At 42.9% G+C, this 288,358-nt stretch overlaps 2 protein-coding genes across 5 annotated transcripts; both read right to left on the reverse strand.

Moving 5' to 3' along the window:
- Positions 1-78,974: 78,974 nt before the first annotated feature.
- Positions 78,975-220,907, reverse strand: PRDM5 (PR/SET domain 5). 4 transcript variants are annotated; one of them, XM_084860257.1, is made up of 17 exons: positions 220,610-220,907; positions 218,662-218,745; positions 199,659-199,781; positions 188,506-188,698; positions 187,659-187,833; positions 185,478-185,570; positions 185,072-185,193; positions 183,309-183,388; positions 173,361-173,445; positions 171,591-171,748; positions 156,269-156,358; positions 149,308-149,401; positions 145,744-145,904; positions 141,758-141,851; positions 114,302-114,387; positions 97,411-97,515; positions 78,975-81,032 (listed from the first exon to the last, which is right to left on the reverse strand). In XM_084860257.1, exons 1-17 carry the CDS (start codon positions 220,700-220,702, stop codon positions 80,868-80,870), a joined length of 2,001 nt encoding a protein of 666 aa, XP_084716383.1. In that variant the 5' UTR covers positions 220,703-220,907; the 3' UTR covers positions 78,975-80,867. The 4 variants fall into 4 exon arrangements, with proteins under 4 accessions (XP_084716383.1, XP_084716380.1, XP_084716382.1 ...); XM_084860254.1 differs by lacking the exon at positions 156,269-156,358; XM_084860256.1 differs by lacking the exons at positions 171,591-171,748; positions 185,478-185,570 and having other exon boundaries at positions 156,269-156,363.
- Positions 220,908-252,706: 31,799 nt separating this feature from the next.
- NDNF (neuron derived neurotrophic factor) lies at positions 252,707-264,750 on the reverse strand. The gene is made up of 3 exons (XM_084860258.1): positions 264,545-264,750; positions 258,890-259,014; positions 252,707-255,151 (listed from the first exon to the last, which is right to left on the reverse strand). The coding sequence occupies exons 1-3, from the start codon at positions 264,748-264,750 to the stop codon at positions 253,758-253,760; spliced, it is 1,725 nt and encodes a 574-aa protein (XP_084716384.1). The 3' UTR covers positions 252,707-253,757.
- Positions 264,751-288,358: the final 23,608 nt, after the last annotated feature.

The following is a 288,358-nucleotide window of genomic DNA, read 5'->3' on the forward strand; positions in this document are numbered from 1 at the left end:
AAGAATGCAAGTAGCTGATACCTTGGACTCTGGTGCCCAAGGCTTATCAAGAAAGATAAGCCATGGGCACCAGAGAAATATCATTTCATTCCTATCTAGCTAATCTTCAAGCATTGAATCCTCACCTCAGCACATTCACACATCGGTGTGCTGGAAGGGTATCAGATATACCCTTCCCTGATCTATTGCTTTGTAACTATGATCAGAAAAAGGAAAGATACGAAGATAGAATCTTGAGGAAAAAAGGTATACAGGAATGGTATTGACTGCAGTTGACTCCTATGACTTCCACCAGTAAAGGCTGTGGAACATTAGTTTCACAAGAGGCTACTAAACACTCAGCCATGTGAGCTTCAGAACATGGGTCCCTCCCAGGCCATGGCTGCATATAATATTTAAACTGTAGATCTTATTTGGCATAGAGTGAACTAAAAAAAGTTTAACTTGGCATAGTTTACCATAGATGGCTGGACGTTAAAAAGGACAGATAAGTTATTTTCTTTCCCTTGATTTGCATGTATCCCTTTTGGCAAATAGAATGTATTTATTATGACATAAATGAGGAAAGAAAGAGGCTATACTGTGAAGTTTCAGTACGTCCAACTGAGTATCCATAACACTCAGCAACACTTTCAATATTCTTGCCAACATTCATGTAGTGCAACTGATGCATACAAAATCCAACATTCCCTCAAATTTGGAGAAGGTAGTCTATTATTTTAGTTATGGGGTTAGGGTGGGGGAAGGCTTCCATTACAGCCCTTATTACCAAATACCAAAGCAGTTGAAGCTTGAGTGATGAAACTGGGTCACAGAAATAAAACCACTGAAGTCAAAGTAACACATCTTTCACTTATCTGAGAAATTGGATTTGGACTGCAATCTGCAACCTGATTCTGGACCAGTCCCTCTTGACTTTGTCAGGATTTTCCTGGAATAAACTGACCATGGATTTGAGCCATACATAACGATGTACACAATTCTAGACAGTAATTTCTGAAAAATAGAAACTCTAGGACTCAGGTTTTCCTGGAAAGCAGTCAACACCCTAACCTTAGAAGCATGGAGACTGGTTGTGGTTAGTTACTTGGTAAGGTAAGGAAACACACTGCGCATGCTCAGAAGCACTTTTTATATTAGGATTCCTTCCCATGTCCCAGTGTTTACCTTTGTAGATTAAACTAATTTCCAAGGCTAAGACTAACTCTGCACAACAACTGCCTTTCAATCAGGGGTGGAGGAACATGTGGCCCCAGATGTTGTTGGACTGCAGTTCTCAACAGCCCTAGCCAGTGTAGCCAGTAGTGAGGGATGATGGGAACTGCAATCCAACAACATCTGGAGGGCCACCCGTTCCCATCCCTGACTTAGTTCATGATATTTAATCCTTAGGTAGAATGTCTAGAAACATTTGCTATGACAATATGTCTGTGTTATCTTATCAGGTCCTAACAGTCCAGTCGGATTAAGAAGATGCAGCTGTTATGTGTTGGCAGTTTAATCTGCGGAAACTGAAGTGGCGTCCTTGTCCTTAGCAAAGGAAGAAAAGATGCCCAGCTATGCACCACTTGCCTTAAATGACTCTCATGATTCAAGGGCAGCAGTGCAGGATAATATACTTATTCTAAAACAACAGAGACTGTGGGCACTTTAAAGGGGGCACCTTAAGGACCAACACACAAATTTATTGTAGCATGAGCGTTTATGTATCTGATGAAACTAGGAAAGCTCTTGCCATAATAAATGAGTTAGTCTTTAAAGTGACTCAGTGGGTGGAACAAGATGAGTTCTTGTTTTGGCTGCAACAGACCGACACAGATAACCCTCCGAACCATCTCTATTCTGGGCACAGAGGCTGATAACTGGTCCACAGGATGCTAAATAAAGAGCTGTTGCAATCCCCACCCTTTCTGCACAAGAACAACCTCCATCAATCTCCCCCATGACACCATTATTTTATTAGACACACCAGCAGTAGTCTCAGCCACTGGATGCTACTGGATTAATTTTGAAACAACCGAAACTGGGTAACTGAAAGGACTTAGTTGGGTGGGACAAGATTGTGGCAATAAGCCTCACCCCAACCTGTGCACATTCAGTAGACTATGAGACAAGAGTCTACACCAGCCTTCTCCAAGCTGGTGCCCGCAAGCTGTTTTTGACTTCAACTTTGGTCAGGAATGCTGGCAGTTGTAGTCCAAAACATCTGGTGGGCATCAGGCTGGGGAGGGCTGGTTTACACTAATACACAACCTTGCAGGGTTCCCAGTCACACATACAGAGATTACAATCTTACATTTTGGACATGTATAAGACTATAAACAGAGTCTAAGTGCTTTTCTACATGAGGTATTTATCATGCACTCATCATTCCCTACTCATGGATGTTTTCAGGTTCTTTAGATGACATCATGACTCTCCAGTTTAGCTTCTGTGTTGAATGAGCACTTTCAGTGAGTTTTTTTAGAGCAGGGAAAATGTGGCATTTAATTATGAAAGTGAAAGAAAGTGCTGTTTTCACTTGTGTATTTGTGCTATTCCACTATAACACAGCGCCACCTAGAGGTTATGTAGTGGCAAAGCAGGAAAGGAAATGTTCTTCATGTAGTGCACAGATCTCAATTCTGCAATGAAACCAAAAGTAGATACAGCGGATTAACAGTGGATTAACAGCCTCGTATACAAAAGCTCTAAGTACAGTCTACTGAACACATGCATATTAGAGATAGGTCGTGCTCCCACAATCCTGCTCCCCCACACCTACTATATGCATTCACATATCCAATGTATATGAAAAGCACTCTGTGCCTATCCAAGGAATGGGTTCTCCTTTTGCATCTTCAGCATCCTCCCATTTTAGGACCTTTACACTGGCATCTATGCATTACTCCATCACAAACCATGGTATTGCCTGATAGATTGTTACAGTATGCTATCCTTGCAGACAGGCTCATCAGGGAAGTGGTAGTCTCTTTCTTTTTAATATGCTCACAGAAGTGTTTTGTTTTCTGCAAGCTTCTATCTTTGCTTGTATTTTGAATGTATTATGTAAGGAGAAAGAGTTCTGTGAAGCCTGTCAGCTTGCACACTCTTACACTATTCTAAATTGACCCACTGAAATGTTGGAAAGTCTGGTGTGACTTACTGCAGAGTTACTTTATACAGACAAATGTGGCAACACAGTATTTAGTATTGGAGGCAATAGACACAGGCTACAGCCAGTTTAAAAGAAGTTCAAATCAGCTTACTTTATTAGTGCTTTTATATACATTGTCAGAGAAGGCTATCTAACTACATGCACCCCCTAAAGCTGGGTGCATCAGTGTAAGTAAGTGGATGCATGTGATACAGTTACTTGCTTCCTTCAGGGAGAAACAGGGCGTTCCTTGCAGAAACAGAAGGAGAAGAAGGAAGAGGAAGAGGAAGGGGAAGGGGAGGGAGGAGGAAATAGGAACTGATCAAGCTACAGGACATTCTCTATCACCCCCTAGTGTCTGGAAGCATGCGGAGTTGTTTCTATTATCCAACATAAAAGATAGCATTTGATTGAACCTACTTTGTACCACTCTGGGACCATCACAACAGCCAACATTGCACTTTTCTCATGTCTTTTGTGATCCTGATTCTAATCCTGAAGCCCACATTCAGGCTTTGAAGATGCTTTTCTAACATGTTTTATTTTTGTGAACCAACCGCCCAGAGGGTTTCGGCTATTGGGCGGTATAGAAATGAAATAAATAAGTGTTTTAGTGCCTGCCTTGAATTTTCCTTACTTCCACCAGGCACAGTTCCTCATCCATTTCTGCTGCACAGCTCCATTCATTTAAATACTCAGCAAAATGAATGGACACAGCACAGCAGCAAGTTTTGAAGGTTGCGCCCATGTTATTAAAAGGCAGTGACATGGAGTAACATCATGCACTGAAAGCTTTATGATTTACTGTTTATTTTAAATTATTATTTTATTTTATTTTGTGAAAAAGTCACTTTTTCCAAAGAGCACTGGCAAGGTTTTATAAACTACCTATAAAATGAGTTTATTACTATTTTGGCAGGTCTGTGCTACCCCTGTTAATTAACACAGGTCACAATGAACTATGGTGGAAATACAAGTATGAAACCTTTGGCTCCAGCCGCATATATAATTTCCATTTCTCTGCTGTTGGTTTTAGGCACCAGATTTCCCTAGAATAACCCTCTTTTTTAATGCCAGTGTTTTTATTGGACCGGGGATGAAATTCCATGCCCCATTTTCACCTGTTATTTCTTCCAGCATCTATGGCATTATCCACCTGCTCCAAGTAAGCAGCTAAGTCAAAGTAGGGCTCCTACAGCATAGTTAACCACACACAGATACATTAAATCAGTGAAAGATTTACAGGTTCATTCTTTCATAAAAGCAAGTTTTGTTAGATAGTGTCATAATTTTCCAAGGGAAATGGAGTACAGTTTAAACCAGCTGCATGTACAGTACACTAAACAGATGAGGTTAATGAAAACCAAATGGAAAGTTGACTGGCACTGGTGTATTTCTTTGCTATCTCACTTAAAAATGCTTTGGAACCTGCGTGCTCCTTAGCTGTGCAAGCTACAGTGCTTACACAACAGTGCTTACCCCTTACTCCTTCGGGGGCGCCTCCTCCCTATGTCCCAGTCTGCCACCTAAGGTCCTCTGAGGGTTATTTGCTGCAGCTGCCTAATGTGAGATTGGCAGCCACATGCAAGAGGACCTTTTCCTTTGCCGCCCCTCAGTTGTGGAATAACGTGCTGGTTGAAATGCGCCTGCTGACCTCTTCGAAAGTTGTTAAGACTCTATTATTAGAGTCTTAACAGGCATTAAAGACTCTATTATTCCGGCAGGCCTTCCCTTTTTAGAACTTTTGTCCTTTTTGCTGACTTTCATGTACTGTTTTTAAGCTGTGTTGTTTTTATTGTTGGATTATTATTATTTTGCTATTTTGTTTTAACTTTGTACACCGCCTAGAGTATTCAAATATAGGTGGGTTATAAACTGAATGCATAACAACAACAACGTTTTAAAAAGGGAGGTGTCAGAGCCTACCTTCCTTCAGACTCGTGCATCGCTAATTCACAGTTACCCAAATCCAGTGGCTCCCGTGTGCACACTGGGAAGACCATTAGCATACCTGCAGAACTCCTTTAGAGCAAGCTGTCCAATGAACATCAATGTTGAGGACCTGCGCAATCCCAGATCTCCATATGTAAATCAGAGGTGCCTGCGGCTTTGATGATGCCTCTTTGCTCATGTACCATCAGAGGCCCAGTTGACCTCAGCAGCTGAATAACAAACTGAATATGAGCCAACAATGTGATGTGGCTGCAAAAAAGGCAAATGCTCTTTTGGGCTGCATTAATAGAAGCATAGCTTCCAAATCCCGGGAAGTACTGGTTCCCCTCTACTCAGCACTGGTTAGGCCTCATCTGGAGTACTGTGTCCAGTTCTGGGCACCACACTTTAAGAAGGATGCAGACAAACTGGAGAGGGTTCAGAGGAGGGCAACAAAGATGATCAGGGAACTGGAAACAAAGCCCTATGAAGAGAGACTGAAAGAACTGGGCATGTTTAGCCTTGAGAAGAGAAGACAGAGGGGAGATATGATAGCGCTCTTCAAGGACTTGAAAGGTTGTCCCAGAGAGGAAGGCCAGGATCTCTTCTTGATCATCCCAGAGTGCAGGACACGGAATAATGGGCTCAAGTTACAGGAAGCCAGATTCCGGCTGAACATCAGGAAAAACTTCCTGACTGTTAGAGCAATACGACAATGGAACCAATTACCTGGGGAGGTGGTGGGCTCTCCCACACCGGAGGCCTTCAAGACGAGGCTGGACAGCCATCTGTCAGGGATGCTCTGACTTGGATTCCTGCATTGAGCAGGGGGTTGGACTCGATGGCCTTGTAGGCCCCTTCCAACCCTACTATTCTATGATTCTATGCCTTTTATCAGCTTCAGCTGGTACACAAGCTATGTCCATTCCTGGGTAAGATAACCTGGCCACAGCAGCCTATGCGTCGGTAACCTCAAGTTTGGATTACTGTAACATGCGCTATGTGGGGCTGCCTTGAGGTTGGTCTGGAAGCTGCAGCTGGTGCAAAATGCAGAGGCTTGGCTGCTGTGTGGAGCAATCTGTATTACCAATAGATAACTCCTCTGCTGAAAGAGTTGCACTGGTTGCCTCTGTGCTGCCAAGTCAAGTTTAAGGTGCTGGTGCTAGTGTGCATGGCCCTAAGCAACTTAGGACCAAGTCATTTGACAGAACACCTTGTCTGTTAGACTCCTGCCCACTGTGGCCCTTTGGTCATTAGAGGAGGCCCTGTTGGTAGTTCGACATGCTCCCTGGATTCATCTGGCAGCCACTCAAAACAACGTGCCTAGCCCCTGCCCTCTGGAAACAAAACATGCACCAAGGATTGTGAGCTTTAAAGCAACTGCTTCTGGATGTTTTCCAAGCTTTTGTTTTATCTTTCCATCGCTTTTCATGCTGCTTCAGAGGCAGTTCTTGAAATCCCCCAGAATTTCAGGAATGGCTTTTTGTGTGTCTCAGGGATTTATGGAAAATGAGAGGGCTCAGAAACTCCATGGGACATGGGGTGGTCACAATCACATCGTCAGAGCCTGTAACGATGTAGTGGATCCTAAGCTTTTTGACGCACCTGCTACACTGGCCACCACCACCAACATCGGATGCCAGCTAAAGGCGTCATCTGAAGCTTTGATGGCACAGAGGGACATCTGGGCCATGGTGGAGTCTGCTATATTGCATAACACTCCCTACACGTGTTATGAAAGTGTTTAAATAGGATTAAAACTGATAAGTAACGTAGTGAGCTGGATCTGCTCTACTGGCCTTACATAGGATGTTAATGCATCCCATTTTGCACCCTGTCACAGTTTTAATTATCCATAGCAGCAGAGAACACGATGATGGTGAAATGGAGAGAGAAAAACACCCTTCAGCCAAAGATATCAGGGCAGCTTACAAAACAAAAGGATAGCATCATTTACTATCAGCATTGTCAACAATCTTATCCTTAATTCTCCTTGCTGGAACAGACTGTGCCTCTAAAAACAACAGTGATGCCACATAGCAGAGTGGGCAACTTATGGTCCTTTAGAAGTTTTGGCTTACAACTCCCATAAGCCCTAGCCAACACAGCCAAAGTTGAGGGATGATGGGAGTGGTAGGCCAAAACATCTGGAGGGCCAAAAGCTGTCCATCCCTGCCCTACAGTGTGTCCACAAAGGGCCTTTTCCTTGAGTAGGTGCACATAAAATGCTGTCATCGAAAACAATAGGGAGTCAATAAAGGTGCCACAAGACTCCTTGTTGTTTTGGCTGCAACAGACTAACTCAGCTACCCCACTGAAAGTTGTCTCAAGCTAAAACCACAATGGGCTGCACTATGTATACAACGTAAGGGCAATTTTGGTCCGGATTCTCATATATGCCACTGCTTAGTAACTTTTTTAGACCTTCTCCTCTGAACATTCAATTATGCGTGTCAAAGGGGTGAACCAAAAGCGGAAGCAATTCCAAGGAGACGGACTCCCAAACTACTCTGGGTGGATTGACTTTGATACTATTCAGTAGGCTTAAGCATCCTCCACTGATGTAAAATCAATCTCCCACATTCTGTATTAGACACTACTCTTAATGGGAATTACTTGGGCACATGATACAGCCCTGAATTTATCCTTTGGGGCTGCCCACAAATATAGGCTGTTATGATAAAGTGAGGTCCCATACCCTTCCTCAAACTCAAGAACCATATAAAGAGACACAGTTCTTCAATTAATAGGGAATGCACTGTAGGCTGTTATAAATCTAAAGGGTTCCTATGTGTCCATGAATGGGTTTATGACCCTAACCATGTAACCTGCTATCTCCTATATAACATGAGCAATTTCTTTTAGGAGTCCCCGGTCCTCTGTGAATTTTCTCAGTGGATTGGCACAAAGCTATTTAACCCAGATGTTTCTGTAATTCGTGTGCATTAGGAGATTCATGGTGCATTGGCCAAGTGTTAACATTGTGAGCTTTAATGTAAAACATGTTAGGATTGGAGACTGGCTGTGAATATGATTAGAAGGTCTTTCTTATATTAACTAAATGTCCACATAGATTTCTATAGGACCTGCATTTATATTGCAACAGAGATCACTTTATCTTTGAAAGTGCTATTGAATATTTTTGGACACTCAGAGGACTCTCTGTAAAAGGCAGAATGAGGGAAAGTACCTTCCTGAGCATCAAGGCGAGTGTTCAGTTGGATGACCTTGCAGTGCGGTGCCAGCAAACTACAGGTGGATGCCACATGAGCAGGTGAAAAATGTGCCTGTGAAATGTTTGCTGACAATAGTGTGTGCCTAATATAGTTCTTTCAGCAGCAGGGCTAACCTGGGCATCTGTTATGCATTTTACCAATTTAATGGTAGTTTTAAGGATATTTAAGCAGGTGCAATATCTTACATTTTAAAGATCTAATAAAAGCAAAAGATAGGTAAAGGATGGCAAGACCAACATGTTCCCTAAACATTTTATTTTAAATTTTTTATTGCCTTCAAATCACATCAACCAGTCTTCTTTTGCTAGTGTTTATTTATTTTCACCTGTTTATTTATTTGGTCCATTGGTCACCTGTTTTGTTTCTTGGGTGCCATTTATTTGGTCCATTGGTCACCTGTTTTGACCACGACAATGACAGCAACGAGAATATCTTTCAGTGTTGCCTGCTGCAACTTCATTTTTTTCACCTTTTAGCGGATGTTGCACATTATAGTTTGAAATCTGAACCATCTTTTCCATTTTCCTATTTCTATAAAGTATGTCCAGCAAGCTTTTATATGGTTTATATTCTTTCTTATCCCTTATGCATCTTTAAAGTATCTAGTCTGCATTCTACTGCACAGCTTCACATCAATAGATAATCTATGTAAGATATTGTGTACTTGACTTAAAAAAATTCTTTTTGTCTTTTAACAAATTTTCCTCTTAACAAATGCATATTCTTTGAGTACATCAGTGATTTATCCAGATGCATCCCATATCCCCTTGATTTTTGTGTTTCTTCCCATTAAAATATGTATTGGGAAAATGCAGCTGCAACATCACATCCTTTAGAGGTAATCATTAATACAGAACAAGATTAACACTGGTTGCTGTGTAAAGGTCCATTGGTCTCTGATACACAAAGAGTTTTGTATGAGCTGGGGAATGATGCTGAGGAATGCTCGGCAGCTGCATTCCTCTCGAATGCACACTGAGCATTTCCCAGGGCTGAAGACTCAAGAGAACGGGACAGCGTCTTTTCATGCAAAATATGAACCTGAGAAGCCCTACCTATCACTGTAGAGAATGTCACCATCAGAATCTCCAGTCAATCCAAAGCCCTACCGGCATAAGCCTGGCTGGGCAGAAGAGAGGAAGGATGCCTCTTTGGGGCCATTTTTAAAATGTTTACAAATTCCCTCCCACTGAAGCCAAGGATAGCGTAGATCAGCAGCCAGGTTGGGTATTTGCCTTGGGGCCAGGAGGTCTTTGAATCTTGTGGATCTACAACCTCTCCTGGCAGGACCTCTCATCCACCCCGGCATGCCTTGTTTTCCCCATTCCTGACGTTGGAGTTCTGACATTGGAAAAGAACCACTATGGAAGATTCCACAATGGCTGAGTGGGGGCATCCAAGGTCAGATCTTCCCCTCCAAGTGCAGACCTCTCCCTCCACCATTGGAGGAAGGATCTGAAAATTCCTATGGCCCCTGGGGCACCCTCCCAGGGGCCATAGGATTTCAGCCCAAGAGTCTTCCATATGCACACCAGAATGCTGGATTGGAGGTAAATATCAGTATTATTAGTGGTTATTTTTTCCATTATGCATGCTTTTTGCACATCAGTTTCAGCAAAGGGCTGGATGTGCCTGATCTCGTCTGATCTTGGAAGCTAAGCAGGGTCAGCCCTGGTTAGTACTTGGATGGGACACTGCCTGGGAATCAGGCTTCCTGCACTGAGAAGGGGGTTGGACTCAATGGTCTTGTAGGCCCCATCCAACCCTATGATTCTATCATCTTTTTTTGCTTTAAACCAGTCTTCCCCAACCTGGTGCTCTCCAGATGTTTTGGACTTCAACTCCCATCAGCTGTAGCCAGCATGGCCAATAGTCAGGAATGCTGGGACCTGTAATCCAAAACATCACCAGGTTGGGGAAGGCCACTGTGAACTCTCCTTTATATTATCAATATTTTATTAAGTATTAACTGGAGGCTAACAAACATTTTCATAATAGAAACAGAGACTGTAAAAGAGAACAATTTTGCTATCTGCCAGGTAAGCAAATCCCTGGGGACAGCAAATCAGTATACCCAATGAAAAATTGCGGGGTGGAGTATTACAAAGTTTAATTCTGTTTTTAATTCTAATCAGTTAATATGTTTCTGGCAACTAATTTCTACCTTATAGCAAGCAGAATATTGTACTTTTTCTGATGTACTGTCATTTTTCATATTTATTTAGTTTAAACTGATATTTCTAAATATTATTTCCATGTAAGGGATAAGATTTAAATGAGAGGCAAGAGGAAATAATGATTTACAAAATTTTAAGCTCTGTCACGCAGCAAGCCTTTCTCACTGGTATGTTCTGTCCTAAAGCTAAACCAACACATTATTCATACATAATTTAAAACATTTTGTGCCGTTCTGAGTTGAATACAGTCCTCAGTAACTGTTAGACAAACGCTGATGACATTTGTAACTGCTGGATAGCCTATTTGTCTTTCTAAAATTACACAATAAAAAAAGAAATCTATTTCTCAAAACACAACCTAATTGCCCTCCATATTTTGCATCTCACATTTCTACTTCCTTCATTATTTTTTGGTCAGCTGTATCGTTAAGCAGAGGCCTGATTTACAAAAGGATTTTGATATAGTAAATTATTCATGCAATAATATTGCCCTATGATTTTCAAGTATTTTGTCAGGCATGATAATACTTGATTTTTCCCACCCACCTGGAGAAGGGGGGCAGGATTTTATTCTAATGCCTCCCCATGTTTTAATGACTTGAAAAGGTCACCATATGCAAAGTTCACAATGATTTTACTAGGGTGTACTTTGTACATAGTGCCTAATTCATAAAGACAATAAGAAGCTGCCGTATACCAGGACATACTATTTGTCCATCTAATCCAGTATAGCCCATTCTCATTGGACTGGGGCTGGGGGAGTAATACAAACATACCTAATGTCACACTTTCAAACCACTATGTGAACCCAAACTCAAGCATCTTTCAACATTTGCAGTTCTCTGAATACCACAATGACTGAATGGTATTCTCTGAATACCACAAATTTTTCATAATTCATGGACGAACCAAACTTAAGACTGGAGAACTTCTCAAAGTTTTAGATGAACTTTGAAAAGGTTGCAAATATGAGAAACTGAGAGAAACTGAAACTGACAGATTTGTCCAACCCTAACAAGGACTGAACAAGGTTTGAAGAGGAGTTCTACTTCCATTTGCTTGAACACGAATAGAACTCTCTGCATAATTGTAGAAGGAGTCCTATTTACGTTCAAGCAAACATGAGTAGAACTCCTCTTCAGACCTCCCTGCTCAACATGGGGAGGTCAGGACAGAGGAAGAGCATCCCTGCATGCTGTCCCTCCACATACTTTTAGCCCTCACTAGTTCAGGCGAACACCTGAACAAGACTAAACTCAAATGAATATTAGATCAACGACAAATAAACACACACTTGAAAGATCTTTCCATTAATCTCATTCATGTCATGGTCCTTTTAAAAACAGATTTGTTTTAGATGGAATGCAAGTATCGCTATCCATTCATTGTATTAAATTAACAATGTGAAAAATGACCTAGAATGAATAAACAAACAGCACATGAATAAGAAAGGGCTTGCAAAAGCTGATGGATTCTGCTGGCATTTTTTCCCTACAAAATTCTCTATCAATCCCAGAATAACCTGCAATTTTTCCACCTCTGAGAAGCGATTCAGCCTGGCACTTGTTAGTATTTCTACTGCCATCAGCCATTTTTTATAGAGAGGCCAAGATTATTTTTTGATGGATTAGCTGTAATATTAAATTATCACTGGAATAAGTAAAGTTTACAAAACCGCTGTTCCACTGTGGTTCCATGACAGAGTAGTTACAATTATTGCTTTCAATCCCATTAGGGAGCTAAAATTATGATATACTACTGATTAGAAGTGGAAATAAATGTCGGAATGCCAGCATCTGACCAATTTATTTTTCCCACATGCACTTGCTGACAGAGCAAGTGTGATAAAGTAACTTTTTTGTTTAACAAATCTATAATGTGTTTTCAAAAGTGTCTGAATGTAAAATATGTGCCTCTGCATTAAATATTAGGAAAACTGTGAAATACGTAAGAGTTTTCTCCATCACATTCTCTCTTTCCTACTCCAGAAAGGCCCTGTTGGACCAGAGAAAAGACCTATCTAGCCCACCATTTTGTTTCTCACAGAGTCCAGCCAGATGTGTCTGGGAAGCCTACAAGCAGGACATGAGGGCTATAGCCTGCTCCTGCTGTTGCTCCCCAGCAACTGGCACTCAGAGGCACGTTGCTTTGCAAGATCTCCTGCTCCAAGGGTCAACATTTTTGTATACGGATATTGTTGTTGTTCGGGTGGGGAACATGTGCAAGGTATGAATTCCATTATAGGTGAATGAAGAATGTATAAAATGTTTACTTTCAGTAAATAGCCTTATTTTCTACATATACTTGCCTATTTTTGCGTGGACAGAAAAATGCATTCCATTGATTTTTATGGAACTGACTTTTAAACATGTATCCACACCAGCATTTCCTAGTTCATTTCATTTCAGTATTTGTATTTCATAAATCTGCATATTACACCCTCTTGTTCTGTTAATATTCATGTATTACTTACATGAATGGGTATTCTCCTTTCTGAACTATTCGATGCAGTTTCTAACGATTTGGGAAGTAATGCTGGATTTCTGGTACTGCACTTATGCCTATATTTGTAAAAGCAAGTAACTATCATTTATTTTGAATTTTATACTGGGACAGAGGTTCTTGTGCTTTAGATGGCAATAGATTAAAATAGGAAAAAACAGATGAAAGAAAGAAAGAAAGAAAGAAAGAAAGAAAGAAGTGAAACCTCTTGACAAATTCTATCCTGAAATTTGATAAATTATTCCTGCTGGGACAATTTGAGTTTGTAAAATTGCTAGTATGTAACATCTGCCTCTAAAAGATGTGTACCTTTTTATGGCAGATTACATTTTTAAATGCTAATGACATAAAACAAATCCTATTTCAATAACAAATAAAATAAGAATCTGGATGCCGGCGGGCATCCTAAGGATGTAGACAGGAGGCCAAATGATCAAATGCATAATCTCTGTGTGGCACTTATTTAAATGAATATTCATTCAGCATTGTTCTATTTAAACATAGATAACCCCTGTAGTTGGTCATGCAATGAAGCTCATGCCACTTTCAAAAAACAACAAGCAGCAAAGTACATGTTTGTATGTGTGGTTTGCATTCAGTAGAACCATGTCCTAGCCTAAGGGTCCTTTCTTTTCTTTATGGCTTGTACTTCCTGAACCTTGACTGCAATTTCCAGTTAACTTGCTAAACAGATTGCATACACATTTCTGCACTATGTGGGAAAAGTCAGAACACGGGTTTATTGCTGTTGGTTGCAATGCAATTCCATTAGCCATTACATCAGCAATGGCAGTTTATCGTTAAAGGTTTACTGAGCCTAAAATGTCACCATCATTGTATGCCCTTTAAAGATAGCTGTTTCTTGGTAAAGTAACATAATTATGGGTTAACAAAATGTCCTGAAATTTCAGGACAAACGCAAGCTTCTGTGTCCGACAGTGGCTCACCTGTGCATTATCCAGGCCATTGAACCACCAAGGCATCCACCTTTTGTTAGACAGCCATGCTCCAGAAACTAAAGCTGAGATCCTGTGCACATTTACTTTGGAGGAAGACCAACTGAACTCAGTGGAACTTACTTCTGAGTAAACATCCAGTGGCTTGGGCTGCATCTATCCATTTATTTAATATTTGTGGCTAATGGATATAGTCATCACCGTCATGAAATAGGTGAACAAAAGACATTCTAAGAACTGGGGCTCTACATGTCCTTCCAGCCAGCCACTGGCCAACCTGCAGTGATGTGATGGAACATTCACAAAATTCTGCCCAGACAAGGAGAATATACAAGAAAACGGACACTCTGCAGAGGGGAAATAAAAGGTCATTTTCATTGGGATTAAACCCTCTCACAGATCCTAGGAATAAGAGGTGTTGTGTAGGAAGATAAAGATGGTGTGAGGGTAACACTGAGTTGTATTCAACAGTGTCCTTCAGTCAGCAGAACAGACCCTGCAGGCAGATCAAATCCTCCCTCCCCCCTGCAGGCCACCACGTGCCCCCTAAACCTGTTCTGGAGGGTCCAGGGACCATCGAGAGCAGATTTAGGGGGCATGTCGGGGGGGGGGGGAGAAAGGAAAGGAAAACTCAAGTTGCGTGAGCAGATGTTTACTTGCACAGTGTTGGATTTAGTCCACTGAGTTTGATGGGGTATAAAAAAGTTAGGGGGTTATAGGAAAGGGGCTCAGCAGCAGAGTAGCTGAAGGAAGTGGACAGAGTTGGTAATATGTTTAGAGGCAGGTACTGAAGTTCTTGCCTCTAAAGATAGGGAGGGTATGCATGAAGTTGAGGGGAGAAAAGAATCAATGGGAGATTGGACCTCTGGAAAAAACTTCCTGGGGCTAAGGGAGGAGCCCTGTGTGTTACTAACAAGGGCAAGTTGGACAACATTAGAAACTGGGGAAATGTGGGCTGAAGATTAAAAGAGAACACCAAAACCAGAAAAGCAGCCAGTGAGATGTATGAGCTTGCTATGGATCTGGGCTCGCATATCTCTAGTGATGTTACTGAGAATCTTGGTAATACACATTTCGGGGACCCACAATGCTCCCTTCAGATATGAGGGGAACATTACATTACAACCGCACATTCTTCTCTGGCTCAGATTTTATTCCAAACTTGATGATGATAATAATAATAATGATGATTTCCCTCCCACCCATGCAGCATCCCCTCTCTTTTCCTCACAGAGCTCTGTTTCCCCAACCCCTCCTGCCTGCCCCACTTACCCGTCAGGTGTTCTGCCAGTAGTGACACTGGTGTACGAGCAGCAAGTGGGGAGACAAAAAGCAAGAAACAGCTGTTCCCTCTCCTCCCGGGTGCAGCACCCCATCCCCAGGCCAGGCTATAAGTAGCCCTTGGGGACAGATGCATTTCTCACTGACATGATGTTGAAAAACTGTCACTGGGAGGAATGGGGCAGGACGGCTTGGAGGGGGATTGGTGGATGAAGGTGGGAGAGGAGGGTGGGCTTGATCAAAACTTGGCTTGGTATAAAAATAGGCCAAGCTATTTCCCAATTTTGGGGGGAAGCAGCTCAGCTTATTTCCAAGCCAATCCTACACAAGCCATGGAGAGTTCATCCATTACTGCATAGATCATTGACTGGGTTTGCACCTCATGATAAGCCATGGTGGTTGATAAGCCATGGTAGTCAGCGTGGCTTACCATGAGGTCTGAACTCAGCACAGGCAATCCAACAAGCCATCCTGAGAACCCATGGCTTCTAGTAGGGTTGTTGAGGATAGCTTGTTCTCAGGGTGGCTTGTCACGATACCCAGACCTGACATTGTAACTTGTGCCAAGCAGCTGCAGAGCTGCCCAGCAAAAGTGGCAAAAAAGCCCATGCTGCTCTTTGCCATCTCACCAGCACCGCCTCCAGCCTCCCTGGCCAGTACTTCCCCTCCACTGATGCCAAAATGGCACTTTGGAAGGGCCATCACTTGTTCACCATCTTTTAAAATTTATTTTTGGGGTGCCCCAAATGACGCAAAAGGAGTTGTAATTTATCATCATCATCATTATTGTGTGGTCTTTTGGTAGTGCGCTAGAGCTCAGATTCAGCTGTCTGATATGTGCAGTCTTGCCTTGCATACTTCAGCGGTCAAAGGGAACGGAAGTGGAGTAGGTAACATACAAGGAAATCGATGAGCCAAGGCGGCATATAATTTGCACACCGTTGTGAAGGACTGGGGGAGAAGTGGAGAAAGAGAAAGGAAGAACCCGGTAGCACAATTCAGAAGCACCAGAATGCAGGGAGAAAGGAGAATGGAATAAGTGCACCAAAGCACGCGGGGGGGGGGGATGACAATATCTCCCCCTTGGCAATGTAATCATCTCACTTTTAAGTGTTTCACTGACACTTCTCAGTGTCCTCCATCTTTTCAACACTTCCCTGAGTCTCCATCTAGTCCAGAAATGGGACTTATTAACTCCCCCCACTTCTTGCAGTTCCTTTTTGGAGCAGATAACTGCTTCGGTTACTGCGCTTCAGTGGATGTGCACAAATCTCTCTTGACCATTAAAAAAAAAAAAAACCTTAGAAGGCAGCTGCATGGGATGGAGTGAATGGGGCCCCAGTGTGTGGGGGGGGCAGGTATAAGTGCTGCTAGTGCTGGTGCCCCATTTGCTCCATCTTATTCAGCCCCCTCTAAAGATTTTTTTTTTTTAAACTGCCAGGAATATTTGTGCAAATTTAAGGGCTGGGAAGTAAGTGATGGTGGTGGTGGTGAATTTGTGCAACTATGCACAATCCGAAAAGGAGCCATGAAAAGTGGGGGAGTAAATAACTCCCATTTCTGGAGTAGCTGGAGACTCCAGGAAGTTTTGAAAAGGTGGAGGACACTGAGAAGTGTCAGGTCAACATTAAAAAGTGAGAGGATTACATTGTCAAGGGGGAGATATTGTCTCCAGTAGCACTTATTCCGGTAGCCTTTCCCTCCCATTTTCAGTGCTTCTGAACTGGGTTCCTTCTTTCTTGTACTACTACTTCTCCCCTGGTCCTTTGAACTGTGCACAAATTAGCCTATATGCAGTCTTGCCTTGTCAATTTCCTTGCAAGTTACCTACTCCACTTTCATGTTCCCCTGGACAGCTGAAACATACAAAGAAATTGACCAGGCAAGACTACACATAGCAGACAGGCAAATAAACATTTTGGTTTATCCAGGCAATGATGGGGTTCTCACGATCACGGAGGCAGAAAGAAGCCACAGTGGCTTATTTACCCCCCCACACACACACACACACACAGTACATGCCCGTCACATGCCAGTGGGATTACTCTCAGCCATGTGGCTTGTCGTGTCATGCAAACCTGGGTTGTGATGGGTAACAACCCACCTAGAACCCATGGGCTATTGTACGGTTCTGAGTAGCTTCTTACCTCCTGCAACAAGCCACTCTGACTGGGCTCACACAACGCAACAAGCTGCTGAGGTAATTATGCACATCCCACCAGCACACAACCAGCGCATGGGGGGGGGGAGAATTAACCACTGTGGCTTATTTCCCCTTCCGTGATCATGCAAAACAGGCCATTGTAGGATACACTTTTTTTTTTGATGGAGGGCATACCAAAGGTCAAAGCACATTAAAGACGAATACTCCAATCTTCACAAAACATTTAGAATTGCTGGTGACAAAACTATGAATGTTGTAACAAATGTTATTCATGGCAAGCGTAGGCATGGTCCAAACTTTTTAAAACATTCTCAGTTTAAATGTTTAAATGTTCTTGAGATGTTTGGCATAGGAACTTTTTCTGTTCCAATTTATATTGTGTTGGAAACCCTGCCATTGTTTTAATCTTGCTGTCTTTGTGGCTGGCTGGATCTTCAAGGGCCAATCTCACATCCAATTCCATTAGCCATTGCAGCATATGTGGCTCGAAAGTGCTCTCTTCTGTGGCCAAACTGAAGCTGTTGTCTTAAATTCCTTCAAGTCTTCATTTTGGTTTTGCTGCCAAACCTTCTGTCTCTCAGCTGCAAGGTATCCTGTTTCTTGGTTGCCAGACCTTCTCCCTCTATCCAAAGGTCCTCTCCCTCCCACTCCTTTATAAAAGGATAAAGAGTGCACTTTTCTTCTTAATTTGTATTAAAATGTGTCTATATTATTGTCTACAGTTATGTGCGGCAACTCTTAACTCCTCATGAAAAGCTTTACGCAATTACCTTATTATTCAGAAGACCATGTGCACCAGATATGCACATGGACAATCCTATTCTCAAAGTGTCCCATGACACTGATGGGAACTTCATTGACAAAGATGATACCATTTTGCTCAGGTGAGCAAGTGGAACAAAGAGACATTTTACTGTGCCACAAATCAGAGAGGCTTCCATATTTGATGCAGAAAACTGAAGTAAGGCCCTTTACATTGTTAAACAACCACCACTCTTACTTAATGGCCACAAGAAAAGCTATTTTACAGTACAATCCTATACATGTCTACTCAGAGGTAAGTTCAATTGAGTTCAATGGGACTCACTTCCCAGGTAAGTGTGCATAGCATTGCAGCTTTACTCTGTCTCTCTCTCTCTCTCCACATACACACACACAGACACACACACTGTTCTCCCTCAACGCCATATTAGTTCCTCAAGGCAGCTAACAGCTCAGTTTAAAGCACTGTAAAATGCCACACCAAAGAGACTTAAAACAATGCAGCATAAAAACCTAAGGATGTACAATACCAGAGATTAGCAGCCATTAACAATCAGAAGCCGTTCAAAATTATTTATCACCCAAAGCCTGGGAGAACAGGACAGTTTTGTTTTGGTGTCCAAAGGACAGCAGTGTTGTCACTGAACAAATCTGTGCAGGAGTAAGGTTTCATAATCTATGTGGCTTTTCCAAAGATACAGCCATCTATCCTACCCGTTTATTATTTATTTATTGCATTTAAATCCCACCTTTCCTCCAAAAAGCTCAAGGTGGCATACATGGTTTCCTCCTCCCATTTTATCCTCACAACAACCCTCTCAGGTAAGTTTGACTAAGAGAAGTTGACTAGTCCAACATCATCCAGTGAGCTTTATGGCTGAGACAGGATTTGAACATGGGTCTCCCCATTCCTATTCTGACACCCTAACCACTATGCCACATGGTCCAACCTGAGCACGACCCTTCAAAATTCACCACAAACTTAGCTGAAACTAGGTGAAATAGGGTAGCAAGGAAGAGGAAGAGGAAGAAGAGGAGGAGGAGGAGGGGAGGATTTCTCTGTACAGTAACTCCTAAAATCCTGTCTCTTTCCTTATTTCTCCTACATATGTTATGTGAGTATTCCTCATGAAGAGTTTAAACTCCCCGAGCATATGTATCCATGTCCACCAAACATTAAAGCAGATTGAAGTACTTGGTATATTTTTCTCCAGACAGACATTCTTTAAATAATTGATGGCTGCAAAGTTATTGCCCCATAGATCTCTATCTGGAGGCATTCATGTTCCAAAATAAAAAGTGTTGTACAAGTTGCAAACCAGCAGAACATGGGTAAGGGTTTTTTTTTAATTAATGTGATCTACTTGCAGATTCTCCCCTGGCAAATTTCTCCCCAATATGCCTCTTTGTACTTACTTCATCAGCATGAAAAATCTATGTGTAAAGTTCAGCCAATGTTCCAAAGTTTTCAGTGAGGTGTTAACAGCATGAGACTGAATTTAAAAAAAACAAGTGTATCTTTAGAATATGTCTTCAATGTATTACAATAATAGATACCAATCAACTGAACATGTTTCATGTGGGTGAATTCGTATGAAATACAAATCTGTACATGACATGGTGTACAGGAGGCGGAGTCGCAGTGGTCTATCGTGATTCTGTCCCCCAGTCCAGGTGCCCCACTCACAGTCTTCTGGTTTTGAAGGTGGGTGTTTGAGACAGAATAGAGAATCTGTTGAGAATCACCCTGCTGCTCAAGAGTCTCCCTTCCTGAGCTAGCTGAGGTGGTCTTGGGGTTGGTGCTGGAATCTCCATGGCTTGTTGTGCTGGGGGACTTCAACATGTCAGGAGTGGCTCAGGACTTCATGGCCTCCATGCAACCATGGGTCAGTGCCAATTAGTATCTGGCCCTACTCATTCAGCAGGGCACACTTGGGATCTGGTTTTCTGTGTAGGGTAAGATTATGGTTTTTGGGGTGTGGAGGAACTTCCTATAGTTCCATCATCATGGACAGACCTGGTGGATTTAGACTTGCTGGACTCAGATCTAGGGATGGACGAAAGTCCCTTACCTGATCCCGACGCTTGCTTCGTGGTGGGGGGAGGCGCTCTGTCCCTCCCGCCGAAATTCTGGCCGGGGGGGAGGCGCCCCGTCCCTCCCGCTGAAATTCTGGCTGGGGGGGAGGCGCCCCGTCCCTCCGGTTGCGAAACCTCGTCTCCTGCTGGGACGCAAATGTTGAGAATCACCCTGCTGCTCAAGAGTCTCCAAGAGGAATCGTTTGCATTCCTGCAGTCAGCTGTGATAGGCTACGTAAATATTTACATAGCCTATCACGGCTGACTTGAAAAAAAAAAGCGCGTTCACAAATGGCGGCGCCCATGGGCGCCGCCATTTGCGTACATGCTTCCCCCCCCCAAAGTCAGCCATGATAGGCTACGTAAACATTTACGTAGCCTATCACGGTGTTTTTTAAAAATCTAGCCGTGATAGGCTGCGTAAATCTTTACGTAGCCTATCACGTTTGTTTGTTTGTTGTTGTTTTTTACTTAGAAATGGCGGTGGCGGCAGCCGGTCGGAAGACCGGCCACCGCCGTTGCTGCATCGCCGCCGTACTGCTGCCGGAGCTGCCGCCGCCAGGGACATTCGAGCAAGGTAAGTTCCGTCCTGGGGGGGGCAGACCATTTCTCCACCAATTTTGGGGGGCCGAATGCGCTGGCATTCAGCCTCCCCGAGATTCGTGGAGAAATTCTTTGACATCCCTACTCAGATCCCCTGCAGGGGTGGAGGGCTGATTAAGATGGTCTGCCCCAGGGGACTGATGGATCTGGATGGTTTTCTGATGAAGATTTTCCTGTCACCTCAGTAGGTAATTCTGTTGAAGCCCTGGTTGATCTCCAGAATGGAGAAATGGCCCGGGTGGTTGAAATGATCACTACTGAGCATCCTCTCCCACAGAGTGGAGCCAAATGAGCCCCTGGTTTTCCAGGATGCTGCAGGAGATGAAACAAGTGAGATGTCAACTAGAGCGATGTTGGCAGAAAACTTAGAACAAATCTGATCAAACACAAGCTAAAGCTCATTTGAAAGCCTATTCCACAGCCTATTCCAATGAGGGTGGTGAAGAAACTGTACTTGTGTACCACCATTGCATCTGCTCAGAGTCGCCCAGCAGAGCATTTTTTGGGTGGTCAAAGGTCTGTTACGCTCTGGCCCACAAGAAGAGGTGGATCACTCGATAACCCATTGCAACCAATTTGTTCGACACTTTGCAGATAAAATTGATCATTCTAACTTGGCTGCCATACAAGGCTAGGCTTGTTCCCTCTCTGATATCCTTCCACTGGGAGGAAAAGACTTCTTTATTTAAGAAGGCCTTTAACCTGTAAGTGAGTCTGGTGGGGTTGGGTGCTGTTTTTAATAATATTTTTTTCTGTAATAGTTATGTTTTTATTGCATTTTAATGTATTGTTTTAATCAATTTGATTTCATTCTGTAACCTGCCTCGAGTGTCATTTTTTGTAGAAAGGTGGGGTAGAAATAAAATAAAAGAACATATTCCGGAGGGCAGGGATGGCTACAAAGTGGTAAATGGCACCAAAAAGAATGGTAAATTCTTGCCGTTATAGATAACACTGGTATTTACAGTGTGTCCCAACAGTTGTAACAGTCTACTAATGAGTAGCCAGTCAGGGAATCTATCAAAGTGAAGCTTTTATTTGCTTATTTACAAAAATGTATTACCTTGCACTTTGGGATTAGGAAGGACCTCTGAGGCAGCTTACAGAAGAACATTAAGAACAGTAAATGTTAAAAGCAATAAGAACATAAAACCACAGAAAAATTGGGAGTCCAGCTACATGAACAAAACAGAGAGAAAAAACAGTAACACAACAGCACCGAATGGCTACATTCCATCACTGACCCCAAATACATTAACATTATATATTATATAGTAACAAAAAATAATTAATACATGACCCAGCCAAAACCCTTAACATTCTTCTTTTAAACAATTTCTTACTTTTCTCATTTATTCTGCTGTTATAGTTTTAATTAAGAACACTTGAAAATACATTATTCTAGATGATGAAGATGATCATTACTCTCAAATCATCCAAAGTCTACAATTTAAATCACTGTTACCAATCAGGGGGATGATCATGTTGCATTATGGAAACACACAATCTCAAACAACAATGAGACAATGACAAGCCCACTGACAGATGAAAATGCTTTCAAAAACGCTTGATTAATATTTAGAGATTATTGTCAAATAGCAGAAGGTTTCTAAGGTAAAGGTTCAGAATAATTGCAAAGCAGCCTGATTCTTTTAACACCGTACATCTGCTTTTGTAAAAACTCCTATTTTGTTTCCAATAGTAAAATGAGTGAACAATTCTTCCCTCCATCAAAAATGCAAAAAGGAGCACCCCCACCCACGCACAGGAAAATGACAATCCATCTACATTCCCCCCTGGCTGGGCCACACACCTGGTTCCAGTCCAGTTGGATTGACAGCCAGCTCCATCACCTGGTGCTGGAGCCTGACCCTTGGACTTACACTTAGGACCAACACCTCCACCTCCAAGATGTGTGTGGCAAGCATTCTGAATCGCAAGAAAGCCTGTGCGCCAACAGCTGCGCACATGAAGGCCTCCCTGCCCCAGGCATTCCTGCTGTACACGGGGATGCCTTTGATGACACTGCATGATGATGTGATGTCGGGACGTGGGGCTACTTGGCGCAGCCCGCTCTCGCTCGTGTGGTGAGTAATACCAGGCCTGTGCAGGGACCCCCCAGTCCGACTCGGAAGCTGCTTCATGGCTTTGGAGGCAGGCAGCAACGGAGGCGGCGGTGGAGGTGGCAGTGGGCAGGTCTCAGGTAAGGACCTGGAGGCGCCAGTATGGCTGGACCAGAGGTGCCGAAGCTCCAAAGCACACTGAAGTGGTTTGGAGAGCCCCCGACCCGCTCCGAGTTGCTTCGTGCCCCCTCCGCTTCACCTCAGAAGGAGCTTGAAGTGGCCTGAAGCAGCCCACTCCGATTCAGGATTCAGGCCGAAGCAGTACGTAGTCCTAAGTAATACTGTTTAAATATCACCTACATCAGGCGAGTGTAGCGGCCAGCTGTGTTTCTATTATTGTGTCTCTAATAAACTGGGAGCCTGAATCTGATTAGAAGTGTACTTCGTTATCCTTAACAATTACACTAACCACATGATTTTCCTGGAAATCTTCAGGGCACAGAGGGTTATTTTGGTTTGTTTTTTTAATCACCGGGCTGCATCCGATAGTGTATCCAGAGCAGATTTGATGGGGCAGGGTGGCATGTGGGGTGCTGCACAGCAGAGGAGGCAAACTGTTGTGAAAGTGGAAGTCCACTCACATAACATTGCACTGAACTCACTGGTCCCAGTTCTAGAAACGTGTAGTTAGAAATACATACCAATGAAATTGTTGGCCTCACATCCATGTATGTGTTTGTTTCTGGAGAAGCAGGGAGTGATCTGGAAGTCAGGGGCATATCCAGCACCCTCTTGACATGGTCAGATCACTATCTGGTGACGTTGGACTTCTTGGTCCCACAACCCCTCCGCAGGGGTGGAGGACCAATTAAAATGGTCCGCCCCAGGCGTCTTATGGATCCAAATGGATTCCTGAACGCGCTTGGGGATTCCCTGGAACACGCCAACGGCCACTCGGTCGAGACCCTGGTGGGTGGCTGGAATGCCGCAATCACTGGGGCATTAGATTGGGTGCCCCCAAAACGCCCTCTCCCCCTCAACAGGGCTCGGAATGCACCATGGTTCAATCCGCAGTTATGAGCTCTGAAACAGGAGGTGAGACGGCTAGAGCGCCGGTGGTGGAAGTCTCGCTCCAAAGACGATCAGACACGGGCTAGAGCTGTATCTTTCTTCAGCCTATCACGTGGCAGTGAAGGCAGCAAAAAAGGAATATTATGCTGCCTCTATCGCGTCTGCAGAGTACTATCCCAGGAGGCTGTTCCAAGTGTTCCGGAGCCTGGTTGGTCCTGTGGCTCCGGAACTACTGGAGCATTCTAAGGCCTCCTGTGAGGCCTTGGCAAGGCACTTGGCAGATAAAATTGATTGGATTAGGAGTGTTATTCCATGCGCCGTGGATACAGTTAGTGAGCAATAGGTGGCCTCTGGCAAACCAGTTTTGTGGGATCGGTTCCAGCTTCTTCCTTCTGATGGAGTGGACAAGGTGCTCTCATCTATAAAGCCGGCCACCTGCTCACTTGCTCCTTGCCCATCTTGGCTCATTATGAGCTGCAGAGAAAGGCTGGGTGAGGGGATAAAGGTGGTGGTGAACGCCTCCCTTGAGGAGGGAGTGATGCCATCAGCTCTAGGGATGTATGAAAGGCACTTACCTTTCGCGGATTATGCTGATGGTGGGGGGGAGAGGTGCTCCGTCCCTCCCCCCGGAATCCTGGACGGGGGGGAGGTGCTCCGTTCCTCCCCCCCGGAATCCTGGCCAGCTGGCTGTGCTCCGCAGGGATTCTGCGGAGCCGCCGGCCGGCTCTGCCAGCAGCCGGACATCCGGCTGCTGGCTCGCAGGGACACAAATGGTGGCGGCCATAGCCGCCGCTGTTTGCGTCCCTGCAGTCAGCCGTGATAGGCTACGTAAATGTTTACGTAGCCTATCACGGCTGACTTAAAAAAACAACAACGCAAGTACGTAAATGGCGGCGGCCACTGCCGCCACCATTTGCATTCCTTATTTTGGCATGTTTTAGTCTACGTCAAGATTTACGTAGACTAAGACGGCGAAAATAAGGGGAACGTAAATAGCGTAGCGGTGATAAGACCACTTTTTAAAAAGCCCTCCTTGGATCCCCAAGTTTTGAACAACTTTTGCCCAGTTTCGAATTTGCCATTTGGGGGCAAGGTGATTGAGTGGGTGGTGGTGATGCAGTTGAAGGCACACTTGGAAGAAGCGGATTATCTAGATCCATTTCAATAGGGCTTCAGGCCTGGGCATTGGTCGCCTTGGTGGATGATGTGTGGAGGGCTTTGGATAGGGGCAAATGCTCCTTCCTTGTTCTCCTCGACCTCTCAGCGGCTTTTGATACCGTTGACCACTGTATCCTCCTGGACCACCTGGAGAGGATGGACATTGGATACACAGTATTACAGTGGTTCCAGTCCTTCTTCTCCGGCAGGTACCACTGGGAGAAGAGGTTTCGGACCCATGGCTGCTCACTTGTGGGGTGCCACAGGGTTCCATCCTCTCTCCAATGCTATTTAACATCTATGTGAAGCCGCTGGGGGCTATCATCAGGAGGTTTGGGGTGCAGTGCCATCAATATGAAGATGACTCGCAGCTCTCATTCAAATCTTCACCAAGGTTGGCTGTGGAATCCCTGTCCAAATGTCTGGAGATGGCGAGTGGCTGGATGGGGAGGAATAAGCTTAAGCTGAACCCTGACAAGACCAAGGTACTTTTGGTGGGAGACAAGAAGAGGTTGGGGGGTGTTGACGTGGTGTTGAATGGGGTACAGTTACCTTTGAAAGACCAGGTCCACAGCCTGGGGGTCATTTTAGACTCCCAGCTCTCCATGGAGGCTGTGAGCCGGACAGCGTTGTACCAACTCCATCTGATACGGCAGCTGAGCCCCTATGTTCCCAACCATCTGCTCCCATCGGTAGTACTATGCCCTGGTCTCCTCTCATCTAGACTACTGTAATGTGCTCTACATGGTGTTACCCTTGAAGACAGTTCGGAATCTGCAGCTGGTGCAGAACGTGGCAGTTCACTTGATTAAAGGCAGCTGTCAGCATGATCACATCACTCCGGTGCTGAAGGAGTTGCACTGGTTACCAGTTGTTTTCCGAGCGAAATTCAAGGTGTTGGTTTTGACCTTTAAAACCCTATATGGTTCCAGCCCAGCCTATCTCAAGGAGCGCCTCCAGCAACACCAGACAGGCTGCTTAACAAGATCAGCCTCGGATGGCCTTCTCTCTGTCCCGTCAGCCAGGACAGCTAGGTTGGTGAGGACGAGGGAGAGGGTCTTCTCTGTGGTGGCCCCTACTCTGGAACTCCCTCCCTAGGGAACTCCACCATGCCCCCTCTTTTATGAGCTTCCACCACGCATTGAAAATATGATTGTTCAGGCAGGCATTTGGGGTGGGTTAGGGTATTTCTAGAAAAATGATGTTTTAAAGTAGAATTTTATTGTTTTAAAATTGTATTGCTGTACATCGCCCAGGGTGGCCGGGTGACTGGCCAGATGGGCAATTAAGAAATTTGATAGATAAATAAATAAATAAATAAATAAATAAATCTCTCCCTCGCACCACCACCCTCCACTGTGCCATCACACGTGTGAGGCTATATAAAATGCTCCTACAATTCAATTGCCAGAATACTTTTTTTTTTCTTTTTGCAGGTGTGAAATACTTTGCACCTATAAAACTCAGCCAACACACAATAAAAAAGAAGAACATATATTACCTAAGGCTGGCCAAAGAGTTTGAATAAATATTATTTACACCAACTGTTTCTGGTTAATGGAAATCCAGGCTTTATATACAATCTTTTTAAATGTTTGGTGCTTCAATTTTACTGGAAGTAAGGGAAAGATAATTGATGCCTCATGCGCTTTTATTGTCTCCCACATGGCAGAATCAAGCTATTCAGTGGATCATTGAAGTGTGCTCAGGCATCATGCCAGATCATCAGGAAGCAAGGTCATATGTGATGAACACACAGTACTTGAAATAGGAATAGCATGTATCAGGTCTTTGAAAGGAGCTTTCATTCCAGTTCCATCAGATTAAATCCAGAAACTGGATTTTCAGAGTGAAGGGTGGGGGTAGCCAAACCTCCAAAATATATACAAATCTCTCCAACCTTGCAAAGAACTTAAATGAGATTTGTGAATATGAATCACTAGATAACATGATTACAGGCTGGTATCATTTCAAAGAGCCTCCCAGCCTCATATAAACCAAAGATTATCGCAAGCACCAACTCAGCTGTTTGGTTCCCTGTGGAGCACTGATGCCATTTATATAAGTCAGTTTCCAGTGAGTTGTTGTTGTTGTTGTTGTTGAGTTGTTCAGTCGTGTCCGACTCTTCGTGACCCCATGGACTGTAGCACGCCAGGCCTTCCTGTCCTGCGCTCTCTCCCGGAGTGTGCTCAAGTTCATATTCATTGCATCGGTGATGCTATCTAGCCATCTCATCCTCTGCCGTCCCCTTCTCCTTTTGCCTTCAGTCTTTCCCAGCATCAGGGTCTTTTCCAGGGAGTTTTCTCTTCGCATTAGGTGGCCAAAATATTGGAGCTTCAGCTTCAGTATCTGTCTTTCCAATGAGCAGTCAGGGTTGATTTCCTTTAGGATTGACTGATTTGATCTCCTTGCAGTCCAGTTCCAGTGAGTTCCTAGGCACTATAGAAGAAACCTTATCTTTTGCACTTTAACTACTACTACTCTGTAGTATTATTTGGTAAGTAATTCCTGACTATTAGCATGTTACCCAGCTTTCACAAACATCTGCTTTACAAAGCTAATGCTGAAAGAAAGTTTTAAGAAGGAAAGAAAATGCAACAGTCTAAGGCCTTCATCACATAGAGCTTTTATCCTGCGATTGAGACTGCTCCTTCATGGAAGTTCGTGGGCTCTTTACATGATGTCCTGACCCTGCCCTGACCCTTCTGCAGTAAATGTGAGAAAATTACCCCATCATGTTTCGCTTCACTTTCCTCCGTCAAAAGAGTTAAAGCGGGAAGAAGAGGAGCGAGATCATTGAAAGATAATGGAAAACTCAGATATGGGGAGAAGGAGGGGGGAAGGGGGAAAGGGAATATGTGTAAAGGGAGTCAGTTGTGATCCTGCATTTAAAATGGAAGCAGAAAGGTCCGTTTTAAATGCAGGATTTGAGGCTGGTGTAGAGATGCCCTAAGCACAGGACATGTTTGTTTGAATACATCTGCACAAGATTGAGAATTTGAAACCACTTATTAGGTTCTGACACTTTTGTGATGTTGTTATTTTACTCTTAGGCATTCTGTGATGGGACGTGAACTTATTCCTTGGAACATGTTTTTGAATTATGACGGAGGTGTTAGATGGAGGTGATTACATTTTATGCCACTGATTATAATTCTATTCTTCCCATCAAAACACTTACATAGGACGTTCACAAGCTTCGGACCTATGCTCGTGCCATGATGTTCCATTTGCAAATCTTTAAAATAATTGTTCCAAATAATTTATGGATGAGTCCATTTCTCAAATCAACAAAATCATTTGTCATAACCATCTCACCTGTATAATTGCAATACATTTTTCTGTTCCCTACATTTCAGGGATTGGGGTCTGAATATTTGAGTGCTCACCTGGAGGGAAAAAATGTCCATGTACATAGAATCTAGCATGTCTAGGATAACAGTTCCATGCTAGCCTACATAGATTGTAAGGCTGGGCACCACTTTGGCCCAAATCCCTAAGTGGATCGGGTGATTCGGGCTGAAGTGGTCCAGTTCCAGAGTGGGTTGGGAGTGGTCCAAAATGGATTGGACCGCTTCTGAAGTGCTTTATTTATTTATTTATTTATTGCATTTATATCCTGCCTTTTTCCCTCTTGCAAGGAACCCAAGGCGGTTTACATTCTCCTCCTCTCCAATTTATCCTCACAACAACAACCCTGTGAGGTAGGTTGGGATGAGAGTCTGTGACTGGCCCAAAGTCACCCAGTGAGCTTCCGTGGCTGAGTGGGGACTAGAACCCGGATCTCCCGGCTCCCAGTCCAGCACTCTCACCACTACACCACACTTGCTCTGTGTGGGCCACTCCACACTTGCTCTTTGGGCCACTTCGTCCCAATCTGGGCAGCTGACTCCCTAGCCACATGAACCCCCTGCTCTTTACCTAGACCCTTGGGAAGCACGTGCAGCTGTCGCCATCTTGGAGGGAATCGCCATGCAACTCTTCTTCTTCCAGTAGTTAAATGGTGCATAGATCGCAGCCGTAAAGGGGCCATCTACACAGTATTACAGGTGTAAATGGGCCATTTATGCCTGTAATATTGCGTAGATGGTCCCTTTAGAGCCACAATCTATGAACCATTTACTTACCAGAAGAAGAAGAGTTGCCATTTTAAAAGAAAATGCAATCACCTCCAAGATGGCAGCTGCAGGTACTCCCCATGGGTCCAGGATCAGGGGTCTCGCATAGCTGGGCGGGGGGGGGGTGCTTCAGCTGTCTGGATCATGCTTCAGATCCAGAGGCCAAAGCGGGTTGGTCCAGCTCTGGATTTGCCTGAGGCGGGTCAGAGTCGATTCAGAAGCTCTGAATCAGCCTCCGGAGTGGGTTGGGGCGGGGGGGGGGCTTGTACTGCACTAGTAGATTGTTGTATGCAGGGAGGTTTCCCCCACTGGGAGGTTTTCCCTGATGTAATTCCTCCACCTGCAGTCTGAATTGGCACAAACCAGTTGACACTATTTTGTCTCCAATGTTGTTTAACATTTATATGAAGCTCTTGGGAGAGGTCATTGAGAGATTTAGGGCAAGGTGTCACCATGTGCTGATGATGCTCTAATTCTCTGTGACATCTGAATAAGCAGAGAGCGTGCACATTCTGAATCAGTCCCTGGATGCGGTTGCGGCTGGTATGAAGGCTAAGAAAATTGATGCGGAATCCTGATAAGACAGAGACCCTATGGACGGGTGGCTGTCAGGTCTGGGAACTGGGATGTTTATGTGTTCTGGATGAGGTTGCACTCCCTCTGAAGGAGCAGGTGCACAGTTTGGGGGTGCTACAAGATCCATCTTTGTCACTGGAAGCTCAGGTAACCTCAGTGCCCCAAAGTACCCATTACCAATGTCAGTTGGTGTGCCAACTATGGCTGTTCCTGGCTAGGGATAGCCTAGCCACTGTGATCCATGCATTGGTAGCCTCATTATTAGACTACTATAATGTATTTGATGTGGGACTGCCCTTGCAATTCAGAAGTGGCAACTAGTGCAGAATATAGCAGTCAGAATGCTCAGTGAAACACTGAGCTATACTCATAGTACAGTACAGTACAGTCACATATTTGTATATACATAAATTCATACATCCAACAGAATCATCCCTAGTAGGCTGTTTGGGCTTTGGCACGTATTTTCTTTGCTGCCAAGACAAATTTTGCTACCTGGGCAGTGGTAAATGCGTCAGTGCCAGAAAGAAGGATGCATATCTGTTCTAAAGGTGTTCTATTGAGGAGGCTCTGGGAAATAATGGCAAGAAATTTATGCCTAGGATGGCCATAGAGAGGACATCCTAGTAAGTAATGAGAGACATCCTCAACCTCCCCAGACCTGCAGATACAGAGTCTCTGATGGACTGGGGTATTGTCAAATCTTCCCTCCAAGAAGGCAGAGGGCATGCATTGTAGACGCAATGCTGTAAATGATTTCCATAAGTGAGGCACAGTCAGAGTTGTAAAGTAAATCTCCAGACCAAATGACGTCTTATATAATGGGTACCAGCAAGAATAAGGCATCTGTGAGATTGTAACCAAATCTATCCACTTAGAATAAAGATTGTTTTTTTCTTTATGCCTCTGCTTTACTCTATCAGAAGCAAAAGAAGGAAAGGACTCAGTATCAATTCCATAAGCTTGCAATATAGGTCTGGTCAGGTTTACCCAAGACTTTTGGGATGGGGTCTGAAGTTGCTCTTGAAAGCATTTCTTTGGAAGGCGGGAATCACTCATATGGGTCAGCTTGAGCCAATACAAAGTGAGAGCAGCGTGAATAGATGTTTTAACTGAAATCAATCCCACTTCTACCCTTAAAAGGGCCCCAGGTGTACTCCAGGGGACAGTTAAGAGAGATCTCATAAAAGAATTCTGAACCACCTCAAAAATAGAGGTATTCATGTATCCCCATACCTGCCCCACACGTCAGTTGCGAAACTACCTTCTTCTGAAATATCTCAACTGCAGGGGCAACCAAGCTTCCCCCTTGTGATCGAGAGCACTGAAGGAGAGATTGAGTAGACTGGGATGATTTCAGCTTAATTACATCTAGATGTTGTCTCCACGAAAGTTGGGCATTGAAATTAAGGCCCAAATATATAAAGTTGTTCATTTGTTCAATGGATTCATTGTCCAACTTCCACATATGCATTTTCCTTTCCTTCGCAAATACTACAATTTTAGTCTTAGCATAGTTAATAGACAAATGCTCTCCTGTGCAAAATGTAACTGTGCAACTTTCTCAAGAGCCTTCACATACCAATTAATGTAGTGACAATCATTGCAATGTCATCCACGTATAGGAGGACTGAGAGTTTAACATCCTGAATAGAAGCTGGGAAGCATTCCACATCATTCAGTTCTTGTACAATGCTATTAATATAATAATTAAAGAGAAAAGGGGCCAATAGACATCCCTGACACACTCCTTTATCAGTTGGGATGCTTTCTGATAACAATCCATTCACCCCAAGCCTAACTCTAAGAGTAGTGTCAGAGTGGAGCATTTGGATTAAAAGAAACAGCCTTCTGTCAAGGTTTGTGGCAGATAACTTTTGCCACAAACGATCTCTATCTACAAGGCGAAAGGCTGAACTAAAATCCACAAAAGTAACAAATAACTCTTTTTTATCATGCTGAGAATATTTCTGTATTAGGTGATGGAGAACAAAACACTGGTCTACTGTAGATAAGATTTCCCCTTTGCAAACCTGGCCTGTTCTTCAGCTAAAATCAAGTTTTCGACTGCCCGTGACTCTAATTTGTGTAAAAGATATTTACACAAATATAATTTTGAAACAACATTAAACAGACTGATTATTTAGTCTGCTTGAGTCTAAATTATTTGGGTCTGCTTTAGAGCCTCTCTTGTGAAAAGGAACAACAATGCTCACTTCCCAGCCCTGGGGGATTTTTCCATGCTGGTTTATATAAGTAAACATTTTAGCAAGAATTGGGCACCACCAACTAGAATTAGATCTAAACAATTCACCAGGAAGAATATCCTCTCCAGGGGCCTTTTTAGGAGGCAGGGATGCAATCAAGTCACGCACTTCATCCCAGGTTACTGGTTCCCAATCAGGGCAGGAAGAGAAAGACAAAGAATCCCTGCTGTCAAGGAGATCAGATGAGGTCCAAACAAAAAATTGACTAAACAAGGCTGAAAAGTGAGCTTGCCACTGTGAGGAAGTAATTTGATTATCAATACAGCCATGATGTCTCCTTGTCCCTTTTGTCACTAACATCCAGAATCTGGTTGAATCTCTTTCTAGAATTGCCAGCCCTAGCTCCATCCAGGATCATCGTACATACTCGTTCTTTTTCTAGCGCAGGAGATTTTTATACTCTTGGTGCAAACTGATGTAGACAGACAGTAAAATTTTCTAAGGAGTCTTCTTGCCTCAATCTCCTGATTGCTCCTGCCAACCTACATTTCTGGGCAGTGCACCATTTATCAAACCAGCCTTGACTACTGTGCAGGCCTGGAAAAGGAACTTTAGTAGTGACCACAAATGGTCTAAGTTCTTTTACTATTTTCCCATAAGTTCCCAGGGGGTCCAAGGAGGTAAAAAATTCCTCTCTCAAATATAACATCTTGGGGGTCACTAGAAATAAGTTTCTTTCTTCTTGCAGCTTCCCATTCCAACACAGTCTTTTTTCTCCCTGGGTTATTAAATTATTTGCAGAAGCAAAAACAGGGAACTTTTCCAGTTGGTAATGAAAGAGACATCTGAATTGGCATGTGATTACTCTCTGGTCTAGTAAGGACTTTGAAATTGTTGAAAAAGAATAGAGCCGATTGTGAGAGGATCATAAAATCTATCACACTCCTGCCCCTTGGGCCAATATATGTATATAAGTTCGAGTCTGGCTCTATAACTGTCCCATTACATATATGTAAGTGAAACTTAACAACAAGAGCAAAGATGAATTGACCAGCTTTATTAAGCTCCAAATCCTTAGAATTTCTAGTAGGGAGAGAAGCCAGATCTTCTGGAGTAAGTCCCATTTTCTCACCCATTTTACAGTTGCTTTGTCCTATTCTAGCATTCATATCACCTGCTATCAAGATTTTTGGGTCAGCCTGTATTTCAAATAAGGTGGAGAGGGCCTGATCAAGTTCATTCCATATGGAGGTACCTTCATACTTTGAATTCTGCGGGGGAGAATATACATTTACTAAAAAAAAAAAAGTTAGACTTGGAGGCCAATCCACCTGAAGAATTAAGATGTTACTGCTGTCGCTTACATCAAGCTGTAAAATATTTGAGTTACTATCCACTGAAACCATAGATGCTAGACTGCCCCGGGCACAGCCTCTACTATCTGCTTTGCTAGCTGGTTGGGTATACACAAGGTATCCTGGAAAGGTGGGAACAGTCGTAATGGTAACCCAGGTTTCTTGAATAAAAAGAACTTCAAATTGAGTGCAATTTTTTTTAAAATTCTCATCTACCAGCTTAGAGGCCCATCCTGCAACATTCCAGGAAAGTAATCTAATAGAAATAGCAGTGCCAACCTGTGAAGAGGAAGATAGTCAGCATGGACCAGCCCTCTTAATGCTAACAGTGGCTTGTTTATGGAGTCCTGTTCCTTCAGATGTAATTCTGCTATCCCTATCTCCACATGGCCTGTCTTTTGCTGGAGTCTGAGAGGGTGAAGTTGACCACCGTTCACATGCGGATTTTAGCCCTATGAAGTGTCCATCAGCTATACAGTTCTGTGCTGCATGGTGCATAGTTTGAAGGTGGGGAGGGACAGTGGCCCTATTTTTTGGAGGATGCGCAGGAAGACGGGGTAGTAAATTTATTTCTGCTGTAACTTTTTGAAGTTTGGCTTGAAAGAATCCCAGCTCAGTTAAATTTGATATTCCTAAAGACGTGAACTTGAGAGACTCAATAGCAGAAAGTGGCAAGGAGGATAGTGTCAGGCAGTGCTGCGGCTGTATTGCGATTTGCTCATCTGCAGCCTTTTTCTCCAAGGAGTTTAAATTAGATGGTTTCAGTGATCCTGTGTGGCTGATGTCATCTGATTGTAGAAGTGGAACCTGAAGAGGCTTTTGCAAAGGGTCCAAAGCAGGGTGGCCTTCGGCTAATCTTTTCAACAGTGCACGGAGCCTGGTAGTGATTGACTGTTGTTCCATTACTGGCAGGTCATAGAATGTATCAATTAAAGCTTCTTCTTTGGGTATCACATGAGTAAATGGTTGTTCAATTGGAGGAAATTCTTCACCAGAGTCTATATCATATTGGCTCTCAGTCCAGTGGTTCATACAGAGAGGGTTCTTATTCATATGCCTGGTAAAATCTAACTCTTTGACTCTAATCTCATTATCATCATGGTCTAGATTATTAAGTTATTAGAGTCAAAGTTTATCAGAGTTGACCTTTTTTTGACAAAGGGGGTCAGAGTCTGGAGGGTCTCTTGTCTATGGGTGTCAGTATCCTGACATTTCACAGACAATCCTTCAATCAAAAGTTGGGTCCAGGTGTTTAAAAAATGTATTTTCACCTGTATCCCAACATTGGCAAAAGCCCCCCCTATATGTGAGGATAGAGCGCACAGTGGAGGTTTTAGTGAAGGTTGTTTTTATCCCAAAATTAGGGTAGTCAAAGGACAGATCTTCAACATCCTCTATGTCAATAACTGACAGAAAACCTACCCCTGTATCACTAAGGGTTTGTAAAAAATGGTACTTCTTTTCAGTTTGAGACAATTGGCTGCTTGGCCTTGGAAAATTACAAAGGACCAGCTGGTATTTTAGAATTATTATAGATGGATTTGCTGCCAAAGGCAATTTAGTCATGCAGATAATTCCATCTATACCTAGGCCTCCAGGCAGGGGATTCATTAGGTAGTAATTTTACATCTGCTGGGTTGAGTGACAAAAGGTCAGTAATTGCTGCCTGTGGATCAGGGTCCTCAACTACTGGGGGTAGAGCAGGAAGATGCAACAAAGAGTTTTTCTTCCTTCAAGAGGTCTGAGCGATCTTTACCTTGTTAGGACTATCATTTTTTCCCTGAACTTTGTTGTCCATGAATCTAAACAATCTCTTAAAATTAAAATGACTATCAGAAGTACTGTAGCAGGATGTTAGCGTCTTTTTTCCCTTGTTAAGCTAACCACCCCTGCAGGAATTTTTCTGAGTCAGGGCTTCTTTCTTGGGTCTTCTCCCAATTTTTCTCTTGGCATTGCTAGAAGGACTAGGAATTGTTTCTTTAGCTCCCAGTACCGTGGGCTCCCTAGTTATATCAGTCCTCGCTTGGCTCCCTGTTGGAGCTTCTAGGGGAACAGTTTGTGTGCTGGCTTGAACACAACTTTTCCTACCAATATCACACTTTTGTGGGGCAGAACCCGTAGCCCAGAGTAACTTAAGAGGAGGATCTAAACCCAGACCCATCAGGTCTCTCAGAATTTGCTTAGATTCTATATTTGATTGTTTAATATCTGAAATACCTCGTAGGAGGAACTGCAGCGTATTTGCAAATAGCATATTTTGTGTCCCCATGACATCAAGGCAAATTGAGTCCAGGGAAGGTTTTAAAAGTGCCTGGGAGCTTAAATATTCCTCATAAGCAGGAGTAAAAGTAGCCCCTCCCTCCTGCGGCACATCTGAGTCCTGGTCAGATTTTTCTAAGGAATTCTCCTGTTCTGCAGTCCTAAATTCAGGGGAGGTATTGAGCCAATCAGAGTTTGGTGATGGGATTCTGAGCTCTGTGGCATATTTGCCTGTTGAACTGTTGAAGGCTCCAGCTTAGAGAAAAAATGTGTAATTTTAGCCTGTGCTTTTACTCGTTGTTTAACTGGGGCCTGCAAGAATGCAGGCGAAAGGCCCAGCTCTTTATAATTCCTCCTTGTATATACCATTTCTAAGCTATTTAAAACTATACACTACCCTATTAGTATCTTATAACATTTGGCACCGTAACCCATTTAGGCGAACTCAGCAGCAGCGACAGTAGCAGCAACAATAACTTCCAAACTTAAAAATTAAAACATCTAAAACAACTAAAAGCAATAGAATAAAACATTAAAAGATAATTTAAGATAGGTGCAAGAGGCTGCTAAAATAAATTGAGCTAATTAAAATAATTAAAATGAGCATACTAATTTGAGATTGTTTCTGTGAGCTTTGGAGAACTTAAAAATGATATTTTGAGCTTATCAGCTTTAAAACTCTAAAACACAAACATACAATTTGAATCAAATAAGTAAAATATGTTATAAACATATATTAAAATAGGTTGGATGTATAGTCCATATATAGTGGCTCCACAGTCCTCAGTAGAATATCAGCATATCTGACAACAGTAAATTTTTAGGCCTTTTGTGTAGCACTACTTCCTTTCATCTTTTCGTCCCAAATCCTGCTGTTAGTCAATTTTATTCAGCGAGGCAAATTAAAGAGGGCTCCAAGCAGAAAGCAGGGCCTACAGGCAGGATAGCAGGCTTCGGGATGCGATGTAATCATCGGAGTACTTTACACATATTCCACTTGTGTTAAAAGAACTGTCTTGCCCTATATACACCCAGACAACCCCAGAAGACTTCGAGGAGAACTTATTGGTTGTTCCATAACCGTTAGAGTGTCAGCAAGTAACAGCACATAAGCGGGCCTTCTTGATTCTGGCACCCATCTCTGGAATACCATCCCATATGTTGTTCGAGAGGCAGAAAGTGTGTCACGATTTAAAGGCCCGTTGAAGACGTATTTGTTTACCCAGGGGTTCCCTGACTTGTAATGGATTATGACACTGCTCCATCTTATAGCTGTCTTGTTGTAATGTTGTTATGTTTTTCTTATTCTTTCACTGTTTGCATGTTGGTTTTAGACTGTATTTTACATATGTGTGCATTGTATGTATGAATGTATGTATGAATAAATATGTAAATAAATAAATACCAGGGAATCTTTTACTTCTTTAGTCTGCTGACTGTATAAAGATAAGTGTATACAGTCCAGAGAATGACCAGGAACTGTATTCTACTGTTGGTGATGGACAGGAAGCGACGGCAAGTGCAAACTGTTTCATTGCAATCAACAGGGAAGCACCAGTGGGCCGCAGTCAAGAGCAGCAATTTAAACACAGGCTCTACAAACAAATGCAACTCCGCCTTCCCCTATCAGCCTAAGGATTCCCGCTAATTAGATATCTTATCAGTGGAGAATGGTGGCTCTGATGTCAGTGGGGCGGTGAGTCTGCTCCAGGTTTCAGTCAGAGCCAGTCACTCTGAAGGAGTTATCTAAGGTGCTTCGCTCACTAGGCGACTGTCAGCCTAACTTCCCTTCCACGGTTGTTGTGAGGATAAAACGTAGAGGAGGAGGATCATGTAAGCTGCCTTGGGTTCCTTACAAGAGGAAAAAAAAGTGGGATATAAATGTAGTAAATAAATAAAAACACAGTCTGTACCCCGGTAAAATTCTGTGTTTGAGGCAGGAATTTGAGGCAGATTGCAGGATCCCAGGCAGGACTCCCTTGTCTGGAAGCACTCTTAGTCAAAAAAGGCACTATATCAGTATAAGTAACTATATAACAGCCTCCTCAACTGGTGACCTCAAAATGTGTTGGACTATAACTCCCAGCATCCCCAAGCCAGGGATGATGGAAGTTGCACTGCAACACATCTGGAGGTCACCAGGTGGAGGAAGGCTGATATACAGTGTGCATGTGTGTGTGTGTGTGTGTGTGAGAGAGAGAGAGAGAGAGAGGGAAAGAAAGTTACAATTTCTTCTATTTAACTCTCTTTGCGCAATGATAGACGCTCCTGATAATATATGATTGTATTTTACTTTGATGGAGTTTCTTTTTCTCAGTCATAATAGTTGTCAAATGTGTGTCCCTTCTCATTAAAGCAGCACAGAACATTTACAGCACATCTTGAATCCGCTCAACTTTCGTTGCTGAAAAGTTCTGCACACATGGACACAGGATATTTATACAGGTGCAAATTTTACAAATGTGTGGCTTCCTCGCCCAGAAGGAAATCATTAAGCTGAAGAGTAAAAAGGAGGCCAGTCCGCCAGACTAATTCCTGCACACATAAGTATTTCGGGGGGTGGGGGGTTAAGGAAAAGCGGGGGGAAGTCAGTGGGCATAGTTCAGACAAAGCAAAGCACATTTAAGCCCCACTGACTTCAAATGTGAAAGTTAAGCACATGATTCGCTTTCTCCCACTGAACTCTACATTCCTACTTTTGCTGGGTCTTGCTCAATATCTTTAAGTTTACAGGTTATGACAAAATGAGAATCTAAAACCCGGATAAGTTGTCTTTTTGTTCTGCGTAATGTAAAATAAATTTGAACTTTTATTATAGCAACAACAACAACAACATGGTTGCAAAACATTTCTCTCTTACAGAAAAAGGAGCAATGCCATTTGTGGCACCTTTTACATAATATATGAGCATGTTATGAATAACATTTTAAAATGAAGCCTGTAAGGGGTTTTTTAATTGCTCAAATCTAGCAAAAACTAACTTCATTAACGTCACTGACTAATGTCACAGAGTTCTGTGCAGCAGGACTGTGGCCTGTTTAACAATGATGTATTCATTGTGTGTGTTCTTGATAACAGTCTGCATTTTTCCCATCAAAGCTTCTGAGGGCATTTTGTCCGTTTGGGCTAGACATTTTTAAACATTCAGATATATAGTTGGTCACCACTTTTCTCAGGCAAGAAATTTATTTACATGATTTATTTCTGCTTTATATTTTTCTGTTTATCTATCAAAGTCTGAATGTTTAAGTAGGCAAAACATTAGGCATTTGTCAGTGCTAGAAAGAAAGAAAGGTTTATATTTTCAAGCAAGACATTTTGCTATGGAACAAGCAGGTTTTGTAGGCCTCCAGAACAGCTAAGCCCATTTAAATTCATTTCCATGATGTCAGATTAGCAGCTGCTTACAGACACTGATCCAGTTATATCCTGCCTTTTGGTGATATTTGCATGTGTGTAAAACACCATGAAAAGTATAAGGTGCCATCCTAGAAATGTAAAGCTATTAAATGAAACAGGTTTTTACATAAAGCTTAGTGAATGCACAGGTTGGAAGAAGTTGCTCAGGTACTCCATCTAATTTTCAGAATTAAATTTTTTTTAATAGTATTAGTTTAAACACATTTTTCTTTTTAAAAAAACTTAGGGCCACAAGTAATACTGGTGTGGGGGGAAAAAACATGTGCAATATATAGATATGAAGGCACGGATGTTACAAAATCCCCTCCAGGAAGTTTGTGGAGCCAACGTATCAGGGATTTCTTTTGAAGCCAGCAATGTTCAATAATACCCTTTGTCTGGGGCTTCTAGCTCTAAATACCTAAGATTTAAGTGAAGAAAAAAGAGAGAGATCATCCATCCTAAAGAACTCTTTGTAATTTGGAAAGTCGTGATGCCTGTTGTTTTCTCTGTTATCACTCCAAGAAGGCTGGATGGAACAATGATGGTAGCAAATATATCTGAGATCGGTAGAACTGCTGAACATATGGAATGTAATCCCACTTTTGCCCCACAATAGATTTTGCTTATCCAGCAAAGGTTCTTCTCCCAAATACTTGCACTACAATAGGGAACAATCTGAGTGGGGCTCCATGCTATTAGCATAAATGCTCCATTCTTGCATCTCTTGCATCCTCATCAAGGTTAGCAGTGCTATGTAACAGCTTCCCTTTGTATGCTTTAATCTGGGTGCGTTTCAGAATATGTTTAAAAACTGCAAGTAAACATTTCCACTCCACATACGGTCAATTATTTCAGGGGAAAACAGATCATGAGACCTCAAGGGTAAGTAAGACGCTTTGCCAACAAACCCCTATCGTAACAACCTGCCCATAGTCCAGCTGATACCCAAACTCCTTTTCTTGACACTCCCTCCTATAAAGCCCGATGGTGAAAATTTCCACAGTCTATTCTGCAGGAATGTGCTAAAGCAATACCAAGGGAAGCAGCTATAGCTCAGTGTTTCAGACACTACAGAATAACAAACCTATTTCATGAAGCATCCAGGCCATAGCAGCCCTCATCCAAGCTGTACAGCTCTATTTTTCCATGGTGCTGAGGAAAGTACTTATTATTTATTATTTATTTAAAATATTTCTACTTTATATCACCTTTCATTATCAAAGCACAGGGTGGTGTACAAAATGCATTAAAACACTGAAAAGAAAATGCAAAGATTAAAAAACAGCAAAGAAAATCTACCAAGCTAGGTATTTAAATCAGCAATTGCCTGATTTTCAGCCAGCACCTAACCACTGTCAAGAATGCGCCTGTCACACTGCAAGGGGGAGAGAATTCCAAAGGCAGCACACCACAGCAGAAAAGACCCTGCTCCTGGGTGTCATCAGATGTACCTGTGCAGGCAATGGGACAACCAAAAGATCCTGATCTGTGTATCTCAGTGAATAGGCAGGTTGATATGGGATAAGGCAGTCTCTCAAGTAATCTACTTTAAGGCCTGCCTCTGGAAGTGTACCTTGGGGATTATGGGTACTCAGCACCAGTCACTGTTTGGGATCTCAGCATCGCCACAATCCATCATGGAGTTTGCTGTGCTTTAGTCTGTTGAAAGCAATGGCCTTAAGTATGCATTTGATTATGGTCCTTAAGTTTGAGGGTGAGAGGAGGAGACTCCAAAAAGGGGCAAAAAGATTTGCCTTGTCAGCAAGGGCAAGAGACATGGTCCTCACTCTTATTTGGTTTTATGATGTCATGACATAGCCAAACCTGGTTGATTACATGGCATCATCAGGAAGTCTATTTAGAGTAAGGACAATGTTTCCTACTCTTACTCTGATTTTGCTGTGTGATGTTATCACATAAATGGCTTTTAATCTCTGTATATTGTATTTTTAATGTTTTTTTTTTTTTAATTAAACCACCCAGAGAGCTTTGGCTACTGGGCGGTATAGAAATGTAATAAATAAATAACCAAATCTAAATGGCTGCATAATAATCTGATGATATTACATTTGCTGGAATCACTTGAGGAAGAAGACTGTTCTATTATTATTGTTATTATTATTATTATTGTTAATATTATTATTATTATTATTATTTAAAAAAGCACCCAAGCTCTATATAAGGTAAATAAGTAACTCTAAACAGATGGCAAGCAGTATACAAAACATGTAAGGGTATATGCATGTATGGAATTTCTGCCCCAGTGCCATCTCTCCTGGTCCAAAATTGGTGAAAATTCAATGAAGCCTTAAATATTTTATGCTATTTTACTTTTTTGTTTAGCAGCCAAATACAAACTGTATTTTCTTGAGTTTTGTGATATTATATAAAATTTTATCATTGTTGTATTTACAAAATACATTAAGCCCCCACTTTAATTACCCATCTTTCCCTCCTGATATTCAGTTTCTGTTTCTGTGCTTTTCTATTTATTTTACTGATAGCAAATATTCTATTATTAGACATCTTGTGCAACCTGCATCATTCCATACAAGTGACTCCATTAACTTACTCTCGCTCTTCAGGAGTTCCAGAGGATTAGCAACATTTGCTGTACATTTCTTTGAACTTTCTTTGAATAGAGGATGGGCTGCTAAACAGAAGTTAGTATTCTAGTAAAAATAATGAAAAAGGTGGGTCAGGGATTTGTTAAAACTATGTGAAACCAGGTGGCAGCCTTCTGTTGCAATGGGGAATTAATTATAATGATGCCCAGGATTTTGATCTTTTTGGTATGCTTTGTCCAAGTATATTCGTCCCAATTGTCTTCTTCATTTCCAGTGGGCAAAGCTCCTTCAAATTCAATTATTGTTGCCTCACCCTGATAGATTGCAGAATAAAGCCGTTGTACAATTATTGTGCGTCTGCTTCCAAAATATACAGGGAAAAGTACAGTGTTTTGCTACAGACTGATGCTGGACCCAAACTGGTGTGCTAATGCAGCTATGTTTTATCCAGATATGACCAGAAAATTGAAGGTTTTCCTTTCCTTTCGATATATTATGTTCTATTGCAATTAAATATTTCTCATCTTTGCAGTTCCATATGATAAAGCCACTTGATCAAGAACATATGAAGCTGCTTTCTGCCAAGTCAGAATGCTGGTCCATCTAGCTCAATATCATCTATATCAAGTAGGAACAGCTCTCCATGGTTTCAGGCAGGAGTCTTTCCCAGCCCTATGTGGAGATGCCAAGAACTGAACCTGGTACCCTTTGCATGCGAAACATGTGCTCTTCCACTGAGCCAATGCATAAAAGAATTCCCATCACTCTGAATTAGCTTTGTTTAATGACATCATCCCATAACCAAATGGCATTGCCTACATGTGGACTTCACTGTTTTCCAGAAACAAAAAATCAATGTAAAAAATACGAAAGGTACTAATGCAGCAGCTGATTGGGCTGCAAAGAAGCTCTTGTGGGGGATGCTTCCAGTTTGTCAGGGGTGCCTCTGAGCATAGGCGGTGGCAGAGTAGCTCAGGTTCTGAAGAGGAACCGCAAAACGTGGGGGAGGAACTTTCCCAGACTCTTCCAGACAGGGAGAGACAGATTCCTCAGGTTTCAATAGTCCAGCTGGACAGAGAGGGTTTCTCTTCACACACCCCTGTGAGAGATAGCAAACAGGGAGAGGGGCGCGAGCACAGAGCCTGAATTCTTAGACACCAGGCACAGATGCAGAGCCAAGAGAAAGATGGCAGGGGTGGAGCTTAGGCTCTGGGGTTGGACTTGATGGTCTTGTAGGACCCTTCCAATCCTACTATTCTATGATTCTATGATCTGCCCGATTGGCCCGGCAGGAACAGCTACATGTAGAGACCCCACAAGATAGAAGGAGATCCCTCCCTTAAGTTAGGGTAACCGCCTGCCCACCTATTCTCAAACGGTGGGCAACTTTCAACCTGGGTAGCTTCCCCTTGAACTCCCTGAAGGCGTTTCCTTTGTAGACTGTGAGTTACTGACAATTTGCATCTGTATGACCCACTGAAGTAAAGGATTAAAGAGCCATGGAGAGAAGCCTCTTGTCTGTGTTTTTGATTTGGCTTGTGAAGTTCAGCAGGGGCAAAAAGGAATTCTGACACAGTTGAGGGGATGAGATTTCTACCACTACTACTACCTATATGTTGGGAGAGGCTACTTTTCTTCTGGGGGAAACTGATGCTGGTGGAGGGAATGCAGTTCCCAGTGTTAAGTGTCTTTGCGAACACATTTTCCATCTTTAGAATCCCCATATGATTGTTAAAAGGGGGCTGCACTTCACTGGGAGACAAAGATGTTCATGAAATGTGTCCCTCCCCAGAACAGTCCTAATCAGATTTCTTCAGATCAGTTCTAATTAGCTGTATATAGTACTATTTCTGATATTAATATGAATACTTGGGGAAAGTGTCCCCAATTTAGAGTCCCGTGTGTGTGCTCCATTGTTTACATGGAGCTCCTCTGTGAATGAATTTCCCCTTTCACTTCAATGGAAGGAGCAGTTTCACATGTGAATCCCTTTGGCCATGCAAGATTGTTTTCTTAAACTGAGAAAGGCTTTATGCTGGGTGAATTCTATGTGTTCAATGAAGCTCCTTGCACCTATTAGAAATCACTAGGTGGTGAGGTGGGGGGGATAGAATCTAAGCAAAACAGTATCTAGAAGTAGCCAAATAGTTTGTCATTGGATATGGCAGCAGAATACATTTATTTTAACATAGTGAAAATATTGCTGTACCATAAATCTGCAACACCTTGAAAACATTCTAGTACTGGATTACCTATAAAATATTTTTGTCTCATCACATTAAATATATATATATATATATGTATGTATGTATGTATGTATAATGGCTTTTACTGAATCCATTTTTTTCATGTTGGTAAATGAAAAGATTTTATTTCACCTCCCCCATGTCAAATTCTGCACTCCAGATTAAGCAGCAGAGAAATATGAGTCATATAGTCTCCTCATCTGTCCTGAAAGTCATTCCTGCACCTGGATTTGGGAGAGGTTATATTGAACAAATACACCATGGTACATAGCAGTATCTAGTTTGTACTGCCAGTCTAAAAAGATACACGGGCATGGACATGTTATTTCAAATGTATGTTATGTGCTCATTGTGCAACTCTTCTTCTTACACACATTTGGACATCCAAAACCACAGCTTAACTGAGAGGAGGTTCAGATTGACTAATATGCTAAACTTATTATCTGAAGGGGTGCCCCTGTCTATACTGGCATGCCCGTGCTTTTAAGATAATTAAGGGAAGCTTTTCTCCAAGTATTACACATTGTGTGACAACTGAGAGCCTTCTCTGTTGTGGCACCCTGATCTTGGAATACCCTTCCCATGGAGGTTCTGCTGACACTGACATATTCTCTTTGGAGCCAGGACAAAACCTGTTTGCCCAGACAAATGATTTATTTAAATAGTTGTTGTCTATTTTATTGACTTCCTGCTGTTTACTGCTGTAGTTGCTGCTGCTGTTTTATTTAATATCATATTGGGATTTTCAAATTGGATTTTGTATACGACCTGTCAGGAGTGCCCTAGCTGCCTCTTGCAGTCCCCTCCAATAGACAACTCAGGACACAGACGACGAGGATTCTTTCCAAAGCTTTATTCCTTTATCACTTTATGACTCTTACAGATACTAATCACTAGCGACTAAGCAAGGAACTCCACTGGGGAAAGATAGCAGAGTAGCCTAAGCTCCAGGTAAGGCAGTTGGTCCCCATTTGAAGGAGAACCGCGGGAAGACTCTGAACTTATGGGCTAGGGAGAGATCCTCCCTCTTTCCCTTGGGTCCTCGGGACATGACTGTTGTTTGAGCGCCAAATGAGCGGAGCGCCTCCTCTCTGCGCCCTCCATCTGTCGCCGCTCCCTGCGTCTGCGCCAAGCATCCAGCAAGCCCCCCTCCAGTGCTCTCTCACTGCCAGGGTCACTATCTATCCCAGGAATGCTGGCAGGAGGAATCTCTGCCAGCTGCTGTGCTTGTGAGAGATGAGCAAGCTCCTCTCCCACGGATTGCTGTTCCTCCTCAGAATCAGAACTGCTCTGGGGCTCTATGGGATCAGTTTCCACCCTGACACCACCCTGGTATCGCAAGATGGACAGTGAAAACTATTCTTAACCAATAGTAATAATTATAGTTCATGAGCCTGAGCAAACCGAGGCATTTGCTATAACTACCTGAAACCTATACTATAGATTCATTTTTACACAAAATGGCAGCTCACTGAGGAGTCAGGCAGCCACATGCTGCCCACCGGCACCTGCGAACTGCCCACTGGCTCAACCAGGGAGCTGAACAGGGGTGGGTATATGGTCGCTCATCCCTAATTGTTCAATGGTCATACAGCGGAGGAGGTACAGCCATATTCACAACATACAGAAAACTGAAATTGCCACTAGCCTGGTCATCCTACTCCTGAGGTTCCTGCTCATGGAAGCAGAGGAGGCCATTTTTGCTAACTCCCCCTGCAGACTGCTGCACCACCCAAAATCTGCTCTAGAGGATTGGGGGATCCTCCACAGCAGCATGGAAAGTATTGTGGGGCACTGAAGGGGGGGAGAGAAATGAGTGAAAACCACGTCCTCCCTTCCATTAAGAAGGACCGTAATCTGGATCCAAGCCCTTCGATGAACAGAAAGAGCCAAACTACACATTACACTAATGATGTAGCATGTAGCTGAGGGTTAGTTTTTTCTTTATTCTCATGTGAGCACACGTGGCCCCAATTTGGATCAGGACCACCACACACCAGGAGGGGAGGATTAAACCTTCCCCCTTGCAACCTGAAATTCTCTCTCACACACACACACACACTGGGCGGGCAGTCGGGGGGAGGGGGGTAACAACAACAACAAAGCCTCCATTGCCTCCTTTCATTTACTAGCGTTGGCAGAGAATTTCTCCCCGAAACTTCGGGGGGCCGAGCGCCAACGTGTTCGGCCCCCCGAACAAGTTTCGGGGAGAAATCCTCCGAACTCCCCCCGCCCCCCGCACCCCCCCCGGGACGGGACTTACCTTCGCCGAATGTCCCTCCCGGTGGCGGGTCCAGCCTGCGGTTCGGCGGGTGTTCGAGCGGGGCGGGAGCGGCAGCCGGTCTTTCGACCGGCTGCCGCCGCCGCCGCCATTGCAATAAAAGAAGAAAAAAAACGCCCCCTGATAGGCTACGTGACGATTCACGTAGCCTATCACGGCTAGATTTGCAAAGTCAGCCGTGATAGGCTACGTCAATCGTCACGTAGCCTATCACGGGTGACTTTAAAAAAAAAAAAAGTGTGTACGGATAATGGCGGCCCCCATAGGGAGCCGCCATTCCCGTTCCTTATTTGGTCGCTGTAGTCTACGTAAACGTTTACGTAGACTACAGCGACTAAATAAGGAACGCGAATGGCGGCTCCCTATGGGGGCCTCCATTAGCATACGCGCTTTTTTTCTTTTTTTTTTAAAGTCACCCGTGATAGGCTACGTGACGATTCTGTGATAGGCTATGTCAATCGTCACGTAGCCTATCAGGGGGCGTTGTTGTTTTTTTTTTAACTTTCGCATTCGCGGCCGGGCGAGGCGGGAAGCCTCCTCCCCGGCCTGAATTTCGGCCGGGCCGAGGCGGGAAGCCTCCCCCCCCGGCCGGAACTTTGCGGGGGGACCAGCGAAGCACCTCCCCCCCACCGCGAACGTCCTTCGAGGACAGGTAAGGGACTTTCGTCCACCCCTATCATTTACACAAGGACACCATTGGATCCAACTAAGCCACATTTCTAGGAATGGCTTGTTATGTTCTAGAGAAGTTTTATAATGGAAGCAACATATGGAAGCACTCCTGTTCTGTGAAGCATAAAGATAGCATTAGAAGAGCACCCAATAATTAGAACTTTTACCTGTGTGGATGTGGTGTGGGGAGCCAGTTCATCTCAGTATGTGTTTCCACAGAGAACCTCCATAACCTTTAATTTAGCTCCACCTGGTAGACTTAGGCCTCAAGGAATTTGTGGTGTGACGTGCAAGTTTACTAGACTTTCTAGGTATATGCTGAAATCAAGCCAATCTAGCTGATCATGTGAAATGGAGTAAGGCTGCACTTAACCCCTTGACCCCTTGGAGACAGCACATCCCAAGTCTACCTATATGTATAAGATCCAATTTTTGTAAGTGTGATCAAGGCCCATATATGTTGGATTTTAAGCCCTTAGGCCAACTTCAGACATAAGAACATAAGAAGAGCCATACTGGATCAGACCAAAAGTCCACCTAGCCCATAATTCCATTCACACAGTGGCCAACCAACTGTCCATGGGAAACCCACAAGCAGGACATTAGTGCAACGGCACCCTCCCGCCCATGTTCCCCAGCAACTGGTAGCAACTGGTGTACATAGGCATACTGCCTCCGATACCGGAGGTAGCATATAGTCTTCAGGACTAGTGGCCATTGAAAGCCTTATCCTCCAGGAATGTGTCCAATCTGCCTTTAAAACCATCCAAATTGGTGGCCATCGCTACATTTGGCGACCTTGTGAGGATGCGCTGGGCCAGAGGTAAGGCTGGAGCACTAGCTGGGCAAGGAAGACAGGTGAACCCTAGCTCCATTCCATGAAATGGCCCTAAGTAGCCCAAAGACTGGTGTGCTAATGCAGCTATGTTTTATCCAGATATGACCAGAAAATGGAAGGTTTTCCTTTCTCAATTGGCTCACCATCTTTTTTCCAAGGAAGGTGTAGCTTGGAACACACTAGTAATAACAATGGTGACTTCTTGTTTCGTCGATACTGGAAATGTCTTTTTTTCCTGTACTGTCCAAAGTATGAAACTGTAGTGAGCAATATGTTGTGCTATTCCACATCTTTGGATGGACCCATCTTTGTCACTGAAGTTCTGTGTCAATCCTGAACATCTTGGAATTTATATGAGCTTCATGATAAGTCTGGATCAACTTACCATATTCTCACGCAACACACTTCCTTAAGCCTTGCGACATATTAACTTGTGGTTTGTTCACAGCTGAAGTCAAGTGCCTGAATGCTTCATCATGACCACCAAATAGCAATGGAAGTTGCTTCAGGTCATTTTGTGACATGCTGAAATTGTCATGTGAACCAAACATCCTTTCTCCACTTTTGTTTGATGTTAATCAGGTGCAAATAGATCACTCCAGGCAAAAGCTCTTTCCACCTACAGAGAGACTATATTGTATTACAAGTGAGTCATAACTGCTCACTCCAATTGCTCTGGTCAAAACCTTTGCAAAACCTTGAGTAAATAAAATAAAAGAAAGACATTTCAAGGATAAATTCTCAAGGTCCAGTCTTTGCTCTTCTGGTAGCTTTGTAGAAAGCTTTTATTTTCTTGTATCATGTCAGTACAACTCACTTTTACATAATGATTTTCTCTATCATTATAGCTTTCAATGACTGACAACTAATTAATTGTAATAACTGTGCTTTAATAGTTTTGATCACTTGGTATTATACTGTTTTCGTATTTTACACAAAATTGTATAAATAAATGCTGTGATCCTGCCCACAGTTACCTGTGAGATGAGTCCCCTTCTTGTCCCCCCAACAGATGACCTGCACCATCAGAAAAGGCAATACTGATGATGATTTGTTCACAGTGGAAGCTGGTGGCTCCAGTGTCAGTGGGGTGGTGAACCCACTCCAGGTTTCAGTCAGAACTCTAAAGGAGCTATCCAAGGTGCGAAAGCTACCCAAGCACCATGGAAGCACCTTGAATAGCTCCTTTAGAGTTCTGACTGAAACCCGGAGTGGATTCACCACCCCACTGACATCGGAGCCATCAGCCTCCACTGCTTGTTCAGCTGTTGGCTTAAGACTTTCCTTTAAAAGGGAAACCCCTCTTAAGTATGTTCATATAATAGTAACGCGTGCACACATGCACACACACACTCCCTGTTCCAACTTGATTTATGCTTATATGTTGCAGGTCACTATTTCCTTATTTAATCCATGTTATGATAGATTACATGGAAGATCAGTAGTATTTTCTTTCTAGACTTTGCCTTTTAGCTTTTAAATATGAGGGGATGGTGTGTGTGTGTGTGTGTGTGTGTGTGTGTGTGTGTTGATGATCAGCACAACAGTGACCAATTTATGCACAGTTTTAAAAAAGCATTTTATGTGGAGTTTGGTGCTACTACTATCTGATTCAGTAGAATTATATAATACAACATGGAACTTGAATATATATTTTTAGATTAGGGGAACAGATTTAATATTTCACAAACAGATATTTGTCAGACTAATTGTGATCATCAAAAATGAATAATTCACGTTCCTGTCTCAGATATTCCAAAAGAAAAAAACAGAATTCTTCAGTGAAGTTCTCATTGAGAGTTTATTAATTCAGCTGTATTTGGGGGTGGGGGGTGGAATGTGTTAAACATTTAAGCAGGGTTCTGTCGCAGTTTGTTACATAGCACACTCAAGTTACACAGGAGTGTTTTCCCTGCTGTTTTGGTATGGGATAGCACTTAAAGGCCAGTGCTGAGGTCTCATCAATAATCTCTTTAAGAACAGTTTATTTAATGTTCTGTGTTAATTTTTCATTTCCATAAAAATGTTGGTCTGAACTGCATTCCAATCTAATCTTCAATTAATTAATAAATAAATAAATTAGTTAATACCACTCTCATATACAGTAGGTGAACATTGTTAAAAGTGCTGGTGGAGGACTACGATCCATGTGAATTCTCCAAGGAAGATAACTCATCTGGTCCAGATTCTGAACTTAAGAACATAACAAAAGCCCATCAGCGATCCATCTAGCCCAGCATCCTGTTTCCTGCAATGGTCAACCAGATGCTTCTGGAAAGCCTACAAACAGAATATGAAGGCAATAGCCATCACCTATTATTGTTGCTCCCAGCATCTGCTATCCAGAGGTATATTGCATCTGAACCTGGCGTGATCACTGCAGAAAATTAAGAAGTACCCACATCAAGGGCAGGGTTAGCCAGGGATCCATACCCCAGCAGAAGTCCACTGACAAGAACCCGCTGGACTTGCTCCTTCTCTTTGGATACCTGCGTTGAGTGGGGGGTTGGACTCGATGGCCTTATAGGCCCCTTCCAACCCTACTATTCTATGATTCTATGATTCTACCACTGAAACCGGCTTATTCACCTGTTTCCGGCTCTGGCCCAAACAATGGTGATGATGAGAAGGAGCAGCAGCAGATGCCCCTACCTACTTGCTCACTGGCTCTCCGCCTGTCAAGCAAGCAAGTGGAAGCCAGACCAAAAAGAGGATGAAGCAGCTGGTGTCAATCGTAGCTGGTGACAATGGTAGTGAGGAGGTGGACTCAGTGAAGGGAGGATCCCATTGAGAGTGCCTTCCCAAGGGCCCTCAGAAACCTGGAGCCAGCACTGAGTACCCAGTACCTTTCAGTGGGTAGTTCAACGGTTGGTGTGACAAGAAAGCAAGTTTGGTGTGACAAGAAATTTGGGTATTACCCAAATAGATAAAGTTAATTCAGTTGTAAACTTGAAACTGACAGTTTGCTCTAATATAGTATTGCTGAGAATCAGTTAAGCAAGGCAACCATTCTCGAGAGGCGCATCAGTTACTGCCACTTGTTTGTCAGCAGTCTCACATGATAAATGGGCATGATCCACATTTCTGTGGATCTTACATCGCACCCAGGCCTGTTTCTTCCATCTGTTTTTATTGGCGCTACAAACCAAACTGTTCCACTTCATGTACCTTGACAGGGGGTTATATTAATGTCTCGCAACATGCTTCAGTTAGAACAATAACCAAACCCTTCAGTCTACCTAAATGTGATGAAAATGAAGATGTAAAAAGAAGCAGCTGAAAGAATGATTTAGTGGAATTGCAATGCGAGACACATGGGGAGGTTGGTGTAGTGAAGTATACTGCAATTATGGAAGACTCTTTGCTTTAATGACTCGTCCACAGAGAAATCTGCCATGCTGTCTTTGTACATAGTGAACACAAAGTGTTCAGTGGGGTAGGAATGCAAAATGAACTTGAGGAACACAGGGGATTTTCTCTCCCCAGCACTGCCACCACCTATCGGGAAACTGCTCCTTCACTAGGCAGTCCCACCTATGGGGTTTCTTATTTTTAGAAAATGGTTATATTTCAAGGCATGAGGCCATTAAATTGCAACTCAGAGTTCCACGAGTTGATCCACTTCCATCAATTATCTTAGAATATTTTTAAACCTCCTCGTAGCTGGTATAAGAGGTTTAGGCATGAGATGGGCCTAACTAGAGACAAGATGATGATGATTTATTACATTTCTATACCACCCCATAGCCAAAGCTCTCTGGGCAGTGTACAAAAATTAAAACTTTAAAATACAATATATGAAGTTTCAAAACCATTACATAAAAACATACGGACAATATATACCAACAACATATAACTAAAAACGACTTTGAACTGAAAACAATTCTTTAAAAATCCAATATTAAAACAACAAAGCTTAAAAACAGTGTACAAAAGTCAGCAAAAGGAACAAGAGTTCTAAAGAAGGGAAGGCCTGCTGGAATAATAGAGTCTTTAATGCCTGCTTAAAAACCTTCAAAGAGGTCAGCAGGTGCATTTCAACCAGCAGGTTATTCCACAACTGAGCAGCGGCAAAGGAAAAGGTCCTCTTGAGTGTGGCTGCCTATCTCACATTAGGCAGCCTCAGCAGATAGCCCTCAGAGAGCCTTAGGTGGAGGACTAGGACGTAGGGAAGAAGGCGCTCCCTAAGGAACGTTGGAGCTAGACCATGTAAGGCTTTAAAGGTGAGAACCAGCACTTTATATTTTGCTTGGAAACATACTGACAGCCAGTGAAAAGATTTTAAAACTGGTGTAATATGGTCTCCACGGGATGTCCCAGAGACCAACCTGGATGTAGGGATGTACGAAAGTCACTTACCTTGCCCGAAATTTGATTTGCGGTGGGGGGGAGGTGTTCCATCCCTCCCCCTGAAATTCTGGCGGGGGGGAGGCGCTCCATCCCTCCCCCCCGAAATTCTGGTTGGGGGGGAGGTGCCCCCCCCAAATTCTGGCTGGGGGGGGAGGCGCCCCGTCCCTCCCGCCACGAATCCTGGCCGGCCGGGTTTGCAAATGGCGGCGGCTGTAGCCGTCGCCGTTTGCGTCCCTGCAGTCAGCCATGATAGGCTACTTAAATGTTTATGTAGCCTATCACGGCTGAGTTAAAACAAAACAAAACAAAACCGCGTGTAAGCAAATGGCGGCGCCCATGGGCGCCGCCATTTGCGTTCCTTATTTTGGCACGTCTAGTCTACGCAAACATTTACGTAAACATAACGTCTACGCTATTTGCGTTCCCCTTATTTTTGCCGTAGTCTACGTAAATGTTTACGTAGACTAGACGTGCCAAAATAAGAAACGCGCGGTTTTTGTTTTTTGTTTTAACTCAGCCGTGATAGGCTACATAAACATTTACGTAACCTAGCACGGTATTTTTTTAAAATCTAGCCGTGATAGGCTACGTAAACCTTTACGTAGCCTATCACGTGTTTTTTTTTTTTTTTTACTGGAAATGGTGGTGGCGGCAGCCGGTCGGAAAACCGGCTGCCGCAGCCGCCACCGCCACCGCCACCGCCGAACCGCCGCTGAACCACCGCCGGAGCCCGCCGCCGCCAGGGAGATTCGCCCAAGGTAAGTCCCGTCCCGGGTGGGCGGGGGGGGCAGACCGTTTCACCACCGATTTCGGGGGGCCGAATGCGCTGGCATTCGGCCTCCCTGAGATTCGTGGCGAAATTCTCTGACATCCCTACCTGGATGCCATATTTTGTTCTAGTTGAAGTATCTGAACTAAATATAAAGGCAGCCCCAAGTACAGTTAGGGGTGCACGAAAGCCACTTACCTGGTCTCGCAGCTTGCTTCGGGGTGGGGGGGAGGCGCTTCGCTGCTCCCCCCGAAGTTCAAGCCGGGGGGGGGAGGCTTCCCTCCACGCCCGGCCGAAATTCAGGCCGGGGGGAGGCTTCCCGCCTCGCCCGGCCGCGAAATAAAAAGTAAAAAAACAACAACAATGCCCCCGTGATAGGCTACGTGACGATTAACGTAGCCTATCATGGCTAGATCTGCAAAGTCAGCCGTGATAGGCTACGTAAATCGTCACATAGCCTATCACAGGTGACTTTAAAAAAAAAAAAGTAGTCTACGGCGACCAAATAAGGAACGTGAATGGCGGCTCCCTATGGGGGCCGCCATTAGCCGTACGCGCTTTTTTTTTAAGTCACCCGTGATAGGCTACGTGACGATTTACGTAGCCTATCACGGCTGACTTTGCAGATCTAGCCATGATAGGCTACGTTAATCGTCACGTAGCCTATCACGAGGGCATTTTTTTTTTTAACTTTTATTGGAATGGCAGCAGCGGCAGCCGGTCGAAAGACCGGCTGCCGCCTCTGCCCCTGTCGAAGACCTGCCTACCCACCGCTGGGACCCGCCGCCGGGAGGGACATTCAGGAAAGGTAAGTCCCATCCCGGGGGGAGGGAGAATTTCTCCCCGAAACTACTTCGGGGGGCCGAATACGTTGGCACTCGGCCCCCCGAAGTTTCAGGGAGAAATTCTCCCCAATCCCTAAGTACAGTGCATTGCAGAAATCAAGGCTAGAGGTTACCAGCATGTGCACCACCATTACCAGGGCCACGTATTCCAGGAATGGGTGTAGCTGGCATATCAGCCAAAGTTGATAACAGGCGCTTCTCACCGTTGCCTCCATCTGGGGTGCCAGGAGCAGGGTTGGGTCAAGAAGCACCCCCAAGCTACGAACTTGATCCTTCAGGGGGAGTGCAACCCCATGCAGAACTGGCTGACATATCTCAATGCCTGAATTTGGACCCTTCACAATGAGCACCTCTGTCTTGCCTGGATTCAACTTCAGCTTGTTCTCCCTCATCCAGCCCATTACCGACTTCAGGAAGTCATTCAGAGGAGTCATACCTTGCTTGGATAAAGATGACCTATTAAACAAGTTCATTTATTCAAGGGATATTTTGTATGTAAGGAAATACTAATATTTACTTTGGGGGTTTCAAAAGAATGCTTGCTGACACTTCTTAAGGACTCAAGGGATACTGTTGCTAATACAAGCCTCTTTTTACCTCAGGCCAAATTCCCAAACCTTCCACCCCAGCCAAATACACTACAACCAGGTCCAGCTTTTGGATACAGCCTTCCTCTGATGCTAAAGCTCCTCCTGTTGTGCTGCAGTCTATATGGGTTTTTGCTGCCTCCTTGAGTAACCTCCTTCTGGCAAGATCTTACTGGAGCTTCCTGGCACAACGCAGCCACCTGCTCCCTACTCCTGATCTTGTACGCTTATCCCACAGAGAAGGAATAGCTTAATATTCAGGCTTCAGCTATTCACTTTCTCCTCAGCTTTCTCCTAGTCCTTCTATAACAACCCCCACCAACCAACAAACCTTCTCTCTCACTCTCTATCCCTAACTGTCAACTGTCATTTCCTAACTGCACTTTTCCACTTAGTTGGAATCGCTAGCCAATCAAAACTGAATTTACCTGAACCAGGCCCTATCCATAAATATTCAAAGCAATCGTCTCTCTCCCCCTTCAGAATGTCACTAAGCAACTACTATACAGGCCTTTGACAGTAACAAAGCAAGGCCTTAGGCCTATTCAGATACATTATAGTCTCTCAGAGCCCACACAAAATAAACATTACAGAACCACAACAGTTACAGCATATACATGACATTTCTTCACAAGGAACCATTGGGAAACTCTAGTAATTTTGACCTTCTGTAAGACTTTTTGAAGCGCATGGAATTTTTTACCACAATTAAATCAAAATGGCTGGGAAATGTGTAACTTGAGCAACATGCTCAATTCCTGTCATATTTAAAACCAGATTGCCAACTAGTCACAGGCATTCAATAGCCACCAAGCACCTACATACTGCCTCTTCTCTCATGCCACTTTGATACAACTGCTGCTAGTCTCTCTTCACCTTTCTTCTACATGATGGGTGCAGAACCTCAGGTCTGAGGTCCAAATCAGACCCTCCGAGGATCCAAATCTGGCCCTCCAGGGTTCCCCAGATGGCTATGCCCCTTCCTTTCCCCCAGCTACCAATCCATTGATGGTTTACCAACTTTTGTACAGTTTTGTTCCCATTCTAAAAAGCTGATATGCCTCTACTAAGGCTTAATCACTGGCAGTAAAAGCATTAAACTACAATACGCTGGTATTTTTTTTTAATATTTTGGTTCCATCCCTTTTGGCTTGGGCCCTGCTCATGACCGGAGGCCCCCAAAAGCTTCGCAACGGAATTTGGATCTTCAGGCTGAAAGAGCACCCCTGCTCTACACCATCATCAGTCTGCACTCTCATCTGTTGGTTAGCCCATTTTCTCTCCCTTAATTCTTTCTGCAGCCCATTTGTCAGCTAAAACCTCTTGTCCTTCCTATACCCCATGTAACTCTCTCTGCAACACCACAGGGCTCTTGGCAATACCATCTTTGTTACCCCCCCCCTTTTCATTATGTTCTCCACACCACCAATTTATCTGAACCCCTCAGAACCACTCTTTCTCTTTTCCCACCCCTTAGCTCTCTACCCCATGCTACACTGCTTTGCTCTTTCCACCCCAAAACACTCACCTCTGCATTGCTACAGGTCCCTCTGAATCCCTTTCTTTAGTAGGCCTCCCTCCTTTTTGCTCTTCACTCCATAGCATGCTCTTTTTTCTCCATGTGTGCCTTATAATGCATGGTCCTTTGTCTCTCTGCACCCATATTTCTTGGTTGCCTTTTCTTTCGTTTCCCCACCCACATATTTATTTGAACCACCGCAGGTATCTCTGCACCATTTGTTCTCTCCCTTTATCTCCTCAGTCTCTCTGCCCTTCCATTTTTCAGTTCTTCCTCTTGTTCTTCCTTCAGACCTCAGTTCTAAGCAGACTTTACTGGAAATAAGCCCCACTGTACTTAATGGGACTTACCTCACACTCCCAGCAATTCCACACACTGAGTGGTGTAGGTGGGCTGTGTGGTGTGGCCAGCTGGCTAGATAAATTGATAGACTAGTGCCAAGCCACTAAATGCACCACTAAATCTGGAGAGAGGTCCAAGACATTCATAGTGATGTGGGCATCCTCCAATCTCCATTCCCACTTTGATAGGCTTATTTAGGTCTTTGATATTCCTACAAATGGAAGAAAGTGCCGCAAAAAAATGTATATTTGGAATTCACCCAGAAGTACACAGATAGACAGGGAGTAGAGGCACAATTGGACTGCAGGCCTTAGGTTGTGCAGGTCTGACATAGTGCACTGCGAGTCTGGTAGAAAGGTACAATACACGGTAGTGGAATAGAGGTGAGAGGCAGGGGAGAACTCAGAGAACATACTGGATTAGAAGACAGGGTTCACTGCATCATATAACTGTGGCTATACACCAGTGTGGATTGGTAGATTAGAGGATATGGATTAAGAGGGTAGTCTGAATCTCGGGGCGGGGCGGGGGGGGGGATTGGGAATTCTTTCAATGAACTGGTGGAGACACATGTCGGAAACAGCAAAGCAGAACAGTGATACTAGTAATAATATATTACATCACCAAAATAATTACACAGCTATTTTCAGCAAAGGCCTTTTGAATGGAAAATCAGTAGTTTAAAAACATTTTTAATTAGGGAAGTAAAGAATTCTTGTTCCAGTCTACAAAGTAGCTTAGTAGATGAATAAAAAATCAAACCACATAATTCGTTTTATTCAACTGGATTTCCTAGAAGATACATATTCAGATCTTAAATAGTTTGGGGCTTACTTTGGGGAGCAAGGGAACTCTCCTTTATATATAAAAATAAAATCTATGTAGATATGTGTAAATATTTTCTGGCTTCTTGAATGAAGGCTGGGTAGTGGTTATCAATTTAGTCACAAAATCAACAGCAGCTGTGGGTTCACCTACAGCAAAACAGAAAGAGAACATGCAAGGAGCCATCTGTGATCCATTTTATTTGGCTTCAGGAAAAAAAAAGTGTATTTTTGTGGTTCTGTTTCTTCTCAAAATAATATAAAGGGGGGATACTGGGTGGAGAAAGAGTCACTAAAGCCAGTTGAACTATCTAGCAAGGAACTGCTTTGCTTTTTGCAACAAGCAAAGCCAGTTACTGCAGCCGCTTGAGGAGCAAGCACGGGAGCTGTATGGCTCCAGCCTGGCCTTGTTCCAAATTTGTCAGAAAGAAAATGCCTGACTGTAGAGGTTACTTTTATTTTGTGGCAGAAAAGCTTTTGAAGTGAGACACGCCCTTTGATGGAGAGATGAGTGACATCCTGATAGGCCCGATGCTAGCCTCATCCTGACAAGCTATAACCAACACCTATTCCAAAACTTTAAATAAGTGAATAAATATTGAGGGCCTTTGCTTTGGTGTTCCTGAAAAAGACTAGAAAGGACTATTGCACCAACCCACATATAAACAAGTGGAGTTGGGAAGGCATTCTTGTTGTCAAAAACATTGCCCTTGTGGGCGGGGGGAAGAAGGGGAATGTGTGTTCTCACTTTTCCTTGCCCTGCAATCCAGCAAGCTGCTTGTTCAAAAACATGTTGTCCTGGTCTTTCAGCTCACTTTCACACACCTCAGTCTACCACAAGCTGGTTTTGTTTGACACTTGGCTCTGGCTTCACTCTGATATTCAGAAGCTCCTTGGAGGACAGTGCACATTCAAACCAATTCCTCCCACTGACTGAGGTGGGGAAGGTCCCTTTATTTATTTTTTTGCAAAGGAGAATAAGGTTGCCTGAACCTAGCCCTGGTGGGTAAGGGGAATCACTAACATAGATCAGCTTTAACAGAAAATGGAGAAGAATTGTTTTTCCACAAGGCCCAGTTGCCCTGCAGACCTTTCCCTCAACCACTGAGCTCAGCAAAGAACCACTCGATTTCAGGGAAGAGTGAAATATCAACAACCTTATTTTCTAACATTCTTTTCTCTCTCTCTCTCTCTCTCTCTCAATATTACAATGCTGATATTCTAGCAAAACCGTTTTCTCTTTAGTATTTTTCCTCCCCACCCTCTGGTCTTTTCAGATCCCAGTTCTGTCTGCAGTGTCTACTCTGAAACTTAACTATTGGCTATGACATGATAAGAGAGTCTCCTGTTGTATCCAGAGATATGCAAGTGCAGGAGACCCTCACCACGTTCCTTCCCACCACCAAAGAGATTATGGGAAGGAGGGAGGAAGAGAGTGTCTATGCTGCATTTCGTTTGAACAGAGAAGAAAGTGGGTGGGTTGTGGGCAATACAAGTTCTCAATGCTGCCTTCCTACATATGGAAAAGGCCATAGTCTCAGTGGTGGAGAACATATTTTGCATGTGGCGACCATCATTCCATGGCACTTTCAAAAGGAGGAGAGCTCTTCGCTTGGGGTCAAAATGAACACGGCCAACTTGGAGTGGGAACAAAGGTCAGCTCTATTAAGGAACCACAGCTGGTGCTGGCACTTGTAGGCTTTCCTTTGGCTATGATTGCAGCTGGATCAGCTCACAGCCTGGCCCTCTCTGTGTTGGGACTGTCTGTTCTTGGGGAAAGAATGCTTTTGGACAGCTGGGCCTCGGAGACACAGAAGACAGATACTCCCCTACATATGTGAAGGCCTTACAGCATAAGAAGACAATGTTCATTTCATGTGGTAGAGACCACACTGCAGTTCTCTCAAAGGTTTGCCTGGTTGTTTCCTTTTAAATTCAGTTTAGTATTTTTTTAAAAAATTATTATACACCCTCTTTCTCTGAGAGCTTTTTAAAGAAGGCATTTATGCCCATGTTCATTGCAACATTCTGCAGCAGTGAGTTCCATAGGTTGTATTGTTATATTGTGGTTTTAGTGTTCTATATATTTTAAATTGTTTTATTGTGTGCCATTTGGTTTTAATTTTTGTGAACCGCCCAGAGAGCTTCGGCTATTGGGCGGTATAGAAATGAAATGAAATGAATGAATAAATAAATAAATAAAATTTAGCATGCAAAAGTTCTCAGGTGTAATCTCTAGCATTTATAGGTGGGGCTTGGGAAACATCTGTCTAAAACCCTGGAAAGCCCCTTCCTGTAGTGTATTTGTTTATGTAGTGATAATTATAAATTTATAGAGCTCAAGGCAGCTAACAATAACATTCAGATTGTTGATTGTTGATTTTTTAAATATTGTTTTTGTATGTAAATGGATTTTTATGTTACATTTTATATTGCATTTTAAAGGTTTTCATCTTTTGTAAACTGCCCAAGAGTTTTGACTATTGGGTGGTATAGAAATTAATAATAATAATAATAATGTTGTATAGAAATGTAAAATAATAATAACATACTAAAACTTAATTAAAACTTAAAATGAAAGCAAATAAATTAAAAACACGATTATTTCTATTATAAAAGAAATAAACAGCACCAACCAATTAAAACGCCCTTCAGGAGTGGACTAACTTATATGCCATTGGACTACCTGAACAAAAACATCTTTGCCTGCCAGCGGGAGAGCAACAGGCAGCAGGCCAACCTAGCTTCCCTCAAAAGGGAGTGAAGATAGTTCATACTGAGGGACAGGGACCAGTATTTTGAGTTTGTATGAGACAGCTTCCTATGTTCCTACAGTATATCTAGATCAGGAAGAAAACTGCCAGCACAAGATGGCTGCTAAACATGAGGGATGGTCCCTCCCTGAACATCACCTTGCATATACTGGAAGTGTGATCTACCATGTACACATTATTGGTCATTGCTGGATTGAGGCGTTCTGATTCACATAGTGTATGAGGCATCTTCAAAAGCTGTAGTAATGCATATGCCATGGCAAACAAAGGTAAGCCAACTTCCAAACTTACTAATTTTGACACCACAAATATAATTCCGCCTGTGATGAAAAGCAAGTTTTAAATTCTTCTGTTCCCAATTTCAGAGAGCAATACATAGAAGTGTGGTCAACTTATTGCAACAATAGTAGTGTGAGAGTTAAAGTGAGCAAGGTACACAGAAACCTGTTCATCCTGACAAAATGCGGTAAGGAGGTATACATTGCTGATGCTGCCACAGAACCTGCTTCACAATTTCCTCCAGTTGTGTTTGAACAGCTGTTCAAACTGGAACTGAGATTGTGGATGTGAAAACACAGAGCCTCCCCTCACAGAAGCAAACCTTCTTTGTGAAGGCTCCATGTGAAATGTCTTTCTGCAGTGAATTTTTTTTTTTTTTTTGCAAATAGTGCAGCCGTATTTCCACCATTCAATGTCCAAAGGGAACACATAGATACATAAATGATATGGCAATGGTACCTGAAAGAACCGAGCAACGGATTTAGTTTTTCCCACAGTGGACTTTTAATATATTTTTTAGTTCTTTCTTGAGTGAACATTGTACTGCTTCAGCTTGAGTGCTCATATGGGGAACACAAGAAAGGTTACTTTGTATTCTAGAGCAGTGCTCTGCCTCATAATAAAAACACACACACACGAAGGATGTGCCCATTTCCTTTCCTTACACAATATGACTCTCTCTCAAGCAGTGAGACTCTTGTCATCATCAGTTTTATAGTTGTAGCACCCAATCTGTGGAATGTTCTTCCCAAGAAGAACTTACCTGGCACCTACCCTTACATTGTTTTGGTGCCAAGCAAAGACCATCTTATTTTCTCAGGCCATTTAAATGTTGGCTGAGGTTTATTTTTCTTGTGGTTCTAGCTGCTCTGTTTTTATGCTGCTATTCATTTCTTTTATTTATGCCGCTAATTGTTTGATTGTTTTATCATTTATTGTTAGCTACCATAAAAGCAATGCTGATAGGGCAGGGCAAAGATAACTTCGCTTAATGAATGAATGTAATGTTGCAAATTATTGCATTAACTGTACTGGATTGACATTCATGTAAAGGAGCAGTTAAAGAGGGAAGTGACTTCATCGCTCCTACCAAATTATTATGTGACAAGTCTTTCATGCACCTAAATTTACTGACATTGTTTTTAGCAATATAAGTTGTTTTTACATTTTGTATGTTCAACAATTTTTAGGCTACGTTTTAGTACAATATTGGAATGTTGTAGAATGTTTTAATGTTGTAATTGGTTTTTTTGTTTTTTTCTGTGTGTGAATTGTTGTGAACTGCCTAGAGAGCTTGGGCTGTTGGGCAGTATAGAAACAAACAAAGGTCCAATTTGATGTCAAGATGGTTTGTGAAGGAGACTGACACACATGGCATGCATGTAGGTATGTTTAGAATTGTGAAAGATTTGGGGTGCCATTCTGTTTGTTGACATGGTGAATAAAGGCCCATAGAACATACCTGTTCAGATCCTCAAAGCTGAGCAGCCCCATGGAGGAAGTTTCACAAGCCGATCTGACCACACTGACATATGCTGCTTTTGGCTGGTGATTTGTGTGAGCATAGGGGCATATTTTTCAGCTGCCTCGTTTACATGAAATGTTGCTGGGAGACACTGCCTCTAAGCATAGTCATAGCAGGTTATGCATTTCATCCTCTGCGTAGTTAGATCCACAGACCTGCTTAGAGGATTTGTGAACCAGTCCTCAAAGACACAAATGTTAGATAAACAATAAATATACTGCGTCCCATGGAGATATTCTCCAAACACTGATGCTTTATTTTAGTTCAGGCACACCTTGCCTTCTGCCAGCTTCCATCTTTGAGCTGCAGTCTCTAGTATGGCCTTTGTACTTTACACACTATAAATCTCCTTGAAAGCACATATGCATCCAAAGCAGCTCACTCAGTTGCCCCTTCATGTTAGCCATTTCCCCAAACATTAAATAGCTCCATGTTTTTTGCCTTGCCAGCATTTCCCCCCGTTCTTCTGCCTTGCTGATCCCAGGATGGCTAATCTCATACCAGACCCAGAACATGAGGCCCAGAAATGCATTCTCGCCTACTTCAGATAGAATCCATGGGGGAAAGTACAGACCATCTGGTCTCTCTCTATCTCTGCCATTCGGGGTAGCTGTTTCTTCTTGATTTCTTTTGTCACTGGAGGGTGATGAGAGAGGGCATGTCATGCAAAGCCTCTCATCTCACTTTCTAGTAACCTGAGAAGTAACCAACGGTTAACCATCACCTCAGTTTCCTGAAAGATGGATGTCACATGAGCATAACTAACAAGATACAGGGAAAGTGACACTTAATGTGTCAGTTAACACTCAATACTGCATTAACTGCTGAGTTGTAAGACAGAAAAGAAAAAAAAACTGCTTCCATTTTGCTTCTTCTCCATGTGAAATTAAAAGACTAAGAAAAAGGGAAATGTTTACTGACAATAAATTCTCATTCCTGAAGGTGACCTTCAAGCCTCCTGGTGGAAAGTAGAGCCAGACTCTACAGTATCCTTTTTTGGGGTGTGGTGACACAGTATTCCAAGTGTGGTTGAACCATAGACTTGTATAAGGGGAGTTTGGCAGTTTTTTAAAAATTTCTTTCCAAATTATGCCTAACATAATTATGCCTAGAGCCTGATATGCTGCCATTATATGTTGCTGAGCCATCTGCATGATGTCAGCTTAGCATACTCCTTGTCCAAAAATGCCTCCTTAAAAGGCAGAAACAGTTCTTCCAATTGTCTGAACTTGAGACAGGTCAAGACAAGAGTTAAAGGTGGATCTGAGAACAAATCTATGCCATCTCTCCATATACGCAAGGGGGTTGGGAAATAAGATTGATTAAAACCAACGCCTGGGTCCTGTGAAACAATTTACTCTGCATTAGGGATGCATGTTGTTGTTCAGTCGTTAAGTCGTGTCCGACTCTTCGTGACCCCATGGACCATAGCACACCAGGCCTTCCTGTCTTCCACGCTCTCTCGGAGCGTGCTCAAGTTCATATTCACTGCATCAGTGATGCTATCTAGCCATCTCAACCTCTGCCATCCCCTTCTCCTTTTGCCTTCAATCTTTCCTAGCATCAGGGTCTTTTCCAGGGAGTTTTCTCTTCGCATATTTGTCAGCAGGGTGATGTCTCTGCTTCTTACTATGCTGTCTAGGTTTGCCATAGCTTTCCTCACAAGGAGCAAGCGTCTTTTAATTTCATGGCTACAGTCACCTGCGGTAGGTCTGCGAGGTCTGCGGTGATCTCAGAGCCCAAGAAAATAAAATCTGCCACTGCTTCCATTTCTTCCCCTTCTATATGCCAGGAAGTGATGGGGCCAGATGCCATGATCTTAGTGTTTTTAATGTTGAGTTTCAAACCAGCTTTTGCACTCTGCACTTTCACCCTCAACAAGAGGCTCTTGAGATCCTCTTCGCTTTCTGCCATTAGGGTGGTATCGTCTGCATATCTGAGGTTGTTGATAATTCTCCCAGCAATCATAATTCTGACCTGTGATTCATCCAACCCGGCGTTTCTCATGATGCACTCTGCATATAAGTTAAATAAGCAGGGCGACAATATGCAGCCTTGTCGTACTCCTTGCCCAATTTTGAACCAATCGGTTGTTCCATGTCCGGTTCTTACTGTTGCTTCTTGTCCCTCGTACAAGTTTCTCCGGAGACAGGTAAGGTGGTCTGGTACTCCCATCTCTTTCAGAATTTGCCACAGTTTGTTGTGATCCACACAATCAAAGGCTTTAGCATAGTCAATCAAGCAGAAATAGATGTTTTTCTGGAATTCTCTTGCTTTCTCCATGATCCAGCGAATGTTGGCGATTTGATCTCTAGTTCCTCTGCCTCTTCGAAACCCAGCTTGTACTTCCAATAGTTCTTGGTTCACATACTGCTGAAGCCTAGCCTGTAGGATTTTGAGCATAACCTTGCTGGCATGTGAAATGAGCGCAATTGTATGGTTGTTTGAACACTTTTTGGCATTGCCCTTCTTTGGAATTGGAATGTAAACTGACCTTTTCCAGTCTTGTGGCCACTGTTGAGTGTTCCAAATTGGTTGGCATATTGAGTACAGCACTTTAACAGCATCATCCTTTAGGATTTTAAATAGCTCAGCTGGAATACTGTCATCTCTGCTAGCTTTGTTGTTAGTAATGCTTCCTAAGGCCCACTTGACTTCACTCTCTAGTATGTCCGGCTCAAGTTCAGTGACCGCACTATCATGGCTATCAGGGACATTCAGATCTTTCCTATATAGTTCTTCTGTGTATTCTTTCCACCTCTTCTTAATCTCATCTGCTTCTGTTAGGTCCCTGCCTTCTTGGTCCTTTATCATGCCTGTCTTGGCACGAAACGTTCCCTTGAGATCTCCGATTTTCTTGAAGAGATCTCTAGTCTTTCCCATTCTATTGTTTTCCTCAATTTCTTTGCATTGTTCATTTAAGAAGGCCTTCTTGTCTCTTCTTGCTGTTCTCTGGAACTCTGCATTCAGTTGGATATATCTTCCCCTTTCTCCCTTTCTCCCTTGCTTTTCGCTTCTCTTCTTCCCTCAGCTACTTGTAAAGCCTCCTCAGACAGCCACTTGGCTTTCTTGCATTTCTTTTTCTTTGGGATGGATTTCGTTGCTGCCTCCTGAACAATGTTACGGACCTCCGTCCATAGTTCCTCAGGCACTCTGTCTATCAGGTCTAATCCCTGAAATCTATTCCTCACCTCCACTGTATATTCATAAGGGATATGATTTAGGTCATACCAGAATGGTTTAGTGGTTTTCCCTATGTTCTTCAATTTAAGCCGAAATTTTGCAAGAAGCATCTCATGATCTGAGCCACGGTCAGCTCCAGGTCTTGTTTTTACTGACTGTATGGAGCTTCTCCATCTTTGGCTGCAAAGGACATAATCCATCTGATTTCGATATTGACCATCTGGTGATGTCCATGTGTCGAGTCGCCTCTTGTGCTGTTGGAAAAGAGTGTTTGCTATGATCAGCGTGTTCTCTTGGCAAAACTCTATTAGCCTTTGTCCTGCTTCATTTTGTACACCAAGGCCATGCTTGCCTGTTATCCCAGTGATTTCTTGACTTCCTGCTTCAGCATTCCAATCCCCTATGATGAAGAGGACATCTTTTTTTGGTGTTAGTTCTAGAAGGTGTTGCAGCAGGTCTTCATAGAACTGATCAACCTCAGCTTCTTCAGCCTCAGTGGTTGGGGCATAGACTTGAAGTACTGTGATGTTGAATGGTTTGCCTTGGATTGGTACTGAGATCATTCTTTCGTTTTTGAGATTGTATCCCAGTACTGCTTTTCCCACCCTTTTGTTGACTACGAGTGCTACTCCATTTCTTCTAAGGGATTCTTGCCCACAGTAGTGGAAGGGATGCACGAGCATCTCACTGTTCATCTGAAAATGGGTCAATTGTTTGTGAGCATTCCAAGTGAAGGGTCACATAGGACCATGACCTTGTAAGTGTTCTCTTCAAACTAGGGCTGAGCTGAAGTCTTCAGTCCAGCAATCTTAGTAAATTTTGAGGTGGGGGCAAAAATGCTCCCTGAAGAGTAATCTTTGGGGGAGGGAGGCAAATTTGGGGAATGTTTGTTTTACCTTAAATATAGGGCATTTTCTTTTTCTTTGGAAAACAATCACAACAAAATACCTTGACCTACTGCAACCAGATGCTCAACTGCATTCCCGAGACAGAATGCCCCTGGGAGTGGTGCTATGTCATCATGTGGTGTTGTTTCCAGCGGCATTTTGGGGGTAAAATTATTGCTTTCCTCATTGGCCAGGGTTTTTTTTTTATTCAAGTGTTTACTGATAATAGTTTTAGGGTGCAACCCTATGCAGGTTTAGACAGGAAAAAGTCCGACAACTTCCAGCATTCCCCAGCCAGTAGTGCCGGTTCGGGTATGCTGAGAGTTGTAGGACTTTTTTTGTCCAAATCTGCATAGGGTTGCACCCTAAAAGTATTTAGACAGAAAAAGGTCCTACAACTCCCAGCATTTTGATTCAAGCTGGGGGGAATTTGCCCAGCACTACAAAAATCTACGCTTCTCTATATGGATTTGTCTTATTTTCATGTTTTTTGTTTGCATCTTTTTTTCTTTTTATGTTAAGAAAACAGTTTCATATGCTTTATTGTAAGAGCTATTTTTGCAGAGTACTATATACATTACCTTCCTGTCTCTGGACTTAAAGTGGAACAGTCCAGTCAGTTTTGCTCATCGCAAAACCGCAGAGCCAAAACTCTTAAGTTTCATCTAGCTCTGTGGCTTTGCACTGAACAAAGCTGATAGGACTTTTCTTGACATGGTAATGTGCTTGAGTGAGTGATAACTGCTAAATACAAGTGACATGATTCAATAAAGTCAGTTACTAGAAGTCTTTTAAACTAGAAATCCCATGTGTGCCTGTCAGCACAACTGACAGCTGAAAGTTCATTTATGAATATCTTAAAGCAGACTTGACAGAACGATGAATCTCAAATTACATCTACACAGAAGCAGCAGCTTGTAAATTTTTCTGATCCACTTTACATTAGTGTACTTCAGTTGTGGAAGGAACTCAAACTTACCCTCCAATTGGGTGCATAGTCAGAGCAGTTGGATTGATAAGATGCCCTGCCCTGCACAGCAGAAAGCAGTGAATAGTACACTTTCACATAGGTTGTAAGACCATACTGAGACAGATGAACAGTTCTTCCAAAAGTATATATTGCAGGACCTTTGGCTGAAAGGGAGCTGTCCAGCAGCAGGTATTTGTGCTTGAAGGGGATGGGGGGAAGATATAGATCGCGTAGATGTGTGGTTTGTAAGTAGGAGACTGGGTTGATACCCAAGATGGAAAGGGACTGAGGCATCAACTCTTGTACTCTTTTGCATCAAAGCTTTCAGCTGAAAATTAATTCACAATTGTACCCCATTGTGAAATCAAAGGAAGCGCAACCCTGTTTTCAGACTAGGATATGGGATGCCTGCAGCAGTTCCACGTCCCTGCTGCTGCTCAGTGATCAAGCAGAGAAGGGCCCTCACTGGCCGCTACACAGGGCCAGCCCACCTATGAAGCAGGATGAGGCGCCTGTATCAGGCAGCAGAGTGGGAGAAGCAGCAAACTGTGCTATCTGCTCCCCTGCCCCCTCCAGGAGGGCTTGCCACCACAGCCTCTAGTGGGTGCTTTGGGAACCCCATCAGTTGCTGTCCTGCCATGGCATTTGCCACAAGAGCCATGCAGCTGCTTCTTCCAGCCTCATGGCTCTCCAGAGAGCTGACAGAGCAGTAAAAGTAAAGGTAAGGGGGACAGGGGCTGTGGGGTGTGATGTCCAGCTGGTCCAGGGACTACAGAAGCAAGCAAGCTCCCAGAGAGCGAGCAACCAGAGCGAGCTAACAGGGGGAGCAAACAGGAGTTGGCCAGGGGGGTTGCAGTGGTAGAAGAGACAAAGGAGACAAAGGAGACAAAGGAGACAGAGGCTAAGAGGTAAGTGGGCTGCAGGAAGCCCAAGGGGCTGCCCTTTATCCTTCTGAGTGGCTGTGAGCTCACCAGGTGCTTCTGAGAGCTCCAGCTGAATTGGGTGTGTGTGGCCTGAGTACTCGGGAAGCTTCAGTCTGTTTCCCACCTCCCAGCTGAGCAGAGCAGAGCAAGCTGGTCCAGGGACTACAGAAGCAAGCAAGCTCCCAGAGAGCGAGCGACCAGAGCGAGTGGACAGGGGGAGCAAACAGGAGTTGGACAGGGGAGTTCGGCAGGGGAGGTCAAGGGGGAGGCCCCTAACATTTTTTTTCATTTTTCATTTTTTATTTTATTTTATTTTTTAACTAACTTTATTCATTTATTTGTCTTGTAACACACACTTCCACACCAGTGGGACTCTGCTTTTAACATCTACTGAGTAGAGGAGCCCACACAGGCTAGTCCAGAACAATCACAAAGCTAGACACAAAAAGGGAAAAGAGGCAATGGAAGGACAGGACTCTCCAGTGGTGGTGACCTGCAAGGTGTGTGCATTGTTTGTTTTCTTGCCTGAGATCAACATGGCCTACACCTGCAACAAGTGCAAGTTGATCACGCTGCTGGAGGAAAAAGTAAGTGGACTGGAGCGGCGACTGTCGACCCTCCGGGGAATAAGAGAACACGAAGAGTTCTTGGACAGAATGGGGGAGCTACAGCAGCAAAGGGCAGACCAGAAGCTTGAAGAGCAACAGCAAGATGAGGCAGTGGGAAATGCTGAGGTGAAGAAAAATGGAATAGAGGATACTCCTTGGAAAACGGTGACAGTTAGGAGAAGAAGAACTAGATGCCACTCTGCACCAGTGGAAGCTGTGGAACCAATTCCAGGTACTTGCAGATGAGACTGGAGGACAGCCTGCAGAGGAAGAATCACAGGGTTCTACATGAGAGTAGAACAGGGTTCTACATGAGAGTGAGCAAGAGGCTGAAGGTCAGTCAAACAGAGGTGATGAAACCCAGGCCTACAACAAGAAGAAGAGAAGAGTGGTAGTAGTGGGAGACTCCTTGCTGTGTGGGATCGAGACCCAAGTATGTCGCAAAGACCCGTGGACTCACCAGGTATGTTGTGTCCCAGGAGGACGGATTAGAGACGTGACTGAAAGGTTGCCTGCACTCATAAAGCCCACTGACAGGTATCCCTTTCTTCTCATCCATGTGGGAACAAATGATACCGCCAAGCAGAGCTACGAGAGATCACGTCAGACTTTGAAGCTTTGGGAAGGAAACTCAAGAACTTTGGGGCCCAGATAGTTTTCTCATCCATCCTTCCAGTAGTTAGAAGAGGGATAGAAAGGGAACGAAAAATACTCCGGGTGAATGACTGGCTACGAAGGTGGTGCCAACGAGAGATATTTGGATTCTGGGACCACGGCCTATACTTCCTGGAAGATGGGCTGTTGGCAAGGGATGGGTTGCACCTCACAAAGGATGGGAAGAATGTGTTTGGCCACAGCATGAAGAACTTCATCAGGAGGGCTTTAAACTGAATCCTACGGGGAAGGGAGATGTAATGTTGGGGATAACAATGGACGTAGGAGCATGCACTGCAATGGAGAGAACAGCTCTGATAGTGCCCAGTAATAGTCTTCAGACACATGAAGGAAGAAAGCCAGACTATGAAGCACATGGTCTTCGATGTCTATATACTAATGCCCAGAGTATGGGAAACAAACAGAATGAACTTCAACTCTTAATACAAGAGGGAAATTATGACTTGATAGGTATAACTGAGACTTGGTGGGATGACTCTCATGACTGGAATACAGCAATTGAAGGATATAACTTGTTCAAAAAGAACAGGAGGAACAGAAAGGGGGTGGGGTTGCACTGTATGTGAAAAATACATATCTCTGCACAGAAATATAGGAGGATGAGCTTGGTAGCCCCATCGAGAGCATCTGGATCAAAATAAATGGAGCAAAGAATAAAAGGAACCTGAGGGTCAGAGTCTACTACCAGCCACCCAATCAAGGAGAAGACGAGGATGAAACTTTTGAAAAGCAAATAGCCAATGTTTTAAGGAAGCATGATGTAGTAGTAATAGGGGACTTCAATTTCCCCGATATTTGTTGGGAGACAAATTCTGCAAAACATGGCCCCTCCAGGAAATTCCTGACTTGTGTGGCGGATAACTTCCTCCTACAGAAAGTAGAGGAAGGAACTAGAGGATCGCCTATCCTTGACTTGATCCTAACCAACAGAGATGACTTAGTGGATAAAGTAGCAGTTACAGGAACTCTGGGGGAAAGCGACCATGTTGTACTTGAGTTCTTGGTTCTAAGGGAAGCAAAAGCAGAGTGTAGCCAAACGCATACCCTGGATTTTAGGAAAGCTGATTTTAATAAACTCAGAACAATGATCAGTAAGGTCCCATGGCAAGCGACCCTAACGAGAAAAGGAGTCCAAGATGGGTGGGAGCTTTTAAAAAAGGAAATTCTCATGGCACAATTCCAAACAATTCCAACAAGAAGAAAAGGTGGAAGACAACAGAAGAAGCCAATGTGGTTTCACAAAAAGCTTAGGGATGACCTGAAAACAAAAAAGGACACATATAGGAAGTGGAAAGAAGGCCAAGTAACAAAGGAAGAGTACAGGCAGGTAGCACAGAATTGCAGGGATGGTGTCAGGAAGGCTAAAGCTGAGAATGAGCTGAGGTTAACGAGGGATGCTAAAAACAACAAAAAGGCTTTCTTCAGCTACGTGCATAGTAAAAGGCAGAGGAAAGAAATGGTTGTTCAGCTATTAAATAAGGATGGCAAAACGATAACAGATGTCAAAGAAAAGGCAGAGGTACTCAATTCCTACTTTAGCTCAGTCTTCTCCCAAAAGAGGGTTTATGACCCCCCTGGCAAAGGCAAAGTACAGGCTGAAGGGGCAGGATTGCAGCTTGAGATCGATAGGCATATGGTCAAGGAACACCTAATTAATTTGAATGAGTTCAAATCTCCAGGGCCAGATGAACAGCTTCCTAGAGTAATAAAGGAACTGGCAGAAGAACTCTCAGAACCGCTGTCTATTCTGTTTGAGAAATCATGGAGGACGGGGGAAGTGCCAGATGACTAGAGGAGGGCTAATGTTGTCCCTGTCTTCAAAAAGGGTAAAAAGGAGGAACCTGGGAACTACAGACCAGTCAGTCTGACATCAATCCCTGGGAAAATTCTGGAGCAGATGATAAAAAAATCCATCTGGAAGCACCTTGAAAATAATGCCGTGATTACTCGAAGCCAACATGGATTTGTCAAAAACAAGTCCTGCCAGACAAATCTGATATCATTTTTTGATCAAGTAACCTCCCTTGTAGACCGTGGAAATGCTGTAGACATCATATACCTCGACTTCAGCAAAGCTTTCGACATAGTGCCCCAAGATATCCTGATGAGCAAACTAGCTCAAAGTGGGCTAGATGAAACAACGATCCGGTGGATCCACAGTTGGCTACAGAATCGGACTCAAAGAGTGCTTATCAATGGGACCTTCTCAAGCTGGGGAGAGGTAACGAGTGGGGTACCGCAGGGCTCAGTCCTGGGCCCAGTGCTCTTCAACGTTTGTATTAATGACTTGGAGGAGGAGGTGCAGGGAATGCTGATCACATTTGCAGATGACACCAAATTGTGCGGGATAGCTAATACTTTGGAAGACAGAAACAAAATTCAAAGTGATCTGGATAGGCTGGAGTGCTGGGCAGAAAACAACAGAATGACATTTAATAGGGATAAATGCCAAGTTCTGCACCTAGGAAAAAGAAACCAAATGCACAGTTACAAGATGAGGGATACATGGCTCAACCACACTACAAGCGAGAAGGATCTTGGAATTGTTGTCGATCACAAGCTGAATATGAGCCAACAATGTGAGGTGGCTGCAAAAAAGGCAAATGCTATTTTGGGCTGCATCAATAGAAGCATAGCTTCCAAATCCCGGGAAGTACTAATTCCCCTCTACTCAGCACTGGTTAGGCCTCATCTGGAGTACTGTGTCCAGTTCTGGGCACCACACTTTAAGAAGGATGCAGACAAACTGGAGAGGGTTCAGAGGAGGGCAACAAAGATGATCAGGGGACTGGAAACAAAGCCCTATGAAGAGAGACTGAAAGAACTGGCCATGTTTAGCCTTGAGATGAGGGGAGATATGATAGTGCTCTTCGAGTACTTGAAAGGTTGTCACAGAGAGAAAGGCCAGGATCTCTTTTCGATCATCCCAGAGTGTAGGACACGGAATAATGGGCTCAAGTTACAGGAAGCCAGATTCCGGCTGAACATCAGGAAAAACTTCCTGACTGTTAGAGCAATACGACAATGGAACCAATTACCTGGGGAGGTGGTGGGCTCTCCCACACTGGAGGCGTTCAAGACGAGGCTGGCCAGCCATCTGTCAGGGATGCTCTGACTTGGATTCCTGCATTGAGCAGGGGATTGTAGCCTTGTAGGCCCCTTCCACCCCTACTATTCTATGATTCTATGTGGCAGTGGCGATGTGACTTCTCTCTTGCTTCAGGTGATGGGAGACCTTGCACCAGGCTTGCTGCTTTCACAGATAATTCTGTGTAATTTTGTGGCCTTTTGTGGCCCGTGGAGGTGAACTATCACTGCACAAGCAGCTAGAAGCTTTTGCGCAGTAGCTTATGCTCAGCGTAAGTTCCTCCCCACATAGCGATATAGTTCAGTGGTAGAGCATACACGAAAGATCTCCAGTTCAATCCCTGGCATTTCCAGGTAGGGCTGGGAAATACTCCTGCCGGAAACCCTGGAGCGCTGCTGCCACTGACTATACACAGTGCCTAGGTGTGGTAATGAGTAGATGAAGGTCAATAAAATCAGGCTTAATGCAGTTAAGACAGAGGTCTTGCTGATGCATGGTTCATCTGCCCAGGTTAGTTGTATTTTCCCTGTGAAAGATAAGGCTGCAATCCCCCTAAATCAGGATGTTTTGGCCTCCAACTCCCATCAGCCCTCGTCAGCATAGTCAACGGTGAGGCATGGCAGTTGTTGTTGTTCAGTCGTTCAGTCGTGTCCGACTCTTCGTGACCCCATGGACCATAGCACGCCAGGCCTTCCTGTCCTCCGCTCTCTCCCGGAGCGTGCTCAAGTTCATATTCATTGCATCGGTGATGCTATCTAGCCATCTCATCCTCTGCCGTCCCCTTCTCCTTTTGCCTTCAGTCTTTCCCAGCATCAGGGTCTTTTCCAGGGAGTTTTCTCTTCGCATTAGGTGGCCAAAATATTGGAGCTTCAGCTTCATTATCTGTCCTTCCAATGAGCAGTCAGGGTTGATTTCCTTTAGGATGGACTGATTTGACCTCCTTGCAGTCCAGGGGACTCGTAAGAGTCTTCTCCAGCACCACAGTTCGAAAGCATCAGTTCTTCGGCGCTCAGCCTTCCTTATAGTCCAGCTCTCACAGCCATACATTACTACTGGGAAAACCATAGCTTTGATTAGACGGACCTTTGTTGGCAAGGTGATGTCTCTGCTTCTTACTATGCTGTCTAGGTTTGCCATAGCTTTCCTCCCAAGGAGCAAGCGTCTTTTAATTTCATGGCTACAGTCACCATCTGTGGTGATCTTGGAGCCCAAAAAGTAAAATCTGTCACTGCTTCCATTTCTTCCCCTTCCATATGCCAGGAAGTGATGGGGCCAGATGCCATGATCTTAGTTTTTTTAATGTTGAGTTTCAAACCAGCTTTTGCACTCTCCTCTTTCACCCTCAACAAGAGGCTCTTGAGATCCTCTTCGCTTTCTGCCATTAGGGTGGTATTGTCTGCATATCGGAGACTGTTGATAATTCTCCCAGCAATCTTAATTCCAACCTCTGATTCATCCAACCCGGCATTTCTCATGATGTACTCTGCATATAAGTTAAATAAGCAGGGTGACAATATGCAGCCTTGTCGTACTCCTTTCCCAATTTTGAGCCAATCGGTTGTTCCATGTCTGGTTCTTACTGTTGCTTCTTGACCCTCGTACAGGTTTCTCAGGAGACAGGTAAGGTGGTCTGGTACTCCCATCACTTTCAGAATTTGCCACAGTTTGTTGTGATCCACACAATCAAAGGCTTTAGCGTAGTCAATGAAGCAGAAATAGACGTTTTTCTGGAATTCTCTTGCTTTCTCCATGATGCAGCGAATGTTGGCGATTTGATCTCTAGTTCCTCTGCCTCTTCGAAACCCAGCTTGTACTTCCGGTAGTTCTCGGTTCGCATACTGCTGAAGCCTAGCTTGTAGGATTTTGAGCATCACCTTGCTGGCATGTGAAATGAGCGCAATGGTGCGGTAGTTTGAACACTCTTTGGCGTTGCCCTTCTTTGGAATTGGAATGTAAACTGACCTTTTCCAGTCTTGTGGCCACTGTTGAGTGTTCCAGATTTGTTGGCATATTGAATGCAGCACTTTAACAGCATCATCTTTTAGGATTTTAAATAGCTCGGCTGGAATACTGTCATCTCCGCTAGCTTTGTTGTTACTAATGCTTCCTAAGGCCCACTTGACTTCACTCTCTAGGATGTCCGGCTCAAGTTCAGTGACCGCACTATCATGGCTATCAGGGACATTCAGATCTTTCCTGTATAGTTCTTCTGTGTATTCTTGCCACCTCTTCTTAATCTCATCTGCTTCTGTTAGGTCCCTGCCTTCTTTGTCCTTTATCATGCCCATCTTTGCACAAAACGTTCCCTTGAGATCTCCAATTTTCTTGAAGAGATCTCTAGTCTTTCCAATTCTGTTGTTTTCCTCGATTTCTTTGCATTGTTCACTTAAGAAGGCCTTCTTGTCTCTCCTTGCTATTCTCTGGAACTCTGCATTCAGTTGGGTATATCTTCCCCTTTCTCCCTTGCTTTTCGCTTCCCTTCTTTCGTGAGCTACTTGTAAAGCCTCATCAGACAGCCACTTTGCTTTCTTGCATTTCTTTTTCTTTGGGATGGATTGAGTTGCTGCCTCCTGAACAATGTTACGGACCTCCGTCCATAGTTCCTCAGGCACTCTGTCTATCAGGTCTAATCCCTGAAATCTATTCCTCACCTCCACTGTATATTCATCAGGGATATGTGGGCCAAAACATCCGTTGCCCGCCCAAACAAGTTGCCCACCCCTGCCCTAAGGAACATGTTAGCAATCTGGAAGTGCTCAATGATCCATCTTTGTCATTGGAGGCCTAGGTTGCCTCTGCTGCATGGAGTCCCTTCTGCTAGTTTAGGCTGATATGCCAGATGAATTTTACCTGGAAAGAGATAGCCTAGTCTCAGTAATCCATGCCTCGTAAGCTTCAAATTCTACGTGTGGTCTTGTCTTGCTTCAGATTAGACTATTGTAATGCATTATACGTGGGGCCATCTTTGAAGAGAGTTTTGAAACTACAGCTAGTCCAAAAATAGCTGCATAAAACATACAAACATAAAAAGAACCATGCTGGATCAGACCAAAGGTCCATCTAGTCCAGCATTGTGTTACATAGTAGCCAACTGGCTGCCCACAGGAAACCCACAAGCAGGATATGAGTGCAACAGTGCCCTCCCACCCATGCATATAGGCATATGTACATAGGCATACTGCCTCTGGTTCTGGAGGGAGCACATAGCCATCAGGACTAGTAGCCAGCGATAGCCTTATTCTCCAGGAGTTTGTCCAATCCCCTTTTAAACCCATCCAAATTGATGACCATCACTACATCTTGTCAGAGTTAATTCCATAGTTTAACTGTGCTGTGTGAAGAAGTACTTCCTTTTATTGGTCCTGAATCTCCCACCAATCAGCTTCATGGGATGACCCTGGGTTCTAGTATTATGAGGGAGAAAAACATCTCCCTATCCACGTTCTCCACACAATGCATAATTTTGTACACCTCTATCATGTCTCGTTTACCCTCCTTTTTTCTAAGCAAAACGGTCCCAGATGTTGTAACCTTTCCTCATATGGCAATTTCTCCAGCCCCTTGATCATTTTAGTTTACCTTTTCTGTACTTTTTCCAACTCTACAATATCCTTTTTTAGGTGCGGTGACCAGAACTGTACACAGCATTCTAAGTGTGGTCTTGTCTTGCTTGTGGTTTTCCTGTGGGCAGCTGTTAACTGGGACTGGGAATTATGATCATATTGTGCCTGTGCTTTGTCAGATGCTCTGGCTCTCAGTTCATTTCTGGGGTCAATTCAAAGGGCTGATTCTGACCTTTAAAGCCTTTCTTAGTTTGGACTGTGGGATACCTGAAAGACCACTTGTCTCCACGTCGTGTGCCTGCTCTGCCTGTAACTTTTAGATCTTCAACAGAGACTTTTCTTTAGGTGCTTCTGCCATCTAAGGTGTGACAGGAACGTACAGTAGAAAGAGCCTATTCTGTGTTAGCACACTGACTGCAGAATGCTCTTACCTGGGAGGGTCACCTGGCACCTACTTTGAAGTCATTTCGGTGCCAGGCAAGGACCTGTTTGTTTTCCCATGGTTTTTAATCCTCTGTACATTGCTTTTGTTCTGCTTGGTGTTTCTTTTATTTCTACCGATTGGTTTTATACCGCTCTTTTATATTGTGAAAATTTAATGTTTTCATTTCATTTTTTTTAAATTTTAGTTTTAAATTTTTGTAAACTGCCCTGGGATTCTGTTGAATGGTGGGGTATAAATTGAACAATTAAATAAATAGACAATATTGAGCTACATAAGCTATCAATTGTCTGATTACATAAGGCAGCTTCCTCTACCCCCCACTTCACACACACATGCGCGCGCGCACACACACACACACACACAAATGTTGCTATGTGGCAGTAGTGCCACTTAAGTTCACATGGCCTTCTGTTGTTGCCTATGTACCCACATGGCCAACAACTGTGCAATTATAGTATTTTAGAATCCTAAAACTTGATTGTTGTTTAAAATCCAGGATAGATGTAAAATAAAAACTGAAAAGGTGTTGAAAAGTGATTTTATTAGTTTAAAGTGTTCATCTAACAAAAAACAACCCTCCCCTCTTTTCTTTTGCTTACTCCTTTCTGTTTATTGTTTTAATTTCCCTCAAGCCTCAAATATTTTCTTGAAACAGCTAAGAGGAGATACCAGTGTCCACTTATGTAGAGGAAATGCCATGTGTGAAACAAGTCTTAGACTTGCTGCATTTGAGGATGAATTTATTTTGCAGACTAAACATAGCAATTGATTCCTTCTCCATAGGGCTTAAGACAGGAACAGGAATAAAAATATGAAAGGGCTTGTGAGAAAGAAAGAGATATGCATCAGGATTTGTGTGCAAAGTAACACAGACCACATCTAGCTGATCTGCAGTACGGCAGATTAGGGCCTGATGGAACGTGTTAAGAAGTGTCCTAACATCAATGTTGTGGGAGAGAGTTTGAGGTATAAGAGCCATTCTGGAATAATGGGCAGAGCCAGGGAGCATGGTGTGAAAGGTGCCTTGCTGTGGTAGTGGAGAAAGTGCAGGAAGAGGCCTAAAGGTAAGGAAGGAAGTCAATATTGCATCTTAATTCAGGCTAAGTTCTAGGTTATGCTTGAGGATATTTAAGTAAACTTATTTCCATGAATCTATATAGGATGAGACCTGAGATTTGCTGGAGCCAAACGGAAGCAGTGCTGAGACAGAACAAGCAACTCTGTGAAGAGCCAGACCTCTGAACATATGTGAATAAATGAATTAAACACAAAACTGATATTTGATCCCAGAGACAGGGAGCAGTGTCTAAAGGGCATTTGTCACTCATGTGTAATGAATATACTTATATGTGCTATACCACCAGACCTGGCTATGAATACAAATCAGGCAGCTGGAGAGATAAGGAGCTTAAACAAAGGTCAGGAGCTTAAACAAAGGTAAGGAGCTTAAACAGAGAGAACTAAAGAAGCTAAAGGACACCAGTTATTCATCCAGTTTTTCAAAATAGGCCTTTTTGTCGTAGAGGAAGGGACCCATGTTACCAGTTTGCACCAGGCCTGGAGAAATTATGCTTGGGCACTAGCTCTGAACAATGTCATAGAAGGAGAACATTGTTCTCATTATTAAACTGAGTTAAAGGAGAATCCTGAAATACATTGCATGCTTTCTTCATAATTTAATCACATAAACTGATCATAAGGGTTATAATCTTTCCAGATACAAGAAACCATCGCTGACTGTCTGTAAGAAATTGCTCAGCATGCTAAAAATTGTTCAAGGCTAGCCTATCTGGCCATTACTGTACTTGCACTTTTTTCTTTTGCTCATAGGAACACACAATCATTCTTCTCTCACTTACTGGGAATTCACTATGATTGTCAAAGATGAAGATGAAGTGGGGCATGTTTTGTAAATAGTTTTGCTAAGAGGGAAGGAACTAAGGTTCTGGCCTCTAGAATGTCCACCAGGATGGTACAGTAATTCACCTAACTGAATCAAAGCTTTGCCCATGTGGCTTAGGACCTATTGATCAGCTTACACACCATGTTATGTTTTTTTCCTTTAGAACTCTTCACGGGGGTTCAGACAAATCCCCTCACATGTTAAAAACACTTGTGAGGAGGTTTGCAGGAGGAGCTCTATGTAAGGACATCAATATACTTGTAGGGACCCTTTTCATGGCCTTTAAACACACAGCTCAGGGGCTGTCGCCAGAGGGGGTGGGGCTAGCCATGCAACCTCGTCACATGTGCTTTTAATGTTATTAAAATGTTGTTATTCCGAGAGGCTTTCCCTGAGTGACCAGCCATGGTTTATTATGCTCAGAATCTGTTCTTTTAAAATGTTTTAGTTATGGGATTTTATTCTTTTATCTTGCTGTTCACTTCTCTGAAATCTTTGATGTGGAGCGGTATACAAATATTGTAAATAAACAAACAAACATATAAATAAATGTAGGTGGTTGTCTGCACCCCCCTATTGAGAGGAACTGTTAGGCCTAATCCCCCACTCCGCCACTCCAGAATGGTGGGCTTGCCATTGTTGCATAAGCTAACATTTATTAAATGATGCAAATAAATATGAAACTTTAAAAATGGCCCAGTATGCAGCGTTAGCAGCTAAATTTAGACAGGATGTTGTGAACAACAATGGAGCAGACTGTAGTGATGATAATTAGAATACCCTAACCCTGTTTTATTCTCCTTTTGATGTTAATCTGCCATTATTGAATGTAATTCACATTGTTATGTTATATGTCATACTGTGAAGGCTTATGTTTTTACAATACATTGCTGACCCACTTAAAAGAACATTCACCTACAACCACATTTTCTTAAAATAGTTTTGTATCCTTTGAAGATGACACCCTAGTGCTTTATTTGCTTCCTTTCAGCCATTGACTGGCTTCTGTTATTCAAGTATAAGAACTAAGTGACTTTCCATTAATAACGGAACAGAAACCACTTGCTGAAAAAGTCATGAAGTCAACAAATTATTCTTAAGCCAGTCTTGGTCTTCATAATAATATAAAACCCGAATATGAATGACAGATTCATTGCACAAGCCTCATTCTAGACCATGCAGAACTCCAATGGATAAAAATTCTTCCTAGCAATTTCAGTACATGTTCCTTGCCGTAATCAGATGTTGGAAACCAGACTAAGATTTTGTTTTCTTTTGCCTTGGCATTTACAAATATTTTTATTAGTGGTATCACAGCATTTTGACATAAATCAGTCACCGTGTTTGTTTTTGGTTTGCCTTACATAATGGCAACCAAACATAATACCAATCGTGCTGAGCGTCCTCATCAGAAATGCTGCATGCAGGGAATGAAGGCTTATGTCTGAACTCCTGAGCACAATCGAAGTCTAATTCACGCCCCCACCCCCCCGGCCATAATACCAATTGTGCTGAAGCATTCAAGACAGCAAGTCCCCATAGCCAAGCTAATATACCAGAGTGGAAAAATATTCCAGTATTTCAGAATCAATTCTGATTTTAATCAAATGTTTATAAGCCAGAATAAACATTGCTTGAATAACTATGCTGGTAAACAGAAGTTAATTCACTAAGTTAATAAAAATCTATCCCCTACTATTTACTAAAACATAAGAAACTGTTGCGCAGACTTGCGAATCTACCAACCACAAACACAGGTTACACAATAGTCTGTAGGTACATGTGCTGAGGTCTTGATGATTTCTAAGGGAATTAAGCCTGTGAAACGATGAAGTTGATTAAAGTCATTCCAAAACCCAGACACCATCCCCAATGTGCAAGATTTTAAGCTTGAAAGTGAAAATGTCTGGGTTTTAAAGACACAGTGAGTTTTCAGGATTATTTTAGATCGGAATATATAACACACTGCCACCTATTGAAATTGATATTTACCCACATCCTGGCAACAAGACGTTGCACACTTTCGTTTTCCAGGTTGTGCAGTGCAACCCTAAGGATGTCTTGTCGTTCAGTTGTGTTCGACTCTTCGTGACCCCATGGACCATAGCACACCAGGCCTTCCTGTCCTGCACTCTCTCCCGGAGTGTGCTCAAGTTCATATTCATTGCATCTGTGATGCTATCTAGCCATCTCATCCTCTGCCGTCCCCTTCTCCTTTTGCCTTCAGTCTTTCCCAGCATCAGGGTCTTTTCCAGAGAGTTTTCTCTTCGCGTTAGGTGGCCAAAATATTTGAGCTTCAGCTTCAGTATCTGTCCTTCCAATGAGCACTCAGGGTTGATTTCCTTTAGGATGGACTGATTTGACCTCCTTGCAGTCCAGGGGACTCGTAAGAGTCTTCTCCAGCACCACAGTTCGAAAGCATCAATTCTTCGGCGCTCAGCCTTCCTTATAGTCCAGCTCTCACAGCCATGCGTTACTACTGGGAAAACCATAGCTTTGATTAGACGGACCTTTGTCGGCAAGGTGATGTCTCTGCTTCTTATCCCACTGAGAACAATGAAGCTTATACCCCAACAAGACCCAAAGCAGATGTTCTGTAAATACAGAGCGCGCAGCTATGTATCAGTTTATCTTTACTTAATTACAGGTGCAGGCGGAGCATCCTCATCAGAAATGCTGCATGCAGGGAATGAAGGCTTATGTCTGAACTCCTGAGCACAGTCGGTCTAATTCACGCCCCCCCACCCCCCCATGCATGGCTAGAATGCAGACAAAAAACCTTTCATATTGGGAGATGTATCTGCATACTACCTATTTACAGAATGTCTGTTTAAGCCTTACATGCACTTAGGGCTGCAGCTTCAGTTAGCTATTAATCTCATCACATGCGGGTACATTCAAAAGGAATCTTAAGCACGACAGGTTGATGACAGATTTTAGTGACATTTTAGCCCATCTAAAATGATCTTGTAAATTCACCCTTAACGTTAATCATTTTGATTCTAACCTCATTTAATTTAGGAAACTTTTAAAAGTCTGAACAAAAATACAAGGCAACATGAAAATAGCGGTTATTATTTTTTGTGTCTTGCGTTCACCAATCAGGTGGGAAATCTGGAGTTTATACAACTCAAAAGGGAACTCAGGACATGATCTTGTGTAAGCCAAAGTTAGCTGTCAGTTTCTCCATGGACATTTTCCATGTGCACTTTGAGGTAGTCGTTTCTTGTAAACTTTTTGTGGCATAGCTGGCATTCAGCCATGGGGCGGTTGGGATTGTGAGTCAGCTTGTGCCGGATCAGCATTTTCTTCAGGCTGAATGATAAATCACAAACCTAAAGCATAGATAAAAAGACAAAAACCAAAACAAAACCATTGAATCTCTGAAGTTTTTTTTTTAATGTAGATATTTGAGCACTCAACCTTATGCATAAACTCAGATAAGCAAGAAGGCAACCTTCTTCACCATTTTTGAAATGGGGAAATGTTGGGAGCTTTCCTAATCTTTCACTTAATCATATAAGGATGCTTTAGCTATATCGTTGCAGACAATGGCTTGCACCATTATAGATAAAACAGCAACCGCCTCTTCCTGAAGAGTGGGCAGTTTTATGAGGCCATATGATGTGGGTCCAGAGGAGGTAACCAACATTTAACGCTTTTGCTCATCCCCACAAATGTCATGCAAGTCACTAGCTCTCTGCTTCAACTCCCCATCTGTAAAATGGAAACAACATTAACTGTAACGTACTGGGAAGGTGTGGTTATGTAACCAGGGGCTCTAGCAGCTAGCCTCTGGTGAAGCCTTGTGTTAACAGCTTATCTGGTTGCCACAGGCAATTAGGAATTCCATGCAGGCAAACGAACAGACTGTCAAAAGATAACTCTGTCCCTCCTCTGCCAGCCTGCTTTGTTTCCATGCTAGCCATGGAGGAAGCAAGTCCCTTTTCTGTGACCAGCATGGAAATTCAGGTCCCAACCTTTTAGGTAGTAGTAACTTTCTTTGCAGACTGGTAACTTTTGTGGGCTTATTTACAAGTTTGCCTAATGCCTTACCTCCTATGCCACCAGCACTGAGGTTCCTTGGCCAGCCAGACAGACTAGGCTCTGTTGATCCAGGGTGCCCAACAAGCTGAAGAATTGTCAGCTGTTTCCACAGCCTAAGGATGGTCAGCTGACCTCACAATCCAATGGAGACACACCAGGACATATAAAATCTTTTCATCCCAGAATGTTCCTTAAGCTGAGCAATTTAGCGCACTAAGCACAGATGGTCTTTGCCTTGCCTGTCTGATCTGGTATCTGACCTCCAGCCTATTTGTGACCATGTCTCCTGCCTCTGGCTCTACTTTGCCTGATCTGCTGCTCTCGCTAATGCAGGAGCAGTGAAGTAGAAAGCACTTTTAGCAGCGCAGTTAAGCCTAAGATTGTGCACTTTGGGTTAAAAGTATGAAACATGGTTTACCTATACATTGACCCATACTAAACAGTTTCTGATATGGATCCCGGTAAACCATGCCTCCTCAGGGGACGAGACTGACAAATCTTTCAGTCCACAATCCAGGAAAAACATTCTTAGTATATGCAATGAATAACGCTGAATGTGATTTTTAGCAAGGTCTGCACCCCAAAAGATTGGGAAAAAGGTGGAAGATCTGCAGCAACCATATGGGTTTTAAAAAAAAATATAATCACAATTTGTTTTACCCAGGGCTGGCCCTGCCATGCAGCAAGGTGAAGCAACCCACTTAAGGCAGAAACAGCAAGGGGGAATATGACACCAAGAGTGCTTTGTCTGGTCATCCACAACTCTAGTACCGCATCCTCTCCGAGTTGTCGCAGCAACACTTCTCGCCCAGTACTGTGTTTGGGTGCTGGACACTGTCAAGTGTACCGCCACCATGCCAATAAATCCAAAATATGTATAACTGAGTATGGAACTGGGGGTGTGCACCCTTGGCCCACCCCAAATCATGCACCCAAACTTCAGAGAGGGAAGCCTCTGCGTGATGCTACAGGCATCCGGTGCGACCCTTCATGGGGGCGCAGGACAGTGTGAAGTATGGCACCCCCGTGCCAATGCTTTACCATGTACTAAAAATGAGTAAGAAACTGGGGATATGCACCCCCGCACCAAGAGCCAGTGCATGTCCAGGGCTCAGGAGCTGGTGGCGGAGGGCGGTGGGGATGACAGTGGCAGCAGCGATGATAGTAGCAGTGACGGCGATGGTGATGGTGGCCCAGATTGGGAGCTGGGGGTTTGCGTGGGGGCATCAGCCCCCCCCCCCCGAAGCAAGATTCAGCCATCCGAATCCTGCTTTGGGTTCAGGCTCAAGGCGGATCACCCCCACCTGAATCAGCCCAAAGCAAATTGGGCCTGCCTTGGAAGCCCAGAAGTGGCTTCTGAGCCGGTTGCAGGGGGGGGGGGGCTTGCACAGCCCTACTTTCAAGAATGGTGCCCGCATGCCAATAATACCCAATATATGTAGACATTAATAAGGTACTGGAGGCGTGCACCCCACAACAAGCTTTGGGCCATCCCAGACCACACAACGAAGCCCCCAAGGGAGTGGCCTCCACACGGTGGCCTTCCGTCTCTTCCAGGCCAACACTTTGGGTGCCAGTCAAACATACTGCCAGCATGCCAGCAACAACCAAAATATGATTAAGAAATTGGTCTGATCCAGCAGGGCTCTTCTTATGTTCTTCTGAAGAACACGGACTACACTCTCATCAGTAGTTCACATGGGCTTGGACCTCGAACTTAAATTTTGTTCCAGGATTAAGCAAGGAAGAGCTCATTGTACACCAAAGGCGGGGCTGCGTGGTTTGAGACAAACCTCAATGGGCCTTACTTCAGACAGTACATACCCAAACCTCAGGGAGAGTGGGCTCTACAAGACACTGCAGCCTTGCATCCAGCCCACCCCCATGCCAATAATACCCAATGTATGTAGAAAGAAATGTATAGAGAACTAGAGGTTCACAATAAGCTTTGGGCCACCCCAAATCATACACCTAAACCTCCAGTGGAGTGACCTCTACAAGTTGACATACCATTGACAATGCTACGTTTGGGCGTCAGACAGTGTCAATTGCATGCACTCATGCCAATTATGCCCAATGTACTCAAAAATAAATAAGGAACTGTGGGTGTGCACAGGACAACCATAAATCATGTATACAAACCTCCGGAAGAGTAGCCTCTATGAGACACCACAGTTGGGGCAGAAGAGACTGTCAAGGGCAGCACCCCCAACCTGATAATGCACAGTAAAATGGATACAGTATTGGATACACCCCAAGCCATACACTGAAATTGCCAGAAGAGCTTGCTCTGTGAGTGGCATGCCATCACATCCTGCCCACTTCTTCATTTGGGCACAGGACATTGTCAAGTGCAAGGACCCACACTCTCATTCTTTGTGTGATATTACCTCATTCTTTGCTGGGAAAGGTACAATGTTAGCATTTTAGCTGTCACGTATTCCCAGAAGTCACAGCTGCATTTCTGACACTGACATAAGCCCCAAACCATATCCCTGGCAATACCATGGAGCTACTTGGAAGATTTGTACTTCTGTATGAACCAGTGGATGGTGGAAAGTCAATGAGGCAAAGCAGCATCTGCTTTCAAGGAGGTCACAATTCCTGGAGAATATTCCACCAACACTGACGTGTGTTGTTTGAGAGACATCTGTGTTGGTGGAAAATGTTCTTTGTTCCAGTGTTTAAACCGCCCCCCCCCCCCGGAAATTGTTTTGCTTTCCTCACTATTGCTCTATGATGGGTACTCTCTGACCAATCACCTGCTCAAAACAGACCTCTCTCAGATCAGGTGTTTGCATGTAGAGGCTTAATGCATTCACAGCTATCTATTAAGCAGACAAGGGCAACTGAATCAGCAGGTCATCACCCATACCCAGGAAAAAGTGGTTGTGTACAGTCTCTGCAGTGCAGCATTCAGTTGTGCCACTCAGACCAAAGTATCCCCAGTGATCAGCCTGGGGTTTTAAAAAATGATCACACCTAGAGCTCTAAGGGGCTGGGGAAGAACAAGCACTGAGGCAAATCCTCTGACTCCTAATAGTTGCTCAAGTATGCAAAAGGGTGGAGAACAAGCAAGATGTCATTACAGTTCCATGAGGGAGCATCTCCTTATGCTGCAGGAAATAATTGATTAGACATGCTTGTCTTGGATTACAGTATTTAAAGGATGGATTTGGTAGCATGGGGTGGGGGACTAACTAGTTCTAATGACCACAAGGAGTTCTTTATGGAAGACAGGATAATGATTACGATTCATTTATAGTATGATGTAGACTTTATAATCTCCAATGCTCCAACTGTCACTGTTTATCAGAGACAGTTGCTGTTTTCTGATATCTGACCTATTTTTGCCATTTGGGGGTACCTTTGAAAAATTTTGGTAGTGCAAGATGCTAGAGTTGGGATTTTCAGGTTCAACTCCTTCCAAGGATCTCCAGACCTTAAATATTTGAAGATGGTTTCAAATGCATCATGTTACTAGTGCACATGCATATAAACCAGGGGTGGGGAATATATGGCCCTCCAGATGTTGGTTGATCACAACCCCCCCTCTTGGCCATGCTGGCTGGGGATGATGGAGTTGTAGTTCAGCAGCATCTGGAGGACCAGAGCTTCCCCACTCCAGATATAAATGTAACACTAAGGTACACAGCCTTTCACACATTGCAACTTCTGATATATAAATGTGTGTAGCCAGGCATTCAGGCATTCCCTGACCTGGGTAGATCAAACATATGAGGACAGAGGGTGCTCCAGCCCTGTTTTTCTCCTTGTTGTATCTGTTGCAGGCTCTCCATGTGTAGGCTCTCCATGTGAGCCAGAATGCTGGAAAATCAGCATTCTGGCTTGCGTGGAGAATCTCCATGGATACAGGAGGCTCTTCTCTTTAGAAGTTGCCCTCCACGAGTAGAGAGCAGTGGCAACACGCAAGGAGAGGGCAGGACTGGAGCACTTTCCATCCTTGTGGGTTTGATCTACCCAGGTCAGGGAATGCTTGAATAGTGTGTGTGTGTGTGTGTAAATGCACACACACACACACACACACACACACGTATGTTATTATGGGCAGTATCCAACTGGGACCCACCATGGGCACAACAGGAAGCTAGCTTTTTCTTAAAGCAACTGGAAACAAGCCAAAATGCTCATTTCTGGAACAGGTCAATGGAGCTAGCAGAAGATTGCTCTGCTGACTGCCCCATTCCAGAAACAAGTGTTTTGGCTTGTTTCTGGGTTGTTCTAGGAAGCGTTAGCTTCCTGTCGCACCAGCACTGGGTCCTGCTTGTGCAATGCAAACAGCGGAGGCACAGTGGCAGCATGGGATACTGCCCAATGTCTTTAAGCAAAAGATCAAGCGCAATCTTTCAGAGTAAACAAACGTAACTGGATGAGCAGAGCCTTTAGCACTGTCTAATAATAAGGCTCAGGCAGAAATCCATGTTATGAAAATGGGGGTGCTGCAAGCATGTCCCTATTTTCATCAGGAAAATGTTGAAGAGAATGCCATCTCTATCCTCCCTGTTTTCTCAACACAGCCAAATGCAACCGTGTGGACTATTGTACCATGCTGATTAAACAGGAAATCTGACCATCACTTTTGTACATTTAAATGGCAACTATAATTTATTTATTTATTTATTTATTTCATTTCTATACTGCCCAATAGCCGAAGCTCTCTGGGCGGTTCACAAAAATTAAATCCAAGCAACACACAATAAAACAATTTAAAATATACAGAACATTAAAACCACAATATAACAATACAACCACAATAAAACCTAGCAGCAGTGCAGGAGTTTAAAATACAGGTTTAAAACAGCAAAGCTAAAAATTTAGAAAGCTAAAATGCTAAAATGCCTGGGAAAATAAAAAGGTCTTCACCTGGCACCGAAAGGAATACAATGTAGGCGCCAGGCGAACCTCACTAGGGAGCTCATTCGAGAGCTGGGGTGCCACAGCAGAAAAAGCCCTCCTCCTAGTAGCCACCCGCCTTACTTCCTTTGGCAGGGGCTCACGGAGAAGGGCCGCTGATGATGATCTTAAGGTCCGGGCAGGCACATATGGGAGGAGGCGATCCTTCAGGTAACCTGGCCCCAAGCCGTTAAGGGCTTTGAATGTTAACACCAGCACTTTGAATCGGGCCCGGAAATGGACTGGCAGCCAGTGCAGCTGGAAAAGTACTGGCGTAATATGAGCTCACAGGCTAGTCCCTGTTAACAATCTTGCTGCCCTATTTTGGACCAGCTGAAGTTTCCAGACCGTTTTCAAAGGCAGCCCCACGTATAACGCATTGCAGTAATCCAGACGAGAAGTTATCAGAGCATGGATAACTGTAGCAAGGCTATCTCTGTCCAGATAAGGGCGTAGTTGATATACCAGCCTAAGCTGATAAAAAGTGCTCCGTGCCACTGAGTTCACCTGTGCCTCAAGTGACAGTTCTGGATCCAAGAGCACCCCCAAACTACGAACCTGATCCTTTAGGGGGAGTGCAACCCCCTCCAGAACAGGTTGAATATCACCTAGCCGGGCAGACGAACCACCCACTAACAGTACCTCCGTCTTGTCTGGACTGAGTTTCAGTTTATTAGCTCTCATCCAGTCCCTTACCGTGCCCAGGCACTGATTCAGAACAGTCACTGCCTCACCTGGTTTTGATGTAAAAGAGAGGTAAAGCTGGGTGTCATCTGCATATTGATGGCACCTCAGCCCACACCTCCGGATAACCTCCCCCAGTGGTTTCATGTAGATGTTAAACAGCATGGGGGATAAAATAGAGCCCTGTGGAACCCCATGGCACAATTGCCATGGCACAGAGCAGTAATCCCCCAGCACCACCTTCTGGAATCGGCCATCCAAGTAGGAGCAGAACCACTGTAGTGCAGTGCCTCCTACTCCCAACCCAGACAACCTATCCAGAAGGATACCATGGTCGATGGTATCGAAAGCCGCTGAGAGGTCCAGGAGAATCAACAGGGTCGCACTCCCCCTGTCCCTCTCCTGGCAGAGGTCATCCCACAGGGCGACCAAGGCAGTTTCGGTTCCAAAACCAGGCCTAAAGCCCGATTGAAATGGATCTAGATAATCCGTTTCATTCAACAGTGCCTGGAGCTGTCCTACAACCACCCGCTCAGGCACCTTGCCCAGGAAGGGGATGTTGGCCACTGGCCTATAATTGTTAACATCCTCTGGGTCCAGGTTAGGCTTTTTCAGGAGTGGTCTAATTACCGCCTCTTTTAAAGCAGCAGGCACCACTCCCTCTCTCAAGGAGGAATTTACAACCTCCTGGACCCAGCCGGACAACCCCTCCTTGTTTGATTTAATAAGCCATGAAGGGCAAGGGTCAAGCACACAAGTGGTCGATCGGACTTGGCTAAGCACCTTGTCCGCATCCTCAGGCCTCAGTAACTGAAACTCATCCAATAAAACTGGACCAGATGGTGCTCTGAACGCCTCTACCAATGGAACTGCATTAATCGTGGTGTCCAATTCATGACGAATCTGAGCGACTTTATCCTCAAAGTGCCGTGTAAACTCGTCACAGCGTGCTACCGAGGGTTCCACCGTCTCTCTCCCTGGCCCAGAATGTAACAGGCCGCGAACCACTCGGAAAAGCTCCGCTGGACGACACTGAGAAGATGCAATGCTGGTGGAAAAGAACTGTCTCTTTGCCACCCTCACCGCCACAGAGTAGGCTCGATAGTGGGCTCTTACCTGTGTTCAGTCGGACTCAGCACGAGTTCTCCTCCACCTGCGTTCTAGCCGTCTCCCCTCTTGCTTCATTGCCCTCAGCTCAGGTGTATACCAAGGAGCTGGCCGGGCTCTGCTCAGAGGGAGAGGGCGCTTGGGCGCGATCGTGTCAACCGCCCGAGTCATCTCTGCATTCCACAGAGCGACCTGGGCTTCGACAGGAGCACCAGCCATACCAGCAAGAAAATCCCCCAGAGCCCTCTGGAATCCATCGGAATCCATTAATCTTCGGGGGCAGACCATTTTAATAGGTCCCCCACCCTTGCAGAGGGGAAAGGCCACCAGGAGTCTAAACCTCAGCAGGAAGTGATCTGACCATGACAAAGGGACAGATGTTAATTCCTCCACTTTCAGATCACCATCCTCCTGCCCAGTTGAGAAAACCAGATCAAGCATGTGTCCTTTTGTATGCGTTGGGCCGATGACATGTTGGGACAGCCCCATGGTTGTCATGGCGGCCATGAAGTCCTGAGCCGCCCCGGATACAGCGGCCTCAGCATGGAAGTTGAGATCCCCCAGGACCATCATCCTAGGGGTCCTCAACACCAAGTCTGAGACCACCTCCGTCAGCTCAGGCAGGGAGTCTGATGGGCAGCGGGGTGGGCGGTACACCAACAGAATCCCCAATCTGTCCCGGGTACCCAACACAAGGTACAAACACTCAAGATCTGCGCTCGAATGAGCAGGAAGCCTGGAGAGGGAGATTGAATTCCTATAGACCACGGCAACCCCCCCTCCCCGACCCTCAAGTCGGTGTTGGTGCTGCACCGAGTACCCAGGAGGGCACAGCTGGGAGAGAGTGACCCCTCCCAGTTCCCCCACCCAAGTCTCAGTAATACATGCCGGGTCAGCCCCCTCATCCACAATCAAATCATGGATGAGGGAGATTTTATTTTGGACCGACCTGGCATATAAAATGTCTCTCTTATCAAAGCCATGAAACAGTGGCAGACGTTGATGCTACAAATAAACCCATTTAACCCAGTAAATAGTGTAGATGACCACATTTGCATAAACATCCATGTATGACCATCACAGATTTATCATTTATCTTATCAGAAATAAATTGTAAAAATATCATCCTCAGCTATGCGTTGTGTCAAATTCTGCTACCAGTAAGTAGTTTTTAATGAGTTTCAATCATACAATGGTGACAGTTTAACAATGGCACATTATCTTTGCAAAATGAGAAGAAGAAACTGCTTACAGATGCATACTTCATACCTATTCCTCCCTGAGCAGTAAATTCCTCTTGATATGCTAGAACTGAAACATTTAAAAAGCCTGCAAATAAATAAAGAAGGCTGCACTGCCAAAGTTAAAACAAAACAAAGCTGTACAAAGGGTTTGTAAAGTAGTAACTGAATGCATGAAGACAAATTGAAAGATGGGATGCCTCAAGTAAGAAAGGCGAGTCACGCAAAATGCAACTTTTTCTGTCATATTCTGAAAATCAAAGTTTGAAAGCAGTTTTCTATTTGCTGATATGTGCAAATATATCCAATCCAGCCCACCTGGGGTCCCAATCTGGAGCCTGGCATTACCCAGATCACCATGAACCCCCCTCCCACCCCATCCACTGATTATTTGTGCAGCTTTCCCCTCATTCTGAAAGGTTGAAATGCCTCTCCTAAGGCTTTGTTACTGAGAGGAAAAGCTTTAAGCTAAAATATGCAGGTATTTTTGGCCACACCCCTTTTACCTTCAGCCCACCCACCATTGGAATGTGGCCCCTGAAAGCTTCTCCAAAATGGATTCAGCCCTCTATCTGAAAGAGTTTCAACATCCCTGTTCTAGAATGCAAAGACCGTCTTTGAAAGCTCAATGAAAAAGCTTTTGAAATACACTGACCAGGTATTGCATGTAGTGAAGCTAATGGTAAATATGTCTAAATATCTAGTGTAAGAATTTAAATGGACACTTTAAGTGCCAACAATATGCTAAGTGTTGCACAAAACACAGATGTATGCAAAGAGGTCAAAATATCACATGGTACAGCCCTTCTTTGGACTGTGGGCAGAGGATCACATGATTAAATGAGTGTTGAGTCCCAGTATTGGGAAAAAGGTGGGATATAAATAAATATAATAAATAAATAAATAAAATTAAATGCTTCTCCTGCCTGTGGAAAGCTAATGTGTGAGGGAGGAGCGATCCTCACAATCCAGATGGAAACAGAATATCCAAAAATGCGATCAACCCCCCTGCCCCAACCACAGTCTGAAGTGATACAGAACTAAACTACACATTCAGCACTAAAGTATAAAGTGAAAGAAGACAGATCTTTTGTAACAAGATGAAATGCAACAGAGATAAATCTAAAGTCTTGCATTTATGCGCAAAAAAATCTAAAGAATGATTACAGGAAGGGGAAGACCTGGATTGGCAGTAGGGATGTCTGTTGCCAGGAAATCTGGCCCTTTTGGGACTTGCTGGATTTCCATGGCATCCCCAACTTGGCTCACATTTGTGACCTGAGTCACGGGTCTCTTCCTGAAATCTGCGGGGGGAAATGGTTTTGTTTTTATTTGCATAAAATGGAATTTGCCCAAATTGCAGCTGTAGTTTATGCAAATTGTTTTTAACCGAATTTTTTAAAAAAACTTGGAGAATCCATGAACTAGCCCAACTCGATGCAGATCTGATCAGGTCAGCTTGTGGGAAAGTGAGCTGAAGTCTCATTGGGGGGCCAAGCTCATGAAAGCTCCAGTGAGCTTCATCCCCTGGACAGATTCCTCCGACATCCCTACTTGTCAGCATTCTACGTAAAAATGATCTAGGTGTCTTAGTGGATCACAAGGTGAATATGAGCCAGCAGTGCAATGCAGTGGCTAAAAAGCATAACGCAACCTTATGCTGCACTAATTAACAAAAGCATGGTGTTCAGATCACAGGAAATAATCATTCTGTTCTATTCTGTGCAATTAGAGTACTATGCCCATATTTTAAGAAGGACATTGGCAAACTGGAATGCATGCAGAAAAGGGTGACCAGGATGATGAGGGGCCTGGAAACCAAGCCCTACGAAGAATAGTTGGAAGAAATGGGTATGATTAGTTTGGAGAACAGAAGATTAAGGGGAGACATGATAGCTATATTTATATTACATATCTGAAAGGCTGTCATGCAGAAGATGGAGCAGATTTGTTTTCCTTTGCTCCAGGCAGCAGGACTAGAACCAATGAGTGGAAATTGCCAGGAAGCAGATTTCAGCTAAATATTAGGAGAAACTTCCTAACAGTGAGAGCTCTTTGACAGTGAACCAGACTTCCTCAGTAGGTGGTGGGTTCTCCACTGTGATGGGATTATTTGGTAAGGATGCCTACTGTTGGAAAGGCAATTAGCAAAGAAAAAACCAAAAGGCAAAAACAGAATGAGTGTTAGGAACACGCAGGAACACAGGAAGCTGCCTGATACTGAATCAGACCATTTGTCCATCTCGCCCCATATTGTCGACTCTGACTGGCAGCAGCTCTCCAGAGTTTCAGGCAGAATCTTTCCTAGCCCTACCTGGAGATACTGGGATTGAGCCTGGGACCTTGTGCATGCAAAGCAGGGGCTCTACCACTCATGCACACAGGCTATAAAAGGAAACCGCACCTTTCTTTGGTGAAGAAAAAGTAAAATGCCACCTTCCAGTAACTTGCAGATGAGGTTGCAATATTCCCAACACACTGGAGGTATTTAAGTGGAGGCTGGACAGCCATTTGTCAAGGATGCTATGGCTGTATCTTGCATTGCAGATCCCACATTGAGCAGAGGCTTGGACTAGATGACCGTTTAAGGTCCTTTCCAACTCTAAGATGCTATGAAATGGGTAGCATGGAAAGTGTAGGGATAAGAGGGGCAGGAAGTATTAAATGATGCCTTGTTGGATCCCAGAAAGAATCTGCACACAATGTGGGTTTATAAAAAGGGGATTGAAGGAGAATCATAGAATACTGAGGTGCCTTGACTGAGATCCTGAATACACAAGCTCACCTTGGTGATATCACCAAAATCAGCATCCTTGAGGTGGGTTCTCCACCCTGCTGTAATATATAGAATATCTTACTTCATGGCTTGCTGCTATCACATTTGATCCTGGCAGCTGCTGCCAGATTACAGAAACTCCCCATGAGAGGCAATGATATATTATCCTGATTCAGAGACATTTTATATGTTACAGCAGCTGGTGTGAGTAACAAACTCATCATGGGGATGCCATTTTTGGTGGCATCTCTTTGGGCAGTGTAACGTCTGCCATAACTCCAATACAGAAGGGAAGATACTACAGGCTTGGAGCACATTTTAATATTTAAAACACTCTAAATGCAGCCTATGCAAGAAGAGTCCTTTAGGGCACCATCCTATGCATGTTTAGACAGAAAAAAGTCCTGCAACTCCCAGCATTGCCCAGCCAGCTATGTTGGCTGGGGAATGCTGGGAGTTGTAGGACCTTTTTCTGTCTAAACATGCATAGGATTGCGCCCTTCGTTTCATTTCAGGTACAAAACTGCTCAGTCACAGCTTACATCCTGCCCCAACACGTCCCTTTTCCCACCCCATCCTTCTTCGTACAAACCTAAAATGTTTACACGGTGCTAAAGAAAAGTCCCTTCAGTGGGAATTGTTAAACGCAACAGCGGTATTGTTTTAGGCTTTTGCAAACTTCTTGCTAAGCAAAAACAAAAAGGGAGCAATCAACATTTTAGTATGATCTTGAGCCATACCACTGTGGAATTATAAACTGTTGGTTATGCACTGACATTGGTAATATTTTGGTGATTTGATAAAAGCTTTTCAGTATGCTGATTGAAAGAAACCTGGAATTCAGATCTGGAATTCTGCACTTAAATAATCAGCCAATTCTGCAATCTATCAACACAGCCTGTCACAGGTCAGCCATAAAATATTTTGAATAAATATTAGGATTTTTTTACATCAAATTTTGAAGTTAGGAGTTCCCCAAGTAGTTTGCATTAATAGTGTGGTTTTTATTGGTAGGGACTCAAATGTGGTATAATTTGGAGAACAGGGATGTAAAGGCAGTGACAGAGGCTCTTGTTTGCTACATTTATATGCTGCCTTTCTGCCAATGCCTTTGTTCCTTTATTAGTTGTATAAAAGGGAGAATTTAGGCAGGTGCTTTCCTATCACTGCTACTTTAAATCCCTAAAAAGGCAAAAGTTACAATGGCTCAGTTCAGATTCAATCATGCCAAACCATGGTTTGTACTAACCATACTTAAGAACCCACCCCATGGTTTGAGCTTCCATACATACAGGTGATAAGTTTTAGAGCTGCTTGTCTGTTTCATTTTCTCTATGTCCAGCAACCAGCTTCAAAAGTTCATTCCTATCTCCATAACAGAAGTGTTCCTTCTCAGCTGGAACAATGATGCTAACTGGATTGACAATGGTTTGTGAAATCAGACAAAAGAGCAAACCAGTTATCCTGGTTAAGCAGCCCCTCAGAAACTCTGGTTTGTAAACTGGTGTCAGTTCAGACATAATGCTTTGGCTTTACAAGAGAAGAAAAACAATTAAAACAAAAGTACATCATACACAATGTGCCTCCTGCATTTAGATGAGATGGAAAGGCACTTCTGCTTTTAATTCTAGTTACAGAAGGCAAGGAATGTTTACACTTTAAAAGGAACTTTTCTCTAATGTGCAGGAGTCCTAGTATTTTCTGCTACTGCAGAATTCTCCTGAGGTACATAAAAGTGTTGTACTCTAACAAGCGAAACTTGAGCTTATTTAAATCTTTGTCACTAAAGGCTTTTCTTGATGCTAATAGCCGAATTAATATTAACAATGGAAAAGTCTAGCACCTAGAAAAGTTAAAGTTACCCATATTGTCTGCCTCTCACAAAATAATGCTAGTTGCTGGTGTTCAGTGGGCCTTTTAGCTTCTCTTAAAATCAAGGGAAATGGGGGTGGGGATGGTTAATAATTTATTTTCCCCTAGATTTGAGCATATGGGTAAAAATCACTACAATATTTGGACAGCTGAAATGGTTTTTCAGCAGCCACTATATCTCACTGATAATGTGAGGAATGAGCCTCAGCCAAAGGCAAAAACTGTGTGCATGAATTTTGTGGTCTCTCCAGTGTGTGTGTGTGTGTGTGTCGTTCCACCCCTCTTTTGGTCTTTCTCTCTGTCTTTCCTTTACCCGTGTGTGTACGTGTGTGCACGTGATTCTCTCCCTGCCCCCAACCCATGTGTCCCATGTGTGTTTACCCCTTCCATCTCTCCGAATCTGTGTGTGTGTTGGGGAGGGGTTCCCCTTCCTGCTGTGTGTGTGTGTGTGTTTTTCCTCCCTCCCCTTCTCTTGGTCAGTGTGCAGCACTGAAGCCATTTTGTGAGTGGGCATGCTCCTCTACGGCAGCCATTTTATTATTTATTTATTTATTTATTTATTTATTTCATTTCTATACCGCCCAGTAGCCGAAGCTCTCTGGGCGGTTCACAAAAATTTTGAGACATTCTCTCAAAATCCAAATATGCCCAAGGGCCAAAAAAACATTGGGGACTAGTATAGAACATCATCAAATTTAAGAACTCAATAAAATTATACTCCAGAGAATGATTTCTTAAGAATTCCTTATAACCATAGGCAATTACTCAAAGGAAAGAAGGAACCACAGAAACATAAACCCATAATCCTTACTTTTTAATGCCAACTTTCTAATTAAAGTAAGCATTTTACTAGGTATTTTCAGAGACATAAGGTTGGCAGTAATTTCCTTTAGCCCTACATCACTTGCTTAACCAGAAGGAAACAAGGTCAAACAAAAAAGATGCAGTCTCTAAAATATTTCCCCAAATAGACATCCCTGACATGTGTGTGGAGGCTACATATGTAATTATGAACACTAACATTAAGAAAAATTACTATGGGGAAATGACACAACACTGCAAATAGTCTGAAAACTAAAGCCTATAATCCTACTTGTTTATAAGGCCAAACTGGAAGATTTGAGGAATGCATTGCATATACTGTGTTTTTTAATTTAATTAAATAGCAATGTGGAGAAGTAGGCGATCAGGTGCCAATGGCTTCCTTCTCAGGAGGAAAACCAGCTTTAGGGGGTGGTAATTTTCAACAGGACCACAGTGTGTGAGAACAGGGCTAACCCCCTTTCCCATACATAACATTTTGGTCCTGACTGTGGGCTCTCGATGTTGGTATTTGATTTTTGAAAATTAAATGTGTATCAACTAGTTTGGCCTTTACCTGATGGTAAACCCTATTGAACACAGTGCATGTTATCAAAAAACATACAGTTTTTGGATAAACTGCTGTGCAAATAATTGAGAATGACTGAATTAAGAAAATATACAACTGGCTAGAAATGTGATCCCATATTGGCCCTGTTTGCACACTGCAACAACTCTGGGTTGTTGTGAATGGAGTGGGAGTGAACAAGCATGCTGGCTCCTGGCCATCATGGGTTATAAAGCATAGTTTGTTCCTCCTGCAACCCACAATTCCAGGTTTGGATGTCATGGACGCCAACTCAGGAACTGAGTTCCTCTGGGTTGTTTAGCACAGCAGGCGTGGGCGGGCGGACACCACCATGCTCGCTGACACCTGCTCGTTCATGGATACCCAAGGTTTGTTTAAACCCTGGATAGATGTGATGTGCGAAACGGGTCATTGTAAATTTATACACCTGCCAATTTAGGATTACATTTCATGCATCTGATGAAGTGGATTCTGATCTACCAAAGCTTATGTCATTATACATTTGTTAGTCTTCAAAGGTGTCCCAAAACTGTTGCTTCTGCTGCAATAGGCTAATGGGGCTACTCATTTGGAAATTAAATCAAGTTTGTATGTTCAAAAAGGTTTAAATAAGGTTTCAGAGTAGCTGATAAACATATCTGTCTCTCTTTTGAATATATGGGGCATATATATTCTTTTAAGCCATTTACAGCACAATCCTATGCACACTTACCTGGGAGTTAAGTCTCAGTAAACTCAGTTGAGCTTATTTCAGAGAAGGGATGTCAGAGAAATCTTTTTGGGTGGTGGAGTTTGATGAGTTTTCCTAGGCTTGCCTCCCAGACTTTGTTTCAGTTCCCACTGCAGCAGCCGACTTGATATGCAGCGAGTTGGGTGCCGCAGTGGCTTTTCTGGGAATTCTGAGCATTTTGGGGAGGGGGAAAGTTCTGCAATTTGCATAAATCGCAGCTGAATTTGCACAAATTACAGCCACGTTTGTATAATTTGCGCACATTCAGCCATAATTTGCACACATTGCTCAGATATTTGCACAAATTGCATAACCTTTTCCCCCTAAATGCACAAAAAATTCCCAGAGTTCAGGGAACAGCCCACATCTCAGCTCACAGACATGAAGCAAGTTATACACACAGCGGAACTCCAGTGAGCCAAAAAAAGATACGAATTTCCCAGCAACGGACATCCCTACTTCATGGGATTGCTCTGTTAATATGTATTGAAGAGATTCAAATTTGAATGCAATTAATTATAATCCTGTCCAGGTTAACCTCCGACTCTTGAACTGTCAAACAACAGATATTCTGTACAAAATGGAGGTCTGCATAAAATAGCCTCATATATCCAAACTGCAGTTACTATGGTGCAAACCATTCTTAAGGGGGCTTATGCCATAAAATAAATTTCTGTTCATGGATGCACTTAGCAAAACAAAAACAAACAAACCCAAGGCTAATAAAATTATCAGTGTGATGTTTCCATTGTTAAGCAAGGAAGGACTACAAAATGGTGCAAATCTATGCAACAACATGGAAACGTTTCTTGGAAATACATTTTCAGTGCAATCTTAAGGATGTCTGTTCAGAAGTCCCATTGAGTCCGATGGGACTTACAGGGCAGGATTGCGGCCTCTGGAGGTCATCTCTCAATTAAACAGAAGTAGCTAAAAAGAAAACCCAACTCACATCACACTGGAATGGCTTCTCTCCCGTGTGGGTCCTCATATGCTCATCAAGGCCGCGTTTCTGACTGAAGGCCTTGTTGCACTCAGAACACTGGTAAGGCTTTTCCTGTAATACAGTACCAAGAGCAGGAGTGAAAGTGAGTCAGTGCAGAGCACAAGCCATTAACTGGCCAGGAGTCCATGCTGGATGGTGCAGCCTTTATATCAGCTCTAAGAGACAGATGTCAGTGCAAAGAGCAGCAAAATAAGCCTTGAAATGTGGATGGAAGCCTGGTGGGAAATCTGTGGCCTGCCACTTTCCACTTCAACACAGAGGAATGATCGTACACGCCCCTCCCCTCAGAAAGCTGGTTGGAGTCTGTTTTTCATAACTCTTGAATATGAGCAACCAAAGAACACGAAGTCTCAGAAAGCCTGATTTACGATCCATTAGAGAAGCATTTTGATTGAAGCCATTTTTAATCCTGTTAAACATAACACCAAAACCGCAAGTGCAAGAATTCCCAGAAACGTATAACGAAAGGGTAATATTTGTTTATGCACCATGGAAAGCAACTCTGGACAGTCTATGCACTGACTGTCTTTGAGATTGTGGGCACGTTCTTCAGTTTAACCAATAAAGTTGGGTGGAGATTCCTGTTGTGGTTGTTGTTTTTAAAAAGACCTCCTTCTCTATATTATTACTTACACAAACCTCTTCAGTACTTCAGCATTAGTTTTAATCTCACCAAATGCATGATAAAATAACTACCAATGCACTGTGCATAAGAACTCCACAATGTAGTCTCAACATAGTCCTGACGATGGAGCTCTTTTGCATAGGTTTTCCCTTTGAAAGGAATGTTTATCCACTTTTGTGGCTTTTTAATATTTATTTTGGCTAACCAACAGAATGGGACTATTTTCTAGTGAACAAGGCATTTGAAAAGGAATCTTGTGAGTCCCATCCTGAAGCTTTTACGTCAATGAATTTTTATTTTTTTTTACTATAGACTGACTAAATTTTTACAGAAGTATATGTCTCAACCATATGAAAAGCAGGCTTCATCAACACACCCTTAATTTGTTTTGCATTGTAGTTAATGCAAACCACATTTCGTGGAAGCCCTCTGAAAATCCATTTTATTATGTGCATGTGCCGTTTGAGAGAAAGCTCAAAATAAAAGTGCAGTCAGCAGTTTGAATATCTGAGATGCAGAGAAATATGGTTATTATGCAGAACAATCGCAGCATTGCAGTTGCTGATAAGTCCTCACAAATTTTTCAGCTACAGCTATCCTGTGCTGTTGTTTGCTGTCCAGTAGTCCAATAAATAAATGGCTCACTCCATCTCTACATGTTGAAGGTGACTCATAAGAAGTAGACATTTGAAGAAGAAAATCTTTGAGTAAAACCCTCCAAGAAGAAATAACTACACTCCCAGAAAACCTTAGTCTGGGCTGAGGCCATTGAGAGCCAGCATTTTCATTTTATTGTTTTCCAAGTGTAATCTATTTGAACCTGCGGGGACACTGGCTCTATCTGCAGTGGTTAGGAACCTCACTGCTAGGAAGGCAGCTTTGTTCACTCACTTTTTACAGGACATCCATATGACACTGTCATCCAATCATTGTCATTCTGTACTTTCCATGTGGTTCTTCCATCTTTTCCAGGCTGCAGAAAATTTAACTTTTTCCAGAAGAAGAGTATTCCAGTTTCCACATACGTAGATGCTTTTAGTGCTGCTTTTACATCTTTTTTAAAGGGTAGTGTTTTGACTGGGGGGTAGAAAGTGAACTACCACACATTCATTATCACCCTTGCAGTGTGCACCATCTTATGACACTATTTCTTTATTCTTAAATCAACGTTTAATTAGCACTATAACTGTTGGCTATAATTTTTGTTTGTTTGTTTTAATGGTGGAAGACCCACATAGATATAAAAAGGGTAGAAAGAAATATTTTATTGTCTGGATAGGGTGTTTCATGGTTCACACTGACAAGCTATCTTTTAATGTCCCCAAGGATGGAAGTGTTATCTGCCCAAGGAAATTAATGGAAAAATCCAATATTTTAATGTAGCTGGGACTGGGCACCAATATGTCCACCCACCACCACCACCTCCTAAACCCCAAGAGGAAGCAGCAAAGCAAAGAGTGCTTTCTCTTTCTAACTCAGTTCTTATTCAAAGTGAAATGTTTTAAAAATAGTTCTGCAAATACAAATCTCAAAGCAAATGCACTTCATTGTCCCCATAGTGTGCAGGTTGAAAAAGGCTACAGCTGGAAGAGTGTGGCTTATGACAGCCCTGCAGTATATTCCAGATTGAATACTGCAGATCAGGCTCCGAGTGTTTTAGAAGAACCCTGAAGTGTGGTCCAGAGTTATTAGGTCCCTATTGCAGGCTGGGCTGTAACTGCGAAAGTAACTTACAACAACCCTGCAGTGTTTTCCTTTGCTTTTATTCCCACGTTGCAGGGAGTAATATACAACAACTCTGTCACGTAATTTTCTGTTATACCCCTATTGCAGGTTGAGAGCTGGTGCTGAGAGAGAGCTGGGAGATCCAGGTTCTAGTCCCCACTTGGCCATGGAAGACTCACTGGGTGACTTGGGGCCTGTCACAGACTCTCAGCCCTGCCTACCTCACAGGGTTGTTGCTGTGAAGATAAAATAGAGAGGAGGAGGATAATGTATGCCACCTTGTGTTCCTTGCAAGAGGAAAAAAGACGGGATATAAATGCAACAAACAAACAAAAGCTTACAGTAACCCTGCAGTGTTGTCCACTGCAAGACAGAGGTGGGGCTGAGGCTGGTTTGGATTCCCAGCTCTCTCTCTCTCTCTCTCTCTCTCTCTCTCACACACACACACACACACACCTGCCTCTCAGACTGCAGTAAATATCAAACGCCAGTCCCCAAAAAACCTCCTCCCAGGAAGCTCTTTTACATGCTCCATTAATTTGTATGCAGACTCATTGCCCGTGTTCAAAAACCAAATATATAAATATGATGCAAGACCCAAGTCAGGGTAGAGACTCCTGCCTCTGATGTTTTTTGGGTTGTTGTTTTTTTCATTCCCCTCAGCCACAGGCTTAGGAAACACACGCACACCAGGGATACACTGCAGCATTTTGTTGCAGGGCCCCGCTTGTCTTTTTATACTAGTCAGGTGTTCTTACATGTCAGTCTGTAGCTGTTGAACAGAATGGAGCCATTGATGATTTCTGGTTCACACCTAATAGGGCTGGTTCACACATGCATGTTCATCACTCATTGACTGTGGCATTGACTATGGTCAGATAGGGAAGGAGTACAGCACAAGAAGAAAAGAGGATGGTGGTAAGGGGGTATTTTCCAGCTTGAAGCTTTAATATATGGCCAAGATGTGTGTTTTCAGTGTGTTGGTTTCCATAAAACAGGAAGGTTAAAGAGTTGCCTTTATTACATATGCTTTGATTTATGATTATCATATTTTATATGTACTAAGCTACTTAGCAATAGGGACTATTCATACCCCCTACTGCCATCAATAAATGCAAACAGATGTCATTCTTTTACTTTGGTGAGTGGAAGTTGTTACTTCTACAATCTGATAGATGCTCCATAAACAGCTGGAATTTACAGTCCTAGCAGCCTTTCACTGCCTGTGAAAGAAGTTTTTAAAAAAAATTATTTTCCAGATGACCTTCTGTTTGTTTATAGTTAAGCTATCCCCAACCCCCTTTTCTGTGCTTTTCAATCTTTTCATCTTTGTTTTAATGTCTTCAGTGTCCCCATTGTCCTTCCTAATGGCATTGCTTTTCTTCCCAAATTGTTGCTATAGTTTTTATCTGTGTGTTTTGTACAGATTTACTATTGTAGAAGATGTGCCAGGCAACAGCTTTTTCCACACTGTGGAAGTTCTCTCTGCTTGAAATATCAGTCATGTCTAATAGAAACTAGGATGGTTGTTATAATTATTTATAGTGCTTACTTTTGTTTTGTGGAATATTTTATTTAAGAGAGGCTAACTTTGAAGAAATAACAGTTATTTCTCTGTGCTTACTCTGAGCCAGCTAGGATGTCCTACTGGCATGTGGTACCCTCCTTCTCAAGGAATCAAAGCAGCTCAGAATGAACATGCTTGTTTGTAAGTATCTCCACATCAAAATCTTCCTGCACATGGAAAACTAAGGCCTAATTTTCACAAATATTAGATGAGGCACTAAACTCTGTCTGGACTGTATGACAGCAGAAAGTAGGTGGCTGTTGTGACCTAATTTTTTCCCACAGAAAAAAAGAGAAAAAAATCCTCAACATAGAAAATTAGATGTCAAGTGAAGTTTTCTAGTATAACTTTCTCCCTGGCATGCTGGATTTTACATGCAAAATATCCCATCCCCCAGGGAGTGTATTAGGGATAAGAACATAAGAAGAGCTGTGCTGGATCAGATCAAGGGTCCATTTTGTCCATCATTCCGTTCACACAGCGGCCAACCAGCTGTCCATGGAAAACCTACAAGCAGGACATTAGTGCAACAACACCCTCCCGCCCATGTTCCCCAGCAACTGGAGTACATAGGCTTACGGCCTCCGATACTGGAGGTAGCACATAGCCATCAGGACTAGTAGCCATTGATAGCCTTCTCCTCCAGGAATTTGTCTAACCCCCTTTTAAAGCTATCCAAATTGGTGGCCATCACTGCATCTTGTGGTATTGAATTCCATAGTTTAACTATGAGCTGTGTGAAGTACTCCCTTTTATCAGTCCTGAATCTTCCACCAGTCAGCTTCATGGGATGACCCCTTTAGGTTCTAGTATTATGAGAGAGGGAGAAAAATGAGCAAACAAATGATGTTCGAGACTGCCTGGATTCTCCAAACCTCGTCTCGCAGTTTGTCTCCTGCTTGATTCCCATTCACGTCTGCAATTGCTGCTTGCTCTGTGCGAACAAGAAACTTGCACAAACCGAGCAGCGATTGCATGGGAGATTTGCACAAGTTTCCCCAAATTTGTGCAAATTTCCTAATTTAGTTCAGTGTCTGGAAAATTCCTACACTGGATCTGGGACTGATGTAAAGATGTGCTGTCAGTGGGATAATGGCCTTAGTGAGTGTAGGATTGAACGCAAGTGTGCTCTTCCTGTTCTGCCCTGTCCACAACTCCACTCCATTTTGACTATTTCTCCAACACATTCACCAGTGCAGAAGATACATCAGCAGGATATTCCACATTGCTGAGCAGTTCCACCAGTGTATCTTTTGTGGTGGTGGCATATCTGGTGTAGCAGGGCTTCGCCACTTTCTGTAGGCCAAGGGTGGGCAACTTGTGACCCTCCAGATGTTGTGGACTACAGCTCTTGTGCCCTGACACTGGGAGTTTGGGATGGGGTAATAGGGCTGTTACCTGATTAAAGATATCAAAGGGCGCAATCCTATGCATATTTGGACAAAAGACAGCCCTACAACTGGCTGCCAATTTGTTTCCAAGCAAAATATTAAGTGCTGGTTCTTACCTTTAAAGCCTTACATGGCCTAGATCCAAGGTACCTTAGTGAGCATCTTCTCCCCTGTGTCCCAGTCTGCCACCTAAGGTCCTCTGAGGGCTCTCTGCTGCGGCTACCTAATGTGAGATTGGCAGCCACACGCAAGAGGGCCTTTTGCTTTTCGCCCCTCAGTTGTGGAATGACCTACTGGTTGAAATACGCCTGCTGTCCTCATTGAAGGTTTTTAAGCAAGCATTAGACACTGTTGTTCCAGCAGGCCTTCCCCTTTTAGAACTCTTGCTCCTTTTGCTGACTTTTGTATACCGTTTTTAGGCTGTGTTGTTTTAGGCTGTGCTGTTTTATTGTTGGATTTTTTTTTGGTTAAATTGTTTTCAGTTCAAAGTTATTTTTAGCTATATGTTGTGTATATATGTTATCCATATGTTTTTATGTAAATGGCTTTTAAACTTTGTATATTGTATTTTAATGTTTTAACTTCTGTAAACTGCCCAGAGAGCTTTGGCTATGGGGTGTTACAGAAATGTAATAGATGGATAGACAGATAGATATTAAAATTTCCAGCATTCCTCAGTCAATACTGCTGGCTGGAGAATGGTTGTTGTTGTAGGACATTTTTTCCGTCTAAACATGTGCCTTGAGTCTGGATCCAACCCGCCAGTGTTTAAATAGTATCCTCTTTAAGATTGGAAAGCAAGTTAAATACCTTCAGGTAAAGATGTGGTCAGCGATTTCCAATAAGAGATTGAATTTAGATGCCTCCCCAAGCCATTGTCTCACTACCACAGACCATGGCCTCCTATCACTATCACAGCTCCCCTCCTTCCTCTTAGCACTCGTTTCTGCCAGTATAAATTCCCACCTGCCTCTGGTCCATCAACGGGTTTTTTGCATCCAAGTTTAATCACCTTCTACTTCCCTGACAGACAAAATCCTGACTGACAACCAGTGTTCTGGCTTGTGTGGAGCTCCTCCTCTTCAGACTGTTGCCCTTCATGAGTACAAGGCAGCAAATGTGATGACGGAGAGCGGCAGATCTGGAGTGCTCTCTCTCCTCATGGGTTTGCTCTTCAGGTACAGAATACCTGAACAGGGCTACTCTTTGGCTTATATTTTCTCCTCAGCAGTTACCATTGCAAATATCCAATGGCACCAATAAAGTTGTGGAACTTTATTTGTGTTGCGCCTTCCATGTACAAAGATAGGTCCCTGCCCAACGAAGCTTATAATCCAAATTTTAACAGATCAGGAGACAGAGATATAAGGAAGAGACAGAGATTAATGTGAGCAATGGGATGTACTTCGCCTTAATTTCAGTTGAGAATGAGGACGAAAGGGTTAGAAAGTCACATTCACATCAGTTGTTGTATAACCTATACAGCATATGCTACTTCCTTTAGCAAAGGAAGATTTTATTGGCAGATCCAGTGTTTTTCAATTCTCTTTTAATAATTCCTGAACATTTAGTGGAAATAGAGGGTTCAGAGAAGAGGTGCCTGGAGACATTTTGTTCTGTTTTTAGTTGCAAAGCCAATTTAAAGATATATTTTACTGAACTGGAAAAATATAACAATTAATCAACTACGTAGAGAAAAAAGGGGGGATTGTAGGCCAACTGGAATTCTAATCTTTAAAGTTAGACCCCAAAAATATGTCAAATGCAAACCCATAACAGTAGTAAAAGCCATGGCTGCAATCCAGTGCACAGTTAAGCACTTTTAAATTCTATTGACTTCAAAGAGACTTAAGCACTACACTGGATTGTGGCCAATGTCTTTAAATCCACATACGTTGGATAATGTTCTCTGAATGTGCTAGTGGGGAAATGTAAATTGAATTATGTATCTTTTTTTCTTAAACCCCCCCCCCCCCCGCCACCAATGCTCAGCAGTCAAATTCAGTCCCTCATTTATTCTTGTTTGGCAAAAACGAGAATACTGTTAAGAGATGGTAATGTTTTCTGTCCAGCAGGCCAAGCACATACTAAATTAGCCAATCAATCAAAATGCTGAATAGGGTATAGTTGGTACATACGACGGCTGACGCACCACATAATCATCACAGGAGCGTGCAGAGTGGATACTAGACTCACTACCATATTGGGATCATATGGATGTCCAATTAGTATGAACCTGTGTCTCCAGACGGGCAGTGTCTCTGCTGGCTTCCCATTTCCTGTTATCACAACAATACTTTTCCAAACTGCTGCCATTGTGAATATCAAGCCAGGCATAGATTAAGCACCCATATTAAATTGCTGGTTTGTAAAATTGGCAGTAATATGTATTCCCACCAGGCCCAAATCCTAACAGTGGCTTTGCACAGTCTTGGAAGCAATCACACATAGGCTGTTGCATCTATACACCAGTTCATAATATTAAACATGTTGAACATGTTTTTAAACACTGTTCTACCTACCATGTTCATTTGCTCCTTCTGAAGTCCTTTCTCTTGGTGCACACACACTCAATGTGTGCGGGGTGACAGTAAGGTCCCACAGTCCAACTGGTGTCCTGAATGAACTGAGAATATATCCCCAAACACACCTCAGAAGCCATGGCTCAGTGGTAGAGCACACACCTTGCGTGCAGAAGGTCCCAGGTTTGATGCCCAGCATCTCCAGGCAGGGCAGGAAAAACCCCTGCCTGAAACACTGGAGAGCCGCTGCCAACAATACTGGAGCCAAAAAAACCCTGGAGAGTCAGTGCCAACAATACTGGAGCCAAAAAACCCTGGAGAGTCAGTGCCAACAATACTGGAGCCAAAAAACCCCGGAGAGCCAGCAGCGGCCAGTCAGTGCCAACAATACTGGACTAGATGGACCAATGTCCTATGTAATATGGGATTCTGTAAGGGATGTGCAGGACTTCATCACAAGACAAATTAATGTGAAAAGAGTTGCCTGGAGATTTGAAATCCACCACACTATGAAATCAATACAAAATGCCTTCATTTGAGTAATCTTTTCTCTCTCACAGCTATGATCATGTGACCCTAACTCTTCCCTCTGACTCTTTCTCACTTTTCACATCTACTACAAGCTCCTAAGCTTTATATTTTCAGCTCTTTGCTTCTTTTACCTGTGTCATCTCCTCTCCTTCTCCTTCCTACTCCTTCCACTCAGCATAGGCTTATCTGTTAAAAGCCCTCTTTTGTGTGTGGTTTATTTATAGTTGAAGTACTGAATGCTGCTATCAAAATACTTTCATATATAAAAACCAAACATAACAACTACATGCCATATATGTAACTGTATTAAAGCTCCCCTGGCTATGAGGACATCAAAATCGCTGATCTGTCAGTATCTTGAGCTTGCTATGGTAATCTGGCTCCTAATCAGTTTCTATGGGGCACTCTATTCCAAACAAGTTGTCTGCCTCTGATTTATAAGATTTATTTATAAGATTTATTTATAGTACCAACAGTATCCATGGGTCTCAGTTTTGCTGGATTATTTCTGTGACAATAAAGAAGTAATACACTGAATCATCTCCTGCATTTAACTTGATGCTGGCATTGCTGTTATTATTCTGAATATTGTTGTGACCGAGTTCTTGAGTTTCTCGTCATTGTTTCCTTGAGAGATACAATTAACACCTTGGGACCATGTTTCACATGTACTGTTTGTCAGCTGCCTTCCATTCATTCTTGTTTGCACAATCTTTACCATCCACTTGTCTTGGTCAGGGCACATTTTACTATCTAGTCACCCTCCTCCTATTACAGCACACAGAAGATATTTTTAAAAGCTACTTTGCACTTGTTTATTTTGCTTTAGGGTCCTTCTAAGTAGTAGATTGTACATCATTTCAATCAGCAAAGCATCTCCCTTATTTATCATTCAACATCTCTGTACAAACTGAATGATTCTCTGGTCCAAAAGTTCTCAAGGAGTGAAGTCGGCCACTCTGGCAACCGAGGATTGGTACAAAAGAGAAATAAATATTTCCACTGCTTCTCCTTCTGTGTTGGTTTTGAATGAATTAGAAATCGGAATACTTCATGGTCTTTAAGCTTCAGGGGATGGAAAACACTCATGTATGTATTTATGCCAATTTTCACATGCAGCAGAATCAGATGGCATAGATTTACAGTCAGGGCCAGAAATATTGGAACAAGGATAACTGTTTTGGCAGTTGGCCTCTGTACACCACCACACTGAAGTTGAAAGGAAACACACCCAGATGGGAGCAAAGTCAGGACTTTCAGCTGTAGTTCAAGGGGTTTGACAAAGTGGGGCACTAAACATTCAGGAAGGACAGCCAGTGGCATACACACACACCCATCATTGGTGGCTCATAAGTAATGGAACAAATGGCTGACAAGCAGCTGCATGGCCAGGTGTGGCCTGTTTCCTGGGTACCCCATGACCAATCAAGCAGAGAAAAGGCCTGGAGGTGGTTCTGAGTGTTACATTTGCATTTGGTAGCTGTTCACTGGAACTCCCAACATGAGGTCCAAACAGGTGTCCATGTGAGTGAAGGAGGCCATCATTAGGCTGAGGAAACAACATAAACCCATCAGAGAGATAGCAAAAACATTGGGAGTGGCCAACACAATAGTTTGGAACATCCTGAAAAAGAAGGAATTAACTGGCAAGCTCTGCAACAGCAAAAGGCCTGGAAGACCAACTAAAGTGGATGACTGCAGAATTCTGCTCATGGTGAAGAGGAACCCTTTCACAACATCTAGCCAGGTCAAGAATGCTCTTGAGGAGGTAGGCATGTCATTGTCAAAATCTACAGTCAAGAGATGGCTTTATGAATGTAAATATAGAGGCTTCACAACAAGGTGCAAACCACTAATTACGCTCAAGAACAGACAGGCCAGATTAGCCTTTGCCAGCAAACACCTAAAAAGCCTGCCCAGTTCTGGAATAAGATTCTTTGGACTGATGAAACCAAGATTAACTTGTACCAGAATGATGGGAAGAGAAAAGTATGGAGAAGGAAAGGAATAGCTCATGATCCAAAGCATACCACACCATCTGTCAAACATGGTGGAGGCAGTGTAGGGTTGGCAGAGAATTTCTCCCCGAAACTTCGGGGGGCCGAGCGCCAACGTGTTCGGCCCCCCGAACAAGTTTCAGGGAGAAATCCTCCGAACCCCCCCCGCCCCCGCACCCCCCCCCCAGGACGGGACTTACCTTCGCCGAATGTCCCTCCCGGCGGCGGGTCCAGCCGGCGGTTCAGCGGGTGTTCGAGCGGGGCGGGAGCGGCAGCCGGTCTTTCGACCGGCTGCCGCCGCCACCATTGCAATAAAAGAAAAAAAAAACAACCACCCCCTGATAGGCTACGTGACGATTCATGTAGCCTATCACGGCTAGATTTGCAAAGTCAGCCGTGATAGGCTACGTCAATCGTCACGTAGCCTATCACGGGTGACTTAAAAAAAAAAAAAATGTGTACAGATAATGGCGGCCCCCATAGGGAGCTGCCATTCCCGTTCCTTATTTGGTCGCTGTAGTCTACGGAAACCTTTACGTAGACTACGGCGAAAATAAGGGCAACGCTATTTGCGTTGCCCTTATTTTCGCCGTAGTCTACGTAAACATTTACGTAGACTACAGCGACTAAATAAGGAGCGCGAATGGCGGCTCCCTATGGGGGCCGCCATTAGCGTACGCGCTTTTTTTTTTTAAGTCACCCGTGATAGGCTATGTGACGATTGACGTAGCCTATCACGGCTGACTTTGCAGATCTAGCCGTGATAGGCTACATGAATCGTCACGTAGCCTATCAGGGGGCCTTGTTGTTGTTGTTTTTTTAACTTTCGCGTTCGCGGCCGGGCGAGGTGGGAAGCCTCCTCCCCGGCCTGAATTTCGGCCGGGCTGAGGCAGAAAGCCTCCCCCCCGGCCTGAATTTTGGCCGGGCCGAGGCGGGAAGCCTCCCACCCCTGGCCGGAACTTCGCGGGGGGAGCAGCGAAGCGCCTCCCCCCCACCGCGAACGTCCTTCGAGGACAGGTAAGTGACTTTTGTCCACCCCTAAGGCAGTGTTATGGCATGGGCATGTATGGCTGCCAATGGAGCTGCGTCACTGGTATTTATTGATGACCTGACTGCTGATAAAAGCAGCAGGATGAATTCTGAAGTGTATAGAACTATACTTTCTGCTCAGATTTAGCCGAATGCTGCCAAACTGATAGGACACCGCTTCATATTGCAGATGGATAATTACCCAAAACATACAGCAAAAACTACCCGAGTTTCTCCAGGCAAAGAAGTGGGAAGTTCTTCAATGGCCAAGTCAATCACCCGATCTCAACCCAACAGAGCATGTTTTTCACTTATTGAAGCCCAGACTGAAGGCAGAAAGACCCACAAACAAGCAGCAGCTGACGGCAGCTGCAGTAAAGGCCTGGCAAAGCATCTCAAGGGAGGAAACTCAGCATTTGGTCATGTTCATGGGTTCCAGACTTCAGGCAGTCATTGACTGCAAAGGATTTTCATCCAAGTATTAAAGGCGATCCTTAAGTTTGAAATGATGTTGGTTTGTTCCTTTACTTATGAGCCACCAATGATGGATGTGTGTGTATGCCACTGGCTGTCCTTCCTGAATGGTTAGTGCCCCACTTTTGTCAAACCCCTTGAATTACAGCTGAAAGTCCTGACTTCGCTCCCATCTGGGTGTGTTTCCTTTCAACTTCAATGTGGTGGTGTACAAAGGCCAACTGCCAAAACAGCTATCCTTGTTCCAATATTTCTGGCCCTGACTGTATGTTCACAATACCATTCTGATTCCAGGGGGATCATATGGCCGACATTTCCACCATTAAAAAAAAATAAAAAAGATTCCTGCATGTAGGAAGCTGCAAAACATGGACACGTACATTTGGGGAAATGTGCATGAAAATTCGCACAGATTCGCACGTGAAGAGGAAGAAAACCCCAAAGCTCACAATCTGATATGGACTTGAGTTGGAACGAGCTCTGAGATGGAATCTGGAGAACTTTGCTGACCTTGAATTTTGCTGATTTGTACATTCCTAATTTCAACAAATGATGGGAAAGAGCAGGAACATACATATCAACTTATCAATAATATGGTCAACTCTCAGCTGGTCATCTATTCTGGAAAGAGGGGGGAAATGGGCGGAAGATACTCAGTCCCTCCCACCCTGAAATAGATGTCCAGAACTGCTATCAAACTGTTAGATACTATGAGCATATCCTCAGTCAAGCAACCAGTATTGCACGTAAAGCCCAAGATGCTGGATGTGAATACAAAAGGTGGTATAGCAGGGGTGGGCAATTTGTGGTCCTCTAGATGTTTTGGACTACAGCTCCCATCATCCCTCACAAATGGCTATGCTGGATAGTGCTGGTGGAAGTTGTAGGCCAAAGCATCTAGAGATCCACAGGTTGCCCACTCCTGTGGTATAGACACTTGGGACCAGATGGTCTCCACATGCAAAACCATTCATTCATTCATTCATTCATTCTTTATTTATACTTACATACATACATACATACATAGTTCTATACTTTTATGCTGCCCTAAAATAGAATGTTCTCTGAGTGGCTGACAGTAAATGTAAAATGAAATGGTGGCCAATGGTGTTTTTTCAAATATAGTGGACTGTTTTAATATTTATTTATTATTATTTATTATTAAATTTATTAATCGCCCATCTGGCTGGTCACCCAGCCACTCTGGGCGATGCACAGCATGTAATAAAACAGTTTAAAACAATAAAATTCTACAATAAAAACGTTTTCTAAAATACCCTCACCCACCCCAAATGCCTGCCTGAACAACCACGTTTTTAATGCACGACGGAAGCTCATTAAAGAGGGGGCATGGCCTATATCACTAAATGCCTGTATTGCTTGTTGGACAACCCATGATGGTGTGAACACCCCAAAAGGTGTCTCTTCCTAGTAGATTTGTTCTAGAGTTGATCAAACCCTAGGTTCAGTCTAGGGCCACAGTTAGGGATGGTGGAGAATTCCACCACGGACTCCAATGAGGCCAGATTCTAAGAATCTGGCCCCCCTGGAGTCTGTGGCGGAACGGACCACTTACCTCCGCCACCCCGCGAAGTTCACGTCAGCCGGATCCTACCTGCCACTAGGCGGGTCCGTGTCCTTCCACAGCCGGTCTGCGGACGCAAATGGCAAAAAGATTTATGTAGCCTATCACGGCAAAGAGCAGGGATGCAAATGGCGTCTGCTACGCCAGACGCCATTTGCGTCCGCAGACTGGCAGCGGATGGACCTGGACCCCCCTGGCGGCAGGTAGGATCCCGCCGGTGCAAACTTCGCGGGGTGGTGGAGGTGAGTGATCCGTTCCGCTCCATTTGTGTCCCTGCTCTTTGCCATGATAGACTACGTAAAGATTTACGTAGCCTATCATGGCAAAGAGTAGGGACGTAAATGGCGTCTGCCACGCCGGATACCATTTGCATCCGCAGACTGGCAGTGGACGGAAGTCCGGCAGCAGACGGACCCAGCCGGCGGCTCCGCGGACTCACCGCGGAGCGGAGCCAGCCGGGAAAGATTCCGGGGGAAGGAACAGATCACCTCCCCCCCCTGCGGACCCAGGTGAGTGGGATTCGTACATCCCTAGCCACAGTCACCTTGCGTGGGACATCAATTGAGGCAGTCTCAGAACTGGTAGGACCTGCCACTGCTATCTCTAGAAAAGGGGCCTTTGTCATCACTGCAACCAATACAATGACAGAAACAGTAACGATGTCCTTCATGTAACCATTTTGTCTGCCCTACTGATACAGTTGTGAGATGTGGTGACTGGCACACTCCTTGAACAGCCTATGCACAATTTGTTGTTGGCAATCTTGCTTGTTCTTACTGGTAATTCATAATTCATGATCATTGCACTGCTATACTTGCATGACTGTTATATGTATGGTAATGGTACAATATGTTGTTTTCAGTTTAAAAACTGTGGGATCAATTAGAGCCCAGATACCATTTGTGTAAGTTTTGTACTTTACATTATGGGGTATTATTGATCTGAATGACTAATGTACTATATCTATCTATCTATGAAAAGGGGAAAGTCTCAATATGATGTTAATTACTTCCAGCAGGTATTTTATTTGTATAGTTTTCTTGGGGCACATTTGAACCCAATATTGGTACAGTCAATTTTTCTACCAAAAGAGAGTTAAGCCTTTCCTTACAGCAGTACAATGCTGTTCAGTTACCAATAATTCATACTCTTGTTCAAATGTCAGTCTTCAAAGAAAAACAGGAAAGTTCCATTACTATAGACTTAATGTACTTTTGCTTTAAGATTTAAAATATATCATTAAAGGTTAAACATAGCAACCATAGCTAAAGATAGCAACCATAACCCATGGCCCGGTTGGAGTCCACCAGGAAGAGCCTTCAGTGTGGTGGCCCCCTTCCTGTGGAATTCCCTACCTTTGGAGGTCAGGCAGGTGCCAATGTTGTGTTCCTTTTGGCACCTCCTGAACACAATGTTATTTTGAGATGCCTTCCTTGAGTGACCAGCAGCGGGTTATTCAATTCAGCTGTATCGGAATTTGTCTTTTGAAAATGTTATAACCGTTTTAACCTGGTGTTTTATTCTTTTATCTTGCTGTTCACCACTCCAAAATCTTTTGATGTGGAGCAGTATATAAATATTGTAAGTAAGTAAGCAAGTAAATAAAAATAAAATAATAAAGAGCAATCAGTCAAAATCTCAGATGCTGTCACATTCTGTTATTGTCTGAGATGGAAATTATCACAACATTCCTAGGGAACCTAGAACTTAGTTCTATGGTAGAGCACATGTTTTGTATGTAGAAGACCCAAGGTCCAGTTTAAAGATCTCCTGTTCCAAGGCTGAGAAAGGGCTCGGCCTGAGCTAAATGCACCAATAGTATGACCCAGGGCCAAGCTACACATGACATAAATATGTCATTAGAAAGTCCATCACTTAAAAAAAAAAAAAGATTACTAGCAGGTGCAAGGGTTTCATCAGGACTGCAGCATGCAGAGAGGGGAGATTTAACCTTTTTCTCCTACACAGTGGTCCCTACAAAAAGCCATCCCGTGCAGCTCTTCGCCCCAGAAGAAAAAGCTCCTATTGGCGCCAACTAAAACTAAATGAATAGCGCAATAAGTTAAGATTGCCAACATTTTTTACACAATAATTCATAACGGGGGAATTCTTTGCTATGTTCACATACGAAAAGCAGCAATGGACAACATATGGTTCACAGGCACACAGCTCTCTGTCTCTTTCAAGATGCTCAGAATCCCAGCTTTTGTTATGTGCATCATAGTATTCTTGCAAATTATAGTAAAATTAAAAAGGCTACCATATACTAATAAACCACACAGCCTTCATGTTTATGCTAGCCAGCCAATGAAGACCCTGCTGCTGAACCATTCATCCACCATTTACTGGCATCTATGGCAAGCAGCTGTTCTCAGCAAGCATGTATGGTATAAGTGAAGTGCAATGACGCAGGAAACCACAGAGAGTTTAAATAGGCGTCAGTTTGGGGCCTGAAATGTCTTGATTATGCCAACATTTTGAGGGATGTATCTCTAGGACATGCTGCTAGCAATAACTGAACCTATCCTGCTTTGATGAAAATAAAGTAAGTAAGCAATCAATGTAATCGACTACACCCTGTGGGGAAAAATGTAAAATAGTCATCTATTCATTTGAAGAGCACTCTTTTTGTGTTCTTGTTTGTTTGAAGTGAATGTGGTTGATTATACCACTTACATCGCAGCACCAGTGTGCATTATTTTGAAATGAAAGATCCATAATTTGGTGAGAGGTTACACAAAATGTCAGTCAGGTATAAACAAGCACAACTTTTAAATTTCAGAACTCCAGTGTGTAAACAACATCACAGGACTAAGCTTGGAGAGTTCAAACAGACTTCTGTTTCTGTTTTGTATATTTTTAATCACACTTAGCATGGCTGCAAGGATTTCCAATAACGTGTTTGTCGCAAGCGATGAGGTTTGTGACATTCCATCATCTTATCTGACAATCAGTCACAATGTCTCAAACATATTTAAACCATCATCCCACACATGGCTTCAATGAAGTGACTGTGGAAATCCCTGCTTTCTGTTTAGGAACGAGGTTATTTGGATTAAAACATGAAGATCTGTTATGCAACCAAAGGATGGCAACACCACCCTAAGTTCAACCCTTTTACCATGAGATTTAGTATCATACAGTGCTTAAGGAAAACTAAGTCTGATTTCTGGCCAGGTTAGTGCAAACGTCTCTAGCGTCATGAGTAGGGGAAAGTACTCTGGGTCTTCTTGCCATTTAGTAGAAGAAACTTTAATGGCACAGACATTACAGTAGTATCCACTACTGTGATGATGCCCAGGTCCTCTCATTTTCTTCCTCTTTCCATTGCCCATTTTAGGTTATCAAACAAACAGCTGTATCACAAGATGAGATACCGATCCATACTTACCCTTGTGTGGGTGCGAATGTGCATTTTTAATCCATCATTCTTGCTGAAAGCTTTGTCACAGTAAGGACACTGGTAAGGACGCTCACCTGAAAACAAGATCATCATCACCATCATCATACACTATTACATTTATATCCCTTTTCTCCCACTGAGTTCAACATGGCGTAAGTAGAGTTTTCAGATGGTCTCCCATCCAGGCACTGATCAGGCCCAGAACTGTTTAGCTTTCCACTCCCCTCCCAGGTTGCTGAATTATGTGCCTTCAAACCATGGTCTGGGTTTAAAAAAATATGGACCAAATAAAAGAAAGGGCCAGGTTAAAAGATCCAAGAAGCACGGCATGTGTGTGAGTCAAAGGGAGGCATATTTATGTGATCAGTTGTTTGTGTTTAGTTCATGCAGTGGCCTGGGAAAGGTCCATATGTTTGGCAAGAGCCACATGGTTATAATCCATGCAGTGCGCATACACCAAACTGCACCACACTGAAACTATTTCCATAGTGCTGTCTGTGGGTGTGTGAAGGAGGACAGAGAGACTGAGGCATCTAAGCTTTAAGGCAGCTACGCACATAAGAAACCAAAGAACAGAAAGATGTTCATCATGTAGTACATGATCAAAAGGACAGCTGCTTGGTGTTGTCTGAACAAGATTTGAATATGATAATCCATCTCATGCTTCTGGTGACAACTGTGATGGCTAGGGTGACTTCTATTATGATTAGTTTATGGTCACTTTTGTGGACAGGCATTAATTGTTCTCAAAGTACAGTATGTTTCCCTGACCTCACAGCTGTTCATCATTAGGGCCATCTGGGTATCACCATCCAATTTAATTACCTCAATCCATTCTATTCGTGTGTCTCATTTAACAAAAAAACAACAACAGATCAGCTGAATGTTACTGCAGTGGATCCCACTGCAACACTTCTAGTAGATCTATTTAGTGTGTTATAGCCTACTGTGACCCCCTCCCTCCAAATCAAGATTGATATAGTTTATAACTATAAAATACACCAGTCCAGGAGACTGACAGTATAGTATCTGGGAAGTTCTGTTCCATGAAAAAAAAAAAAAGGTCAAAGGCATTGTACAATGCTGTGACAGGACTGTTCTTGAAAAGTCCTTCAAAAGGAGCCACCTTGATTACATCACAACTGAGTATACCACAATTACACCACAGTACACCAGAACAGAACCCCATTGGCTTGGTTGCCCTACTGGATGACAATTGCTTGGAGATGCTTCTGAGTATCTCAATGACTTTCAGTACCATCAGCTATGGTACTGCCTGTCTAGAATGGAATTGCTTATCCAGAATGAAATGTATGTCAAGAATGGAAGTTAGCATCACTTCGCTTCAGCAAGTCCATTCCAACTTGGCAGCATTACTCCATCATCAGACTAATTGACAGAATACCACCTTATGAAAGGACCATCTTATGAAACGAACCGTGTCATGAAAACTCCATCTTCTTAGTAGGTGTAACCACAACAACACCAGGTCTTAACTTTTCACATCACTCAGGTATACAGCAGCAGATGTCTTAGACATAAGGGATAATATACTGGAACTCAGTCCAGACAAGACAGAGGTGCTGATGGTATGTGGTTCAGCTGACTGTTGGAGTTTGACCTGTTCTTGATGTCATTGCATTTTCCCTAAGGATCAAGTTTGGTGAAGGTCTTGTTTATGATGCTCAAGTGGTGTTCACAGCAGATTACCATTCACCAACTTTGATTAATGAATAAGCTGTATCTATTCCTCAGAAAAGAGTATCTTTCTGTTTATCTATGCTTTAGTAACCTCTAGGATGGATTACTGCCATGTGTTATATTTGGGCTGTCTCTGAAAAGCATTTGGACATTTTAACTGATTTAGAATATGGTGGCCAGGTTAATGTAGACCCATTGCAAGGAACATATCATACCACTGCTTAAATATTGTCACAAACTTCCAGTTTGTCTCCAGGTACAACTCAAAGTGCAATTTAAAGTTAACCTAAAAAACCATAAACAGCCTGGGACTTGGGTATCTGAAGGACTACCACCTTCCATACGACCCTGACTGTCTGCTGAGGTCGTCATCTGAGGCTCTGCTTACAGGATCACCATCTGTGGAAGCCAGTGAGTACCAGAGGCAGGGCCTTTTCTGTGATGGTGTCTAAGTTACAGAATATTCTCCGTAGAAACCTTTGCCTACTGTATTATCTTTTAGGTGTCGTGTTAGAGCTATTTTATTTTCCTGAGCTTTTGTGGGGAATTGATATGCGACCTGCCGCTTGCTATACTTAATTTGAGTTTTATTTTGTCTCCTACTTTATTTGCTCATTGTGTTTTTATACTGTTTTGCTTTGAATTAAATGTGCTAATATTCTGTTCTTGAATTGTTTTTAAACTTCTTATGTAAAGAATCATCACCTTGATGATCATTTGCAAAGAATATTTAAAATAAATAAATAACCTTCAAATCCCTCCTCAAAGCCCATCTTTTCTGCAAAGCCTTTGGCACAACCCCCTAATTCCCATGCCCTACTGTTAACTCAGCCTGTAACTCAGCCTCAGCACATGCAACTGAAACAGCCTCCTCCACTTCCTTCCTATACCTCGGTTGTTTCCCTTCTGTTGAATTTTTTATTGTAAATTCCTTGAGCAGAGACCTACCCTCTAGTACTCTGTAAAGCCATGGTGGTGTGTGTGTGGGGTGTGTGTCTGTGTGTCAGTCTTAATTCGACAACTGGAAGATTTTTTGTTGCAATTTTTTGCCACTGATTTTGGCAACAGCACAGCTACAGAAAGGATATCCCTATATATTGATACATAGTTACAAGATATGGTTAAAAACATCCCATCATACATCAAAGACACTCATGATTTTCTATGGAAAATTGAAGACCTGAAGAAGCAATACTAATTTGACACCAATACTATACTTCTAACATTTGATGTCACTTCACTTTATGCTAATATACCACGTAATGATGATATTCAGACTCTAAATTACTTTCTAAATAGCAGAAACTTCCATGAACCTCCTAAAGCAGTTATCACCACCTTAGCTGCACTGATCCTTACTTGCAACAACTTTACATTGAACCAGCAACACTACCAACAAAAACAAGGCACATCTATGGGCAAAGATATCGCTCCATCTTATGCCAGTCTATATATGGAAAAATTGGAACAAACCATTCTTTAAAAAAAAACACCAGAAAAATAGTCCACTTGTATGGTGGCAATAAATTGACAACATCTTGGTGATCTGGACCAGCGGCAAAGAAAGCTTGGAGCAATTTTAAAATGGTATCAATTTTGTTCAGCCAACTCTCAAATTCACAAATGCACACATCCCATTGTTAGATGTTCTGTTTACCGTTGATCAAAACAAAATTGTCAGTCATTTGTATATGAAACCAATGAACGCCCATGTTTACTAAAACTGGAATTCCTGTCATCCAAAACTATCAAAAGAAACTATTCTTCAGCCCTCAGAATTAAATGCATCTGCAACAACCATGCTAATCCTGGCAAAGTCAACAAACACTTTCTACACAGATGATATCCTCTACATGTCATTGATTGCAACATAGTCTGAGCATCTATATTCTGCAGAGTCATTCCTCCAACAGACACAAGGAAAATGTCAACAAATAACACTTTATCCCTTGTATGGTTACTTCCACCTGGCATCTCCCAACTTTGACCTGGCTATTAAGGAGAGCTACTGACTCGTAGCCAATTCACAACATCTTGCAAAAGCCATAAGCAAGCATCCTTTCATTGCCTTCTGCTATCCTCCACATCCAGAAAGGTTACTGATAAGAGCTGAAATAAAACCAACCATCAACAATCCTGGGTTACATGACCGTGAATCCAATCACTGTATCACCTGCTCCTACTTTAGAGAAATAGTTACCTTTAAAAGCAGAGCAATTGGTGAGACCTATTTCATTAAACAGATTTTTACTTGTAAACCTAACAATGCAATGAACACTACTGAATGCAAACACCATGGATGCCACTTCCAGGTATGGTGTAAAAGCCTTCATACACAATTTGGAAACCACAAATCAGTAATCTTGACCAAAATAAATTGAGCAACCCATATCAAAACATTGTCATTCTAATGGCCACAACCATCTTTCCTATGGAACAACTATTAGATCCAGTATTATTATAAGGAAGAGCCCCAACACCCCATGGGCTCAATTTGGAAGACAACACTTAATTTCAACTAGCTTTTGATTTTTCTTTTTAAAAAACTGCACCTTAGCTCATAGTGTTCATCTGAAATCCCAAATTGTTACAGAGGAAGGTGGAAGCCAAAACATTTAACTAAACTGTTTTAGATGTATCTCTGTTTCATCATTTACTTGTTTTTCAGATATAACTACTTAGACTATCCTTTTAGGATCCAGAAACTACATGTGTGTATGTGTGTGCATGCATGCACACATGGACACACACAGGGGTTACAGAACAGGGTTCTAGTGTCTTAAGTATACTTTGATGCTGTTGGGAATGCAGCCACTTGAAGAAACAAACAGAAAAGATGGCATTGGCATCCTTGCAAAATGGATTGGGGGTTTTTCTTTCCTCCCACCCCAATTGCCCTGCCTTAGATCATTAACTCTGAATGTAAGGATTTGGACAAATATTTTTAACAAGGCCTGCAAGCTGTCTCAAGTTCTCTGATTTACTAATTTCACATCTGTTTGAAACGTGACACTATCTCTCGTGACCCCCAGTGTCACTAATCCATGCTGTCATCCTTTGGACACTGCAGGAGCTGTTGGGGCTCAAACATTTAATTAATCCAGTTGACATTTTTATGTTTTGAGGCTTTTACATTTCAAGGGAAAAGTTTGGAAAGGTTTGCAAGCAGATGAGTGCTGACAGCTCAGTGCTGAGCCCCCTCCCTTCATTCTTTGTTTATAGAGAATAACTTTGCTTTAAAGGACTGGCTTAGGGCTGATGTGAAAGCTGTTCATAATGTCCTTCCTAAATTAATCTCAGTGTTTATAGCACCCAAAGGAGATAGCTTGGAACCCAAGCTGCTCCTCTGTCCACTTAAGAAAGGGCAACTCCCTCCTCCATCAGCAGCTCCCTTCACCATACCACATCATTCCCAAGGGATGCTCAGCCTCCAAGAGATTTTCATGGGCTGCTGTGGGAAGCCCCATTTTATGACCATGAGTATGTTTTGTTCCCAGGAGAAAAGTTAGGATCCAAGCCTATATGCTTAAACAGCGGCCAGCAGACGCCAGTAGAAGGTGACTCTGTCATCTTACAACAAAATCTTAAGCCAGGTATGACCTGCCTTGATCAGCCATTATATAAATGGCTGTCAGAAATGGACCGGCTTTCCCCTTCGCAATCAACACCACAACAGATAAAGCTCCAGGCTAATAAACTTTACTTTGCTAGAGACTAGCTTTTCTACAAATGCAGATCCAAGGAAACTCAGACTGCCCCAGGCCCTAAACCACTAATCAACATTCTCTAAGCAGAGGAGATGAATGAGAAGGTAGAGAAGTTACCTGCAGTTTGGGTGTGAACCTCATAGCCAAGCTTGCTTCGCAGTGATACTCCTCCCTTAGGGTGGCTCCCTCCTACGTTAGCTTCCAAGAGTGGCTATCCTGACTGAGCATCTGAGCCCTGCCCCTAACTTTTCCCACTTTGCTTTGCACCGCACCCTAGCATCTCTCATGTCACACCTCTCTTCCTCCTCCTCCTCCTCCTCCTCGGAAACTTGAGTTCCCATGGTGGAGGGAGGGGACAGAGCCTGAGCCTGGACTATCTGTTTGTCAAGGCCTTCAGAGGATTCTCTCCCAGGGTCTAGGTGCTCTAGGGAGGGTCCCTCCCCCAGGCTTTGACCTAGCAGTTCTAATTCTGACTCAGAATTGGAGCTGTCAGACAACTGAGGGCTGGGACTCATCCCTGACAATGACCTAGTTCATGTATCATGGAGACAGCTCCTGTGTTGTTTAACCAAGAAACTGTGGGCACAAGTGAAGCATCAGCTCATAGTCTCTGCTTTTAATTAACAACCCAGGAACATCTTGTTCCTGGGTTGTTTTGTGATGTATGAACACACAAGTCTGGTTGTTTAGGGGTTAGAGGACATTTATTTGCATGCCAAAGGCCATTAACAAACTCCATACAAAATTACAAAACGTGTAACAGGAATAAAACACTGGAGTAATTAAACAGCTAAAAAGCTCAGTGAACTAAAATAGATCTAGGCTTTGACACCAAAGAATCATAGTTACAGTTAACTGTGACCGCATTTAGCACAAATTTTTCAGGCAGCCAAAGCAAAAAGCGCAACCTGCTAGATCACTTGGCTATTTTGATCAGGCAGCGCTGACGTTTCCACCAGCAAGCCTGCTGTAAGAGATCTGGGGCTGCTTTGGAATATGAGATGCTGGGGTGGGATAGGATGGGTTGGGGGATGAAGGAAAAATATTCATTCTCTACCACATTAAGATTTCCACCAGCGTGCTGCATGCTGTGGGACCTATCTGTGGTTGCTTTGGAACTTGAAATACCTGGAGGGAAAAAATAGTTTTGGTGCTGCAGTTAAAAAGATGTGATAAGCGGAAGGGTTAAGCACACCACTTATTTGCTTCAAACTGAATACCCCCAGTATCACTTCATTCCAGAAAAGATGTGTGGGCTAAGGTTTGTGAGCTCAATCAGCTAACTTCATAGTCTGTGCAAGACCCTGTAAGTGCCTTCTAGAGCATAGTCCCCAATGCCACAGCATCCTCCGACAGTGGGTGCAAAACTCCCTGCCCCCTTCAAAAAATTATTTTTAATTTTAAAAAAATGTGGAAAATGTTAGGGCGCCTTCCTGTTCCTGAACCTGCCACTGATGGTTCAGTGAGCAGGAAGAGAAGGAACGAGTTGCTTCTTGGCCCCACCCAATCTTCTTCTGTCCACATAGACCTTTCCCCTTTGTTCTCTCCATCTCTCCATTCCAGCCTCTAGCCTTGCTCTTTCTCTCCACCTAACCCCATTCCTCACTATTTCTCTCCCTTCCACTAGCCTTATTCTTTCTATCCTTTCCTAGCCCTCAACCTTGCTCTTTCTCTCCCACTCACCCCTTTATCTTCCTGCTTCTTTCTACTCCCAGTCTCTATCTTTATTATTTCTCTCCCCCATACCTTTTATTTCTTCCCCCTCTTAGCCTCTAACCTCACTCTTTCTCATCCCTCTACCCCTTTGCCTTGCTATTTTCACCCCCTCCTAGCCTCTAACCTCTCTATTTCTCTCCCCACACCTCTTTTGACTAGCCAGGCCCCAACGGCAACCGTTCTGGGACTAGCCACTTCCTTGTGGTGGTGCTCACAGCAATTTTTCAGATTCCCTAATGTCCCCACAGGTCCAAAAAGCTTAGGGACCCCTGTTTCAGAGTATCCTTCCCCAACCAGGCACCCTCCAGATGTGTTTAACTAAAACTCCCATAATTCCCCAGCCAGCTTATGGGAGTCCAACACATCTGGAGGGTGCCAGGCAGTGTAATATAAATAATTAAGCAACCCATTCCTGGTCAAAATCAGTATGTTCCACACACCCCACACTGTCAAGATGTACCCTTTATTTGGGCTCTCCTGAAAACCTATGAAACAGGTGCTGGCTTTGACATTTCTCATTGCTGGCAACATCATCAATCCCACTGGTGCTAGGAAATTTATCTACAAGCACCACATCCCAGGTTATTAGCAGCAGTACCATGGTCAGCCCTGCTGCATCAGAGGAGACCCCCATCTCCAACTGTCAACTCACAGAGTGAAGGCATGACTCAGCTGACTGAATAAAGGTGTGGGATAACTGAATATATAGATATATATCTCTATAGGCTGTAGTTTTGTCTTGCTCTTCATTGTTTTCACTTCTGTTGTTTTTAAATCTTTACTGAATGAAATTTGTTCTCATTGTTCTGCTCTTCTAGTTGCCCTGGGATGGCAGAAATGATGGGAAGAACTCTAGGGAAGGGCTGTAGCTCAGTGGTAAATCATATGATTTGCATGATATAGGTCCCAGGTTCAGCCACCGGCTACTCTTCGGAATGCCATCTGAAACCCTGGAGAGCCACTGCCAGTCAACTTAGACCAGCCTTTCCCAATCTGGTGCCTTCCGGATATGTTGGACTGCAAGTCCCAGCATCCTCAGTTAGCCTGGCCAATGGCTGGGAGTTGCAGTCTGGAGGACACCAAGTTGGGGAAGGCTGGAGTGAAGCATACTAAACTAGAAGGACCAATGCTCTGACTCAGTATACGGCAGCTTGGTAGGAACCAAGGGCCACCATGCGAGTGCATGCCCTGCCTCTCAAGAAGGGCTCTAGGACAAAGGGAAGACCAGCCTGACCCTAACCATCTGCCAGAGATGAAGCAACTTCTAGCTGCCAGAGTAGAAGCACATTCTGGCCTTTTTCCCAGCTGATACCCAACATTCCATGGTGCCTGAAGGCTGCGAAACATGCTTGGTGCTCATTGGGCTTTGGGGGTGGGGGCTGAGAAACATCAGTGATCCCATTTTGACTCCAGTTCCATTGGCACGGGAGCACTGAGTTCACTATTAGGGGAAATTATAAATACTAGTGTAAGTCAACCTGGGTAGTTTTTACAGAAAGGCAATATGTAAATTGCATGATTTTTATTTTTATTTTTTAAAAATGGGTGCAAATAAATACATAGTAATGTATTTTGGGGTTTCTTTGGAAGCAAAATGGCATATTCAGGGTATTAAAATGGATGCATATTTCATTTTCAATATGAAACTAATTTTTTTTAAAGAATGTTAAGGTTCATCTGTAATCAACATGTAATTATGGACCCTGCGCCAGATAAATCTGCAGCATACCCCGGCAGGGAAATCCTGCTACCACTGCTGGAGTGATTGGAAAAGGAGGTTTTCCACCCCTCCAAAGCCCTGCCAGGCTCATGCAGGCAGGGTGGAAGGAGGGAGGAACCATGTTTTTGCTGGTGGTTTTCCCTTTTCCAGGCCAATGTTAAAAAACAAAAATAAAACACAAATTTCCTCCCACTAGTTTCAGCAGGAGGGAATTAGTCTATCCCAGCTCCAGGGCTGACACAGATTTGCTGCTGGTTTGGGTGTGTGTCTGGGGACTGGGAGGGCTGCGGTTCCTGTAGATCCATGCCTCTCCAGGCCCTGACCCTCATATATGCTTTCCCCTGTCTCCTGGATTTTAGACAGTGGAGAAGCACCAGCCATAGAGGCTTCCATGGTGACTAGGGGCAGTGTTCCAAGGTTGGATCTCCCCTTCCAAGGGTGGACCTCCCTCTCCACCCGCAGAGGACGAGATCCAACATATCATATGGCTCCTGGAGAGCATACAAAGGACCACAGGACTCCAGCCTAAGGAACATTAACAAGTATTAATGTGGAAGTGGAAAGAATCTATCCACTGCATTTTTCGAAAATGCAACTGCATGGGATAAAATAAAGAACACAACTTTCCTCCCATTTGTTCAGGTCTTCATCTTCACCTCATCTACTGATAGTTTTCCATTGATGCAATTAACGCATCTGCACAGTTTTATCACAATACCAAATAAAAAATGCTACTGGTGAATGTTTCAGAGCAACTGGGTATTAGAAAGTATCTAAGAAAGCATCAGACAAACTGAAAGTTAAAAATGTAACTCTACACAGGATTAATCCTTGATGCATTTTTCCATATCAGCAACAACATGCCTTGAGATAAATACTATCCTAAATTAACAGAGGTGGGCATAATACGGCCCATGAGCTGCAATGAACTACCAGTTGCATTTTCACTTATATTCCTCTTTGTATACTTCCTTGAAGGACAAATAAGTTCCTTAGTGAACGTGTGTGTGTGTGTGTGTGAGAGAGAGAGACAGACAGACAGACAGACAGAGTTTGTGAATTAACACACAATGCCTGCACAGATTACTGAAACCCAGGAACACAGATTATAGTGGTATAGCCTGAACTGGAAGTTCAGACTATTACTCTGTTATACAGTTATATAGTGAACTGCTTTCAACATGCTGTTAAACAGATTTTCTATATGGAACTGATTAAGTTTGGTCGAGGATCTTTTTCTTTCATCACTCTCAACATATATTCTTGCTGATAAAAGAGGAATCCAAACTAAATATTAATCCTTAGTTCTGAAGTTTCCTGACCAGAGTGTATCCTAAATCAGATTAAGGGGAGAAGAGAAACCTCACCAATCCAACACTACTATAAACCAGCAATACCAAGTCACAATGACAACATATCTGCAAAATGAAGGTAATTCTCCTGGGCAGGAGGTCATGGGAGGTGAGGGAGAGAGGGCCATCTGGATCGCACATTCAACACCCCCTGCCAGGTGATCAATAGAACAGTCCACAAGGGAAGCTGTAAGAGAGCTTTTCTAAGCAGAGATAGGGTGAGGTGACGACAGCAGGCAATAACAAGTATGAATGGGCGAAAAGGTTAAGATAAAGGAGAACAGCATTATAAGTTTGGAAGAGACTTCGAACCATGTCCCTTTAGAGAGGGTATACAAAAATATTTGTTTACACATTTAATCAACTGAGAAAAATTGACTGAACCAATGGAGCTTTTGTGGCAATAGCTGAGAAGTTTCTTTCACCTAATTACATAGCCTAGGTGTTTTGCCTAATTACACAACCTCGCCTTGTCTTAAAGAGACAGAGAAAATGCACACTTCGATCTCCTGTTGACTGTAGACAATCAAACAGTTCTTCCTGGTAAGTTAAACCCAGCAGAAATGTGTATCACTATGTAACATTACACATTTATGACCCATTTGCCTGTGCTTTCAAGAAATATATAATACATTATGACCCAGCTATCCAAACAGCCTAGGAAACATCAAGGGTATGGAGAATCCAAAGTGAGAAAAATGGGGGTAATATTTTTCTAAGCACACACAGGACATACACTTTGAAGACAGATAGCAAGGTTGTTGGAATAACTGAGGTTTGGCTAAGGACTTTCTGTCATTTCATTTATGTAAACTTCTTTGCTTACAAAATGCTCAGAGAAAAAAAGGAAACCATAACATTCACATAATCCTCAATTTTTGCAAACCAAATAGATATAAATCATCCAAATCAATTCCAGCTAAATGGTGAGCTTGAAATATATTCTGGCTTAGAAAACAGGGTTTGGGGAGTGCAGTTGTTACAGCTTTCACAAATTTGTAGAGTCTTAAAAATTTAGAGGTCTTAAAAAGAAACATCACGAGGTAGTATAACACTGAAATATTGAATTACAGCAATAAATAAACAAACAAACATTATGAATTTAATGGTCATGCAATCCTGGTTCCATTGAAGTTAATGCATCGTTGGCCGTTTACTACAGCAGAAACAGGACCACATATTTTAGAGTGACTTTCAAGATGTAAATAATTTTAAGGCCCCCAAATGTGATGGAGCTAAGTAAGCCACTTGGCACTCTAAACCTAAATATATTTATTTGGAAATAAGTCACATTTACTATAGAAATAATTACTCCCTGCTTAGGTTAGGAGAGCCCCAAGATATATTTTGGGGCACAATAAAAAAAGTGTTATTCACTTATGTTTACTTCTGTGTTGGACTGTGGCCCTTGTGTTTTTAATGGGATGGAATCCGTGCTTCTCCCCCCTCTACCCCAAAAGAAACATTAAAATGTCTGACCCCTAAGAACCCAGCGCTTGGTTCTCTTTACAGCTCCCCACAATCATCAGCCTATTAGGTGTTGTAATTCATTTGATCTAAAGAAGTCACTAGCAATCAGGCCAACCATCCTTTGAAAGAATGTGTCTTTCTCATCCACTAGTAGCAAACCAACAGGAGGTTGACAGCTGCATGAGATTTTACAGGTACTTTTGAAGATTTAACTGTCACAGGGAGATAAAATAGACAATGATGTACAACCCGAAAGGGTTAGGAATGCAGAACTCTTTCACTTTGTGGCTTACTAGAATGGAAATATTTTTATAGACAACAGATTCTTTTCTAAAAAAGAGATCACCCTTGCGCTTGTTATAAAATAAGATTTCAGTAAGACCAGGGAAAATTACTATGCAGCAGTGCACAAGGCGAATGACACTATGGCTGTAGCCAAGCCCAGAAAAAAAGAAAAAGACTTGAGAATAAATTATCAAAATCATGTAAACACCTTATTTCATCGTATTTGCTTGTTTAAACATTTCTATAAAGCCAATAAAGTAATTGAAATGTACGAATAAAGTATGATAAATGAATTTAGCACTAATTTAGCTCTATTGCTTATTTTGACAGGTGTTACCTTTCCCAAAGTCTCGGGAACAGGTCTTAGATTCTTTAATTGGAAACGGAGACAACACAGGACCTTATAAATGCAAACACAAAAGGTGTGCTCTACCACTGAGGGATGGGCTCTTCCTAAACAACAGGCCAATCCTGTCCCCATATATCCCAGCCTAAAATGGTATAGTCCAGGAAATGCTTTGCCACTTGGTTGTTTTGAATGTTTCTGTTGAAAGTATAAAATGAGCTTTGAACAGCTCTAGCTCTCTTCCTGATTCTAGAAAGCATTTGCTCACCTGGAAGCAAGTGAACCACCCATCCTGCTCTTCAGGATTCATCTGCACTGCAAGTGAACTCGCTTCTATCAGTAGCAGTGCAGTTTGACTACATATGGTTCAGTGCAGGATCCAACCAGCTATTCCTTAGAGCTAAGATTACCTCCTGTATGTGTCATCTCAAACTGTGTTTATCTGGCGCTACTAGGCTAACTGTGCGGATGTTTTAGATCTAGTTTCTGGTTTCTGTCTCTATCCTAGGGTCTTTGTTAAATTTGTAAAGAAAACTCTCCGGCATGAATTCTGACATATTCTCCTTTCTTTCTTATTGCTCCTCATGAAAGTACTGCTGCTACATATGTACAGTTGCATAAATCAAGAAAAAGACATAAACCTCAACCTAAAACGAATGGAAATTATGTTTGCTCCCTTTTGCATTTTTTTTTTTTTAATCTTATGGTGATAATAACTGAAGCTGCGTGCAGCGAAATACACGATCCAAATACACGATCCACAGTACCACCGCCCCTTGACTATTGTGAAAAATTGATAAGAAAGCCCCTGTCCATTTTGAAAAACTAGAGGACTGATTAGTGTCCTTTAGCTTCTTTAAGCTTCCTTTGTTTAAGCTCCTTACATTTCTGGCTGCCTAATTTGTATATACAGCCTGACAAGGCAGTATAGCATCTATGTATAGTAATTATACACAAGTAGCAGATGTTCCTATACCCTCTAGCAGGTATCTACCTTCAGTTCTTTTATGAATTCTGAAGACCAGAAACCCAACTCATTTATTTCATATGTTCCCCGATTATTATGGCGCTTCTCCCTCCCTCCTGCCACCATAACCTTTTGGCTCCTCATAGTAGTGCTCAGGAAATGTCAGCAGGAACTAAGGAGCTTTGGGACTTGTAGTTCTTGAGTTAGCATGTGGCACAGGAAGGCACACTTCCCTCTTGTGTTTCAAACCACAAGTCCATCCCAGAGTTTTGTCTGCCCTCTCAGTCTTGTGTGTGCAAACTCTATCTGTTCTAGAAACGGGCCCAAGCTGGCCGCTCAGTGTTCAGCATGTTACTTGTTCTGTTCTAATGCTGCATCTGATTAGTGCCAGAAAATCTCACAAGATCTGGATGTCCTAGATGGATGGATAGATCTGTACGGGATCCATCCATCCATCCATCCATCTACCTGTTGTTCCATATGGGACATCCAGGGTGTCACAGAACTGACACTCTGTGCCAGTAAACATGTAGCATACATGTGCATATTGAGTATTTAATTCTCTGGTATCAGTGCAAGAATAAGTAACACATCTGAGGTGCTTGTTCAACCAATCAAGATTCAAGGAATGCTATCTCTGGTATGGCTTGTTATCCACAGAAATAAGGCTTTTCAAACTGATTCAGCCACACCCCCTTGCAGATTATTTTAGGTTATCCACAATTCATTTTATTACTCTATAAAGCCCTGATCTATGAAACCCTATTACAACCGAGATAACAACTTTGCTATTGTTGACCCGATCACTTATCAGTAAGGTGAGTCAAGGGCCCTCAATTTTTTTTTTCAGTTGACCTCCTCTGGCTGAACTCAATTAATTCACCTTTGGGACAGACCCTGAATTGTGTAAACAAATCTGAGACTGGTGTGTGTGTGTGTGTGTGTGTGTGTGAGAGAGAGAGAGAGAGAGAGAGGGAGGGAGGGAGGGAGGGAGGGGAGGGGTGGGGATAATATCTCCATATAATATCTCCTGTAAATAAGCCCTGCATTAGAAATGATAAAATAGTAACTTTAGCTTCTCTTACTAAAGCATATTTAAAGCATGAGTATTGTTCAGAAATGCATGAACTGAGGTTTGCCTTAGAGCCCTACACTGGCTTCCCTTCCACTCCCAAGACGCAGCACAAGCTCCTTGCCCGTTCCTTCAAAGCCCTCCATGACCTTGCCTGCCCTTATATCCCAATAGAAGCTTGTTAGTGATCTTCACTTCTGCAGCTCCACTTCTCTCCACCATCTGAAGGCATCCTGCTCCCTCAGAAAACTCCATACTTCCTCCTTTGTTGCCCCCATATGCTCAGAAATGCCTCCCAGAATACTAACACGAAGGTACTTCTCTTACTTCATTCAAATCCCTCCACAAAACCCACCTTTGGCACAGCCCCCAAATGTCCACTCCCTATAATAACTCAACCCGCACTATGCCTACATATGTGCAAATGAAACAACCACATGTTGCTTCTCTGTTTACCTTACCCCACCTTCCCTTCCACTGCTGCTTTTCCTTATCAGTTTTAGATTGTAAGCATGAACCTGTACTCTTTACTCTGTAAAGCAGCATGCACAATGATGGTGCTAAAAAGATACATAAATCATAATAATGTGGCCTGAGGTTGTCCCAGCTCTCTCTTCTTCTTTGGTAGGGATCCCTAAGTCAGGAAGGTTACCACAGCAAACACTATGCTGCTCTGAGAGATGGGCAATTGCAGTGAACCCAGGTGCCTATAGGTAAAAACGGTGTGTTATTCAGGCAGGTCTAGAAATGAAGACAGCTTTTCTAACTGGATTAATGGAAGTATTTATAGACTTGGGGATTTTATTTCTCAGGGAGCTATAATGTCATATATTCAATTAGTACAAAGACACCCCAGTTTGCATTTACTATTTTATCAATATTTGCAAATTAGGAGTTACATTCAAACTATTATCAGACAGGTAGATACGAACAGACCTGTTTTATCTTTTAAGATTGGTATTTAGGATGGACAAAAAGGGTTATTGTTCAAAATATATTTTGCAAGGGAAAGATAAGAGAAATAATTCAATAAAACAGTTGTGCCAGAGAGAATGTAATATTAATACTTCTGATATAGAATGGCAATGTATCTATATTAAACCAACAAGAGCTGTATTGAATGTACCTTAAAGAGAGAATTTGTAAAAGATGCTATATATGTGGTATTATACCCTCGCCAAACTTGCAAAAATGTATCAGATATTGGGGGGGGTAGGGGAAGAGACACTTTTGCTCACATTTGGTGGCAATGCAACTCCATTAAATAATATTGTCAAGATATTTTTCAAGCTATAAAACTTGTGATAGAATATGAGATCCAGCTATCCTCACTCACGGCACATTTGGGCTATTTTGTGAATCAAATTCACAGAGAACATCAAGTAATTTTAACATACATGATAACCTTAGCACGCCAGTTATTGGCGAAGGAATTGAGAACAGGTATGGTGCCTACTACTGGAGTATGGAGAAGGGTGGGGAAAATAATGTTCATGAACAAACTTACCAGTTATTAAAAAAAAAAAAAGTGGGAAGGGAAAAGCGATTCAACAGAAATTTCCAAAGAAACCTGTCAACATATATCCAATAATGGAATCAATACAGACCAGACACATTGGCAACCTTGGGTATCCAAACAATGAATTAAACCTGATATGAATATTTATGAAGGTAAAGGAATATGATAGAATACCTTTGTATTATTTTCCTATTTATTATGCAATATCTGGATTATTTGATTTTATACTGTATAATCATGAAACAGAGAACTGAAATTATCATTAGTATATGAATGAGAAATCTAATTAAAATGGGTTTTTTTTTTAAATCCAGGCAGATCTCACTGGTGCTTGATTGGCCAGCTTTCCTGGAGCAGGGGCAAGCTTATATAAGTGGGTAAAAAAGATTAACACCGCTGCATTTTTTCTCAGACGTCCAGTTGAAATACCCCTGCCTTACTCTCAGCTGCGCTGTTTTTGGGTCCCAGCTGAAGGCTGTATATCTTACAAGGTTGTACAATCTGAGAAGCGGGAGTGGCTGTGAAGGGGCATGGCTATGGCGGTCACGAAGGGACCCTGCACTTCTGAATTTGCCACTACACTACTGGCTGGAGTTAGCTGGTTCTCTCTGTGGAACTGATGCAAATAAACCTTAAGGAAGTGCATTTACATCCCACTTATATATGTGTAAATATTACAAAGACACTGCAAGTCAAACGTAAACTAAAACCTGTAGCAGCACTACCTCAGGTATTTCGTATCACTTGGGGAAGTGAAAAGTACACTGTTTTCTACTTGTTATGGTTTGTTGTTCAGTCACTTCCGACTCTTTGTGACTTCATGGACCAGCCCACGCCAGAGCTTCCTGTCGGCCGTCGCCACCCCCAGCTCCCCCAAGGTCGAGTCTGTCACCTCCAGAATATCTTCCATCCACCTTGCCCTTGGCTGGCCCCTCTTCCTTTTGCCTTCCACTTTCCCTAGCATCAGCATCTTCTCCAGGGTATCCTGTCTTCTCATTATGTGGCCAAAGTACTTCAGTTTTGCCTTGAATATCCTTCCCTCAAGTGAGCAGTCTGGCTTTATTTCCTGGAGTATGGACTGATTTGATCTTCTTGCAGTCCAAGGCACTCTCAGAATTTTCCTCCAGCACCACAGCTCAAAAGCATCTATCTTCCTTCGCTCAGCCTTCCTTATGGTCCAGCTCTCGCAGCCATAGGTTACTACGGGGAATACCATTGCTTTAACTATGCGGACCTTTGTTGTCAGTGTGGTGTCTCTGCTCTTAACTATTTTATCAAGATTTGTCATTGCTGTCCTCCCAAGAAGTAAACGTCTTCTGATTTCCTGGCTGCAGCGTCTGCAGTAATCTTTGCACCTAGAAAGACAAAGTCTGTCACTGCCTCTACGTTTTCTCCCTCTATTTGCCAGTTGTCAATCAAGCTTTTTTTGCCATAATCTTGTTTTTTTTGAGGTTTAACTGCAACCCAGCTTTTGCACTTTCTTCTTTCACCTTCGTCATGAGGTTCCTCAGCTCCTCCTCGCTTTCAGCCATCAAAGTGGTATCATCTGCATATCAGAGATTGTTAATGTTTCTTCCAGCGATTTTAACTCCAGCCTTGGCTTAATCAAGCCCAGCACATCGCATGATGTGTTCTGTGTAAAGGTTGAATAGGTAAGGTGAGAGTATACAACCCTGCCGTACTCCTTTCTAGGGATGTACGAAAATCACTTACCTTTCGGGGATTATGCTGATGGTGGGGGGGGAGGCGTTCCATCCCTCCCCCCGGAATCCTCACCGGGGGGGTAGGCGCTCCGTTCCTCCCCCCCCAGAATCCTGGCCGGCCGGCTGTGCTCTGCAGCAGTTCTGCGGAGCCGCTGGCCGGCTCCGCCAGCAGCCGGACATCCAGCCGCTGGCTAGCAGGGACACAAATGGTGGCGGCCGTAGCCGCCGCCGTTTGTGTCCCTGCAGTCAGCTGTGATAGGCTACGTAAATGTTTACATAGCCTATCACGGCTGATTTAAAAAAACAAAACAAAAACATGCGTACGCAAATGGTGGCAGCCATGGCCGCCGCCGTTTGCGTTCCTTATTTTGGCACGTCTTAGTCTACGTAAACATTTACGTAGACTAAGACGGCGAAAATAAGGGGAACACAAATAGCGTAGCGTCTACGCTATTTGCGTTCCCCTTATTTTCGCCGTCTTAGTCTATGTAAATGTTTACGTAGACTAAGTCGTGCCAAAATAAGGAACGCAAATGGCGGTGGCCATTGCCGCCGCCATTTGCATACGCACATTTGGTTTTTTTTGTTGTTTTAAGTCAGCCGTGATAGGCTACGTAAACATTTACGTAACCTATCACGGTGGTTTTTTTTAAAACCTAGCCGTGATAGGCTACGTAAATCTTTACGTAGCCGATAAGGTTTTTTTGTTTTGTTTTTTGTTTTTTTTAACCTGGAAATGGCGGCAGCGGCAGCCTGTCGGAAGACTGGCCGCCGCTGCCGCACCACTGCCGGAGCCGCTGCCGCCAGAAAAATCTGCCCAAGGTAAGTCCCATCCCGGGGGGTGGCGGGGGGGTGGCGGGCTGTTCCACCACCGATTTCGGGGGGTCAAATGCGCTGGCATTCGGCCTCCCCGAGATCCATGGTGGAACTTTCGTACATCCCTACTCCTTTCCCAATCTTAAACTAGTCCCTTGATCCATGGTCTGTTCTTACCGTTGCTACTTAGTCGTTATACAGATTCCTCAGGAGGCAGACAAGATGACTTGGTATCCCCATACCACCAAGAACTTGCCACAATTTGTGATGATCCACACAGTCAAAGGCTTTAGAATAGTCAATAAAACAGAAATAGATGTTTTTCTGAAACTCCCTGGCTTTCTCCATTATCCAGCGGATATTGCCAATTTGGTCTAGTTCCTCTGCCTTTTCTAAACCCAGCTTGTACATCTGGCAATTCTCGTTCCATGAATTGCTGAAGTCTACCTTGCAAGATCATGAGCATTACCTTACTGGCATGTGAAATAAGTGCCACTGTTCGATTGTTTGAACATTCTTTGGTGCTTCCCTTTTTTGGTATGGGGATATAAGTTGATTTTTTCCAATCTGTTGGCCATTCTTGTGTTTTCCAAATTTGCTGGCGTATGGCATGCATCACCTTGACAGCATCATCTTGCAAGATTTTAAACAGTTCCGCTGGGATACCGTCATCTCCTGCTGCCTTGTTATTAGCAATGCTTCTTAAAGCCCATTCAACCTCACTCTTCAGGATGTCTGGCTCTAGCTCACTGACCACACTGTCAAATCTATCCCCGATATTATTATCCTTCCTATACAGATCTTCCATATATTCTTGCCACCTTTTCTTGATCTCTTCTGCTTCTGTTAGGTCCTTGCCATCTTTGTTTTTGATCATACCCATTTTTGCCTGGAATTTACCTCCGATGTTTCTAATTTTCTGGAAGAGGTCTCTTGTCGCTCCTATTCTATTATCTTCTTCCACTTCCGTGCATTGCTTGTTTAAAAATAATTCCTCATCTCTTCTGGCTAACCTCTGGAATTTTGCATTTAATTGGGCATATCTCCCCCTATCACTGTTGCCTTTTGCTTAGGGATGTACGAAAGTCACTTACCTTTTAGCGAAATTGATTCGAGGTGGGGTGGAAGGCGCTCCGTCCTTCCCCCCGAAATTCTGGCCAGGGGGGGAGGCACTCCATCCCTCCCCCCCGAAACATCCAGCCGCTGGCTAGCAGGGACACAAATGGCGGCGGCCGTAGCCACCGCCGTTTGCGTCCCTGCAGTCAGCTGTGATAGGCTACGTAAATGTTTATGTAGCCTATCACGGCTGATTTAAAAGAAAAAAAACGCATGTACGCAAATGGCGGCGCCCATATTTGCGTTCCTTATTTTACACATCTTAGTCTACGTAAACATTTACATAGACTAAGACGGCGAAAATAAGGGGAATGCAAATATCGTAGACGCTACGCTTTCACCTTATTTTCACCTCGCGTTCACCTTATTTTCGTCGTCTTAGTCTACGTAAATGTTTACGTAGACTAAGACGTGCCAAAATAAGGAACGCAAATGGCGGCGCCCATGGGCGCCGCCATTTGCGTACGCACATTTTTTTTTTAATTTTAAATCAGCCATGATAGGCTACGTAAACATTTACGTAGCCTATCACGGTGTTTTTTAAAAATCTAGCCGTGATAGGCTATGTAAATCTTTACGTAGCCTATCACTTTTTTTTTTTTTTTTAACTGGAAATGGCGGTGGCGGCAGCTGGTCGGAAGACCGGCTGCTGCCGCCGCCGCCACCACCGAACCACTGCCAGAGCCGCCGCCGCCAGGAAGATCTGCCCAAGGTAAGTCCCGTCCCAGGGGTGACGTGGGGGGGCAGACCGTTTCGCCACTGATTTCGGGGGGCCGAATGTGCTGGCATTCGGCCTCCCCGAGATTCGTGGCGAAATTCTCTGACATCCCTACTTTTGCTTTCCTTCTTTCTTGGGCTACTTCCAGTGTCTCAGCAGACAGCCATCTTGCCTTCTTGGTTTTCTTTTTCTTTGGGATGTTTTTTGTTGCCGCCTCCTGAACAATGTTGCGAACTTCTGTCCATAGTTCTTCCGGGACCCTATCTACTAAATCTAGTCCCTTAAATCTATTCTTCACCTCCACTGCATATTCATTAGGAATATTAGTGAGCTCATACCTAACTGATCTGTGGGTCTTCCCTATTCTCTTTAGTCTGATTCTAAATTGTGCAATAAGAAGTTCGTGATCTGAACTACAATCAGCTCCAGGTCTTGTTTTTACCAACTGCATAGATGTCTGCCACCTTTGGCTACAAAGGATGTAGTCAATCTGATTTCGGTGTTGACCGTCTGGTGAAGTCCATGTATAAAGTCATCTCTTAGGTTGTTGGAAGAGAGTGTTTTGTTATGCACAGTGAGTTGTCTTGGCAAAATTCTATCAGCCTATGTCCTGCTTCATTTTGTTCTCCCAGACCATGCTTGCCTGTAATTCCAGGTGTCGACTACCCATCTTAGCATTCCAGTCTCCTATAATGAAAATAACATCTTTTTTTGGCATACTATCCAGTAGGTGCTGCAGATCCTCATAGAACTGATCTACTTCTGTTTTTTCAGCATCTGTGGTTGGGGCGTATATTTGGATCACTGTGATGTTAAATGGCTTACCCTGAATTCGAATTGAGATCATTCTGTCATTTTTTGGATTATATCCAAGCACTGCTTTAGCCACTTTATTATTAATTATGAAGGCTACTCCATTTCTTCTGTGGTCCTCTTGTCCACAGTAGTAGATCTGGTGGTCATTTGATGTGAAGTGGCCCATTCCAGTCCATTTCAGTTCACTGACACCCAAAATGTCTATATTTAATCTTGAAATCTCCCCAATAACCACATCCAATTTGCCCTGGCTCATAGATCTTACATTCCAGGTGCCTATGGTGTGTTGATCTTTAGAACATCGGATTCGTCATTCACCACCAGCACCGTTGGCTGCTAGCCGTCCTTTCGGCTTTGAGCTAGCTGTGTCATCACATCTGGGGCTACTTGAACTTATCCTCTGTTCCTCCCCAGTAGCATTTTGACCATCTTCCGACCTGGGAGTCTCATCTTCCGATGGTATACCGACATATCTCTGGTTATACTGATCCATTTAGTTTTCATGGCAAGAATACTGGGGTGGGTTGCCATTTCCTTCCCCAGGGATCGTATTTAGTCTGACCACCACGACAAGGTAACGATCTCCTTTGCTGACGACTTTTATGGACAAAATGCCAAAATAACCACAAAGCTATTATGAACCAGAGGCAACTCCACGTAAGAGCCTTCAGGTGACAGAGAGAAGGGTATGCTCCATCCTGGTGCCTCCAGACTACTTTATACATACCCAAGTCCAAACCACTTGGGGTAGGTAAGAACAAACCTCTCTTCTTGCTTCTTCCAGCATCCACAATTGATAGTTGGGCTAGAACAACACATTCACCTCTCACATTTCAAATATTGTATCTGAAGTCATCATTCTTGTGACAAACCAGCAATGGGGCCAGATACCAGATTATAATTTCACTATAAAACAGTGATTAGATTTTGCTGGCCACACACAAGGCAAGGCAGACCCAAGCAAAACCACAGCCGGTATGTATTAGCATTGAACGTTGGATGCAACTGTAGGCAGATAATTAACCTCCTGGCCCACAGCCCTTCAGCATCCCAAATTGTACTTCACAGAGTTTCATTCACAATTTATGAACCACCGGTAGAATTTATGTCATAGTCATAGGATTCTTTTGCTGAATTAACCTCAGCTCCCTCTGACCCTAAAAAACCATAAACCAGCAGGATATCGCAATGAAAAATGTGCTATAGTGTTTCAGCGGACCCACAAGAACTATCTCAGTCAGTCCAGTCTTGGATTCCCGAATGACAAAACTGCAGACTAATCTGCAGCATTCTGATGTGAACTGAGGTTGTTTCGAATGAGATATTTCCTGGGCAGGAATCCCAAGCAATTGTTACAAAGCTGTGGTTGATGTTATCACAAAAAGGAGACGGTGGTACATACAATGCAATATTCTGAAAACATTTCAATGAATCAAATAACCCTGACTATTAGTCTTTTGGCCTGCTCCAGTTGTGACCCATGAAGTTCAATGTTTCCCATCAGCCATGCATTGTGGGTCACAGGATTCTTGACAGCCCCATTTTTGCAATTCCAGGCAGGCAGCAAAAAGGACACTTCTTCTGATGAGGGGAAGCAGTCAAACATATAATGATCTGCCTGTATTCTGACTGGGTACAGTAGGAGGACAACTATACCACATACATTTTCTCAAGCTCTATATTAGCTTTATGTCCTTGGACAAGGCTCACCCTTTAGTAAAGCCTTTCCTGAATCAACTAAGCCTGATATTATCTGGATCATCTAATCCTCTTGAACTCTGTCATTGATCTGTCAATCCAGGACTTTTCCTCCCATTCATATCCATCTCATGTGGTTTGTAGGTCCCTCTTTACTGGGACTGTATCACCTCTACATTCTGTGCACTCCTTGGCCAGTGCTAAGTCAAACTATTAAAATATTAAATAATAGTAATTACAGTAATGAAAGATTTCCAAAACAACATATTTAAACTGGTGCTTATATATAGACTTTGGTTTACTTTATAGTATACAGTCAAATCAAAAAGTTGAGTTAAAACTAAATTTATGAACTGAGCATATTACTGGTCCTGCACATCAAGCAAGAACATGCTTTCTAGAGAAATAGAACTGTGGACAAATGAGATCTAACTGATAAGGCAGGGGAGTATGGCAGAAACAAACATTTCTCTTGCTAAGTGCCTCATGCATCAAACAACAGAGGTTGAGGAAAGTGTGATCTCACTTAGTTTTCCTGTTTCATAGAGGAAGTTGCTGCCAGGATAATCTCTGAAAGTAAAATGAAAAGAATGAATAAAGGTGCTTTCAGATGAAGCTTTTTATCATGCTATCACTCTGCCTCATTCATAGAAGTTTTATGGGGGGTCCAAACAACTTTGTCTTCCACTCATAACCCTCCTATGTTTTCCCATTGCTTCTTCCAGCTTTTTTCTTACTGCAGAAAATCCATTAAGGAAAAAAAGACAAAATAGCTGCACAATGACTTCTAACTGGTAGCACTAGCAGCCCTCTGTCTCGAAGCACCCTAGTAAGATTTATTGGACCAGGACACACTGGTGAATGATTATGCTCACTTGAAGACATCTTGTTAAGAGTGTTTTGCCCATAACCATCAATTCTAGACTCCTAGCTGTGTGAGTTTTAATGTGTGAGATTTACGTTAATAGTAATAATAGTACTACTTTTTAGTGTTCAAAGTGTTTCACGCACATTATTTTGCAATTCTTACAACAATCCTGTAAGGGCGGTTGGTCTTACTAACCCCCTGTGTTATTAATGTATTGACGTGCAGCAAATGTTCACTATCCATCATGACTCATCATCCTTCCTCAGCCCCTTACAAAACCGTTCTCCCAGCATTATTTGCCAGCATCCTTTGGACCCACAAACAAGGATTCTGTGACCCTCTGCTGAGTCCTAACCCTCCACTTAGGAGCCACAATTTTAGCCCTTCCCAACAAGGGGATCCTGTTTCAGCTACACAATCCAAACTTTCATTGGACTAATCAGTATTCAGCCCTGGTTACAGCCAGAATAACAAACAGGACCAAACAAGTAAACAGCTTTAATCTTAACAGGTGGTCGTGAGAGATGGAAGTGATTAAGACTTATCAAACATATTAGGAAGCCAAGTGATTAAGTGCACATGTTCTGTCATCTTCCTGCAAGCCAAATTTGTTTATGCAAAACTGAACAGAATGTCATAGGAAGACTATTTGTTAACAAGCGCTTTGCATGTCAAACGCCAATCCTCACCCTTTTAAGTTGGAAACCAAGCATCACTAAAACACTCAGCAGCTTGCCAATTACATGAATATGTAGTCTGTGGTGAACACAGTGCTCCAGGGCATTCCACTCTGCACTGGAAATGTTTATCTCCTATGTACAGTCAGATCAGTAGATAAGTAGAAGTACTTCATATTAGGTGACAAGAGACATATAAAGCTAGTTCAGTGAGGACATGATAGTAATGAACGATGACACAACACAAACTACAAGGGAGCTGGAGAAGGGAACTGGATCCAGACAAGCTCAGCTGGAAACAACATGAAGTCAAGCCTGATACACAGAATTTGCGGTGCCTCCAAACCAGTCTTTTGCCCTCAAATTAATGAAAAGCATTATACATCTTTCCCACAAATGCCCAATACCATTATACATTACATTTCTCCTACACAGAAGTCATCTCAGTGTAGGAAAAAAGAGCTCACTCTGTATTGTTTGACATGCAGAATGACAGGGGTTGTTTGCAAAACATCCATGAAGCCAGCAGTCTCTCCTTATCAACCTGCAGTTGTGTAGCCATTGCAAAACAAAAACAAAAAAAACCCCCATTCATGCAACAGCCTTTGCATAGTCATTATCTAATGCAAATAGGAGAAAAAACACCTGTGTGTAGGAAAAATGTAAGGGCTACTTTGTACTTTACATTTGGTGTATCACCCGTCTTGCCAGCTACAAGAAAGCTACAACGGTTCAGTGTACCTTCTCAGATACATAATGTGGAACTGTTTGCTTTTTGGAAACAAAGTCTGCCCTCTCTTCAGTCTATCAACAGAAACAAGTAGGCGCTATCAGGATACAAAAGCCCTGCTGTCACCTTCAGTAGATGTACACAGTGAACACATACAGGAGCGCTTATTCTGTCTCCAGCCTCACCTCGGTGTTTTCAACAGAAGCTGGGAACAGGTGCAATGCACATACAACTATATCCAGTCTTCCCCAACCTGATGCCATCTAGATGTTTTGGATGACAACTCCCAGCATTCCCGACCACTGGCCATGCTGGATGGGGCTGATGGGAGTTGACCTTTGAAACAATTGGCAGGCACCAAGTTGGGGAAGGCTGATGTAGGGTCTGTATGCATTACTGGGGACCCTGGCACAATCCGGGTGCCTAATCAAGAGTAGTGGGCCTATGGTGTATGGTTGCATGTGTGTAAAAGACCATGTTCTCAACTTCTACTGAATGTGTGGAGATTGGAGGATGGGGGCCAGCAGACCACTTTCCCTCCATACACATGTACTGAAGAGGAGGGCAGGGTTGCGATCATTCTACTATATACCTGCCTGAACCATAAGAGCATCTTCAGCGGTCAAATAAAAGGAAGTACTTCTTCACACAGCACATACTTAAACTATGGAATTCGCTACCACAGGATGTAGTGATGGCCACCAATTTGGATGGCTTTAAAAGGGGGTTAGACAAATTCCTGGAGGAAAAGGCTATGGATGGCTACTAGTCTTGATGGCTATGTGCCACCTCCAGTACCAGAGTACTAGTTGCTGGGGAACATGGGCAGGAGGGTGCTCTTGCAGTCATGTCCTGCTTGTGGGTTCCTGGTCAACAGCTAGTTGGCCCCTGTGTGAACAGAATGCTGGACTAGATGGACCCTTGGTATGATCCAGCGTGGCTCTTTATTTTTATGTTCTTAGGTCCTTCTCCAGGAGGCCCTGCCAAAGGAAGTGAGGTACGTGGTTACTAAAAAGAGGGCCTTTTCTGTTGTGGCACCCTGGTTGTGGAATGAGCTTCCTAGAAAGGCTCACTTGGCACCTACGTTGTGCTCTTTTTGGCACCAGGTGAAGACCTTCTTACTATCCCAGGCATTTTAGTCTTTCAGTTTCTGTTGTTTTAAATCTGTAACTGTATTTTAAATCTTTGCACTGCTGCTAGGTTTATTTGGTTATATATTTTATTTTATAAAAAAGGTAAAAGTAAAGGTGTCCCCAGCCAGTTGTGTCCGACTCTAGGGGGTGGTGCTCATCTCCATTTCTAAGCCAAAGAGCCAGCGCTGTCTGAAGACACTTCCGTGGTCATGTGGCCAGCATGACTGAACACCGAGGTGCACGGAACTCTGTTACCTTTCCCGCCGAAGTGGTACCTATTTATCTACTTGCAATTTCTTGCTTTCGAACTGCTAGGTTGGCAGGAGCTGAGACTGAAGACGGGAGCTCACTCCGTCACGCAGCACTCGGATCTTGAACTGCTGTCCTGCCAACCTTCCAGTCCGCAGTTCAGCGTCTAACCGCTAAGCGTCTTAAACCAGTCACTACAGGAGAAAATATATTTTATTTTATACTGTAGTGTAAAACATTTAAACTTTTATACTTTATTTTATTATGTTGTATTTTATGGTTTTAATTATTGTGAACCACCCAGACAGCTTTGGCTGTTGGGCAGTATAGAAATGTAATAAATCAAACTAACTAACTAAATAAAAACTTGGTCTACTCTGCTGCATTGAAGATCCTTGCTCTACGTTTAAGAAATCAGATATTGCCACAATTTGAGAAGGAATTATGAAAATAGGCAGGCAGGTACTAAAAAATGTAGGACATTTGCTATTAGGATGTCTTTATGGACATTTTTCCCTAGTACTCAATGTTTTCTTGACAGATCTAGGATCACGGAATAATACTCTTTCCTGTTTCTCTGTTTCTTTCATTCTCAGACACATCCACATACAAAACCACACCCACACTGCTTAAACTAACTTTTGGCAAATTGACTTTACAGTGTTTCTTGCTCACTTGAGCAAACTGGATGTAGGGAACATGGGGAACACGGGTTTCAGATCACTTTCAGCTCTAATTCTACATACTGGCAGAAACATCTAAATCTAAATAATTAATTTTCCAATGTAAGTGAGTAGAATTTCACTTTCTATTATCAAAGCTTTACATTAATATGTTTCAACTGAAGCTAATAAGAAACAGCAGATCTAACATATCAGACAATTACAGGAGAAAGAGATACTCAATAATTAAATAGTTCTTCACAAAAATAGGCAAAACTTCATTTTTGTATGGAAGATACAGCAGTCATCCCTTTAAAATGAAAATAGACAAACCTGCACTTTAAAATTGTGCAATTCAAGAGCTGAGGAAAGGTTGTTGATTTCTTACAATGTAATGCTGTACCTGTATGACTTCGAATATGTACTCTCAGTGTTCCATTACTTGCAAACTTCTGCCCACAGTATGGGCAAATTTTCTCCTTTTCACCTGTGTGAGTCTACAGAGTGGAAAGATATACAAAGAGTTAATTTGATTGCAAAAAACACCAGTAATGAAATGTGGTTATATTTAATCTAAAAGTCTAATTTGTTCACCATCTATTACACAGTACACTGTGTAATAATCTATCAAACCTAGATTTTAGGAGTTTAACAATGGTTGCACTTTAAGACTATACTATAAAATCCTTAAACTAATCTTGCTATACATCGCAAAATAAACCAAGCTATCTAGCCTAACTACCAGCCAAATGCATTTTTTTATTCCTGAAATGGTTTGGCTCATAAAAAATCCATTAATCTTTACTGGCACTTGAAAATACTTGTAGCAGAAGAGAGAGATCCTTCCTACTTCTGTATTTTCACTACTTCTTTTATAGGAGTTTTCAAAATAGTAAACACTAGCTAGCTTTCTTAATGATAACCTTAGGTTCCATAAAATGATAATTTAAAGTTTATATTTGTGTCCAGATCTACTAGTACTATTCTTAAATAAAACAGTGGCCTGCAAAAAAAATTTCCAATAGAAAAATAAGATTTGACTGTTATAAAAACCTGTGTCACAAAGATTATTACATAGAAGGTTTGTTGCATTTTAATTTCAGCTGGCTAGTAATAAGAAAATATATTTGTCACATAACTTGGACTGCCATTCATGTTCAGTGCAATGGGACCTGATCCAACAAGCATCTCATCAGAAAGACCTTTGGGGGACTTTAGTGAAAATGAGATGGAGTACTGAACCTAGCCACAGTAAAATATAATAAGAACAATTCAGACAAACCTAAGCACGTTACAGTCCTTTGGGAAAGTTAAGCAAATGCTCAAGTGCAAACAGGATTTTGCCATGAAATACAATTTCTCTAGATCACACTGAATATTTTTAAGACTTGTAGTGGTAGCCAATGGGTATCATAAGGTGGCAGCAAAGTCAAAGGGGCTAATAGGACAGCACAGTGCAGGTGAGTGGCTGGTGACTGGCTAACACCAGTGGATACTTCTGAACAGTTGGGTTCAGTCTTGCAGGTTCAGGTAGAACCCGGCTGCTAGATCCTGCATTCAGATAGATGTCACTAGTTCAGTCATTAGTTCTTTCCATGGTAAGATACAATGGAGGGGAATGCAAGGGAATATGGAAGCTCAAGGTCTACTACTGATCTCTCCCTGGGTGCAAGTCTAGGAGGAAATCATCTGAATGGAAGCTTCATCTTATGTCTTCTAGTTATGTGTTTCAATATGGTAACTAATTTTCATGGTACACATGGAACCGTTAACAGTTTAATCAAAACTGTAAGTTTCTCTGTCATTCAGGTAAGATGACAGAGATGACCTTCTAGAGGGTTCTTCCAATCCCAATAATCCCTACATCACTAGTGGATAAACAATGCCAATATTTACTCTATTTATTGAAAGTCAAAGTTTACAGAGTGAGAGGGGTACAATATTGACTTAGCTCATCTTATCAAATGCAACAGCACACAACCATAACGAAATCAAAGTTAAGACAAATATGAACAAGTCAATACTTCAATCTCAAGACTATAGCCTTGGTCATAAGAGGGCATACAACTTGCAATGGCTTTAGAAAATGGAAGAGTTTAGCCTTTTGCATAATGTGCTATGTTCCTTGAGTGGTTGGGCCTTTTAAAAAAAATCAGAAGTAGCTAGCAGATATATTAAGATAATGAAAACTCAACTGTAGAAAGTATGGTTCATTCCAGCTTTTCATATCCTGCTCAGGTCCTGATTCAGGGAGACAAGTTACATGCATGCTTAATTTTAAGCAGATAATGCTGAAGCCGACGTTCTCAATCCAAACACTGCAGTACTTTTTGGAGCTTTCAAATAAACTATTCTATAAGAAATGTGATGTTTGAATAAGGCTCCTGTTGGTAAGTCAAGTCAAAGCTTTTCAGTAAGTCACTCACTTAAAAGAACATATTTTCTCAGGCCAAGTGATGATTTACTCCACTTGTAGCCCCCATCCCACAGTAAAAGCAATTACATAGCAAAAAAATCCCCTCCCACTTTTACAAACTTGAAGTAATAATTATATTGAATAATTCAGCTATGCTCCATGGATGAAGTTAGCAATAAGAGCACTTTTGCTTCTCATTAGTTGTGTCCTCTTGCTTACTACTGTCACCCCTAATCTGCATTCTCCAGAGGGTTTAGATTGTACTTCTCAAATAGCATCCACCTATCTCTCTGCCTCATGGCAATCTACCTTTGAAAGCAAGGAAGGTCTCAAAGGCAATGGAGGAACCTCTTGTGTTTCGCCTAAAGATGGAGATGGTTTTTAAGGAACAGCTGGACTTTATATTTTCAAAACTTGGGGAGGGGGGCGAACCTGAGAGCAGCATCCAATGGGGCGCTTACTCCCCTGCTGATTCTTTTGTGCCCTGCCAGTTCCCTTCTGCAAGTGTCACCCACTTCTTGAAGAATGAAGATTTAGTGCTTCGTTTGACAACCTCAAACAACCAGGAATGCTCATTTCTGGAATGGGACATGTCATTTGTTTTGGAGTTTCCTGTAGAAAGTGCTAAAACTTCAATGCATGAGTGGTGGGTTCTGCTTACTCAATGGAATTGGCAGGACCCACCATTTGTGGAACAGAATTGGCAGGGCACAAAAGAATCGGCAGGGGAGTTGAAACCAACTCTGCACTTAGTAGGGCCTAATTTGAATGTCTGCAGCTCCTGCCACGTTCCCTCTTAAGAAAGTATTACAGTGACATGAATTTTAGAAAAAAAAAATGGAATTTTTATTTTGGCTAATATGGCTACCTTTGCTTTGTGTGTGACCGGAAGTACTTACATGTGTTTTTCTGCCAAGGAAATGAACAATCCTATTTTTATAGGAACAAAATGACTGTGGGATATAAGAATAAACCCACATTAAGGCTTGGTCAATGGCTCAAAGATTGTTGGTCACAGTTGTTTAATAGCTCTGCTATAGTTGATTAACACACAGAATGTTTAAAAGGATGTAGGAGGATATGGGTATGTACTGAGTGCACCCAACTTGCATTACATTCTATGGGGATATGGAACATCCCTGGCTCTGTTAACTGTTCTGGAGGGTTCCCCAACTCTCTGGAGCAGCTTTTTGGGGAACATGAGGGGGAGGGTGGGTAGGCTTTGGTGGGTTGCGGGGAGTTTGTGAAAATTGGGTGCTTGCGCCTTATACAAGTGGAAGAGCTTTCCAATTGCTAGCACCTTTGCATACAAGCACCGTGAACTGGAATAAATACAGATTGATACAGATATTAATCTTTTCACTCATTGGAAAGAAACAGTATTTCTAGCTGCCCTTAATTCTAGTATTTGTATATACTTTTCATCTGCATTTAATACTGTTGGAATGACAATGCACAATTGAAAGCCATTTCTTCAAAAGAAATTCCATCTGTAAGGTAAAAACTCGGGGTCATCCCATGAAGCTGTTTGGTGGGAGATTCCAGACAGATAAAACAAAGTGCTTCTTCACACAGTGCATAGTTAAACTATAGAATTTGCTACCACAAGATGTAGTGATGGCCACCAATTTGGATAATTTTAAAAGGGAGTTAGAAAATTCCTGGAAGAGAAGGTGATCAAAGGCTACTAGCCCTGATGGCTTTATGCTATCTCCAGTATCAGAGGCAGTATGTCTATATACATCAGTTGCCAGGGAACATGGGCAGGAGGGTGCTGTTGTGCTCATGTCTTGCTTGTGGGTTTCCTGTGGGCAGCTGGTTGGCTACTGTGTGAGCAGAATGCTGGACTAGATGGACCCTTGGTCTCACCTAGCATGGCTCTTCTTATGTTCTTATGTAAGTATGGTATAAGCTGACCAAAATAACCCTATTATAATCACTTTTTTAAAAAACAAATGACAGATTATACCTACTTTTTTATGGCTCTTAAGCACAGATGGTGTCACAAAGGCTTTGTCACATAAATCACATTTATATTTCTTATGGCCATCATGAACAACTTGTATGTGAACATTCAGTGTGTCCTTCCTTTTGAATGTAGCATCACAGTGATCACACTTAAAGGTTCTTTCGCCTAAGTAAAAGGAAGGCATAAGGATATGTTAATAACAGAATTAGCTTAACTTCCACTACAATGCTAATGGATGTTTATAAATCTATTGCAGCTATCATCACATTCAAAGACAGCCTCACCATTAGGCAAAATGAAGGCCCTCTCTTGCACTTAGGATGCAATATAAAAGTAGCAAATTCTGGACACATTCAGCCATGTAGACCTGGTCACCAGGTAGCTCTGGTAGGGCGAGGTGCTTTCAATATGGTGTTAGGCAAGCATCAGACATATAGCAGCCTTCTCCAACCTGGTGCTCTCCAGCTGTGTGGAATGTCCATGCTGGATGGGAATGATACGGATTGCAGTCCAACATATCTGAAGGATACCCGGTTGAAGAAAGCTGGCATACAGCCTTCCTATCAGAGCTGAGCCTGAAAGATGTCTTCTTGTTCTAGATGGCACCATTTTAAAGCATCCACTCTAGGAACCTACATTCAATACACGTTCTAGGTGCTATCTTGAAGGTGCTTTCCTGTCCCTACAAGTCGCTCATGTGAAGAGGAATTTGTGCATTCATCAGCAATGACAATGCTAAGGCCAGCTGTAAGGAAACTAAGCTGGTTTTCATCATTATTATTAATTCTGGAGGCCTGTTTGACCATTTAAAAATGTAAACTCCCAAAAGTAGGATTAGCTGCAAACAGCCACGTACTATTGTGACTGCAACAAAACACTGCAAATAAAATGGAAGTACATATACTAGTTTTATTGTATTTCATAGTATAAGTTTTGTTTTATTAAGTATTCGTTGTGAATTTTATTGTGTTTTTTAATTGCTGGCCACTTTGTATCCTTAGGAGAGCCCATAATTTTTTGAAATTAATAAATAAATAATAAACAGCTACAATTTTTCAGTCTTCTACTGGACCAGGTACTGGATGGTACTTTGCATTTTACAGGATTTAGCTTAACCTACACAATGTCAGTTGCTGCAGAAATTGGTTACAAGCACTATTATGCTGTACAAACATTGCACATTTTCCTCTTTTCTGTATGGTCAAAGGATTATCTAAGAATCTCAAATCCTCCTTGAGTCAAAAGAAGACACATACATAACATTTCAACTTGCATGTTTGGGCACAAGGGAACAACTGAGCAGCCATAAAAAGACATTTAAAAGATGTAATGGATTTCAGGGTGGAGAAAGTGAAAAGAAAGAAAAGTTTATAGGGAATTTTATGATTTTACCTACAATTTTCACATATACAATATTTGATTTTGTTTTAATTGCTTTTTGGAAGTTGGAGGGAGTGGGAATATTAATTATTATTTTTGTCCCCCCACCCCCAAAATTTCACATGAAATACAGCAGCACTATAAGAGCTAAAATTTACCATGAAAGGGAGTTATATGGACACCTTAATGCTATACAAAGTATATCATACTGTGTCAATTTATATTTTATTACTTTTTAAATGGTTTCATGATTGTATTGTGTTTTCTTTTTATTGCATTTTTGGATTCCATTTTGGGGTCTTGATTTGTATACCACCCTGATATTTTTGGATGAAGGGTGGTTTAAAACTATTGTTATTACTGCTATTGTATTATTGTTGTTGTTATTCCAGTAGTGCTTTCACACACTCAAAATGCCTTTCATACATTATCAGGCTGCAGTCCATATAACAATCCTGTCAGCTGATGCAGAGAGACTGTAATTTGCCTATAGCAGCCTAGTATGTTCATGGCAAAGATGAATTTGAACAATGAAGTTATATGCCCTTCTCCAGGAGCCCCTGCCAAAGGGAGTGAGGCAGGCGGCTACCAGGAAGAGGGCCTTTTCTGCTGTGGCACCCAGCTGTGGAATGGGCTCCCTAGAGAGGCTCGCCTGGCGCCTATGTTATACTCCTTTCGGCGCCAGGTGAAGACCTTTCATTTCCCAGTATTTTAGCATTTTAGCTTCCTAGTCTTTTAGCTCTGGTGTTTTAAATCTGTATTTTAAATGTCTGCATTGCTGCTAGGTTTTATTCTTCTTGTACTGTTATATTGTGGTTTTAAGCTTTCATATTTTATACTGTTTTATGCTGCACCTTGTGGTTTTAATTTTTGTGAACCACCCAGAGAGCTTCGGCTAATGGATGCTGTAGAAGTGAAATAAACAAATAAATAAAGTCTACATAAAGACAAACACGCTTCTGCAAGAACTTCACATTCCATATATAACCACATAATATCCATGGTGCAACTATTTTTCATTGCTAATCATTGTGAGCATAAAATCTAAACTGATGTATTGATTGTGCCAACCAAACAGTGAACTGTCTATTACCGTCACCATAGAGACTACCATCTCCACTATGAATGTCCTATTTTTCCACTGCATGACTCCTGGCCAACATGTAATGGGTTTACCAGCCCCGCTGGCAGCTGCCAATAAGATACACTGAGGAAAGAGAAACTCACTATGCTACTAGGGATGTATGAGAATTTTGTTCCTTTTCACAGATCATGCAAACATGTCTTGTTTGCAACCCTGAGCGTGAAGACGGCCAGGAATGCCATTTTCAGGAAATTTCCCGAACTTGCATTTGCATTCAAAAGTGTGTACTTGTGCAAGCTCACAGTTCCAAATATGTACATTTGCACACTCGCACATATGCCCACATGCACAAATGTACACTTGCGCAAATCCCCCCCTCCACATTTTCACACTTTAGCCTATGAGGGGAAATTTACATTTTCTTTGGGGGGGAAATGGGCATTTTAAAATTGTGTATTTTCTTCAATTGGGAAAATGCACACTTTTCAAAATGCACATTTTTCCAGATTGGGAGAGGAAGAAGAAGAAAAAAGATGCTCATGTTAGGGAATGCAAATGAGGCAAAACGAGCTTCAAGGAAGAATTCAGACAACCTCAATGTGCTCGAACATCATATGTTCACCCATCCCTATACACTACTGCTACGATTCTCACAGTAAATGGTAATAAACAACATGGCCAAGAAGTGCAAGATACTCATCCCACAGTTGCCAAGTTCAGAGAGAGACTAGGTAAGAGGTACAAACCTGGCTATTCCAGGGCAAGTAATCGGTGGAGGAGTTGAGAATTTAGGCTTTGCAATTTTGAGCATTTAACCAGGGTTCTATTTCCTAAAGAGCTCATTCATATCACTGACAATCACTCACCCCACTGGGAAACTTGGGGACAATAAATACAGTTGTCTTTCTGTACCTCACAGCCTATTCCTTCATTAAAGATAATAATTAAATCAAAAAGATATAATGCATCACTGTGATTTGGTACAGATTAGGTGTATGTCTGCTCACGCCACAGAGTCTCCTCCAGTTCTGAGCTAACTTACTCTCACAGATTACAAGTCAGTGATACTGTATGAACTTCTTGACCTTCTATATTAGCACTTACTGTTATGTATTAGAAGGTGTCTCTGCAGAGAGAATGGGGTTCGGAACAATGCTTTGCATTCCTCACATTGAAACGGTCTCTCTTCAGAGTGGGTCTGCAGATGAAAGACAATGTATTTTAAGAGGAAAGGCTCAAAAAGATCAATTAGAAGTCATTACAATAATTGCAGCTAACCTTGCTGGCTGAGTTCTGAAGAGATATTGTCTCACTTCACCAAAGTACTGACAAAAGGCTTAATTCCACGTGTTCCAGTGTTGGGGAAGTTAGTAATTTGGTGGTGGTGTTAAGCAGATGTACACTACAGAGAGAGGTGTGTATATAAACATGGCCATAAAGATAAAAACGCCACTTTAGGTTTTGTTTGGTGTTTCACCAGATGCCAAATCACAGGTCTTCCAAATCTTACATGCAAATATACTCCTAAAGGATGACATTTAGGAGTCCATTAATTCTGGCCAACTTTTCAGCCAGCTGCTTAGCTCCACCTTCTGAAGCTTAAAACCTGTCAGGACTGAGTCTTATCCAGTCTCTCAACTCACCCTTGTTTGTCATTTTGAAACTAAAGTCAGAAGTATCAGAATTTTTGTGACTATGAGTGTTTCCAGACAGGGTTTTTATTGTGCAATCACCCTGACTCAAACATGGAATACTATGAGGTGTCCAGACAATGCTGTCTTCCATTTATAACCCTCCCGTGTTTTCCCACTGTTTCTTCTGTCTTTTTCCTTACCACAAAATAATCTGTTAGGAAGGGAAAGATGGAATAGCTGTACAATGCCTTTTGATTGCTAGTAGAGGAGCCATCTGTCTGGACAAACCCTAGAACCTTGTTTTCCACATTTAAAATGTATGATGGCTGAAATAAACTTCAAAAAATCATAAAACATAAAACCATGGTTCTGCAGATACACATGGGTGAAAATGGGTGCTACATGACTCGTTTTCTAGACTTTGGGGGCAGGGAGAGACATAATCTCCTCCTAAAAATATTAATACACCAGAACAATGAGATTGTTAAAATACTTCTGTCTATTAATTCTCTCTAATTTTCAGATAAATGAAAGGTTATTTTTGTTTGTTTATAGTAGGAGTGCAAAACGTATGGTCCGTGGGCCACACGTGAACACACAGAAATGTCCCATCGCGTCACTGGGACGCTAAAGCCTCCTTCTACCCACAGTACCCCAGAAACGGCAGGTATCACTGCTTCTGTGCCACCAGCAGTGATTCAGAAGCAGCAAAGCCCAACAGGGGTGCTGGGAAAGAAGGAAGCTAAAACCTTCTCCTTCTTGCAGCAACCCAGAACCAGTTGTGAACACAGGAATGCTGGCTGGAGTTGCCAGGAGAGGGGGGAAGCTAGGCATTCTCCTCCTCCTCTTCCCAGAGACCCAGAAGCAGCCTTCCCCCACCATGTGTGTGAGTTATGTATGTATGTATGTATGTATTCATTCATTCATTTCATTTCTATACTGCCCAATAACTGAAGCTCTCACATGTATGCGTGTGACTTTTGTGTGTGTGTGTGTGTTGTGTGTCTGTGTGGTTGCATGCATGTGCTTATGCACAGCCTCCAGCACCCAAGCAAACACCTTGGGGCTACAATGTTATGCTTCCCTGGTAAAAAAAAAACCCTCAAGGGTGGATCCAGAACTACATTTATTTCAACCGAAAGTCCCTGGATTCCTGCTGACAAGACAGATGATGGAAACTGTATCATCATAGGTCAGACTGCACAGTTACTAGTGAAATGTATGCTCAAAAACAATATTTAGGCTAAAAGTAAAAATGAATATGCAGCACAAATTATCAGTCTGTTTCCACATATAAGACAGGGAGGGAAGAAAAACTAAGATACCAATAAATATAAACCGTAAAGAAGTATCTTAAATTACTTAGAGGTATTGCACATGAACTAGACCTGTACTTCTAAAGTCTGTGGTTGCATCAAAGTTCTCCAGTCACCCTTGCTGTTATTTTTGCTGAAACTCTCCAAATGATTTTTGAACTTTCTCAAGTTCATAACTTTGCTACAACATCTTCTCACTTCCTGGAACACAGCCACTTTCCCCCATTTGGCTCACACGTACATATTTATTTACTAAAAGACCCTTTTTACACATAATTAATTATAACATATTAAACAAAAAACACCATCTGCAGTCCAGACATCTAAGAAATAATTAGAAAAATAAAGTGTGTGTGTGTGTTTGTGCATGCACACACGCACACACACATATTTACTTTACTTATTACATTTATATTCCGCCTTTTTTCCTCTTTAAGGAACCCAAGGCAGCATACATAATCCTCCTCCTCTCCATTTTAGCCTCACAACAACAACCCTGTGAGGTAGGTTGGACTGAGAGTCTGTGACTAGCCCAAAGTCACCTGGTGAGCTTCCATGGCTGAGTGGGAACTAGAACCCGGATCTCCCGGCTCCCAGTCAAACTGAGTGGTGAAATCCAGCTATCATTAAAATAAATGAGCTGTATCCAATGATGCCCTTCTGTAAGTGAAAGGAGTCTTTCCATTCCTGGAAAGGTCTTTGACCTAGCAGAGACATCTGCTAGGGGAAGGGCAGGGTGGTGTCACTTTCCATGCTATTCTTAGGGTTCCCTAACCTAAGAAAGAACCCTGGGGGCAAGGAGGGGGTAAGGGTGAAAAATGTCTCTCCCTTCCATTAGTGGATACCTTTGCTAGGATAAAACACCTTCCACAAATGGAAGGGAACCCTTAGATACAACCCAATAGGAGTTTTGTCAGTAAATTTAACAAGTGTGAGTTGTGTCCTGTGTTTGCTGCTATTATTATTTTTACATTTCTGTTCCTTTGTCTCTAGGTAGATCTATTTTCTTTCTTTCTTTAGAAATTTATACCCCAATTTTCTCTATATAATAAGAAACTATTACAACAAAGTCCATAAAATCCGTAAAACACTGTAAAAACAGTTCAAAATCACTAAAATCAATTTCATACAATAAAACCAAGAGCAGGTAAAATAACTCAATAGCGAAACAGAACTTTAACCCACATGAAATCTTTGTGAAATAAAAAGATGTTAGTATCTCATCTAAGGCCAGAGAGAGAGAGAGCGCCAAGCGAACCTCAGGGAGGGTTCCCAGCCTGAGTGCTGCAACAGAGGAAGCCCTGTCTTGGGCGACAACCAGCTGTGCTTCTGAAATGGCTGGGATGCACAGTAGGGCTCCCAATGTCAAATGCAGTGGGCAGGAAGGACCATATGTGATGAGCATTATGGGATAAGGGGCTCAAACTGTTTAGGATGTGTACGTAAGAATTGCATCCAAAGAATTGCACTTTGACCTGTGCTCAGAAATGAACTGGAAGTAGTGCAGAAGAAACAAGACTGGGGTGCTATGCCTAGCAAAGCGGGCTCCAGAAATCAGCCTGGCTGCCACAAAAGCAGGTGAAGTTTCCAAATGCTTTTAGGGCAGCCCTACGTAGAATATACTACAGTAATCTAGTCTGGATGTGACTACTTAAAACACAGATAAAAACATGAAGTTAAACTATCCCAATAATGATCTCCAGCACTTAAATAAAAGAAGTCAAACATTGATTCTGGACTTTGACAAATCTGAAGAAGGATGTTCCAAAGCTGGATGCATGTGTGTGCTTTGCTGTTTTTATTTAATGTACTGAGAGCACCTTCAAAGAGAAACCCCTGGCAGGTCATAGGAATTGTGGCAGGTGGTAGCTTGCTGCTGTCTAACGATACATTGAATGACTGAGAAACAGGATTTAAATGGGACAATAGTCATAATACATGAATTAACCAATTCTGTAGGCTGAATATAATGAGTTTCCCTTATAATGTCTCATCTGCCCAGAGGTTGTGCTACAAGGTAACTGTAGCACAACCTCTGGGCAGATAACAGAGGGACATATGGGGAAACTGGAACCACTTCCCATACCATTTCCCACAACTCCCCAACAAATATAGAACAAAAGACGTTTTCATGTTACATTATTGGTTGTTGTTCAGTTGTTAAGTCATGTCCGACTCTTCGTGACCCCATGGACCATAACACGCCAGGCCTTCCTGTCCTCCACTCTCTCCTGGAGTGTGCTCAAGTCCATATTCATTGCATCGGTGATGCTATCTAGCCATCTCATCCTCTGCCATCCCCCTCTCCTTTTGCCTTCAATCTTTCCCAGCATCAGGGTCTTTTCCAGTGACTTTTCTCTTCGCATTAGGTGGCCAAAATATTTGAGCTTCAGCTTCAGTATCTGTCCTTCCAATGAGCACTCAGGGTTGATTTCCTTTAGGATGGACTGATTTGACCTCCTTGCAGTCCAGGGGACTCGTAAGAGTCTTCTCCAGCACCACAGTTCGAAAGCATCAATTCTTTGGCGCTCAGCCTTCCTTATAGTCCAGCTCTCACAGCCATACGTTACTACTGGGAAAACCATAGCTTTGATTATACAAATCTTTGTCAGCAAGGTGATGTCTCTGCTTCTTGATATGCTGTCTAGGTTTGCCATAGCTTTCCTCCCAAGGAGCAAGCGTCTTTTAATTTCATGGCTACAGTCACCATCTGCAGTGATCTTGGAGCCCAAGAAAATAAAATCTGTCACTGCTTCCATTTCTTCCCCTTCTATATGCCAGGAAGTGATGGGGCCAGATGCCATGATCTTCGTTTTTTAACGTTGAGTTTCAAACCAGCTTTTGCACTCTCCACTTTCACTCTCAACAAGAGGCTCTTTAGATGCTCTTCGCTTTCTGCCATTAGGGTGGTATCGTCTGCATATCTGAGTTTGTTGATAATTCTCCCGGCAATCTTAATTCCGACCTGTGATTCATCCAACCCGGCGTTTCTCATGATGTATTCTGCATATAAATTAAATAACCAGGGTGACAGTATACAGCCTTGTCGCACTCCATTCCCAATTTTGAACCAATCTGTTGTTCCATGTCTGGTTCTTACTGTTGCTTCTTGTTCCTCGTACAAATTTCTCTGGAGACAGATAAGGTGGTCTGGTACTCCCATCAGAATTTGCCACAGTTTGTTGTTGTTCCCTTGAGATCTCCGATTTTCTTGAAAAGATCTCTAGTCTTTCCCATTCTGTTGTTTTCCTCGATTTCTTTGCACTGTTCATTTAAGAAGGCCTTCTTGTCTCTCCTTGCTATTCTCTGGAACTCTGCATTCAGTTGGATATATATTCCCCTTTCTACCTTGCTTTTTGCTTCCCTTCTTTCCTCAGCTACTTGTAAAGCCTCCTCAGACAGCCACTTGGCTTTCTTGCATTTCTTTTTCTTTGGGATGGATTGAGTTGCTGCCTCCTGAACAATGTTACGGACCTCCGTCCATAGTTCCTCAGGCACTCTGTCGATCAGGTCTAATCCCTGAAATCTATTCCTCACCTCCACTGTATATTCATCAGGGATATGATTTAGGTCAGTCCTGAATGGTCTAGTGGTTTTCCCTACGTTCTTCAATTTAAGCCGAAATTTTGCGATAAGAAGCTCATGATCTGAGCCACAGTCAGCTCCAGGTCTTGTTTTGACTGACTGTATAGAGCTTCTCCATCTTTGGCTGCAAAGGACATAATCAATCTGATTTCGATATTGACCATCTGGGGATGTCCATGTGTCGAGTCGCCTCTTGTGCTGTTGGAAAAGCGTGTTTGCTGTGATCAGTGTGTTCTCTTGGCAAAACTCTATTAGCTTTTGTCCTGCTTCATTTTGTACACCAAGGCCATGCCTGCCTGTTATCCCGGTGATTTCTTGACTTCCTACTTTAGCATTCCAATCCCCTATGATGAAGAGGACATCTTTTTTTTGGTGTTAGTTCTAGAAGGTGTTGTAGGTCTTCATAGAACCGATCAACCTCAGCTTCTTCGGCCTCAGTGGTTGGGGCATAGACTTGAATTACTGTGCTGTTGAATGGTTTGCCTTGGATTCGTACTGAGATCATTCTATCGTTTTTGAGATTGTACCCCAGTACTGCTTTTCCCACCCTTTTGTTGACTATGAGTGCTACTCCATTTCTTCTAAGGGATGCTTGCCCACATTAGTAGATGTGATGGTCACCTGAATTAAATTCGCCCATGCTTGTCCATTTGAGTTCACTGATTCCCAAGATGTCGATGTTCAATCTTGCCATCTCATGTTTGACCACCTCCAGCCTACCTTGAGTCATTGATCTGACATTCCAGGTTCCTAGACAATATTGTTCTTTAAAGCATCGGAGTTTCTTTTCACAGCCACACATCCACAGCTCAGTGTCTTTTCGGCTTTGGCCCAGCCGCTTCATTCTTTCTGGCGCTACTTGGTGCCAGTTACAGTTACAGTTACATTATAGTACCAAGCTATATGCAAGTGATGGGCAACACCCCACCCCCACCCCTGGCTCACCTCAAAACCCATTCATTTTTTTTTCAAGCTTTCCTGGGAAATGCTTACCAAAAAACTTGAGTTGTTTTGAGGTTTTCCAAGAACGCTAAAAAAAAGTGCGGGGGGCGGGGTTCCTCCACCTCCTTCTCAAGCTAAACAAATTACCTTTGAGAAAAGGGAGGGCATAACCAGCAATGAGGAAGTCTCACTAGAGATAGAAGGGATCTTTCCAGCTTAACTAGATATGACACTCTTAAGCATGCATAGGTGCATCGTTTTTTTGCCAAGCGGCATGAATTCAGGAGGCAGAAGAAAGGAAAAAATCCTATGCTCCCCAGTTGTCATTTCCTGCTAGTTTATGGCAAGTGGTGCGGAAACCTCACCCAGAAAGAGCACTGTGCCATATTTTTAAATTGTCCCTTGGTTGCATGAACCAAAACATTGTGTTGCCACTGAATGACACTTCTTATGGAAGTGCTTCGTACAAAAGCCTGGATTCTTTTCTACGAAGTTCACAACATTGGTAGGGCTATTGATCTTTAACAGCAGCTGCTAGAGAAAAGCCAAATCATGCCTGGACAGAAAGAGACTGAGCTACCTTCTCACCTCAACAGGTGGATCCTCCAGAACAGGGCTGAGACATTTGGATGATACTTTGCTGTGGGGAAGCTTGCATTGCTGCTGACTGTGCTGTACCTGTTCTGTGGATAAATAGAATGCTTCAGTCTCTAGGGCTGTTAATCTGGCAACATGCATGAGTGAAAAATCCGCCTGTTTGAAATTTCCCACCTCCCATTTAAAAACACACTTGGGCCTTGCTTAGGTGATCAGCTAGCCTGGTCTTACAACTCCTTAAACAGGCTTAACTTCTGATTCTGTAACGATGAGGAATTGTACAGAAATTAAATCAAACTGAAAGCATGGGGAAATGCCCCTACATAATGAGGAGACTCTGACTTGCCTCTCAGGCTATGATGAGAAATAATACCATAGCCATTACCTAAGATACAGGTGGATGGAATACAGGACTCAGTGCAAAAAATGCAGACCTTGAACGTGAAGGTGTGGCCTAGATATTACCTGGAGATTTCTTCTTTGCATAAAGGTTAATCCAACTGTGCCAACCCACAAACAAACAATGACCCAGTTCGCACGATCACACGTGGGCTGTTTTGGGGTTACTTGAGGGCTGCTCCCCACCCCACCCCCAACAAGGCATGGGTTCAGATGACACGGCCAGCTTAGGGAAGTCTAACTGGCAGACATGACAAGCAGTGGAGGCTGGTGGCTCCGATGTCACTGGCGCTCCAGGTTTCAGTTGGACCCAGTCAGAACTCTAAAGGAGTTCTGCACACCTTGGGAAGCTCCTTCAGAGTTCTGTGACTGAAACCTGGAGCAGATTCACTGCCCCACTGACATCGGAGCCACCAGTCTCCACTGGTGTCAGGGTTAACAAGCCACCATGGCTAATTTCCCTCGCCCTGATCATGTGAACTGGCCCAGTCTCTGCTTCCCTGATCAGGTAAACAACCCCTTCGGTTTCATTCAGAATGGTTGCAGCATTGTTTTCCTGGCTTTGCCATTTAACAGCCCCTTGACAGCTGTTGTAGTTCTAAGCCACTAGTCTGGGGACTATAACTATCGATGCTTCCCTGCAAGAATGATCAGGCTAATTTAGATGTTGCAGCTCCCATATGGAGGCCATTCAGTGGTGCCACAAGGGCAGGACTTTGGGACAGAAGTCCAGGGCCCCACTCAGTAGAATGGGCAGAAGGGCCCCAAAACGCAGCAGAGCTGGCTTACCATATTTTGAAGTAAGTGAAATAAGGCACATTTCCATCTAAAGAAAGAGGCCTTCATAAGACCATGAGGTCCAGAGGATAAAATGATTTATCTGCATCCCTGAGGCCACTAAGAAGCATTGGAAGTCACATTTCAAAGCATCTCATTCAATGTGTTTGCCAAAATGCATCCAGCATTTCCACACCAGCAATGCACATCCTGGACCATTGCTGGCCCTGATGTACAGGCACCGTACATGTTTGAGCCAACACATAGGGTAAGAGGTTTTAAAATGTTACACCTGCCACACAGCACATAAGGATAAGCTCTTTTCTATTGGCCTCCATACAGGAGTGGTAATGTTTAAATTGGCTCTCAGTTAAATACAGGAAGAATTTTGTTGACTGTGGTCACAGTTCAGAGAACTTTGCAACTAACTGTACATCTAGCAGAGTACGGACTCTTTCTTTCTTCCTAACAGAAGCTCCTGACCAATGACAAGTTGGTTTTGAAGGAGTTAGTTTTAGAATTCTAAAAGCAGTTTGCGATGTGGTCGACTTTTGTTCGAAGACAGACATTTACTGGATTCTAAGCAGCCCTAGCATCTGCAACCCTGGAAGACCAAACAGTTCCTCATAGCAGACCGGTCTTGCCCAACCTGGTGCCCTCCAGACTTCGACTCCCATCAGCCCCAAGCAGCTTGGCAAATGGTCAGGAATTCTGGGAGGTGTAGTCCAAAACATCTGGAGGGCACCAAGTTGGGGAATGCTGCAGTAGATCAATGGATAGAAATCCTCCTTTAGCATGGTAATAAATTAAATGCTTGTATTTTTATTGCATTTATATTTTACCTCTCTTCCAAGGAGCTCAAGGTTTTACACATGGGGCAGTATCCAACAGTGTCATTCCGCAAACTCAAATAGCACTAGCTGAGCTCTGCTGAATCTTTCCATTGTGCAAATGGTAGCCTATTACACTTGTGCAACGTGTTGTGCAAGCACCTGTGCAACTGATTGCACAAGGTATTGTGCAATGGGTTGCACAAGAGTTATGTACAATGTGTTGCACAATGAGTTGCACAACACATTGCACAAGCATAATGCACAACTGCTTGTGAAACGGTATTGCGCAAACATAACTTTAGTTGGATTCTTCTCTTGTGCATAGTTCAGAACCTAGTTACTGCTAGCACAACATCATTTGCACTAATGGAATGACATAGGTGGATACTACCCATGATTCTCCCCAACGCACACATTTTAGCCTTATTTTATCCTCACAACAGCCTTATGAGGTTGGTTAGGCTGAGAGAGAGTGACTGACCCAAGATCATGAAATGAGCTTCATAGCTGAGCAGGATTTGAACATGGGTCATCTGTAGGGACTCCCTCCCGTATCCCCCACTTTTATTAAACTCCAGTTAATGTCTTTACATTTATTCCTTGAACATAAAAACCACCCATAGTAAAAAGCTGGAAAAACAAAGCCAGAAACAACATTGTACAAAACCAGCATGTTATCCTGTTCCACAACTCAGTCGTTATATTATTCTTTTTTACATTTTTATCCAAGGCACTCAGACTACTGCACATGTCTCCAGCCCCATGTCATCTTCACAACAGCAGCCCAGAGATAGGTTAGGTTGAGAGAGTGTGACTGGTCCATGGTCACTTAGTGAATTTCACCGCTGAGCAGGAATTAGAACTCGTCTCCCTAATCCAAGTTGGATGGCCTATCCACTACACCACACTAGTTTTCACACTTTCTGCTTTCAAGGAAATCTTTTCCACTCTGACATGTATTCTGAAGAACATTCTTATGTTCACTGTGGAACTACTGCACATTGTATAAACAATGCACAGGCCTATTGTGCCTTCTGATGCCCCTTCATGGATCACTGCCTTGTTGTGGTGAAGGGGCTTGCGTAACTCAGTGAAGCCATAAGCTATGCTGTGCAGGGCCACCCAAGACGGACAGGTCATGGCAGAGAGTTCCGACAAAATGTGGTCCACTGGAGAAGGAAATGGCAACCCACTCCAGTATTCTTGCCAAGAAAACCCCATGGAACGTATCACAAGGCTAAAAGATATGACGCCGGAAGATGAGACCCTCAGGTCGGAAGGTGTCCAATATACTACTGGGGAAGAGCAGAGGGTATTTCCAAGTAGCGCCAGAAAGAGTGAAGCGGCTGGGCCAAAGCCGAAAGGACACTCAGCTGTGGATGTGTCTGGTGGTGAAAAGAAAATCCGATGCTGTAAAGAACAATATTGTTTAGGAACCTGGAATGTCAGATCAATGAATCAAGGTAAGCTGGAGGTGGTCAAACATGAGATGGCAAGATTGAACATCGACATCTTGGGAATCAGAGAACTAAAATGGACAGGCATGGGCGAATTTAATTCAGGTGACCATCATATCTACTATTGTGGGCAAGAATCCCTTAGAAGAAATGGAGTAGCACTCATAGTCAACAAAAGGGTGGGAAAAGCAGTACTGGGGTACAATCTTAAAAATGATAGAATGATCTCAGTACGAATCCAAGGCAAACCATTCAACAGCACAGTAATTCAAGTCTATGCCCCAACCACTGAGGCCGAAGAAGCTGAGGTTGATCGGTTCTATGAAGACCTACAACACCTTCTAGAACTAACACCCCAAAAAGATGTCCTCTTCATCATAGGGGATTGGAATGCTAAAGTAGGAAGTCAAGAAATCACCGGGATAACAGGCAGGCATGGCCTTGGTGTACAAAATGAAGCAGGACAAAAGCTAATAGAGTTTTGCCAAGAGAACATGCTGATCATAGCAAACACTCTTTTCCAACAGCACAAGAGGCGACTCTACACATGGACGTCACCAGTTGGTCAATATCGAAATCAGATTGATTATGTCCTTTGCAGCCAAAGATGGAGAAGCTCTATACAGTCAGTCAAAACAAGACCTGGAGCTGACTGTGGCTCAGATCATGAGCTGCTTCTTGCAAAATTTCGGCTTAAATTGAAGAACATAGGGAAAACCACTAAACCGTTCAGGTATGACCTAAATCATATCCCTGATGAATATACAGTGGAGGTGAGGAATAGATTTCAGGGATTAGACCTGATAGACAGAGTGCCTGAGGAACTATGGACGGAGGTCCGTAACATTGTTCAGGAGGCAGCAACTCAATCCATCCCAAAGAAAAAGAAATGCAAGAAAGCCAAGTGGCTGTCTGATGAGGCTTTACAAGTAGCTCACGAAAGAAGGGAAGCGAAAAGCAAGGGAGAAAGGGGAAGATATACCCAACTGAATGCAGAGTTCCAGAGAATAGCAAGGAGAGACAAGAAGGCCTTCTTAAATGAACAATGCAAAGAAATCGAGGAAAACAACAGAATGGGAAAGACTAGAGATCTCTTCAAGAAAATTGGAGATCTCAAGGGAACGTTTTGTGCAAAGACGGGCATGATAAAGGACAAAGAAGGCAGGGACCTAACAGAAGCAGATGAGATTAAGAAGAGGTGGAAAGAATACACAGAAGAACTATACAGGAAAGATCTGAATGTCCCTGATAGCCATGATAGTGCAGTCACTGAACTTGAGCCGGACATCCTAGAGAGTGAAGTCAAGTGGGCCTTAGGAAGCATTAGTAACAACAAAGCTAGCGGAGATGACAGTATTCCAGCCGAGCTATTTAAAATCCTAAAAGATGATGCTGTTAAAGTGCTGCATTCAATATGCCAACAAATCTGGAACACTCAACAGTGGCCACAAGACTGGAAAAGGTCAGTTTACATTCCAATTCCAAAGAAGGGCAACGCCAAAGAGTGTTCAAACTACCGCACCATTGCGCTCATTTCACATGCCAGCAAGGTGATGCTCAAAATCCTACAAGCTAGGCTTCAGCAGTATGCGAACCGAGAACTACCGGAAGTACAAGCTGGGTTTAGAAGAGGCAGAGGAACTAGAGATCAAATCGCCAACATTCGCTGCATCATGGAGAAAGCAAGAGAATTCCAGAAAAACGTCTATTTCTGCTTCATTGACTACGCTAAAGCCTTTGATTGTGTGGATCACAACAAACTGTGGCAAATTCTTAAAGTGATGGGAGTACCAGACCACCTTACCTGTCTCCTGAGAAACCTGTACGAGGGTCAAGAAGCAACAGTAAGAACCGGACATGGAACAACCGATTGGTTCAAAATTGGGAAAGGAGTACGACAAGGCTGCATATTGTCACCCTGCTTATTTAACTTATCTGCAGAGTACATCATGAGAAATGCCGGGTTGGATGAATCACAGGTCGTAATTAAGACTGCCAGGAGAATTATCAACAACCTCCGATATGCAGATGATACCACCCTAATGGCAGAAAGCGAAGAGGATCTCAAGAGCCTCTTGTTGAGGGTGAAAGAGGAGAGTGCAAAAGCTGGTTTGAAACTCAACATTAAAAAAACGAAGATCATGGCATCTGGCCCCATCACTTCCTGGCATATAGAAGGGGAAGAAATGGAAGCAGTGACAGATTTTACTTTCTTGGGCTCCAAGATCACCGCAGACGGTGACTGTAGCCATGAAATTAAAAGACGCTTGCTCCTTGGGAGGAAAGCTATGGCCAAACTAGACAGCATAGTAAGAAGCAGAGACATCACCTTGCCGACAAAGGTCCGTCTAATCAAAGCTATGGTTTTCCCAGTAGTAATGTAGGGCTGTGAGAGCTGGACTATAAGGAAGGCTGAGCGCCGAAGAATTGATGCTTTCGAACTGTGGTGCTGGAGAAGACTCTTACGAGTCCCCTGGACTGCAAGGAGGTCAAATCAGTCCATCCTAAAGGAAATCAACCCTGAGTGCTCATTGGAAGGACAGATAATGAAGCTGAAGCTCCAATATTTTGGCCACCTAATGCGAAGAGAAAAGTCACTGGAAAAGACCCTGACGCTGGGAAAGACTGAAGGCAAAAGGAGAAGGGGACGGCAGAGGATGAGATGGCTAGATAGCATCACGGATGCAATGAATATGAACTTGAGCATGCTCCGGGAGAGAGCGCAGGACAGGAAGGCCTGGCGTGCTATGGTCCATGGGGTCACGAAGAGTCGGACACGACTGAACGACTGAACAACAACAACAACATTGTGCCTTCTGATGATCTGCATAAACTAAGAGTCCCTCCCCACAACATATCTAATACTCTTGTTTGGCTGCACATTGCAGGAGAAGATTGAGACTATGGGAAATCTGACTTTCTGTGGATTAATTAAAATGTGAATTAAGTGTGAATTAAGTGTGTTAATTCACACTTAACACTAACCCATGGTTTGGGTTGAATTCTGGTTTGTCATGATGTGTGAATATGACTGAACCACAGCTTGTTAACCAAAAACCCCCCAGAAAGAACACATGTGGTTTATTGTTGGGTTGTGAACTCTGGATTGCTTAAATCATGGGTTGTCATTACAGGTACACCCAGAGCCATAGATTGTTCATGGGTTGTTTTGCCAGGCTATAGAGGCAGGGGGCAAGAGTGGCCAACCACCACCCCAAAAAAACCCCACCCCCAGCCACTCTATATGCCAGTAGTACAGTGCTGCAAAGGCATTTGGGATACAGGGAGACGGTGGACAAAGGAGGAGGGAAGCCAACTACCCAGGGATTGAGAAAACAAACCATGAGGTCAGGAATGAATCTGAGCATGTGGAGATGTCTGGCAGCTCAGATTTGGATTTAGAATGGGAACAGCAAGAACAGGGGAAGGCACCCTCCCTAGTGAGCCCAGATACAGAGAGACTTTCTTCCTTGACACACAGATGGCCCAGCCTGAGTGGCTCCCCCATTCCTCTACCATGAGAACTCAATTTTCCGAGGGAGAGGAGGAGGAGGGAGAAGGGCGTGACTTGCTAGGGTCCATCGCAGAGTGAGGCAGGAAAAAGTTAGGGGCAGGGCTCCGACATTCTGCCAGGTTGGCCACTTGTGGAAGCCAATGTAGGAGGGAGCCACGCTAAGTGAGGGGCATCCCTGCTAGCAACTTCTCTAACTGCCATTTCATTTCCTCTACTGATATTCGTAGATGTGTAGACTAGCTGCTTCTGTGCAGTTTGCATTTGTAAAGAATAGAATCTGCATTTGTAAAGAAGGTAGCCATTAACTAATAAAGTAGTGTTGGCCTGAAGCCTTGGTTCCTGGAGTGTGTTGATTGCAAAGGGAGAGGAGAAAGGAATGTGACACATGGTTTTTTCAACTGTCTGCCACACAATAAATCATGGGTTAAATAAACCATGGTTTAGAATTATGTGCGAACCAGGCCTGTGAAACCTGTCTGCCATTACTTGTATTGCCATTGAAGAAGTTGTGACAAGTTTCCAAGCAACTCCAGAGTCCCAAAGAACACCAGCTCAAAACCAGTGTCCTAACTAAAATAAATGTTGGCTCTTTTTACTTTTTCATGTGGTTACTTTTTTAATGAAATGACTATTCCATATCAGGGTCACATGCTGAATATTTCAGTTTAATGATAACGGCAAACTCTAGGTTCCTGGATGTGAAAGATACGAGACTGCACCACTGTCAGGGTTCCACCACCCCCTGAACAACTCCTTAACGATCTCTTGCTTCCTTACAAGTCCCACCTTCCATCTTTTAAACTTCCCCTTCCCAGTAACTTGGGGTTTAGGCTGTAGACATGAGGTGATTGACACTCTAGACACAGGGTTCAACCACAACAGTTTACTGGTAAATTAAAGCAAGAAAATCACAACTAAATGTATTTACACAATACAGCTGAGTGATACAGAAGGCATTAAGAGAAAATAAAAATTGCAAAATGCAAGTTCCTTTACCCTAGCTGTACTTAGACTTCTCCAGTCTGCTTCTTCCTGCTCTCTCTTTAGGCTCTGGTCTTCCTGACTCTGAGTCTACTCTTACTGGCTCTCTCCCTCTCTTTATATACCATCCTCCCTCAAAATGGAAAGTACAGTTTCAGCTCTGAAGAAATAGAACTTAACTGTGGAAATGACACTGAAACTTAACCAGGGAAATGAAACTACTCCCCTCCAGGATACCCCCTCCCAACAAAAAACTCCAGGCCTCTATGCCTGACCTTTTCCTTGCCTCTGTAGGCCTCAAACTTTCACAACCACATTAGACACATTTAGAAGAAACATTCAGCACATGGTGAGACTGATTTTTAAAAAATATAAAGTCACCTTGTGGTGATTTTACCATTTGAAAAAGCAACCTGAAAACCATCCTTAGGCAGATCTTGCAACAAGGGAATTAAACGTATTTCCTTCTTACACAGTTTCTAACATGGTGCTCATCTCAACACACATAGGCCTTTCCGCAACACACCACAAAAATCCTTTAATGGATGCCTCAGTGAATACCTAGGCAGTGGTTCTACGCACGCGCACACACACACACACACACACACACACACACAAATGGGGCCTCTTAAATGGGACTTTCAGCAATGTATTAAAAATGCAAGAGTGCACAATCAAGACCCTAAAGTGTTGTTGTTGTTCAGTTGTTAAGTCGTGTCCGACTCTTCGTGACCCCATGGACGATAGCATGCCAGGCCTTCCTGTCCTCCGCTCTCTCCCAGCCATCTTATCAATGAAGCACCACTCCAGTGAAAGTGCCTTGTAGTCTACACATGGGTAAGTTGAGCTACATCTGACTGAAATCAAGTCTTTATTGTGAAACTGCCATGTTAAACCATATCAGCTACAGCACTGTCTAAACTTGGAAAATATTCAAACACAAGTATTGTGCCAGGCAACTTTATTTTATTCTGACACTCCAGCACACCACCAGCTTATGTATCCATAAAAGATTGTCCAGAGGCATCAAGGCAACCTCTACCCAAAGCATATAAAGAAACATTCTTAAAAGAAATAGTTCTAATAACAATTCAATCGAAAGACCACAAGATTACTTTGCATATATATTTTAAGACATGTTTCTGTTATGTATGTTGGGTTTGTGCTTCTGAACAAGCCATGTCTATTGCAGATGTATAACAAAGTTGCAAAAATATTCTGAGCTGATGCCTTACCATGATTTATTGGATGTATTTTGGAATTTTAAGCAACTACTGTGTTTTTCAGGGTCAAGTCAGGCTAGAATATCAGGGGATGCCTGCTACTTGGGAGTCCTTTGGCCTGGTCCATCTAGCCCAGTATTGTGTGAAGTCGGACTGGCAGTGCCTCTCCAAAGCCTCTGAACAATGCTCTTTCCTAATCCAACTATTTGAGAACTCTTTAGCTAGAGGAGACGAATTGAACCTTATATATACAAAGTATGTGATCTACCACTAAGCTACAGCTTTTCCCTACTTAAAGCCACACAGCAACAGAGTTTAGTTTGACAAAGGCTTAGCTCTATAATGTGTTTTCTGTGCCAGAACTCAAGACTTGGGACATGCACAGTAACAATAACAAGGAGGATGCATTTGAACATGTGCTGTTACAGAGGAGCACCAGATGTGCTGGCTCTCTTGCACATATAGCGTGCATGATGGATCTAACTGATATTACCCTGAGACCTAGGATCAAGAATCCATTTTGTTCCAGAAGGCAAAGCTTGAGAGCTGCCAAGACTGATGTTAAGTTTCTGGAAATGCCACAGAGGCAAAGGAGCCACAGAATGTTCATTGACAAAAGAAGATTGTTCCCTACGGCCAGGGGAAGCATGCAAATGCTTGCCTGACCAGCCAATTAATCCATGAGGGTACCTTTGCACTGGCAAATCCCTGGCAGGAAAATGGCTCAATCCTAAACTGCCCCCACGTCCTGTACAGGTCAGCCAGATCAAGCACTATCTCAGCATCCTTAATACCTTTTTGTTTTGAACACTGGGCAATGCTGCTCATTATAGCAAGCGAGATGAAAAATTAATCAAGAGGCAAGGAAACTCCCTGCACCTTCTATTCAGTGGCCAGTACCACACTATTATCCCCTTTGTTTTAACTCATCCTGGGTCCAACTTCTGTGCTATCAAGCTCTTTGTTCCAAACCCTACAACTGCCTTGGAGTTTGGGCAGGCAATGTGCATTCTTTCTGCTTGGCATCCCTCCCACTGGTGTTTCTCAGCTCTGAGAATAAACCCAGAGTCAAACTGATTTTTAATATAATTTCACATTACACTTTCCTAGCATGATTTTCTGCTGTGCTCTGCTCTGGTACTTAACCCACATTTTCAGGGTCAGAGTTCCCTGCTCTCCTGCTCCATTTTCCCTCCAGATAGATCAGTTGGACCCTTACACCAAAAGAGTAAGCTTTGCCTCCTGGGAAAGCATGCCACGGAGCTCAAAGCCAGGTTCCACACATAATGCAGCACAACCTGCCAGGTTCTATACAACCATTCTGTTGCCTGGTAGGGGATTGTGGCTTATGCTTGAGTTGTTGGTTCTGAGACCAAAGGGCAGAATTAGTCCCATAGGAAGCACAGAGCATTGGGAAGTGGCTACCAAAAAGTCTCAAGCTGAACACTAAATTTCTGAATTTAATTGGGAACTCTACAGAGAAGCCCCATTGGCAAGGCTCTTGATCTAAAGTTGTTTTTAACCAAAATTGTACTGGTTCTGAGGACCCCAATAATGGCTTAACATCCATCGTTGCTGCAAGTACCAAAATGATCAAAGCCGGTCTTCTGGCTGTTTCTTGATAATTTGCTCTTTAGCAGTGCCATGCGTGGCATTACTGCTCCATTGCTGTAATTTGGAACTAAGCTGAGAAACCTGAGGGTAGTCTGTGCTCACAGCATTTTTCTAATTTTCAGTAACCAACCAGGAAGTGAAGTCCTTTGGGTTCCCCTTCCTCTGAAGCAGTGGAGGCTGATGGCTCCAATTTCAGTTGGGCTGTGAATCCATTCTGGGTTTAAGTCAGAGCCAACCAGAACTCTAAAGGGGCTATCCAACATGCTGAAACCTATCCCCCAAAGAACTTGTCAATTCCCCTAACCCTTCACTCAGAAAGTGCTGCAGTGGAGGATAAAATTGACATGTTCTTTGGCAAGTAGGGAACATGAGTTTGCTAGCCTAAACAAAGTAGTGGGTGGAGGGGATGAAAATACCAAGGATATCGACAAAATGGAAATATGCCTCTGTGGGGCTACATAGCGGACAGGCACACTTGCAAAAGATGGCCATTAAAGAATATTTTTAAAAAATACAACACCATTTGTGCAAATTTCAAGGTCCCCCAAATTAAAAAAATGCACAAATTATAATTTTTCACATAATGGTGGACACCCCCCCCCAAATCCACAAAATATATCCAGAACCAGAAAAAAATCCGCTACAGTTTGCCACTGCTTAATGGAATGGAAATGCTGCGGAATCCTGTCGAGCTTAAACGGAATGGAATTCCCAACATCGCACATCCCTAAAAAGACATTGCATCCAGTAACCTCTACTGCCTGTTGCTTTTGTTTAAATACAGAGGAGTGGCCACTAAAGATCACTATCAGACATTCGATCCTCGCAAGGAAAACTAGTTCACAATATGTGCTATGCCCACCAGATGCCTTTGTTCTGTTGAGTTGATGACCCAATATAGGACATGCCTCAGAAGCCCCCTCCACTGCAGAGTCCTCCCCCTGCTGCCCCGTTCCTATGGAAGTCATCCCTGGTCAAGAAGCAGGGGTCTCCATCAAGGTCAGTTCTCCCGGCTGTGGAAGATAGGCCCTATCAGTATTCTGAATTTCACCCCCTCCAGTTCACAACCAAGTGAGAGGCATGGTAGAACTTAATTCTCAGGAGTCTGGCTTTTCAGGGCTGGACTTGGCTCCATAGGATCCCCTTCTGACTCAGAATCGGTGTCACAGGCTATCATTCACAGGCTATCACTCACCAAGCATCTCTTTGACATGCTGGTTTTCTATATGGAGGGATTTATTTATTTTTTGTATGAAGGAACATCTGATCATTTGACTGAAGTGGTGCCGAATACCTTGATGAAAACTAGGCCTGAAGGCCAAACTGAATGTAATGTTTATGTATTTAATTACATCTCTGCTTCATTCATATTGAAAGTATGCAGTGAGGCCTAATTTTTACAACAGAAGATGGGCACGTGTTCAGAGAGGAACTGAACCTGCACATCTTCCGCCTTATCTGCCCATGGTCTGTTGCTTCAGTCACGTCCCCCCTTGGTGCAGTGTATTTTCAGTAGTAGAAACAGACAGTGGGAAAAAGTACCTGAAATGATAGAGTGTAGGAAGCTATGGGGAGGGGAAGGGGAAGCCCCTCACTCATATTTACCCTTTACTTTAAATATTAGACACTCTCCCCTACTATATACGTGAATGGAGCGGGCATATGAGCAAGAAATGTGGCTGCTCCCATCACATACCGCATCTACTTGGGCCCTCAGTTACAAAGTGCTCATGAGCTTGTGTGGGCCACAGTTTACTTTATTTAATGGTGTATGTCCAGCATAATTAGCAAGTCATTTTATGTTGGATGCTGTGAATCAGGTACTAGCGTGGAGACAGTCTTACTTCAGAATCATTAACTTCAAATGTGAAAAATTTGAAAGTTATAGCCTTCCCGTTCTGGGCTTAAAACTAAGAGGTTTAGAAAATGAATGAATTACAGTTGATTTTCACTTGCCAACTGGTTTGTTAGCTTTTAGCCCATATTGCTATCATGTTTCCCAGTCTTATCTTTGAAACTGTAAGGGTTTAAAAGACAAAAAAAGAAAGACAAGATTCTTGGGCTTCTGTGTGAGACACTGAAACTCATTTATGCAAGCTTACCATTCTAAAATGTGGTATGACTGAGGACTGTGGGGTGGTGGGTTGTTTTGTTTTTTATAACTTTTGGTCCTTAAGGCCTACAAGTGTCTAAGAGAGCAATCTATGGCCCCTAGACAGCATCTCCTCCTCCTCCACACCCATAGACAGAGCTATGAGTGTGGAGAAGGAGATCTGACCACGGATCTTCACTCCCCCACCCCTCCCCACTGTCACAGAAAGCTTCTTTTATGAGGTCACAACTGCGGAGAAGTTGGAGAGGGAGAAAAGCTGGTGTGCTGGTGGCTAGGGAGGGGAGGGGTCACGTAACATAATCTCCTATGGGCTCTCCATTCCCCTCCCCGCCCACTGAAAGGTAAGTCAGCTAGATGGGTTCAGAGGCACATCTAGCTGCTTTTTGTATTTTAAACGGAGGAACAGAGGTGAAATCACCTTCATCCTCCTCTTGCCGACAGAGCATAATTCAGAACCACCTGTCTCTCAGGAGTGCAACCCATAGGATTGTGCTCTATCTAAGCCTGGAGAAAACTCAGAGGTCAAAGGATGTATAATTTGTTGGAGGTGTGGAGGCTTCAGTATCCTTTTTTAGCTCCCCCTACATCATAATCTGCAGATGAAGAATTATTTATGAAAAATATACACATTTGCTCAATCCACATAATTCTGACAGGTTGGAGGAGTCAGCTTTTCTTATTGCAGGATGTTATGCAGCATTCAGATTTGTTTGTTTTTGGAACAGAATATTCTCAGTCCTGGTCTTACAGATTCGGACTGATGGTCTGCCATAGGAATCAGCAGGAAGTGGGCCACGGTCCCTTGACGAACCACTTAGCCAATGTGCAGTGGCCATCTTGTACCTGCTGGTCATTGGGATTCTTGCAAAAAGTGCTGGACTAGGTGGACCTTAGTTTGCTCCACAAGGCAGTTCTTAAGCAGGAGTGCATATTCTGGGCCATTTAACACAGATCCGCGATGGCTTAGCTGTGAAGAGATCCTGAGCGTGCACATTTGCTTTCTAAACTGAGAACACAATGGTGATGCGTAAGGATCCTAATTTTAGGGGGAAATAGATCACACAAAATGAAGTCAGTCCACCTGTGATCTACTTATTTCAATATTGCTAACAAGCTTCAAAGCCAGGTCTCTGGGGTCGAAGGCAGGGGTCTGTCCCAGCTCTGAAAGGGAGATGCTAGAATTCAGTGTTAACACCTCATACTTGAAAATACACCAATGTGAACATATGCCCATGACTGAACTCCAGGCCTCTCAAAGAGATTTATGAGCATTTTTAGGTGCAAGAACCATACAGCGTTTTGATCCAGAGCAAAAAGCTCCAGTGATTTTAATTAATGTTTTCCTTTAGGCCATAGGAATTGCAAAAGAGGAAGTAAGCTACCATTTGCTTGCTTGCTTGGTTAATTCAAGGATGACCGCACAGAAAGGCTTTCAGTCATTTTCATCTAAATGCCGCTACTTTGTAAGCTGTACTTTTTAAAGGACATTACATATGTAAGCTATGATTGTGATATGTACGTAAGCTAGTCTGTCTTTCAACAGGCTCGTGCATCCTGTCTGTGTTAGAAAGAACAGTCATCATTGTTTCACCCTGCAAGAAGCATTCTGGTTATTATTATTACTTTCATATGATTTATGGCTGGAAACACAAAAGATGGTGCAAAGATCCGGTGCCAAATTCCCAGATGGCATATAACATGAGCCAAACTGTGAAAAATATGTAAGTCTTGGTATATCTGTTTCATCAAAGTGTTGAGGGTGGAGGGGAGGGGGGGAATGAGCAAGGGGTTCCAAAGACTAAGCAGGAAACTAGCCAGATAATTTTTTACAGTCTTGCAATTCTGAAGGAGCAGCAGTCAAGGGTGCAGCCATGCCATTGAAAATGTAACCCAGGGTCAAAAGTAATGACAGGCATTATCGAAATTAGGGCAGGCAGATTGGAGCTTAAATCACACAGCCAGGAGTCTTTTAGTGGAGGCTGAATGTGAGGTTCTTCTATACTTCTAGGGCAGAGTTTCTTCTGTTGCTGTAATCGTGTTTAACTGAAATGGAATGCAAACTTTAATGTTTCTCCCAGTAGTCAAAAAGATAAAGAATGACTACAACGTTACTATAGCTTGTTTGTTTTTAAAGTTAAAATATTCCTAGAAGAACAAAATCACTGAGCTACTTGGGGTGATGAAAAGAAACACCAAACAATAACCAGGAACCCACTGTTTAGCTTGATATCTGCGCTATTGCAACGGAAGGCTAGCTAATATATTTTGCAAGATTTGAAGCTCGTGTTTCTAAGCATGCCAAAGCGTACTGATCCATCACTGAAATGAGCAACAGCTGCAAATCTAAGCCTGGCAGAGCTGTAAACAACAACAGCAGAGTGTTTTTTTTGTTTTTTGTTTACCTTCTTGTGATTCTTGTAAACATTTCTGTGGGCAAATCCCTTTCCACAAAGCTTGCATTTATAGGGTTTATCTTCACTGTGTATTATTTTGTGTGCAGTCACTTGATCAAGTCGTTTGAAGGACTTATTGCAAACCTCGCAGGTGTAGGGGCGTTTTTCTGCAGAAAATGAGTGGGGGGACATTTAATCTCCTGTTTATACAGGGGTAGAAGATGAAAGGCAGAGACAGCCATCTCCTCAGAGAGATTTCTGCAATGAAGTCAACCCAATTAAGATTAAACCAATTAGAAAGACATCTAATGCCCTTTACGTTACACAGTTAAGTCGCTTCATAAAATATAAGCCATGGCGCATCTCAAGAAATTGGCACGTTCTTTGCAACAATCACAGTGAAACTAAACTCTGATTAATTAGCTTAAATGAAAAGAGAATGACTTCAAAGAGGCAAAGCCTGTTGCCAGACTACAAATGTGAAAGAGAGCATGACAGTGTTTTAAAACGTAATTAATATACATAGCATATCCGTTTTCAATAAAACCCCGGTGGTATATATACATTTTCGTGTTTCAATTGCTAGCTGAAGCCTAGCACTACAGCAATCTACTCTAGAAGTCAAACGCCACCTAAATGCCTCCGAGATACGAGGGGTTTGTTTGCTTGTTAAAACAAAGGTACTTGGAGCATGTAATGAGATGAAGATAGCAGATAACAACAGCAGTGTTTGCAATGTTTAAAAAACCTTCTTAAAGCATTTGGAGAGAGAACAGAAAAGCATGTTTTTTCCCCAATTACTGAGTGAAAGATATGGAAATGCCAGAACTTAATGAACAGAAATAAGTGGCAGAGTCTGATAGAAAATACAGTGATTCTTGCAGCTACTACCAGGGCTTCCCTCTGCCAGATCCATCAAGATCCAGGAAGGATGAAGAGTTGGCACGGGATGTTCAGCTCATGTTGCTGCTGCCTAAGGTGGGATATGGTCTGCTCTAGAGCAAGCTTCTTGCTGATACCTAGAGACTTATAGATGATTTAGGGCACAATCCTATGCATGTTTAGACAGAGAAAAGGCCTACAACTCCCAGCATTCTCTAGCCCTGGGGAATGCTGGGAGTTGTAGGCCTTTTCTCTGTCTAAACATGCATAGGATTGTGCCTGTCAATGCCTTTCCCTTTATCTCTATCCTGTCAGTGTCAGTCCATGAAAACAGCCATCTCTACATCACTTACATCATTTTCCACTATGCAATGGACCCAGCTAGGCTTTTTTTTCCCAAGTTCAATCAATGTTCAAGACAAGAGATCAGGCTGTAAGGAAATATCCAAGGAGGGGTTGGATAGTATGTAGGGAAACAGGAAGCTATATAAGAAACTTTGGGCTTTCTAGAAGGGAATGCACAACGCATTAATTATAAAGTACTAGGATTATACATGTAGGCTGAAACCCACATGTGAATTAATCCAGCCCTTTGAGCTAAATCATTTTAGGCAGCCACCAACTCCAAGCACACTTACATGGAAGCAAGCGTTACAAGAAAGTGTTCAGGACTGCAGTGCCTCCGTTGTTCATATCAACAGACTTATCATCTTAAATCCAAGTAAACCAACTTAATTGCGCTATGGAACCGACTACCCAATAGCCTCATAAGCCCCCCCCCCTTTTTTTTGTTAATTAGCCCCAAGCCCAATCCCCAGAATACATTTAATATTCAAACACAAACATTTTCAGGTAATATGTGAAGCTTGATTTGATGGGGAAAATTTTTTTTTTTACCTGAGTGAGTTATCATATGGCGCTTTAGCTGGTTAGCTGAAATAAATTTCTTGTCACATTCCTGACAGTCAAAGATCTCATGAACCTGCAATATGAGTATTTAATGATAATTAAGTATGTGTCTTACACAAGATCACACATCTTAAGCTATAAAAGAACACCTCAAACAGACTGTAATTATTCCTTAGCTCAGAGCTATGCTAATACTCATGGATATACTTCCTTAATTATCCCTTGCTTAACAACCACATGCCTCCAAAATTAAAAGTTCATTCTAGTGAGCAAAAATTACCACAGTCCTCAATTCATAACCCCCCCCTTTTTTTTTTTTTGCATTACCATTAACAGGCCTACTCTGGAATATATGGGGAGCTCCAAGAAACATTATCTCAGAATAAAGCTATATAATTTCTTACATACAAATAGTATTATGTACACACATAGCCTTTATTCTGATGGGATGCTTTCTTGGGGATCAAACTATATGCTGCTAGTATAAAGCCTAAAAATATAGAAAGAACATTTCAATGATATGCATGGACTTCTTAAAAGAAAAACATTAACTGTGATTCTTTTGAGTGGCCATATGCAGTATTATTTATTTGTTTGTCTGTCTGTCTGTTTATTTATCGTATGGCACATTTATATCACATCACAATAAAAACATAGAGCATAATAAATATAAAATATAGACAGGAATATTACAAACGTATGTCTAGTTACAGATATAGTTTTTTACTTCAGTTGTGACAGTCAGGAAATCAGCAAAGTCTCCATCGTAGGCTCGGTTTTGACACTCTGTCACTATATGTTGGATAGTTTGTTTTTCAGCCCCACAATCACAATTTGATGATGTTGTTTCACCCCATTTATAAAGGGCATCTGCACATCTACCATGACCCGTGCGAATTCGGTTCAAGGTTGTCCATATCGCATAGGGCTGGTCAAATCCAGGTGGTTTTTCCAAGATGCAGGGCAAGCATCGGCATTGTTGAGGGCTATTTCCTAGCCAATGTTGTTCCATGTGTTGTAGAGATTGAAATCATCTTCTAGAAGAGCTTTAGCAGTAGAAATCGCTGGATGTCTCGATCTTAACCTGCTTCGCTCCAAGTAGATTACGTTATTTAATATTGGTAGCTGGAGATTGTCAATAATCTTCTGGTATTCTTGAAGAAGGGCGCTCTTTTGTCTTGCATCCGAAGGTAGTATATGGCTCAAAACAGGCAATGAGTATGTGGGAGTAGACTGTATTGTCCCACTAACAATATGCATTGACTCATGCAGTTGTGTATCGATCTTTCTCGTATGCAGACTAGTAAGCCACACTGGGGCACAGTACTCTGCTGCTGAGTAAACCAGACTGAGTGCGGTCGTTCTCAGCGTATCCGCTGTCGAGCCCCAGCTAGTGCCGCATAGTTTGTGTAGAATGTTATTTCTACTTCTCAGTTTGGCAGCAGTCTTCATCAAGTGTTCTTTATAGGAAAGTGTCCTATCCAGTGTGACCCCCAAGATATTTGGGATGCATGTTGTGACTGGGCCTGTTTCCCTTAAATTGAATGTTGAGCTCTCTGCTTGCTGATCTATTACAAAGGTGGAAGCATGTTACTTCCGTCTTTGTTGGATTGGGCTGTAACCTCCACTTACAAAAATATTTATCCAGTATGTCTAGATCGGAAGTCAGGACATCTTCAGTTGTCTCGAAGGATTTATGTTGTGTGGCTATAGCCCAATCATCTGCGTAGCCAAACTTCCTAGACTTTGTGTGTGGTATGTCGACTATGTATAGATTGAAAAGGAGAGGTGCAAGAACCGAGCCTTGTGGTAGCCCATTGTTTAAAATTTTAGGGACACTAATATCCTCTCCTATAGTCACAGAGAAAGTTCTTCCAGCAAGCATATTATCAATAAGTCGGGTAGTTTTTCAGCATGAGGTTACTTGTATTAATTTATAAAGTAGTCCATGTCTCCACACTGTATCATATGCTGCACTTAAATCTATAAAAGCAACTGATGTTTTTTTGCTTCGCCTGATATCCTGCTTCTATATAGGTTGTTAGTGAAAGCACTTGGACAGTGCAGCTTCATGCAGGGCGAAATCCAGCTTGTTCCACTGGAATTATCTGAAGTATAGATAATAGTGATGTATAGAGATACTCTGTCTACACAGAGCCTCATTTCAGGACTTTCTAGAGTTAGGATACCATTTTGGCGTGTGCCCCATACCTAGTACAGATGCTCGAAAGACATGGCTCACACTTAATTCCTAACTGTATGCATTCCGCAGCTTAGATATTATTATTATTATTATTATTATTATTATTATTATTTCATTTCTATTCCATCCAATAGCAGAGGCATCAAGCGAGGAACAAGCAATACTAACACCTGCAGGAGACCAGGTTGTGGGACTGCACAATGACCACTCAAAGAACCACAGTTACAGGTAAGCACCCTGTTCTTCTTCTTCATGGTCTCTGTGCAATCCCACATATGGGTGAGTAGCAAGCCAATTTACTGGAGGAGGGGCAGGTCCCTAGGTGTAACACAGACCTTCTGAATAGCGCAAGCATCAGATCTGTAGGACTGTGAGCATACTGCAACTCCAGCACTCACACTCGACAGGAAAGCTGTGGAGGAAGCAATAGCTCTTGTGGAATATGCATGAATCTCTCCTGGAACTGGGAGTTTGGCCTGTTCATACCAAAGCTGAGCAGTACATGAACTCCAGCAAGCAAATCACTGGGTGGAGACTTCTTAGGACTGGGTCCCTTCTTAGGACTGTCGCAGCAGCCAAGGACTATGCCTGAAGCTCACAGTCCCGCCCACATAAAATGCTGGAGCCCACTGAATATTCAAGACACCTTCAACTGTAAGAAGGGGTTAACAAAGACCATCTGTAAAATGGGGTGAAAAGCAAAACAGCATTGTTTGTAGGAAGAAGACATTTGGGCAAAGCACAATTAGGTACATAGCACATACAATTCACTAGCCCTCTGCACAGAGGCAATGGCCCCAAGAAAAGGAATCTTAAAGGTTAGCAGATGCATACTGCAAGTAGCCAAGGATTCAGCAGCTTAGCCATTAACTGTGAGAGAACAACACAAAGGTTCCAACTAGGGTGGGGAAATGTTGCAACCAGAGGGTGACAGCTAAACAGTCCCCTTCATAAAACATCTCACCAATGGGTGGGAAAACACTGAAAAACTGTCCACAAGACTGTGAGAAGCAGAAATAGCCACCAGATAGAGCTTAACAGTCAAAACTCCACATCCCTTCGTGTTTAAGGAGAGGAGAAACATAAGGTACATAACATATACCTTATGTTATATACCTATACCTCAGTATAAAGTAGGTCCATTGCTTAATTTCTTGTTATGTTGAACATTTTAGGAATTTTGCCCAATTATTCCCACAGACGGCTCAAATGGATGGTATGCGGCCACAGGCTGCCTCTAGCACCTACTCTGCTCTTCCAAGAAGCTCCCAAGAGACAAATGCACTAGGCTGTCATCTTGAGGTGGAGGATACTGTGAACCCAGCGTTGGTCCTGAGACAGGAAGTCCAGCTCATCTGGCAGCCAAAGGTAGGCCTGCAAACCAGTGTGGTCTTGACAACTATAAAGTAAGCCAGATTTCCTATCCTGCTCTGTCTTGGCCACTAACCTCATGATGAGCGGGATAGGGATGGGAGAACCAGAGATGCTGGAACTTGCTGAAATTCTCTGAACTTTACTTCAAAGTTCAGTTCAGCTCACTCCCCTTCTCATCTGCGACCTTTCTTTGGTTCATTCCAATGGGACAAGCTGCACACTTTTCAAAAGTTGCGCATTCTGAGACAGTTGCACATATTTAAAATGCACATTCAAGCGAACGTGAATGCAAGTTCAGGAATTTGCGAACATTTTTGGAGAACATGCGCTCGCATCCTTGGTTGCAAACAGGGCATTTTTGAGTGACTGCAAGCGTAAGCAAAGTTCTCATACCTCCCTAGCATAGGACTGACGGAAACATGCATAGGAAGGCGTCCCCAAGGGACAGTGGTCCCGTTCCTGCCCAGCTCTATACTGATAGGAAGTACTTTCTGTTGATGGGGATGGTAAAAGGGCATCCCCCACTGACAAAAGAGACTGCAGACTGCCCATGAGGCCCATGTCCACTTGGGGGAAAATGTTGCTGTTTGGCGGAGCAAATCTCTCAATGGGCTGTTGCCCCCAGTGTGGTTGACTTGAGGCAACATGATGCTGCACACACCAGATCCAGAGTTGCAGAGCAAGGGTCAAGGGAGTCCTGGACCTTGTTCCACCCTGTTTATTAATAGAAAAAACAGTGACTGTATTGTTGGTGGCCACCTGGACTATTCTGCCACAGGGAACACTCAGGCTCCCACAAGCACAGCACCTGCAGAAAGAGGTCCCCTTCAGAGCCATAGATGGGGAAAATGCCCTGACTCATGAGGTAACCAAGGAATCAAATACAAATGCAAAATGCAGACAGATATAATAAATTGGAAATAAAGCAATAAAGACAGATAAAAGAGAGAAAACGCAAGATATTTTTGGTCTAATTCAGCTGGAACAAGCAAAGCAAAAGTTCCTCATGATGCTGTTGCTGAGGGAGCTGAAAGGAACTGAGCAGGAAAGCGGGACCCATACACCCTGTGCACAGTGAGGTGCCCAGTGAAGCACTTGTTCCAAAATGAGGTTCTGGGCAGTCACCTTTCAATGGGTCTAATCTAGGTACAACTATACCTGGATCTAACCCATTAAATCACTCTACCTAGCTACTGGCTAATTTACAAAACAGTGTTGATTTTCAATTACTTCATCATGAGTTTTCTCAGGGGCAATTCACACCTGCATTTTTCCTCCAAACTTTGTCCATGTGAATTGTCCATACTTAAGTGATCATGGAGGGATAATACAGTGCAAACTGGTGGTGTGGAGATAGAGCCAGTGTGGTGTAGTGGCAAGAGTGTTGGACTAGGAGCTGGGAGATCCAGGTTCTAGTCCCCACTCTGCCATGGAAGCTCACTGGGTGACTTCGGGCCAGTCACAGACTCTCAGCCCAACCCACCTCACAGGGTTGTTGTTGTGAGGATAAAATGGAGAGGAGGAGGATAATGTAAGCCGCCTTGGGTTCCTTGCAAAAGGAAAAAAGGCGGGGTATAAATGCAATAAATAAATAAATAAATAAATTATAAAACAAACCAAAAATTGCTTTCATGTTATAATATATGGATGAATTTATGTAAACAAATATTTTCTAGTCTCATAGCAAGGATAGCAGACTAATACACATTGCTTCTAATTTATTCAACTCCCTTTGAGCAGCATTAGTAGGCGCGTACATAGGAAGCTTATACCACTGGTTCATCTAGCCCCCTGTTGTCAAAATTGACTGGCAGCAGCTTTCCAGAGTTTCAAGCGGAACTCTTTCCCAGCCTGCCTACCTGCATATACTGGGGACTGAGCTTACGACCTTCTGCATGTAAAGCCGGTGCTCTGCCACTGAGCTATGGCCCCTCCCCGTAAGATGATGGCCTCATTAATATCCCATCCCATGTTGTTTATTGGGCACTGAAGAGGGTAGCTTGCAGCAGGTGTACAGCTGCCCAAGTCATTCATCACATGTTCCAAAGTGATGCCACTCCCAGGTTTAGTGTAATAAAAATGACAGTTCTAGAGGCAGAGAAGGGTTTCATTCAGAACTGGAACAAACCCAGGACATGGGGTGAGTCAGGGCTAGACAAGTATCTGCGTAAGCACCTGTTGGTTTAGCATGGTCCTTCATACAGGTTTGGTGTTGGGCTGCATGGCCCGGTCTTCACACCTGACAGAACAGGAAAGCTGCAAGACCCACTATTATACTTGTCAAACTGTAGGGTAGAGTGGCCTGGAGACTCCTTCATCTGAGATATTCCTGATGTTTCTTTTGAAGTGAAACATACAAAAGAGGCATACTTCCTTTGTGACATGCCCTGCACCAGGCTAGACTATTTGTCCATCTAACCAAGTATTGTCTGCTCTGACTGACAATGTCTCTGCAAGGTCACGGATAGAGGGCTTTTCCATCACCTCCTATCTGATCCTCTTAACCGGTGATGCCAGGGCTTGAACCTGAGTAGAGCATGTATTTCTCCACCGAGCCATGGTCTTTCCCCCTAGGATGGAGAACATCTTCATATTATTTTATTTTTTAAAGTGTCATCCAATTTGTCCACATCGTGGCGAGTCAAAAAAAGGGTAAAGGTGTCCCCAACCAGTCATGTCCGACTCTAGGGTGTGGTGCTCATCTCCATTTCTAAGCCGAAGAGCCAGCATTGTCCGAAGACACTTCCTTGGTCATGTGGCCGGCATGACTGAACACCCAGGTGCACGGAACACTGTTACCTTTCCCGCCGGAGCGGTACCTATTTATCTACTTGCAATTTCTTGCTTTCGAACTGCTAGGTTGGCAGAAGCTGGGACTGAAGACGGGAGCTCACTCCGTCACGCAGCACTCGGGTCTCGAACTGCTGTCCTGCTGACCTTCCGGTCTGCAATTCAGCGTCTTAACCACTAAGAACATCTTCATATTATTTTATTTTTTAAAGTGTCATCCAATTTGCCCACATTGTGGCGAGTATATTACTTTAATTATTTTACTCTATTTTGAGATCTAAACAAAGGATAAAGATGTCTCAAAACACTAATCTGAATTGCTTGGGCCTTACCAACGCCTTTGTAGGCTAAAATGAATATATTGCTTCATTTCTTAAAAGTGACAGTTTCAGAATTCTTCATTTATCTTATTATATAGGGGGAATGTGAATGTGCAAAACTTTACAGAGGTGACCTTGACATGGATTAACTATAATGCAAAGCTTAACTATAACTGTAGCTCCCTTTTCACATTAACACTAAATGCACCACTTCTGGAGAGTGTTAGAATTAGACACACACACCTTGCTTTTTATGTCAGCTGGGCAGACTCAGAGGAGATACATGTATGCCACTATCATATCTAGTTCAGCCCTTAGTCTACTAATTTGGTAGGCAGAAAACTGTTCTCTACCTCTATCTTCCACCCCTGAAAAAATACTCATCGGTGATATGTGTGCAGCAACGACATGGCAATGAACCAAAAGGCTCGTTGTTGATTTGGAAGAAAATCAGCAGGGAAGAATAAATACAGAAAAACTTTGTAAAACCATTCCACAAACCATTTCATAGCCATGTGAAGGGATACCTGTAAGACTGGGTACTTCCTGACAAACACTGACTTACAGTCCATAAATTTTCCTGATTGTTTTTCTTTAGAACTCTGTTAATATGATAAGCCCCTAAAGAGATTCACTAATCCAAGCAATGTGTTTTGAACTTTCAAACTGTTAAGGCAATTCTAAATATCTGGCTAGTCCTGGGCTTTATGCAGGAATTAACTTTACAAGTATATGTCTCCGTGACATTTTTTTCATTCTTTAGTGCTACTCTCCAAAACTGTCTCATGGCTTAGACCGGTTGTTTGCCCTCAAAGGATACTCTTGAATAAGTTGATTAGATTCAATAATGTAAAGGAGTTCCTTCACTGGAAGCTCTGAACACAGGAAAACTAGTACACAGGTAAACCATTAGAAAGGAATGAATCTTCATGGATCTAACTTGTAAGGGAAGTTCTCAGTTAACATTTTGTGTTCAAGCTGTAGGAAAGGCCTATAACTCAGTGGTGAAAGACATGATCTGCGTACCCAAGGTCCTAGTTCCAGTCCCCGACATCTCCAGTTAAAAGGGCTGCAGAGCTGGAACAACTGTGCATGGGACCTTGAAGTCTACTGCGGCCAGTAAGAGTAGACAGTATTAGGCTAGATGGACCATTGAGCTGACTTAATATATGGCAGATGTTTCATATATCTGAAGCAACTCAGTGAGATTCATAGCTTAGTGGGATGTGAACCTGAGTTTCCTAAATCCAAGCTCAACAAAGGACCTGCCCTACCATCAGGCAGAGTGAAGCAGCCACCTCAGGCAGCTGCCAATATCATGAAAGGGCAGCAAATAGGTAGTTACTTAATTTCTTCTTATTATTCTATTTTTATTGCCATGCGGGAAGAGAGGTGTGAATGGAATTTTCTACCTCAGGTGCCAAAATTAATTGTCTGGCCTTGGGTACTATGTACCTTGACGTTTGACATGATTCATCATTTGGCAGATGTTCAACATGGTGGAACCCTCTGTGACCACTGACCAAGCTGGTTCAAATGCAAAGTGGTCACCACATGTCCTAAGTCCCATTGATTTATATGGAACTTATTTGTACAGCTCACAGAAATGCTGTTTTATAGGGCTTTCAGGGATCTTTGTAAAACAAAGCAACACAACTATTTATTTTCTGATATAAATGAGATTTTATCTTCTAATATGTTGTGAGCCACCCTGGGAGGGTTAACCCTGAAAGGCATCCTATAAACACCAAAATAAATAGAAGTCAAATTAGTCTAATAAATCCAGACCTAAACCCTATAGCTAGGTTTTAAGGGCACTGGGACCCAACCCCATGATGTGATTTCCAGCCACTTTCATAACATATAACATGGAACAAACATCTTCAAACATTCCTTTCTGAGGAACTGCTAGATCAAAATGTGCAAAATAATTCAAACAATATGCATTATATATTTTATTTTAAATATAAATCTGCAGAAGACATTCATGTCCCTTAGCCATATTATACTGCAATAAATACAATCCCACAAAAACCTACACAATTGAGTCCATGTTACTATTTCAGACTTATTTGTCATGTAAAGCCACTAATCTCCCACTAAAGCTCTTTGTACACAAAGGAAAATACCCAAGATCTGCCCTGCCCTGCCAAAAGCTCCTTACCCTTACATAGCACCAGCATACGGTGCCCTAGAGTAAGCACTGGGACAGCAGTGGTGGGTTGGAGAGATTAGAGGTTCATGCTGCTGCTGCTGCTGCTGCTAGGATCCTTACGGCAGGGCCTATGAGCTACTGCAGCTACATAACAACTCGTAAAGCCTGGCCATTAATAATGTGTGCAAAAAAGAAAGGGGGACAGCAAAAAAAGTAGCCCAAAAAGCAACAAGAGGAAGGGCATCTCAAGCCAGGTACCAAAGGGGAGCTTACTAATGCAAGTAAATTCAAGGCATTTCAGCAAGCGTCCTCGTCATGGGCAACAATTTCAAGCTCTTGCACATCAAAAGGTGCCTCCAACAAGTTTTAGTTTATGCAGCTGTGTCAACTAAAACAGTCTGGAAGCATATATAAAATTTTCACACAGTGCAAATGCAGAATTTGGTACTCCTGAACGTCATGATGTCAGTTTTCATTTTAAAAACAAGCACGTTCCCAACCCTTAAGATTGCTAGGATCGGTCTTGAAAGCGTGTGGGCAATATGTAATGAAAACTCAAATGCACAGGGAGGCTGAACAAGATTTCTAGATTCAGGGCTATCGTATCCTATATAGCTTTCTCTCTCTCGCTCTCACACACGACCAGAAGCATAATTGCTTAGTCTGCATAATTTGTTCTGGTCAGAGCAATATGCTTTTCTTCCCTCAGAATTCTGATTAAAAATACATACATTTAATAAAGTTTATGTGGTTTAGCTAGCTACCAAAATAGTCTTGCAGAGTGTTCAGTTATCATGGATCCAGAATTTGTTCATAATTCGGTGGAATATGGCTAAAAAGTGGAAATGTAATAGTAACATAAACTACTGCCCATAGCAAAGCAAAGGAAAAGGAATACAAAATAGTTTTTGCTTTAATTTTGAGTTACTGTGATTATGAAAATAAATAGGATCCAAGCAGACTACTGTCTTTGTCAGCAAGAAAAATGCAGCCCAATAAGTCTGCGTTTCAGCAGCTCTCTCGTGACCATACTCAATGGCCTTATACCTTAGCAAAGTCAAACCCTGCTGAGGGTCAGCCTTCATTTTACTGACCTTCCGATGCTCTTGAAGATTTGTTGCTGAAGAACACCTCTTACTGCACACAGAGCACATCAGCCTCTTCCTAGAGTTTCCTAAAACAGAAACAAAAATACCACCAACAGCTTTAATAAAGAACTACAAAGGAAGAGGCCAAGTGTTTTCAGTGCTTGTGCCATTTTTCACAGGCCATTTGATGGATACAAGAATTTTACACTTTTTCCCACCTCTAATGTATTAAGTTACAAGACAGCTCTCTGTGGGTGCCCTACAGAAGATTTTGCCTGTGGAATGTAGACCAACAATGTTTTTGCTGCTTTAAAAAAAAAGAGTACTCCAATATATCCAATATCACTCAGTATGATAAGTATTACCATACACACTTAGTTATAAACACCTTGGAGCATGTAAACTCTTTAGCTCTATATTAATTACTGGTTATGTTCTAGGAATCTCCTAAGGTGTCTACATCAAGCAATGGCCAGGAATAAATTCACAGCCCATAGGTTACATTGATTTAGTCCTATAGGCTTAATGGAGTCTCACTGAATTCTGGTGAGGCTGTGGAGGGCTGAACCAGTGTCTGAAGTCAGTGGGTGGGTTTGCACAATCATGGAGGGAAAATAAGTTATGGTGGCTTGCTTTCCCTCTCCATGTGTGCCTGTCACAACCTGCCTAATTAGCATAATTACCCTCACCGGGTTGTTGTGACATCCGAACCTGGCAAGGTTGGGTGGCTGGGGTGGTTTACAAACCACCCTGAAGCCCATGGCTTGTTAAAGGGTTTCATTGTAAGCTTCACCTCAGCAGGAACCTTAAAATTCACTTTGAAATCTTGCATTAGGTGAAACTTTATGACAACTTAGAGAGATGTGTAAACACCTCTCCCACCTGGTGTCACTACTCCTATCAAAACCTGTTTTGTAATTCCTTAGATGTTTCTGTGGAATATTCATTCATTCCATTTCTATACCGCCCAGTAGCCAAACATCCACTAAATGAGCGGGGGCCTCCAAATCAGCTTTAACATTTTCATGATAGGTGGAATTTGGTGGCGACTCTTGTCAAATGTAAACTTGAAACACATGAACTGTGAAGAAGATCCACATCCCAAATCTGCATGCAGCTATTCTAAAGTTATAAAGACTTTGGCTATTTTGTGGCAGCTTCTCTACAAACAATTCCAGAATGGGAGCACATTAGAATTAACTTTCTGGAGCAGATAAAAGGTCCCATTTAGTCCAGCACTTTGTTATCAGCAGTAGCTAGCTGGATGTTCCTGGGAAGCTCACAACCACAACCTGATCTTCAGGGCCTGCCCCAGCTTTGAGAGGGCTCCTGGAAAGGTGACCATCAGTGCATTGTCAGCCATGAGTTTACCTAGCAGCAGTGCCTCAATCTGGAAAGCCACCCCACATGTTAAACTTCCAAGGCCTATCCACTGCTGCCCAGGTGAACCCACAGCCATGGGAACGGGCAGAAGGGCTGAATAGGCATTGATGTCCTGGCTGGTATGGGCCCTGCTATGGTGTTTGGGCCCAGTAGCTGCCCAAGGGTGTCAAGTGCTGGTGCCAGCCCTGATGGTAGTGATAACTATCCCCTGTTATTTCTTTCCACAAAAAGAGATTCGGAAGTATCATGCTTCTGACCTAGAGCTTGCATTTTAGGTCTCTCAGCTAATAGCCAGTGATGGACCACCATTTCCTTGAATTTGGCCAAAGAAATGTTAACGCTGGAAAGTGGCCCCTAATCAATGACGATTTCAACACTTTACTTACCAGCGTGAACATTCTCCTTGTGTTTTTTCAGGGCATCCTTACTCTTGAACCTCTTCCCACAGCTATCGGCCTTGCATATGAACCTAGCATCACCTCGGCACGCTTCTTTGTGTTGCTCATAGCTGATATGGGATAGTCGGAGAAGGGAAAAATAATACATCAAGAAATAGCTTCCAAATAATACCCCAAAAAGCTTCTCGGCAGACATTTTGAGTGCACTTAACACATGCTGCGCAGCAGACATCTGGGCTTGCTTCATGCATAACTTACTCTAGGTAGGAAAGACAGTATTTCTTGTCTTGCACAGTTAGGGTTCACAAAGCAACTACAAAACTGGAAAGCAAGCAAGCATGCAAAGGGAGGTCAGCAGCAGGATGAGGGTAGCCCAGTAATCAGGACTTGGAACCTCGATTCCGAGCTGAAGGGCGTGTTGCAAACCGAACACTGAAAACTTCTCAAACGATCTCCTGGGTTGACATTCTCTGTGCACTGGAGAACGCTAGCGGAAAAGGCAAAAGAAAACCCAAGTCAAACATTCTGAGATACATTCGGTTTTGAACAGCTTTTTGCAAACACCAATGCATTCAGAAAGATTTGTTCACAATGGGTCTATATTGATCCACTGAGTTCAAGGGACCTACATATATACAGATGTTTGCAGTCTATAACTAAGATACTGAAGACCATTCAAAAATTGCCACTGTCGATGCTTTTGTGAAAAATATTGCCCATTTTATTTAACTAATCTTTTAGGGTGCAATCCTATGCATACTTAGACAAAAAAAAGTCCTACAACTCCCAGCATCCCCCAGTCAGTATGGCTGGTTGGGGCTAAGGATTTTGTTCTGTCTAAACATTCATAGGATGTCCCAGACTGCAAATTTCAGGAAAAAGTTGTATTACTTTTCCTGGAAAGTAGGGCTGTCTGAGATGGGGCCTGCATAATTTCCAGAGGTCCATTGTGGCGCCAATGCACAATATTTATGTCATTTCATTTCTTTAAGGGATTTTTATCCCATGCTTCAAAGTAGGGATGTACAAAAAAATTCATTTCTGCTCACGAAACATGTGAACATGCCCTGTTCCCAACCCTGTGCACAAGCAGGAGAATTCGTTCGCCGAAACTCACCTCCCAACAGCACACTACTCTACTTGTGTCCCAAGAAATACTGCTGTCTGACACAACCACTTGAGGTTCTTTTTTGTTGTACAGCTTGGCAGCGTGGTGTAGTGGCAAGAGTGTTGGACTAGGAGCTGGGAGATCCGCGTTCTAGTCCCCACTCGGCCATGGAAGCTCACTGGGTGGCTTTGGGCCAGTCACAGACTCTCAGCCCAACTCACCTCACAGGGTTGTTGTTGTGAGGATAAAATGGAGAGGAGGAGGATAATGTAAGCTGCCTTGGGTTCCTTGCAAGAGGAAAAAAGGCGGGGTATAAATGCAATAAATAAAAATAAAAATAAATAAATTGGTCAGAAAATGTAATCCCTGCCCTTTCAGGTTTTAATGCTAGCTAAACTGATAATTTGGTTTGTTGTTTTGAATTTGTTGTAAAGTTCTCATTCTTTTTCTACCCTGCCCAGGGGGCTTTGCTTAAATATAAATAAATAAATAAATAAATAAATAAATAAATAAATAAATACTCAAGCTTAATCCTGACTCAAAATGCAGCATTTTCAAAGAGCCACATCTTTGATTAAAATCTGTTACCTTGCTGACACTTCCAACTTCGTTGTAACTTTTGCACCACAGATTACTTATCACAGGTTTCCTCCTCAACAAAAATGTTCACAGGAAAACATGTAACCTACTGAAGGCTACAGTCCTTTTGAGTTTTTGTGAGTATTTACTATTTGTTCATAAAGCTTAAAGTGATCAGTGTGCTGTGCTTTCAGTGTAGTCTTGTTAAATTCTGAATGTGTCCTGCATTCATAGCAGTGGTGGATCTAACTCCAGGGCATCTACAGGGAGGGAGAACATTAGGAAAGGCCATGAAGAACTCAGCGTAGGACTCGTGTGCTCACAATGCACTGATGTAAGTTCACCAATCCTACTGCTCAAAAGTGTTCAATGGCAACGGTCAACATGAACTGTGGCACTCAAAATGAATGCTTCGAGACTAGCATATAAGCATACACAATAAGCATGACTCACTTCCCCCAAACATCCCTTGACTTTCTGTCACTTCACACATTATACAGGACAAACACAGGTTTTCACTGAGCATACTCTCAGCAGGAAGCTGAAACCAATCCTGGTTCTCTGACAAGTGTGACTGTATGATGCACTAGTTTGCCAACATGTTTTTTTCACATTCACATTACAGTTTTTAGGTGCAAGATGTTTCAAGCGTACACCTAGAAATGTAATGTCTAAAGTAGCCCTTACATCAAAGTAAGTTTGCTTGGGTCTGTAATGCATCCATTCCAAGTAAAAGAATTACAAGTTCATAGTCTAACAGTGCAATCCTATGTATGTCTATTCAGAAGGAAGCCACAATGAATTCCATTGGACCTGCTTCGTGGTAAGCATGCACAGGACTGCAGTCTTAATTACTTCAATTCGTTGTTGATAATGTTATAGACTTACTGCCTCTGCAAAGCTTGCTTAACTGGGAATTTCTTCCCACAATTCCTGCATTTGAATTCCTTTTCTTCACTGGGCTTTTGGTGCAATGTCTGAAGATGTTCAGCTAAAATTTCCTGGCTGGCAAAACTGGATTCACAGTTGGGACAAGCATGGTCCTCTTTAGAGCTAAGAGAATCTGCATGGTGGGGGGAAAATTAAGAAAGATAACGTGTTTTCTAGATTATATTCTAAAATAATCCTTTTACAATGGATTTTATAATGGAGGATCCTTAATAATATTTTCAAAGAGGAAAAAAATCCTTATTACTGCAGAAACACATTTTATACTTTCAATCGATATCTTGAAACAGAAGGGATCCAATTATGCATATTCTGTTGTACCTCGTTCACAGGATTGCTTTTGGCTAGGGAAATGGATTTTGCCAGTCATTTGTAAGAACACAATCCAATTCTGAATTTATCCAGGTTGAAAGGTACTAAGTCTAAAGTAGTCTTGTTGATTTGTAATGGAAGTATTTGAAATAAGGGTTCTGAAAACTAGCCCAAGTATTTCATGGGTGGGACTAAATCTGGATCCAAAGCAATAAATAAGTTTAGGCCACCAGTGCACTAACAATCAGAACTTTGTGTAAATATTTCTATTTTTGTTGGTGTAGAGAACCACTAAGACAAGATATTCAGGCACTGAATGCTGAAATCATTCAGTTCTGTATTCTTCTCACTTGAAATTACCAGAATTTTTTTTACTATATATAAAGGCAGCTTTACTTAAATTAAGAAATATTTATTGTGTGCTTTAAAATAGAAATGTAGGAATTATTTCCATTCACCTTAATTCCATCCATACCTTTTTCATTACTTTGTTGCAATTCCTTATGGCTGCTATTACTATTGTTGTTGCTGTCATCTTCTTCCTGGTTAATAATTACTTCCTCCTCCTCTTCCTCTACTTCTTCCATGTCACTGTCAAGGCAACCAATCAGCAGTTCTGTATCTGTTTCAATATCCTCAACTGCTAGATAGAAAATGTTTTCTCCTTCCTGTTGGGGAAAGTAAGAGATTGGACAGACCCTTTAGAAAAATAATAAACTAAATGCCTTTTGAAACCATCCACAATTACTAGTTAAGCTTCCAAGCGGATACATGATAGAGTAATTTTAGTCTGACAATGCTTACTTAATACAATTTTTAAAATAACATATTGCTCAAAATTTCCAGAGGGGTGGCTGTGTTAGTCTGTTGCAGCAAAAACAACAAAGAATCTCATGGCACCTTAAAGAGTCCACAAAAGCTTGTGCCATAATAAATTTGTTAGTCTTTAAAGTGCCATAAGGCTTTTTGTTGTTTTTATATTGCTCAAAAGCAGCTGACAGACCAGGCTGCCTCTTAGTTCTGACACTGAACTCTGGATGCTTTTCAAATGGTTCAAAAAAAGTTTATATTACAGTGTATATTATGCTCAGTCTCAGTAGCTTTACTGGAATTACCAGGACTTTTGCTTTCGACCCTCTCTGAGAACTGATTTACATGGCCCCCGCTTTCTGGTGGTTGAGTCAACATTCACACAGTAACGTAGACTTGGTAAAGAACTATGACATGATGAGCCAAGTGCTTTTGGCACAACCCAAGGAAACAAAGGGGGAATCACGTTTACCTAGTGAAGGCTGCCAAATGCGGTCATAAATCATAATACTTATCTGATTCACATCCAGTGAAGTTAATTGAATGTTGCTTACAGTATACATAGCCATATGTTTTGTGACAAGATTCGTGACGCTAGGACGAGATAATGATATTTAATTTGTAATATGCTAAGATTCATTGAAACTGCCAACAGGGGATATCATACTTCTAAAGCTTAGATAGGTCTGTAATGGATTAAAATGACTTATTTATGAAATAGGAAAAATCTATTCAATTTGATAAACTTGACAAATGCAACAGTGTTCAAGGACCAGACACATTTTTGCTCTTAGATCGGTGATAGAATGGGAAAAGAAAATTAATTGCACATTTTCTTCAAGATATATATTTCACAGTGAACTCCAGATATCTTTCCTTCATCAAAGAGTTACTTTTTCTTCCTATGGCACTGTTGTATGTTCCAGGGGGTTTTAATTTACCACAATCTCAGTTTAAAATAAATCAAGTATTAGGGCATTGACTTTTCTCCTAAAGTAAAAAGTTTTGTCTCTACTTTTTCTTGTTTCAAGGCAACACATGCTTTGGCACATGAGCCTTTCAGTTTACTGGTGTCCAGAACAATTTGTGCTCATAACTTGTTTAGTTCAGAGTAAATTTATTTGCTGCTGCCTTCGTAGTAGGTATATGAGGAAGAATTCTGGGGGAGACACAGCCCTGACTTCCGTAAAACCATATACCCGGGTGCTGGATTGATCATGTGGAGGTGGGGGGCTTCCAGGAATGACCTTCTCTTTGCCACTTTCTTATTTTGGTGGTAGGGGTCCTTGGCCGTGTGTGTGATATGTTTAGCTAGGAAGAACGAGAAGATGACAACCTCAAGGGCACTCATTAAAACTCTATATGGGACCCACATAAATTAGAGTTTCTCCTTATATCACCCTCTCCCCTGCTGCCCCCTGCACCTACATTAATTAAATCAAGTCTTGCTTCAGTTACCACTTTGTATGCAGCCTATACATCTCATTTGCATTTAGCAGCAAGACCTTTACAACGGTAGCCATGAAGCTGTTGGGTGATCTTCCTCTGGTGCTGACTGTGCATAGTTTTAGGAGGGATTTTGCACTTATCCTGTACTTCTAGTGCCAGTATTGGATTAGTACCCTAATCTACAGATCCTTGCAGACAGCAGCACTTTATACAGATGATTGCATGTCAGTGCTGTTCACCTATGGAATAGATAGCAGGTGCCAGTTTTGGGGTGGGATAACTGAAGATAGCTAAAATTTAGAAGGGGCACCTGAGCTGATAGAAATACCAAGTATAAGACCACACTAGATTTTAGTGCGTGTACTAGATCACAACAAATACTAGATCATGCTGAATTATCATGCTAAAATGTGTGTAATCTTGGAAGAACGTTAGACCCATAGAATAGTAGGGCTGGAAGAGGCCTATAAGACCATTGAGTCCAACCCCCATCTAGTGTCCTGGCTAGCGTAAGGCCCAGGGGATGGCACAGTGGCTGGGTTCACACAACATAACAACCCACATTCAGAGTTGAGTGTGGATTGAGTGCAGGGTGTCACTGAACCATGGATTGTTGAATGGTGGGTTGTTGGTTGTGTGAACCCAGCCATGCTAACAAACCATGGTTTGTTAGTGGAACTAGGTTCACACAACACAACAACCTACAGTTCAACAATAACCCACAGTTCAAAAATAACCCACTCAACCTTGAGCGTGGCCTGTCATGTGTGCGAACCCAGTCATTGGCACTGACTGACCTGGTTTGCACATAACGCTAACCCATGGTTTATTTAACCCATGGCTAATCCATGGTTTGTTGCCCCACCCAGGGTTTGTCTGGCAAAAGATATAACAAACCATTATTTGTTTTCTCAATCCCTGAGTTGTTTCTTTCCCTCCTCCTTCACCCAATCCCTCTCTGTATCCAAATCCATTGCAGCATTGTAGTACTGTCATGTAGAGTGGCTAGTGTGTTTTTTCCACTCTGGCCCACCCCCTTTAGCCTAGAGAAACAACCCATGAACAACCCACGGTTCTCCCAGCAAAGGACTGCAGTCAACGGAGGCCTTATGAAGGTTGGCAAAGCCTGGTCTTTCAGCGGCTCCACTCCTGCTGGATGAGGACTGAGGCTCTTAAAAGACCAGTTTCTGTTTTTGCAGTGTCATGCACCTGCGTATCTGGGGGACAGGAGAAGCTGCACGAGAGTCATCCTCAGAGTCAGATGATGGGATAACTACATCCTCTGGTTGGGAAGGCACAGAAGGGGGTGCTGAGGGCTCCCCCTGAAGTGAGGTGATCAGGGACCCATCTGAATCAATGTCCTCCCCGAGGTAGTGCAGAGCCTCAGAACCAGGGGATGTGTCAGCTGGTGGAGGCCCAATGCTCAGCAGGGCTCACCACTATGCTGATGCCTGCCCTGAATTCCCCACTCTGACCAGCTAGGGCTGAACTACCATTTAAATCTCCCATAATGCCCTACAAAAACCAGCGGCTGTTCAATGCTGCTCCTGCCACCAACACTGCCAGATAGTCCAGCAGGTCCCACCAGCAGGGGAGGGGGTGAACCAGAGGCCACTCTGCCAAGGGTTTCCTCAAACATGGAGCTGGTCCTGCATTCTCTTGAAGATGTCAAACACTAAACAGATCGTATGTCCATCCTTAAGCCAGGGCTGGGGAACCTATGGCCCTCCAGATGTTGTTGGAATCCAACTCCCATCAGCCCTAACCAACGTAGCCAGTGGTAAGACTGATGGGAGTTGTAATCCATCAATATCTGGAGGAACACATGTCCTTCATTGCTGATTTAACCACCAATACTTTGTTAATGTAATGCCTGATTTGGAAAACCTTCTCAAACTTGCCTTCTAATAGGCAAATATATATAAAGCCACGTAACACAAGGCATTTGTCTTTGCTTTCTTTGGGGCTTACATCCTCTCCTTCTCTACCCCAATTCCTGCCTGTCTTTTAGTAGGGGAGATACACCAGTTGTACCAGATTTATTATAGTGCTGACTGATTCCCAAATACTAATCTTCCATTGTTACATTTGTTAAGTATGACTTTAAACCACTCTACTGCATCACCGTAAATACCTCTTTTCCCATTAACCTTTGCCATTTCATTATTCCAGCTTGTTGAGCTTGTCCAGACCACCACAATATCTGGTGGTTAATGAACAGAGTGTTTGAATATAAAGGGTTGGCTGTGCCTCTGTTTACAAAGAGTTTTGACATTAACAACCAAGGAGCCTTCCCCATACAGTAGTCACCAGCATATAACATTTACAACTGGCAATCACAGGAACACATGCATTTTTTTATTATTCAGCCCAGTTATTCAAAACATAATTTCTTAGCAGGCTCTAAGTTATTGAATGGCAAACAGGAAAACCCTGCATTTTAGCTTTGAGAGGCACTGTGGATTTTAGACATTCGTTGATCAGCTGATTGACAGGAGCAAAGACTGAAGGTTTATTGTTGCTGTCACACCGATGAAAAGTTGCAAAGAAAGGGCAATGACTTCATGGCTATATGTCATACATGGCCTTACAGCCACTCATTCAGTTTGGCAGTATCACAGTCATTTTGATTAACCATTTCCTTACTTTGAGAGTCATTCATAAAATACACATGCATGCATCGAAGAGGAAACGAGACAGCATAGTTGCAACCTTTCTGTAATGGCCAGCATTTTTATCAAAATAGTAACACTTACTTAGAAGGTTGACTTAGCACCAAACTAAATGTTCTGTCTCGCATGCATGGTGGATCCATGTGTGCTAGGTTTCTTTGTCTCCATGTAAGCTGTGCAGCCCCAATTTGGAAGAGGACTGCAGCACTACGGAGGGGTGAGGGTTAAACATTTGTCCCAATTGGCGTTTTTTGCAAAATTCCACACACCATAAGGGGGGGGGGAAGACCCTCCATTGACTTTTTAAAAAAAATACCCTGCCCCCACAGGGGATAGAATTTAGCAAAAAAAAGGGGGGGGAGGCTTAACCCTCCCCCCTCCCGGAATGCCATGGTTCTGATCTGAATTGGGGCTACACATACTTACACGGAAGTAAAGAAAACATGTTTAGTCCGGCCCTTCAAAGTTCTAAATAATTTAATTTTTACGGTTCTTTAGAATTTCCATACCACACGCATGGGACATTTAAGCTGCTATCCTGTACACATTTACCTGGGAGTAAACTCATTGGAAACAATTAGACTTCCTTCTGAGTAGACATATATAGGCGTATGCTGTTAAAAGGCAAATCGACTTTTATTTAGACATATGTTTAGGTATGATTTTAAATTTCACATACCAACAAAGCATAGTTTGGGGGCAATTATAAAATTATTCTTGCTCTTTACGTTAAATTAATTGTCTGGATTCCATCCTGTAGACATGATCAAGTCAATGTTCAGGACTTTTAATTCCCATTAATTTCAATAGAACAGTGAAGTATGTACTTAAATCTCTCCCACTGACTTCAATCAAACTTATTTAAAAATAATTTTTATTTTATTACATTTATATCCTACATTTCTTGCTGGATGTGCCCGATCTCATCTGATCTCGGAAGCTAAGCAGGGTCAGCCCTGGTTAGTACTTGGATAGGAGACTGCCTGGGAATCAGGCTTCCTGCACTGAGCAGGGGGTTGGACTCGATGGTCTTGTAGGCCCCTTCCAACCCTATGATTCTATGATTCTGAGGAACTCAGGTGGGTGTACATGGTTCTTTCCCCCTTTTATCCTCACAACAATCCTGTGAGGTAGGTTAGACTGAGAGAGAGAGAGAGAGAGAGAGAGAGAGAGAGAGAGAGACTGGCCCAAGGGCTCCCAGTGAATTAGCTTCATGGCTGGATGGGATTTGAACTTTGATCACCCCATAGCTTTGTCTGGCTATGCCCTATATAAATGATCTTTGAACAGATATACTAGCATTACAAAAACAATTTTGGAATAAAACCTCTCTTTATTTCTCTAGTACAGCATTTCTTGTGTCAGTATACCATCGGAAGATGGGACTCCTGGGTTGGAAGATGGTCAAAATGCTACCGGGGAGGAACAGCCCCAGATGTGATGACGCAGCTAGCTCAAAGCCGAAAGGATGGCTAGCGGCCAACGGTGCTGGTGGTGAATGACGAATCCGATGTTCTAAAGATCAACACACCATAGGAACCTGGAATGTAACATCTATGAGCCAGGACAAATTGGATGTGGTTACTGGGGAGATGTCAAGATTAAATATAGACATTTTGGGTGTCAGTGAACTGAAATGGACTGGAATGGGCCACTTCACGTCAGATGACAACCAGATCTACTACTGTGGACAAGAAGACCACAGAAGAAATGGAGTAGCCTTCATAATTAATAATAAAGTGGCTAAAGCAGTGCTACCACCCTTCATGGATCACTGCCTTGTTGTGGCGAAGGGGTTTGTGTAACTCAGTGAAGCCATAAGCTATGCCGTGCAGGGCCACCCAAGACGGACAGGTCATGGCAGAGAATTGACAAAATGTGGTCCACCGGAAAAGGAAATGGCAACCCACTCCAGTATTCTTGCCCAGAAAACCCCATGGAACGTATCACAAGGCTAAAAGATATGACGCCGGAAGATGAGCCCCTCAGGTCGGAAGGTGTCCAATATACTACTGGGGAAGAGCAGAGGGAATTTCCAAGTAGCGCCAGAAAGAGTGAAGCAGCTGGGCCAAAGCCGAAAGGACACTCAGCTGTGGATGTGTCTGGTGGTGAAAAGAAAATCCGATGCTGTAAAGAACAATATTGTTTAGGAACCTGAAATGTAAGGTCAATGAATCAAGGTAAGCTGGAGGTGGTCAAACATGAGATGGCAAGATTGAACATCGACATCTTGGGAATCAGCGAACTAAAATGGACAAGCATGGGTGAATTTAATTCAGGTGACCATTGTATCTACTACTGTGGGCAAGAATCCCTTAGAAGAAATGGAGTAGCACTCATAGTCAACAAAAGGGTGGGAAAAGCAGTACTGGGGTACAATCTCAAAAACAATAGAATGATCTCGGTACGAATCCAAGGCAAACCATTCAGCATCACAGTAATTCAAGTCTATGCCCCAAACACTGAGGCTGAAGAAGCTGAGGTTGATCGGTTCTATGAAGACCTACAACACCTTCTAGAACTAACACCAAAAAAAGATGTCCTCTTCATCAAAGGGGATTGGAATGCTAAAGCAGGAAGTCAAGAAATCACCAGGATAACAGGCAAGCATGGCCTTGGTGTACAAAATGAAGCAGGACAAAGGCTAATAGAGTTCTGCCAAGAGAACACGCTGATCACAGCAAACACGCTTTTCCAACAGCACAAGAGGCAACTCTACACATGGACATCACCAGATGGTCAATATCAAAATCAGATTGATTATGTCCTTTGCAGCCAAAGATGGAGAAGCTCTATACAGTCAGTCAAAACAAGACCTGGAGCAGACTGTGGCTCAGATCATGAGATGCTTCTTGCAAAATTTCAGCTTAAATTGAAGAACGTAGGGAAAACCACTAAACCATTCAGGTATGACCTAAATCATATCCCTTATGAATATACAGTGGAGGTGAGGAATAGATTTCAGGGATTAGACTTGATAGGCAGAGTTCCTGAGGAACTATGGACGGAGGTCCGTAACATTGTTCAGGAGGCAGCAACTCAATCCATCCCAAAGAAAAAGAAATGCAAGAAAGCAAAGTGGCTGTCTGATGAGGCTTTACAAGTAGCTCACGAAAGAAGGGAAGCGAAAAGCAAAGGAGAAAGGGGAAGATATATCCAGCTGAATGCAGAGTTCCAGAGAATAGCAAGGAGAGACAAGAAGGCCTTCTTAAATGAACAATGCAAGGGAATCGAGGAAAACAATAGAATGGGAAAGACTAGAGATCTCTTCAAGAAAATCGGAGATCTCAAGGGAACGTTTTGTGCCAAGACGGGCATGATAAAGGACAAAGAAGGGAGGGGCCTAACAGAAGCAGATGAGATTAAGAAGAGGTGGAAAGAATACACAGAAGAACTATACAGGAAAGATCTTAATGCCCCTGATAGCCATGATAGTGCCGTCACTAAACTTGAGCCGGACATCCTAGAGAGGGAAGTCAAGTGGGCCTTAGGAAGCATTACTAACAACAAAGCTAGCGGAGATGACAGTGTAGGAGAGCCAGTGTAGTGTAGTGGTGAGAGTGACGGACTGGGAGCCGGGAGATCCGGGTTCTAGTCCCCACTTGGCCATGGAAGCTCACTGGGTGACTTTGGGCCAGTCACAGACTCTCAGCCCAACCTACCTCACAGGGTTGTTGTTGTGAGGATACAACGGTGAGGAGGAGGATAATGTAAGCCGCCTTGAGTTCCTTGCGAGAGGGAGAAAGGCGGGGTATAAATGCAATAAATAAATAAATAAATATTCCAGCTGAGCTATTTAAAATCCTAAAAGATGATGCTGTTAAAGTGCTGCACTCAATATGCCAACACATTTGGAAACCTCAACAGTGGCCACAAGACTGGAAAAGGTCAGTTTACATTCCAATTCCAAAAAAGGGCAATGCCAAAGAGTGTTCAAACTACCGCACAATTGCGCTCATTTCCCATGCCAGCAAGGTTATGCTCAGAATCCTACAAACTAGGCTTCAGAAGTATGTGAACCGAGAACTACCAGAAGTACAAGCTGGGTTCCGAAGAAGCAGAGGAACTAGAGATCAAATCGCCAACATTCGCTGGATCATGGAGAAAGCAAGAGAATTCCAGAAAAACGTCTATTTCTGCTTCATTGACTATGCTAAAGCCTTTGATTGTGTAGATCACAACAGACTGTGGCAAATTCTTAAAGAGATGGGAGTACCAGACCACCTTACCTGTCTCCTGAGAGACCTGTACGAGGGTCAAGAAGCAACAGTAAGAACCAGACATGAAACAACCGATTGGTTCAAAATTGGGAAAGGAGTACGACAAGGCTGCATATTGCCGCCCTGCTTCTTTAACTTATATGCAGAGTACATCATGAGAAACGCCGGGTTGGATGAATCACGGCTCGGAATTAAGATTGCTGGGAGAATTATCAACAACCTCAGATCCGCAGACGATACCACCCTAATGGCAGAAAGAGAAGAGGATCTAAAGAGCCTCTTGTTGAGGGTGAAAGAGGAGAGTGCAAAAGCTGGTTTGAAACTCAACATTAAAAAAACTAAGATCATGGCATCTGGCCCCATCACTTCCTGGCATATAGAAGGGGAAGAAATGGAAGCAGTAACAGATTTTATTTTCTTGGGCTCCAAGATCACCGCAGACGGTGACTGTAGCCATGAAATTAAAAGATGCTTGCTCCTTGGGAGGAAAGCTATGGCAAACCTAGACAGCATAGTAAGAAGCAGAGACATCACCTTGCCGACAAAGGTCCACATAATCAAAGCTATGGTTTTCCCAGTAGTAACATATGGCTGTGAGAGCTGGACTATAAGGAAGGCTGAGCGCCAAAGAATTGATGCTTTCGAACTGTGGTGCTGGAGAAGACTCTTCCGAGTCCCCTGGACTGCAAGGAGGTCAAATCAGTCAATCCTAAAGGAAATCAACCCTGGCTGCTCATTGGAAGGACAGATACTGAAGCTGAAGCTCAAATATTTTGGCCACCAAATGAGAAGAGAAAAGTCACTGGAAAAGACCCTGATGCTGGGAAAGATTGAAAGCAAAAGGAGAAGGGGATGGCAGAGGATGAGATGGCTAGATAGCATCACCGATGCAATGAATATGAACTTGAGCACACACCGGGAGAGAGCGGAGGACAGGAAGGCCTGGCGTGTTATGGTCCATAGGGTCACGAAGAGTCGGAGTTTTAACGACTGAACAACAACAAAGCAGTGCTTGGATACAATCCAAAAAAACGATAGAATGATCTCAATCTGAATTCAGGGTAAGCCATTTAACATCACAAAAGAAACTCCTGCAGTCATCTATTCACATGGAAAGAGACTCACAGCTGCCTGGATGTTCTCCTAGAGCTGGGGAAGGAAGCCCCATGCACAAATGGGGATCTACACCACAGCTTTTATTTATTTAGTTCTGTTGGGAATATTCATTGCAACCTCATCTGCAAGATACAGGAAGGAGGCAGTGTTACAGTTTGTTCATGGGAATTTGGGCATAGCTGGCCTGCTTTCCTGCTCTTCCCCTTCCCACTCTCTCTCTCCGACCTTCCTCCATTGCTCAGAGCACATGGCTTTCTCTCCTCCCGGTGCTGTAGAACAAAGAAATGGACTGAACAAACTCTCTTGAAACCCCACGCTGTACCCGCATCTTATGTGCAAGAATACTTGTGGGTAAAGCTGTTTTCTTTTTTCACTAAAAGAGTGTGGTCCCCTTTTTTTTAGCCTTGTGTGTGGGACCGGTAAACACTCATCCTGTTCCTGCTAACTGCCCTGTTAACAAGAGGCAGCAATACCAAATAATTCCCATCAAATTCAATATGTGTGCCACTTTTCCACAGGCAAGCCCTCTCAAGGTGGCTTTGTATTTTATTCAAAACTAAGTGAAATTCACAACCATTAAAACACATGGACATTTGACATGGGCTTGATTGCACCCTGCAGCTTTCATCTGTCTTTGGTAGCATGCTCCCAAGTAACTGCTAGATTTTATATTTTTTAAAAAATGGGGAAACAACCACTATTATTTCTTTGTCCTAGCAGTCTTCATATCGGTGCAACCTGAAATCTGATTTGGACCTAAGGAGGGACTAATCAAATTAAGTCTGCCCCACACATCCTACACTATGAAAGCTTGCTCACTATTTCTGTGACATTTTAGTTGATCCTAATAAAGGTATTACCCTACTGTGACTTCAATTTTTTCATACTATGTTTGCTGGGCTGCATAGAGGAATAAAACAGTTAGGCTTCTTTGTTCAACTCCTCTGCTCTTTGCTAGAATAGATAAAGCCAAAAAAGATAGCAACACTTTAAGCAGATTAAAGCTGCAATTGTGCTCCCACATCTGGGAGTAAGTCTGACAGAAATGATTCACATGTCATGGCAGCAATTCCTAGGTTGTTTAAGCCAAGAATTGCAGGGAAGAATAGAGCGTACAACTTGTATGCTTGTCATTTCTGCTTTTAATTAACAATCCAGGAATTCCTGGGTTGTTTTGGGACATGTGAAGCTGAAACTCTGCATTGTTAAGGGGTTAAATAACCTCCACTGGTCCCACAATCCCTGGGTTAAACAACACAGGAATTGCTGCCGTGACATGCAAATCAGGTCAATGGGACTAACTTCTTAGTAGACATGTAGAAGATTGAGCTGTAAGAATAATAATAATTCAACAAATCTACCTGGATAGCAGCCAAGTTCTTCTGTTCCTGAGATGGTGCTTCATGTACAAAACGTAGCCAGTTAGAATGCCTTGGATTGCTGGCATCCAGGACATAAAGCACCTCACCTTTATTCCCACGCACCTGAAATGGCAAAAACAATTGAATAAAACTAAAACTTTGCAGAACAGGGAAAGATTTTTTTTCTAAATCCATTGTAAATATTCAGGCTTTTCAGATCCTCTATCTTATCCTATCCTGTTTGGCAGGAAAAGCAGATCTGCCTCTTTGCCAGGAACTTCTGACATTTTACTTCCTTGTCCCATGTACCCCTATTACGAGCTGGTCCCACTCCTCTTCAGATTCTCACCTCACATCCTCAGCCCATCCCTTTTATATGTTTTTTTTTACACTGCTCACATTGGAATGGCTCCACCACAAGCCTCATGCTGTATCTACCCCAACCCATTCTGTTCCCCATACATGGGATTTGGGTGTCGTTCTTGCTTTGTCTAATATTTTTAGTTTCACTCTTCCTTATTTCTGTTCTTTTTCCAATGTAAACTTATCTTATTTCAGATTGGCTCCTTTCTTTCTAATTTCAAATAATCTCTGCATAGTCTATCCTCAAGATAAAATCATTGTGTAAATTACCTGGGAGGGTTTTTTAAACCAGACGCCTGCTTTCCTCCTCCTGTTTCTACACTGTTGAGTTATTTCAGCAACAGGAGGAGGATAGGAGCTTGTATGTTACCATCAATTTTTTTAAAAAAAACAAACAAACCCCACTTTCTGTATTTCATCATTCCTTGAAGGAGATTTGTTTTACGTTTTTGTATGGCCAAAAATGAATGTCTGTGTTGTGAATGGTTCTTTCCTCACAAAAGCAGCCTGTGCAAGAACCTTCCTCATGAAAACCATATTGCATTCAAACAACATCTTCCACATGTGGAAGTCTGTTTCACACAGCTGTGCACATAGAATAGTCATAGAACAGTAGGGTTGGAAGGGGCCTACAAGGTCATCAAGCTAGTGCAAGTGCTTGGGGAATGCCTGGTCCTTTTTCAAGGCTCATATACATACAGTCAGCGCAGCTAACCCCACAAGGCACACAGCGCCCCTGAGGCTGCAGTCTGATACCTACTTACCTGGGGCTAAGCTCCACTGAACTCAAAGGGATTTGCTTGGAGTATTCAGGTAAAGGATTGTGCTTTAAATTAGCTGCGCTGATTCTTCACCAATTCAGATGGAACAATAGGAGAACTTCCGGATTAAGGCATATGGTGGAGTCCACACAAGGAAAGGAGGAGTGAAAACTTGTGCTGTATCACCCTATGGACAGCCTGTTTCTCACACTTCTGGTTTTGGCTAAAGTACAAAACTAGAGTTAGGATGGATCCACCTTTTCCAACCTGGGACCCTCTAGATGTGTTGCACTACAACTCTCATCACCCCTAGCCAGCATGGCCAATGGGAGTTGCAGTCCAGCACATATGGAAGGTCCCAGGCTGGGGACAGATAGTTCCCAGACCCTGTTGTCTGGGATGCCTAAAGGTAAAAAGGTGTCCCCAACCAGTCGTGTCCGACTCTAGGGGGTGGTGCTCATCCCCGTTTCTAAGCCGAAGAGCCAGCGCTGTCCGAAGACGCTTCCGTGGTCATGTGGCCGGCATGACTGAACACCGAGGTGCACAGAACGCTGTTACCTTTCCCGCCGAGGCGGTACCTATTTATCTACTTGCAATTTCTTGCTTTCGAACTGCTAGGTTGGCAGGAGCTGGGGCTGAAGACGGGAGCTCACTCCGTCACGCGGCACGAGGGTCTCGAACTGCTGACCTGCCGACCTTCCAGTCTGCAGTTCAGCGTCTTAACCACTATGCCTACCTGCCACTATTTTATAATTGAAGGAATTCTTCAGCTGAGTGGTGAGCCCAATAAAAATGAGGACTAGTGACTCTCATAGCTGGATGCATTAGAGATAATGGTGCTAGTCTATCCAATGCAATGTACTAGTAAAATTGATGAAAGATCTTCTAGAGTTCTTTGCAACAGAGCTACTGGCAGTTTGCCCAAATTCAAATATAAGTTGGAAAAGGTAAACACATCTGTGCACTCATTAGCACTTTCATCTCCTACCATCCCTCTTCATTTGCCTTTCAAAACCCACATCTGTACTATTCCTCACAGTGTGTGGCTGCAGCATTTTCCCAACTGCTGGAAGAAAATGTATACCTTCATGCTTTCATATTATAAACCCCACTCCAAGGGCCTCTGAAGAGGGAAGGGCATGCCTCAAAAATATTAACTGACATAGTGTGTGTGTATGTATGTGTGTGTGTGTGTGTGTGTGTATACACACACACACACACACACACAGACACCTCTTAACTTGTACTTCTATGACCTTGGGAAATAAAAGAACAAACTTTGCAGCTCTGCACTGGAAAAGACTGCATCTGGCCCTAGTTTCTAAGATATTATAACATACTTCTTTAGCATGAGTATTCACTTCGCACAGGAAGAGGGAGAAATGCTTACGGCATTAACAGTGCAATCCTATACATGTGTACTCAGATGTAAGTCCCATTGAGTAAAATGGAATTTATTCCCTGGTATAAGGTATAGAATTGCAGGCTTACATTGCAATCCCATACATGTCTACTCAGAAGTACATCTCATTGGGTACAGTGGGCCTCACTCCCAGGTAACTGGGTATACAATTTTCAAAGTGTTGGTGGGCCTCCACCAGTAGGAATGAGCAAGTAGGAGAAACATGGGGGTTGTTTCCTAACTGGTTCCCTTTCAGGATTCCATCCATTGTCTAGACCCCATGTATAACTGCTCCCGTGAGCATTCTGGTCGACTTGTTAGCAGTGTAATGTAAGATCAGAATACTCAAGAAGAGATAGTAGCAGTTCCTAGTGTGATGCAGTGGCGTTGGAATAGGACAGGGATGGGCAACTTGAATTTTAAGAGCTACTGATGTTTAACACCCTGACTATATTTTATTTTATGTTTAAGGTCATGTGATGATTCAGCAGTGTGGAGTTCGTATCATCACTTATTAAGCAGGGGGAGGGGGGCATGATTGAGCTTCTTATACCCTGGTGTAGAACCTGCTCCTGTGTATGTTCTTTTTTAACTGGTATTTGTTTATCCCGCCTCACTTTTAAGAAGTACCTTAATTAATAAAAAGGATTATTATTATTATTATTATTATTATTGTTATTTTTTCCCAAGACTTTTTAGAGGCAACTGTTGTTCCTCTTGCTTCCCCTAGCCTGAGCCTGGGACAAGACTGCCACAGAAACTGGTCATGATGACTATATATTACCTCCAAGATCAGGGGCAGCATGCCTCTGAACACCAGTTGCTGGGCAACCCGAACAGGACGGCTCAAGTCCTGCCTGTGGGCTTCTCATATGCATTTGGATGGCCACTGTGGCGATAGAATGCTGGAAAAGATAGGCCTTGATCTGATCCAGCACAACTGTTTTTATATTTAGTGAATGCTTCTTTTATTTATGACATTTATATCCTGCAAGGAGCCCGCATGTTGGCCTCACAACACCCCTGTGAGGTAGATTAGGCAGAGAGATAGTGATCAGCCTGGTGTGAGCATGTAAGCTTCATGGCTGCATAGTGATTTCATCCTGTGTCCAACAGCCTTCCCCAACCTGTATCCCTCCAGATGTTTTGGGCTACAACTCCCATCAGCTCCATTGAACATGACCAATGGACAGGGATGAAGGGAGCTGGGTTCCTCCAGATGTCTTGGCTTACAACTTCCTTCATCCCTGACTATTGGCCATGCTGACTGGGGCTGATGGGAGCTGTAGGCCAAAAAATCTGGAGCGATCCAGGTTGGGGGAAAGCTGCTTTAACCACTATACAACACTGACTGTTGGGAGGGGACTTCTTATTTCTTTTTTGACAGATAGAGTTAGTTTCAGTATGACAAAGCTTAACAAAAGCCTCATTAGAGTATGGGATCTTGACACTGTTCTTATCTTTAAAAAAAAATATTTTGAGGTTTAGCAAGCAATATAAAAGTCTCTCCAGTTTATTACTCCTTTTCCAAAGAGAGATTTGTTCCCTAAAGAGACAGATATATGAATACAACTTATTTTTGAAGATAACCGGATTTGTATATGGCTGTGAAAAAAACAAAATCTGTTCCAAACGTTTTATTTTATATATATGAGACTTTGTTTGGGACAGACGAGCAAGGCCAGTGTTAATTCTGGCATGAATATGGATGAAATTAAAGCTATCACGTTTCAAACAGGCTGACATTTCCACAATAGCACAGGTTTATGCTGTGTTTTCAACATGAAAGGGTTGAAAGCCTAAAGGGACTGCTGCAGTACACAAAACTGCACATTATACTAAGCAGACAAGTAACGCAATCATGAAAATTGGAACCTTCCTTTGGAAAATAGTGTGACTGCAATCTTGTACACAGTTGAGTTGTTTAAAAGTCCATTAACTTCAATGGAATTTGGGAAGCCTATCTATTTTGTCTTGGCCTGTAATCCTACATCTAGTTACCTGGGAGTAAGCCCCATTGAACTCAGTGGGACTTACTTCTGAGTAGACATGTATAGCATTGCATGGGAAACCTCTATCTTCCACAATGATCCAAACAAAAACCAAATTCAGTCTCATGATGTCTAACCATTCGCAGTTATTGTGTCAATTAATTTCCCTAGTATTCGTAGGTTATGGAATTTTGCACATTCCCTCCATCCTGGTATGTGCTGTTGTGGGTATGTCATTAATATTCCCATTATAAAGATGAAGAATCAAGCCAAGGCAGTTTCTTTTCCCATGTCATCCAATGGACTCATTGAAATTTGAAGCCAGGTTTTCTGTGGCCAATGCATTTTATCCAATGGACCACGGTGGCTATAGCCAGTAAGCCAAGTTATACACCAGCCTTTCCTAAACTGCTGCCCTCCAGAAGTTTCAGACTTCAGCTCCCATCAGCTCCAGTCACCATGGCCAAAGCTCAGGAATGCTGGCTGTTGCAGTCCAAAATGACTGGAGGGCATCAACTTGAAGAAGGTTGTTATCTAACATCAAAGGCCTGACAGGGAGGTTTGAACAAACATACTTAACAACACTTTCACAAACTGATAGCAACCCAAATACACTTTGAATTCAGGCATATCTCCCAGGAAAAGATGCTGGACTAGAAAATCACTAATCAATAGCATTGGAGATACGTTGCAAACAAGTTAATCAAGGCTCCATTTTAAAAGCCACCTGTTCCCCCACCTTACTTCAGGCACATTACCCTTTTTGTCCTATTTTCTTTTCTTTTGCTCTGGTATTCAACTCTGGTAAATACCCCCTATACCAAGACAAAGACAAGGTCCACACAGAAAAACTAGTTTTCAAATTAGTGGGGTTGTTTTGTATGGAAGCCCCACCACCGCTACCCGCAGCAGCAGTTTGAAGTGGCAATACCGACAAAGTGAGAACTAAGACTCGAAGCTAAATTAGATAAAATGCAAGAGGTGTGTGTGTAGCTGTTTTTACTGAAAAGTAGCTATAGAAGGCAGTTCCAATAAAGGAAGGGTGGTGAGAGTTGCTTAACACTTTCCCTTCCTGTCTGCTCAGTCAAAATTACCCTCTTCATGATGCTTTTCAACCCACAAAGGAACAGACACAGGGTTCGATCCAACTTCATGGTAGCAGAAGTCCACTACCGTGATAGAACTTCTTCCCTCTCTCTTCTTCCCTCTGTGCCACCTGAAAATCTGCCCTGGAGGGTTTCCCAGCCCTCTGGAGCAGATTTTGAGCATGGGTGGGTGGCTGGCCGCCGGAGGAGGTGGAACTGCCCCCTGCTGGTTCCGCTGACGGAACTGCTTCTGTCCACAGAATGACATTCTGTGACCCAGAGGGGCCCAGTATCTTGTCTCCCACAGGTGTGAACACAGGTCAGGGGGAGGGGGATTTTATGTAGGGAAAATGGCAAACACTGAGAAAGGGCTAAGAAGACCTTTAGAACATGAAAACTTGGGAAGCTGCTTTGAACTGAGTCAGACCATTGGGCCATCTAGCCCAGTGATGTCGACACTGACTGGCAGCAGCTACCCAGGGTTTCAGGCAGGAATTTTTCCAGCCCTACGTGGAGATGCCGGGGATTGAACCTGGAACCTTCTGCATGCAAATCAGGTGTTCTACCACTGAGCTATAGCTCCTCTCTTCCCTGGTCAAAGAATACTTTGAGTTGATTTGGACTAGCGAAACTCAGGTTTCATCTCCTTCCTCTTGCACTGATAAGAAATAACCACTAAAAATAATTACATCTGAGGTGGGGAATCTGTGGCACTCTGGATGTTGCTAGACTCCAACTCCCATTAGCCCCATCCAGCATAGCCAATGGTCAGGGGTGATGGCAGTTATAGTCCAACAACGTCTGGAAGGGCACAGGTTCCCAGCCCCGTTCTAAGTAGTAGTCTTGGTCAGCTGATTGCAACTTCAATCCTTTTTTCCTTTTTTTTTCCCTTACAGACTAGGCCACGGCAGTGAAATCAGCAAGGAAAGCTTTCTCCTATGTGATATCAGCAAGCTTCGATCTGTTGTGCTGCACAGCCCAATAAGTTTCGATTGCCTCCTCCAGATTTTCTCCAAGTTTGATTAAACTCTTGTTGTTGTTGTTGTTGTTCAGTCATGTCCGACTCTTCATGTCTTCGACTCTATGCTCCCCATGGACCATAGCACGCCAGGCCTTCCTGTCCTCCGCTCTTTCCCGAAGTCTGCTCAAGCCCATATTCATTGCATCGGTGAGGCTATCTAGCCATCTCATCCTCTGCCATCCCCTTCTCCTTTTGTCTTCAATCTTTTCCAGCATCAGGGTCTTTTCCAGTGACTTTTCTCTTCACATTAGGTGACCAAAATATTTGAGCTTCAGCTTCAGTATCTGTCCTTCCAATGAGTACTCAGGGTTGATTTCCTTCAGGATGGACTGATTTGACTGCCTTGAGGTCCAGGGGATTCGTAAGAGTCTTCTCCAGCACCACAGTTAGAAAGCATCGATTCTTCGGTGCTCAGCCTTCCTTATAGTCCAGCTCTCACAGCCATACGTTGCTACTGGGACATTAAACTCTATCTGCTGTCAAATTTTCAGAAACTGAAGTCCACTGGCATTGGAACAATGATTGGCCATGTGTCCTACTTTACAGAGGACATTCTATCTGAAAGGCTGCCAGAGGACCATCTCTATTTGAAGGCAACCTCTATTTCAGGGATGTAGAATGTCAGGCCCAGGGCCAAATCCAGCCCTTCTGGGTTCCCCCAATGACCACACCCCTTTCCCTGGCCCCACCTCCTTTCCCCAGATGACCAAGCCCCTTTCCCTGGCCCCACCTCCTTTCCCCAACATAGGTCATTTGGTGGTTTCCCAGCTTTTGTGTAGTTTCCCCCCCCCCATTCTAACAAGTTGAAATGCATCTCCTATGGTTAAGTTACTGGGAAGAGGAATTTTAAGCTAAAAAATGCTGCTATTTGGGGTATTTTGGCTCACCCCACCCCTTTTGCCTTGGGCCCTGCCCACTGGAATGCAGCTCCTGAAAGCTTCTCCGAAATGGATTTCAGCCCTTGGGCTGAAAGAGGTTCTCCACCACTGAGCCACTTGAAGGGCTGCCCTGTCCAAACCTGGTTTAAAGATAAAGAACCATAAGAAGGGAGAACAGAGCAGGGGCCTTGATCAACAGTTAGCATATGGACAGCTGACTGAAAAGCCACACAGGTCACCTGGTCACAGTGTTCCCCATTATGGTGAGATGTATTCTGTTTCTATTTAAATTATAGTCATTATTTTTCCCTTTGCATTACATGCAAATTTTATCAAATCTCTATACTCTTTTTTTTGAGATGGAAAAGCAGCCACCCTAATTGGAATTCAGATCCAAACTCATCCTGGAGGAATTTCAACTCCTATTCCTCACCTGTGTGGACAGGGTGCTTGGGGGATTTAAGCCAATAGTTGCACCATGAAAACGTACCAGTTTGGGGAAAAGGTGAGTGGTGTGGATAGAAATAATTGCTGGCAATGTCTCAATGTGGCTCTGGCGACTTGCTAGATGACTCTCTTAATGAATGAAATGTAATGAAATCATGTTGAGCTTGGCCAAAAGTATTAAGCACTGGAATGTATTCTGTTGTATTACTTAGAGCATGGATGTGAACTGAAGTCAAATACTTGCAGCCAGTGAGGGGAAAATGTCAGCACAACAATGATAATAAACAGATGCCTTCCTCTGCCGCACTCAGTAAACACATTGCTTGCAATTTTGGAGACCATTTGGTGGGTTGTTATTAAATAAGAACTGCAAGAAACTACATTCCCATATAAACAACAGGGGGGGAATATTCCGTGACTAGGCTCTAATTTAATTTTGAAGCAGAACACATGAGGCCTTGTATTGGTTGTTCTTAGCAGCTAAATGTTAGCCTTGCATTGATCTTGAAGCTAGAACAAACCCATTCACTTCCACAGAGTTTGGTCCAAGGGCATGATTTAAGCATCATACTTTCAAAGTTTACGCTTCAACCTATATGAAGATAAAGGGCTAAGAAAAATGTCTCTGCAGGACATGTGTAACTACTGGGTATGATCAGTCTTTAGGACAATTTAGACATTTTTCAAACCAGGACTGTTTGCTTCACTTGCCATAAAAACTGGCACATGCTCAAGCATGCATTGCAAATCTATTACTATGTTTCCTAGCATTTTATATTACATAGAATCATAGAATAGTAGGCTTGGAAGGGGCCTACAAGGCCATCGAGTCCAACCCCAATAACATAACAGCAGAGGTGGCCATTATGGAGTCTGAAGGTGAAACCCACTGCCTGAGACCGTCAAAATCCTGCAGCCAGGCTTGTGCTAGTTCAACAGAGGTCTTAAATAATTCCTGCCCAAATTTATGCAAACCATTGTAAATGAAGTGCAACAAGCTTTTATTTATGCGCTGCAGTCATTATTAATACAACTTATACATATGACATCACTCGAATCAAATCAAATTTAATTTGCACCAAGCCAATGGCCATTGCAATTTGTAACAATATTCATACAGGTATACATAATATGCTGTCACTATTTTCCATCATCAAGAGCTAAGAGGGTCACAGATTGGGGTAGGTTTACCTGGATCTTTCACTTTACCTGCAGGGTATAGTTCTCTTCCCAGGCCCAGGGCCAAATCCAGCCCTTCACTTGCTTAATATTGGTAGGAACAGCCTGCTCTCCTTATAGCCACAGAATACCAAGATGGTCAAAAACTAACCTGAATCTTCTGCTAGGACAGAAACCTTGGCCTTGATGGTTGCCATGCAGGTGCCAAATGAATGTTGCCAAACATCTTTGCCACCCACATCAGAGTGGCAGTTTCCAACTGCATAGTCAGAAACCAGGATCATAATTCCCTCCTCTAAGCAATACAGCTGAGGGTCACTGTTTTTCAGATAAATTGCACCTTGGAATATTGCTGAACACAAAACGCTTTGATTTACACTGGCATTTGATCAGGAAAGTGCATGTTCGGTCAACCGAATCAGTTATTAAACACATCAATTAGAAATGGAATAGCCAATTACCAGTTCACAATGGTAAACATGATCAAACATGATGTCTGTTTTGGAACAACATATGTAGAAACCTGTAGGGTTGAAGACCAGAATTTAAAAGCAAACCTTGAAAAGCATATAATGTTTGAACTTGGACAAGGATTATTTTAAGTGCAGCTGCCCTCATATGAAAGTTGAAAGGACACTATGAGTTGGTAGAACATTAAAAAAAATACATAAATAACATTTAGCAAAAGATATGGCAATTAAAGTTTTAAAATTCTTTTAAATTATGGTGTGCTAGAAGAACAAGCTATGACCTTGCAGAAGTGGACATTACTACACTGATATTTTATTGATATTGCAAGAATAACACCTTTTGAGTTACAAACTTGAAATCATATTTTTAGTTCCATTACAGCATTCGAAACTGGAACTGTTTCGGATGTTATGGAAAGAATCCCTGTCAACTAAAGATGTATTGATGCTTAATTTCTTCGAAAAGAGACAATTGCAACAGCACTGCAAACAGAACAATGATAAATCTTGATCACATATACTGTCATTCTATGAACACAGAATATTTCATTTAAGAACTGCTTTCACAAAGTCAAAAGGAAAACATCAATCCACCCAGCATGGCTTCCCTAAAAAGCCCTCCATGAATGTTAGCCTCACCAAAGATCAAGCAACAGCTTTGTCATAAGAACATAAGAAGAACCATGCTGTATCAGACCAAGGGTCCATCTAGTCCAGCATTCTGTTCACACAGTGGCCCACGAGCTGCCCACAGAAAACGCACGAGGAGGACATGAGTGCAACAGCACCCTCCCACCCATGTTCTCCAGCAACTGGTGTCACATGAGACCACATAACCATAGGATATGGGCTGCAAACCCAAATGAAATCAATGGGGCATTGCAAGTCCAAGTACACTCAGGGTATAATCCTATGCATGTTCAGCCAGAAAAAAGTTCTACAATTCCCAGCATTTCCCAGCCAGCATGGCTGTCTGGGGAATGCTGAGACTTGTAAGATTTTTTCCTGTCTAAACATGCACAGGATTGAGCCCTTAGGTTCATAGCTATAGTAAGCCTTTGCAATGATTGGGCAACATTTGATCTTACAGATAAGATTGAATCCAAGTCTGATCTACAGATTTATAAAAAGCATGCAGCACAGCTTTCCTGGGACTGTATCATTTCAGAATATGAAAGGAAGTATCACATGATTGAAAGCTCTACCATGTCAGGAACTCCTTACCCATCAAGACAGAATATCATGGAGAAAGGTTCTAGCCTAGCCTTCTCTCTCATGTTGTCTTTGTCTATGAACAGGATTTTTTGTTTACCTTCAGTTTGTTCGGTGATACCAGAGAGTGTTAGCCACACATAGAAAAATTGTCCCATAGCCTGAAGGGGAAGGTAATTTGGGTCCTGAAAATAGTTAAGGACGGGCATCCTGAAAAGGGAAAAAAGACATTTGCTTTGTGGGAGTCGGAAGGACTCTTCAAGGAAGGATTTATTCCCCATGTGCTCGTAAAGATGCAGTAGAGCAGGCAGAGGTACACCACAGAACAGGGATGGACAGAATTGGTCCAAGAGCTAGAAATCTCTCTGCTGCGAAGTCTAAGGGCCTGTTTAGATACACACCATGCAAAGTTGACAATCTGTGGCAGAGGAACACACACACACCCTTTTGCACACTGCATAGAAGAATTAACTTGTAACACACATATAGCTCTAAGTATAGCTCTGTTGCCTGGAGATGGGGCAACCTGTATCTCCAGATGTTCTTGAACTCCAGTTGCCATTATCCCCAGCCAGCACAACCAGTGGTCAGGGATGATGGCACTCGTAGTCCAACAACACCTGGAGGGTCACTGGTTGCCCACCCCTGCCCTTTCACCCAATTTACTCAGCCCTTCACCTATTTTTGGAGGAGAAGGACTACACAGATCATATCTATGAGCATAACACGCACACTGCATATTACCACACTAACATGTGGGATGTGTGCTCACACTCCTTTATCACAAGTAGACCCAACTGTGTTAACCAGCGTGGAGAGTGGGATAAAGCTGGACACGTGGACCTCATATTACTGGTTATAAAATGTAGTTTGTTTATTTCTTTATTACTTTTCTAATACACCCAATTACTAATGTTCTCTGGGTGGATTATAAACAGTTAAAAAACTAAAATGCCATATAACAAAAAAATTACAAATATTTAAAAGAATAAAATACAACATAATGCAAAACAATAAACAGCACAGGAATCAATAAAATAGCCATAATAACCTAGAACTAGGTCTCTGAAATGCCTGGCAGAAAAGAAAGGTGTTGGCATAGGCACCAAGTAGACTGCTTTGGGGAGGGCATTCCATTAGCAGATGCCACGACTGAGAACAGCCTCTCTCTTGTAGCCACCTACCTAGCTTCTTTTGGAAGGGGCACCCAGAGGAGGGCCTCCAAAGATAACCTAAGGGCCCGAACAGATACATGCAGGAGGAGATGTGCCTCTGGTCCCAACCTGTTCAAAACTTTGAATTGCACTCAGAAATGGACTGGAAGCCAGAGCAGCTGACAAAGCAGAGGCATCACATTATCAAATCAGCCAGTCCCAGTTAGTAACCTAGCAGCTTACTTCTTAATGTTGTATTTTACTCAAGTTCAGACCGGAGCTGAACTTGAATTTCTATCTAGCTAGGTCATCCTTGCCAAGAGCAAGCAGTGATCTGATAAAACTAGTACTTTAATTTATGTTCCTGCATCTACCTAACCAATGAAGAAGGATGCTTCCTCATAAACCGGAGTGATTTTAACTCTGTTTAGGGACACGGCAATGTTGTCATAAAATAGTAAAAAGGTAAAGGTAAAGGTGTCCCCAACCAGTCGTGTCTGACTCTAGGGTGTGGTGCTCATCCCCGTTTCTAAGCCGAAGAGCCAGCGCTGTCCGAAGACGCTTCCGTGGTCATGTGGCTGGCATGACTGAACACCGAGGTGCACGGAACGCTGTTACCTTTCCCGCCGAGGTGGTACCTATTTATCTACTTGCAATTTCTTGCTTTCGAACTGCTAGGTTGGCAGGAGCTGGGACTGAAGACGGGAGCTCACTCCGTCACGCAGCACCAGGGTCTCGAACTGCTGACCTGCCGACCTTCCAGTCTGCAGTTCAGCGTCTTAACCACTAAGCCACCGCGGCCCCTAAAATAGTAAATCATAAAATAGTAAATCATAAAATAGTAATAATATGCAATATATGCTCTCCAGCAAAACAGTCACTAACTTGGCAAACAGTTAGAAGTTGCCTTCATAGCTTCTGGAATGACTATATAAACCTGGACAGCTGCTTTTTACTTTATTTATTCCTGGCATCAATCTCGAGGCCACTTTGCAGCGTGATTTATAATGCACTACAACACTTGTATTCAGATCACTGTCTCTAAACGTAAACCTCTCGGGTTCAAACATTCAGGAAGTCATAAAATGTGGTATGCAGAAATCTGTGCAAGATTTCAAAAATAGGTCAGAGGAAAACAAAATAAGGAATAGTGACAAAAAGCCTTATAAAAACTGATTTTATGGTTTGCTATATAGGTGTCATTGGTAAACACACCGTGACATCTTCAAACTGATATTAAACAAGTTACAGCATTTAAAAGATGATGATACTTCTAGATCACCTTAAAACAATCTATCTTCCTTCTGCAGAATGAATGTAGTTAAAGAAGCACTACTGCTGAAATGACAAATAACTTGGAAAAAAGGAGGGTAAGAGGAGACATGATAGAGGTCTACAGAATCACGCATGGTGTGGAAAATGTGGATAGGGAGATGCTTTTCTCCCTCTCTCAAAATACTAGAACCCATCGTCATCCCATGAAGCTGATTGGTGGGAGATTCAGGACAGATAAAAGGAAGGACTTCTTCACACAGTGCATAGTTAAACTATGGAATTCGCTACCACAGGAAGTAGCGATAGCCACCCATTTGGATGGCTTTAAAAGGGGGTTAGACAAATTCCTGGAGAAGGCTATCAGTGGCTACTAGTCTTGATGGCTTGATGGTACCTCCAGTACCAGAGGCAGTGAGCCTGTGTACACCAGTTGCTGGGGAACATGGGTGGAAGGGCGCTGTCGTGCTCATACCCTGCTTGTGGGTCCCTGGTCGACAGCTGGTTGGCCACTGTGTGAACAGAATGCTGGACTAGATGGACCCTTGGTCTGATCCAGCATGGCTGTTCTTAACTAATTATAAAATGGCAGGGCCAGTGTCAAGGGTAGGCATGATTGGGCACCTGACAAGGGCCCATAGTCCAGCAGGGGCCCACTGACAAGGGTCCCATGGACCTGCTCCTCCTCTTCACTACTGCAACCTGCTCGTTCACTTGCTATCTCTCTGGCCCATACAGCAGTGGTGGTGAGAAGGAGATGCCACTGCCTACTTGCTCATTGGCTCTCTACTTGTCAAGCAAGCAAGTGATAGCAATGATGCAAAAAAGGATGAGGAGCAAGAGCAGATAGCGACAATGGTGGTGATTAGATGTGTAGGTGGCCCTTTGAGGGTGTCTTGCCCAAAGCCCTCAAAAACCGGAAGCCAGGACTGTAAAATGGCATTCCTTAAAAAAAAAAAAAAAAACTTACATAAGCAGTGACATATCTACAAGGCTGAATAATCCAGTACATATGTCATTCATCAACACACAACTATTATCAAATCGATGCTTTTAAAAACACAAATTATACAAAGGTTATCTGTGTTCTGTGCTTAGAACTCCACACCAATTTTACCCAGATCTTGTGCCATGAAAATCCAGATGGCACAAATTAAACACATCGTTTATTTTGCACAACGTATTCTACTTCTACTGTCATAAGAAGGTTCAAATAATTTGGGGGGCATTCGCGGAACACCTCCTGACTGCCGGAAGACCATGCAGCCTCTTCTTGGCTGTTGAGCTTTTACTATCCAAGCATTGCTCATCCTTTGAAGCCTTGCTTAAAACATGCTTTTTTAATAAAAGGAGAGATACAGAGACAGACAGATATTAGATTTCCAGGATACTATATTCTGTGTTCTATACCAATTTCTGTAACTGTGAACAGAGTATTTTGTAACTGCTGAACTGCAACCCCTTGATCCTAAATAAGGCCAATGACAAAAAAATCAGCTGAGCAATAACATGTCTGCTGCTGTGATATTACCTTCAGTACCTCTGTCTTCAACTCATGTGGGAAATTATCATACTGAGTCATACTATTTGTCAATGTGCCACTGGAAACAAAGCAGACTTAATCTATGAACTAAAAGAGGCCACATAACATCTCATGTATGAACATTAGACATGCAGCCTAAATTACGTCAATGCAGGCATTTATTTAACCAGGACTGGCCACTTCAAGTCAAGCTATTCCAGACACCAAAGATGTTCCATCAACCAACATATCCCTGCTGCATTCCTTTATGCTTGTACCACAGAATAATAGGGGCAAACTCTGTCATATTTTGTTATATTCTAGTTACCTTTTTAAAAAAATCTCTATTTGATTGTTGTTAGCTGCCTTGAGCGCCATTTTTGGTGAAAAGAAATTATATAAATTTAATCAATCAATCAATCAATTAATTAATTGAGATGTGATGTGTTGAGCCTGTGTCTGAAATCAGGAATGGATTGGCCAATGCACTGAAACTCAATGCAGACAAGACAGAGGTACTATTGGCAAGTGGCTTGTCCAACCTGGGAGGTCAGTCTGTTCCAACATTGGTGACAATTATGGTGCAATGTTATTTCTGCACTTATGCTAACCAAAGTTAGCTTTTAAACTTGGGTTGGAGCGGGAGAGATTAGTATTAACTATTTTTCATCCTGGTGCAGACATGAGACACTAGAGCTAACGTTGGGAAAAGAAGAGGGCAGATTTGTGCAACAGATGGGAGTATGTGAGCCCTTGGTGTACTCCAAATCTCTTAACCATAGTTAGGAGACCAGGATTATTAAATCTGCACAAGGCCCAGGTGCTTACAAATTATTCGCTTTACTGTTTGCTCAAATACCTTCTTAAGTATTAATGTAATGTTAAGAGATCTATAATTGCCTGAGTCTTTCATCTTTTCTTTTCAACAGGTATTACATTTACCATTTGTCAGTCTTGGTGGAACCAGTAGCACCCCTGCAGCTGTTTAGCCACCTTCTCATGACAGATGTTATGAGAGACATGGAACTGCTATGATGCTAGATCTCTTTCATGGGCCCCTGATGTTCTGCGCTGTGCCCTGGATCTTTAGATCTGCCCCAGTTGCCATCACCTAACTTCATACAAGCCTGCTTCTTTCTTCTGAATTCAGTAGCCTTGCAGGTACTAAGAGACCTTAGGACTCACTCCCTTAACAGACTAATAGGGAGTGTAGCATGAAGGCATCAACCTTTCAAACTGGAAGGGAGACTGCCATCTTTCTTTCCGCAATCTAGTCATTATTTCCATTAAATCCAGAGTCCAAAATTGCCTAAAGCACCACCGTCGCCTGCTTTCTCAGGGCATGCCTGACTCTGCATAGAAACGCCCAGCCCTCCTCATCTGTTGCTTCCTCCAAGCTGGCCCAGGCCCCTTACCTTGGGGGAAAACGGAAGTAGGTTTGCTTCCAAAAAGGGTTTGCATGAGCAGCAATGTCTGAATTTGGGACAAGGTGTACAGCTTACCCTGGCTTGCTGGCTTGTTTGAGTGTGTCTGGAGCTCCTTGGCTCTGCAATCACCTTTCTGGAGTGCACCTGCTTTTTGCATTATCTATGTGGCCAGATTCTGGTGAGTGCATGGTTCTCCTTGGTATCAGAGGTTTGCACTAGGCTAGAGAAATGTGAATAGATGTGGGAGGAGGATAGGGACTTTTTGCTCTTTCTGTTCAAAACCCACAATGCCTTGTAGCACTTTAAAGACTCACAAACTTACTGTGGCATAATAAGCTTTCACGGAGTGGAGTCCATGGTACAGAAAGTTATTTTGAAAGACGTTGCTTTCCATGTAGCTGGAAAAAATTGACACTTGCTGAAATAAAGGTACAGGGGCCATGCATCTGATCTTCCTGGATCAGCTGGCTTTGTGCCCACAAGTGCTTCCCTTCCTGCTGCCTCCCTTGAATCTTTCTGCCTGAGGTTTTTTTCTGAAACCAAATGCCCTCCTCTCCCATGTTCATACATACCTTTTTACAAGTAGGGGTGTCTGGAAGGCCCCGAACTCGGAGGCTTCCGAGTTTCCTATGCCCTACCAGGCTGAAGCCAGCAGGGTGGGAGGAGCAGCAGAGGCGATCCTTCCCTCCCTGTCCTCCAGTCTCCAGTATTTTCAGTAGACAGGCTTTTCAGCTCATCTAGCAAGGGAACTTCAGAGGGGGATCACCATAATACCTGTTTTTTCCCCACTCCAAGGTTCAGTTTCCAACTCAGAATGGCAGCCGGCACAGTTCTTTCCTTGCCAGCTGCAAGGGGGAGGGGTCTGGGCTTGGATCTCCAAATCCCCCCCCTTCCAAGGTTGGAGCACTGTCTCTGACCTTGGCAGAGTTTCAAGAGCAATCGTATGGTCCCTGGAATGCTCGCCCAGAGACTATAGGATTGTTCCCTTAAACACACACACGCATACTCTTTAGCACCTGAGGCTGCTGCATGATATGGGATGTCATGAAAAATTATTCATTATTTACTTTATTAATCATTATTGTATTTTCACTGACAAAGAAGGAGAAAGATCCTTGTAGGTTTTTCTGCAGCAGGGACCAAAACAACTTAACTGGCTTTGAGTATTACTATACACCTTGAACAGGGGGGCGGGGGGGGGGTGCCATTTACTGCTCTGCCTCAAGCAGTAAAATGTCTTGGGGCCAGCCCTGGACATGGCTATAGAGTCCTGTAGCGTGGGAAAAGATAGCTGAGATGGTACAGGAAATTATGTGGAGCAGGGAAACAACTGGGGATACAGAGATGTCTGTGGATGGGGAAACACGTTCAGGTTTACGTCAAATTCACCATGCAATCCTAAACATGTTTACTCAGAAAGAAGTCACACTGAGTTCAATGGGATTTACTCCCAGATAACTGTGTGTAGGATTGGAGTCTTACTCCTTAGTAAATGCGCTCAGAGCTGCAACCTGCCTTATCCACCCTGAAGGTAGCGCCAATATCTGGATCTAGACAGAAACCTGAGTTAATTATCGATTAACTTCGATAATTTAAAAAACAAATGACCAAAAACAAAGACGTCCACGCTCATCTATGAGAAATAAAAAACCCAAATCCACAGTTGGGCAATAACTTTATTAGGAATTTTGGTTTTTCTTAATAAAGATACTAAGTATGTATTTTGGTGCTTCAAGAGTTGATGATGAGGTTGCTAGAAACTTAATATTGCAACGTCAGGATTCCCAGAAGTTAGAACCCAAGAACTGCTTTAAAAAGTGCTCTAGAATCCCAGAAACTACCAAAATAACATACTTGAAATAAAATGAGGAACCCCCTTTGGTGGCAGCTCTTTCTGCGTCCTCGTCGATCTAGGGACCGGGAGCAGCAAAGCAACATCCCCCAGTCCCGAGGTCTCTGTCCAGAGCTGTTGTGCTGGTTAGTGAAGGGGCGGAGGAGGAAGTGAGGATTTACTCAGAAGTACATCCCACTATGTTTAATGGGGGTTACTCCCTAGTAATTGTGTAAGTTTAGAGCCTAAAAGCGCGGGTTAGTATAGTCTACAATACATTCGCACACTCTTGCCAGCATGCCATGTTCAGTTTGAAATTGATTGGTAAATGTTTAAGGTGTCATACAGCATTGTGCTGGTCCCGGGCATTCCATCCTCCCCATCTGGATTTGGGCCTGAAAGACCAAGGAAAAGTATGCATGCATGGAGGGTAACTTTTAAGCAAGCACAATCTGGGACATTGCACAGTTCGGTCCTGAAAGCAAGCAAAAGGATGAATAGCTTGCTTTCTATAAAATTTAAATTATAGTAATTATTTCTAATTAAGTACATATATTTCCATATATAAATTAGTATATGCAACTTTGCATAATTTTTTTTGCCCTATGGGCCTGAGCCCCAGATCTTTTAGGTACCAAGCACCGCCCTTGCTTCCTATTCTCTTCATCATAACATCTAGTTGAACACAATGTATTACAGAACATCAACACAACTCTGTATTTCCCTGCCCCCACCTCCCATCACAAGTGACTGGCAGTAGCGGCAGAAGAACACACAGTGTGTTGCCATCACATTACACATTTGAAAGCAAGTGCAACTAGACATGATCAGGAATTGAGAGTGGGGGAAAGAGTTACAAAGAAGCAGAAATTTATCCTAGTAATATCTAGACACACAAACTATAGCCAGTGTAGGCCTTCTCTTGTAAAACAATGTTCCAGAGGATTCCCTACAGTTGCAATAGCAGGGTCAGTCCTATAATTCTCACCTCCCACATTAGCCTGCAGTCAGTGTTTTCATCCAGCTCCTGAGGCATTCTCTTCTCCCCTGCAAACGGTCCAAATTTTTCACCCTAAATAATGTTAAGAAAACAACATTGGCACCTTTCCTTCTGTCCCAGAAAGTTTCATCCATACCTGTTAGGGTCAAACTATACATTACAACACAACAGAGATGCATGAATGCACCTCCATCTCTTTAAATGGTTTTGAAATAGCAGCCATGGGGGTGGGGGGTAGGGAGAATCCACATCAGAACCAACACGCAGGGAGAGAGCGGGTTTTACCTTTCCCCCTGCACCAGTTCCCAATGGAAATCAGTGCAAAGCTGCTATAGGCCCCAGTAGTAAAACCAATTGAGCATCCAAATGCTATGCCCCTATGATTTTTTCCCATTCAGGCTGAAGAGTAGCAGGGGGGGGGGGGGCTTCACCAGAAAAACAGTGCAAGGAGAAGGGGTTCTCCAATTTGAAAAGAACATTTAAAGAGACCAAAATGCATTCATACATCTGTCAACATGTCTAGCTTGAAACTGACTCTTTAAGAACTGCAGATTATTCATGCTTAAAGATTAAAATGAACAGCCCAAACATATATCTGCTGTGATGAAGTACTAGCTCATATAGGATCGCATGTGACTCTCAACCATGGCACAGGTACACTGCCAAAATGACCCAACCTTAGTCCAAATAACCTGTCAATGTCCAGTTGTGCATGGGAGGGGACACATGAAATGCTCCCCCACACTACATTATATGCTGCAGGTATGCAGGTGTGTCAGGGGGAACCAGGCTCCAGTGGAGCAACTAGTAGGGGGCAATCTACATTACAACTGGTTTCAAACCAGTTTATCTAAAGGGAGCCTGCAGTTTCATGAGGGTACTGAGAATTCTTTGCTAGAGACCCCTGCCCCCTGCCCAAGCGGCCCCTCTTCCTAGAGCTACAATTCCCAGAATTCCTGTATTTGGTAGCTGTAATCGCTAAAAACAGGTTTGAAACCAGTTTAAAGTTGTAATGTAGATTGCCCCTACGTCTAGAAACAGAACAATAAGGAAGTTTGCTATAATTTGAGTAAACGGCCCGTGCTTTAGCTACCTAAACAAGAGGAAAGCAGAGAGCCTCACAACTACTACTCTCAACTGTACATGTTTTCTAGGGGCGCAACCCTATGCATGTTTAGACAGAAAGAAGTCCTACAACTCCCAGCATGCCCCAGCCAGCCATGCATGCCTATGAGATAGTGTGTGCATGTGTGCGCGTGCATGTATTATCCTTCTTCTTGCTAGGGGACCTAGTAGCTGAAATACACTGGCTCTACTTTGACACCGATGACTGTCATGGATTTGCACGACGCCAATTGAACTCCTGCTCCAAACAAATCTGCTCCTCCTGGGAATAGGTTTTTAGCTTTCAGTCCTTTTATGTTGCTGTTCTTCATTCCCCCGACCCACCCTTCTGACTTACTTGAATTCTGTTATACCAAAGCTTCCTTTGAAAGAAAGCAAGCAAGCAAGCACAGACTTCTTAAGACTTCTCTTGGACGTCGAGAGTGTGTTTAGTAACTTTTGCATCACTTGCCGCCACAGCTCACGATGAAGCAGACGGAAGTGGAATGAGAAGGGACACCAAAAAAAGAGAGACTGGGGGGCGGGGGGAGCGGTTAGGATTAGTCCTTGCACTCTAAAGGCAGAGAGAGAGGCAGAGAGAGCGCGCGCCCTCCTGTAATACGTGGCAGGCTGTCTTGGGAGAATCCAGTATATGGGAAGCTGAAACGGGTGGGGGGCTGGGGGAGAATGAGGAAGGAGGTTCAAGCACCGCTTTGCGGAAGAAGCCCCAGCTAGCCTGGCTGATGCTCCCATCGCCCTCCCCGTCTCGCCAGCCTCTGGCCTCCCGTGATTGTCCTCTCACCGCAACGGGCCAACAGCACGGATCACCCACCTTTTTCACTCTCCGGGCCGTAAAGAGCCCCATCCCGTCTTGAATGTGAGATGACTTCAAGGCAAACCTGTCCGGCACGTACATGCCCAGCATTCTGCACTCTCGGGGCGGGGGGGGGGCGGGGGGGGCGGCGGGGGGGCAGCCTCCTCTGGCTGCTAGAGTGGGGGGGACTCAAGAGGCATTTTTCATTGCGAAAGGGAGGACGCGGGGGCACAAGGGAGGGGGGAGGGACAATGAGAAGAGCGCTTGTTGCTGGATTCCCCCCCCCCTTTTTTTTTTTTTTGCTGCAAAGAAAGGGTGGAGCTTTCTTCTCGCCGGACTTCCTACAGTCGCGGCTCGGCGAAGGCTGCGCTCCCATTGGCTGAAAGTTTTGCGAGAGTGGGGCGGGGGGGGGGAAGCAAAGATTCCATCCCGCTGAAAAGAAGGGCGCGTGGACGGCGCAGCGAAGGATCCCGGGATTGCTCAGCAGAGACCAAGTTGGCCGGGCAGCGGGGCCGCCGTCTTCTTTTTCCTGCCGGCAGCCGCACACTGCAGGGGCGGTTGATGAGAACATTTATACCTCGATTAGTATCCCTGCGGCAGAGTGCTTTATAATCTTACTTCTGTTGCTGTCCTGGAAAGACTATGCGGAGTAGTGGTTAGTGTGTCGGGGAAGGTCTGCGGAGACCTAGATTCCAATTCCCCCCTCTTGCACGAAGCTCACTGAGTGACGCCGGGCCAGTCACTGTTTCTTGGCTAACCCACCTCATGAGCAGGGTTGTTGAGAGGATTTAAAGGATGTATGTGAAAATTGTGTGTGCGCTGCCCTAAACTCCTTGGTGGAAAGGCAAGATAAAAAGAACTAAAAATAATCCTGGGCATGTTGTTGTTCAGTCAAGTCGTGTCCGACTGTTCGTGACCCCATGGAAAATAGCACGCCAGGCCTTCCTGTCCTCCGCTGTCTCCCAGAGCGAGCTCAAGTTCATATCCGTTGCATCGGTGATGCTATCTAGCCATCTCATCCTCTGCCGTCCCCTTCTCCTTTTGCCTTCAGTCTTTCCCAGCATCAGGGTCTTTTCCAGGGAGTTTTCTCTTCGCATTAGGTGGCCAAAATATTGGAGCTTCAGCTTCAGTATCTGTCCTTCCAATGAGCACTCAGGTGCTTGATTTCCTTTAGGATGGACTGATTTGACCTCCTTGCAGTCCAGGGGACTCGGAAGAGTCTTCTCCAGCACCACAGTTGGAAAGCATCAATTCTTCGGCGCTCAGCCTTCCTTATAGTCCAGCTCTCACAGCCATACGTTACTACTGGGAAAACCATAGCTTTGATTAGACGGACCTTTGTCGGCAAGGTGATGTCTCTGCTTCTTACTATGCTGCCTAGGTTTGCCATAGCTTTCCTCCCAAGGAGCAAGCGTCTTTTAATTTAATGGCTACAGTCACCATCTGTGGTGATCTTGGAGCCCAAGAAAATAAAATCTGTCACTGCTTCCATTTCTTCCCCTTCTATATGCTAGGAAGTGGAAATAACCCCATTGGACATGATGGGACTTAATTGTGAGTAAACATATATAGGATTGTGCTTGGGGCATCCAAAGCAGGAATGGTGGCGCACCTGCCAAGGGTCCACACCGCAGCAGGGGCCCACCAACAAGAGCTCCTAGACTTGCTCCTCCTTTTCACTATTGCAACCAGCTTGTTCGCCTGCCTCTTGCTCTGGACCAGACAGTGGTGATGGTGAAAAAGAGGAACAGTAGTTGCAACTACCTGCTTGCTGGCTGGCTCTCTGCCTTTCAAGCAAGCAAGTGGAAGCAATGATGAGAAAGAGGATGAGGAGCAACAGGCAGTAGTGACAATGACAGTGAGAAGCCAGAATCACTAAGCCATTGACAGCGTCTTGCTCAAGGGCCCTCAAAAACTTGGAGTAGGCACCGATTGTACTGTTAGTCCTGTGATAAAGACCTTTGTGGTGCCACAAAAGTCATATATTCCGCAGTTCTGTGCACCATGCAGTTTCATAGGCAACAGGCTACTTCGCTGGATGCATGCATGTACACAGGTCCAGTTGCAGTGGTGGAAGAAGCTATTTAATAACAAAAGGCATATAAAGCGAAGAGAGAGTGATTGGCCCAAAGCGCAGATTACACATCTGAGTGAGGATTTGGACATGACTCACCTTTCATCTTTAATCCTAACATTTGCTACATTTGTATCCCACCAATTGCAGCTGATCTCTCTCTCTCTCTCTCTCTCTCTCTGGGTGGTCCAGCATACAGGGTTGTTCATGGAAGGAGCAGCCAGCCCATCTTCTTATTTGCTGATCTAATTCTCCCAGTAGTGGGGATTCTTCCCAGACAGTGAACCAAATCCTTCCTGTTGTGCACCCAGAGAGAGAGGATGAGAGCGAGGAGTGAGCAGCAGCAGCTGCCTCCCGACAGCCACTCGCGGCCTTTCTCCGCAAGGACTGGGCACGTGATGCTTGCCGCTGCCTCCAGTTGCTCACCTGCCCTCTCCCTCTGCAACTACCTGCTCACTAATCCTCTCGCTTTGGGCAACACAGCAGGAAGGATAAGGCATAGCCCTCTCTGAGGGAGAGAGAGCGGGCATGAAGTGGCTCCTCTTTCTACGACCAACCCTCCATGCTGCACAGCCCAGCAAGAGAGGGTGAGCAAGCACCCAGAGGTGGCTGCTCATGCTCTGCCTCTAGGCAGATGCACAGAGAATGTGAGTGGCAGAGAGGACAGGACCAGCCCTGCTATTAGGCAGAGTGGGGCAGCTGCCTCAAGTTGCAGATGCTGGGGAGCAGGGGGCAGAGGGGGCTGGGCTGAGCTCTATGTGTCACATGGCCTACCCTGTATCCACTAAGCAAGCCTGCTGTCCCCAGGAACAGTGAAAGCTGCTTGCCAATCACCAGTTTCCAAGATTCAAATGCTAATCTGGTCAGCTTCTGTACATGGAATAGGAGAGGGTGCTGCCTCGGGTGCCAAAATGTCTTGGGCAGGCCCTGAGGGAGGATGGGGGTATTAGCAGCTGCCTCCTCTTCCTTGCCTGCCCCCAGAAGTGGCAAAACTCAGAGGAGACACCACAGTGCAGGGAGGTTCCCAGGGCTTTCTAGCTGGGGAGTTATTGTTGGACTTTTTTGGTAAGCTGCCCTGGGAGTGCTGATTGGCTATTGAAGGGCAGGATATATACTTTAGAAATAGTAGTGGTAGCACTAGTAAAGTTTAGTTGCTTGTTAATTGTTGGTTGTTAAAGTTCTGAGATTTTAAGGTTCCATTTTCCAGAAGGCATACATGTCATCTCGAACTTCAATGGCTTCAGAAAACATGGGAGAAGAAGATCTACAGAAAACCCTCTTGCCAAATACTCCTCTATGCTGTAAAACTAAATACATCATTAAAGACAAAGTGCACCCAGGTGGAACATTACACTTTGAATAATATTATACCTAGTCCCAGTTTACACACCAAGCTCTAAATCATTTTTGGTTATTTTGCTAATATTGTATATTATACACTAGCAGCTTTCTGAATGACAGGGGGACCTGAAAGTGAACTCACTCTATTAAACAGATTAATTTAAGATGGGAATTCAATCCAGAGTGCATGTATTATTGCTTTAGTCTATACACAGTTTATCAAAGTGCAAACTGGAGCTGGCCAAAGATTGTTCTTTTCCCAGTAGAGAGATGTATTTGTTTAAATCTGATTATAAAGCTGAAAGAAAAACAATGCATTTGGGGAAGGCAAGAGAGAAGGGAAGGGCAGAGAATAACGGTGAGGGGAGGAGAAACTGACAAACCTGCAGTATTTAAAATTCTATATTTAAAGTTGTATGCTTACATCTTATAATTTTAATTAGTAGGCCGCTCTGGATTACTGGATTTGTTCTTTTGGCTTATGCTTTGTTCCAAACGCCCTCACTGACATGGCTACCCTTTCAAGTAAGCCAAAGGGTGTAATTACTTTACTCTTCTTGCTGTCATTTTGATGCAAACACAGATAAAGTTACAACTGCTGGTAACTGGGAGTTCAAAGATCCTTGTAACTCTTTCTTAAGTCAAAGGTAAGAAAACGGGCACACAAGTTGGCCATAAAATGCTATTCTCTTCAGGTTTAACCAAATGTACAGAAGATTTTTGGTATCTGGGTATATAAGGTAGTAATCCAGCTGGCAGGCAATGCTAGATGTTTGTTATTGCGCACCCCATACACAAGCTCATATTTAATACCATAAATTGTGAGTTACTCTACAGGACAGATCTTTTTATGCGACAGGTGTCAATACAGCCTAGAAACCACACACAACTGTTTTGGTATATTGGATGCATTATTGCTTGGCTTTTTGACACAAACATTCTTCATTTATTCAGATGAATTTCAACTGGATAATGATTATTTAAAAGCTGGAAAATTCTTTAATATAGAAAACAATTTGCTCATCTCCTGTAATTGAAAGGGTCACTCTAAGACTTTAATTCGACAATGTAAAAGAACATTTGGAAATCACCAAATCTCTGCTGGGACTTATGGGACAAGGATGAATTTAGCATCAATTTGCCATTAAAGGAGTTACGCATTTCTTCCAGCTGCAGCTCTAGACTCATATGGTCAGATAAGTAACACCCATTAAAAGGATACATTGAGTTTTCAGGGGTGCAAAAAGTACAAGTCACATGTGGCCCACCAGAGCTTCCTGCATCTGCTGCTGTCAGTACTGCTTCAAACAAACAAACAAACCATGGCAGCATTGCCTGGGATTTCCCACACTAGCACTAGCAAGGGTGTCCTTTCCTTATGTCCAATCTCTGATGAGGAAGGAAGGGATTCCCTTGCTAGCACCTGGGAAAGCCTGGGGTTTCTCTTGCTGCACCATTTGAGTGTACCAGTTTGATCTTTATCTATGATGGCAAAGATGTCTTACAGTACAATCCTATACATGTCTGCCCAGAAGGAAGTCCCACTGAGTTCAGTGGGTTTTACTCCCAGATTAGTGGGTATAGGATTGCAGCCTTAATAGTTTGAAAGATAGAGAGATCTGGAGATCTCTTTAAGGCAAATCCCTGTCAAGTTCAAAATCCAAAGCTACCAAAGAGAGATGAGGCAGTCACTACATGGCCTTCAAAGATGAAATTCAAAGATGAAACCACGGAAGGCTTCTTCTTGTCGTTGTTCAGTCGTTAAGTCGTGTCTGACTCTTCGTGACCCCATGGACCATAGCACGCCAGGCCTTCCTGTCCTCCGCTCTCTCCCAGACTGTGCTCAAGTCCATATTCATTGCATCGGTGATGCTATCTAGCCATCTCATCCTCTGTCGTCCCCTTCTCCTTTTGCCTTCAGTCTTTCCCAGCATCAGGGTCTTTTCCAGTGACTTTTCTCTTTGCATTAGGTGGCCAACATATTTGAGCTTTAGCTTCAGTATCTGTCCTTCCAATGAGCAGTCAGGGTTGATTTCCTTTAGGATGGACTGATCTGACCTCCTGCAGTCCAGGGGACTCGTAAGTGTCTTCTCCAGCACCACAGTTCGAAAGCATCAATTCTTCGGCGCTCAGCCTTCCTTATAGTCCAGCTCTCACAGCCATACGTTACTACTGGGAAAACCAGAAGGCTTCTTATCACACCCCTATTCTCCCACCAAGGATCATTGCATGAGCAGCATTATTATGTATAGTTGGAGGCTCACCTCTGCCTGCTATAGAATATATACATTTAATTAATTCTGCATACAATAGCCTGTCCTGCACTGGATTCTGAAGCAGGGTGCATTGTAAGCCAACTAACACAGTTTCCTTTTTTAAAAACTATAGTCAAACACCCATTAAAAGGATACATTGAGTTTTCAGGGGTGCAAAAAGTACAAGTCACATGTGGCCCACCAGAGCTTCCTGCATCTGCTGCTGTCAGTACTGCTTCAAACAAACAAACAAACCATGGCAGCATTGCCTGGGATTTCCCACACTAGCACTAGCAAGGGTGTCCTTTCCTTATGTCCAATCTCTGATGAGGAAGGAAGGGATTCCCTTGCTAGCACCTGGGAAAGCCTGGGGTTTCTCTTGCTGCACCATTTGAGTGTACCAGTTTGATCTTTATCTATGATGGCAAAGATGTCTTACAGTACAATCCTATACATGTCTGCCCAGAAGGAAGTCCCACTGAGTTCAGAGCTTCGGCTATTGGGCGGTATAGAAATAAATAAATAAATTAAATAAATAAATAAATAAAATAAATGTAATCTCATAATGGATCTGCTTGTATTTATTATTAAAGAACAGTGGCAACACAAACATATTCAGCAACATTTACTATCTGGAAGGTCAATTATAGAGAATGTGTGTAGAAGAAAAACTCTTTTACTTCCATCACATCCATCCAATGGGGACATGAGCAAGGTTTATAAAATTATAAAACAACTGAATTTGTTTTATACACAGCACATAGTTAAACTATGGGATTCACTTCCACAAGAGATAGTGATGGCCACCAGTTTGGATGGCTTTAAAGGGGGATTGGACAAATTCCTGGAGGACAAGGCTATCAGTGGCTACTAGTCTTGATGGCTACGTGCTACCTCCAGTACCAGAGGCAGTGAGCCTATGTACACCAGTTGCTGGGGAACATGGGTGGGAGGGTGCTGTTGTGCTCACGTCCTGCTTGTGGGTTTCCCGTGGGCAGCTGGTTGGCCACTGTGTGAACAGAATGCTGGACTAGATGGACCCTCGGTCTGATCCAGCATGGACCTTCTTGTGATGCACAGTGCAGAGAAAGTGCAGCAAGAGAAATATATCTCCCTTTCTTATACCAGTAGAACCTGGGGTCACCCAATGGATCTGAATGGTGGGAGATTCAGGGCAGACAAAAGGAAGTACTTCATCACTCAGCACATAGTTAACCTGTGCCATAGAATTAGCTGCCACATGATGTGGTAGGGCCACCAACTTAAATGGCTTTAAAAGGGGATTCAACAAAATCATGGAGAATAGGGCTGCTATCTTTAGCTACTAGTCATGGTGGCTATATGTTCCCTCCAGGTTCAGAGGCAGTATGCCTTTGCATTGCTAGTTACTGAGGAACAAGCGGTCCTTCTCCATGGTGGCACCCAACTTATGGTATCTGGGAGGTGCCAACAGTGGTGTGCTTTAGGCGCCAATTGAAGACCCGTCCACCTCTTTATCAGGCCTTCCCTGATTGATCATGCTGCCTAACCTGTTTATTAATTATGGTTCTGTGAATATTTGGTTTTAATGTTTTTATAAAACATTATACTTTTTAACATTGTGCTATTGAAGTCATGTCCTGCTTGTGGCCTTCCCATCAGGATGTGGTTGGCCTCTGTGGAAAACAAAATTCTGGACTAGGTAGGTCTGATACAGCAGGGCTCTTCTTATGTTTATAGGTGCTTCCAGATGGAGAGGTCATAGTGCTAACAGTCAAAAAGCACTGTGCAGCTATTCTGTCTTTTCTTACTTAATGGGTTTTCTGTGGTAAGAAAACAGAAAAGATGGTGGGAAGATAAAGGAGGCCTATAAGGAGAAGACGATGACACCTGGACCTGCCCCCCGTAAAAGCTTGTGAATGTGAGACGGAGCGATGGGATGATAAAAGCCTCATCTGGAAGCATCCTCAGTTCCACTGTTCTTTGACATATAGATGCCAACAACAAAATGTTCAATACATGGCAAAATACAATACAGGCAGTGTCTTAATAGGGTCTGTCCCTGGGAAATGGGATACGTGACGAGTATGCTTCAGTAGTTGCTCCAGGACCAAAGCTCAGGACCGGACCCAGCCATGGCTGCCCAAGGAACTGCAGAACAAAGCAACTGCTCTGGGGCTTCTGGGGATCTGCTCTCCATCAGCATAGTGAGAGGGGGGCCTGCCAGACTGACTGTTTTGAGGTTTCTAAGGGCCCCTCCCTCCCCTACATGCAGCAATGCATCTATCCTGATGAATGATGTTTGCTTTGGCCAGGAGAAGCAGACACAACGTATCCTTTTCCAGCTTACTTTTTTTAGCATTGAGGAAGAGGGAATCTCGATAGTATTCAGGTTGCTCCTTATAGCCAACATTCCTGACAGTATTTAATATTACAAGGGTGTTCTTGATAGCTCTCTATGTAATAGGCCCTGTAAATATGAAAGCAATCCTTGTGTGTCGAGTTGTATTGCTCCTCCACAATGTGGGGCAGGGGGGATAAATCACACCCACACAAGGAAAAAAAATGTTAGGGAAACAGTATGAAATTAGTTTTACATGCTATGTGACAATGAGGGGAAAGATGGGGGAAAGGAGGGGGGAATAAACCTATTCAAGTTAAAGGCCAAAGTGTACGATACTGAGGACAAAAACCATGTGAAACCTTTAGTTAGGAATGTTGCTATTGTATTGGAAAGTTGCTGCGGTTTTGCATTTCAAAACAAAAAGTAATAATGGCATTGGTTGAACAAAGATGGAATAGTCCCCTCCCACACGCACATATACTTCTCCCTCATTGCCTGAGCATTCATTTTTAGATCAAATCTCTCTGGAGATGGCTCTTGCATCTTTTTTTCCCCCTCGTTCACCTGCTGCAGGAAGTAGATGTTACCTCACTTCTTGTTTCCTGAAGCTACTGCTGTCCTTGCCTTGCCATTCTTTCCACAGACAGAGAAATCATGTTTTCGTGTGACAAACGAATGGGAAAAGTTCCAGGAGGCTAACTTTGGAATACTACAGGTTGGTGTTCAGGGAACACCATCAAGCAGGGGTAGGCAGCCTGGCACCCTCCAGATGTTTTGGTCTACAAATCCCACAATCCCTAACCATTGGGCAGGCTGACTGGCACAAGATGCCTACACCTGCTAAAGTTTGGGACACCTACTCATAGTCCAGGCCTGTGTGTAACTGCCCAATTAGCGCATTATCTTGGCAAGTCCGATTCCTCATGAGAAGACATTAAAGCAATCTAAATATACAATAGCACATGAGAATTAAATATTTCAAGAGAATGTGGAATTTCCTAAAAGGAACAGAGAGAAGGCTACATTCAGGTTTGTCAGAGAAATCCATTTGGGAAGTGGATTTTGATGGGTTTTCCTAGGCTCAGCCCCCCCCCCCATACTTTTGTTTTGGTTCCCACTGTGGTGCCCAAGTCAACCTGCAGCAAATCAGGCAGTTTGCAGATTTTCTGGGAATTCTGCACGGGGTGGGGGTGGGGGAGGTTTTGCCATTTGCACAAATTTCTGAGCAATTTGCACAAGTTATGCAAATTGTTGCAAATTGCACAAATTTGGCTGCAATTTGAGTGAATTCAGCTGCAATTTGTGCAAATTTGGCTGTGATTTGCATGAATTTGATATTGTACTACTGATTGTGAACTCTGAATCCTTTACAAGAAACCAAAGGTATAATCTCAGCAATTAAGCAGCCCTTTTGACATATTAAACCCTCCACCTTTTACCTAAGATGAGAGATGTGTGTTGTATTTTGTTTTCCTCTGGACCTATCATGTTATTTGCTTTGTCTATGGTGGTTTTGGAAACATATGTTACTTATATGTTACTCATATATTACTTAGTCATAGTAACATATGTTACTCAGCTAATACATCAGGAATGTATGACCGTTAGAGCAATACAACGATGCAACCAATTACCTAGGGAGGTAGCGGGCTCTTCCACACTGGAGGCATTCAAGATGAGTCTGGACAGCCATTTGTCAGGGATGCCTTGACTTGGATTCCTGCATTGAGCAGGGGGTTGGACTCGATGGTCTTGTAGGCCCCTTCCAACCCTACTAGTCTATGATTCTATGAATCATCCTTTAATATACTTTGATTTGCTGCAAGCAAATTTCTTATCCAGCATTCAGAAGGGTTGGCATTTGTTATATGAAAGTAGCTCTTCCAAAACCTACACAAGGCTGTTAATCACTGTTATCTACTTCCGGTTTGATCACAGAAGTGAGATCCCAGCTCTACACGAAGCTTTCCTTTCCTGCTTTTCCACTACATTGCCTCTAGGTGACGCTGTGCTATAGCAGAATATCACAGTTACACAAGTAGGAAAATAAGAACATAAGAAGAGCCATGTTGGATCAGACCAAGGGTGCACCTAGACAAGCATTCTGTTCACACAGCCAACGAGCTGTCGACCAGGAACCCACAAGCAGGACACGAGCGCAACAGCACCCTCCCGCCCATGTTTCCCAGCAACTGGTGTACATAGGCTCATTGCCTCTGGTACTGGAGGGGGCACATAGCCATCAAGTCTAGCTGATAGTCTTTTTCTCCAGGAATTTGTCTAATCCCCCTAAAGCCATCCAAATTGGTGGCCATCACTACATCCTGTGGTAGCAAATTCTCCATACCATGAATAATTTTGTAACCTCTATCATGTCTCCCCTTACCCTCCGTTTTTCCAAGCTAAACAATCCCAGCTGTTCTCTCATATGGAAGATGCTCCAGCCCCTTCATCATTTCAGATGCCCTTTTCTTCCTTTGTCTTCCCTTTTTCCAGCTCTGCAATATCTTTTTTTGGTATGGTGACCAGAAAATAATCTTTCTTTCGCTTTCAGAATTTATATTCTATTTTTCCTACTCTAAAAAAACCTGGGAAAGCACTCTTACAGAAGTGAAATGGAGGATCATGATGCCATCTAAAGAACCCATAAACAACCATGATTAAGAAATCACAAGTACACAACAAATGCCTCCTGTAGAAAAGCTTTCAGGCCTCCCACCATCCATCCAGTATTATGAACTCCCAGCCCGAACAGAATGGTGTACAATTTTATTTTGAATTTCATTTCTGGAGGTAATAACGATTGATTAATGAGGTAATTAACTGAATATTAATTTATTCTGGAGCAGGATCTGGGTGGGAATTGAGAAATGGATTAAGGGAAATCCCCAAATTTACCCTTAGCTTGCTTTTCAATTAGTGCTCTGTGTTTGGGAGCTCATAGCAGGCACTGTAAAGGCTAGCACATTTATTGTAAGCTTTCATGAACCAGAGGAGTCCACTTCATCAGATACATGGATACCTTAGGGAGCACCTCCTCCCTATGTCCCAGTCCACACCTAAGATTCTCTGAGGGTTATCTGCTACGGCTTCCTAATATGAGATTGGCAGCCACACGCAAGAGGACCTTTTCCTTCACTGCCCCTCAGTTGTGGAATGACCTGCTGGTTGAAATGCACCTGCTGACCTCATTGAAGGTTTTTAAGCGGGGATTAAAGACTCTATTATTCTAGCAGGCCTTCCCTTTTTAGAACTCTTGTTCCTTTTTGCTGACTCTTGTATACTGTTTTAAGCCTTGTTATTTTTATGGTTGGATTTTTTGTTAAATTGTTTTTAACTTTGTACGCCGCCTAGAGTATTTGTATATAGGCGGATTATAAATTGAATGAATGAATGAATGAATGAATAAATAAATGGATCATCATACACAACACACACTATGGGTCTAAGGAAGTAGTGGGAAGTAATGTGTTTACAAAGTTTGGCCTCATGGCATTACATAAATAAGCTGGGCTCTAGACCACACAAGTTTATGGATCAATAATTTTGTTAAGATTTAAAGTGGCAAAAGACTCTTTGTTAGTTTTGTTAGGACTTCAGCACACTTCACTTTCTCTAGGTTATTTATGCAGAATGTGTTGATTGGTGTAAATTTTCATATTCCTAATAAGAACTGGGTCTTTGAAGTGGTATGCAGCTTACTATTCACAAGACTTGTTAGTCATGTTCATTTAACCCCTTAGAATAGCAATTCCATCAAATATCCTAGTGACCAAATTGGAATGATGTGGGAGTCACATGTGGGAGTTTCTTCCAGTGATTGTCCTTTTGACTTTAGTGCAGGTGGATGATTTTAAAAAGCATAAGAAAACAATAACTAAAACCATATAAATGGTTAATAATGGCATTTAAAGAGCCTTCCTCAACCTGCCGCCCTCCGGAGGCTTTGGACTACAATTCCCATCAATCTCAACCAGTATGGCCAATAGTGAATGATGGGAGTTGTAGTCCAAAACACCTGGAGGGCGCCAGATTGGGGAATGTCATTGACAAAGCAATCAACACACGACAAAGCAATTTATTAAAGCAATTCTAACCTTTTAAGTCAAACTGAGGATCTATCTTCCTTTTCCTAAGTGTCTCCCACTCCCGCCCATCTGGTTTTCTGAGAAAGTATGTCTAAGTTTCCTAGCAATTTTAGATTATCCCACTATGGAAAGCATAATTCATATATACCAATCCAATGTAGTAGGTCACAGATAATTTAATCTCCATCAGAGCCAGTCAGGGCAGTGGTAGCCACTTACCTGAAAAAGAGGAAATGAAACAACTATCAGGTGGATCCATAGCTGGCAGTGGCTACAGAATTGGACTCAAAGAGTGCTTATCAATGGGATCTTCTCAAACTGGAGAGAGATAATGAGCAGGGTACCGCAGAGCTCAGTCCTTGGCCCAGTGCTCTTCAACATTTTTATTAATGACTTGGAGGAGGAGGTGCAGGGAATGCTTATCACATTTGCAGATGACACAAAATTGGGCAGGATAGCTAACACCCTGGAAGACAAAAACAAAATTCAAAGTGGTCTTGATAGGCTGGAGTGCTGGGCAGAAAACAACAGAATGAACTTAACAGAGATAAATGCCAAGTCCTGCACCTAGGAAAAAGAAACCAAATGCACAGTTACAAGATGGGGGATACGTGGCTCAACAACAGTACAAGCGAGAAGGATCTCGGAATTGTTGTAGATCACAAGCTGAATATGAGCCAACAATGTGAGGTGGCTGCAAAAAAGGCAAATGCTATTTTGGGCTGCGTTAATAGAAGCATAGCTTCCAAATCCCGGGAAGTACTAGTTCCCCTCTACTCAGCACTGGTTAGGCCTCATCTGGAGTACTGTGTCCAGTTCTGGGCAACACACTTTAAGAAGGATGAAGACAAACTGGAGAGGGATCAAAGGAGGGCAGTGAAGATGATCAAGGAACTGGAAACAAAGCCCTGTGAGGAGAGACTGAAAGAACTGGGCTGAGGGGAGATATGATAGCACTCTTCAAGTAGGACACGGAATAATGGGCTCAAGTTACAGGAAGCCAGATTCCGGTTGAACATCAGGAAAAACTTCCTGACAGAGCAGTGCGACAATGGAACCAATGGAATCAATTTCCCAGGGAGGTGGTGGGCTCTCCCACACTGGAGGCATTCAAGATGAAGCTGGACAGCCATCTGTCAGGGATGCCTTGACTTGGATTCCTGCATTGAGCAGGGAGTTGGACTTGATGGTCTTGTAGGCCCCTTCCAACCCTACTATTCGATGATTCTATGAACCATTAAAGAGGATAAAGGAGGACGGCAATTTGCACATGCTAGGAAATCAACCCTGACTGCTCATTGGAAGGACAGATAATGAAGCTGAAGCTCCAATATTTTGGCCACCTAATGCGAAGAGAAAACTCCCTGGAAAAGACCCTGATGCTGGGAAAGACTGAAGGCAAAAGGAGAAGGGGACGGCAGAGGATGAGATGGCTAGATAGCATCACGGATGCAATGAATATGAACTTGAGCACGCTCCGGGAGAGAGCGCAGGACAGGAAGGCCTGGCGTGCTATGGTCCATGGGGTCACGAAGAGTCGGACACGACTGAACGACTGAACGACTGAACAACAACAATTTATAGGTACAGATGCAAAATTAGATATAATAACTATAAAGAGAAATGCAATCCATCTCACTATCATCGGGACAACTAACCAGGTGACTGTGTGCCTGCTCAGGCTCCTGTCCAAGTCAACTGTTGATGGGCAACTTCAAGGCCCTGCTTACCTTTCTTATGTTCTTTATTCTTAAGCCAGACCTGAACTATATAGCCCTTCAAATAGAGGACACATTCAAACAGAGGACTGTTCTCAGACTGCTCTTCAAATAGAGGACCGTCCTCTGTAAAGTAGGACATCTGACCACCCTGATGCAAAGGTTTCAGTTGTCTCCAGTTAAGCCATACCAGGGGGAGAAGAAATGGAAAATATCTACAAGTATCCCAGAAAAGAAGGGAGAAGTAATAGCAGAAGATTGTATCCCCTGTATGTGCTCGGAACATATTTTTATATTGATTAGTGACAGAACATATATATTTTTTCCATCTTTTACATCAGTTACCTCACTTGTGTGAACCTATGCAGCACATATTTAGGGGAGAGACCCTAAGACCCTGTTTTCCTGCAGATTTTTGCACAGGGCAGTTTGACACATGACACATCAACACATATGTATATTATTCAAAACATTCCATTAAAGTTACGATTTCACATTCTCTGTAGGCCTGTTGTGGCTTCTATTCTTAGCATCTTATTAGATACAATGCTTCCTCCTCATCAGGTTTTTAATCTTTGACAAAGCTGCCAGGGTTTCAGTTTGACTATACTAAGACTGAGCCAAAGTCCAAGCGGCTGACTCAGAACTGAATTTTTCCGCAGTGGGTGTCCATCTTCATCCATCACGGCTGCTCTAGAACCTGTACAGACCAGTGGTGCCTTGGGCCTAGCAGGGCCAAACCAAGAGGATATATTACCTTTTGAACATTGTTAATAGTCTGCATGAAATTGGAGGAAAGTGTTTTGAAACTGAATGTACTCTGAACAATTATGTTCTTTCAGTTTGTTTACAGACATGTGAAATTCAAAAACCAATTTTAGAGACCCTTGGGAACATTCCCTTAATCCAAGAAAGAAAATAGTTTGGGCATTGTAGCCTATGAGTAACAGATTTCTCTCTTAAAAGTTTGTTTTAAAATGCGCATCAACATTACACTCTTGAGATTTAATTATGAGTATTGTATACTACTTATACAGCGTGAACATTTGTTCCTCTTTCTGTTTATCATATTGTTTTTAAACTCATGGCAGATTCCTGTTCTAACAGCGGGTTGACTGGTTAAATCAAAATCAGATTAGAATGGTTTATGGAAAATCAGTTATATTTCTCTTTGGCTGGAACCGATACTCTATGGCAGCCTAGTCAGTCAGAAGCTACAGAAGTTTTCTTTCATCAACCAACAGAAAACATTTCACTTAAATTAAGTTTTAAAAATTAAAAAAAAAAATGTGTGCAAAGCTTGACCAGGAGCAAAAGTACAAGGCAATAGCTGTCATGGTATGCAAATATTATTTCTCTTGGGCAATGCTCTAATGGTGCTATAACCATGATAGGATATGTCATTGTTGTTAGCACCATCAATGTATATCATCATGATATTTTAATAATAACCAAAAGGCAACAGAGGAAGAGAAGAAAGGTAGAAGCAAGTATAACAGAGAAAATTGGGCTGCATCCAGATGGAAGCCTCCAAGAGCTACCAATCAAAAGGAATTTTGCAATTATTCCATCTTTTCCATAATGGCTTTTCTACGGGAAGAAAAAGGATGGAAGGTGGGAAAATACGGGAAGGTTATGAGGTGAAGACATCGCCATCTACAACCCCCTGTAAAATTGTGTAAATAAGGCAGGGCAATGCACAATACAAGCCTCATTTGGAAGCATCCTTGGTTGGATTTAAAGGTACTTTTCTCCATGAGATGGGGGAATGTTAGATCTCATGCTAAATCAAACTATGTTCTTCCACCTGTGCAACCTCTTGCAGAAGCAGAAGCATGAGAAAAGCTATAGAACCTATGTTAGCACTGCGAGACTTCTTGCACAAGCTCAGATATTTGCAGAAAAGTGTGAGAAGCTACTTTGCTTCCACTTAAAGTTCTTTGGATACAACCCAGAATGCACAAAAGAAGTTCCATTCCCAGAAGTTCCCAGTTTAGGCGAAGTATGGACAGAAGGTAAATCAGGTGATTTTTGCAGTAGATTGGCAAGAGTTTTTGACTCCCTATAATTTGACAACAGCAGCAACTAAAAGACATTAAGGGCACAATCCTATGCATGTTTAGACAGACAAAAGTCCTACAACTCCCAGCATTCCCCAGCCAGTATAGCCCTAAGGGTACAATCCCATGCATGTTTAGACAGAATGAAAGTCCTACAACTCCCAGCATTCCTCAGTCAGCCATTCTCTTCCTCTGTTGTCTTTTGGTTATATTAAAGTATCATGATGAGCTCAGTTATGGAACTGAACAAATTGCTGGGCTGAGCATGTGCTCAGAGGCACCCTCATCTGTAATTATAAGGCATATAACCCCTGAGCGTTTGACACTTGGCGGTAGTTGGTAGGCTTGATGGTTCTAGTAAAAAGTAGTAATACATCCCACAAGCTTAGATTCTGCCCACCACTGGTTTAGGCTACCATTTCAGTAGGGGGTGGAGAGCTAAGGGGCAGAGAGAAACATATATGTATAGACTATCGTTCTAAAAAAAATGATATCCTGTAATGATGCAAACAATGATATTAGTTCCAAATGCAAGACACAGCTAGCTTCAATGCTTTTTAAGGAACTGTTTGACCTGAGCACAGAAAGAAGACTGTTGCAGAACCTTTCTTTTTAAGGGGAAATGTTATTGTGCCAAACGCAATTGTCTGCTAGAGTTATTAATACTTCATTTCTCCTATTAGCATGAGTGTTACGTCCAGGTGTGTGTGGTGAATTAAACATTTAACTGTAGGAGCAGTGGGCCTCCTCTTTACTGTTAAAAGCTCATGCGGACATATGGCGTATCACTTGAGCAAAACACTCAAGATACGGTGTTCAAAAGCTACCCCAAAGCAAAAGTCTGCTTTGGCAACTTTCACAGCAACTACATCACGTTTGTTGAGACCTTTATGGAAATCACTATGCATGCTTTGATTTATGGAAACCCACCATTTAACCTCGCCAATGAAGTGAAGTGTTAGCCTGTCAGGTGAGCGATCCGTTTAACCCATTACTGGCTTCTCATTCTTATTGACAGATGACAGATTCCTTAGCTGCCTTTAAACTCCTTAGCTGCAGTACAGACTGTTGGGACAATGCCACATGCAAATCTGTAGGCTGAGGAGTTGTCTTGCTCGCTGTGTGATGCTGAGCAGTAACGTGAAATGTAAAACGGGATAGATTACATGAAAAGATTTTTTAAAATGGCAAGCTTCTGAAGCAGAGTTTATAGGCTTAGAAAATCAGTTGCTTAGTCAAATTAAGCTGTGTACTAATAAAGAACACACACACCCCTTCACACACACATGAACTGTTATAGGATTTAATAAGGTTGTAGACAGATGGTTGTGGCCTCTTTGAAAAAGGGAGCTTTCAGCTTATTTCATCTGCAGGGAAAGACATTGTTTTTGACACAGAAGTTTCTTTTTTACATGTTAAACAGAACACTTAAAGTAACCATCAAAGTAGCCAGAACATCGACTTCAGGGAAAGGAATAATGCATTAGTATGTGCAATGCATGGACTGTAAATGCTATATGAAAAGACTCAAGCAGTAGTGCTCTCAAACCCTAAAGACTAAGGGTGCTTCCAGTTGAGGCTTTTATTCTGCAGTCACCCTGGAATTTTACCAGGGAGGCGGGTGGTCCAGTCTAAACGTCATCATCTTCCATTTGTAACCCTCTGGTGTTTTCCCACCGCTTCTTTCATCTTTTTTCTTTTCACAAAAAAATCCATTAAGGAGGAAAAGATGGAATAGTTGCACCATGTCTTCTGATTGGTAAGTGCTAGGAGTCTTCTACCTGGAAGCACCCTAAGGCAGCTGGAACGTACAATGACAAACAATAGCTACCATGCCACTTTCATTGATCAATTGGCTGAATTATATTATGGGGCTCAATTAACTGGGTACTGACCCTTTGTCATCCAACCCTCAATTTTAAACTTTTTTCTTTCTTTTTTTAGCTCACCTCAGCTGATGATGCAGGTGCTTATGGGATACATTGCTTTTGAACATTTCCCATTTTGCACAGTGCATACGTAACCTATGACAATACTGCTTCCTATTGAGCAGGATACCGCTCTCTCCTGCAAAACCATGCAGCCATCCCCCATCATCTGTTGCCTAAGACAGCTGCCTCACACTGCCTAATCATAGGGCTGGCTCTGCATGAGCAGAACAACATATTTGAATTTTATTTCCCATGACTTGCACAACCTTCTAGTGCAAAGTGTACAACAGCCCTTGTGTGAGTGGAAGGGCACCGTTGGATCACTTCACATGTCTTCTCTTCTGAATCCCCAGCTAGGGATGGGACAATTGTTCATGCGATCAGGGCACAAATGCAAGAAGGGTCCTTGCTCAAACGAAAGAGAGCAGAATTGAGGCGGGCATGGCCCATCTCAATTCTGCTCATATCTTCTCAGCCCTCCACCACCTGCTAACCCCTCTTCCTCCTCCAAGGCAAAAAGCCTCCGGTTGGGGAGAGAAAGATGTTACTAGGTGGTGGAGGACTTCTTTGGGCCTAGGAGGGGCCCCACAGGCCTCTCTGTCAGCCAGAAGAGACACGCATTACATCTTTTCCCACCGGGGATGATGAGGCTGGATAGGTCTTGTAGCCAAGCACTATTATCTCCATTGGGAAAAGATGCTACATGTGTCTTTTCCAGCCAGCAGAGAGGTCTGTGGGGCCTCTCCTATCTGCATAGGAGTCCTCTGCCACCAAGGATCACTTTCTTTCCCCAAGTTGAAGCTTTTTTTCCCTTGTGGGAGAGAGAGGGTATAGCACATGGCAGACAACTGACCATTACTAGCTAAACTATCAGATCCCTCAAGGTTTTGTGAATATTCTCCAGTAATAATCATGGCAGGGTGTAATTGATTTTGAGGCCAAGCACTTTTGGAGCTTCTCTACACCAGCCTAAAATCCTGCATTTAAAACGAGGTGTTCTGCTTCCGTTTTAAACACAGGATCGTGACAGATTCCCTTTACATTTGCTTCCTCCCCACTTCCCCCCACCTTTCCCCCCATATCTGAGTCTTCCAGTTGTTTCATCGGTCTAGCTCCTCTTACTGTGAGTTTTCCTCTTTTCACGAGGGAACTCAAGGGGAACTCAAGTGCAGTAATTCGATAGCTCGTTATCTCCGATCTTTTTAACAATGGAATAAAGGTCTTTTTATGCAGGAGACACCCTGGAACTTGACAATGTCATCTGAAGGGCCCGCAAACATCTGTGAGTAACCAGTGAGTAACAGCAGGTTAAAATCTCCGTGTGAAGGAGCCCATGAGCTCATCCATTCCTAGCTTCAACCCTGTTTAAAGTTTGCCCTTGAAAGGTGATTCAACCATTGCATAGAAGCAGGGAAGGCAGAAAGAGTCAGTTAGAAGAAAGACCAATGTGTGATTGCTTTTTAACCTCTCTCTTGAAATCAACTCTTGCCATTTTTAGAAATATAATGTCTGGTTTTTCAGCATTCTTCGACTTGGGGACCTGAACTAGAAGGAATAACTCAATGCCCAATTAAGTAAAAACTACTTGAAGGAAACATGACTGAATGTTTAAGACCCAGAAATAACATCTCCCTAGACTCATTACACTGCAGTTGAGGAAAGCTGGAAACAGATGGAATTTGTGTTTATTCTATTGTTTTCTCAATTGCCCATTACGAGCTTCTGAAAAGCAGAACAAAAGTGAAAATCAGTAATTTTGCTACACAAGAAGGGACTCTGAGAGAGACTCAATGATATATCCTTTGACCTATAGCAAGAACATATAATATACGCCCCAAAGGAGAAAGAGGAGAGGCATATAATAACCATGTCTGATTCCCAAATAGCTCTAGGTATAAATCTTTTCCATATTTGCATTTTTTTGTCATGGAAAAGGCAGGAGCACTCCAACAAACAGAGAGCAATACCAGATGTGATAGAACATCCCATCCTCTACCAGTGTCCACCAGGGGCTGGGGGATAATTGCTCATTACTTAATGGTAGCATTATCCACATTAAGAACAGGCCACAGGGATGTCATTTTTTGTGGCATCCCTGTAGCAAGGGATGCCATGCATGCTCTAGCTCAAATACGTTTTACAATTGCACTTGCTTTCTTTGAATCGCATAAGGGGATCATGGTAATCTCCTGAGCTACTCAGATGTTTGCTGATCTCTTTCCTTTGTCCTTTCCCACTGATGAATCTTTAGCAGACAACAATAGTGTTTCATGATCTTATTTGCTTCATTTTATTCCATTCATATCCATGTCTCTCATTCCAATTCATCCTATGACTAACAATTCTTTGCACCAGATAAATGATGGTCATCTATCTTTAGGAATTATTTGGTGTCATTAATGAGGACCTGTTGTATAAAAGTACTCTTTTTTGTTTGAATGCTAGACATCAAAGGGACGTCAGCTCAAGTTGCATGTGCAAACGCAGGGCCAGATGCTGCCATAAGGCATGACAGTGGACAGCTGATGCCAACATAAAAATCTGGGTCCAAAACAGTTTATTATTTCATGCAAAGCATGAATTTACATCATGAGCTGGACTGACACTGGAGGTTTATAAACCACTTTAAAGACTGCTTTGTGGAGTAGGCTGAACTGTTTCCAAATCATACCACTTGCTAACTGAAACAGACATTTTCTTTTGTCCTGAGCTATGAAATATCCTGTAAAATCTGCGGTGCAGCCAAAGAAGAGTAATGAAAGGCTTTCCCCCAATAACAACTATAAACATCAGACTACTGGAAAAAATTAGCAGGACTATTTTTCAGAAATATAGCCTATAACTAGAATTAAAATACATAGCCAAAAATGTCTGCTGATGGCATCTGCAGCCGAGAACACAGAATAAAACAATAACTTGAGGGAACAAGTAAACAGAAATAAATGTTCTAGAAATATACTTTGTTTTATCAAAGCACTTTAAACTTAAATGAACACACCATATTTTCCCCGAAGTGCAAATGCTGATGAACTTTGGTTGGGTATTCATCCATTGCAGTGAATGTAAAATAGCCCCTAGTCTATAGTCTATTCATATGATCAGTTTTCCTGGGATAATCCTCCCCCCGGCCCCCCACTGCTCCAATCTCTGGTCTTTTGCTGCTGTTGTTATGCCATGAATGTGCCGGGCACTGTACACATTACAATAAGTGTCGTCTTTTACAGTGGACTGTCCTCTACTTGAAGCCATCTTCTATTTCAGTGATCTTCACTATTTTTCAAGCAGGATCCACTTTGGCTCCAGGAACCACTGCCAAGGCCATTTAGGGGCCTTTCCTGGGCTCTGGGGAGGCCTCTCCTCTTTGCCCCTCCAAACAAACAAGCGATATCACTGTGCACCAGGTCTCTCCTCTATTCCCCTCACCCAAGCAAGGCCTCAGTCAGTCACCAAGTCATCCACCAGGTCAATTCCAACAGGCTCACTTAGTCCTTGGATTGGGATGGTTCTTTTTCTCATCTCTGAAAGAGTGTTCTGCTCTACATATTGCTGCAAAATCTCACAGCGTAGGTTCCTATTGTTATCTCTCTCTCTCAGTTTCCCTCAACCTCTAGTGCCCGTGAAGTGCGCCACTGCCGCTAGCCAATCACATTGCTCTTGGCTTCTTGGGCTCTTCCACCACCACAGCTAATTGTCCCTGCATTCTCCTCTCCACACACTCAGACACGCACATGCCAGCAGCCTTACTGCTGACAAGTGCAGGTCTCCCATCGCCGATGCCTCCTCTGATAGCCAGATCACAGCAGTTGGCCCCCAGCGAAAGAAGGCAGAACTAGGGAGCCCCTGCAAAAAGTGAGCAGCTCCTGCAAAAAGGGAGAAGTTGTATGAGTGAGTGAAGGGGGAGGGGGTAGAGAGCCGCACTTGAGGTGATTGGGAGTTGCCAGTGGTTCATGGGCCTTGCAGTGAAGAACACTGCTCTGTTTGAAGGGCTGTCCTGTCAAAGTCTGGTATGAATATACAGAACCATCAGAAGGAAGAGCTGGGCCTTGAAGATGCCCACCTGGACAACATGCTGAACAAGGAACACAGCTCTCCTGGTCACATTCTTCCCCACTATGGTGAGATATACTGTGTTAATATTTAAGTTGTAAGAATTATTTATAAATTTGCATCTATACATATAAATTATCCTGTGCAAATTTTATGCAAATCACCATCCTCTTTTTTTCCTCCTTTTTGGGGGATGCATATTCTCTTTTTGGATGATTCATAAGTGACCATCCTAAATATGACAGGCTCCTGCTCCAAGGAAGTTACAAGCTAAAAGTCAATGCAAGGGAGGCTATGGAAGAAGGGGAGGGAGATGGAGAAGGGGACAAATTGGGGAAGATTATGCATTTATTTCAGTTACACATACTTACACGTATTTATAGTAGGGTGATTAACATTTAAGTATTTGAGGACTAAATCAGAGATAAAAGTAAGGCAAAAAGGACAGTGTTCCAATTCAGACATTTCAGAGTGACATTTGATGGAGACTAATGTCAACGTATCACCACTGTGGAATATTTGCACATCGGCCCAACATAGCCCATAACTTAAGTGTCTAAGCAAAGTCTGGATATAGACTGAGTTACCTAAGTTCCAATTCTGCTTCCAGACTTAATGTTTACCATACAGAGAGAGAGAGAGAGAGAGAGAGAGAGAGAGATCTAAACTGAAAACAAATTACGTTTTTTGAATAACAACAGCAAAACTGTTAGAGTACTACCAGATATTTTGTACATCATCAACAATGTATAAAATATTGACTCTCCGTTCACTTGGGTGTACCTGAGTCATTTTGTGAGTCTCTTTGACATAAGATAATTCATCAAAAGGAAATTCATGCTACTGGAAAATACCAGAAGGGCCTTCCCTCCAGGGCTGTTTTAAAAGCATCTGGGAAATAGTCTTGCTGGAAAAATTGTGGGTGATGTTTTCACGTTTTTAAATTGTTTTTTAAACATTTACAATTGTTTTAATTGTAAGTCACCTTGGGGGCTTACTATTTGGGCTGAAAGGCAACTCATAAATTTATAAAATAAATAAATAGGTAACCCAACAAAGGAAACTTGCAAAAGGAATTATAAAGGCTGACCACTTTGAAGAAGTATGATTCCCTTTCATAAGATATGCTAACAAATCCCTCCAGGATACTGGGCTCCCAACACTCCACATATTTGAACCAATACATGACAGAGACACGTAAGCAACATTATCGTCATTGGGAAAGGCTTTTGATAGTAACCATGGGTGGTGAAAGTGAAAGCGCCAAAGTAGACCCTCATTATCAACAAATCATTTTTTAAAAGACAGAACACTATGCTCCTTGAAACATAAGAACATCAGAAGAGCCCTGCTGGATCAGACCAAGGGTCCATCTAGTCCAGCATTCTGTTCACACATTGGCCAACCAGCTGTCTATGGGAAACCCACAAGCAGGACATGAGTGCAACAGCACTCTTCCACTCACATCCCCCCACAACTGCTGTGCATAGAATTACTGCCTCTGATACTGGAGGTAGGGATGTCAGAGAATTCCGCCACGGATTCCAGTGAGAATCCGTGGCGGAACGCCCCCCCCCCGCAAAATCCCCCTGCGACGGAACTTACCTGGGGCGGATGCACCTGCGGCGGCGGCTCCAGCAGCAGTGAGCAGCTGGTCTCCTGGCCGGCTGCAGCTGGGCTGCTGTGGCCGCCATTTGCATCCTTGCAGCCGTGATAGGCTACGTAAGGATTTACGTAGCCTATCACGGTAAAGGCAGCCACGCAAATGGCGGCCACTACGCCATATGCATGGCTGCCTTTACCGTGATAGGCTACGTAAATACTTACATAGCCTATCACTGCTGCTTGCAAGGACGCAAATGACGGCCACCATTTGCGGCTGCAGCAGCCTGGCTGCAGCTGGAACTCTGGCTGCGGATGGCCCCGGCCAGCAGCTCTGTGGAGCCGCCATGGAACAGAGCCGGCCAGGGAGGATTCCGGGGGGAGGAACGGAGCGCCTCCCTCCCACGGCAGATGCCCCTGCTTGGAGTCAGGTAAGATACATCCCTAACTGGAGGTAGCATAGAGCCATGAGGACTAGTAGCCATTGATGTCCTTCCTCCCATTTTCTACATCGGATTCTGCCATCTCAGCTGCCATTAGTTTTCTCCACCTTGAAAAAGAAATCTCTGGATATCCCAGCATCCCTTTGGGACATGGAATTTCATTTTATACTCATGTTATACTTTGTTTCATTTAAACAAGGGTATCAGAATTATAGTCAAATTACTCGAATGGCATGCTAACCATAAGGGGATTTCATATTCCACTGTCCTATTTCAATATTAACCAGTCTAGAAACTATATTTAAAGCAATAGCAAACATTGTGAAATTAAATAAGGCATAAAAGAAAAAGTTAATCTCTCAGAGGTACTTCTATGCTTCCTAACTTTCCATAGTGGTAGATGAACCTTCTGTAAATAGTGACACCATAAGGCTTATCAAATATTTTCTTTGCAAACCCCAGGAATTTCTCTGTGCATTTTAACTGAGACCTACAAGAATTATTCCACTGTAAACTTTGAACAAGGAGAAAACAGAGAAGACAAACAGTGTTCAGTGGTTGGTTTTATCACACAGAAAGCAATTAATAGGTGGTTAAAATTAATATTTAAGAATTCAGTGCATTCTCAGAAAATGCAATATAACTTTCACACAGATCCTTCCCCTTTTCTTTATTAACAGCTGTGTAAAATATAATCAGGAGAACGTCGGCACTTACAATGAGACTTACGGTAGCAAACATATGCCTCGTTGCATGGCTTTCAGTATTCATTAAAAAAAAACCTATTTATTGCAATTGACTTCCTAGATGTTAAATACAGATTTGCCAATGTAAATTAACAACTTAAATATGTATAGATAATACATACCCATGAAGAATCTAATCCAAGTTCTTATCTCCCACATTGTGCTCCAGGGTAACATAGGCAATAGACTCCTGGATTTAGAACCAGCAGACCAAATGTCCACCATTTCAACCTACACAAAAACCTGCTGGCTCCAGGTTTTTGAGGGCCCTTGGGCAAGGCACCCGCAATGGTCCCTCTCCCTTAGTGAGTCTTATCTACTCACCTCCATTGTCACCAATTGCTGTTGCTCCTCATTGTCTTCCTCATCATTGCTGCCACTTACTTGCTTGACAGGCATTGCCCGTGAGCAAGTAGCCAGTGACATCTACTGCTCCTCCTTCTTACCACTGTTGTCTCGGCCAGAGCGAGAGGCAGCAGAACAAGCAAGCTGCGGTGGGGAAGAGGAGAGGCAAGTCCAGAGGGCTCTTGTCAGTGGGCCCCTGCTGGAGTGTGGACTCTCAGCAGAGGCCCAACCATGCATACTCTTGACACCGGTCCTGCCCACACCTTATGTTGAATAGGTGGTATGTAGCTCTCCTGCTATTTTATTTTACTCAAAAGTAAGTTTGCCTCCCCTCATCTGGGCTGGATATACACTTACCGCCTTTTTTCTAGGGATGTACGAAACTCCCCTCAGAAGCTCCGCCGGGTTCTGCTGGTGGGGGAGGCGCTCCGTCCCTCCCCCCGGAATCCTGGCCGGCCGGCTCTGCCAACAGCTGGACATCTGGCTGCTGGCTAGCGGGGACGCAAACGGCGGCGGCCGTAGCTGCTTGCGTCCCTGTAGTCAGCCGTGATAGGCTACTGGGGCAGATCCTGGGGCGGATCCTGGGGCGGATCTTCCAGGCAGCGGAGGCTGTGGTGGCTGGTCTTCTGACCGGCTGCCGCCGCCGCCATTTGCAGTCTTGTTGGTTTTTTTTTTTTTTTTTTTACAAGACGTGATAGGCTACGTAAAGACTTACGAAGCCTATCACGTCTGGCTTAAAAAAACAAAAAAAACAATGCGCGTACACAAATGTAGCCGCCGCCATTTGCGTTCCTTATTTTTGGCCGTCTTAGTCTACATAAATATTTACGTGGACTAAGACGGCCAAAAATAAGGAACGCAAATGGCGGCGGCCATAGTCGCCACCATTTGCGTATGCATTTTTTTTTTTTTTTAAGCCAGACGTGATAGGCTTCGTAAGTCTTTACGTAGCCTATCACGTCTTGTTAAAAAAAAAAAAAAAACCCAACAAGACTGCAAATGGCGGCGGCGGCAGCCGGTTGGAAGACCAGCCACTGCAGCCGCCACTGCCTGGAAAATCCGCCCCAGGTAAGTCTCGTCCCGGGGGGGATCCACGGGGGGGCGGGGGGCGGCAGGCCGTTCCGCCACAGATTTCGGGGGGCCGTCTTAGTGATCTTGCCACCACTGCTGCCTCCTCTGCCCCTCCCAGAAATAACTGCTCTTAAAGTAAAGCCATAGTGATAAGCTGGGATTTTCAGCTCTGAAACAAAAAGCCTGAAAGAGGGCTGAAGACTGGAGGGCTTTACAAGCAGGAAGGGGTTACACTGGTGCACATGTGTGTGAAAAACAGTCATAAGAACACAGAGCCTTTCCCATCAACCAAAGCATGCAGGTGCTTTCAAAGCCCCATGCCCGCATTCACCTCTGTCCCAATCAGCTTTGCACTTTCTATGACTTTGGTGAAAACTGAGCAGAAAACAAAATAATATTTTTTTAAAAAACCTCAAATACTATTTTTTATTCATAACTCACTAACCCAGCACCCATTGGTGGGTTCATTCCCTCAGAGAAGGGGCTGCTGTGCATGCAAATGTAATCCAATTCTGCCAAAGAATAACTAATATCGCAATCCTATGCAAGTGTAGACAGGAAAAAGTCCTGTAATTCCCAGCATTCTTCAGCAAGCACTCCTAGTTTGGGAATGCTGGAACTTGTAGGACTTCTTTTCTGTCTGAACATGTATAGGATTGCACTTTAAATGTTGTTAGCACACGCAAACCCCTTCACTTATTTGTCTAATATTTAGCAGGCTTTGTTCCCTTTGAAACAGCTATTCTGCCTGCCAATTTCATCCAATTCTGCCAAAAAAAATGTGTGGAAAAGTTATCCATGCATGTTGTTTTTCCCATTGTATTCAATGGGAAAGACTTCTGAGGCTTTGGCAAGGTTCTGCCTTAGATCTGAGGTGAAACACATTGTCATTCTGGGTCTCTGAGCTGAAGCAGTTCCCCATCCAAGTCCCGAGGTGAAAAATCTTTCTGTGTGCAGCCCTACTATGTATGTATTGGATTGCAGTCTGTATAAACACATGTAAAAAGAGAGAGCCCTTGAAAAACTGTGTTTTATTGCCAGCGATGTGCTAGGCATCATCCATACACAGCTGATAGTTTAAACAGAGCCAAGTGTTAATAACACATTGTCATTTGTCCAACTTTCACACTAACTCATCACTAAATGTCTATAGATATGAGGGAAAAACAGGCCTTAGCACTAGTGAACTATGGTGAACTATAGATGTAGCAAGCTCTATCAAGCAACACAGAAGAAAACTGATGCAAAACATGGAGGATTTTCCATCACATACATGCTGGATTCAGTATAAATATTCTCTGGGAAGCAGTATGAATCCATATACATGCTGGATTCAGTATAAATATTCTCTGGAAAGCTCTGCTCCATGGTAGAGAACTGGTCCTATTTTTAAAAACTACAAACCATGTAGTTACAAAATTGTTAATCTCTCTATATGATAATACCGCTCTCGTACCATACATAGAACTTGTAAATGTAAGGCTATCGGAAGACTTACCATCATATATTATAAACAAATAGTTTAACATAAATGTAAGAAGAAGGGCCATGCTGGATCAAACCAAAGGCCTATCCAGTCCACTATTCTGTTCAGATAGTGGCCAACCAGCTGCCTGTGGGAAATCCACAGGTAGAACATGAGTGTAATAGCACCCACCCACTCATGTCCCCCAGCAACTGGTATAGAAATGTATACTGCCTCCAATACTGGAGGTAATATATAGTCATCATGGCTAGTAGCCATTGATAGTCTTAGATAGACTATTCATATATGTATTCTGTCAAAACCATATTTCTAGGATGTAAAATAGCATTGTATTTACTTTGGCTTATTGTTTTTAGGATGAAAAAACACACAAGATATCTTACATTGGATTTTCCCCCCATGTTTTTGCCACTGAGGTCGTTCTGAACAGGGATTCATCAACATGGATGAAAATGTATGCTATTCTTCATATCCTTGTTGTTTCTTTGCAGAAATTGATATTAGTTTCCCCCCTTGATAAAGGTGATCATGATTCTGACAGGCCTCACAAAAGCTGGGAAGTCCCTATGCGCAGGTTTGCTTACGCCCTCCAATAGTCGTACCCCCTGTGTGGAATGCCCCACCAGGGCATGCAGTGAGAAAGGTGGAGTAGAAAAGAGGGATTTGGTTGGACCACACAATATAGATGATACGCCTGAGTAGTGGACTTCAGCAACTGGCACAGGTATGAACTGGTGATATCATAGGGAAGTCACTGTCACTGAAAGCCACTGTAATGACTGAACTCCATGAATTTGTCTAACCTATCTAAGCTAGTGGCTGTCTGGTAGTGAGTTCCATAATGTGATTGTGTGTTGTCAAGTCAAAGGTAATGAATGCGATACTGGACATATTGTACCATAGGCTGTAGAAACCAAGATATCTTAATCATACGAGTCTGAAGCTCAGGACAGACTTTAAATGCAACTCAAATTGTATGCCATGTGAAGCCATACTGCCATCAAAGTTGTAGAATTCCAAAACCGTCAATAGGAAGATTACTTGCTAAAATGATTAAACCTCATAATCATTTCTTTTTTATTTATAAAAGTGTCCTATATACTATTATATGCTTTTATAGAATCAATATGTCACATCCTGGCTGTAATGTGCATGTTCAGACACTGAACTCATTCCCAAAGATTGAACTGGAGCCTATTCAGATACTGAACTTATTCCCAAAGATGAAGTCCATGGGTAAAACTTTGGCTCTATTAAAACTAATGGGAATTTTGCCACTGACTTCAAGGCACTGAAATTCCATTTACATGATTCTGTATTTGCACCAGATGTCGCACATGATAACCACAGCAGCCAGAGATAATATTAAGTGATATGATAAAGTGAAATGCTTGCTACTTTGGCACCGAGGAAGGGTTTTGAAAACCAAGGTATCCTTCCCTTTCAGCAGTTCATAACTGCTGCAGTTGGAATCTAATGGAACTATGTAATGGCAAACAAGCAAAAAAAAATCCATAATCACCAGACTTTGAAATGCAGTTTCAGATTCCAGGAATCATGGTGAAAGTGTAGTCCTTTGCTTGTCTTCACACAGATTGTCTTGGCATGGTTGACAATCCTCGGTGATAATAAAAGAAATGTACCTTTAATTAAGCTCTAAAAGGTCAGGGCCTATCAGCAACATGATGAAAGCTCATATTTTTAAGAATTTGTTTTTGCAGTTTGGTGTACAGGAATGTGCCCAAGTTAGTTTGAAATGTTTCTTGATTTTATGAATTCATACCTAGTCTTCCTTCCACAACTGCTTTTTACATCCATTGCTCTATTCTAGTGATAGTTTATAGGCACAGGAGTTCTGATCTCCCTGCATCCTGAGGCCTTCCCTCTTTATTTCAGTGAATTAGACCAGCCTTCCCCAGCCTGGCATCTTCCAGATGTGCTGGCTAGGAATTATGGGACTTGTAGTTCAACACATCTGGAGAGTGCCAGATTGGGGAAGGTGGAATTAGATAGTTCTCCATATGGAGATGAACTCCTTTGCATAGATCATATATAGGGCTTTCCCACACTCTCCTTGCAACAGCTGTCCCCTATGATTCCTGAAAAGCTCTCAGGTGATCATCAGCAATAGTGTTCAATGCAGTATTGAGGGATACAAATGGGACAGAATTGGCAATAATCAGGGACCCTCCTTGCATAAACAGAAGTGCCTTGTGCTCACACTACGCTGTTGGATCCAAACCACAATTCTTATAAGACCTTCATAACAAAGGGCATGCTGTATTAGGATGTGCTTAACTCTGCCATTGAAATCGGTGGAACCTAAAAGTGCTTAATTGTGGCTCATCATGTCCAAATGTATTATGAAATGGGAGTAGACTAATTATCTGTACATAACTTGTATATCTAATTAAAATCAAAGACTTGCTCATGAGTAAACATATGAAGGACTCCTGCCCAAAATTTGTAGCTAGCTTTAGTTTAAGTATTTGATAACTAGATAATTTCACAGACACGATAGTTCAAAATCGTATTACATTTGTCACGCCTTTCCCTTCATGCCTTCCCCTGTCCCTGGTGCTGCGGCTTTCTGCACCTAGGAAAAAGAAACCAAATGCACAGTTACAAGATGGGGGATACCTGGCTCAACATTACTACAAGCGAGAAGGATTTTGGAATTGTTGTAGATCACAAGCTGAATATGAGCCAACAATGTGATGTGGCTGCAAAAAAGGCAAATGCTATCTTGGGTTCCATTAATAGAAGCATAGCTTCCAAATCATGTGAAGTACTAGTTCCCTCTACTCAGCACTGATTAGGCCTCATCTTGAGTAGTGTGTCCAGTTCTGGGCAACACACTTTAAGAAGGATGCAGACATACTGGAGAGGGTTCAGAGGGCAACGAAGATGATCAGGGGACTGGAAACAAAGCTCTGTGAGGAGAGACTGAAAGAACTGGGCATGTTTAGCCTTGAGAAGAGAAGACTGAGGGGAGATAAGGTAGCTCTCTTCAAGTATTTGAAAGATTGTCAGAGAGAGGAAGGCCAGGATCTCTTCTCGGTCATCCCAGAGTGCAGGACACAGAATAATGGGCTCAAGTTACAGGAAGCCAGATTCTGGCTGAACATCAGGAGGAACTTCCTGACTGTTACAGCAATATGACAATGGAACCAATTACCTAGGGAGGTAGTGGGCTCTCCCACACTAGAGGTATTCAAGACGAGGCTGGACAGCCATCTGTTGGGGATGCTCTGACTTGGATTTCTGCATTGAGCAGGGGGTTGGACTTGATGGTCTTGCAGGCCTCTTCCAACCCTACTATTCTGATTCTAGACCCAGAGGTAGAAGGGACTGATAATTTGGGAGATGTTCAGGCAGGGGAATGTCAGAATGGTGAGAGCCTGTTTCTGACTGGTTTCTCAGCAGGGAGCAGGTGGGAGGAGTCTGACCTTACCAGCTGCAAGATTCGACCTTGAGCGACACCCCTACAGCTCAGGAGGCTGACAGTTTTTCTGTGGGAAATAAGCAGGTAGGAGACTCAGCTGAGAAAGGGGGGGTTCAAGCCTGTCTCTTTGGGAATGGAGGTATCTAAATAGATTGGAAGAGAGATGCCCACTTAGGCATAGTCCACCATTACAGACAGGGATAGATGGACTGTCGAAGAGCTGTAGGAGCCGCATCTACATTTTAAGGGTAGTTCAAAGCTCAGGGAGCTTCATGGATACAATGTCTTTAGTACTGGAAAACTCTCTTGCTTGGACTATACCTGAACCTTGAAGTCATTCCATTTTCGGACCTTTTTTCTTGGAAATTATTCCTGAACCCTGAACTCTTGCAAGAATAGAAACCTGTGCCTTTGAAACTCTGTCTTAAACTACATTGCTAGTTTTCAAAATCCTGTTCCCAGTTTCTGTTTGGTCTGTGTCTTGGACCATAATGCTGGATTTACAACCCCGTCTGTGCCCCTACTTGAACTGATTTATTGGGACTATAACCACTTTAAAATTTGTGTGCTTCATTCTCTAAAGGATTGCTTGTGTTTCCATCTCACTACAATAAAGAGAGTTTGTTGTTTATTTTAATCCTATCCTAAGTTGTTGGTGTTACAAAGGAACTAGGCCTGACAACATTTAAGTTAAAATAGTCTATTTGAATCACATAATTTTGAATTAATATAAACATTACAAATTTTCTTAGAAGTATAACCAGTTGCATTCAGTGAAATTTGCTTCCATGTAAGGAATTTAGGATTGCACTCTTAGTGCAATCCTATACACATTCCTCAAAAATAAATCCATTGAGTTCAATAGTGTTTACTCCCAGGTAAGTGGGTACAGGTTTGCAACCTAAGGGCACAATCCTATGTACGTTTTGACAAAAAACTCCTACAACTCCCAGCATTTCCCAGCCAGCTTGGCTAGCTTGGGAATGCTGGGAATTGTAGGACTTTTTGTCTAAATGTGCACAGGATTGCACCTTTAACAGGTTAAAATCCATCTGTATTTGGAAAACAAATACATGAACTATTGCTGGAACTAGTTTTCAGAAAAAATTAATGTAAACAAAGGGATCTGGTTCAGGAAGTTCTAAATTTTAATCAAACCAATTTCTGTGAAAATGCATAAATAAACATTTAAAAAATGCATATTTGCCTTCCTGTCATTTGTGTATTGCAACTACAAAATAAAAGTATAAATTACCAAAATGTCAGGGAAATAAATCCAATTGGAATCAACAGAAAGTGAGCTTGATTATGCACTGGGGTTTGCCCACTGTATAGGGCCAAGCTATTATTATGCGTTAAAGCAGAAAGGAATCCATACCAACCCCAAACAATTGTAAGCATTACTAGATTATTTTACTCATTCAATACTGTCTTTGTGCTTTATCAACAGAGTTTAAAAAAAATCAAGATACTAGGTACTGTACTGATCTTTGAATATAGAACATTTACTAATTAAGGATGCTGAAATGCATTCAGGAACATCAAGGATGAAAAGGAACATATAATCTAATATTTCAATTTTATGTACAGGAATATAATGTCTGATGATTTTGTACATGAAATACATACAGTATTTAAACATTTAAAAATTAAACAGGAATTTACATTAGCAATAAAACTGACTTCTCGGTAGTTCAGTTAATACTTAGTTTACATCTGTATTTTTAACAAGGAAAGTTTTTTAATAGTTTACAATCATGGAAACATAGACATTTCAAACAAGACTTTATAAAATAATTTACATAACTCTATAGTCTACGAAAAGAGATAGAGGTTGTGTGGGAGTTTTGTGTGTCTGTGCATAGGAATAACAAGGTAACTGAATGACTTGTTTCAGCCTTTGAAGTAATAAAATAATTTAGAAGCACTTCATGCAATATGGAAGCAAAAAAAGGACAGTTCCTTCAATGTCACCTGCTGCCTTGGTTATCTACTGAGCATCAAACGCAGACCACCAGATTCATGATAATGCAACTGCCAGACACCAATGCAGAGCACCAGTCTCAGTCCCTTCAATTACTTTTGTAAACATAAATATAGATGTTAATATCTTTTCTACATAGTACCAATACAGTTCACAACTCCTTGCTGAATAAGTAGTCAGTCCATATATTTAATGTTCTGTTGGCCACTAACAGAATTTCCTTGTTTTCACCAATTTGCTTTGATACTTGACAGAGTGTCCTCCATGCCCTATGACATAAACATCCAGAAGGTAGGATTTGCCAGGCTGTAGACCTTTAATTGTCTCTGTGGTAACTGCTTTTTGTAGGTTCTTGCTGTGAAAATATTTACAGAGGACTTTTTCTGATTTCTTCCTTAAGTCTGGCCCCAGGCACTGATTTTGTTCCCTTTTCTTTTGCTCCTCATTATAATTGTCATCGACTTCCTTTCTATAGATGCAAAATTTGTTTCTTTCTTGTGTACCTAGCCATGCCACTGTAACTGAAGAACATGTGCGAAGTTTATCAAAGGCTTTAATTCTTGTGTCTTCAGGAAGAGATGGAAATGACTGCTTATTAGGCCTTGTTGTAGCCAAAATCTTCAGCATGGAAGCTCCTTTCTTATTTCCTTTCAGTCGGATGAGGTATTTAGCTTTTGGCTTTCCCCTAAGTTGGAACTGACGGACACCTTCAACATTTTGAGACAAGAGAAGTTTTCCATCTCTTCTGACTTGGATCTGAACAGCATCAAGGCATGAATGAACAAAAAATGTAACTTTTTGGTGTGATGAAACAGGAGCAAACCGCAAAAATTTTGAGCCTTTTCTCTTGACAAACACATCCGTAACTTTCCCATCTTTTAGATCAACTGTCTTCTGCTTGGCTTCCTCTTTGGTTCTTGCAAAAGTGCCAACATATGCAGTACTCATATTTGTGTTGACATTTACAGCAAAGATGTCAAAGTAGTACTGTGTATCAGGTTTCAGTTCAGACACTGTAAAGATGTTCTTGTTCCCAATGCATATCTTTTCCAGGTCAACTCTAGGCTTCGAATAAATCTGCCTCCCAAACTTTGATGATGATTTTAAGAAGCTGCGGTCTTTCCCAGAGTTACTGTTGGAAGAAAATCCAAAATGGGCAAAGTCAAAGGGGCTAAAGTCCAGGCCAGGTTTGGGAGCCCTCATAAAGGCATCGTCAGCACTCTGTTTAGCTTCAACAGCACAGAGGCTCTTGAAATTGTGTTCTTTATTAATGACCACACAATACTGCATTGGCTGTTTTAGTAATGAAGCTGTAGGGCTTGGTTTCCATGCCAAAGTGACAGTTGTGTGGCCAAGAGAAGTGACATCAACTCTTGGATCGTAAGGTAGTTCAGGATATGGTTGATCTGACTCAGGAGTTGTAGTGGCATATACTTTAAAGTGTGTATCTTTCTCTGTTGACAGGAGTTCTAACTGGTACAAGCCAGAAGGTGAACTAGAAGATACAAAATATTCAACATCATTTCCCCTATATGAGAACAGCTCTGTGCCTTCTTCAGTGATAATCTGTTGTTTCTGCTGTTCCAGTGGTTCTGGTTCACCTAGAGGACACACAAAGAGATTTTTTAGGAACGGGGTCTCAGAGGGAATATATTATGTAAAATCAACGCCAGACTGGCAGACAAATAATCATAAAATGACAGGCAGGCATATTTACAATTCATTCAGTTTTTGAATAAGAAACATTGGAATTCTATTATTATATCCAGGGCTGACCCAAGACATTATGCTGCCTAATGCAGAATAGCAAATGCCCCCCATCCCACTCTGTGTCAAGGTGCATAGTACCCAAGTCCAGTCAAATTATTTTGCACCTGGGGCAGGAAATCCCACAAGCACCTTGTCTCTAGCATTAAAAGGGCAATAATAATAATCCAGTTAAAAACTAACAAATTGCTGCCTTTTCATCATGACACCCCAAATCAGCTGCCTGAGGTGGCCACTTCACTCTGCCTAATGGTCCTGATTATATTATGCTACTATATAGTAGAACAAGAATGTAATCCTAACACCCTCCAGTGTTGATGGCTGGTGTTCTGTGCCTTCGCCCACTGCTAGAGTGGGCAGAAAGACCTGAAATAGAGTGTTCTCTGGGCAGGGTGGGAGAAGCCAGCCTTGAATCTGCTGGATCCAAAGCTGCTCTATTACCCAAGACTGGCCCAATCTGGACCTGTCAGCTATACCCATCCTAAGAATATAATGTCATTTATCTAAGCTTTCTATGCTGGGTTCATATTCACCTTCTCTTAAAACCTTCAATATTCCCATCAGTCTCCTCTTAAAGAATTTCATAACCCAGAGAAAGAAATAAAGTTAATGATTCTTCTAAAAAGCATAATCTTAATACATTCTTTGAATTGTTACACACCCAGTTCACATATGCAACCTTGTCATCCCAATGCAATTTTCTTTCTTAGGAACTTGCATTATGAGCTTTTCTACATGAGGCATATGTATTGTTCACTCATCATTTCTTACTCATGGTTCCTTACAGGTTCTTTAGATGATGTTTTGACCATCCAGTTTTACTTCTGTTTTAAAAAAGTTTTCACAGGATTTTTTTTTGTGGGGGGGGGGAGGCAGATACAGTATTATTGGTGAAAGAGAAAGAACATGTTTTTTCCTGCTTGTGCTATTCCACTACATCACAGTGCTACCTAGAGGTTATGTAGCAGAAAAGCAGGAAAGGAAAAACTCTTTGTGTAGCTTTTGGCACAAAACCGAAATAGATACAGCGGATTACCCGCCTCATGTGGAAAACCTCTTAATCAGGGATGGGGAACGTCTAGCCCATGGAGATTCCCCATCTGGCCCACAGAGGCTTGGGCTCCCTCTGTGGGCCCCACTCACTCCCCTCTCTAAGCCACTCCCCTCCTGAAGCCCTGCCCCCTACCAGGGGCTTGGGGAATAGATGCGGAGAGGAATTTCTGATCAGAGATCACAAGTGGATTCCCCAGCACAGATCCTTCCAGTTTGTTTGGAGTTTGTTGGCTATCCCTTGTGCATGACCTAGAGGAATGTTTGCTTCCCTCTCTGTTTTTATTTAGGCATGTCTTAGGGTGCCATCCTGTGGATTGTGCCCTTGCTGCTTGGAAGCCTCCGAACTTGGAGGCTTTCAGATTTCCTATGCCCTGCTGGGCTGAAGCTGGCAGGGCAGGAAGAGCAGCAAAGATTGTCTTTGCCTCCCCGTTCTCTGTCTTTGGCAATTTTTGATAGAGAGGCTTTTCAGCCCAACTAGTGAGGGCACTTTGGAGAGGGAGGGAAAGAGGCTGGCCTCTCCGGTCTCAATCCCTCCCTGTCCACCTGAATGCCCACTTTCCTCCTCTTCTTAGGATCCTTTTCTGACCTCGGAGGACAGGGATAGGGTCATATCTCTGACTCCCCCTTCCAAGGTCAGAGTGCTGTTTTTCCAGGCAATCCTATGCTCCTGGGATGCTCACCCAGGTACCATAGGATTGCTCTCAAAAGACTTTGTTATTTCAATCTATCTTTAGTCAAAGAGGAGCCCTAATGTCAAAGCTTTGAAGCTTCGATTGATCCAGCACAGCAGCTAGAACACTGTGTTCCTCCTCTACTGATTGTTTATTTAACCAAGTAAGTAATGCGTGGGAGGGGAGAGAGAGAGTAGGAGATTGTTCGGCAGGGAGAATACTCTGTTCTTTTAATGATTGTTTCTTTAAGAATGTACTTAATGCAGGTGTGGGGATGGGAGAGAGATAGAGAAGGAGTGATTTTTATCAAGACAAAAGATGTTTCCCATTTCCCAGCACAAATATATGTGTGTCTACTCAGAAGTAACTCCCATTGTGCTCAATGTGGCTTGTTCCTGACATGCAGGTGCATCTGGAGCTAAGGGGAAAGGGGAAAGGGGGGGAGCCTCAGAGGGGGGGAGCCTCTCTTATTGGTTGAGCAGCCCCTGCCAGTCAGATGATGTTCACTCCACCCACCACCCCCACCCAGAGTTATGTACTGTGAAGCAATTTTTACTGGTGTGGAGCACTCGCTTGTGGAGCCCTGCATGGACTTAAGTGCAGCAAAGCTGATTCCTTTTTTAAAAATCCAGTACTCTTCCATTTGCTTCTTCTTCCATTGTCATGGAAACACCCCCAAGAAAGAAGAAGCCTCTGGCCACTTTTTTCCATCCAGTGTTTATTGCTCTTTATCTCTACCTTAGTGGCTGATTTCCCTTAGGGCTGAGACAGGAAGGATCAGGGACAATTAACTGCAGAGAGATAAGCACCAAACTAGATGTGATATTAATCATATGGCCCCTGCATGCTTGTTTTTCTTTAATAAATAGCAGGCTTGGGGGGTAATGATCTGGACTGGGACAGCATGGGGGAGGAGGGCTTTAACTTTCTGCCCCCATTGCTGTCCAACAGCCGTTCTTTGTCCTGAGAGATAAGCTTCCTTCAGCATCAATAGGCGCTTCCCTCCAAATGCAAACAAAAACCATGCGGGTTGGGGCAGTTGGATCAGGGCCCCCTGCAGCTGCTATTTAGTAAAGATAAGTACACAAGGGCCAATCACATGGTGCATGTCACATCTTGTTTGGCCCTAAGATATGTAGAGATGAATGATGGATGGAAAAAAAGCAGCCAGGAGCTCCTGTTTCTCCCTGTGCTTGCTTAGAACTCCCTTCAACTTGAGAGTTTCAGAATTCTCAACAGAGGGCCAAACTAAACACTCTCTTAATCACACTAATCTAAGCTATGCATGATTGGTTTATTTACTTCAAAGGAAATGCGCACAGCCCTGATTCAGATTGGGACGATGGCACTCCAGGAGGGGAGGATTAAGCTTCCTTACCCAACCCTTTTTGTCTCAAGACTGCACACATACATATGGGGGGGGGGGCAGGGGCGGGGTTAAAAAAGAAAAAGCATGCTTTCATCTACTCCAACAAAGGTGTTCTTTCCTTTTTAATCCCACCACCCATGGGGACAAAATTTCGAGACAAAAGCAGGTGGGTGGGGAAGTTTAACCCCCCCTTTTCTTGGAGTGCTATGGTCCCAGTCCAAATCGGAGCCACACACACTTACTCTGAAGTAAATAAACCAATCACACATAGCTCAGCTCAGGAACATTTGGCTTGGCCCTCAGAGCCTGGCTTTTTGTGGATGAGTGTAACGTGTAGCCAGGCTTTAATGTTTTAAAACCTAATTCTAAATCACTACTGATCTGGATAGATCAGCTATTACAGATGGAACAGTTTGTAAACCTTTGTCACTCTTCCTGATTTATAACTGTCATAAAACTAGATTTTTTTCTAGTTGTACCTGAGCCTTCTCCACTTGATTCCTCTGGGAGCTCCTGCAAATTCAGCTTCCATTCCAAAGGAGCATCGCAAGGAGTTACTGTAACTGCTAAGGGTGTGTTATCTTCCTCAACCACAAAAAAAAACCTATGGAAAAATTAACAAATGCATTACATTCTTCATGGTATAAAACCAAATAAATGAAATTTTTCAAGTATATATAATTCCAGTCCTACCATGAAGGCAATCAAATAGCAAATGCTGTTCATTTCATAATTTCCTTACTACTTGTATTTAATGTTCAATGTGACATATCTGACCATACATCAATTTTCTCACCAGGAATCAGTTTACACTTCTTTATTATCCATCCACTTGACCCGGTCCATATTCCCACAAACCATAGTAAGATTTCTTACTATTCTGCTTTCTTTGATGGTAGGGATAAGGTTATTCCTTTTTTCTTATGAAAGACAAATATTTTCATGTCTTTAAATTTGTAAAAGCAAATACTCAACACATTTTCAGCCTCATGTTTTAGATTAGCAGAACTCTGTGGTCTTCTCATTACTAGTACATTTTATAATGTTTAAAACATATCTGGTTAAGCAATAAAACATACTGATAGGAATGTATACAAGATAATGTTGTACTTTGTTTGTTCTCCACTATGAAGTGGAGACCCCTTCATGGATCACTGCCTTGTTGTGGCGAAGGGGCTTGCGTAACTCAGTGAAGCCATAAGCTATGCCGTGCAGGGCCACCCAAGACGGACAGGTCATGGCAGAGGGTTCTGACAAAATGTGGTCCACTGGAGAAGGAAATGGCAACCCACTCCAGTATTCTTGCCAAGAAAACCCCATGGAACGTATCACAAGGCTAAAAGATATGACGCCGGAAGATGAGCCCCTCAGGTCGGAAGGTGTCCAATATGCTACTGGGGAAGAGCAGAGGGTATTTCCAAGTAGCGCCAGAAAGAGTGAAGCGGCTGGGCCAAACCCAAAAGGACACTCAGCTGTGGATGTGTCTGGCGGTGAAAAGAAAATCCGATGCTGTGAAGAACAATATTGTTTAGGAACCTGGAATGTCAGATCAATGAATCAAGGTAAGCTGGAGGTGGTCAAACATGAGATGGCAAGATTGAACATCGAAATCTTGGGAATCAGCGAACTAAAATGGACAGGCATGGGCGAATTTAATTCAGGTGACCATCATATCTACTATTGTGGGCAAGAATCCCTTAGAAGAAATGGAGTAGCACTCATAGTCAACAAAAGGGTGGGAAAAGCAGTACTGGGGTACAATCTTAAAAATGATAGAATGATCTCAGTACGAATCCAAGGCAAACCATTCAACATCACAGTAATTCAAGTCTATGCCCCAACCACTGAGGCCGAAGAAGCTGAGGTTGATCGGTTCTATGAAGAGCTACAACACCTTCTAGAACTAACACCAAAAAAAGATGTCCTCTTCATCATAGGGGATTGGAATGCTAAAGTAGGAAGTCAAGAAATCACCGGGATAACAGGCAGGCATGGCCTTGGTGTACAAAATGAAGCAGGACAAAAGCTAATAGAGTTTTGCCAAGAGAACATGCTGATCATAGCAAACACTCTTTTCCAACAGCACAAGAGGCGACTCTACACATGGACGTCACCAGTTGGTCAATATCGAAATCAGATTGATTATGTCCTTTGCAGCCAAAGATGGAGAAGCTCCATACAGTCAGTAAAAACAAGACCTGGAGCTGACTGTGGCTCAGATCATGAGATGCTTCTTGCAAAATTTCGGCTTAAATTGAAGAATGTCAGGAAAACCACTAAACCGTTCAGGTATGACCTCAGTCATATCCCTTCTGAATATACAGTGGAGGTGAGGAATAGATTTCAGGGATTAGACCTGATAGACAGAGTGCCTGAGGAACTATGGACGGAGGTCCATAACATTGTTCAGGAGGCAGCAACGAAATCCGTCCCAAAGAAAAAGAAATGCAAGAAAGCCAAGTGGCTGTCTGATGAGGCTTTACAAGTAGCTCACGAAAGAAGGGAAGCGAAAAGCAAGGGAGAAAGGGGAAGATATACCCAACTGAATGCAGAGTTCCAGAGAATAGCAAGGAGAGACAAGAAGGCCTTCTTAAATGAACAATGCAAAGAAATCGAGGAAAACAACAGAATGGGAAAGACTAGAGATCTCTTCAAGAAAATCGGAGATCTCAAGGGAACGTTTTGTGCAAAGACGGGCATGATAAAGGACAAAGAAGGCAGGGACCTAACAGAAGCAGATGAGATTAAGAAGAGGTGGCAAGAATACACAGAAGAACTATACAGGAAAGATCTGAATGTCCCTGATAGCCATGACAGTGCGGTCACTGAACTTGAGCCGGACATCCTCGAGAGTGAAGTCAAGTGGGCCTTAGGAAGCATTAGTAACAACAAAGCTAGCGGAGATGACAGTATTCCAGCCGAGCTATTTAAAATCCTAAAAGATGATGCTGTTAAAGTGCTGCATTCAATATGCCAACAAATCTGGAACACTCAACAGTGGCCACAAGACTGGAAAAGGTCAGTTTACATTCCAATTCCAAAGAAGGGCAACGCCAAAGAGTGTTCAAACTACCGCACCATTGCGCTCATTTCACATGCCAGCAAGGTGATGCTCAAAATCCTACAAGCTAGGCTTCAGCAGTATGCGAACCGAGAACTACCAGAAGTACAAGCTGGGTTTAGAAGAGGCAGAGGAACTAGAGATCAAATCGCCAACATTCGCTGCATCATGGAGAAAGCAAGAGAATTCCAGAAAAACGTCTATTTCTGCTTCATTGACTACGCTAAAGCCTTTGATTGTGTGGATCACAACAAACTGTGGCAAATTCTGAAAGTGATGGGAGTACCAGACCACCTTACCCGTCTCCTGAGAAACCTGTACGAGGGTCAAGAAGCAACAGTAAGAACCAGACATGGAACAACCAATTGGTTCAAAATTGGGAAAGGAGTACGACAAGGCTGCATATTGTCACCCTGCTTATTTAACTTATATGCAGAGTACATCATGAGAAATGCGGGTTGGATGAATCACAGGTCGGAATTAAGATTGCCGGGAGAATTATCAACAACCTCCGATATGCAGACGATACCACCCTAATGGCAGAAAGTGAAGAGGATCTCAAGAGCCTCTTGTTGAGGGTGAAAGAGGAGAGTGCAAAAGCTGGTTTGAAACTCAACATTAAAAAAACTAAGATCATGTCATCTGGCCCTATCACTTCCTGGCATATAGAAGGGGAAGAAATGGAAGCAGTGACAGATTTTACTTTCTTGGGCTCCAAGATCACCACAGACGGTGACTGTAGCCATGAAATTAAAAGACGCTTGCTCCTTGGGAGGAAAGCTATGGCAAACCTAGACAGCATAGTAAGAAGCAGAGACATCACCTTGCCGACAAAGGTCCGTCTAATCAAAGCTATGGTTTTCCCAGTAGTAATGTATGGCTGTGAGAGCTGGACTATAAGGAAGGCTGAGCGCCGAAGAATTGATGCTTTCGAACTGTGGTGCTGGAGAAGACTCTTACGAGTGCCCTGGACTGCAAGGAGGTCAAATCAGTCCATCCTAAAGGAAATCAACCCTGAGTGCTCATTGGAAGGACAGATAATGAAGCTGAAGCTCCAATATTTTGGCCACCTAATGCGAAGAGAAAACTCCCTGGAAAAGACCCTGATGCTGGGAAAGACTGAAGGCAAAAGGAGAAGGGGACGGCAGAGGATGAGATGGCTAGATAGTATCACGGATGCAATGAATATGAACTTGAGCACACTCCGGGAGAGAGCGCAGGACAGGAAGGCCTGGCGTGCTATGGTCCATGGGGTCACGAAGAGTCGGACACGACTGAACAACAACAACAATGAAGTGGAGAACTTGATGGGCTATTGAATGAGAAGGGTAAGCAACAGTGATGGGCTGAAGAATCTGCCCAGTGATTTTTGTAAGTTTTAGCGGTGTAGCAAAAACACCCCCAGCCCAAGATTGCATTCTCTGGGGGAGGCAGCAAATTCTAAGAATGTTCAGGAGAGGTGGTCTTTTCTTTAAAGATCAGGTGGTTGAGCATCTTTCTTTCTTATGCTTTAGTATTTTTAATGTAACATTTTAAGCTATTTTATATATTTTATATTTTTAAATAATTCTATATGTTTTAAGAATTTTGTTTCACCCGGGACTTTTTTTTTTTTAAGCAAAAGGAAACTAAAGGCTCAATCCTATGTATGTTTAGACAGAAAAAAGTCCTACACCTCCCAGCATTCCCTTCCTGGCTGGGGAATGCTGGGGGTTATAGGACTTTTTTCTGTCTAAACATGTATAGGATTGCACCCTAATAAATTCAATTATTATTATTAGTAGTAGCAGTGGTAGTGGTAGTGGTAGTAGTAATAATAGTTTCTTCAAAGAAGAAGAAGAAGCTTTACCATTGTTTCAAGTAGTGGCCTGGCTGCTCTAAGCAGCCTAGCAGCATTCAAAGGACAGAAGGCCCCATGGGGGAGCCATCTCTCCCCACCCCCACCCCTAAGAATGTCCAGGGGAATGAAACTACATGCTTCTGTTCAAGGAATGCCACCAGGCTTCTGAGGGCTTCAAGTGGCAGTACGGAATATTTTTTTTTTTTGGACAGAGAAAGAAAACCTTGTGCCACCGTATCTTGAAAGGGACAAGACCACCACCCTGAAAATTCTTAGAATTCACCTTCCCACACTGAAGGTTGCCAAATATCCCCTTCTTTTGTGGGTGATGAATTGTCCTGTGAAAGGCAAGGGGAATTCAGCTGAGCTTTAGTAAGCTCTAAAGGGAATATGGCTAGACAGCATTTTTGTTAGTACAACATCTGCTGCGCCTCCTCCTCCTCCTCACATTAATTTGCTCATAGTAATCCCTTGTAATTCTTGCCTCTCTCTTTCCCCTTCTCAGGGTGGGGACCTGTTCAGAAATAACTGATAATTTTGGCTTCTAGACGTCTTAACTCTGCCACATGACTCATGTCCTATGTTATGTTTCCTTCTTTCAGATTTTCTCTGTTAGATCCACAGAGGGACAAGGTTGGCAAAAGATTCCAAAGGAATCTTCCCTTCTCCCATTCTACACTGGTCCCTGCCAAACAGATCTTTCTTGGCGAATATGTATGTCTGGAAAGGAAAACATCATGATTTCAACCAGGTTCAATTGAAAGAGACATTTGTTTAAGTAAGAAGATATTTCTCCTACAAAATGCAAGCCCTACTACTGGAAATCTGATTACATCTTTTGCTAGGCGCTTTGAAATATTTGTACTCGAGCTTGAAACTTTAATAGATCAGTACATGTTCATTACCATGAGACAAGACTAGGAGGCATTTTATTCCTGCTATGATGGTGATTGTGTGTAAAAACATATTATAGCTTTCTGAAACTTCTGTTCTTTAAACTTACACAGAATTTCATTTCTAGGCAGGGGCACTAATATTTATATCCTCCATACCTGAACCCAAATTTAATTAGGGCTGCAATTCTATACACACTTACCTAGGAGTAAACCCCATTGATTCAATGGGACCGCTTTCTGAGTAGACATGTATACGATTTCACTGTAAATTACAAATCTGCATAGCTCCACTTACAGCTTCATCTCTTGCTCCTGAAATTTAAAAGAACCCAAATACCTTTTCGGTGTTTCTCTGAAGAGATAGCTACTGATTTCAGCTCCATCTGGAAGTACTGATGAATCATGAAAAAATGTTTTGTCCTGGATCTGCATCTGAAAAAGTTCTTCATCTCTAGTGGGCAGCTTCTGTGTCCAAGAGCTAAACGGTAGCACGAGGAAGAGGAGGAGGAAGAGATAGGATGTGGAACAATGCAGCAAGAGCATCCTAGAGCAATATTAAAAAGACACATTGTAAATGACAGGACCAGTAAACATAACTATTGCTGTAAAAACATTTTTGGATCCAAAGAAACATGGCAGAAAGGGGCAGGCAGAAGGTGACTTTTCAGCTCCCTCCTCCTCCTAGGAGAACCTGGGCCTCCCACCTTTCCAAAATTCTCTCCCAAGGGTCAGGGAATTCTGCTTAATGGATTGACCAGTAGTATAGGAACTAAGGGGCAAATCACCAAAAATCAGGTGGAGACACTTTGCATAAGCAGAGCTGCTGCTCAGAGAAGGTGCCTCCACCTGGGTTTTGGTGATCTCCCCTTCCCCCTCATGCCCATGCTCTGCCCCCTCAGCCCCCACCCCATTCAGCAGGGTCCACCAACCCTTTCATGGGCCTGAGGTGGGGGGCTGCCAGCTCAGGAAATTCTCCTTCTCCCCATCCCCTTCCACGGGTGTTTCTCTGAATCCAATCCCATGTCATAAGACAATTGCTTTTAATGTTGTGACCTCTTAAGGCAATAGAGTATTTGGCTGGAACTCACATTGTTGTTGTTGCACATTGCAATGAATAATGTTTTTTTAACCTTTAACGTTTTTGAGAAAACCCTGCTGGTGGTTTTCTCAGAAGTTGTTCCTAAGGAAAAAGAGTTTTGGGGAATTCTCTCCCAGGTGGAAGGGTTACACCAGGGGTAGGAAAGTGGTGCCCTCCAGTTTTTTTGGACTACAACTCCCATAATTCCTGACCATTGTCCATTCTGGCTGGGCCCAATGGGAGTTGTAGTCCAAAACATATGGAAGACACCAGGTTGACAGGAACATGTTCTCCGAATCTCTGTTCCTTCCCATTACCTTCTCCTCCACCCATTTTTTAATGGGTATCTCTCCTGCCCATGTCAGAGAAGTAGTTCAGAAGAAGAAGGGGGTGGGGGCAGACTTATCCACAGACATGTGCAACAATGTTATGGAAGAGTAAGAGATGGTTGTCCTTTCATTGAGAGACTTGTAATTAGGGTCTATGGGGAGCAGCACAAAAAGAGAACTTATTATAGTGTGATTTGTACTTCATTTGTACTTCATTTGTACTTCATTTGCTTTGATTCTATAAAAGGTAGATGTGGTGGTTTACAGTGTTCTGGTACTCTGCAGTATGTCGTCATTACAAATCCTCATTCCTTTGATCATATTTCACAAAGTGTGTATTTTTCTTTCCCCAGTCACTGTGTAAAAATATGGTAACCGCAGGATTATGGGCACCAATGTAATGTAATCTAGATCAGAATAAGTCTTGCTTTGTTTCAACTATATAAACACTCATCTCTTGCTAGAGCACCAACAACAGCCCTTCCCAAGATATCATACCATATTAAATAAACAATAGCAGTTGATCTTTCAGTTATACCTGTTCTTCATAAAATCTAGAGAAGGATGCCATGAATCATAAAAAGTTTCATTGCACTTCACACAGCTGAATATATTCAGTTATTCTGAATACTCCTACTATATTCCAAACTTTAGCTAGCTACTGTTCTAATGATCAGGCAAGGCAGGGGGGCACTTTCAGTTTCTTGAAGAGTCAGGCTAGATTACACACACCCCTATGTGAAAATCCCATAAGGACACTGTGCAAATTTGTGACACCCACTACATGTATGATGTAACATGTGCTACATTTCTAATGTTTGCCTTCCTACATTAGAGCACAGATACTTTTCAAAACTTCCAAGAAATCAACATTATCATTAATATTTATTTTTTTAACTTTTTTGTGGAAATGCAACATGCACATATTTGTGACCAGAGGAATTCTCCCATTTTTCAACAGCACTTTTTCTATCCTAGCATTTTTTTCCCTTCACTTTAGTTCTATAAGGCTGCAGTCTTATACCCACTTATCTGGGAGTAAGCCCTATTTAATTCATTGGGATTTACTTCTGAGTAGACATGTATAGGATTGCACTGTTAGTTTTTTCATCTTCAATTGTGTTGCAAGTATATCAATAGCATGAATACTCTTTAAAAGAAAATTATTAATAATATATTATATCCAAAAATAGATTATAAAAATATTTTATACTAAGTACCTTTATACTAAGTAAAGAGCTATTTAAAATGAAACTCAATGAACTCTTGTGAGACTGAATAACAATTTAAACATTGCCTATTATGTATCTTTTTTTAAAAAAAAGTGTAACGTTTGAATAGCGCTTTCAAATGTCTAAAGGGCTCCACATGCATTATCAAGTTATAGTTCTTACAGAAGCCCTGTAAAGTAAAGGTGTCCCCAACCAGTCGTGTCCGACTCTAGGGGGTGGTGCTCATCTCCATTTCTAAGCCGAAGAGCCAGCGCTGTCCAAAGACGCTTCTGTGGTCATGTGGTCAGCATGACTGAACACCAAGGTGCACGGAACGCTGTTACCTTTCCCGCCCAAAGTGTTACCTATTTATCTACTTGCAATTTCTTGCTTTCGAACTGCTAGGTTGGCAGAAGCTGGGACTGAAGACGGGAGCTCACTCTGTCACACAGCACTCGGGTCTCGAACTGCTGTCCTGCCGACCTTCCGGTCTGCAATTCAGCGTCTTAACCACTAAGCCACCGCGGCCCCTTAAAGGAAAGGTTCCTCCTGTGCAAGCAGCGGGTCATTACTGACCCCTAGAAGGATGCCGCTGGCGCTGGTGCTTTCGTGACAGACTATAGCGGGGTTGTTTGCCATTGCCTTCCTGTTGTGACTACCTTTCCCCCCAGCAAGCTGCGTACTCATTTTACCAACCTCGGAAGGATGGAAGGCTGAGTCAACCTGAGCCGACTACCTGGGACCCAGCTTCCACTGGGATCGAACTCAGGTCATGGGGAGAGCTTTGGTTGCTATACAGCCGCCTACCACTCTGCGCCACACGAGGCTCTCCCTGTAAGATAGGTCAGTATAATTATCCCCATACTGCAGATGGTGGGGAGGGACTATGGGTGAGAGAGACACTGCGTTCACATGACTTAATAAGCCATGGTGGGTTGTGAGCCCTGTCAGTATCAGTGTGGCTTACTGTGACATGTGAACCCTGAGCAGATGATGCAGTGTGGTTTGTTAACCATGCACAAGCTACTCTGAGAACTAATAGCTTGTAATAGGGTTGTTGAGGGTAGCTTGTTCTCAAGGTGGTTTGTTGTGATGTCTGAAGCCAGCAGCGTGGCTTGTCCCAAGTGGCTACAGTCACCTGCCAAGAGCAGCAAAAAAGCGTGTGCTGCTCTTCGCGATCTCGCCAGTGCTGCCTCTGGTCTCCCTCTTCCCTCACCAGTGACTGTCCCTCCACCGATGCTGAAATGGCACTTTGGAGGGAACGTAACTCTTCTGCCATCTTTTTTTCTTTCTTTCAGTATTTCAGGAGTACTCAAATGGCTTCAATATTTTTTTTTTAATTCCCGGTCCTTTGCATGTGCGCAAGACTGCAGATTTGCTTGTCCGCTGTGTGTAGTCTTGCCTTGTCAATTTCCTGTCAAAGGAAGTGCCAAAGTGGAGTAGATAACATTAGGAAATGGACAAGGCGCGGATTCACATAGGCTAATCTGTGCACACTTGCAAAGGACAGGGAGAAAAATAATACTAAGAGAAAATACGAACCCATTTGTGCAATTCAGAAGCATCGAAAGGGGGGGGGAGCGAGTGAAGTAAGCATTCCGAAAAGGAGCGGTGGGTGGGGGTCAACAATTCCCACATGGTAATGTCATCGTCTCACTATTATGCCTTGAACTGACACTTATCAGTGTCATCCCCCCTTTCAACACTTCCCCGAGTCCCGATAAAGTCAGCAAAGGGGAATTATTGCCCCCGCATCATCATGTCTCCTTTTTGGAGCAACTGCTGGGGTTACTTCAGCTGCCATTCTCCCTCATGCCTTCTCAGGATGATTTTTTCCTTCTTCTAGGAATCATGAAGAAAGGACACCAGAGAGTGTCCCAAATGCGGTCACATCCCACCCACCCAACCTGTTCCTGAGCAAGTGCGCAGGAGCGAATGATAGCTCCTAGAAGAGAAGGCGGGATGAAAAGTACAAGGACACTGACATTTTGTTTTAAGCGCTTTTTTGTTTCCTCCCCTTCTTTGTGCTTGTCACTTCCCTCCACTCCATGTCAATGTCCTTGTAAATTTCACTGAAGTAAGTCAATCATGCATACATGCATAGCTAGGAAATGGATCATCATTCATCCCTGGCTGCGAGGAGCCGCTAAGGAGGGTTTGAAGTGTTAAAGAAAGAAAATAAGTAAAACCCTCTGCCACCTTGTTCTAAAAAGTAAAGTAACCCCCCCCCAACTCCAAAGATTAATACTACAGATGTTTTGTGTTGTACCACAGATATATATGGCATATATACGTCAATGCAGGTGTTTCACAAGGCAAGAAGAGTGGGGAAGAATCTCATCATAGCAGGAGTATAAATGGGTTGTGCTGCAAAGGCCCCTGGGATATGTTCTGACTGCAGGGGGGAGAACAAAGTGGAAAAAAACACAGCAAGCTGGGGAGTGCCTGATCATCTGCTGGCAGCAGGCTTTGTGAGTGATTAACAAGCCCATGATGGCTTGTTTTCAGCATGGTTTCTCGTGATGTGTGAACAGGCTCAATGGCTTCCCTAAGCCTACCTACTGAGAACATGGCAGGTGCTAGATTTGAACCAGGGACTTCCTGATGCACAGCCCAGTCTCTTAGTCACTACACTACACCAACTCTCACATCCATGCTACTGATACACTTATAGCACCACAGCTAAATATAAAAGGACAATAGAAATTTGGGCACAGAGATCACAAATCAAAATACTTGATGATCTGACCTAACCAACTCATCTGAAATGTATTTTCTTATATCATATATGGTATGTTCTGACTAAAACAAGATACTTTGTTCCTTGATTTTTCAGGTAATGTCAGTCAGTATTCTGTCTCTGAGTTAATTGGAACAATTATTGCTGATTCTCTGGTGATCTGAATTTTTCTGACAATGCTGTCCTTTAAATGAACCAGTATGAGATCTTGATATTTTATATTCTGAGTTCTGGTTTCCAGTGAAATTTATTTTTTTTTTTAAAAAAATAAACTACTCCTGATTATAGGATTATCCAGATAAAGCTTCACTTCTTAAATATTTTAACCAGATGATCCACTTTAAAGACTCTTGTAGACAGGCTTTTGGTTCACATTAACAACTAGAAAGTAAGTAGATAGAATCTTATCTTAATTTAGTACAGCTAATTATCAGATTATTCCTTCAGCTAATAATAATTAAAGTCTTATATAAACTTCAGTCTTTACTCCTTATTCAGGCATGATACATAAGAATTCACTTGGAATTTTGCCTGAATAAGCAAGCAAGCACCATAAGCCCCTTTCGTTAGAATCTTCATTTTTTCCTCCCTATTATTATACATGCAAACTAAAAAAATTACATTTTAAGTGAATAGTCATTTGAGATTGTTCATTTCGGGAGTCCCAGTTTTAAAGCATCCTGGGTTTTTTGATGCTCATTCCTTTTCCGAAGTTGCATACTCCCATACAAAAAATATTCACAGTCATTGTTGATTCAAAAGTGCAATCCATTATTGTTACACAATCCTTTCATGTTGAAATTATTGAATAGTTATTTCAGCCCTTTAATCTTTCTAGGAAGTTCCCAGTATGCAAGAAAACCAAGGGATAACCTCTTAATACACAAGTTATCCAACTATGAGACTTGGTATCATTGTAAGTTTCTGGTGGGACAAGTTTGGCCTCTTGTTGAAATCCCAATAATCTAAGCTCTTCAATTTTTTAACAGAAATGTATGGCCTAACAGTTGAAAAGAAAATCGGAAGATATGACTGTAGTGTTTGCCTTCAATATTTCTGAGAGCTAAAAAGACATGTGTCTGTTTCGCACTTAATGACAACCCAGAGTACAAATTGAGTATGGGTTTGGTATGGGTTTTCATTGACTCATGGGTTGTTATTGAATCATAGGTTATCGTTACATGCAAACCCTACACTGTGGTTTAACTATGAGTTGTTAACCACGAAGAACCTAGAGTTCACAATCCAACAACAAACCATGGGTTCTCTTCCTGGTCTGTTTGTGGTTAAGAACCCATAGTTAAACAATAGTGTGGGGTTTGCACATAATGACAACTCACGATTAAACAACAACCCATGATTCAACGAAAACCTATACTCAACCATACTCAATCCATAGTGTTATATCAGAGATATCTGATCAGATACCCTATCTTTTCTTTTATCTCTTACTTAAAAGGAGCTGTGGTGGTGATAGTGAGGGAGAGAGGCTATTTTGTAAACCACCCAGAGAGCTTCAGCTATGGGGAGGCATAGAAATGTAAATAATGATAATAATGATGATGATTATGATGATGTATTTAAATGTATTTATTTTAAAAGTTTTTATACCACTCTCCATCATAACTGCTTATTTCGGGGTGGTTTACAAACAAACCAAATACATATACATAAAATCACAAAAAATGAGGCTGTGAGAGAAAACGTAGCAGACCCCTAATGAAATCCACACACCCCTGCAATTGCCCTCTAAAAAACAGTAGTGAAGGGGATCATCACAAAAGGTAAGGGCCTGGCCCACTCTGGCTTTTCTGCAATTTTACCCTCCCTGGGGTGGACATCAGTTATGATCAGAGCAGTGGTGCTGGGGAAAGGGCATATGACCTTTATCTTGTGCCATTTTCTCCCCCCCCCCCCAAGCTGAATTCTGGTTTCTGAAGAAATATGTATTCATTTTTAAGGAGCTAAGTATAGTATCAATGTAGTTAACCCCTCTTAGCAGAACATGTAATTAGTGTTCGTGTGTTTACATTTTATTTATTATTTATTTACAATATTTGCGTACTGCTCGATATCTAAGACAGATTTTGGAGAGGTGAACATAAAAGGTAAAATATTAAAAGGATAAAAAGATTAAAACACCATATTAAAATTATGCTTTTTCAAAACAGAATGCCAATAAGAACCGTGGCTGGCCAGTTAAGGAATGCCTCCTGGAACAGTGCTGTTTTTAGGAGGCGTTGGAAGGAGCACAGTGTTGCGCTTGCCTGGCCTCCAGGGACGGAGAGTTCCAAAGGAAGAGGGCCACCACACCAAAGGCTCTTCTGCCGTGGACCCCAATCGGGCCATAGGTCCATGTGGAACCACCAGGAGCATGCCCCCTGATGACCTCAGTGACCAGACAGGTTGGTAAGGAGAAGGTGCTATCCTAGTCCAAAGTTGTTTAGGGCTTTGTACACTAGTACTAGAACCTTAAACCTGGCCTGGTAGCAAATAGGCAGCCGGTGCAGTTCCCTCAGCAAAGGAGGTGAAAGCTGAAAAGGGGCAGTTCCTGACAACAACCGAGCTGCTGCATTCTGCATTAACTCCAGCTTCCAGAGGGCAGCCCCTCATAGAGTGAATATATATGCCCATATAACACCGGTGGTGCCAGATTACAATGGATTTGTATTTGGATTTTATATTCAGAAACTATGTAAGTAGTTCTTGGGCAGTTACAATGCTGGGATCATTTGCTTTCTTTACCTTCTATGCTTCTGGCTACTATGAATTTTGGGAAATGCATAAGCAAAATTTTGCTTAATATAAGCTGTTGAAAAACTGGGCTCTGTGTTGTTCACTGTAGTTGTGGCTTTGAGTGAGCCTAAATGCTTGTCTAATTAATGAAGGGCAAACTCCCTCATCCTAGCTCAATCTGGAATTGCAGATTTGTAGGAGAAGTGCAGGTGATGGAGAGAGAAAGAAAGTGAGGCAGAGAGGGGCAGGTAATCTGTCTCAAATTCAGTCCAAGCTGGGAAAGAATTTGGGAGGGAGAGCAGATGCTACTCATTTCTTAATGCAGCAAAGCATTGCAAGCAGGACAAGTCTGTATTATGAGCTAGATAACTATGAACTCTGGTAGCTATGAATTTAATGTGTTGATGAGAAGGCTAGCTGGCTGGCAGGGGTCTCTGCGAGGATGCTGGTGTGCCCTAGGCCTGTCAGAAACTAATAAATTACTGTGTGTACTATTGGTTTCTAAAACTCCTATTCAAAGAGCACATTTATGGTGGTAAATTGACAGAATGGTAACCTGGCTCACAAGGGCAATTGCAGCCTCTCTCTGTCTCGCCCTTCTCATTCACCAATGGCCATGTAAGTAAGAGTTTGAGAAAAAGGACGAGACAACCACATGCTGCCTGGAAGTTAAAAGGCATTATGTGAGTGATGAACGAAAGGGGGCTTGGCCCACCTGTAAAGTGGATTATGTTCCATTAGCCACAGCCTACAAAGACAAAGGCTCAGTTCAGATGTGACACTAAACTATGGTTTAGCCTTGTGCTTGTGAGATTCCCCCTCCCTCTCCTCCTCTAGCATGGCCACAAGGAGATGAGAAGCTTCCACTTCTGTTTTCAATTAACCATGGTTTGTTATTATGTTCAAATCTAGAATTATGATTATTCTTACCTATGGCTTAGTTAAAGAAACCAGGATCAGAATCCAGAGTTTGAAGTTGCCTTGTTTCCCTAAACCATGGTTAAGACCAACCACAGTTTCTCCAGCTTTGGATATAACAAACTATGGTTAGTTGAAAACAGAAATAAAAGCTTCTGATCTCCTTGCAGCCATGCCAGAGAAGGAGAGGGGAGGAGGGAGTTCATGAGCCCAAGGCTCATTCACATAATGCTAAACCATAGTTTAGTGTCATGTCCAAAAGCAGCCAATGAGGCACACAGTCTTAGGGTTCACTAAAATTATAACACTAGAAAAATAAAACAAATACAGAGAAGAAAGTTCCCACTTTGTGCGGAGCAACAAAGGAAGTGGCTAATAGCAGAAATCAATGGGACAAGGGAAACAACCTGGTTTGGGGGGGCAGGGGTTGCTGCCATTTTTTGTTTTCCTTTTATATGTCTTGATTTATACTTAGTATTTTTATAGATATATTTTATTCCCATGTACACTCCTTTGAAGGCATTTCTCTTGGAAAGACAGCCTAAAATATTGATAAAAATAAAATAAATAACGACTTACTGGAAAAAGAAAGGAAGAATGGTAAATGGAAGATGATTTTCTTTTTAAAGGCACTAACATGACCAATGAAGCATGGGGCTAAGACATTATTCAGCTACTGAACTGAGGGAGATGCAAGGCAGCAGAGGGGAGGAGTTGTGCTATGTCAGCATAATGCACATCTTGACTTCAGGCTGGTTGATAGTCTTCTGACTGGACACAGTCTTCTGATATCAGCAGCCTAATATCAGATGCTGCTACCTTGCATCTCTATCTGGTAAGGATGCGGGGCTTGCCTTGACCAAGCTCTGCAGTGGTGCCTGAGTACTGCCTATGGCCCTCACCTCACTGGCCACACTGCACTGGCCACACCAATCTGGCAATCGTATTATGGTAGCAGTATCCTAATTCAGTCTCCAGGCTGAATACCTGAGCCACTAATACCAGTCATGATTCACAACAGTCCCACTTTCTCATCCTCACATGTATCATGAAGATATCCTCATCATGATTTTATTTGCCCCAGCCTCCAGGTAGCCTGACAGGTTTAAATGCGGCCTATGTTTAATGCTCATATACAAGAACAGGGTATGAGTCCTTCTCCTAGTAGTAGTCTCACCTCTAAATAACAGTTGTTCTACATCTTTGCCTTATTTTGTCGTTAGATATTTTAATTTGGCAGGAGGTGTGCCTGTTTTTTTATCCCTGACTTTAAAGTGAGAGCCAAAACAAACAGTCCAAAGTGAGATAGCAAACAGAATTTATTTTTAGGATTACAAAAGTGCCCTCTAATGGCCTTTTCCTTCCCCTCTCTCTTTTTCTCTTCCCACCCCCCTGCTCTTGCTTTCCAGTCATTGTCTGTCTAACAGTATAAATTTTAGCATTAATTTGAATGTCTGGTCACACTCTGGTTCTGGTCTATAGGTTTTGGATAATTAGAACTGTAAGGAAATCTGAATAGGAGAGAAAGTTTATCCTCTTGATTCTGATTAGATCAAACAGGGACTAGGCATTTCCTGTTAATGTAAAGAAAAAAAATCCCATTGCCTTCTTTCAGAATTTCTCACTACAGCCTGCCTAATTTACAGGAAAATATTAATAGAATATTATAAAGGAAACAGAGGGTATTCACAAAAACTTTACTTTTCTCTGCATCAGCTTCAGCAGTCCAAACTAGGATCCACTATAGTATATACAGCTATAGTAAAAAGGACAACAATCCCAAATAAACAATATTGAGTTTTCTAATTATATTAATAAAGACAGAGATCAATACAAGGAACAGAATTGACTAGCAGGACTATCTGAATGATTCGGAGGAATTTGTAACGGTAGACCTATGTGGGCATGTAGTAGAAAATTGCTCAATGATGATCACTAATATATATATTTAAAATGTAATGAAAATATCCTGTGTTTCCTTTATTTTACAGAAAACACAATTCTAGTACTTTACACATCAAACACTGACTACAGAGATTCTTCTTCAGGTATTAATAAGCAGAGGAATTGGGAGCAATAACTTATTCCACTGTTTTTCACAAGACATTAACCCACTCATTTTAAAGCTAAATTTATGGTAAATGCTAAAAAAAAGAAAAGAAAACAGGTTTGGTCCAGCATTGTAAAGAGCTGCAGAGGTAGTTTGCAATGCATAGATATCTTTCCTTAAAATCAAGAGTATATGCATCATGTTTGATATTCTGGTTTGACTCCATTTCCCTTTCTGAATTTGTAAAACTGTTTTTAAAACAAACTAGTAGTTATATCAGTTATACGTAAAGTAATTGTGAAACACATCCCCTTCCAAAACAGTATAAGAAGTAGTCACCAATGGACGTGTTGCAAACTAAACCTAACGAAACAATTCACTTTATGTTCTGTCAATTTGTAGGTCTTTGAGACCTGCAAACGATCTACCACTACAGCAAGAGGTCTGGATTTACTTGAAACAAATGCATCTGGAATAAATAAAACTAAATGTTTAATTACAGAGAGTTGAAAGTGCATGATTGAAATTTACTGAGGATAATTTCAAAGAACGGCCTGCCACAGGCATTTGTGCATTGTATTTCTTGTAACTGTAGGGGGGACTGCTTTTGTGCCCCTCAAATCCTATTTTTAAATCCGAGTCCATTCAGTTTTGCGTGAGTTAGCCAGTGCTACATCCGATAATAAATCTGCAGGGGACAATTTAACTGTAACTTTTGAGAAATCAAAGGAGACCGTGTGAATGTGGCGACCTATTGCTAAAACTGGACTTCAGAGACTATGCACCATTCCATTACGCAACTTCTGGCCTGAGGGTCTCTCTTGAACTTCGCTGTAGAAATTGGCTTTATAGGCATGCCCTAGACAATTCATTGTCTCAGTGGCAGAACACTTTTTAAAGAAAAGGTTATTAATTTAGATTTTCATTTGTATATGTGTTTAGAACACAGGAAAGAAAATAATCCTCCTTTTTAAACATTTGACCACTTGTATAAAAGGAATTCATAAATATAACTTGATCTTTGTCCAGGACACACCTGTGAGTTGTGACTCCTGACCCAGAAGTGTAATGTCTTCAGTCGCTTCTGGTCCACTGTCTCTTATTGGTAGCCTTGAAATCCAGACATGAAGCTTCCTCATCTGACAAGTGGATTTTGGTCCATCACTTGAGAATCACCAGCCTAATTAACCATGGACCTCATGTTCCACTTTCATATGTAATTTAGAATGCAGTGCTATACATGTCTACTCAGAAATATGTCCCCATTAAGCTCAATGGGCTGTACTCCCAGGTAAGTGGGTGGAGGATTGCAGCTTTAGGAGCTCAAGACCTGTGAGATTTCGAAATATTGGGCATGGAGTCTGGACATTACATATTACTTTAGAAAGTATCTGGTGCTCTTAAAAAGTGATAATGCTTGCTGTTTCATTTGCTTCTTGTATCCAATGAGGAATACTTAGCATCCCAGCTCTTAGGGAGCAAACCTATGGCTGCTAGTCAGCGGCTAGACGGATATCTTGTTTTCTGGGAACTGACCCCAGAACCCGCATTCTGAGGTTGGTTCCCAGAAAACCGACCTTCCCCCCTTCCACGCTGCCTCATGCTCCGCAGTCGCAAGAGGAACACAGAGCAGCTGAAATGGGGTGTTCCGGGGCGGGCAGAAATGCCAGCACGACATATCCAATGTGTCCCGCGGCTAGACAGCCAAAATCGGCTGTCTAGCCAAAAATGCAGGGCAGGAGAAGCACGGAGGGAACGATCCCCTCCGCGCTTCTCCTGCCCTGCATTGGATAGGCGGTTGCCTCCAATTTTGGAGGCAGCTGCCCATCTGCATAGGATTGCACCCTTAATTACTTAACTTCATGTTTGTTCTAAATAAAAGCAGGGAGCGTGTTCAGCATCAAGGGTTGCACTGGAAACATGTCATGAGCTTTTTAAAAGCTTTGGTTTTAGAGGGGAGTTAAATTCATTCATAGGTCACAAAGCAAAGAACTTGTAAGTTAAGGAACCCAGCCTTAACATCTGTGCCATGTAAACAGTAAACATGTTCATTACAACTTAACCTCCATTCACTCACCCTTTGCTTTGGATGTTCAGACCCAGTCCTCTTTCTCCTGGAAGGCAAGACTGAAGGTGGGTCAAGGGGTACATCAAACTTTGATAAGATATATGGTTTTAAATTCTAAACTCTTCGTTCTGACAGCCAACCTTTTATACGGTTTATTTTAAGCTAGAGAGAACAATTGTGTGCATGTTGAATCAAAATGAAAACTAGCAAGGTTTTAGTTTATATAAAAGCAAAGTCAGACTTAATCATCAGTTCTGCTTGTATATTCTAAATATTTTATTAATTCATTTCAAAACGAGCCAACACGTTTCAAAGGCAAAAACTATGCATGTTTACTCTAAATGCATGACACTGCTCCTTCTGTATCTTTCTGACCTGTGTGAGTCACTTCATGATACAGACATGAGCCCCAATGTCCGTCTTCCCCTAATCATGTGTCTTTCTCTGCACCCACCCTCAACTTTGTTCTCTATTTTCCTGTCACTACTAATGCATGTTGTTCTCTCTAACCTCAATGAAAGTATATAGAAAAAGCAATGCATGCAGGGACACTGAAAATGACTTTGATTTCCCACCACTCTGGCTAATGGTAGGGCCGGCCCTGACTAAGAAAAATCAACCAGCACTGAGATAAGACAGGCCATTCAACTAGAATACAGAGATGGGTGGGAAGCAACTTAGCTGCCCTCTCCTCTCTTCCTTAATCTCTGTGCTAGTTGATTTTTCATAGTCAGGGCCGGCCATCACCACCCAGAGTGAAGCAGTTGCCTCAGGCAGCAGATGGTAGCAAGTTGTTGGAGGAGAGAGCTGTGGGCCATGCAGCTTACTCTACACCCCCTGAGTTAGCCTGCAGCCTTCAGGAACAGTGGAGGATGCTGTCCCATTATCAGTGTTGAAGACAGATCCATCTGCCAGTCCAGTTGGCTTTTGCACATGGAATGGGAAGGGGGCACCATCTTCTTCGCCTCAGGCAGCTAAAGGTCTTGGGCCACCCCTGCTCTTAGTGGAACATGGAGCATGCTCAAAAGTGATTAAGAAAACAAATAGTTCTAAAGCCCTGGTTTCGCTTTATAATTTTTTAAAAAATATATTAGTTTTTTAATTTTTAAAGCAGTGTCTGAACTTCGGGAGAAAAAAATCCAGGGTTTGAGGATTATATAAAGTCTTGATTCCGCTGCCCTCACTAAGAGAAATACCTCCTTATATCATCTGTGCATATACAGCCTTTTGTGAGTGTATGGACAGCATGTCGAGCTTAGACCAGAGAGACTTTGGTTCAGTTTTCACATCAGCTATCAAGCTCTCCGTGCGACCTTGGGCTAGCTAGCAACTCTCAGCAAATGTGGAAATATTTCTACTATTGGAATATACTATTATATGTTAAATGTGAGTGTTAAAGACAGCTGGAATTACTATTTTAGAGCCATTTATTCTAGAGTAGCCCTAATCAGGGTGCAATTAAAGATGTCAGTAGAGTGACCAGTTTCTTCAAAATGTAAATTGGTACCATCTTTACATGACAGATTGTACATGTGAGAAAAAGTGTTTTTATGCATTACACTAGGTAATAAAATCAATGACTGGAGTCTGTGTAGTAGCAATGAATCCTTTGATGATTTTAGAATCTTAACATGTTAAAATACTGCATAGATAAGAGTCTTTTCTTACAGTTTATTTCAGAATGTGTTTTTCCTTTTGTGGAGCAGATTATTGCAAAAAAGGTAATCACATCAGTATATCAAAGAAATAATGTAAAGTAACAAAATACCTTAACAACCGGGTTTATTTTTCTAGTCCATCTATATGTGGTACCATGGGGACCTGCGCAATAGCTACTAAGAGGTTTTGTCAAGACCATTTCTGGGGACAATCTCAGTTTATTTATACCAAACAAGCCAAAGGTCAAGGAAAACACAATCAGATCATCTTGCAAAGGAATAGTTAGCTTCCAAAGTAAATGTATTTCCCTCTTCTTTTGCAGATAATGTGTGTTGTGATTACCATTTTACTACTAAACTGGGGTATTCTCTCTCTCTCTCTCTCTGTCTCTCTAGTCAGGTACATTTCATCCCAAACTAGATGTCACAGCAACAGATCTTTGTTTTTAAACCTGGATCTGCCACAGTAATGTATGGCTGTGAGAGCTGGACTATAAAGAAGGCTGAGCGCTGAAGAATTGATGCTTTCGAACTGTGGTGCTGGAGAAGACTCTTACGAGTCCCCTGGACTGCAAGGAGGTCAAATCAGTCCATCCTAAAGGAAATCAACCCTGAGTGCTCATTGGAAGGACAGATACTAAAGCTGAAGCTCAAATATTTTGGCCACCTAATGCGAAGAGAAAACTCTCTGGAAAAGACCCTGATGCTGGGAAAGACTGAAGGCAAAAGGAGAAGGGGACAGCAGAGGATGAGATGGCTAGATAGCATCACCGATGCAATGAATATGAACTTGAGCGCGCTCCGGGAGAGAGTGCAGGACAGGAAGGCCTGGCGTGCTATGGTCCATGGGGTCACGAAGAGTCGGACACGACTGAACGACTGAACAACAACAACAATGTGTGTGTGTGTGTGCGCCTGTGCGCATGCGTGTATATGATCTGATTTCAAAAGCAACAGAAATGAGATCATACATGGCTGAGGGGTGGTAAACTCTCGCCCACCACTTACATCCACGAAGCCCCTCTCCCCAAGTATTTTTCTCCCAGCGAGGTGACTTCTGATATTCAAGTTCTGCTGAAAGAAAAATACATGGCATGGGGGATATCCTGAGAGGAGGTAAGACGTGAGTAGGGGTAAGGGTGCAGTGTCTCTCACCCAAAGTCCTCTTTTGCTATTAAAACTGGACCCCTTTCTGCCGCGTTTTCTACATGAATGTGTAGTATAAACATACAGATCTGCCACTATGTAGTCTGGCCCTTCTCTAAATGCCTCTGATGTAGCATTACTTTCATGTGCAGAAGCACTTAAAAGAGTTTACAATTTAAATATGAACAAGAAACACATTGTGGTTAAAACTAAGCTTGTTAGTCTTACTTATCTTGATTACCAACCTCTTATCTTGCTTCAACTGATCTATTTACACAATCAATTTTGTAAACAAACTGACTTGTTTACCCAGTTAACAGAGTTAATCAAAGGCTGAAGCAGGATGAAAATAAATGAGAAAATGAGCCCTTGGATAAGCAACTACAAATGCACTGAAAAAGTAACAGAGGTTGCTCTTAGCTGTCCTGCTTCTTGTAGGTATTGTAACTGAATACAAGGATAGAACTGGGGCATTAAAAAAAATCTTGGCTGTACTGGGCAGGGGAAAAAGCAATCACCCCTCAAAAGCAAACTACCTCAGCTATGTCCACTAGCATCCAGTCAGGAACCCAACAGTCAATATTTTGCTGATAAATCTGGAAACATTAAAAAGGGCTAGCAGCGCTATAAATATTTTGTCTCCCATTTTATTTACACTTCTAGAGGTCAAGAAGCATAAAGATTTTTCTCCTTTATGCTCCCTAGTAATGAAAACAGTTTTAAAACAAAACCCTAACTTATAATCTCGTTTTTTTTTCTGGAGTTCCCTTAAGGAGAATAAAACTTTACAATAGTTTAGAGATATACATTTTACAGCTTTCCTTGATGTGATCTGATATTTTTCCTCCACAGAGGAAAAGAACATGAAGGAATAAATGTGGAAAATTTACACTAGTGTGAAAAATTAAATAGATTTCGCAGGAAAGATCCATGAACATAATACTAGATTCCTGCCAGCTCCTACTCAGGAGATTGGATCCAGATTAGTTACTTTAGTTGTGACTAACTTGTCCCATTGCTTTCAGTGGGCCTACTCTAAGTATGACTAGATCAGGATCCAACCCATAGATTTTTCCTGAAAATTACTTATTTAATAAATGTGAGATACATCTATTTCAATGCAACTTGCTCCCAAGGAAATATGCCTTGGACTGCAGCATCAATTAGCAACTACATTTCACATTCCTGGATCAAAGGTTCAGAAACAGAGAACAAAATCAACAAACAAATATCCACGTATCACACCTAAGCTTCTGCTATCCCAAATCCATCACTAAAGAAACATTCAAAGGTAATCAGGAAAAATACTGGTTCAGTGCAAGACCAAGAAGTGTTCCAGCTCTATTGACTCTGCCTGCTGGCTTACTCAATTGTGCTTCTCATCTTCCTTCTACTAGCTTGAACCATGCATCTCAGATTTCCTTAATTTTTTTCACCCCTTCACATCTTCCCTCATGAGGGTCTCTCAGTTACAACACAATTTCTGTATTGCCTCAGGAGATAGCTTCTGCATTCAGCTGTTCAACTCTGGCTCTTTTTGATATTTTTCAGCTATTCATTGCTAGCCCAATACTTGATATGATGCAAGCATACACGTTCCAAAATGGTTTTGATAAAAATCCTTTAGTAATTCTTTCAAAAGGACATGTGTGTCATAGCTTCCTAGTCACATCCAGATTGGATTACTCCAACAACACTCTACATTGGGCTGCCTTTGAGAAGTGCTCAGAAATGGCAGCTGATACAAAATGTAGCAGCCAAGGCTATGTTTAGGCCCTGCATTTGTATCATATAATTCCGATATTGATTAATCTGTTTATTTCTAAGCCCAATTCAAAGTGCTGGTTATTACCTATAAAGCATTAAATACTTGGAAGCATTCAGCTGAAGTTGAATCCCAACAAGACAGAGGTCCTATGGAGTAATTGCTCTCCGATCCAGGAATTAGGAAAGTGACCTGCTCTGGATGGCATTGTACTCACTCTGAAAGTGCAGGTGCATAATCTGATGGTACTCCTTGAGTCAACCTTGTCACTGGACACCCAAATGGCTGCAGTGGCACAGAGTGTCTTTTTCCAGCTTTGACTGGTTTGCTGCTCCAGCTGCTTTTGGACAAGGATACGCCTGGCCACAGTAATTCATGTTCTGGTAACTCTCCAGTTATACTACTGTAATACACTCTATGTGGAGCTGCCCTTGAAGACAGTCCAGGGACTGCAACTTGTGCAAAATGCAGCCGCAGTGATATTGGTGGGTTCTACTGTGCAAGCTAATCTAACACAGGTCCTTAAAGAATTGCACTGGCAGTCTATTTGTTACCAAGCCCAATTCAAGGTACTGCTTTTGATGTATAAAGCCCTTAGGACCTGGTTACCTAAAGGAGCACCTTTCCCTGCATCATCCTGCCCATGAATTGACATCTGCTGGAATGCCCCCTTTGTTATACCATCACCTAAATAAGTCCAAATTTCCAGAACTTGTTCAAGGATCTTCTGGTGGTGGCACTCCAGTTGTGGAATGCTCCCCACCTGAAGGTTAGACTGGTGCCAACATTAGTCAACTTTTGGCGTCAGGTGAAAACAATCCTTTTTCAACAGGCCTTTTGATTAGATGATTGGGCATATGTACTACAACAAGACAGCTGATATATATGGAATTTTTGATACTGACCAGTTGTCATGTATTTTTATTGCTTTTCTTGGTTTTAATGACTTGCAGTGTATTGTGACCCACCCTGGGACCATTTTGTGATGAAGAGTGGGATATAAAATAAATAAATTGTTTGGGACCCAGATATCTGAAGGACTGTACATGAGCCTCTCACATAAGCCTGCCTACAGACTGTGATTGTCAACTGAGCTCCTTCTTCACATCCCATTGCCACTGGAGATTCTCTTGGCTAGGATACAGGACAAGACCTTTTCAGTTGCAACACCCTCTTTATTAGCATTTTGGCATGCTGTCAGTGTCAAAAGATTTGTGTTTTGCCATGCTTTGGTTTGGGTTTTCCCCCTCTTTTGATTTTAATATTTTGCTGCAGTTCAGTTCCTTGTTTTAATTGCTGTACTGATTGTATGTTGTTTTAACTGAAGTTTGTGAGGTGTCTTGGGGGCCCTATGAGGAGCCAAAAGGTAGGAAATAATTATTTTAATTAATAAATAAGCCCCTTCCTAAGTGGAACTTCACCTGTGTTATACTCCCCATTTGCACTCACAGGTCAGATTCTCATGTCACTTTAAGCCATGAGGTTTATAAGCTACTCACAGTAGCTTATGAGCTACTGCATCCCCCAAATAATCAGACAAATACACTACTGTGCATAGCTTATTTTCCCCACCCTCACCAGTCCGCCCTCTACAGTCCTCCCGCTCAGCCAGGATGGTATCCCAGCTTCCTTTGCATGGATACCCACCCTCGCCCCACAGTTCCTCTATCCTAGCTGCCCAAAGAAGCAAAACCCCCACTTACACCAAAAAGTGGGAGGCATCTATAAAGCCTTGGAAGTTTGCAGGATCGAGACAAAACTTCACACACAGCTTTTCCTAGTAGGGAGGCACCCGATGCTCCATCAACACCCTGCATCCCTTCCCCCACCCCCATTCCTTTTGTTCCCCCCACTGGCAGTAGCACACTTTTGACAGCTCCTTATTTTTACTTTGCAGTATGTCAAAGCAGCACAATAGCACTATTTCACCATTGTGCACTTGTGAGATATGGCAACTGGTGCCATATAGAGCAACTCTCTTTTTAATTTGCACTATGACATGGTAGCACACTACCGCTATTTTGCTGTTGTGCGATTGGGAGATAGGGTGATTTGCGCTATATGGAGGAGCTCTCTTTGTACTTCACACTAAGTCACAATAGCATGGCTGCACTATTTCGGTGTTTCAGGAGCCTAGAGCTTTTGCCAGTTGGAGCAGAGTGGCAGCAGCGATTTTGAATACTTTTGCCAAGTGATTCTGTTGTTGTTGTTCAGTCATTCAGTCGTGTCCGACTCTTCGTGACCCCATGGACCATAGCACGCCAGGCCTTCCTGTCCTGTGCTCTCTCCCGGAGCGTGCTCAAGTTCATATTCATTGCATCCGTGATGCTATCTAGCCATCTCATCCTCTGCCGTCCCCTTCTCCTTTTGCCTTCAGTCTTTCCCAGCATCAGGGTCTTTTCCAGGGAGTTTTCTCTTCGCATTAGGTGGCCAAAATATTGGAGCTTCAGCTTCATTATCTGTCCTTCCAATGAGCACTCAGGGTTGATTTCCTTTAGGATGGACTGATTTGACCTCCTTGCAGTCCAGGGGACTCGTAAGAGTCTTCTCCAGCACCACAGTTCGAAAGCATCAATTCTTCGGCACTCAGCCTTCCTTATAGTCCAGCTCTCACAGCCATACATTACTACTGGGAAAACCATAGCTTTGATTAGACGGACCTTTGTCGGCAAGGTGATGTCTCTGCTTCTTACTATGCTGTCTAGGTTGGCCATAGCTTTCCTCCCAAGGAGCAAGCGTCTTTTAATTTCATGGCTACAGTCACCGTCTGCGGTGATCTTGGAGCCCAAGAAAGTAAAATCTGTCACTGCTTCCATTTCTTCCCCTTCTATATGCCAGGAAGTGATGGGGCCAGATGCCATGATCTTAGTTTTTTAATGTTGAGTTTCAAACCAGCTTTTGCACTCTCCTCTTTCACCCTCAACAAGAGGCTCTTGAGATCCTCTTCGCTTTCTGCCATTAGGGTGGTATCGTCTGCATATCGGAGGTTGTTGATAATTCTCCCAGCAATCTTAATTCCGACCTCTGATTCATCCAACCCGGCATTTCTCATGATGTACTCTGCATATAAGTTAAATAAGCAGGGTGACAATATGCAGCCTTGTCGTACTCCTTTCCCAATTTTGAACCAATCGGTTGTTCCATGTCTGGTTCTTACTGTTGCTTCTTGACCCTCGTACAGGTTTCTCAGGAGACAGGTAAGGTGGTCTGGTACTCCCATCACTTTCAGAATTTGCCACAGTTTGTTGTGATCCACACAATCAAAGGCTTTAGCGTAGTCAATGAAGCAGAAATAGACGTTTTTCTGGAATTCTCTTGCTTTCTCCATGATGCAGCGAATGTTGGCGATTTGATCTCTAGTTCCTCTGCCTCTTCTAAATCCAGCTTGTACTTCCGGTAGTTCTCGGTTCGCATACTGCTGAAGCCTAGCTTGTAGGATTTTGAGCATCACCTTGCTGGCATGTGAAATGAGCGCAATGGTGCGGTAGTTTGAACACTCTTTGGCGTTGCCCTTCTTTGGAATTGGAATGTAAACTGACCTTTTCCAGTCTTGTGGCCACTGTTGAGTGTTCCAGATTTGTTGGCATATTGAATGCAGCACTTTAGCCATGGTGGTTTAAATAAACCTCACTGCAAACCATGGCTTATCAGAGTGGCTTATTTTGGCTTAATAAGCTACTCTGGCAGGGGAAAACTGCTCGCAAATGACAATATAAACCATGGAGGTTTATAAACTATTGTGAGAAGAGTATAAACCACCATGGTTTAAAGAGATGCGCAAACCTAGTCACAGTGTTGTATATATATGCCAATTTCTTCTTTTTTTATTGGACCAATATCATGCACTAGACATGCTTTGCAAATTTAGAACCTATCAACCTTGATAGCAAGGTAACGCTTACAGCAAGGTAAAACTGCTTGGGCCACTGAAGTATCACAAGGCTTTAACAAAGGTTATCTAAAGCCAAATAGGTCTGCAGTTTGTGAAAATCATTACAATCTAGGGTTTTTAAAAAAAAAAAAATACTTCCTTGCTGATTTTGTTTTCACTGTTTGGACTCTAAGAATACTTCCAGGCAGAGAATTCCTCGTGCTAGCAATCAGAAGGCATTATGCAGCTATTCCATCTTTCTTCCCTAATGGATTTTCTGCAGTACACCAAAAAACAGAAGTAGTTGGAAGGCCCAGGAGTATTAGGGGTGGATGACTATGATGGCTGGAGCCCCACACAATTCTGCGAATGAGGCAGGGCAACAGCACATTAAAAGCCTAATTCAGTAGCATCCTGGCAACTTATGTAACCTAAATCTGTGGAGCAAGTCAGATCTTGCTCCAATCACCATAAGTTTGTGTAGAGTATCCTGATCAAAAGAGCAGTAGACTCAGCCAGGTTAAGAAAACAGCATGTAGCATCTTACATATGACCAAGTAAAAGCTGCCTTTCAATACTGGAAAATCCTAGATGAAGAAAGTTCAAAGTAAACTGACATTCTGGTTGGGACCCTGTAAGTAACAACCATGGAACTGACTTCATCCATCCCAACTGATGCAGCAAGATCCAGGCAGGACAGGAGGAATGAAGGAGATGATTTCACCTCCCATCCCACCTAAAAAAAAATAATGATCTAGCTCTCTTACTGGAAGTGTGCGGAGAAAGCAATGGAGATGCTTCAGAATCCTGTGGATCCTGCCTCTGCTCACTCTTCCCCTCCCACCAGAACAGCCCTTTTTCTTCCTCCCTGAGCTCCTCCAAGGTCACTGTTGTGACCTCAGAAGAGCAGCCACCATGGTAGTTTCTGCAGCTGCTATGAGGGGGTGGGGGAATGGCAATAGCCCAATATCGGATTCCTCTCCTGAGGTCACAGGAGTGTCTACAGCAGAGGTGCCAGGGCCATTCTGGCTCTCCAGGGGTACCCCAGGAGACAACCACCCCTTCCCCTGTCCCTGCCCCTCACCATCAATCATTTGGGTTTTTTCCTCCATTCCAAAAAGTTGAAATGCCTCTCCTAAGTCTTAGTTACTAGCATTAAGAGCATTATGTTAAATATGCTGGTATTTTTGTATTGTGGTCTTGCCCCTTTTCCTTTGGCCTTCAGCCAAACCCATTCCTGGAATATGCTCCCCAAGAGCTTTTCCAAATGGAATTCAGTCCTTGGGTGGAAAGAGGTTCTGCACTGTGGTCTATTGCCTCAGGAGGATGAATCTGACATATCCCATGGTCCCCAGGATGCTCTCATAGGGACCATGGAACAGTTCTGCCCATCTTTGTACTGAAAAGCTGTCTTTGACCTAGTTCATCCAATTAAGATATAATTTCACTTGCTCTATATTTTTCATTCTCTAGAACCAATCTAGTTGTTCATTCTCTGAGTTGTTTTGGTTTCTGAATTATTCCCATAATCATGTACTAAGAACAGTAATCAATTTTGACCAGGAAATAATTTATGCAATGACTTAAAATAACAACAACACTCTCACAGCCATTTACAAAACTGTAGGAAGATTTATCAAAATCAAATTATCAAAGGATTTAGACTTGCTTAGCTGCTTGTTCAGTGTTTATTTGTCTATGGTAGGGGAAAGTTTAGTCCTTTAGCTAGCTAGTCTGAAAAAAGGGAAGAGGGCATATAAACAGGCACATAGGTCAGAGTACCACAGATGAGGGACTAGGACAACAATCTGGAAACTTTCAAGCTTCCTGCATGAATGATGCCACTTCATATGTGAGATTTAAAGGCGACTCTTAAAGAGAAGTAAAAGAAAACAATGTTTCAGTGGGGCAGGGGGAGTCATTAGATCAAAGTTCAGGATCTTCATGTTTCTGGAATTGGTGGGGGATTGGGAGGACATATGTAGAGACTAGGAGGTGGGAAGACTGCTTCAGTTGCTTTCCTGTTCTACATTATTATTTCCAGATTAAGAGGGGGCTGGAGTCTATGTCAAGGGAATTCCATTTCTCCTAAGTAGTAGATAGACTTAGTTGTGTTGAGGACTCAACTGCCTGCCTTTGAGAAGCATCTTGAGGCTTAGCAAATGTTTATCAACCATCCTTAGATGAACATTACTCATAAACAGAAAGCATTGTGAATGCAGGCATTGTACAAACAAGATGAAAAAGAGGAGACATATTTTATTACTATCCATGATTTTATCCAGACACCTTAAACATCTAGATGGCATGTTTTCAGGTTTTAAATATGGTGCAATTCCTTGCCAAAAAGGAATTATAATTTGTCAAATAATTTGACATTTGTCAAATTTACTTCAGAAACACAATTAGAAAGGAATATGGACAGATCTGGGGGCTCAATTATGACATGGTGTAATTGCTGAGCTCAATTTGCTATTGACTTAAGCTAGGGCACAGGAAGTTAATATTGATTCAGTTTCTTTTCATTGATGCATGTTACTATGTCTCATGGATGAGTTTGAAAGTTTTCATTGAGCTGCCC

The sequence above is a fragment of the Heloderma suspectum genome, chromosome 5, assembly GCF_057233095.1.
Source record: "Heloderma suspectum isolate Gila_16-S chromosome 5, 16-S_ref, whole genome shotgun sequence".
Lineage (NCBI taxonomy): Eukaryota > Metazoa > Chordata > Lepidosauria > Squamata > Helodermatidae > Heloderma > Heloderma suspectum.

Coding starts and splice junctions, on each gene's coding strand:
- PRDM5 (XM_084860257.1), bottom strand. CDS start 220,702: ATGCTGGGCATGTACGTGCCGGACAGGTTTGCCTTGAAGTCATCTCAC. Junction 187,834..188,505: donor GCAACAAAGTAATGAAAAAG/GTATGGATGGAA, acceptor CCCACCATGCAG/ATTCTCTTAGCTCTAAAGAG. Junction 141,852..145,743: donor TGCTTAAGAGCCATAAAAAA/GTAGGTATAATC, acceptor TCCACTCTGTAG/ACTCACACAGGTGAAAAGGA.
- NDNF (XM_084860258.1), bottom strand. CDS start 264,750: ATGCTCTTGCTGCATTGTTCCACATCCTATCTCTTCCTCCTCCTCTTC. Junction 259,015..264,544: donor TTCAGAGAAACACCGAAAAG/GTATTTGGGTTC, acceptor ATTTTTCCATAG/GTTTTTTTTTGTGGTTGAGG. Junction 255,152..258,889: donor ATCAAGTGGAGAAGGCTCAG/GTACAACTAGAA, acceptor TGTGTCCTCTAG/GTGAACCAGAACCACTGGAA.